Source organism: Zosterops lateralis (assembly GCF_965231275.1).
Source record: "Zosterops lateralis genome assembly, chromosome: 19".
Lineage (NCBI taxonomy): Eukaryota > Metazoa > Chordata > Aves > Passeriformes > Zosteropidae > Zosterops > Zosterops lateralis.
Window position 1 is genome coordinate 8,508,053 of NC_139779.1, and position 288,358 is coordinate 8,796,410.

Below are 288,358 nucleotides of genomic sequence, written 5' to 3' on the forward strand. Positions count from 1 at the left end.
ACTCCAGGAATTCAGATGGAGACTCAGGGGGACCCTGTTTGATTGCACATAAGGCTGACCAGTTTATAGTTTTAGGAATAGTTCTTTCCACCCCTTTTGCTTTCCATTCCTGCTAGCTTTCCAGCTTTTCTCTTTCTACTGTTATATTTGGGCTCCACTTGGGTTTCTGAAGTGGGAAATAGTCCTTTACATCTAACTGCTGAGTTTTTAATAGTCTTCCAACAAATCCCCTGCTGTTTTTAAAATCAATTGTTTTTCTGTTTCACTCAGCATATCTAATAATAGTTGTGTAATAGTTGCACCTCTGTTGAGGTGCCTGGAGCTCCTGGCCCGTGGCCTTGGGGATATGTGCTTTCCCCACATGTCCTGAAGACCATGGTGATGCACTGCTGAACACCCTGTCCCTGTCCCACTGGTGCAGGAGGCATTTCCTGCAGTGTCTGGAGGATGTCATGGGGCACCTGCACTGTGTCCTGCACAGGAGACACCTCGGCCACTCCGTTGTGGGGAGCCACAAGGTCCCTGCTGAGATCAGCCTGCCCAGGGACATCCAAACCCCTGAGCCTCCCAGCCTGCTCCAGCACCTGGCTGAGGATCCAGCTGCTCACACCAGGGCCATGAGTGAGTTCCAGCACCTGCAGTACTGGCTCATGAGGCTGCTACACGCACTGAGAGAGACCTTCACATATGGAGCTGTGTGAAGGTTCTGGCTTCTTTCTTTCCTTGCCAAGGTTGGGATTAATACACTGGAAACGAAGGTTTTGAGTTCAGACTTAGATATTTATTATTTCTTATCTATTTACAGACTCATGAGCCATGAGCTCTTACTGGCAAGTCAGAGAAATGAGGTAAAATGGACACCTCTAACTCTTTCCAAGGTTATTTAAGCTCTAATCACCCAATAATGAGGTGACACGTATATTATTGTATTTCTGACCCAATAATGACCACCCAAAGCTGCAATGCAGACCTTTTTCATCCAATTACAGAAAACCACCAAAACCCATGAAGAAGAAGGACTCAGACAATGCCCAAAGTCCTCCATCTTAACTCACATGTATTACTATACACTAAAATCCCAAAATCCAAGTTTCCAGAATTCCAACAGAGCTGTGCTGGTGCACTGTCCTGGTGGCAGCTGGTACCTGCTGGTCTTCAACCTGCAGCAATCCTGCAGTGAAGGGATCTCCTGAGAGGTCAGGCAGAGTAGAGAACTGTTTGATCTTCTCAGTATTCACTGTAGCTACACCAAAAGCCCATTGATACCCTGTGGGGTCCCTGAAGTTCCCTCTCCTAAGGCAGTCAAAGGGTACAAGGGGCCTCTGGGCCAGTCACACTGGGGAGTTTTTCCATTTGTCCCCTTTTGGACTCACTTCAGCCTTGGATACAGACACCTCCTGGCCTCCCCTGTCACTCCAGACTCCAGGTGAGCTCCACACTCCTGTGCCTTGATGGCATCAGTGTGCACAAAGCTCCAGAGTCTACTAAAGCTTTACACTCGTGTGGGTCTGTGCCAGGCTGTAGGATCCATGCAGCCCAGTGTGCTGGGTCACCCCTTTCCTTCTCCTGGCCAAAGGCAGGGACCCTCTCTTCCCGCCCCTGGGCAGAGCAGTCACTGTCTGACCTTTGCAATGCCAGAGCAGAAGTTCCCTTGCCAGGGTTGAAGGAAAATTATTTCAGTACTTTTATGTCTGGGAGAGCCCTGATGGCCTTCTTGTCTCTCTGTGGCAAATACATTGCGAGTCTTCTTGGCTGGCCCCTCCTCAACAGCTCTCCTCCCTCTCAGGTCACTCACACAGCTCTAGCTCAGAGGTGAGTTCACTGTCCCACCCCCCTCATGTCCTTCTCTGCTGGTGCAGAAAGAACCAGAGCTGGTTCCATGGGCTGTGCCTGGGGCTTCCCTTCTCTCTTCCTGGGGCAGCAGAGGAGCCATCTCCTGGTTCTGTGGGATGAGGGAGTGCCCAGAGCTTCTTCTCCACTTCCGAGCCAGGAGGAGCCATCTCTGTGCCTAGGGTATCCATTTGTGGCTAATACAGTGCTACCAAGCTGCTGGAATATGATGTAGGGGTGCTCTGAGCCACCCTCCTCCACATGCCCATTGTGCCCATTACATCTTCCAATCTTCCAGAGGCCTTTCAATCCACCCCGTCTCCCTGCACTGGTGGGGGGAATAAAGGAGGAGTCGGGGGGAAAAAAGGTGGTTTTAAGGGGTTATTTTACTTCTCATTATCCTGCTCTGATTTTGTTAGTAATAAATTCAATTTGTATCTGTAACTTGAGCCTGCTTTGCCCTTGGAGTGTTTTCTCCTGGTCCTTATCTCAGCTCATGAACCATTCAGTAAATTTTCTCTCCTCTGTCCAGCTGTAGCAGGAGAGGGTGAGTGAATGGATCTGCCCAGCATCAAATCATGTCAAGAGCCTGGGACAGAGACTCCCATTTCCCCTGGACATCTCTGCCCTTCCCTTCTGGGAGACTCTCAGCCCTCTGAGACCTGGACTCTGGGGGTAGTTCTGGGGATAGTTCCGGGGGTGGTTGTGGGGATGGTTTTGTCTATAGTCCTGTGGACAGTTCTGTTGATAGTTTTCTCTATAGTTCTATGGATATATTTGTCTATAGTTTTGTCTATAGTTCTGTGGATAGTTCTGTTGATAGTTTTGTCTATAGTTTTGCTATGATTCCGTGGATCATTTTGTCTGTAGTTTTGTCTGTAGTTTTGTCTGTAGTTTTGTCTGTAGTTTCCACTCAGTGCTGCTGTTGGGTAACTGCTGGCTCTGGGGGTGTCTGGGTTGGGATTGGGAAGAGGCTCCCAGCTGCTCAGCTGCTTCAGAGCTGGGGACATTTTGCAACCAGAGCTAGGGACATTTTGCCCCAGAGTTGGGGACATTTTGCACTGGAGGTGATGCTCTGCTGGGCTCTGGTTCCACTGCTCGTTGATCCAAGGCTCCCCCACTGCTCGGTGCTCCTGCCTTGAGGCCATTATGGTCACTTGTCCCTCTCCAGAGCTGTGCACATGAGGAACAGACGAGCTTGGCTGAGCCCTGCGTGTCCTGAGGAGCCAAACTCCTCCTTGTCCCACAGCTCTGGCAGGGCTGGGCCCTTCCTCAGGCCCTGTCCTGCTTCTGGGGCTCTGCTGGCCCCTGAGAACAGGAGCTGTCAGGATGTCAGCAGGGAGAGCTCCAGCAGGGATGTGGGGCTGGAGCAGGGAGTGCTGAGGAGGAGGAAGGAAGGGCAGAAGATCCCCATGAGGACATAGATTGGGATGTGGTTTCTGAAGGCAGTCTCACAGGAGGGGATCTCCATTAGCACAGCATCCATGGCTCCTGATGCCCTCACAACAACTGATAGAGACATCCTTCACACCCCTGGCAGAGGGAGCTCAGTGCTGTTTCTACTCTTACTCCTTTCACTGGGTGTGACTGGGAAGATTTGTGATGGAATTGTTGGAGAACACCCCTGGCTGAGCTGAGCTTCCAGCAGCAGGTAGAGTTAAACCCAGTGTTAATAAAAATCAGTGAAGCATCCTCACCAGGCAAACAGTTTCCCTTTACAGCTCACAGCCTCCTCACGTTGATAGAAGATGACAATCACCAGATGTGGCAACATCAGCTGAGGGCAGCTCCAAAAAGCTGCCAGATCAACACATCCCTTTCCAGTTCCCACTAATTTATTTATACAGTCACAGACATTTTTAAATGCTTTTGGGACACCTTATCTCACTGGCTACACAAGTCCTCTTCTGTCTGCATCATGTCTAAGTGTGAAATAATGCATTATTAAAGCCACTGTGACCCCGAGGACAGAGGAGCCCTTCCAGCCACTGTGACCTCATTAATGAAAATCCTTTGTATAAAAGGGTCCAGCTTTGCAAAGGTCTGGTTGCATGGCAAAGAAATCCTGGGATAACAGCATCCTCCTGGCATTCCAAACACAGCCTGGTCCAAGACATGATCTCACCACAAGGTTTTAATGCCTCTGGCTGAGACAGTGCTGCTCTCTGTGTCCCAGGGAATCGCTCCTTCCCTGGCATGCTGAGGTAGGCTCAGGAGCAGGGCTGGCTGCTCCCACTCTGTCCTAATCCAAACCAGGAGCACTCTGCTGCCTTCCTCAGCCACTGCTCAGCAGGAGGAATCTGCCTGCCTGCTGCCTCTGGAAAAACAGACGAGGAATTGCTTTTCCATTGGTGTTTGCAGCAGGAATTAGGCTGCAGGAGAAGTGTCCAGCCACGAGCACCTTGCAGGCCACCACAGGCCCTGAGGTGTCTGTCCCCAGTGCCACTGAGGTGGGCTGGGCAAAGAACTGAGTCAGTCCTGGATTTATTCCCACCACAGCACTAAAGGTCTTTTTTTCCAGGTTTTTATCCTAACCATGGTTACCCGGGAGCAGTCACTGCTTTTTGGCAGTGACAGTGAGACATGGGCAGTGCTAATCAGCAGTGTTAATCAGCAGTTTAATGAGCTGTTCATCCAGGCAGTGCCCTACACTCCGCTGAGCCAGGATAACAAGCTCAGGTGAAGGATCCAAACTGCACCATCCACTCCTCCATATCTGAAGGAAAAAATGCTGAGAAAACTTAATGATTCTTCCCAGCCAGTGTGAACCTGTGAGTGTCCCAGGAGCACCAGGAGAAACATCCCTGTTTAATGAACAGCTCAGTCCTCTCCAATCCTCATCCCTCTGGAAGAGCTGACATCCAGCAAAAGATCCCGAGGCCCATTTTGGAGGGGATCCCCATTTATCTTCCATTTATATCCATACACTTTTGCAGAAATAAGAACTTGGCCCAAAATGGTTTGTACCAGGCTGTGCATCAGATTTCTGGGGGAAAATGTCTTTCACTGAATCAGAGGCGGAGCTGACCTAAGCATAAATAAAGAATTCCTGGTCACTCTGAGTCCCACAAATTCCTGGTATCATTTCCTTTTACAAGAGTAAATGAGTGTAAACAGCACAGTCTCCATCTCTTCTGGAGCAGGAGAACATCACATTCCTCTTATTTGGTTTGGTTTTCCTATTACTCTCTGCATATAGAAGAGCTGCCTTAATTAATGTAAGCTTATTATGAAATTAGAGCACCGATATAATTAAAGCATTGATTAAAAAGCCAATAAAACAAGCAGCTCAAGCTCTTTTGAAAGAGAAGCAGTATGAATCCTTCTTGATTAAATATTACAGCTCAGTCAATATTTAACCATTCCATTGTATTGACTTAATTTCTCCATCGAGCTGGGAATAAGCACCCCTTGGGACCTAATTATGGCAGGTTTGCTTCCCTTGTTGTTCTGAGTTTGTGGGCTTGTTTGGTTTATTTTGATATTTCTGAAACTTCTGACAGAGCAGATCTTCCATCCTGGGGAACCACACTTCATAGAGATAATTCATGGGTAATGAACAGTTCTGATAATTGTGTTTATCTTTGGAAATTAACTCCAAGAAATCCATCCCATCCATGAGAGCCAGTCCTGCCTCCATCAGCTGGCTCCCAGAATGAGGCTGTTAATGGACTTGGCAGCCAGGTCAAACCAACAGCCCTGCCCACATCTCCTGAAGGTCTCTCTGAGGTTTAGTGCAGACATTTCCTTCCCTCCTTTCCACATCCATCCACAGATGGATGCAACATTCACAGACTGGAGCAACATTCAGAGTCACCTTCAGCTTCTCAATTCATTCATCTCCATCCATTTCAGAACCGACTCCCTAAAATAACATTTCCTTCTTCATTACCACTCCAAAACCAAAATCCCACAGGTGGGGCCAGGCTGTCCCCAGAGCCCTGCCCCAAAGCAGCCCTGGGAATTGGGGAGAGGGCAGGGACAGCCCAACCCCTGGAGCTGCTGCAGGATGCAGATCCCTCGGACCATGGCTGGTTTCCCTCTGTCCTCTGCCACCCTGAGGCCAGGAACACACTGAGGACATGGATTAGAGGTGGCTTTGGCAGTGCTGGGTTCACAGCTGGACTTGAGGGACTCTGAGGTCTTCTCCAGCCTTACTGATTCCATGATTTTATGTAGCAATGTCAGCATGATCCAGCATTTTCTGTGCCCTCCCCACCTGACGCAACATCTGGGAACACCAGAAATCCTGGAGAGGCCTGAAACTGTGTGGGTTGAAGAGAAGCCTGTTCAGGCTGTCAGACATTCCTAAAGCGTCCCAGTGCTCTGAGCTGCAAGATGGGTATTCTGGAAGAACAAAGGTTGCATTTCAGATCCTTGCAGCCTGTTTGCTCTGAAGAAGCAGCATGACTTCATTTGCCTTTTCCTGCTGTTATATTCCCCAGTTCTTTATCCTTAGGGAAATAGAACAGTTCTGAAGAAAAACCACAGATGAAAGAGGAGGAGGAGGAGGTTTGCTAGCCCTTATTTTTTTAGCTCAGCATTTGTATTGGATCTGTAATTGAGCCTTCAGGAATGTCCTCCCAGGTGTGCAGGGCCAACAACTCGCAAAGCAAAGCTCACCTCTCATACAAATATGTGCTTTTCCATCAGGGATCTGGAGATCTCCCAGAGACAATCCAGGGCTCTGGCACCACCCAGGTGGAGTCTTGTCTATCTGTTAGGCCTGGCAGGGCTGCACAGCTCAGAGCAGGGGTTTTACAGTGCCTGTCCTCAAATTAAACCAGGGTGAAGTGTGGGAATTGATGGTTTGTCCTACTTGAAGTGGGGGAATTGATGGTTTGTCCTACTTGATCAGCACAACTCCTCCAGCTCTGGATAAGCTGAGACACTTAGAGAATCATGGAATGGTTTGGATTGCAGGGACCTCAATGCCCATCCAGTGCCACCCATGCCATGGGCAGGGACACCTTCCCCTGTCCCAGGCTGCTCCAAGCCCCAGTGTCCAGCCTGGTCTTGGGCACTGCCAGGGATCCAGGGGCAGCCACAGCTGCTCTGGGCACCCTGTGCCAGGGCCTGCCCACCCTCCCAGGGAGCAATTCCTGCCCAATATCCCATCCATCCCTGTCCTCTGGCAGTGGGAAGCCATTCCTTGTGTCCTGTCCCTCCATCCCTTGTCCCCAGTCCCTCTCCAGCTCTCCTGGAGCCCCTTTAGGCCCTGGCAGGGGCTCTGAGCTCTCCCTGGAGTTTCTCCTCTCCAGGTGAGCCCCCCCAGCTCTCCCAGCCTGGCTCCAGAGCAGAGGGGCTTGTTTCCCAGTGCCCCTGCCAGGAGTCATCACCTCTGGACAAAATACAGCCTCCTCTGGGAGGGTTGGGCTGAGTTTGGTTTGACCTTCCCAGGCTCAGCACAGAGAGGACAAACAATGAGCTCTGAGCGGGACTTCACTGAGAAAAGCTAAACCTCATCATGTTTTCTGCTCAGCAACAGAACAGGAATGTCACCAGCACTTTCAGGGAAGATGCTGGAGCAGCTGAAAGTTAAAAATGCAAATCAAAGCCCAAAAGAGCTCTGAGCTTGCAGCAGACGTGCCACAGTGTGGCATTTGCAGCATGGCAGCAAGAATGTGCTGGCACGTGTGTGTGAGGTGGGGAGAAAAGCGTGAAGCTAAGCATGACTGAGAGGGAAAAAAATGCCCAAAATCCAAAAGAGAGGAGTTTATTCAAGGATTATCAACGTGACTGCCTTCATCAAGTGATGGAGCAGCTGAAAGCAGGGAAAGGAGGTTCTGAAAATGAGGAACAAAACCAGTTTCTGACATCTAGTGGTGAGAGGAGAGGCCTCCCTGTGTGGAGCTCTGGCTGTGCCAGTCAGGGCTGATTCCAGAGCAGGTTCACTGCACTCCTGACAATAATCTGTGTGCAAAGTGTGAGCCTTTCTGGGCAGGTCTGTCAAAGGCAGGGCTTTACATGCAATGGCTGAGTGATTCCAATTGCAGGCTGGGCAGGGAGAACAGCCCTTTGTGTGGGCTGATATCACACCAACAACAGCGCAGAGCTCCCAGCTTTTATCACAGCCCTTGGAGCTGCTCCCTCACAAATGATCACTGCCTGCATCCTTTGCTGTTTTGGGAAATGGCCAAGGCACGGTGAGAAAAGAGCTCCAGGATGTCTGAAGTGAGCAGAACCACTGAAAAAAGGATTGAGGCACCCCCAGAGGCCCTGGGACCTCTCAGAGCACAGAATTCCTGCTGTAGCAGTGCTCTCCTCTGATTGCAACACAAAGAGATGGCACCTTTGGGCAAAACCATCCCTTTTGTGCCCTTTATTCCCACCTTCTCCTCCAAACAGCCAGTTCCTGGGATTTCTTCTGGGCCCCTGGGACCATAACAGGCTGTTGATGCAAGATGCAGGATAATCTCAATTTTCCTGGGCCATTCAGTGCTGCCCTCAATGGAAGAGCTGCCTCAGCCTTGCAGGAGCTGGACAGGCTTTGTCCAGAGGAAAAGGCTCTGCCCCAGCAGGGCCTCATCCCCTCCCAGATCCCTCAGAAGGGGCTGTCATGGAATTGAGGAATGGTTTGGGCTGGAAGGGACCATAAAGATGATCCCATCCCACTCCTGCCATGGGCAGGGACACCTTCCCCTGTCCCAGGCTGCTCCAAGCCCCAGTGTCCAGCCTGGCCTTGGGCACTGCCAGGGATCCAGGGGCAGCCACAGCTGCTCTGGGCACCCTGTGCCAGGGCCTGCCCACCCTCCCAGGGAACAATTCCTTCCCAACATCTGACCTAACCCACACTCTGTAAATTTGAAGCCATTCCCTGTGTCCTGTCCCTCCATCCCTTGTCTCCAGTCCCTCTCCAGCTCTCCTGGAGCCCCTTTCAGCACTGGGAGTTCTCCCTGGAGCCCCAGGGAGGTGTGTGTTTTCCTTCAGGAATCCAGTCCAGATCTGGGCTCTTCTTTAACAACCACCCCCTAAATGCAGCTCTGTGTCTGTCCCCTCCCTGTCCTCAGGGTGTCACTCCTCCCTGCACCCAAGACCTTTGGTGGCTGAGTGCTGCTTCCCACAACTCCGCTCGGATCCCAGAATCCAGCTGGGATTCAGAGAGATCTGTGGGGTCTGGAAGGGCAAACTCCTCACTCAAAGGGCCTCCTACCCCTCAGGAGCTGAGGACAGAGTTTTCCTGCTAATTATGGCATCCCTTTCCATGGAATCACCGTGCCAGGGGTGGCCAGCACCTTCTCCAGCAAGGAGAGCAGGGCTGAATTCCCAGCTGGAGCACCCAGCTCAGTCTGCTCTTGCTGTGACAGACACTGAGAGGGCAGAGAGGGCAGGAATTCCCATATCCTGGGCACCAGGGACACATGAAGCCAAGGAAAAGCCCAGAGACGGGGAAGAGGGAAGGAAAAGGGGCAGGGAAATGTTGCAGTGCACTCCTGGCCACGGTAAGGTTAAAATTCCACTGCTGCCCCCAGTGCCTCAGCACAAACCACACCAGCTCTGAGGTGTCCAAGTGGATTAATGAGGATCAGGTTAGGACAATATCAGTGTTTACATGGACTAAGCTCTGTCCCTTGAGGCCTTTTAAAGCAATTTTTCAACTGCTGGGGTATTGATTAGAAAGGCCTGGAACAAACTTTCACTGCTATAAACCCTCTCTAAAGAGTTCCCGAACTCAAAGATCAGCACAAATCTCGAGTTCCTGCTTTAGACTCACAAGCCAATATCTCTGGGAGCCAGAGGAATGTGGAGGTGCCAGGGGAAGGACAAGGTGACCCATCCACAGCCCTTGGCACAGAGGGACTTTCTCAAATACCATTTGCATCAGAGCAGGTTGGGGCTGAATGTGAGGAAAAAATTTCTTCAGTGGTCTTCAGTTTCTGGAGGAAATAAAGCAACAACTGCCCCCAGCACAAGAAAGACCTGGGTCTGTTGAATGAATCCAGAGGAGGCCATGGAGATGCTCCAGGAGCTGGAACAGCTCTGGATCCAGGCTGAGAGAGCTGGGGCTGGTCAGGACAGAGATGAGAACGTTTTGGAGATACCTCAGAGCCCCTTCAGGGCCTAAAGGGGCTCCAGGAGAGCTGGAGAGGGACTGGGGACAAGGGGTGGAGGGACAGGACACAGGGAATGGCTTCCCACTGCCAGAGGACAGGGATGGATGGGAGACTGGGCAGGAATTGTTCCCTGGGAGGGTGGGCAGGCCCTGGCACAGGGTGCCCAGAGCAGCTGTGGCTGCCCCTGGATCCCTGGCAGTGCCCAAGGCCAGGCTGGACACTGGGGCTTGGAGCAGCCTGGGACAGGGGAAGGTGTCCCTGCCATGGCAGGGGTGGCACTGGATGGGCTTTGAGGTCCCTTCCAGCCCAAACCATTCCAGGATTCTGTGTTAGCAGAAATGTTTTTATTCAGGAATATGTTTATCCTGCTGAAGGAGTAGTGGGCACAGAATGAGCCCCCCTTGGCTGGGAAAGGGGAAAAAGCTGAAATTTGGACATTTGATCCCAGCCACTGGAGACACCCTGAAGAGGAACAATCTCCCCACAGAGCTGCCTTTGTGCATCCCAGTCCTGAAAAATTTGGTTATCCTCTAGTTTGGCTCTTTCCTTGAGGAATTCCCAGATGGCGCTGGGAGCACCTCACCTTTCCCACACCTGCTGGGAGAGTTTGGATCTCACCCCAAGGATCCAAACCCAACACAGGGATGTGTTGGAAGTCTCTTCTGTGAGAGGATGAGACCTTTCCCCCCAGCTCCAGCCCCAGGCTCTCCCAGCCTTGCTCCTGGATGCGTTTTCCAACTAGATTTTTTTCCTTCGGTTCCTGGGGACCTCTCGTGGTGGGAAGTAAAACTGCGTTTATTTGGGAAGGGGAGGAGAGGTCCTGGCTGGATGATCGGCTCCTCTAAAGAAACCGTGGAATCAGAGACCAGGAGAGAAGATATTCCCAGAGAGCAGCGGCTGCCCCTGCTCTTGGGAATCTACAAACACCCACCTGTGCCAGGTGAGGTCTCTGCAGCTTCCAGGGGATCCAGTGGATGACTCCTGGTTTACAGCACAAATACACAACCCTGGAAGCTGCAGGGGTGCCAGGCCTGCTGTGCCATCCTTGGAGGTCACCATGAACCCCCTGGGAATTGGATTCTGATGGTGTTTCCTTGCAGGAGACTCCCTGGAAGAGCAGAGCCTGTGGTTGTGGACAGCTGCAATTCTTTGTGCTGCTTGCTGGTCTTTCAACCCTCCAGTCCCAGAAATCTGGCTCTGCTGGATGTTTAATTTGAGGTTTTTTCAGCAGGAAAAAAGTTCCAGTGAGGAAGAGCAGAGCTGTCAGTGAGTGGGGGCTGTTCCACCACTCCTCCTGCAGCTCCTGGGGCTGGAGGGCTGTGGATGAGATCAGGCCTGAGACCTCAGATAAGGCAGGGGCTCACCACAGGCACCAGCAGGGCAGGCTGGACATCAGGAGGAATTTCCTCCTGGAAATGGTGACCAGGCTCTGGAAGGGGCTGCCCAGGGAAAGGTTCTTCCCCCAGAGGGTTCAGGCACTGCTCAGGCTCCCCAGGGAATGGGCACAGCCTGAGGCTGCCACAGCTCCAGGAGCTCCCAGGGATGCCCAGGGATTGTTGGGGTGTCTGTGCCAGGCCAGGGGCTGCACTGATGATCCCTGTGGTCCCTCCTCACCCGGGTTATTTTGTGATTCTGTGATCTACAAGGACTTTCTTACTATGAAAAAATTCCAATGTGATTTAAAGTTTTCTTTTCTGAATGGATGCTCCTGCTCAGCACCTCCAGCACAACTCAGGTTGGGGATCCCCCCTTCTGTGCCCTTGGAATTGTCCACCCTGGCCCCAAGGGGATCCCAGCACTGGGAGGGGCTGCTGAAGGCAAAGCCCCTCTGCAGCAGCCCAGTGTCCTGCTTTAGGGCAGATTTGGGAGGAAACCTCTGAATGGGGTTCCTCTGGAGAGCAAACCCAAACCACCCCTCCCTGGTCCAGGAAAAGAATTTCCACGGAGAAAGGTGGAAAAAACTATTTATTTAACAAACAAAGTGCCCACAAGCATAAGGAATGTATAATATGAAACAATAAAACCTCTCATCGCTCTGAAGAGAGATGGCAAAACTGAGAGAAGTGCTTGCCATGAGTTAGCTCAGCTCTCTCAGTCCCTTTGGCACTGGAAAATGCCAAGATCCAGGCTCTGGTGGGTCACAGGTGCAGCTCCTGGTGTTCCTCTGGGTTTTTCAGTCCAGAGCAAATTTAAACAGTCCAAAGAAAAAGGAAAAAAAAAAAAAATCAGTCCAGGAAGTTTCTTTGCCTCAGCTAGCTAGACTAACTAAAAGGAAAATACAACCTCTGTCTGGCTGCTGTCTGATGAACACATTATCCCAAGGAAGAAGAAAATGCAGAGGAGTGAACATTGTTTTTCAAAACAAACTTCCTTCTTTCCCCTCATTCTTCTTTCCCTGCTTCACTCTCAGAACCAGTCTTAGAGGTACAGAACACAACACACAGCACACACAGAACAGCATCACAGTCACTCTGGGACACCCTGCAAGTGCTTTAAGCAGTTCCAAGACCCCTCCCTGCCATCCAAAGCTTTCAAAGTGAAGCTCCAACCCCAGCCCAGCCCCACTCCCATCTCCCCCTGTCTCATTCCTGAGGTTTGGATAATTAACACCCCATGGATTGCCTGCAGTGCCTCTCCCAGGCTTTGGGCCCCCCCTGCTCCCTGGAATCTGGGCTTGCCCAGGACCCCCCATCCTGCAGCCTGCCCCCCACACTGTCAGCAGGGACCTGCCATGAGCTGCAGAGGAAATCCAGCTTTTCCTGGTGTTTGTCCCTGAGCCATAGGACAGGATCATCCCTCTGGGTGCTCCAGAGGTGTCTGGTTTGGGAATTCCAGGCGTTTTGCCCCAGGTGCTCTTTCCAAAGGGCAGATTTCTAATTCTTTCCTTCTTGCTCTTCTTCCTGGGTTCCCTTTCCCTCTCTTTGAAGCCCTCCCTGTAATTTGTGGTGTGCAGAGAGGCCTCTAATAAAGGGTGGCCAAGTAGTTCAGGTGGAGGCCTGGAAGTTCACAGGATTTCTGTGTTGGAAAAGTCCAAGCCTCTCAAGGGCCAGGAGTTCCCAGTGGTGATGCTTTTGGTGCTTGCACAGCACTGGGTCACCTCTGCCTGTCCTGTTTTCCTGTTTTCTCTGCAAATTTCCAGTCCTGTCCCTCATGTCCCACCACTGAGCTCTCAGGAGATCAGGCTTTCCTCCTTCTCTGTTATTCCAGACTGACAGCCAGGACATGGAGCTGGTGGGGCAAGTCCTGAGGAAGCCACAGGGATGCTCCAAGTCTGCTCTGGGGCCAGGGAGAGCTGGGGCTGCTCGCCTGGACAGGGGAAGGCCCCAGAGAGGCCTCAGAGCCTAAAGGGGCTTCATAAAACAGAGGGAAAGGGACTTTTTACATGGGCAGACACTGACAGGACAGAGGGGAACAGATTTAAACTAAAAAAAAGAGAGATTTGGATTAGATACTGGGAAGGAATTGTTCCCTGTGAGGCAGGGAAGGCCCTGGCACAGGGTGCATGCAGCAGCTGCACCGTGAGGGTGCCTGGGCACAGCCTCTGCCCCTCCCAGCTGGTGAATTTAAAGCATTTTTCAGCCTTTAGGCAGGGCTGGGCTCAGCCTGGCCGGGTAAAGCTCCACCTAAAGCCACGCTCCCGGCAGGGGCTGCCCCGGGGGAGGGGAGCCTTTCACAGCCTCATCCCAAAGCCATTTGTGACCCATTTGGGACTGGCCAGCCCCGTAGGGATGTCCTGGGCTTTGCCATCCCCCTGTGACAGCCCTGCAGACCCGCCTGCCTGTTTGGTTTTCAGGCACAAGGTGGCACTGGGGGAGCAGCTTTTCTCCCTTTATTTTTCCCTGTCCCTTTCCCTTTCCCTGTCCCTTTCCCTGTCCCTTTCTCTGTCCCTGTCCCTGTCCCTGTCCCTGTCCCTGTCCCTGTCCCTGTCCTGTGCCTCATCCCTGGCCAGCACAGCCCAGCCTGGGCAGGCCCCGGTGCCCCCCATCCTTAAATCCCAAATCTCATCCCACAGGTTCTCCCTTGGTGCAGGAAATGCTTCACCCCGTGAGCCCCATGGCGTTCAGGTCCTGCTCTGGAGAGTGTCACCCCACAGATGTCTGTGACACGTCCTGCCAGTGCCACCCCAGTCACCAAACCCCCCACACTCACACCTTTCCCCATTTCCCTGCTCTCCTGAGCTCTCCCGGGGCACTGGGCATGGCTCACCCCCACCATGGGTCACCCCTGCTGCCCTCCTGCTTCCTCTGCTCTGCTGATGTCCCCAGCAAGGTCACCCATCCTCTCCCAGGCCACTCCTGCACTTGGGGTTTCTGACTGCTTTGGGAGAGGTTTTATTATTTTAAATTGATTTATTTTCTACCTGCCAGCTCCTCAGTGTTTCCCTGAGAAGGAGATGGGACTGCTCTGAGCACTGGACAAGGGGGAAAGGCCCCTCCTTGGGGCACCAGTCCCTGGCCAAGGGCCACCAGCACCTGCCCAGGGCCACCTGAGAGGGGGAACAGCTCTGGGGCACCCAGGACAATGGGCAAGAGTGGGGACACTCGGGAATCTCCCTGCAAAGGGGACAGGGAGTGGCTTTGTGGTGACAACAGTGCCCTGTGGCACCTCCCAGGTGAGCGTTTGGCAGAGGGGAGGGCTGTACTGGGAACACGAAGCAGAGCAGGCATTTAGAGATCCCTGTGGCTCAAGGGGACCCAGGACAAGGGGAAAACCCCAAATCCAGCAGGGAATAGAGCACCCACCCTCCTCCCTGGCTCTCCAGGGGCTCTGGGATGGGGAGGGGCAGAGGTGAACACATTGCACACATTGCCAGCTCTGCCTTGCTCCAGGACCACTCCCAAAAACCCTTCCCAGCCCCATCCCTCCCCTCAGGTGCTGCAGCTCCATCACTCCCAGGCCAGGAGTGCCTGCCCAGCTCGGGGCAGGCCAGGTCTGTCCTGATAAACAGCCGGAGCTGAGGCAGGCAGGGAAGCTGGGAAATAACAGTCATGAACCATTTTAAACACTGCAGAGAGGAGCAGGAGCCTCCCAGGCAGTTTTCCAGCCCAGTGGTTCCAACAAGCTCTCAGTGTGTTTACACACAAATAACAATAATTAAACCAAACCCAACAGAACCACGGGTGCTCCCACCACATCACAACCACAAAAATAAAACCCTCTGGAAAACAATCACACCTTTCCCGTGCTCTTCGGAGTCTCACATGAGTGCAGGCATTGAGTGAGACATTCTAGGGTGCAGTTATACAGGTTAAGATCCCACTTCTCTCAGGAAAAGGCTCCCCAGGGAATGGGCACAGCCTGAGGCTGCCACAGCTCCAGGAGCTCCCAAGGATGCCCAGGGTGGGATTGTTGGGGTGTCTGTGCAGGGTCAGGATTGGACTGGAGATCCCTGGGGGCCCCTTCCAGGATATTCTGTGATTCCAGGAAAACTTCACCCCTCTTGCACAGGATGGGAGCAGGAGGAGTTTTGGCTCCAGAGCCTGGGCATGGCTGGGTCCTCTCATGGAACAGGAGCAGCGTTTTTCACTGGATGTGTCCCAGGGCAGTTCAACAGCAAAATCCCAGAGAAACGGGGAACTGGATTACTTTCCACAATTTCCCACACAAACTTGTGGGGTAGGAGAACCCCTCCTTAAAACATGAAAAGCAGCTGGTTGATCCCAAGGTTTTAAGGTTTAAAGGCTCGGGTAATAAATGTTTTACCTCCCACCTCTTCCCAGGGAGGTTTGGAGCACTGTGGGCCCCTCATTCCATAGGCCATCCAATATTAAGGAACATTTTAAGCAGCATTTTTCCCTCCTCACCCTGCAACTCCAGCTGTCCCGTAATTCCTGCCAGGCTGAGAGGTGGATCCCCCTTCTCTGCCTGTACTGCTGCACCCCTGGAAACGGGAATTGGTGCTGACGGGGATGGTGAGGGCTGGGAGGAGATTCCAGGCTGCATTCCCAGCTCCCTGGCAGCAGGTGAGCAGCCAGCTCCACATCCAGCCCCCAGCACGCTCCTCACAGTCTGGTTTTGGGATGTGGATGTCGCCATGTCAGACACACAAAAGACACGCAGGCAGCAACAGGTCAAGCAGCAAAGATTCTGATTTAATGTCTGACTCCATCCTTATATACATTTTGTGCAGAAGGCCAAAGATTGGCCGAAAGGGTCACCACCTTATGAACATCATTGGTGGACTTGACCATCAACCACATTCCTCCTCCTAGAGAAGAAATATGTAAACACATAGATAAGCTGTAAGAAAAACAATATTGTTTATGTGAAGCAGCGTGGGAAAGCTGCTGCAAAGGTACAGAATTTCACAGGCAAGAAAATTCAGGGCGACATGTGCATCTCAGGAAAGTCATGTTTTGCTTCGACCGCTGTTGTCAGCGCTCACTCTGCGTGCAGCAGCCGAGAGATAGCGGCTGATTAATCTGTGAGATATCCATCAAAGGCCTGAGGAGAGGGCCTGGCGCTATTGAAACAGTTTAACCACTGATGGCATTATAATTATCTCGCTATCAACTGCAACAAAGCGGCTCAGCGGGAGCTGCTCCACTTAAACACAGGAGGTCACCGAAATTATCCGAGCGGGGAAGTGAATGGAGAGCGCGACCTGGCCCCGCGCATTGCCCATAATTAATGGCCTTCATCATTTATAGCGGGGCCATAATGAGTCCTCGTCAGGCCACCGGGTCACACACTCAGCGCCTGGATGGGCCCTTCCGTCTCTTCCCGGCCAGGATTTGGGATGGGTGAAGCCTCTGCACCAAACCTGGGGCATTCCTGGCTCCAGGGGTCGTGCATTTATTTCACACACATTGGAATGAAATTGCTCCCTGTGAGGGTGGGGAGGGGCTGGAATGGATTTCCCAGAGAAGCTGTGGCTGCCCCTGGATCCCTGTGAGTGTCCAAGGCCAGGCTGGAGCAGCCTGGGACAGTGGAAGGTGTCCCTGCCCATGGATGGGCTCTAAGGTCCCTTCCAGCCCAAACCACTGTGGGATCTTGTGATTCCATGGTGATCAGAGGGTTCTGCTGCTTTGGGACTGGGAAACACAGAACTGTGGCTTGATCTCTTCTGGATCAGATGAAACATAGCACAGGAAATAAGAATAGAAGGAAAGGATCCATCCAGCCTCCCTGTCAGGGCTGGGGAAGGGAAGGAGGCTCAGGTTTGCCATTCCAGATGGAAAATCTAGCCTTGGACACACAGATCCTGCCAGGGAGGACAGGGGTGCCTGAGGAAGCAGTTCAGGACCAGATGGGATGAAAATCCCCCAGGAAGGGGCTGTGTTTGGCCAGCCTGGGGACAGAGCAGCTGCCCAGCACCTCCCAACCCAGCCCTGGGTGCTGGTGGCCATGGCAGGGCTGACCCTTCCCCTTTCCCTGTGCTGGGTCAGGCACCTTCCTCTGGCCAAAGCCAGACCCATCCCAGAGGGAGCAGCCCAAGGATGAGCCCAGTGCTCCTCTCACCAAATCTGATCCCTTAATTTCCCTTTCCTGATTCCCCTTTTCCTGCCCCACATCTCCTGGTTTTTCCCCTGGAAGTCTCAGCACCCCAGGGCACCTGGGCAGGTATTTCTTCTGCTCTCCTTCAGCTCAACAAGGGCAGCATAAAGACCAGTAGATGATTTGGGGTTTCTTTTTCTCCTTATTAGAAAAAGAGACAATCCCTGTAGCAAATCCAAGTTCCTGAGATCCACTTTGTCCCATCCCATCCCTTTCCCCCCTGGATCTCCATGAGTGATCCAGACCCTCACAGGCTCACCCCACTCCCTCAGAGTGACCTGTCCCCAAACACCAGGGATTTCTGCTGCTTGAATCCAGGATCCACCCATTGTCTGCACCTTCCCATGGCAGAGAGGTCTTGGAATCTGGAAAATCCATGGCTTTGGCCACAGCATCCCCACCTTCCAGCCTGTGATAGGGCACTGCAGCAGGATGGGCACCAGCTGCTGTCACGAGCTGTGCTGATGTCTCCTTCTTAGCAACAAAAAGAGAGAAAAAAAGGATTTGGATTTTAGGCACTCTGATTAAAATTTAAGCAAAGAAATACAGGCTGGTTTTCCACCCAAAATGAGAACTCAGGGAGGAAAGCAGGAGGTGAGGAATTCAAACACACACAGAGACCAAAACCATCAGGAGAGAGAACAAGAATAAGGGGTAAACAAAGCAAGAGGAAAAGAAGAAGAGAGATGAAACAGGAAAGAATGAGAGAGAGTGAAAAAAAAATCTGAAGTGGAAATAAGCAATCAAAAGGAATAACAAAGGGAAAGGAGCAAACAAAGGAAAACACACAGAGAATAAAGGAGCAAGAGGGGAGAGGGATGGAGCAAAGTCCTGCAGAGAACAAAGAGGGGATGTGAGGCAGCCCAAGACACAAAACTGAGACAAGACAGCACTGAAGACAAAGGGAGAGTGGAACAAAAATAGCACCAAAGTGGAAACATGAAGTGAAGGTCCCTGGGAGCTGACCCTGGGCGAGGGGCAAGGCTGAGCCCGGGGCACCCAGGGCTCCTGAGCTGCCTCGGCACTGCCAGCACAGCCCCGGGCACAGGAGGGGCAGGGGACAGCACAGCCCTGCCTGGAGCTGCCCCCTCCCCTCCCCTCCCCTCCCGGGCGGCCGGAGAGGAGACAGCCCTGCCCCAGGAGAGCCTCCCAGGGGGAGTCCCCAGTGCTCCGGGCTGCTGCAGAAAAAGGCAGACGGAGCCCTTCCCACAGTGATCCCTCCTTTCCATAGGATTCCTCCTTCCCACAGTGATCCCTCCTCTCCATAGGATCCCTCCTCTCCATGATGATCCCTCCCTTCCCATCCTGAGCTGTCCTGTCCTTTCCCTCCTCCCTGTGGGGTCCCAGTGGGAATTTGGCTCCAGCCGGCTCCAAACCTGCCGTGCCAGGCCCGAGGCCAGCTCTGGAGCTGCTGCCACCTCTGGGGTCACCATCCCAGGAAGGGGAAAATCGCTGTGCAGCTGCTGTGGGAGAGGAGGGAGGGACACGGGTGAGAACCAGCCCAGCAGGGATAAGGGCAGGGCAGGAGCTGCTCCAGGGGCAGAGGTTCCCCCAAGGTTCCCCCAAGGTTCCATGGAGCAGTTGGGCCCCTGCAGCCCCTGGAGATCCAGAGAGGAGCAGAGAGCCCTGGCAGCCCCTGGAGAGGCCCCCTGGAGCTCTTTCAGGAGCTGTGACCCATGGGAGATCCACGGAGCAGCTCCTGAAGGACTTCGTCCCATGAGAAGAACCCAGGGTGGCACAGGGGGAACGCATGAGGAAGGATCTACAGGCAAAATGTGATGGACCAACCCCCATCCCATCCCATCCCATCCCATCCCATCCCATCCCATCCCATCCCATCCCATCCCGTCCCATCCTCCTGCACTGCCTGGAATGACAGAGCTGGGACTGACTAAGTGAAGGCAAGCCAGGCCAACAGGGTTATTTATTGGGGTTTCGCTTTGCCTCTCACCACCCACACCGTTTGTCACTGCAATTAATCAAATTATTGTTCCCCAGATCAGTATCCTGCCCATGATGGTGCCTGCTGAGTGCCCTCTCCCACCCCAGGAGCTTTTCCATGTGGTTTTCTCCCCCTGCCATGCTATGGAGGGTGGCTGGGAGCACCTGGGTGTTCTCCAGAGCCAGCCAAGGCCATGCCCACCACGGCTCTCCCAGCTCAGCATCTCCATACCTCGGGAAGCTCCTGGACTGCCAGAGATCCCTGGGATGCCTCTTGCTACCTAGAGCTGCATTCCTGGGCCAGTTTTTCAAGGATGAGGCTTCAGGCACTTTTTCCATGGTCAGGAACCCTGCAGGAAACAACCCAGCTCCTATGGGAGCTTGGGGGACTGGAAGGGTCCCTGTGGTGGCTCTTCCACTCTCAGAATTCCAGCTGCTGCCACTGGTTTGGTGCTGGGTGTAGTTGTGCAGCTCAGCTCAGTCCCTTGGGCCCCTCTGGATTCCCCCCCCACCCCACCCCAGGCTGGGAGTTCCAAGAGCACAATCGGAAATTAATTCCTGCCTGGGTTCTTGCCCAAACCAATAAAACCTGGGATTACAACAGCCAGGAAAGACATTTGGAGAGTTCTTACCCCTCATGACTCTGAGCCACCAAATGGCTCAGGAATAAGAATTCCTCCTCTGGAAAGCTCCCAGGGTTATCCCATTTCTCTCCCTGTTCTTTGCCTTCTGTCAGAGGAACAACTCTTGACAGAAAAGATCAGGGTGGTTGCTCCAGATAATGAGTCCTGAATGGCTTCAAAAGGAATATTTGGCACTGCAGGAGCCCCTGGATCTCCTGTGATGCCTTGGGAAGGTTGACGTGGAACAGACACTGGACAGAGCTGGAGAATAAAGTGAGGGCTTATTGAAAGGCCTCCAGGATCCACCTTGGGTAGGACAGCACCTGGCCAGGGCTACACCCAAGGTGGACGAGGAATGGTCACAAAATGCTGACTGGGCATGAGATCTTACATTTTTATAAGTTTTGGTCCATTTGCATATTGGTGTGTGTCCAATTCCAGCTCCAGGCTGTGAGGTCTCATCCTTCTTGTTCCTCCCTTCAGCCACCTTTGTTTGTGCTTTTGGGCCTGAAAGTTTTCCTTGGTGTGCAGCAGGAAAAGGATTTGCTTTGTGTCCCTGCTCTGGGCAGAGCTGAGTGACACTGACTGTGAGCTCAGAACTGCACCCCTGGGCAGCACAGGATCTGAAATACATGAAAACTCAAATTTAAGGCATCACCTGAACACTAGATTGTTTCTTTCTGACTGCCCTGAGCACAGCCAAGCTCAGCTCCAAGTGGGATCCAAAGCACCTGGGCCAAACTCCCAGCTGGGGTTTGCAGGAGTCACCCAAACCAGCAGGAAGTGGGAACTGACCCTTTTCCCTGCCCTAAATCCCCACCTGAGCTGTTCCCAGGGTGAGGAGCAGCTGAGATGGGCAGTGTTTGCCACCCTCATCCCCTGGGATGTGACACTGGGCCCACCTGCTCCTGACAGGATTTCCTGCATGGCTGGAGATTGCTGGGCTCTGAAGCTCCTCATTCCTGCTGTTTTTTATTTGGTTGTGTTGCTGTCAGAAGGCACAGCTGAGATTCCCAACCCAGCAGTGCCAACTTCCCGGAGCTCCTGAGGGAGCTGAGGTGCTCCTCTGGCTCCAGGGCATTGTGTGGCTCTTGCCTGTAGGAAGACTTAAAGCAATCATAAATTTGGGGAATTTTTTTATTTAGAAGAACAATGATTCCAGGAACCACCTGCCCCCAACACTCAGGATCAGCCACCCCACAAGGTCTTGGTCTGGCAGTAAAATGAGCTCAGTCCCCCAGTTTCTCAGCTGGAAGGGTTTATTCTGTCCCTAAAGCAGCCCAAAGTCTTTCTGATGTTTAAAGGATCATTTAAGTTTGGCAGTGCCAAGGGGAGAGGCCTCAATCCTTCATCCCAATCTCCCTGGAAATCCACCTGAGACTCCTGAAGGCCACAGAGGCTTTTCCTAGTCCCAAGCCAAGCAAGGATGGCTTTCCATCAGTGCAGAGGAGCTGCAGAGTTCCCAGGGCCTCCTTCCACCCCAGAGCTCCATGGCCATCAGCAGTGGGTCGGTGCCCAAACTCTCTGTGCCCAACCAGAGCCTTTGCCATTGGCAGTCCATGGGTTCAACTTTCAGCTTTGAAATGAGAGTTTTGCCTCATTTGAGGGCCTAGAGAACCTTCTGGAAGGTACAGCACAAACTCCTGCAGAGGAAGAGCCCCTGTTGCCCACAGAGGGTTGTGGTCAGTGGCTCAGAGTCCTGCTGGACATCAGTGACCAGGGGTGTCCTCAGGGCCAGTTTTGGGGCCAGTGGTATTTAAATATCATCATCAATGACACATGAAGGGATCAAGGGCACTCTCAGTGCAGTGACACCCCTGGAGGACAGGGCCATCCAGAGAGACCTGGACAGCTCCAGAAGTGGCCCTTGGGAATCTCAGGAGGTTTGCCAAGGCCAAGTTCAAATTGGGGCAGCCCCTAAAATCAATCCAGGTTGGGATGAGCAGCTGTATCAGCCCTGGGAGGAGGCCCTGGGGTTGCTGTGGGTGTCACTGGACATGGGCCAGCCCTGAAACCCCAGCCCTGGGCTGATCCCAGCATGGGCAGCAGGAAAGGGATTGGGATTGGGATTGTGCCCCTGTGCTCAGGTGAGGCCCCACCTGCAGAGCTGTCCCAGCCCTGGGCCCAGCACAGGGAGCACCTGGAGCTGCTGGAGGAGCCCAGAGGAGGCTCCAGGATGAGCAGAGGGATGGAGCAGCTCTGCTGGGAGGAAAGGCTGGGAGAGCTGGGAATGTTCAGCCTGGAGAGGAGAAGCTTTGGGGTGACCTCACTGTGACCGTGCAGGGCCTGAAGGAGCTGACAGGAAACATGGAGAGATACTATTGTCCTGGAGTGTCAGGACACAGGGAATGGCTTCCCACTGCCAGAGGGCAGGGATAGATGGGATATTGGGCAGGAATTCTTCCCTGGGAGGGTTCTGGGCCCTGGCACAGGGTGTCCAGAGCAGCTGTGGCTGCCCCTGGATCCCTAGCAGTGTCCCAGGCCAGGCTGGAGGGGGCTTGGAGCAGCCTGGGACAGTGGAAAGGCACTGGTTTTAAGGTCCCTCCAACCCAAACCATTTGGGGATTCCATGTTTCCATCTGCTCTGAAGCAGATTGAGCCATTTTCCAACATGGATCTTGCCCTTGGGAAAGCTCTGAGGGTGTAAAATGCTCCCAAGGGCTCAGGTTTCCAACCTGTGCAGCAGGGACTGGATGTGCCCCTGCCCAGGTGACACCCACCTGTGTGCCCTCACCTGCTGTGCCCCAGCCCGGGGGAGGAGCTGCTGCTCCCTTTGCTCACACAGAGACTTTCCCTCCCACCCAGAAAAGCACCAAGGCCGTGTTCAGGTGAACGTGGATGGAAGGAATGGGTCCAAGGAGTGCCCCGAGCTCCAGGTGACATTCAGGAACATTTAGGGACACTCAGCCTGGGTTCAGGAATGCCAATGATGCTTTATTGACTACATGACATCTCTTTCCAGCTCGTGGTAACTGTTATCCTGGTGAGTGACAGCAGCAGGGATGGATGGAATGGGAGTTAATCTGTGCCCACCATCCCTCTTGATCTCGCCTTCATTTCCATTTCTTTTAAAAATGGAAGTTTCATTAAAACGGCAGCACTTTTCTATTAAATGAGTAAGGGAGAGGAATTACTGCCTCTGTATCTCAGCAGCAGAGAATCTTTTGAAAATCACTCAAGAGGCAAGACTCAAATCAGATATTTAATAAGAATCACTTGGAGATCACTTCTTAAAGCAATTAACAGATGATTAGAGATAAGCGAGTTGCAACAACGAGACCCAGATCTCAGACAGATTTCTTCGGGGTGGGGGTGCAGCCCTGCAGTCACAAACGGTGCCAGGACAGAACAGCAGAGGAAATTCCCACTTTTCAGCCAGATTGTGCTCCTGTTTCCAGTGGTTTGGAAGCTGCAGCTGGAATAGGGAGAAGGGGCCAACACCTCCCCGGGGGCTCTGCCCCAGCTGAGGCTCCTGGAGCCCAGGGTTTATCTCCACCTTCCTTTCCTTCTGCTGATCAGGGTTTGCTTTTCCTTCTGGAGTGTGAGGGAAAGGCAGGTGTGAGCCTGAGCATTCCACAGGATCCCAGAGCTCGCCAGCAGCAGGATCCTTGTGCCCCGGGTGTCCTGTGCCACCTGGCACGGGGACAGCAGTGGCACCAGGGACAGGCAGGGACTGGGACAGAGCCAGGAACTGGGACAGAGCCAGGCCCCCCTGCCCAGGGCTCAGCACAGCCAGGGAGCAGCCACGCATCCCATCCAGGCCTGCTGCAGGAGCAGACGGAGCGCTGGGGGCTGGGACACCTCAGCCCACCACTGTGACATGACAAAAGCCATCTGCTGCCACCCTGGGCACTGGCAGGGCTTGAGCTGGGCTGAATTACAGCACAGACAACATCCAGGGGCTGCTGGTTGCTTATCCTGACCCATACAGGCTCTCCCCTCCAATATTTGCTGAATTTAAGGGCATTTGACCAGCTGGACCAGAGCTCTGGGGTCTCAAGGCCCTCAGGGTTTCCTGAAGTCACCAGGAAATTGCTTCTCTTGAAGGCAGCAACAAAGGTGAGGGGAGCTGGCTCATGCATCCACAGACTTGTGGTCATATCGGGTTTGGAAGTGCTCAAATTTATTACACAGGAGATGATGCAACAGCGAAAAAGAGAGCAAAATTCCACATTGACTCTCTACTCTGCAAGTCAGGACAACTAAGAGGTTTTACTCCATTAAGGAGGGCAGGGGAAAAATCAGAGACAGCCCCAATGGTTAAGGGAGCCTTGTAAAGCCTAAATGAACAATCAGTCCTAGGTGATGCTCGTTGCTGTAGAAGGAACAATGAAATAGATCTGCTTCTGTTCAATAAATTACTAAAACATCAGTTATAAACCTGCTGCATGGCATTGGAAATTCAGCTCGTTAAACATCCAGGGAGCTTCATCCTGATGCAAATGGAAGACAGGCATGAGTGCTCTGCAGCAAAGGACTCTGTGCACATCCCAGCTTGGGAAACATATTTACACATACATCTCATATATTAATCTATTTTAGTGCACCCTAGCCAGAGGGCAGCCACGAAGAGGATTATTGTGGGAGAAGGACAGGAGATGGGCTGGTTTCTCCTCCCTGCTGAGCAAAGCCTGTGTCCATCCACATAGAGCAATTCTGCAGGATTGTGGTTCCATTTTCCAGACAGCCACACCAAGCAGAGCTCTCCCAGGTGGGTTTGGTAGCCAAGATTTGGTAGCCAGGATTACTGTGAGCCAAAAATAAATCAGGTGAGATCCCTCCACCAAGAGTAACAAGCCCAAAGTGACTTCAAGGCCAAGAATTTCAGCCAAGCTGCCATTTGTTGGTGCCTTGGGCTCCCTCCCTGTCCCTTCCAGAGCTCAGGAAGGGCTGCAGTGACTCTGGGGGACCTTGGCCAGGCCTGACCAGGCAGGACAGCGGTGCTCAAGCCTCAGAGAATATTCCTGGTGTCAGCCAGGAGGGCAGGCACACATCCCAGGTCATTCCCAAGGGAACCCCTTTGGGGTCTCCATGGAGGGAGGGGCTGGCTTGGCCAGCAGCGTGTGGGTGATGGAGAGGGGGGCAAGGGGAGCTCAGGGGTTTATTTCACTGCATTTTTCAGGGTAACTTTTGTGATTAAGGGTTGGAAAGATCCCTGGGAGCTGCTGGAGCGTGTTTTGCCTCTCCAAAACTCAGGGAAGGGGCTGCTGGATGCAGGGGCAGGAAAGGGAAAAGGGAACAAGGACCCAGCAAAACACCACATTCTTCAAACTTGGCTCCTTTGAGGCTTGGAAACCTTTTCCTCTCCCAAGCTCCTCAGTTTCCACAGTTGCCAGGCAGGTCTGTCCAGGGTCGTGGTGCAAACCTCCCCAGCCCTTTGGGCGGGCCTGGAGTTGTGTGGGAAAGCAGAAACTCCCTGTCAGTAAATGCTCCCAGACTGCTCCAGCAGGGAATGGGGCACCTCTGGAGTGCTGGCCAGAGGGAGCAGCAGTTCTGAGCCAGCTCCACACAGCTGGGATCAGCTGGGGGAGACTCACACATGGTAAAAATAAAGCCACAAATGCCCATCTCCCCCAGGTCCTCTCCTAGGAACACGAATAAAGCTCTGGTTGATATTCCATCCTTCCCAAAGGAGTCCAGGCGGATCAGTCCCCATCAGCCGTGGCTCAAGTCAGACTCCCCTGACTCTTCCAGCCTCTACTTGATGATGTTTTTAATTGTCCACCTCTGCCCCGTGCAGCTGCGCAGGATCAGGTCAATGCCAGCCATGCCCTTGTTCTCCACCTCCAGGCACCGCCCCGTGCCCTTGTTCAGGATGGCTCCGTTCTGCAGTTGGGACAGATGGGGAAAGATGGGAAAATGAAGATATTAATTCCCTGTGAAGCAAACCAGGAGCAGGAGGGCAGCCCTGGAAGGGGCACTCGGTTGGGTGGGAATGCAAATCAAACAATAAAAGAATTCCCCAAATAAATGGAATGAGCACCCATTGTCCCTGATAGCACCCAAGGGACACCTGTAACCTTTAAATCCCACAGCTGCTGGGACGTGGGACACTTCTGTAAAAGCTGTATTATTTACACTCTGCTTTGGGACCAAAGTGTGTGAATGAATTTCACTCTTCATCCACAAGAAACAAAGGAATCTGGAAGTCATTGGCAGACCAGACATAACCAGATCCACCTTTCTGCTCCCAGAAAGGAAAATGTTGATTAGAAATTGTCCTGAAGTGCTGCTCTGACCCCTCTCAACCTCCTCCCTCTGCCCCAGGACCTGGAATTTGCTGTCGCATGACACCATTTCCCCTGTGTCCCACCCAGGGTTTGGGCAGCAGAGGAGCCCCCTGGGGGCAGCCCCAGACACACCTGGATGAAGTTCCAGCGCTTGTGGAGGCTGCTCTTGACCTTGTCACAGTCCAGCAGCTGCGGGAAGCGGCTCTTGCCCGTGTCCACCAGGCAGCGCGTGTCGGGCAGCAGGGTGGTGGTGCCCAGGGCCCCCAGGTGCAGGAAGCCCTCCCGGGTGTACCGAGCCAGCTGGGGACAGGGGACAGCAGGACACGTCAGCACCTCACAGTGACAGTGACAGAGGACAGGACAGCACAGAGCCCCGGGAAACGCTGTGGGGGTGCAGGTAGCCCTCACACAGGGCACCATTTGTGACAGTTCTGGCTTCTTTTTCTCTGCCAGGGTCGGTCGGGACTGACATGTGGGAGTCTCAGTTCATGTTTGGACTTGGATGTTTATTATTTCTTATCTATTTACAGCCTCACAAGCCGTGAGCTCTAACTAGCAAGTCAGAGAAATGAGGTAAAATGGAGAACTTCTCTATCTCTACCAGGTCTTTTCAAGGATAACCCGTCAAATTATGAAATGCCACCTAAATTATTTTTATTTTAAACCCAATAATACTTGAAGTCTGCAATGTGGACTCCATCCACCAATTACAGAAAACCACCCAAACCCATGAAGAAGAAGGAAGAAGGTGAAGAAGGACTCAGGCAATGCCCAAAGTCCTCCTTCTTGACTCACATGTATTACTATATACTAAAATCTCAAATCTAAGTTTTTTACCCTGTAAGATCACACAATTCCGTTCAAACTATGCACCCACAACCCCAGTGCTATCACTTAATTTTGGAAGCCTGTTCCATGGCCTCAAGTCAAATGTGGTGCTTGCTTGAGGGTCAGCACCTTTTAGTACAAAAATACTGAAATTTCCAGCCTCCAGGGTTCTAACAGATGCACACAGGGAAAGCAGAGCTGGAAGGAATAAATCCCAACCTTCTCCAGCCTTTTATCCCTGTTTGGGTCTGGTTTTTTCAGATGCAGGTGAGGAATGGAGACACAGGAAGGGGTAGGAATAATTCCAAGGCTTAAAGCCCTCCTGGAGCAGCTCCTGCAGCCTCCTGGGTTGCTGTGGGATGGGGGAATGGATGGTATTCCCTGGATTCCAGCTGGCCTGGCTGGTGCTGCTGGCACAGCTTGCAGGGCTCCAAGCAGGCAGCAGCACCAGCCAGAGGGGCCAGAACTGGGATGGGAGCTTGGATCTGCCCCACAGTTCAGCCCTGAGGAAAGGCTCAGGAATGCAGCTATCCCCAGAATTCCCACAGGATCCAACTGCCCACAGCTCCCAGGGACCCCCAGGGACACAGGATGGGAGCAGCAGGCAAGGGTGATGCCCTTGGGAACACTGGCACACAAAGGACTCCTCCATTTCAAGGAGTGCCACCAAAATAATTTCCCTAAACACATTTAAATTCTGGAGTGAGGCAGTGTCCTGCCTTTTATAGTTCAAGGGAAAGATCTCCACAGCTGCTTATTTAAATTATGAATCAGGCCATTATCCAGCAGACAAATAAGGAGGATTCAGCACGTTAATTAACTGAGCATATCTGTGACCCAGATGCCAGGGAAGAGGCAGTAAATCCCACTGGGAGTTTGGGTTATCTGGGCTGTAATAATTAAACGCTGGAAATCAAGTTAAAACAATGTAACAGGGTCAGACTGCAGTTCATAACCTCAGGTCCAGCCAGGGTACCCAGCTCCCTTGGGCTGGGCCTGGCTCTGCTCCCAGGTGCTGCTGGAGCTACACCAGGAGTGAAAATGTTGTTTATCAGAGCAGGTCCTGAGCTCCTCACATCTCCCTCATGTTCATTCGCCAGGTGGCCCCACAGGAGGAGTCAGGAGCAGCCCAAACCTTGATCACAGAATCCTGGAATGGTCTGGGGTGGAAGGGACCTCAAAGCCCATCCAGTGCCACCCCTGCCATGGCAGGGACACCTTCCCCTGTCCCAGGCTGCTCCAAGCCCCAGTGTCCAGCCTGGCCTTGGGCACTGCCAGGGATCCAGGGGCAGCCACAGCTGCTCTGGGGGCAAAGCTGCCCCAGCTCATCCTCCCTGGGCAGGATGTGCCCCTCTGTCCCCAAAGCCCTTTGCAAGACAGAATCACAAAATCACAGAATCATGGAATATCCTGAGTGGGAAGTGACCCCCGGGGATCATCAGTCCAGCCCCTGTCCCTGCACAGACACCCAGCAATCCCATCCTGGGCATCCCTGGGAGCTCCTGGAGCTGCAGCAGCCTCAGGCTGTGCCCATTCCCTGGGGAGCCTGGGCAGTGCCCAGCACCCTCAGGGGGAAGAACCTTTCCTGGCTAAATGGGGCTTTAACCACGCAACTCATCTGAGCTGGCACCTGAGCACCAAATTCAGAGCATTCTGGTGCCCCCAGCAGAGGAAGGACATGGAAGCGCTGGAGCAAGGCCACAGGAGGACTTTGAAGCTCAGGAGTTGGAGCAGCTCCTCTGTGGAGGCAGGTGAGAGAGCTGGGATTGTTCACCTGGGGAACAGGAGGTTGTGTGGAGATCTCAGAGCCCCTTCCAGGCTCTGGAGGGGTTCCTGGGAAGCCAGAGAGGGACCCTGCATCAGGAACTGGAGGGACAGGACAAGGGGGATGGGGTCAAACTGAAGGAAGGCAGGGTTAGATGGGATATTGGGCAGGAATTGTTCCCTGGGAGGGTGGGCAGGCCCTGGCACAGGGTGCCCAGAGCAGCTGTGGCTGCCCCTGGATCCCTGGCAGTGCCCAAGGCCAGATTGGACACTGGGGCTTGGGGCAGCCTGGGACAGGGGAAGGTGTCCCTGCCCGTGGCACTGAATGGGCTTTGAGGTCCCTCCAATCCAGACCATTCCATGATTCTCTGGTGACACTTCTTGTCTTGCAGGAAGGAAAAGCTGCAAAAAGGCAAAGACAAAGACAGACAAACCCTGGCTGTGAGAGAGGCAGAAATGCCCCAGATGTCCCAAAGGGGCAGTGCAATCCTCTGCCATCCCGGTTCTGAGGGGGAAGGAGCGTGCCAGACTCTCTCCTTTGGGATGGCTTTTGGCAGCCTGTCCCCAGACAGTTGGCCCAGTGCCCACGAGGCACCAGGATCTCTGCTCTGACATGTTATTGCCTAATGTGCTGGGAAAAGTAAGTAGAGCACAAATGCAGCGAAGGGAGCGGGGCTGCGGGACCAGCTGGAAAAGGAGCAGAGACGTGAGGCAGGAAATCCATCTGGCACAGGGGAGATCTGTGGGGAAAGGCAAACCCCAGCACGGCCTCAGCAACAGCCCCTGTGGCCCCACAGCCAAACCTGAGGGGAATTATCCCCAAAAAATCCCATCTAACTCGTGAGTGCAGGTCCCACCATGCTCCTATGACATTAATGGGATTTTCTTCTTTTGGGATGTCTGTAAAGAATCACAGAATGGTTTGGGAGGAAAAGGGGCCTTAAGGATCATCTCTTTCAACCCTTCCCCTGTCCCAGGTGCTCCAAGCCCCAGTGTCCAGCCTGGCCTTGGGCACTGCCAGGGATCCAGGGGCAGCCACAGCTGCTCTGGGCACCCTGTGCCAGGGCCTGCCCACCCTCCCAGGGAACAATTCCTTCCCCATATCCCATCTATCCCTGTCCTCTGGCAGTGGGAAGCCATTCCCTGTGTCCTGTTCCTCCATCCCTTGTCCCCAGTCCCTCTCCAGCTTTCCTGGAGCCCCTTTAGGCCCTGAAGGGACTCTGAGCTCTCCCTGGAGCCTTCTTAAGGTGAGCCCCCCCGCTTCCCCCCCAGCTCTCCAGCCTCTCCTCACAGGAAAGATTAATTCCAAGCCTTAATTACTCTTTTGTTAGTTTGCTCATCTCCAGAGTGAGCCCCAACCCAGCCTGGAACAGGACAGGAAACAAGGGAAAGACCAAGAGAAAGACTCAAAGGAAAATAGTTTAAAACTATTCCCAAGCCAAGCATTTCAAAGTGGCCCAGACTGATGATGTGTTTAAACCCTTCATCAGTCTGAGTGGCCCAAAGCCACATCCCCAGCCAGAGGCACTGACTGAGAGCCCCAGCCCCTGCAACATCCTTCTATAAAACCTCATCCAGGAAACTGCACCTGGCCATGTTCCCTCCTTCAGCTGTCCCTGGAGAGAATCCCAGAGTCACTGGGGCTGGAAAATCCCTTCAAGCCCATCCAGTCCCAGCTGTGCCTGATCCCACCTTGTCCCCAGCCCAGAGCCCTGAGTGCCACCTCCAGGAATTCCTTGGACACCTCCAGGGATGGGCACTCCAAACCTCCCTGAGCAGTCCCTGCCAATGCCTGACCACCCTTTCCATGGGGAAATTCCTCCTGGTGTCCACCCTGACCCTCCCCTGGCACAGCCTGAGGCCGTTCCCTCTCCTCCTGTCCCTGTTCCCTGGGAGCAGAGCCCGACCCCCCCGGCTGTCCCCTCCTGTCAGGGAGTTGTGCAGAGCCACAAGGTCCCCCCTGAGCCTCCTTTTCTCCAGGCTGAACCCCTTTCCCAGCTCCCTCAGCTGTCCCAGGGCTGGTGCTGATCCACCCTGGCAGAGCTGTACCTCCAATCCATCTCCTGTGATTGTGATTTCTGGCTGGCTGCATCTCAGGGATGGCAGAAAGTTAATTAGACATCCCAGCACCTGGGAAATAAAAGCCTTGATGACCTTCATTGACTCTATTGGAAAATAATTTCGGGTTGTTTAGCTTCCCTTCTGCTCTGAGCAGACCATCAATTAGCAGCCATCAGTAAAATGTTCAGGATTTGCCTTTTACCACAATTTAATCTGATTAAAGGGTGCTGTTTCGTCACCCCTGCTCCTGCCGTTTCCCCCATGAGCTCAGTATTGATGGCTTTGTCCTCAACTTCTGCTGCTTAAATGGGCAAAACATATTTTATCCCATAATTAAATGAAATGCTCTGCTGGGTGAACATTATCTTAAGTTTTATAGCATTACAGTGCTTTCTATCACCTTAATATATCACCATAGCTGTGTCACTGCAATGAGCTATCGCTGCATTATTAGTGTAATACATCATTACAGCAAGGTGCTTCCATGAGGGATTGCCTCCAAGATGAAGCCATCAAGCAGGAAAAAAATCCATCAGCAGCCTCAATATAATTACAGGATAAAAGGATGATGATGGAATCTCATAATGATTTGACCTGGAAGTGGACGGAAACAGGGAGAACTGAAGGGAAAATAAGAGAAAAATCCCTGAAATTTTACTCAGTGAGGGACAAGTGAGTAAAGGCAAGGTCTCATCTGCATTCAGAGCCACCACTCTGAACTACATCCAGGCTGAGCTTAAATCCACGGGCAGTCCCAGGAAAGAGTAGAAATTGGGGACAGGACACAAACTGAGCAGCCCAGAATGGCACAAACCCCTCCTGGCAGATCCAACATTCCCTCTGTCCCAGCTGGATCCACAGGCAGAGGGAAGGGGTGGCACTGGATTTAGGAACAGGGGGGGCATCCAAAATCCCAGCACCTCTGGTGTGGCAGGAAACAAGAGTCACAGCCCCACTGTCCTCGGGATGTGACAACCACACCTTTCCAGTCCCATTCCTGTCAAGGCTGGCAGTGAAATCATTTATTTATTCTTAAAGAAGGAATGTCTGAGATGTCAAAATGTCTGGGATGTGCCCCAGGATCAAGGAGAGAAGGGGGGATTTTAGGACACCATGTGTGCTTTGGGATGTGAGCAACTCCAAAGGAGCTCAACAACTCCTTGTGAGGTTTCATATATATACAAATAAATAAAAATTAAGTATATACATATATATATATATATATATATATACAGACCAGAGTTTCCATTACTTCTAATTCCATTCCCAGCCATAAATTACAACCTGAAGACCATTAATTAAGCAGTTGTAGGGAAAGTCCAATTTCCTTCATGGTGCCACAAAGGCCATTTCAAAGCTTCTGCTCTCACTGATAGCTGCTTAAAACCAGCATTTTCCAGGAGTTTCACTAATTGGATGTATCATGAAACAAAGAAATAGCCAAGAACTGGCTCTCAGCTGAGGACAGAAGAAAAATGTGGAGAGGGAAGACCAGGAAGGATGAAATGGGCAAGCTCCAGGTAGCCAGCAAAATTTGACTTCAGAACTTCAGATAGGGCAAAAAAACATCATTAAGTTTAATCCCAATAACAGTGAGGGAAAAACAAATAAGCTGTTCTCAGCCATTCATCCTAAAGCCCAGGGTCAGCAGCCAGTTGTCAGCCCAATCCAGTTTCTCACACAATAATGCACTTAGAGGCTCACATTTCCAGCCGCAAAGTGCAAAAGGCAGTTGGTGTTATTTCAGAGAAAAATGGGGTTTTTGAGAAAGAGCAGGTTCTGCTTAGCAGGGACTCCATCAGCCCCAGGGACTGATCTTTGTTTAAGGCAAGGGTAACCCAAAGGGGGATTTTCTCCACCCCACAGCTGGTTCCCAGCTCCTCAAGTTCCCAGCTCAGGCTCAGATGAACTCTGGGATCACTCACTCCAGGAGTGACAACAGGATTTTTATGCTTTCCCATTCCTTGAACTGTACATTTTTTTAGCTGAAAATGAACCTTTGTGAGCCTGCTGGGCCCCAAATGCTTCAAAACTTTTGGAGAGGCAAAAGGAGTGCTGGAAAACAAATCCCAGCCAAGCTGAAATGGCTCATTACCACAGCACTAATTGTTTTCTTTACCCCATTAGTCTGGGTTTATTCTGCTGGGTGGAAGAGAAGTAATCCCACAATGGGTTGGGTGGGAAGGGACTTTAAAGATCCTCTTATTCCAACCTTCCACTGTCCCAGGTGCTTCAACTCCCATCAACCTGGCCTTGGGAAGGAAATACTCAGATTGTGTCCATGAATAATTGTTACTTACCTTTGTCTGGAAGCTTTTATTTTAATTTGCATTTTTTTTGCTTCAAATTGCAAAAATTTCAACTCTCCAACATTTTCAACTTACAAAGATCTCCAGTTTCTTTCCAGGCTTTTCCTTGCAGCTCTGGCAGGATTATGGGAACCCAGAGAACACTGGAGGAGCAGCTGGGAAAAGATGCCCGAGGTGTTTTTAACCCAGGAGAGTGTCACCTGTGGTGCCACATGGCTGTGGCAGTGGCAGCCTCACCTGTGGGCCCCAGCCATGGCACGGGTACAGAATTGCTGTGTGGTTCTCCTGAGGACCCTGGTCCAGACACACGTCCTTGGCCTTGTTGTTCCGCAGCTGGCAGGGAAAAAAGGGCACAGTTAAGGGACAGAAAATGGCAGAGTTGTGGCAGAAAAAGGGCAGAGTTAGGGCACAAAAAAAAAAAAGGCAAAGGTATGGCACAAAAAGAGCAGTTATGGCAGAAAAAATGGCAGAGTTATAGCAGAAAAAGGGCAGAATTAAGGGACAGAAAGGGCAGAGTTATGGCAGGAAAAGGGCAGAGTTAGGGTGCAAAGTGGCAGAGTTATGGCAGGAAAAGGGAAGAGTTAGGCACAAAAAAAGGCAGAATTATTGCAGAAAAAGGGCAGAGTTATGGCCCAAAGAGGGCAGAGTTAAGGCACAAAGAGGGCAGCTTTATGGCAAAAAAATTGAGGTGGAATTATGGCAGAAAAAGGGCAGAATTATGGCACAAAAACGGGAGAGTTGTGGCACAAAAAGGGGCAGAGTTATGGTCCTCTCTTATCAGAGATAAGCAGGAAGCTGAAGCTCAGCCCTGTCTGGCCTCTCTACCTCACTGCTGTATCACCAGGAATAATCAGGCAAAGAAAACTTACAGAGCACTAAGCCATTCTTTAAATCCAGGGCTAATGACTGTTTTTATATAACAATCCCCATTCCAAGGAGCAGCAGCCCTGGACATGGCTGGCTCTGTGTTTGGTCATGGGTGGTGGGGACAAACCCAGGTTTAGGCTGCCAGGAGCCTGAAATCAATGCAGAACCCCTCAGGTTTCAGTGAAATCTCAGTGTTCAACAAGGCAGGGAAAAAAGCTCAACTGAAACAAACACCACCTTGGAATCATCACATCCTTGTTCCAGCTGGACTTTTTTCCAACCCAAACCATTCTGAAATTTCGTTTTCTATGAAAATAGATTTTTTGGGGAGGTTTTAGCTTGAAGGCCTTGAGTAACTTTGAGAACAAATCTTTCCTAAGATGAAAAACCCATCTGGGCTGCCCAGGCTTCAAGGAGCCTACTCCAAGTGCCACTACTCCATCAACTCCATTGCAGCAGAGTATTTGTTATTAGTTCCCATAAATGACTCTTTCTATATTCCCAGAATGGTTTCAAAGCCAGCAGAGATTGAATTAACTCCCCTTATTTTATCTTGTCCTTAAGCTGTTGTGACAAGGCACTGAATCCTCCAGAGACCTTTTCAGGAATTAGGCTGAGTTGGAGTCACAGGGTTTTAGAAGATTCCTGTGTATTAGAAGTACAAATACAGCTGCTTAATCCATGGAGTCAATGGGAAATATGGATAATTTCCATCAATTCACTAATATCTTTTATTATAATATATATTTATTAATATATATTTATATAATATATAAATAATATATATTATAATAATATAATAATATAATATAATATAATATATAAATATAATATATATAATATTATATATAATATATATAATATTTTATATATATTATATATATTATATATAATATATATAATATATATAATATATATTATATAATATATATAAATTATATATATTATATAATAATATATTATATATATATAAAATATATAATATTATAATATAAATATAATATATATAATATATATATAATAATAATATAATATAATATATATTTATATAATATATATTTATTAATATCTTTTACTTTATACAGTCTTCAAGATCAGCAACAAATCCCCAAACTGGTTTTTAGAAGAAACTGGGAGCAGATTTATACAAATTTAGATAATTACCCAGAAAAAGTCAGTTTTGATTCAGACTCCTCTCCTTTGAGGCTGTTTCTCATCAGGGACTGTAAATATTAGCAGACTGAGCTAAGGGACTAAATTACCTCTCCATAGGCAATGGTGTTGTTGTATCTCCTCATTTCTGGATAAACGTGGTCCAGGTACCACTGGAAATTTTTACACTTCAGGCTCTTCCTCAAGGCTTTCCTCTCAGAAACATCCCCAATGTCAATCCCTGGATTCTGAAAAACAACAACAGGACATCACTGAATGGTCACACTTCCAAAAAAAAGGTGAAAATGAAAGTATTTCACTGAGCTTTGAAATCCTTTTCAAACTGCCTGGGACCTGCCCGTGGTTGAGTAACTCCAGGAATTCTGGGATGTGTGTCCAGGGCTGAAATCATCAGAAGGGAGATGTGGGTTCCAGAGCCAGGGGAAGAGGGGGCCACCAGCTTCCAGCTGGGTTTTGAGGGCCCCCTTGCAATGGCCTTGGGCTGATGCTGGACAGGCTTTAGTCCTCGGGGATAATTTAAAAAAGAGGAGCCAAAAGGAGAACAAAAGGTTTGGAGGAAAGTTGGGAAGTGCAGTGAAACACTGGGGAGTCTTCCCCCGATTCTCCTGGGTTTGGATCCATCTGACAAAGACTGATCCGTATTTTTAAACAAGGTATTTTTAAAAGATTTCTTCTTCTCTTTGGGTTCTGAGGCACAGGACGTCCAGGAGAGTTTAGCAGCAAGAGGATATCAGGATTTAGAAGATGAAAATGCAAACCCTGGCTGGGCACTGAGCACCAAACTCTTCCCTGACCCCACTGAGACACAACCCAGAGGAAGGGAGGGGTAAAAGCTGTAAAATAAATGGAAAAAAAAAATGAAGGAAAGAAAGAAAGGTTTAAGATTCAAATCTAGCAGAGGCAGACAGCTGAGAATAAAGGATAAAAATTGCATGAGAAGAAAAGTTGAGGCTGAAGCTCAGCAAAAGCTCTTGGCAATTTGGGCAATTCCAGGGTGGAATGGTCTCCCTGGAGACACGGCAGAACCCCAGTGACTCTGCAGACACAGCTACCCCTGAGGAATAACCCTGCAGGAGCTGGGGGCAGGGCTGGAGAGCTGCCCCCCTTACTCCACCACGGCATTTGGGGAGCTAATGCAGCAGGGAAGCCAAAGGCAGGCACACAGCAGCCCCTTTTTCCTGCAGGTGCCTGGGCTTCCCCTCTGGCTGAGCTCCTGCTCTTGTCTTTCCCGGCGATCATTAAACACAACTGGGAAAGTAATTTTCCATTACAACGCTTGTAATGATCTCCTAATGAATTATTCACTCTGCTTTAGAAGAGACACCGTTTCCATGTGCCACTGAGAGGTAAAAATAAAGATGATTCAGTGGAGACAGGCAGGACAGGCTGAGGTCTGAGGGGTGAGGTGGGGCTCAGAGCAGTCTGGCAGCACCTGGGACGGGCAGGGCAGGGCAGGGCTTTGCCTTGGAATCACAAAATAATCCTGTGCATATCCATAAAACCTCCCTCACCTAACAAGGCTTCCCTCAAACTATATCTTGGTTTGATTGGGAAAGGATCTGTATAAAAAACTCAAATGGATTTTGGGGAACCCAGACCTACTGGGAAGACCTACATAAAAATCTCACATTGATTTTGGGTCACTCGGGCCTGTTCCCACCCCCAGTGCTGATCCATGTGATGTTGCCTTTTCCATGCTCGGCAGGATGGATTTTAATCCTTCCTGCAACGCTCCAAAGCTATTCCTGAGCAGGAGGATAGTGCCTCACCTCTAAAAAGGAATCAGCCTAAGGATCAGGATTTCTGATCCCTGTCTATGAGCATTTGGATCTTGAAGCCTCTTTTTAAGATCCCCAAATTCCCTCAGTCCTGGAGGCAGCTCCCCCTCCCCAGCCCCTGGTGTGGTGCCTATCACAGCCAGAGCCCTCCTGTAGCTCCCTGGGAAAGCAGCTTTTCCTTCCATCTCTATTCCTTTATTTCCTGGTATTTTTGTACCACCTGGGCCTGGATCCCCACACCCCCAGGACCACAAACCTGCAGCTCCTGTCCCTTCCCAGGCTGTTCCCTAACACGGCACAAAGCTGTGACTGCTGTGGCTCCAAATGCCAGCAGCTCTCCCCAGACATAACCTTTCCCCAGCAAGCTGCAGCAGCAGTTCAGATTTTTGTGTTTTCCTGGTTTTCCAGAGGCCTGGGGCAGACACCAGCTGGCCATGCTCCCTCAGCAGCTCTTTAAGCCTTGGCCAAGCAGGAATATTTTGTGTTCATTTTTAGCACCAAGGGGTGGCTGGCAATAACTGCACCCAGTGGGGGCTGGACACTTGTGTCACCAGTGTGACCTCAGAGTGAAACTGGGCAGCCCCCAGTGCTTGTTCACCTGCTCATCCCAGCCATGGCCCAGGAGCATCCCTGCCTCCCCATGGCCACCTCCCTGCCCCTCCCCTGGCAGTGCCAGTGGCAGGAATGGGGCACTGATCCTGCCAGGGCTGCTCCAGGCAGCGTTTGGAGCCAGGAACCAGGAGATGCTCTTGGCTTACAACATCAGACACAACCTGCAGGGAGGGCAGAGCCACACCAGCAGCCTTGGACCTGCAGAAATTCCTCCTGGAGCCTGTGGAGCTTTCCCAGAGGTGCAGGAAGTGATCCCTGTGCAGGATGTGTCCTGGACATGCTCACCTGGACCTGCTGGTGGGACACTGTGGTTCCCCAAAGAGTCATTGTGTGAGAAGCTGTGACATGGCAGATTTGCACCAAAATTTTTGTGTCAGATCCAAGAAAACCTGACCATTTATGGGCAGAAATCAAAGGAACCACCAAAGCTCTTTAAGGAGAAGGTTTAAGAGGAAGGGGATCTCCTTCTGCGAGCCACCAACCTCCAATCCTTTATCTTTAAACTTTCCAACATTGGGAAAACAAACAGCCCCAGCTCCTGGGCCACACATCCCTAGGGAGCTCTGGGAGGGCTCAGTGTCCATGAGCTGGGAACCCGAGCTGGGCTGGATGTGACACAGGAATAAACCTGAGGCACCAACGATGGTGACTGACATCCATGATCCCCCAGATAGACTCCACCTGCAGAGCAGTGTCAGGACACCCCCTCACGCTGGGTAAACACTCAGGGAGACAAACACCACAGTCCAGGATTAATTCTTAGATCTACACTAAAAAGGCTGTGGAACAGCAGGAATCCCTCTACAGCCTGCAGCTTTTGGAGCCTCTCCCTGAGAGCTGAGGGAGCTCTTCTGGGGCTGAGACCCGGCGGGGGGGTTAAGGGCCACCAACTGCTCCATAATTGAGGTTTTAAGCAGGGGGTGACCTCGAGACCAGGCTGTACCTCCAGGGGCAGGTTCCAGGCGATGTAGACGTGCCACTTGTAGTCGTCCATCCAGACCTCGGCCACGCGCAGCGCGTTGCGCTTGGTGTAGAAGCCGATGTTGTTGTTGTAGGGCTTCTTCTTGCGCTCGATGTGCGCCACCCTGGAGCAGGGCAGCACCTCCATGCTGCCCCCACACAGCCACACCTGCAACACAGACACAGCTCCCTCAGCACGGGCAGTGAGGGAAAGGAGAGGGGTCTGAGGGTTCCACGTTATCCCGGCATCGCATCTCCAACCACCAGGAGAGCCCCACCCCCGGTGTGGCCTCTGCCCAACACCGACATGTTGGAACCCTGCAGGCTGGAAATCTCAGGCTTTCTGTGCTAAAAGACACTGACCCCCAAGAAAATACTAAATTTAACCTGAAGCCTTGGAACAGGCTTCTGAAATTGAGTGATGGCAATAGGGGTGTGGGTGTGTGGTTTGAATAGTATTGTGTGATCTCACAGGGTGAAAAACAGATTTAAGATTTGAGTATATAGTAATAGATATGGGGCAATATGGAGGATTTAGCGTGTTGTCAAAGTCCTTCACCTTCTTCTTCTTGGTTTTGGTCATTTTTTTTTTTTAATTGGGTGAAAAAGGTCCGCATTGCAGGCCTTGAGTGGGCAATTACTGGGTCAAAAGTATAAATAATATAGGTGTCATCTCGTTATTGGGTGATTAGCACTTAAATAACCTTGGAAAGAGTTAGAGGCATCCATTTTACCTCATTTCTCTAACTTGCTAGTTAGAGCTCACAACTAGTGAGACTATAATATAGATAAGAATTAATAAACACTGAATCCAAACACAAAACTGTGACTCCTGTGTATTAATTCTGGCTCTAACATGAAGAAAAGAAGATGAAAACTTCACCCTGAGACACACAGGGAGCATTTGTGGGGTTGGAACTGCAGGATCTTTATGTCCTTTCCAACCCAAACCACTCTTGGATTAACCTGTGCCCCAAGCTAGTGAGGAATCAGGTCTGATCCTCACCCGGTGAAGGATCCAGTGCTGCGCTTCCTCCCAAATAAAAATTATTAGTGACTGGAATAGTTCAAACAATTCCAAGATCCCCTCCTGCAGAAGGGATGAGTCAGTGAAACATATGGCAGGGACAGATTTCTCCCACTTGAAAACATTTGTTTATTATTGTTGTTTCACATGCTGCTTCAAGTTCCTTTAAATCACAGTTTGCAAGTTAATAAAATCTTGTAAGATCCTCTTTTGATCTGACACACAGGGGATTTGCAGGAGGACTTGCCATACCTGGCTTCTTCCCTGCCTATTCATCATCAGCAAGAAGTTATTTACCTTCCAGACAGGACTCCAGGCCCTGGGCAATCATTCCAAACCCATGTTCCAAGCAGGCCTCAGCCAGGCTGCTCTGCATTATCATCTTTACAGTTATTGTAACACCCAGTGTTTCTGGGATCCTTTCCAGGCCTCACCACCTTCCCTCCAGTCTGTGGGCCCTCATTTTCATGGACCCTGCTCCATTCCCTCTTCCAGCAGCACCAGGAGTCCCCAGGCTGGAGCAGTGCCCGGTGTCACCTCCCAGGGGTGGCTCTGGCCCCTCCATGTGGGGCACTGTCCAGGTGACAGCAGAGAGGGACCTTCCCTTGGACAGCTGTCCTGGGTTGCAGTGTAGGATGTACACAAAGTATTTATTCTATCACCATCTTCATGAACTGTTAAAGCCAGGTGGGGCAGTGTTTTCCCAGGCCCCTCCTTTGGGCTCTTCTGCTCATGGCCCATCAATGCCTTGCCCAGGACTGACAGGTAACTCCCTCCAGGAGCTCTCTCTGTTTAATGGGCCATTAAGGACCCATTTCACACTCCTCATCCCATTGGGAGATGCTCCGCCCAGGGGGAGGAGCCAAGCATTCTCACCTGGAGAGAATCTGGGATTTGGGACAGGACAAGCAGCCCTGACCCACTGGATTCCCAGAGGAGCAGAGCTCCCAGACCTTTCTGTGGGATCACTGCTTCAGGGAGAGCCCCTCACCTGGACTGCTCCCCCCACCCTGCTCAGGTTGTATTCTGACTCTGTCAGTGGTCCTTTGTGTTATCGCATTTATTTTATTTCATTTTTACCTTTTTACTTACTAAATTATATTTCTGACTTGGAGCCTCTCACTCGTTTTGCTTTCAAACCACGACAACAGCCCTGCTCCTCACACTGTTCCCACCTGGACTGCTGCACAACAGGAGCCCCAGCAAAAACCTCAGCCCTGCTGTATCAGCTGCTGCATAAACGTGCAGAATAATCCCACTCTACTCCTGCTCTGTCATTTGACCTTTCAGAACACTTTAAAGACACTTTTGTGCCCCCAGAGTGGATTCAGAGCTGGTCTCTCAGACAGGGTCCTGCCTGTCCCTCCCCTGCTCCTCCCACCCCAGCCAAGTCAACAAGGTCCACTCAAGCTCTGCAACAGGCCACAGGCAAAGCAAATCAGAGCTGAACTAGGCAACCCCAAAGAAAAACAGATGTATTTTTAAAGGGATATTCATAAGGCAGAAACTGCCCATGTTTCTTGCCTGCTCAGTTATTTCATTTCTCAACATCTTGGTGAAATAGAGGAATGAGCTCTGCCCTGAGGTGCTCTCAAGGCTGTTGGGCTCAACCACTACATCCCATAAATCTTCCAGTCCAGAGTGACCCCCAGCATCTCCTGGCTTTGTACTTTTGGGGATTTTAGGCTTTGTCCTGATTTAAAATCAGAATAATTATTTTGAAACTACTAAAATCATCATTAACATGATTTTCCAGCAGCTCACCACAAGTCACACCATTGCACTGTTACCTTTCTGTGCTTCAGTTAAATAATTCGTGTTGGCTTCCTTAAATTTCAGGAGTATCTGTACAAATCACCTGGAAATCCCACATTGGAATAACCAGGGAGAGGCAGAGAGCTGGCACTGAGCAAAGGGGTGCACATCCACAGCCTGCTCCAGAGAGATCAGTACAAACTTAATTCAGGAATTATCCAAGGAAAGTTCATACATCCACCTCCTGAACAGAGCCTGAACTGTCATTATAAATTTTTAGAACTCCTGTTTTTATAAGGTGTTCAAAAATATTTCTGCTGGGAACACCAGGAGCAAAGAGAGCCATAACCCAGGAATGGCCAAGTCACATTGGAATCTGTCCCAGGAAGGAACTGCTTGTTCCCCACAAGGAATTCCTTGTGGCCCCACTCAAAATTCAGGTGAAGAGGTGCATAGGGAGCTGCAAGCCAAGTGAATGCCCCATGGCTGTGGGGCTGTGCCTGCCCCACGAGCTCAGAGTGAGGCCTCAGCCCTGACCAGGGTTCAAGGGCACAGAATTCCTTCTCCTGGTGCCCACAGGACACATCCAGAAGCGCCCAGTGGATCCTCCCAGCACAAAGACAGGCACCTGCCCTGATGTCCCAGCCCTGACCTCACCCCAGCCTGGAGGGCAGGAGGGTCCCTTGGGAACCTTTTGTGTCCCAACTGAGCAGCAACTGATCCAAGCAAAGCCCTCTAACACACAGAGCACCTCCCTGCCATGAAATCCTATTGGATTTTTCATGGAATCACAGAATCCTAGACTGGTTTTGGTTGGAAAGACCTCAAAGCCCAGCCAGTGCCACCCCAGCCATGGGCAGGGACACCTTCCCCTGCCCTAGGCTGCTCCAAGCCCCAGTGTCCAACCTGGCCTTGGGCACTGCCAGGGATCCAGGGGCAGCCACAGCTGCTCTGGGCACCCTGTGCCAGGGCCTGCCCACCCTCCCAGGGGAGAATTCCTGCCCAATATCCCATCTATCCCTGCCCTCTGCCAGTGGGAAGCCATTCCCTGTGTTCTGTCCCTCCAGCCCTTGGAAATTGTCCCTCTCACACAAAGCCATGCTCAGAGGCTCAGGGTACAGTAACTCAGCAGGTTAAATATCATGAGCAAGGCTCCAGTTTTCCCTCTTTTCTGACACTCCCGTTCCCACACAATTAAATTGCCACTCATCTACCCATGAAGTGATACAGAACTAAAAATAGACCCACTCTCCTCAGAAAATGAGGGTGAGTTAATAACATCTCCATCAATCCACACACAGGAGGAATTAAACTCATGGGAAATGCTGGGATTTATAAATAACACCAAACTCTAGTGAAGGAATCCCAGAGAAACAAACAGACAACAAATCCATCACCTGGAGATCTTTGTTGTGTTTTGCAGAAAGCTGCTGGAGAATGCATTTGTTATTCTTTTCCAAGGAAAATGTGACTGTCTTAAGGATTCCACGTGGAAAAGCAGTGACTTGTCTCGGGGAGTGAAATTCCAAGTACAGTTACACTGCTAAATCTGCTTTCCAGGAGCTTTGGCACATGAGAGAAGGAGGCTCAGAGAGACCTTCTTGTTTTCTGCCTGAAAGGAGTTTCAAGACAGGAGGGGGTTGGCCTCTTCTTCCAGCTGACAAGGGGCAGGACAAGGAGGAAGGGCTTCAGCTTGTGCCAGAGGAGGCTTAGGGTGGAAATTGGGAAACTCTCCTCCCTGGAAGGGTTGTCAATTATTGGAACAAGCTGCCCAGGATGGTGGAATCACCATCCCTGAAGTCAGTGTCCTTGAAAATGTTCAAAAACCAGGTGGATGTGGCATTTGGGGACAGGCTTAGTGGTGGCCTTGGCAGTGCTGGGGAATGGTTGGACCCAGAGGCCTCCTCCAAACTCCTGTTTCCCCATGGGAGGCACACTTTGGTTATCATGAGGTGTCCTTGTGACAGGCTGTGCTCATGATGGGATGGGGCAGCTTTGGTCCCCAGTCACCCTTTGGAAGCACAGACAGAGGTGCTGTGGGTGTGTGAGAGTGTTTGTGAGACAGGTGGGACCTCAGAGCCTGCCCAGGCTGGGACAGGGCTCAGCAGTGATGCTGAGAGGCAGCAGAGCCCCAGGGGAGGCCCAGGTGGCTCCCTGGGTGTGGAAGCTCCCACCAGCAGCAGCAGCTCCAGTGCCAGTGCCATCCACTGGGCTGCAGTGCAGGATGGAACCAGCAGTGTGTGTTCTATTGCCAGCTGTTGAAATCAGCTGGGGAGGAGTTTTCTTTATCCCTTCCAGGACCCATCCTCCCTCCAGGACATCTCTGCTGTCCATGGCCCATCCAGGCTCACTGCAGGGCTGATACAATTCCATCATCCCATGGGGAGATGCTCCACCCAGGGGGAGGAGCCCAGCATTCCCACCTGGATCAAACCTGGCATTGAGAACAGCAGCACAGCCTGTTTGCACTGGATTCCCAGCGGGAGACCAGACCCATCTCAGCACCACTGGACCCTTCTACAGGATCATCTCTGCTCCAACAGAACCACATCTGTCATTGCAGGAGGACTTGATTGGACTGCTCCCAGCACCCTGAGCAACAAGGGGTCAGGTTGTGTTCTGGTTCTGTCAGTGTTCTCTTTTTTATTTGCTTTTTTTTGTACTTCTACATTTTTATTTTTAATATTCTGAGTAAAGAACTGCTATTCCTATTCCCATATCTTTGCCCGAGAGCCCCTTCATTTCAAAATTACAATAATTCAGAGGGAGGGGGTACACATTCTCCATTCCATGGGAAACTCCAGATTTCCCTGGCAGATACCTGTCTTTCCACACACCCCAGGCCTCAGCTGCAAAGGCCAAGTTGCTTTTCCAGTGCTCTGGCAGAGCTGGGGGTGCTGACCTGGAGATAAAAAGGCTCTGGAGAGATCTTAAAGCCCCTCCCAGTGCCTGAAAAGGCTCCAGGAGAGCTGGAGAGGGACTGGGAACAAGGGATGGAGGGACAGGACACAGGGAATGGCTTCCCACTGCCAGAGGGCAGGGCTGGATGGGATATTGGGAAGGAATTCCTGCCTGTGAAGGTGGGGAGGCCCTGACACAGGGTGCTCAGAGATCAGTGGGGACAGTGACCACCCTGGTCCTGGCCATGGTGTCCTGGCTGGAGCATGGTGTGACACCCATGAGGAGCACTGACAGCTCCCATCAAACCCTGCCTTTATCTGCTCAGAGCTGAATTTTAACTATTCACACTGAAATCTACCCTGGACAGCTTGAGCTCTGCAGTTAATGCAAAGAGACAACATCTAATCGTGTCAGGACGTGTCTGCAAGGGAAACTTTGAATCTCTCAATGCATTGTGACAGAAGGAAATAGGGGAAAACCCTTCCCTAACTTTGATTCCAGGCTTTTCAGCTGATAACTTCATTTCTAAGGTGATTAGCAACCCCCTGCCTTAATTAGCCATAGATTTCCCATTTAGCAGCTTTGCTTTATTTATGCTCCCCTCTCTCCTTTGAAAAGTAACTTCAAAAGTTAAGGGGAAAACACAATTACCGGGGCAGCTGAAATAATTCAGAATGTTCCATAACAAAGGGCCAAATAATCAAACCCAGAGACAGAAAAACAAACAGCAGAAAAGACAAAGAAATAATAATTTCTCCTGTAAAGTTCTGGGAGACTTTATCTCTCCAAACGGTTGCTTTTGTGAGAACAAACAACATGTACAGCCACATTCTCAGCACTCCCTTCCTTCTTGTTCCCACCTGGGCTGTGTCCCATCCCATGTCCCCACAGGACACCAGGGGAGGAGGTCCCCAAGCCAAGCTTGTGCTGCCAGGAATGGGATGGAGAATTTGCTCCCCCAAAGCTCTGTGCTCCCTTTGTTTCCCTGGCACAAGGCTTGTGGAATGCAGCAGTGGGACACCCCTATCCCAGCCAGCCTGTTCAACCCCAGTTTTGGGAGGTAAACACCTCCCCATCATCAACTGGTGGCACTTTATGGGTGACAATCCTATCCCAGAAGCCTCACACCCAGCAGGCTGGCTGGTATTTGACATTTTTCATGGATAGGTTTATATAGAGATGAGTGTTGGATCCTAAACCATCACTGGAGTCCTCCAGGCTCTGGGAGTGCCACTGTGACCATCCCTGCAGAACTTCAGCAGTGGAATCACATGAAGGGGAGCTGGGAAAGCACACACAGAGGGGAACAAAGGGAGGGAAATCAACCTTTGGGAGCTCTGCAACTCTTCATCTCTGCAGGTGGACGAGCACTCCAGGAAGAGGAAAATCTGGATTTTCACAGATTTTTCAGGCCTGGGGCTGTGGGATTGATCCAGAGCAGTGACTGGGCCACCTCTGAGGCTCAGCAAGGTCACACCCAGAGCTAGAAGATGCAGAAGCATTTCCAAGTGCAAGGACCAAACTCTCTGGCACATCCCTGGCAGAGGCAGCAGCCCTGGGTGGACCCACCTGAGCATCCTGCTGGAAATCCCTGCACAGCTCCAGCCTGAACAACTGAGGAACTATCCTGGAGACCTGCAGTTGGAACAGGAAAAGGAATTTCACTGCTGCACCTGTAGGTTTCTTGCCTCTGTCCTGAGGCCACAGAAAACCTTTCTGGGAGGATCAGAAACAGCCAGATCAGGCCCAATATCCTTGGGCCGTCTCCCTAAAATGGGATTTTGGAATGTACCTGCCCATCCCAGCCCACATCCACTCCAGCAAGAATGGAAGTTGGAGGAGAGGGTTAGAACACATTTTGAAAACTTAATTCTTTTTCTTCTTTTGCTCTCCTTTGCTCCTGTTTTAGCCTCATGGATGATACACACTTTGGACAGGTTCCTGTCTATCTTGTGCCAGACCAATAACAGAAATGTCCAAATTTTCCAGTGTCCCAATGTCCAGCCTTTCCTAAATTAATTCCTTTTGTAATGGCAACTTAAATGCCAAAGAAGAATGGAATCAGAGGTACTCCACCCCCTAACTTCATCAAAAATAGGTAATAACCATTTTCATCCTCAAGCAACACAAGCGGTTTAACATCTGACATATTAAGAGGTCAGAATAAAGCAGGATTCCCATCCATGCAGAGCAGGGATTCTCCAGGAGAAGCATTCCCACACACTGCAATGGACTTTTCTCAGACTGGAGGCTTTTCCAAGGAAAAATTTGTGCTGTGCCTCTCCAACAAATGCAACCCAGCCTGCTCTAAATAGTGCATCAGTGCTGGCTGCAAAAGGGATTGATCTGACCTTATCACCCAGTAAGATCCATCAGAAGCTTGGTGGGAAGCTGTATTTCAAAGATTCTGATTCCAAAGCACAGGATGGGGAGGATCCTCTGGAATGATGAATGTCCACATCCTCGAGCCTTGGGAAAACTGCTGGAAAACTGCATTTCACTTCCCAGTGCATCAGGAGTGACACCTGACTTTCTGCAACATGAAACTACAGCACTCACAGCCACTGCAGCTTTGCCACATTAGTGCTCTCAGAAGTTAACTTTTTTAAAAAAGAGGAGCAGAGTATTTTTAAATCCCATCTTGGAGAGACCTTGTCCCAGTGGAACTCTCAGGCTCAGCTGGAGCTGGAGCCCCAATCTGCCTCCTGAGCCCCATCTGGCTGACAGCACATCCCTGCAGAGCACAGAGAGGTTTGGAAATATCGTGGAACAAATCTGGGTCGTCCTAATGAGTTTAGAGCTGAAATTCCTCAGTGCTCTGATGTTATCTGCTCAGCCTTGGCAGTGTGACAAGGACCTGATTATGTTGTAATAGCATAATGCAAAGATTATTACAGACTCATAAAAGACAAGTGCCTCAAAAACAGCATCCACAATACCTGGAGGCCCTGCAGAAGGAGCTGAACACGCTGGGCTTTGTGCACTCCTAGCACAGAAATTACCTGCAGGATCTGACCCTGATCTGCTTGGAGGTTGCTCTTTTTTTTATTATTATTTTATTGCCAGTAATGTACCAAAAGCATCTTGATCTCATTTTCCTATTACCATTTCTGTCAGAGCTGTAAAAATAAACCAGCATAAATAGCTCCCCAGGATTTTGATCTATTTTTCATGCACAAAAAGCCTTTGGAGGAAACGATCCACAGCCAGTTCTTCAGCCTAACAGGATTCCATGTGGGGAGTGGCAGGAGGAGGGAGGAAGGTGCCAGGGAGCATTGGAACCATGAGGAAGTTCTGAAACAGAATTAGTGATGCAGAGAGAGGCAGCTGAGGGACAGAGCAGCTCCTGAGCTGACAGCACCCAGCTCCATGGAGCTGCTCCCAGCCTTTGTGACTCCAGCACATGCCCATGCTCTGTGATCTGTAATTACAGATATTCCCACCATTCCTGATGGGGAGGTGAGGAGAGAGCCAAGCTCCTCCATGGATGTTCCTGCATGGCTCTGATTGGCTGTGCCCATCCCGCTGGAAAACTGCTCAAGGAATGTGTCAAAAGAGCAGCTCCTGAGTTCAAAGAAGGAAAATCCAGAGGGAGGGACAGAGGCAGGGTCTGGGTGTGGGGATTGGGTGATGTGACTGTGAGCAGAGACACAGGGACATATGGGAACACACAGGAACATGCAGGGATACATGGGGACACGCACAGGGACACACAGGAACACACCAGGTATTTTACTCCTTGTCCGTGCTCAAAGCCACACTTAGGATGTTTCCTAAGCTTATCCCACTCACCTGCCATGGCAGGGACACCTTCCACTGTCCCAGGCTGCTCCAAGCCCCAATGTCCAACCTGGCCTTGGGCACTGCCAGGGATCCAGGGGCAGCCACAGCTGCTCTGGGCACCCTGTTTCCTGTTCCCCACCCTCCCAGGGGACAATTCCTTTCCAATCTCCCATCCATCCCTGCCCTCTGGCAGTAGGAAGCCATTCCCTGTGTCCTGTCCCTCCACCCCTTGTCCAGAGTCCTTTACCACCCCTCCCAGAGCTCCTTCAGGCACTGGAAGGCTGCAACAAGGTCACCCCAAAGCTTCTCCTCCCCAGGCTGAACATTCCCAGCTCTCCCAGCCTTTCCTCCCAGCAGAGCTGCTCCATCCCTCTGCTCATCCTGGAGCCTCCTCTGGACTCCTCCAGCAGCTCCAGGTCCTTGCTGTGACAGGAACCCTGGAGTTGGACACTGTGAATCCCATGATTGTGGGTCAGACAGGAGGGAATGGCCACATGTCCAGCAGAGTGAGAGGGAGCCACTGCCAAACCTGCTTTTGTGTCTTGTCAAGCCCCAGGGACACTGCACTGCCACCAACTGCAGTGTTGTCCCTGCAGTGATGGTCAGGCAGGGCCAGCAGGATTTGGGATCCCTCATCAGAGAGGAGCAGCAGGATGTGCCCATTCCTGCAGGACAGATCTGTATCTGTGGGCTGTTCCTGCCACTACCCAACGGCAGGATGGAAATGTCCAGCCAAGCTCCAAACCAGATGGTTGGAGAGCAGGAGCTCTGCCACAATTTTGCCACTCTCTCCACCATCTGCTTGTTTTCCCTGGCACAGTTAAAATCCTCTCTCCATTGTAGCCATCGTCTCCTTGGAAATAATGAACACTCTGCAAGCAGGAAAGTTTAGACTTTAAAGCCTGAGTAATCTCTGTAGCTCTTAAAGTCCCATCAGCAAACTCCCTGATAAGTGACTGTCACAGAGCTACCAAAAAGCTTCAAATGTTAAAATTCCTATAAATCCCTGGAAAAGCCCTGAGCAGAAGCTCTCTTGGGTTAATGACCTCCTAACTGCTGCTCCTCCCATCCTGGTGGCACCATCAGCTCCTTCAAGTGTGGCCAGCTCCTGAAACATCTCCCAGCAGGACACAGCAGCCTCTGAGATACAGTTCTGATGGGAAATTTGGGGGCAGCATTCAGGATGGCAACAGCTGATCTGTCCACGGAACGCTCCAAGACCTTGGTGGCCACCTGGACTCTCTCTTTCATCTCCAGATGTTTCCAGAGTGAGTGACCAGGGCCTGTGCTCACTGGGAGATGTTGGTGTGACAAAACCCACAGCATTTTCTTGCTGGATACAAACTTCGGGTGAGCTGCCACTGATTCCTGAGCTCCTGAACTTCTCACAGCAGCCAGAAACACAACCTTTCCACCAGCACAGCCAGGGATCAGCTGAGATTTAGAAAGGCTGGAAGCAAAAATGTATCTGATTCAAAATTATTTTTTTCCTCCTGTTCTGCACAGAACTGATTAAAAGCAGAGCTGAGTCCCCTTTTTATTATTAATGGTATTAACACTCAATCCAATCTGGCTCTAAGCCTTGTTTGGATGTTAATTCCTGCCCTCCCCGAGCCCAGCAGCACAACTCCCAGTGTCCTTCCCAGGGTTTCAGCAGAGCAGCAAGAGCTTTGTGCTGACCCCAGGAAGGATCTGGGGAGGGCTGTGGTGGAGACCTTGGCACATGCAGGTGTTACATCCCCCACTGTAATGGACCTTGTGTTGGTGGCATGAAAATGCAAATGGCTCTTGGTCAATTCATCCCCTTCTTGACCTAGGGTGAATTTATACATTTCATTATTTATCACAATTGAAGAATCACAGACTTTAGGAAAACACCACAGGTTTTCTGGCAGAGCAGCCTCCGGGGCCCTCTTCCAGCCAAGGTAGGCAGAACACATCTGAAATTGCGGGTTGGGACGATCCAATCCCTGGGGACAAGAGCACCTTCAGTCCCAGCTCCATGAGGAGATGTGAGGTGACAGTAGAGCCACCCCCCTGCACAGCCACAGCCACCTCTGCCACCTTCAGATGGGGCCCAGTCCCACCCATGTGTCCCCACATATGGCAGGAAGGGTTGACTGAGCTGATCCTGGAACAGCTGATCCAACATTGGGGCTTGGCCAGCTTTGAGCTGGAAGGGGATCCCAGACCTCCCTTCAGCCTGGATTATCCTACTGGAGGAGAAGGGAATACAGGTGACCTCACCCCTGATAAGTAACAGCTACATCCAATAAGGATGAGTGAGATAAAAGAGAGGTGAGCTGGCAAGGGGAAGATTATTATTATGGAGGAATCTTGAAGAGCATGAAGGAGAGAATCATAAATCAGGATCCAGGTGAGAGAGAGGATACCTGCTGTGAGGTCAGTCTGGGTCTGCAGTCAGAGCCTGTTGTTGGAACCTGCAGTCACAGTCTAGCTGGGTAAAAGCTGCTGTCACAGTCTGCACACTGATCCCTGCAGTCACAGTCTAGCTGGGTAAAAGCTGCAGTCACAGTCTGCACACTGATCTCTGCAGTCAGAGTTTAGCAGGGAATAACTGGCAGTCACAGGCTACAAGGGAAACCTCCAGCAGGAGCTTGCTGCAGAGTCAGTGAATGGTTGGAGTGAAGATAACAAAGCCACGAAGAGGAATAAACCAGGACCCTTTTTATGCTGTGATAAATAAGAAGTCTGTGTCTTGGCTCATTTTACCCTCTAATAAGAGGGCTGCTGCAACATCCTACAATTCCCATAAAGAGATGCCTGACATGGATCCATGGAGATCCCATGAGGACACTGTTGGGTGTGAGGAGGGAAGGTGTGAAATCCTGTCTTGGTTCTTCCCCTGAGCAGCCTGACAAGTTCTTTCTGTGCTGTTTAACTTTGTCCCTTCCTTTTACAGCCCCTGACTGAGGCACAGTCAGGAGCACAGAGCTGTCACAGCTTGAGGATGGATCCTGCTGCACAGGCAGTCCCATCCCAGCTGGGGCCTGCACAAGGTACTGGAATAGCAGGAATTTCTCTTTTAGGGACATTTTAAACTTCAATGTCAATTGCAGAGTTTTCCAGATGTTCTAATCTCCATCTCCATGTCCTGTGAATTATCCCAGTTGAGAAGACCCCTTCAGAAACTTCTTCAGGTTGGATTACTGCGCACCATTTAAGAACTCTTTTTAATTACCCTCTTCCCAAACACTGTAAAGTATCTCCTGGACCATCAGTGCCCACAGATACCAGAGTGAAAACCTGGTTTGGGGTGTTTTCCATGTTTCTTAGAGCATGAAGGAGATGGGATCATCCATAGTGAGATGCTGAGATTAATCAGAAACAAATTCCTTTTGGTCATGTAGCAAACAGCACACAAGGACTGAGCTGTGCTTGGGCTCTCAAAGAACAAAGGTTGGTGACAAGCTGGAGGCTTTTAAAGCTCAACCTCTGCTTTTACTGATCAAAGACCTCCAATAAAGTTCTACCAGAGGAGCTGAATGGGGAGAGCTGAGCAGCACAGGCACACTGCCAAGTGAGAGGGATAAACCTTAAGGAATCCTGACAGGCAATAAAAGCCCTGTTTTCCTGAGCAGTCAAATCCCTGGAGTGAATTAAACTGTGCTGGATATTGGTGCAAACAGTCATTTCTGCACGAGCTGCTTCCCGAGGCTTTGGATCAAAGCAAACCAAACCACCTCTGCGGGGGTCACGGCCTCACATCATTGATTTATTTACAAAGTTGAGGACCTGATATTACTTATTTTGTGTGAAACATACAGAACAGAGATTGAGGGAAAACCAGACAGGGAAATTTTCCTGCATTTATCTGACAGGATTCTGTTTACTCCTTGGATACTGCTGGGCTTTCCTTCATTCTTTTCTGTATGAAAGTGTCCCTAAATATCAAATTTTAAGAATTTCAGTTCAAAGTCCACAACTTAGTAGTCATTATTTAAGGTCAACCAACATCAAATTATTTCTATTTCCATAACACAACCCTTCTTAAAAAGCACTAATTAATGTGTCCCTCAACAAATAATAATAAACAAATATAAATAATAAATAAACATCCCTCTGCAGAGTAACAACGCCTTGACTCCCTGGAAAGGCCCTGCCAGCCCAGTTAGCAGCACTAAATCTCAACCAGCACTGGCTAATTTCAAGATTACATTTTAATAACAGCAGCCCAGTCCTTATCTTTCCCCAGCCTCCTCTTCTCCTTGATCTCCCAATTAAGGATAAGAGCAGTGGAAGTGATCCAGCCCCACCACGCAATCAGATTTGACCCAAATTTCTATTACAGGGTCATAAAAGAGTTCCTATGGAATTTTTTTTCCCAAGGGAGCATGTTGATAAAAACAATGACTGTTTCCATTTATTTCTCTGGGTACATTCACAGGAGCTCACACACTCGGAGATTTGATTCTAACAGAAAGAATCCATTGCCATTCCCTGGAAAACAGCCTCAACCCCTCCCACCAGGAGGAGGAAAATGATTATTCTCTAATCAGACATTTCCAGGAAAGCCATTCTTACAGCCTATTACAGATCCTGTTGTGGACTCAGTATCCTGGGGAAAGCCATTTCCTGCAGCCCTTCTCCTTCCAACAGCTCCAGGACTGGGGAGGGCTGAGGAGCAGGCAGAGAAGGAAGCCTGGCTGCTGAGGAGGAGAATTGCTCTCCTTTCCTTCAATTAGAGCCAGAGAGCAGAGAGTCCAGGGAAAAACATGGATTTTTCATTAATTCCTCACCCAGGGAATTCAAGGCAGGCTGGACAGGGGTTTGGAGCACCCTGGGATAGTAGAAGGTGTCCCTGCCCATGACAGGAGGTGGAAGAAAGTTGTTTACAGGTCCCTCTCAACACAAACCCAGTCTGAAATTCTGGGATTCTCCCACATCAGAAGCTCTTTGTGCCCTGCAGCTCCTGGAGGGCAGCTGAGGGAGGGGGTGGGCAGTGAGATACCAGGGAACAGGGGGGAGATATTCCAGAGGAAGAACAAATGGGGGAAAATGGATAAGCAGGAGCTCATGGGGTGTGGGTGGAGCTGTACAGCACCCCTGGCACAGCACCCCTGGCACCCCAGCCCTGGCACAGCCCCCTAGCAGCTCCTGGGCTGTCTGGGCAGGCTCTGCCTCCCCACTGAGGGCTTCACTCAAGGAGTCTCCAGCCCATCTGCAGTTCCTTGGTGACACCAACACCCAGAGTCAACAAGTGCTGAGTTCTGGGCCAGGACACAAACCCAGCAGGGCACTGCTGCTCCTCCAGTGCTCCTGGCATCTCCAGCAAGGGGACAAGGGACAGCCTTCCCAGGGACAACAGCCTGGACTGATTGTCCCACCTCATGGGGACACAGTGGCTTTGCCAGCAGATATGATGTCCTCAGAAAGCTCTAAAACTCTTCATGATGTCACCCACCCACCTGGCCAAGTTCCTGGCGCAAAGCTGTTGAGAGATTTCTCCATGTGAGGCCCATGGAGGGGACATTCCTGTCTGGACTGATACTTTGAAAGTCACCTGGTACCTCTTGGGGATGGGCAAGGCTGGGTGGGGCTCTTGATAGGCTTTTGTGAAGCACCAATGAAGGACAAGCACCAATTCAAGGCCCAGAAGAGGCTCCTGCCCCAGGGGGATGGTGGGTGCTCTGCACACCCCCAGCCTACCCCACCTCTGCACAAGGAGAAAGGCTGTGGGAAAAGGACAAGGGAAGGAGGCTGAAGGACATCCTCACACCAGCCAACAGGGCCAGGCTGTGCCCTGGTATTTTGGTCTAAGAAGCTGGAAAAGGTGGGAGCTCCTGATGTCCCTGTCACCAGTTTAATTCATTCTGCCATGTTTGTCATCTTGTATATGGAAATCCCTTCTAATATAATATAATATATGGGGCTTGGAATCCCCCAAAGAATAATGAAATTAAAAATGAAGCATCAGGTCCTTCTGAACAGGAGGATGGTGGTCACCCATCCCCTTCCAAATTCTGCCTCAATTCAGGGAGAATTTCATCTTGCTCTGAGCCCCCTTCAAGCTTTGCTCCTGTCTCTCCTGAGCACTCCCAGTCACTCACACGTCTTGAGCCGACTTTCATTAAATTGAGATTAAAAGGACTTTCTCCACAGACAGAATCATAAAATGGAAAATGTCTCATTTCAGCTTTTTTCCTCCAAATCCGAGCCTTGCCATTCAAGGGCACCCAGCACTAATAACTTCCCTGCTGAAGCAGCTCCTTCTATTTGATTCCTTTCAAACAGCCATAGAGGCTCCAAAGCCCAGAGCTGCAGCACAGGAAACGTCCTCAGGCACAGATTTACAGCCACGTGTGCTCAGACCCAGAGGAAGGGCTGGGCCAGGGCAGGTTTAGGTTGGATTTTGGGAAAGGTTCTTTCCCCAGAGGGTGCCAGGCATTGCCCAGGTGTTGTTTTAAGTTTTTTTTTCCTTTTGAGTGTTTGAATCTCTGCAGTGGAGATTCTCACACAGTTTTACGTAAACTATGTCTATATTTAAAATTAACTGTTTTGTTTACATATTTCTCCTCTGGGAGGAGAAATATGATTGATGGTGATGTTCACCAACGAAGTCAAAGAAGTGGCAACCTGTGTAGCCAATCTTTTGTCTTCTGTAACAAGTATATATATATAATCAAAACCATTAAAATATAACTTTCCTGCCTAACCTTCTGCTATCTGCCTCATCCTTTGTGTGTCCAGTAGTGCAACACCCAGGCTCCCCAGGGAATGGGCACAGCCTGAGGATGCCAGAGCTCCCAGGGATGCCCAGGGTGGGATTGTTGATGCGTCTGTGCAGGGCCAGGGGCTGGATCAATGATCTCTGTAGATCCCTTCCCACTTAGGAGATTCCATCATCCCATGACTCCACAATTCCATGACTTGACCTGTGAGACCTCACTGCACCCTGAAAACAAAGGACAGGAACATCCCTGCTGTAGTCTTGCACTTTTCCCTGTCAGGGATTTGCTGTGGATTCAGTCTTCCCATGTCTGAAAAACAGACATGAGTCAAAAGCATCTAAAAACTTTTATCTTTAAAAATCTAGAATTTTCTTTAAATCTGGAACTCACTGGTGATTTCAGTGAAACTCTGCCAAAAGGGAAATGGAGCATTTCAATACAATGGATGGAGCCTCATTTAGAGCTCATCAAAATGGAGGCTGTCTGCATTTCTGGGTTTGCAGGAAGTTCAAAACTCTCAATAATTGATAATAAAAGTGAAATGGAGCAAAATTTCAGATTTAGTGCAACCAAACATCCTCATTAACTCTACATTTCTGAACTTCAGTTTTGGAAACTTTTCAGGGTTTTTTTCTGAAATACATTTGCAAACCCAAATAGAAATGATGAGATTTGGAAAGCAGAATGTAGGAAGCGAACAAGGCAGAAGAAAAGGGACAATGAGCAGTGCTGTGTCCTCAGGTCACACCAAAATTATGACTCATTCCTTGCTCATTTGTTTAGATTTCAACACTAATTGTTATTAATCCTTAATTCATCAGCATTGCTGGGCTTGGCACAAGCATAAAACAACAAATACAGAAATTTCCTGTGAACACACAAAACCAAAAGAGATGGAAACAAAGCAGAAAATCAGAAGATCCCACTTGGATTGCACCCAGATTTATCCCTAAATTTTTCTGCTCGAGAAAGTGCTCATTGCTGCAGCCTCAGGGATGATTTTGGTGCATCCCTTTGCGCCTGCAAAGTCACACAGGAAAAGAGCTTCTCCAACACCGCTCACATTTTGCAAGTCATGCCAGCATATTAAGGTTATTTTATTTTATTTATTTGATTTTATTTTCCCTGTGAGTCACCAGGCAGCCTTAAAGTCACTGCAGGACTTAAAGCAATGAAAAGCCCATAACCAAATTCCCTTTAAAATGAGACCTGGGCCACATTCTGGCTACACTTCAAATTACACTTGGAAAGTGTGAGCCAAGTCCCTAAAGAAAAATGGAAACACTTCCATGCGCTCCAAAAGCCCTGGGCATGATCCCAGCCCCTGAACCCAGCAGTGCCAATGCCATCGGCAGCCCCACCTGGGCTGGCACTCCTGGCACAAAATGCTGGCAAAACTTTGTGTTTAATTAAAAAGCTGCATTCAGGTGCAAAAGAGGCTGCTCCTTCCAGGCTCCAGAGCTGGAAACCCCTCTCAGCTCTTCTGGTGTAACTGGAAGCTGCTCATTGACCTCCCCTGGAAAGGAGCTCTGCCAAGCACAGTTATCCACATCCTGCTGGAGCAGGATAAATCCTGCCTGGAACTCACATCTTCCTCACTGCCAGGGGCAGGCTGGGGTTCTCCTGCTCCTCCTGGAATTTCAGGGTGTTCCAAGCCTTCTGTCTGAGGCTCCTTCCACCACACAATGGTTCTCCTGCATGTTTAATGAAGAGTTTCTTGCTGAAAGCACCAGGACAGAGCAGCTGAACTTCTGTTCCCAGCCCAGCTCAGAGCCCACAGAGCTGCTGGAAAGGAAAGGCTCAGGCGTGGTGTCCCCAAAGCTGCCCCAGCCCGGGGGAGCAGAGCACAGGTACAATACACACAGCTCCTGTATCAGTGTTCAGGGATAATGGGGCTTTGTGTGTGCTCAGCAGGCATTTAATAACTCACCTTGTTCTCATTTGCTCTGTGCTGTCTGTCATGGTTTGGGTGCTTTTAAACGTCTTCAGAGCTATTTAGAATTACTCATCTTTCTGCAGCATGAAATGAGAATCTGAGCTCCAACTGCTGGGACAGAGCTTGTCACTGATGGGTTTCATCTCCTCTAATTACTGCTGAGACAGATGTCTCCAGCACAGAGCTGTGACTCAGCCTCCCAGGGACCCACAATCCCCGTGCTCCAGAAAAAAATGGCAGGAAAAACTTCTCCTTGTGCTTTGAACTGCCAGAGGGCAGGGCTGGATGGGATATTGGGCAGGAATTGTTCCCTGGGAGGGTAGGCAGGCCCTGGCACAGGGTGCCCAGAGCAGCTGTGGCTGCCCCTGGATCCCTGGCAGTGCCCAAGGCCAGATTGGACACTGGGGCTTGGAGCAGCCTGGGACAGTGGAAGGTGTCCCTGCCCAGGGAGGGGTGGCATGGGTGAGCTTTAAGGTGCCTTCAAACCCAAAGGACTCCAGGATTCCATAAAGTTTTTGTTTGGGGGTGATCTTCTGCCTAAACCCCAGCCTTGTGCTGTGTATAAAGCCTCCAGGGGCTTTAGCCAGCTCAGTTATTAGGAGGCTTTGGAGGGAATTATACCAAGGATGAGACAAAAGATACCAGAAGAGGCCCTTCCCCCAGGACCTTTGTCCCAGGCGTTTATTCTTTGAAATTCCAGGGGGGAAAGACAGAACAAGGAAGGGCAAGGCTTATATAGCCCCCTCCTCAGGAAAAAGATAGCTGGACCACAGCCAGTGGGGTCAGGGAAGGAAGGAAGGGTCACTCTATATGGTGAGGGAGTCCAGGGGGTCAGGAGGGAGAAACCATTCCTCCAGAGAATTACAACAGTTCTGGGCCTTGTGCTGGCCAGGAGTCCAAGCCCAGCCTGGAGAGAGAGAATGGGGCTGGCACAGAGGTCCCAGCAGCAATCACATGGACAAGGCTCAGCCCAGCCAACCCACCAGGCTCCAGGAACACCATTTCCATGAAAATACAATCTGGAAATTCCTTTTCATCCTCCCCAGTCCCAGATAAGGCACCAGAGCAGAACAGAGGCACAAGCACTGCACTCCTGGAGCTTGTCCAGTCTGCCCACTGCAGTGATTACTGGGAGCACTGGGAGGACACACAGAGCTTTAACTGTGGAGGCTGCTCACCACAATCACACCAGCAATGAACCCTCCATGGTGGCAATCAGCCTCACACCAGCTGATTAAACTTCTCCCCAGCTCCACACATGCACGATAGAGCCAGGATTCCACTCCACCTGCCTTAAAACCAGACTTTGCTGGGTCCCGCACCTGCTGCACAAAGCACAGCAATCCCTGGTGCTGCCAGTGGCATCGTGTGATGGGCACAGGGACTTGGGCTTAGTCCCAGACCTGTAAAATCCCTTAAAATGAACTAATAGTAGCTGTTAAACAAACGTGGGATTCGAAGGCAGGCATTAATTTCTGCATTGTCAGGGGTCACAGCCCACATCATCTGCAATCCACAATTAAGGGGTGTTCAACTCCTTCCAAAAGACAGCAACAATTACCCAGGACAATGAAACTGTAGTTGCTGTTTTTCTCAGAAGTGCTTTGCTTTGCCCAAACCCCATTGTTGTATTTAATTTTCATACTGGTAATGCTTTTCTTTTCTCTGTTTTCTAATTGAAACCCAAACCTCAGAGTTTTCACACCTAAAAAAAGGAAAAGAAAGCTGAAAACCATTCTTTTTCTCATTTTCCCTTCCTACTTTGGAGAGAAATTTTAACAGGCAGAGGGCAGGGTTGGATGTGATATGGGGAAGGAATTGTTCCCTGGGAGGGTGGGGAGGGGCTGGGATGAAATTCCCAGAGCAGCTGTGGCTGCCCCTGGATCCCTGGCAGTGTCCAAGGCCACTGGGGCTTGGAGCAGCCTGGGACAGTGGAAGGTGTCCCTGTCATGGCAGGGGTGGCACTGGATGGACCTTAAGCTCCCTCCAACCCAAACCTGTCCCTCCACTTGTGTCCCTCCCACCCCCAGAGACAGCCCAGCTGTGGGGCCAGACAGGGAGATTTCCAGAGAGGTGAGATGGATATCACAGAGCTCATCCACACATGGGATTGTTTAGGAAGAGCTCAGGTTTGGCACCCCCCACCCCTGGATGCTGCAGGCACTCCTGGGAGGGCCTGGTGGGAGCAGCATTTTTTAGGCCTAAGGCAATGCCTATCACAATCAATACAAAATTCCTACAAACCTCAGCAGACACTGAATAAGGACTAAAATATTCAGTCACCAGCGAGAAGCTCAAGCTGTAGTTAAGTCCTTATTAAGCAGAATAAACAGATTAATCTAAAAAAAAAAAAAAAAAAAAAAAAAAGAAATTAAAAGCTTTTGTCCTTGCTGGCTGGACACATCCACAGAGAGGAAGGATGTGAGTCCTGCCCTGTGCAGGACCTTCTTGGGAGGCAGGTGGGAGCAGGAGAGTCAAACCCCTCCAAAAGCAGGGATTTGTTGGGACAGGGTTTAAGCCAGGCTCATCTGGTCTGCCTTGGCTGTGCACAGGAAAGGCCCCTGGTCCCTGATGGTCTCCCTGCTGTGGAGGGAGAGGGATGGGCACAGCTGGAGCTGCACCCAGGGGAGCATCCAGCTCCCTCCTGCACTAATTAGGTTAATTAAGACTAAACAGCTAATTTCTACACAACTCTGTTTCAACAGATGCCACGGCAGAGACTCTGCCTGTGGTAAAGCCAGGGAACTGAGCTGGGAATGCAGGCCCAGGGCTGTCCTACCCCTGTTGGTACCTGCAGGAACAACCCCAAACTGCACAGACACTGTCACTGTGACAGTCACACTGTCACAGCCACTGCTGGCTGAACAATTACAGGTTTCTGAGCTCATCCACACCATAACATCAAATCAAATCTATAAAAACAGCAGGAAACCTGCAGGGAAACACGGGAAGAAAACATCTTTGAAAACTCAAACGGTGACTCACTCGAGGAGTGCAAGAACTGGTGAGAACTGGTGAGAGCTGAGAGGATTTGAAAAACAGAATAATGAGCCCCAAATCTCAGAGGTTGAGCTGTGAATCCATTATTGACATGGCTGGGGGGTTCCCTCAGGCAGCACCCACTGACACCCCTGAGAAGGGCAGGTCCAGGGACCACTGGGCACTTCCTGAGACTCTCCATGACAAGAGGCACCAAAGTGAAGGAGGAATCAAAAATCCAGAGCTGGGCAGATCAAATCTGGCAGGCTCTGATCAGCCTCATGTGATTTCCCTCCGACTCTTAAAGCTGTTGGCTTCAACCCACGGTAAAAAGACACATTCCAGGGAAAGGCACATTCTTACAGGGCTCTGCTCTGCCATCTGCAAATCATTATTCCTCCTCCATAAAAATAACTAAGTGCAAAGAGCTACAAAAGGAGGAAGAAATTCCTTAGCTCCTTCCAACAAGAATTTTTACCAGCAGCCAAAAAAGAGGAGGAAAGACCTGGGTGCAGTGTGTCCACTTCCAAAGCTGAAGAGAAAGGGGAACAAAAAAGGAGCAGAAAAACTCTGCATGAGTACACCACATCCCAAACCTCTCCAGAGCACCGACTGAACTGACAGAGGAGTGGATCAGATATTGGGGAGAAATCCTTCCCTGGGAAGGTGGGGAGGCCCTGGAGGGCACCCAGAGCAGCTGTGGCTGCCCCTGGATCCCTGGAGGTGTCCTGGACAGGGCAGCCTGGACAGTGGAAGGTGTCCCTGCCCAAAGAAGGTGGTTTTTAAGGTCCCTTCCAACCCAAACCATTCAGGGATTCTGGGATGCTGCTGACACAGCTCCATCCACACAAGAGGGAAAGAGTCAGCAAGGAGCCACCTCGAGGGGGGTCTGTCCCCACCCCGTGCTCGGGCTGGCAGGACAATCTGTGTCTTTGGCTTCATCCTGTCCTGGGAATGAGGGAGAGAAGCCTGGCCCAGAGAAAGCAGCTGTTTAGCTGCTATCTCACCATCTTTTAGACGAGTATTTTTTCCTTTCCAATGTGAGTCATGAGACTGGAACGAGTGAGATTGTAAAATTAAGAAAGTTATCAGCTCTCCATCACTGGAAACATAAAACCCCTTTTCTCTCCAGTGACAATTAACAAGGAGCAACAGCAGATAAACTGGAGCTGGCTGCTTCCATCCCCACCTAATCTTCAAATAACTTAAACCCCCCCAGAACTGCTGCTCCTTATCTGCAGCACAGTCCCTGCAGATGAGGCTGTCTCCACAAAAAGGATAAGGATGTACAGGTAAAAAGTAGATAAAGAGATGGGGGAAATGGTCTCTGCAGGCTAAAAAAAGAGGCCAAAATCTCCAGAGCTATTGGTGAGAGGCAAGCACAGGAAGAGAGATGAGAGGGAATGGAGGAACTCCTGGAGCTGGGATGACAAAGGTGCCATGCACAGCCTGAGCTCCTGGGGCCTCTTCCTGGGAGTCCTGTGGGAATATGGAATTAGCAGCTACAGCAGAGGGGGGGTTGGAGGTTAAATCTCAGCTCCATGACAAAGCTCCTTTGGCCATATCCAGCCGTGCTGGGAAACTGGGGCTGTCCAGGAGCAGCCTGCCCGGGTGAAGGTGGGGACCTGACCCTTCTCCAGCTGCCCAGCCCCACCCAGCAGCAGCCCCATGCTTTCCCTGCTCCTCCTCCACCTTCCACCAGCTTCAAGTCCAGGTGGGCTTTGGCTTTCCCAATCCCACCCTCACATACCTGGATTCTCCCTCAGGGATCTGACTCTGCTTTCCCCTTTGGAATGTCACTTTTTTATACGTCAGGAGCTCCTTCTCCACCCACACAGAGTCCTGCCACCTCTCCTTGACTTCCTGCATGTCCCAGTGAGCCACGGGCAGATGATCCAGGAAAATCGACCCATCCACGTGGACCTCGCTTCAGTTTGTGTTCTTTACTTCAAATAAAGGTCAATATAAAGTAACTCACAGCATGTTCCAGTCCTTTTGGATCTCCCTCCTGAGCTGAGAAGTCCCAGCAAGCTCTACCAAAGCTGCACTTAGATATCACACTGCTAAACTACTACAGACGAGACATCACAGAGAGGTGATTTGGGCTTTGTTTTTCTTGAGGAAGAAAGTGCTGGAAGCAATTTTACCTCTCTTTTATCCAAACCTGAAACATATTATTGAGCTCTCTAGATTCCATTAAGGCATCAAAGCTGTGTTCCACACCGTGGTTCTTTAAAAAAAAAATAAAAATCCAAACTCCAAAGTCTGCTTTCAGCTTGAACTGTCAAAATATTTTCCAGATGCAACGCAGGTACACACTGAGGACTGCCAGTCATCCCCATGTCTTCCCTGGAAAGGACAAATTTACCTTCCTGCTTGCTAAGTTTTTAATTCCTTTTGTGGGCACACTTCATGCTAAGTTGCTGTGAAAGGTAAGTAAACAAGCTGTGATTTGCACACGACGCCCACGACGCATGTGAGAGACAACACAGCAGACACAGCACTGCTGCTCCCACAGAGACAGCCAGGAGAGCAGCAGACACTCCAGCAGGGCTATGGCTTCTCACCAGGGCTCAGGACAGCATTAAAATCTCTGCTGGTACCCCTTGGAGCCAAAAGAAGTCCGGTTTAATTAGATTTAATGGTCACCAAGAGCCTCTCCTGTTTGCACTGACTGCTGCGTTTCCCTGTCCTAGTGTCAGTCTCTGCTCTGATCCCACCTTTCTGTTTCAGCTTTCCTCCTCCTGGCTACTCCCATATGGGGCTCTCTTCCCCTGCCACTGCACCCCAAACAGCCCCAGATGAACAGACCAAGCAATCAGATAAACCAGCCCAACTCTTGTCAACTGTTGGCAATTCCACACCCTCCAAGAGCTTCTTCTGCCTTTCAGATGAGTCAGACTGAGACCACTTCTGACCAATTCCACCTCTCTGACAGGTTTTTTAATGGAAAAAACACGGAACTGTGACATCTTGGCCCCCTCAAGATCTGCCTGAAGCCAGGCAACCTGAGCCCATATTAGTGACAAAATTTCAGGATTATTAAAGCTGTTTAAGAGAGGAGCTGTTCCCACCAGGAACAGCCACATTCACCAGGAATCAGAGAATCTTTGAGTGGTTTGGGATGGAAGGGACCTTTAAGCTTACCCAGTTCCAGCCCCTGCTGTGGGCAGGGACACCTCCCAGTAGGGATGGAAGGGTGGATGATGGACATCAGGAATTTGGGTGCAGATCTAGGCCAGAAGGCACCGTGTCACCTTGAAGAGAAGCACTTCCTCTCCCTCTCCAAGGTGCTTCACTAAAAATTGGCATTTTCTCAGAAAGGTGGTGCCAGGTACCCTGTGCCCACCCCGCTGGCTCCAGACACATTCCTGGATCTGCTTCGCTCCGAGGGCACAGCGGGATCACAACAGGGTCACAATGGGACCACAATGGGCTCGTGATGGGATCACAACGGTTGGCTGCCCCAACCCAAACACTGCATTGTGCTCTCCAAACAAAGGCCCTGCAGCCAATTCCCTGATGCCTCTTATACAAACTGAGCTGCTTAATTAGCCTGGGATGAGTTATTGCATAATTAATGGGCAGCCCATGGAGCAGCACAGGCTCCCAGCCACACCAGCACCCTGCAAAGTCATGTCAGGCAAAATCTCCAGGGTCTGATCTTCAGGGGTTGAGTTTTTACCTTGTTTCTTGCCCTGCCAAGGCTTCCCAGCTACCTGAACAGCAGCTCAAGCCTATTTTGTCATGTTTAAAACTGTTCTTGTTCAAAAGTGTAGGACTTTGTGATATGATTCAGGTTGGATTTAAACACTGGAGGTCTTTTCCAACCTTCATGATTCCGTGATTTCCTGCAGTATCAGTCTGATAACAGCATGAATATTTAACAGTAAATGGCAAACAGGTGAGAATACCCCCAGAAGCTGCTCCCACCACTGCACAGCCAGGGCTGTGATGGGCTCTGATGGCTTTTGGTGCAGCACTGGCTACTGAGTCCTTCAAAAAACCCTCATTTTCAACAAAGCCCAAAGTTCAGGCCCATGAAAATACACCCAAGGTCTTCATGAATTATGAACTGTTCCTGTGTCTTTTAAACTCACCAAATCAAGATATTCTGAGATTCCATGACCATCCGTTCAGGGTAACGTGATTTTTATTCTTGGAATTAGTGGCAATTCACTGCGAGCTGGGTTTGCAGAGCATTGTGGCCAAATATATTCTCTGCTGCATAAAAAGGCACAGAAAAAGACTCCTCATTCCAATTTTAGAGATGGGGAATCAAAGTATAAAATAGTTGTTCAGAATTCCAGAAGGAACCTGGAACAGCCAGGCCACTGGCTGGTGGCCAGTGCTGGTTTGTGCAAAGGACTGACCTTTCCAGTGCCAGGAAATAGGTGGAATATTACATGTGCTGCAGAGAATAAGGATGGGAGGAATTCAGGGGGGAAAAAAGGAGAAAAAAAATCTTGCTCTTTGCTTATTTATAGCCCCAGTCCGTGCTGCTGAAGACTGTGCCTGCTCACACCCAGGAGACTGCACAGAACCACGGCCATATGGGCAAATTCCCTACAAAAGGCTCAGAAGGGACGTGGAAATGGATCTTTTTTCCCAATCAGGAAGCTCAAACTGACAATTCACTTTGCAGAAAAGTAATTTTGCACCTTGGAGCCGTGCTTTGCAGCAAAGATGGTGAAATTCATGAAATCCCTGGAATGAATGCAAGCCTGGACCTGGCCGAGATGTTAAACCTGAATCTCATCAGGCAGGAGAAAAGGCTGGGGTTCAATTCATCCTCTGAATTTATCACAGCTGTGAACAGGAGGGAACCAGGGAAACAATACATTATGCTGCTTCAGCATTTCTGGCTTCAGGCTCCCAAATTTCAGCATTTTCAGCTGGTGTAAGGCTTGGTCCATGGAATCTTCATCCTCAAAGAAATTCATGGCATTTAAATCAGTCGTTAAGGCTGCCACAATTTCTCTCCCCCAAAAACAATGCAGCCCTGACTTTTACAGGGAAGTAACTATATTTAATAATATCTGTAGTAATAGTTATACCTGATATATCAGCACTGCTGTATAATGCTGCTGGTGCAGGGCTGCTCAACCCCCCCTGTGTGATACCATCAGGCTCCGCATCCCCAGCATCCCAACGGTCCCCTGCACACAGGAATTCAATTAAGGCACTGAAAGGAGCTCCTCGTAGCACTGTGCCCAGACAGGCACAGCAATTCCTGCCCACAATTAACCAGGCTGAGAAAACAAAATGAAATCTGAGAGCAGCCCTCATTCTCCATTGACTAAAATTCATACTCTGCTTTCAGATAAAGGCCACTGTCAATCTCCCCGTGTCAGAGCCACTGGGAGGGAACCAAGGGTAGGAAATGCTGGAGCTGCTTTCAAAGCAGGGGAAGCTTCAAAGTGACAGGAGAGAGGAGCAGAAAGGCTGTGGGAAGCAGAGTGATGGGAGGTTACAGAGGCCCTGAGGAAAAATGGGATTATCTCAACAACCTTGAGGACAAACCCCTTCATTGTGACAGGGGACGTCTGGAATTTATTCCCTTGCTTTTTAAACCCTTGCTCTTCAGCCATTTAAATCCTCTTTACTGTCCTGCTTGTCATGTTGTCCTCTTCTCCAGTCATTCTGACTTCAATACAGACTTGGGAAACACATTCCTGATTTCAGTAAGAGGACTGTGGTCCCCTCCTGCACTGCTGGGACAAACTCTGTCCTGTCCTCTCCTATTTGAGCTGCCTGCACTTAAAACTCATCAGCTGTGATAGTAAGAGAAAAAGTAAAGCAGACAGACAGGGTTTATTTATTGATCTTATGCTTCACTTACGAGACATCGCCAGAGCCAAGGCTGTTCATCAAAGTGTCCTTTTAGTCAGTGGCTTTTTTATAATGTGAAATGTTGATTATAATCACATTTATAATGTGAAATTTTTATTATAATCACATTTATAATGTGAGATGTTGAATTAAATGTTTCACCCAGATCACAAAACTGATTTTATTTGGTGCTTCCAAGCAGTGTTAAGAGTCTGGTGAGCCCCTCCTTCCTTTTCTCAGTCTTGCTGATACTGAGTGCCCTGGAGAGCTGGAAGTGAACTCCTTCCCTGGGCTGGGCTCCAAGAATCCACAGCTTCTGCCACCACTGACAAGTTCCCACTTTAAATTGTTGGAATTCACGGAATCTCAGAGGGGTTTGGTCTGGAAGGGACATTAAAGCCCGTCCAGTGCCACTCCTATCAAGGGCAGGGGACAGGGACACTTCACTGTCCCAGGCTGCTCCAAGCCCCAGTGTCCAGCCTGGCCTTGCACACACCCACACCCTTCTCCAGGTGAACATTCCCAGCTCTCCCAGCCTTTCCTCCCAGCAGAGCTGCTCCATCCCTCTGCTCTGCTGGCTCCTCCAGCAGCTCCAGGTGCTGCCTGTGCTGGGCCCAGGGCTGGGGCAGCTGTGCAGGTGGGGCCTCCCCTGAGCACAGGGGCACAATCCCAACCCCTCCTCTGCTGCAGGCAACAAACACAATTTAGTTTGGAACTAAACTCTGAAGCATCCACAGTGTTCCAAGCTCATACTTTAAACATGTAAAATCTCATAGAATTTCATTCAAATTTTTGGAACTGCCTGGAAATAGAGATCTTGAAACTGTTGCTCCCAGAAAACCCCAGCTTGGGCAGCAGCACTGAGGCAGGGTCACTGCCAAGGCCCTGGCAGGCCCCACATCTCAGATATCCAATATTTATGACATGGATTTGCACAGCCTCCTCTCTCCTGCCACGCTCCACAGGGATCCCTCCAGGCTCCTTCCATGCCCTCAGCACACCAAGGACTAATTCAGCTTTGTCTCTTGGCCACTTTGCAGGGCATGTTTTCCTTGAAAGAGCTGCACCAGGGCTAGAAGTTCAGTCACTCTGTGTGTGTGTGTGTGATGAAACAGCTGTGGAATCACCCAGCCAACAGCTTTCCTTTTTGAACAGCCATCTCAGTATTTTTCTTGGGCAAAGACCACAAGATGTTGAGGGCATCCTTGGAAGGCAACACTGAGTGCTGAAGGTGACAAAAGCCTGGGCAAGTCCTCAGAGCTTGTAGAAGAGCCACATTTAGCAAAATTGATAAAATAAAACATGCTGCAACACATCCCCTCCCTGTCATCCTGAAAACAGAGCTGATAAAGGATATTGGACTCAGATGTTATTTCATCCAGCACAACAAATCCTTAGGGCATGTTGGCTAAAGGGAGACAAGGGCAGTGTGAGGCCAAAGCTCTGTCCCAGTTTTCCTTTACTCTTTCTAAGGAACAGAACATGAACCCTGTGGGCCCAGCCCTGCTCTGATCTGCTGTGCAGGAGGGAGGGAAGAAGAGGGTGAACGAAGCACTTTTTGTTCCTCTGAACAAAAGCCAGGCCAGGAAAGCAGAGGAGCAGCAGCACAGCCAGAGCTGGAGCAGCACTGCTGCTCTGATGGGTCAGGGAAGAGCACACTCAGGCACATCACCAATCCCACCAGAAATGTGACTGGAATCCCTGGAGTGTCCAAGGCCAGGCTAGACAGGCTGTGGAGCAGCCTGGGACAGTGGAAGGTGTCCCTGCCCATGGCAGGGCATGGAATGAGATGGGCTTTAAGGTCCCTTCCCACCCAAAAGATTTTGGGAGTCTGTGATCACAAACTACAGAAAACCCAACCCCAGCCCTGCAGCCCCACCTGCAAGGAGAGCTCACAGCCATTTGTGGCTTTAGGGACACTGCACAATTGGGACTTGAATCACCAAAACCTGAGTGGGGTCATCTAAACTCCTTCCTTGGTCACACCTCCAGCACTCCAGCACCTCCTGCCACTTCAGAGATAATCCCAGAATCTCAGGATCACTGGGGTTAGAAAAGCCCTTCCAGCACATCCAGTCCCAGCTGTGCCCCATCCCACCTTGTCCCCAGCCCAGAGCCCTGAGTGCCACTTCCAGCCCTTCTTTGGGCACCTCCAGGGATGGGCACTCCAAACTTTTGGAAGCCCCTTCCAGTGCCTGACCACCCTTTCCATGGAGAAATTCCTCCTGGTGTCCACCTTGACCCTCCCCTGGCCCAGCCTGAGGCCGTTTCCTCTCCTCCTGTCTCTGTTCCCTGGGAGGAGAGCCCGACCCCCCGGCTGTCCCCTCCTGTCAGGGAGTTGTGCAGAGCCACAGGGTCCCCCCTGAGCCTCCTTTTCTCCAGGCTGAGCCCCTTTCCCAGCTCCCTCAGCTGCTCCCTGGAGTCAGCACTGAGTGATGGGAGCTCAGTGGGGTACAGAAGGTCACATCTTTCCTTTGTTCCTCACCCCTCTCCACAAGCTCAGGGATCCAATAGGATGTGCCTGTTTTCCTGGCAAAAACAAGCCTGGGAGTCAACAGGAGTTCAGATCCGTAACAACAAAATGATGGAAAAAATTGGAATAGAAAGAGCCAGAAGATTTCTCCTTGGCTGCTGCTTGGGAAAGAATAAATTCTTGTAGCCAGCTCAGAGTTACAAGTCAATAATTTTCTGTACTAGTTTAAAGTCCATAAAGATCATGAGTGGCAATTGCACAGCACAAACATTTCAGCTCTTCCTGTGGATTCTTTTACATAAGGAAAAATAGAAAATAATTGCTTCAATAAATGTCTTTAAGGAAAACTAACTTGGAAAAACTGGGCAGTAGCAGGCAGTTAATGACACCTTTTTTGTGTGCTGGGCAGGCTGCCCAAAATTCCCTTTCTTTTCCCTGATCAAGCAGGCAGCCATTCAAGTGTCCCCAAAGCCCAGCCACAGGGGTTGGGAAGTGATTAATTCTGCACCAGCTGCCCCCCTGCCATCCTTCATGTGTTTTTCCATATAAAATTAGAAAACACTTCATTCCCCCTTTAACCTACAGGATATTCACCTGCATTCCCAACAATTCCCAACACTTACTACCATGCTCATGTCGGAATAACTCGGCTCCAGAGCTGAGGTGAAACTGGGTTTCATTTCCCAGGCCATGCATTATATTTTAATTAATTCTGCTTATAACTATTAGCACAGTGCCAGGCTGAGACTTGGCTGTAAACAGGAAACTCCAGGAAAGCCATTTCTGCAGGGGTAATTTGGGGTAATTTTACAGGGAAGCATTTTCCCTGGTGCTGGGTTTGTGTGGAATTTGGGGACAGTGGGAGGTGTCCAGGGTGGCTGATTGAGAAGCCAAAGCCACCAAAGCCACCAAAGCTGAAGGAAAACTGTGGGAAAGGCTCTCCTAGCTTTGCACTTGTGGCTTTTGCAGAGGAAATGAGCACAGAAGTGGGTGACACCTTCAATCCATTATGGTAACTCCTCATCCAGCTGGATCCAGATATTCCATATCCATGAGGGGTTTGGGGGCTGTTACATGGAAAAAGGAAACTTCATTAGACCTGGAGCTGCTGGAAACTCTTTGGGAGGGAAGGGCAGGTGGATCCAGCCCCTTATGCACTGGTGGTGGGAAGCAGGGAAGGAGTACCAAGAATTCCCTGTATCCTGAGCTGTGGAATCATTGGCATCATCCCAAGGCATTCAAACAAGAGTTCAAGGTGCCCTAAAATCCTCTCCCACATTTTCTTTTGAGGAAAGTAATTTATCGGCAACACAGGTTTTCCATCAGCTGTGTGAAACCAGTGAAAACATTCCCACAGAGAGAAAGTTCCAGGTTTTTTTCCAAAGAATTTTGCAGCCAATTCAGGGCCACACACAGAACCTGCACCACAACAGCTCTGCCTCCCTGTGCCTTCCTTCTTCTTAAACAGGAAAACCCCTTCATTTTCTAAACATGATTTCCATTTCATAGTCAGGAAAATAATATTCCAAATGTCCTCTCTTCTCAGTAAAACTGTTCCACACAATTCCTGCAGCATCTGGTTTTATTTCAGGAATTTTCTCTCTGGCAAGTGTCACAGTTGAGATGCAGGATGGGAACTAAAATGGGGATAAGAATTTGCAGTATGTTTATTCTGACTTCTGGAAAGCTTCAGTAAGGTCCAAATGATCCTTTTGGGCAGGGAATGTGACTTCTGTTGCCAGTGGTTTCCCCCTGAATTCAGCCTCAAGACACAAATACCTGGAAAACCTAAGAGCTTTAGAGTCTCTTTATTTTTATTGAGTCTTAAATAATTCTGCATTTCTATGCATGGCACAATCTATATTTGAACAAGGCAAGTGGAAAAGCACATGAAATCCAGTGATTTGTAACTGAGGACTGAGAAAAACCACTTATTTTATGTGAGGTTTTAGTGTTTTCGTGTGAAGGCAGCGGGGGGAGGAAATGCAAGTGAATTTATAACATGATTTTCTTTTAAATCCTTCCCAAAGAAATGAGATATAATCAAGGCTGGGCAAAGTTTGGATAAGCAGCTTCCCAGCATGGAAATAATATTTTTTGTGATAATGTTGGCCACAAGAAAGTGGCTGTTTACTAAGACCTGGAATTCCTTCTAGGAGGATCTGCTCAGAAAAATTCATCCAAAGCTACAACAGCCTGAAGTTCCCCATCCCTTTCACCCCAAATTGTTGGGATAACACATTCAGGGAAAGCCACAGAGGATTTGGTCACCAGTGATGAGGCTTTCCCTGATTTTCCAGCCTTTGCAGCACCAGACTTACAGAGCTTTGCATGGGGAAGTGGATGATGAATCCCAGCTTCTTTGAAGTTGGAAAAGTTCTTGGAGATCATCGAGTCCAACCATTCCCAGCACTGCCAAGGCCACCACTGCCCCATGTCCCCAAGTGACACACCCACAGGGCTGTTAAACCCCTCCAGGGATGGGGACTCCACTCCCTCATGTGCCAGGGCTGAACAACCCTTTCAATGAAGAAATTTCCCCAAAATCCACCCTGAGCCTCCCCTGGCCCAGCCTGATGCCATTCCCTCTCCTCCTGTCCCTGTTCCCTGGGAGCAGAGCCCGACCCCCCCGGCTGTCCCCTCCTGTCAGGGAGTTGTGCAGAGCCACAGGGTCCCCTCTGAGCCTCCTTTTCTCCAGGCTGAGCCCCTTTCCCAGCTCCCTCAGCTGCTCCTGGGGCTGCAGCCCCTTCCCAGCTCTGTTCCCTTCCCTGGACACGCTCCAGCCCCTCGGGGTCTGCATTGTCCTGAGGGCCCTGGACTGGACACAGGTGACCACAGCAGTGCCCAGCACAGGGGACAATCCCTGCCCTGGTCCTGCTGCCACCCTACAAAAGACAATCTCCTGTCAGGAGGTTTCTCCAGCTTCTTAATCTCCCCATCTGTTAATTCCCAGGATTAATAATCCCTGAGCAGCATTTGCCACTTCACTCCAGGTGTGCCAGACCCCTCTGACCCTGGCAAAGCCCAGGATTGGGAATAACACAGAGTGCTCTCCATGGAGCAGAGCCAGGCTGCAGCAGCTCGGGGGGCTGAGGCTGCTTTAGTGTAAATACAGAGCTTTAAACACAGCCACTTTTGATCTCCAATCAGAGGCAGAATAATAAAATAATCCACTAAAGATGGGAGCTCGGGAAGACGCAGGCACTAAAAGCATCCTTTGTTGGGAGGCTCAGCTGGCTCTGGACCAGAGAGCTCTGCCTGGAGATGGAGAAAGCAGTTAATTTGTTCTGCTGCTAAAACACAGATTAAAGTACAAGGCTAAAGCACAGTAAATAACATCGTGTTCCTTATCAAAGCCAATTGAATGCTTGTATAAAACAAACAGAAACATTTTATAATTCAAGTGGAAAAGGGAAGGAGGCTGGATTTGCACAGACAGACCCAGGCACAGGCTTTTTCAAAGGAATTTTCTCTCCAGGAGAGGAACAGTCCCGACGTGCCTTCATTCAGGACACACTCAGCTGTGGACATAATCCATCACCTGGAGCTCTTTTTCTCCTTCAAGTAATTATTTGGAGTTCACAGTGTATTAATTGAATGGGAGATCTCATCTCCACAGCATGCTGAAAGCTCACATTCCATCAGAAATCAGCACCAGCTCTCCCTGGGCTCTGGGATTTGCCCGACCTGGCAGTGCTGGGGAAGGACAAGGGGTTGGTGTTTGTGGGCAGACAGGGCAAGGTCCCCACACCCCAGTAACTCATCCTTGGTGACTCCCAGGCTGGGCCAGCAGCTCATGTGGAGCAGTTTATCCAGCTCAAGCAATGGATCTGATAAAGAAAGAGCTGGAAGAGCACAGAGTTAAATTGGCTATCAGGTAAAAATCCTTTCCTGTGAGGATGCGCAGACCATGGCACAGGGTGCCCAGAGAAGCTGTGGCTGCCCCTGGATCCCTGGAAATGTCCAAGGCCAGGAAATTGGAGCAGCCTGGACCAGTGGAAGGTGTCTCTGAGACGAGCTTGAAGGTCTCTCCAAGCCCAACCGTTCCAGAATTCTCTGGTAATGATGTAAGGATGTCGCAGAAGACAGGAGTGATCAGGGAATAAACCCAAGTGTAAATGACAGGGTCCCTCAGCATCTGTGAATCCTCCACATCCCTTTCCCAGGCACTGCTCCCTAAGGAATGCCCCCTTTCCTCCCAGACTGATGCAGACCCAAAGCCAATGCTTTGCTTTTCATTCCAATCACCAGAGACACTTCAGGAGGGAACAAACTGAAAGGATTCCTGCCCTATGTATTTCCACAACAATAATTTGCTTAGCTCTATGCAAAACCTGTCATGAATATGTATTCCAGCAGCAGCAGACATAAATCAGAGCTGGGGGTGAAGGCACAGCATGCAGCTCCTCAATTAGAAATCTTCCTTCCCTGGAGATAAGGCAGACTTTACAGGAAAACATCAGGAGCCACCTTGTCCAGAGCAGCCAGGGTTTCAGGAAAGCCCCGTCCTGCCCATTTCCCAGTGTCAGGATTGCTGTACTTCCCGCCTGGAATTATTTTATAACTGCAGTGTTTGGCACCATGCAGTCCAGCCATTCCCAGGTCACACAGGCCACCTGAGGTTCCTCCTTAGTAAAAAGCCCTCGTTTGAGGGAGTTTGGTGATGCTCTCCTGGCTCTTGGGTTAACAAGGATGGACAAAGGCACCAAGGCTCTGCTCTCCTTCAGACTTTTCCAGGTTGGAGCAGGGCCAGGGAGGGAGGTGATTTTTTCATGCCACTTTTAAATGAAGAGGCAATATTGATTATTGCAGCATATTTTATCTGGTGATAGGAATGATGAGCTGGTGCAAGCCACATTCAGCCAGGGAGGATTTGGCACTGTGGCATTGATTTTGCCCACCCCAAACACCTGCTACAGACTGGGCAAACCCTGCCTGAAGGTGCAGCCTTGCTGGTTCAGGCTCACACACAGCTGTGGGAATGAAATCTCCTGGCACTGACACACGTGGCTCTCCCTTGACACAACCCTCTCACCTGCAGCTCTCTCACCATGCATTTTTTCTTTCTAGGACAGCAATTTCAAAGGTTTTATCCTGGAATCACTCAGAGAATTTTGAAATACTTAGCTTTTATTCAGCAGGGCTGAGAGGGCTGAGTTGTCCATTTTCTATTTCTTTTTGTTTTCTAACCAAGGGATATGTAATGCATGGCACTCTATAATGCAAATATTTCATTCAGAGATTGAGGCTGAAGTCAGCTACAAATTAGCTGCATTTAAACCATTATAAACTATTAAACCTTTTCTCTTTCATTTCAGAACACTTGCCCAAGCTGTGCTTCTGAGCAGGAGGGAGCCCCAGCATGGGGATGGGGTGCCTGTGCTGTAGGGAGCTGTGGGGACAGGCAGCCCCATGGGGGACAGCAGGCCATGCATTAAATCCCTTCACAAACCCAGCCCAGCAGCCTCAAGAGCCCCAGTGGCTTCTGGCCACCCCCAGAGCACCCGGAGCAGGTGCTGCAGAGACACAGGGAGAATGGAGAGCAGGCCCAGATCCTGGGAAACACAAGTCTGGGGGGACAGACCCCAGGAAAACCTCGTAAAGCACCAGCAGAGCTCAGCAGGTGCCAAGCCTGAGCTCAATCCCTGCTTGCATTCAGATGACAGGTTTGGAAGGGACTCTGCTGTGAGTGACAGCAGTGCCAAGAGTGATTGCTGTCACCAGCATCAATCCCACAGCCATGAGGAAGGGCCAGCTCCACTGGGACTGCTGCTTTCCCTCCCACACCAGCAGATTACCCAAACACAAACTGAGGGCACACTCAGGGAAAACACATCTCCAAATCCTGCACTAAACCCCCTCAGGCAAGGGCAGCATTTGCTGTATTGTGAGGGGGTAGAATCCTACATCTCCCAAAGTCCTTGGGAGCAGAGCAAGGATCACTCACACAATTCCATTTACTGGAACACTGATACCATAATGAGCAGGATGCCAGGAGAACTCCCACAAGGATGAGCCCACTGGATCATACAGGACAGCCACACGCCTGCCCCTCATTCTGCTGCCTGTTCAATCACCCAGAGAGGGGAACAGCAGAGCAAAACCAAGAGGCTGGTGCTGGATGCCCTGGAAGTGATGCCTATTAACATGTTTGGATGCTCCCAGGATTTCTGGCACATCCCAAGGCTTTGCATTCCCATGCTCAGGGATACACTGTGCTCATTATCACTTCACCACCACTTATTTCATCATCAAACAGCAATAAACTTGGGTTTTGTGGTTCCTTAAATTCAGGAATATTCTACTCTGAGGATGTGCCAATAGTAACAAAAATAACAATAATAATATATGTTTAAAAATTCCAATAAAGATCCCAGCACTCCATTTACCACAGGCACTGCCACATCCCATTCCAAGGGAAAATTTCTGCCTCCTCTGATGGTAACCAAGAGAAACAGGAAAATGCCAGACTAAAGACTGCTTTTTTATGCTTGCAAGACTCATAAATCCAGGTGAGTTGACTCTATTTCATGTTTTAAGATTTCTCCTTAGCAAACACCAAGGAGTTGCCACTTTCTGCCTCCAAGGGAATTTGTTACGGATTGATTCAAAAAGCAGGAGAGCAGAAAAATGGGCATTTTCTGGTACCTTTAGTTGTTACTTGCTGCCCTGCACATGTTCATGGGAAAATAAAAACATCTGCTTTAAGATATGATCATGTAACTGCCAGGACAGCTCCAGGACTGAACCAGCAGCTCCCATGCAACGAACAGGAAGCACAAGGGGAAACACGGGGAGATGTGTTTGATATTTGTACATGTTCTGGAGAACATTTGCTGCCCTTAAACAGCAGTGCCTTCCAAAGGAACTGAGATAGAGCAGGGAAAGCAGATAGTGAATGACAGCCTGGGAGTGAGACCTTTGCAGGCCCTGAACAGGACAATCGTCAAGGGCTCTGTGCCTCCTCAGAGCCAGAGCCTGGTCCCTGAACAGAATATCCTGAGGGGGAAGGAACCCCAAGGATCAAGTCCAGCTCCTGGTTCTGCACAGGCCAGCTCAGGAATCAGTTACAGCAGAGGCTGGTGGGGCTTTGGAAAGCCAGACTCTGAAATGATAAACAAGGGCTTTGCTGGGTGTGAGGTGTGGCTCTCCCCGTGTTTGGGAGTGCTGCAGAGCAGAGCAGCCATGGCCAAGTCTGTCCCCCACTGATGGCTCCAGCCCTGGTGACATCTCTGCTGCTCCAGATGTTTCGTGTCCCTGCTGGGGCCGTGCAGTTGTGTCTGTGCTGGCCCCGACCCTGGGACAGGGACACACCAGCTGCTCCACTGTGCCTCAAGCATCCTCAATGCTTTTTCTTTCTCCTTTTCAAAAGCAGCATTTCAATCACTCTTAGAAGAGAAACATCTTTTCTGAGGTGGAGACTCAAAGCTGCTTTTCTTGGCAGTGTAAATGTGTCCTGCAGTCACTTTTTTTATCTGAGCTCTGCTGCTGCATCGATTCTGCTCACCCTCTTTCTAACCTGCTGTTCATGTGAAAGAACAAATCCTGGCAATAACAGCAGTGCCAGAAAAGCATTTTACAGAATCAAAGAGTTACCCTGAGCTGGAAGAGCCCCTCAAGGACCATCCAGTCCAACTGCTGGCCCTGCTCAGGACGGAGATTTGAACCCTGCTCTGTCAGCTGGCTCATCCAGGCAGAGAGCACATCCCTGCTGCCTCGGGGTCCCTGCAGCCTCTGTGCCTCAGCTCTCAGCCCAGCCCAGGCTTTTATGGCCCAGCTAAACCTCCCTGAAGTGAGTCAATGGAAGTGCTGCTGCATCAGCCTCGCTGCAGGGCCCCGGTGCCAAACACAGCACCCGCAAAAGGAAACAGATTCCATCTCCCAGCATCTCTGCGAGACAGCCACAAAGGAAGGGTCAAATGAGGAGCAACGGCAGGGAAAAAAATCAAATAGAAAAATCTGTAGCATCTGTCAATCCTGCCTTTTAACTGGCTCAGCTGGGCTGGCAGGGAAGGCAGTGAGGAGGAGGAAGTCAGGCCCACTAATCTGATTAACAGGTGATTAAAGGGCAGGGACTGCCAAAGGAAGGGGCTAAAGGGTTAACAAATACCACACTCCTCACTGCAGAAGAGAGAACACTGTCTGCCTTGATGATGAAATGAGTGCAGTTTTGACAGATCTGGGGCTGCTGTGCTTAACCTCTCCTGCAAGGAGATTTGGAGCTGATTTGCTCTGTCAGAAGAAATCCTTCCCACTGCCAAGCACTTCCCTCCATCCCAGGATTTAGCTGGCGGCAGGGAGCACAAACAACTTGGAAATCACTTGCTGTAAACTTGTGTGCATCTCCTGTGCTCCCTGGCCTTGCAGGAGCTGTCCTGTAACACTGGAAGCCGTGAACTGAGGCCACCCAGGCAGAGGGGAAACAAGGACTGAGATCCATCTCTCCTCAGCCATCCCCAGCCCTGGATCATCCTCAAGCCTTCATCCAAACTCCCAGGGCAGGACAGAGACTTCTGCAGGATGAATCACTCCGTGCCCAACTTTCTTCTCCTTATAAAGCACAAGAATTGTCCAGGATTTCTCTGTGAGATCTGTGAGAGAGCCTTCAATGACAAGCCCAGAGCATTGCACACCTAAAACCAGCACAACCATTTTGCTCAGCAAAATGAGGGTGAAAACAGGGGTGGAAGAGACAGAGCAGAGGCCAAATCCAGGAGTTGTCTCTTTGCCTTCAGCCAAATCCAAGCCTAGGTTTTTGAGAGGGAAGTGGAGCTGGATGTAGCCAACAGCTGGTGCCTGGTGAAGAGGAGGAACATCCAGTTCTGCCACCCCAGAGCTCACTCCAGCCTTGGGCAGAGAGGGGGTGACATTCAGAGGCAGAGGCAACCTTCTCTATATTTGACAGCCTTCAGTGGGCTTTTCATCCTGTAATTAACCCAGGAACTTGTTGAACAAATGAACTTTTAGCAGCAGCCAAGTATCCACACACAGAGCAAAGCAGCATCTTCGGTGTTTTCAAACCCCTCTGTGCTTCCAGTGCAGGGCCCAGGGAAAAGCCTCTCTTTGCTGATTTAGAGCCTTCCCACACCCTCCTCCAGCCCCTGTGCTGAGCACTTCCTCCTCGATGAGGAGCCCTTTGGTGCCCCTCCATCACCTCCTCTGAAGCATTTCCAACTTGGAATCGCTTCTGGTTCTGCTGTCCCTGACTCTGATGCTGTTTGCATGGTGACACCTGCACACAGAGGAGGGGACAGAGTTTCACAAGGCACAGGAGGGACACAGGCAGGGAAACCTGTGGGGCTTGCAGGATCCTGCATCAAACGTGGCTCAACCATCACAAAAGCTCCACCTCTGGAGCAATTCTAACAGAAACCTGCTCAGCTCTGAGAGCCTCAGCCCTTCCAGGTGACTACCCAGAGCATTTGTACAATGGCTTTTCATGCCTTTCAGCTGCCAGGATCAGATACTCTTCAGTCTGCTCTATTTACATGATTTGCCAGGAGCTAAATGCTTTCCCTGACAACAATGGAGCTGCTTCTTTAGAACGCTTTCCTTTCTCCCTTCCTGTGATGCTTTCCAGTAATGAAAGCAGCTGGCCCCAAGGCCCAGGACCTGCTTTTAACTGGAATAGAAATATGGGAACCCAGGAAAAGAAATCTTATTTGCACTTCCTGAAGATGTGCTGGGAAAAGCTCAGCAGGAGCAACATCATCCCCTGAGATCTCCAGCCTTGGGTCACATTTCCTTGTTACTATAAAGAATATTGCTCTTCTCCTTCCATAAACCCCTGGATTTACACCAGCAGGGTGGGAACTACCTGAGCATAACCTCCAGCAGATATAACTCCTCATTTATCTGCAGCTCGGATAATGGACCTGAGGGCGTAGATCAGCTTGGGGAGCAGGCACTGTGCACTGCCTTAAATGTTGCTATAAAATAAGGAGGTTTATGAATTCCTGTTGTTTAGTTAATCATCGATTTATTTCAGAACCCTGCACACTGCAAGGCAGCTCAACTTGAGGGGAAAAAGGAAAAGAGATACAATTTTATGGGAAGATAAAAAAAGAGGTTTATTATATATAACCATTAGAGTTCCTCCTTCAGATGTTTCAATGTCTAATGAAATTTAAAGCTCTGTGTTATCCTCCCTCCTCTACAGCGATGATTGCCTTTAGATATACACCCCAGTTATAGTAACATAACCAGAAATGATGGCATGCCATAGGTATTTTATTATGCATTCAGTTTTTCAGGGCTCAGATTCTATCTGCACCACAGAAACCTGGTCAGTAAAACTGCCAGAACTTCTGCAAAGACAGCAGAACTGACAATTCCCCATTTCATATCACATTTTCAAACATATCTCCCTCTTAAATGTTACAGGTCTTCTAAATTTGATGCCAATAAACACATTTTCCCCTTTAAATGTGTCCCAGAAAGCCAAGCAAATCCATTAAACACAGCGAGTGCTATCCCTGGTGCAAATGAAGCCAGGCAGCCCAGGCTCACACTCCCTGGGCTGCTCATTTTTGGGAAGATACTTCTCAATTTTATTGGACATAAAGGTGTGGGAACGGGGGAGGAGGATTCAGTGTCTACGTGTCCCTCTCGAAAAATGAAGATACAGCTGCTGTAAATGATTTTAAATTTAAATGTAACAGAGATTTTAGAAGGAAGAGGTGCTTTGAAGCAGGACATAGGGCCAAGCTCCTTGGCTTGGGCTGTGAAATTCCACCAGAGGGTTTTGGAGGAAGGGACAACACAGATCCCACACCTCCCACCCCTTCTGTCAGAAGCTTTTCCCTCCCGAGGGAAGTGGCTCCTGCCCAGGTGGCTCCCAGCAGGATCCTCACCTCCCCCAGGGCAGGGGCTCCTGTGCCCCAGCTGGGGACACATCCCTGGCACCAGCTCCTCAAACCAGGCACCCAGCACAGCAGCAGAACCTGCTCCAGACACTCCAAAACAACTGAATCCAAACCTGGCCCTGTTCCCTCACCTCACCTGGGGACAGCACACACCCCCTCCATGGGCTGCTCCTTCCACTGGGGACCCACCCACACAGGCTGCAGCTTCAACTGCTACACCTGAGCTTATACAGCAGGGGAAAAAAAAGTCTATTTGCTGAGGTAACCAGCCTGTTCCTGCTCCTGAATGCTCTCCTCGGATCATCCCAGTGCTAATCCCTGAACAACTGTTTGCTCCTGTAATTTAATCTAAATAGACAACAGAACTCTTGTAAAAATGAGACAAAAGACAAGGCAAGACACACTTCTGTGTGCCTGACAAAAGCAGCAAATGATGGAAGTGAACAGTTCTGAAGGGCTTTTAAAATGGTTCACTTGGCTGATTTTGGGCTGTCAGCAAAAATTACCAGTGAGGTGCCCTGCTGGAAAGAGTCTGCTGCTCCTGCTGCTCCTGCCACCCACACACCCCCAGCCACAGGGACCCGGGTCTGCTTTCTGAACCATTTGTAAGCTGAATTAGGAAGCTTTTGCTCCATGTCCTTAGAAGCAGGTGGAGATGCAGCTCCAGCCAGCACAGCAGACAGACCTTGGGCCAGGAGGTGCAGCCCAGGTGCAGCAGATTGGCCCAGGGAGGAGCTGGGAGAGCCCTGAGCAAAGCCAAGCCACGGAAAAGTCATCCCTGCTCTGATGGGATTTGGCTGTGGCTGAAGGAGCCTGGCTGGCACAGGGGCTTTGCCAGAGCAGCCTGGGGCAGAAGCTGCTGGGAACATTAGAAAACTGCATTTTTTTTCCAGCTCTGCTCTTTTCAAGTGTGGAATGAAGACATCTGTACTGGCCATTAAAGCAGGAACCCCAGGGCCACAGCCTGTGGCATCTCCTGGGACTCCTCACCTCTGAGCAGCCCCTGCAACAAGCACAGGTAAGGACAAAACAATTCCTGCCAAAATCTGAGTTCACCAGGCTGGTGAGAGGTTACAGGATCTGGAACTGGTTGAGCACAAACCAAAGCCACAGGAGTGCTGGGTTTTAATGTTCACAGCCAAAGGCCAGGTTCCTGATCCTGGAATAATCCATCAAGGAACATGAGCTTCTTGCAGACCCACAGAGCTTCAGAATAGCCAAAGCCAAAATGCTAAACAGAAACCAGATGTAATTCTGTACACTGAGATGGATTTAAACCCAAAATCTCAGGAAGGTGAGGAAAGGCATCAAACTTCCAGATGCAAACTCTGATTGCAGCTCTACAGCTGCAGAGTCAACCAAATCCAACCTAATGGGGGGTGACAGCTGAGCCCCAGGTGAGGGTTTGGGTTCACTCTGGGAGAGCTCACACTGATTGCAGGGGACTGGAAAGAGGAAAATGTGTCCTGACAGCACAGAAGATCACAGAGGGATGGTTTAGTCCCAGGATTTGGATCAATTTCCTCTGTCCAGACCTTCAGGAACAAAATGGGGAGGCACAGAGGGACCTAGAGCAGCTGGGTTCACACTGGGAACCTTCCTGTGCCACCTGAAACGTTAAAATCAACAGTTGTCTCCCTTTGGTGGGGGATCAACATCTTGGGATGGAAAAGACCAGAGAGCAAGAAGTTTCTTCATCATTCACAATGTCTTTGCCAGCTTTTCCTAAACATTAAAGGCTCCAGAACGTTCCTCCAGCCCTGGCTCATCAGTTAATACCCAATATTTCCTTTGGGAGGAAACAAAAAGCATCCTACCAAGCAATTCTAAAGCCACTGCTCTGCTCTTAGCACAATCAATGCTTGAATGATGCCAAAGGTACAATCAGATAAAGGAGATGCTGGATGCAGGTCAGCCCTGAGCCTGCTCACTGCCAAAGCTCCTCCTGAAGACAGAACCCCCCTGCCCTGGCCTTGGAGATGTGCAGGACAGGGATGTGCACAGACCTGAGGAATTTCCAAGCTGAGGTGCCAGGAGCATCCCCTCTGGCAGTGGCACCCAGGGAGCAGGGAGGGGACACAAGGATCCCCTTCTGAGCACTTGTCACACCTCCAGGGCAGAGCCTGTGGGTCCTGCTGGCACCCTGTGCCTTGGAAAAGCAGAGCTGCACACCCACAACTCCCATTTCCCATCTGAAGTTCCATGTATTAAGTCCAAATGTGAATTCATGCCTAATTGTCTCCCTCAGTTTAACTCTGCTGCTTTGACAGAATGAAACCCCTCCTAGAAAAATAAACTGGGGTTCTCTGTGCCTGAGGCAGATCCAGACAGTTCTGTCCCCCCTGGGATTACACAGGAAATCTTCATTATCAGCTGCATCATTTCCAGTGGGTTCTGCAGTGCTGGGAGATCCTGAGGCTCTTTGCTTCAAGGCACAGATCTGATATTAAGGAACTGCAGTCAGCACAAAGCTGTATTTCTTAATAAAGGAAAAACTCAAAAAACCCCCAACACCTAAAAAAAAAAAAAAAAAAAAAAAAAAAAAAAAAAAAAAAAAAAAAAGAGGTGATCCTGGCCTGATTGATGCCACTTCATTTGCATATGCCCACTAGCAGCACTTTGGTTAATTAACACATATTTTGTGTCCGTAGATGAATATGAAATAAAGAGTTTGGTACTGAGGCTTTGTGTATAAATTCAAGCACTGAACAGGTTCACTTCTCTCCTTCTGTATTTTCTGTGTAAATAAGACATAATAACTCCCAAGAAGGTGGTGACACATGACAAAAGCCAAGAAGGATGTACTTGTATTTTAAAGCCAGATGAGTTAATTAGCTCATCAAATGGAAGCACTGTTTGGAGGGGCAGGGATGAGGAACAACACTTTCTTTCCTTTGAAAGGAAATATTTAATTCTGGAAATATTAACCCTTATGGCTCAAGTTCAGCTCCAGATGTCCTGATCCAGAACTGCACTTAAGCAGGTGAAATAGTACCACCAAAATTAAAAGGGCTGCCCAGGTGGTTGGAAGTTAATTGCTCTGCTGGATCCCAGCCTGGGCAGTGAGAGGTGCAATTTAATTCCATTTCATTTTCTGATCTGCTTCCTGCACCAGCAGCTTCCAAGCAGCTCAGGGAGAGACAGGAAATGCTGCTCCAATCCTAGAGCAGAAAAACCCCAATAGATCCTTCAGTTCCATGACATCCAGTGCCTTAGTGGCAGAAGGAAGGCTGAGTCACTCATTGAATCCTTCTGGAATTTGAGGCAGGATAGGAGGTGAGCTCCAGCAGGACGAGGCTGCTGAGGAGGTCGAGCAGCAGCATCTTCCCTGCTGAGGGACTGCTGAGGAAACCCTGGAGTCAGGAGAGGGATAAAGGGGGTTGAACACCTCTCAGGCCTTAGGCAGAGGTGCATCAGAGCCATCAGATCATCTCTGAGCCAGCAGTCTGGCTGTGAATAATGAATCACCTCAGAGAAGGCAGAACATTCACTGCTGGGAGGGAATTCCCTTCCCAGGGAGCTCTGACTGGGAATGCTGCTCAGAAAGAGCCCCCCAGAGCTCCATGGGGATCACAAGGACACTCCAGACAGGGATAAATGCACAGGGAAATGTAAATCCTGTCCAGTTGTTCCCCCTGTTATCTCAGGGCTGCTCAGGGCAAGGCTCAGTGGTGTCACATCAAGGGACACATGCTCAGTGCCACCTCTGCCTGCTCATGGAAGGGAAGGGGAGATTTTCCAGGATGGCTGGAGGAGAGAAATGATGAGCTCCCACTGAATTTGGCTGGGAATTTTCTCCTCCTTGTTGCAGTCCCTCAGAACTGCCAGTACTGGGAAAGCTGTGGGAAAAGGGAGCCAGTGAATCTGAGAGGACCAAAGGAGCTGCTGCTCCTGAGCATTGCCAGGGATGCCAACACCTTTCCTACACCCAGGAGGTGCAGCAATTCCTATCCCAAATGAGCTTCAGGCACACAAAACACACCAGGCACATGGAGCTCAAGGATTTGTGTGGATCAGAGGGAGCCACAGGCTGGACATGGCACAATCCCACAGGGATCTTCCAGAGCCTTTCCCAAAGCCCTGGAGGCAGGCAGGACCTGCAGCCAGAGCTGTGCACATCCCTGTGACATCCCTGCTGTGCCCTCCACACGTGCAGCTGGTGACAGCAGGGAGCAGGCCCAGGCACAGCACAGGCAAAGGGCAGGAGCAGGGACTGGACACAAACACTGGGATTTGGGGAATCCTGGGGGCTGGGAATGGCACCATCCACCCAGCCTGGCCCTGGGCTGACACCAAACACAGGGCTCTCAAGTGATCCCCAAAACAAGGATTGGGGTATCCAAGGGATTTGGGTGTCCAAGGGGGATGCAGGAGGAGATGCTGGGTCCTGCAGCCACATGGGATGGGGGAGGAGGCAGGAGGAAGTGCAGAAAGGTCTCCCTGAACCCGGGAGTGCAGCTGCCTCCTCCAGGGCTGGGCAATGTTGGGTCACAAACTCTGTTATTGTCACTGCAGCTTCCTGCTGACTCTGCAGGGCTGGGATGGATGTGGGCAGGGAAATGCTGTCAGTCTGTTCCCTGCCATCCCATCAGGCTGTCAGCTGCCTTCCAGCTGCATTCCCTGTCCAGGAGGAGTTCAGATGAGAAGGAAATGCAGCTTAACCAGCTCTGAGAGCCTCGACTGCAGCCAGGGCTCGTGGAAAATGGGGTTGATTGTAAAAATGAACAAGTTTTGACCTCAAAGTTCTTGAGAGAGGACAACAGCAAAGCCTCACAGAGACCCCAAACACACCAAAAGCTGCTTGGGAATTTTAAACTCTGAGGTTTTGGGTTGAAAGTCACAAGAGTGTAACAGCATTGATTACATCTTACCAGTAATAATCCTCGAGTTTAGGGGGCATCTGCAGTCAATGAGGAGAGTCTGGAAAAAGCCAACACTCAGTGGGACAGGGCTGCTCCTGCCCTGCCTGAGTCACCAGACACCAAAAGAGGGATAAAATCAACTTTATGTCTCTGGCTGAGGTGGGAAGGGACCTGTGTGTCCCACAGGCCCAGCAGGTGCATCACAAGTGAGGCTTCTTGTAAGAAAAGACAGATAAAACCACAAAAAATCCCTTTGCTTTGCAGTCCTGACAGGCAGGGAGCTTTCCAAAGGCTTTAGGAATATAATGGGATGAAAAAACTCCTCATTCCTCACCTCGGTTCATTATGAGCCTCATTTCTTGGTGTCACATTTTCCTTGGCATTTCCCAAGAGTGGTTTTTTTTTTTGTCAGAAGACGAAGTTCAGTTTTTCTGGGAGCTGGATTTTAGGGAGAGACAAGCCTGGTTTTTCTGGTTTATGGGTTAATTTATAGCCCAGACACTGCAGCACATGCACAGAGCAAATGTGCTGATGCTCACCTTGCACAGGAAAGAGGGAGAGCAGATTCCAGAGCCTGATCCAGGCACCCAGGAATACTTTGGAGGACAGTTGTCCTCCAGGGAGAGCTGCTATAAAACAGCTTCCAGAAGGCCTAACATTGCTGCAGCTCCACAATTCCTGACCAAATTGCAGCCTGCAGGCACTGGGGGGGCCAGGGCTGCTCCAGCCCATGTATCACCCCCACAGTAATGAGATCTCAGGGCTGGAAATGTGCCCATGGCCCAGGCAATGGGGACAGGAAGGGCTGGCCCAGAACCCAGGGGGCCAATAAAGAAGGGGAGCAGTGTGCCTTGCAGGATGGAATTTCAATGATTTATTTCCCTGCTGGCACCCTGCACGCCAGATCCTGCTGCAGGGAACTCCCTGAATCCTCCCCACATCAGAAAGGAGTGCCTGGGGACAAGTCCTGGACAGGGCAGCACTGAGGGATCCCTGGGGATGCAAGGATTCCTGAGCATCCCAGTGAGCCCTGCCACAGAGCCTCTGCTCTCAGGGAACAAGGGACAGAGCCTCAAGCTGCACCAGGGGAGGCCCAGCTTGGACATCATGAGGAATTTATTCCTGGAAAGGGCTGTCAGGCACTGGAACTGCCCAGGGAGGTTTGGAGTCCCCATCCCTGGAGGTGTCCAAGGAACATGTAGCACTCAATGCAGACTCAGTGCCTCCTTTGCCACCTCTTTCCCCACAGAGGGTGGAGAGCTGGAAGCCCAGGAGAAGTTAAAGTGATGGAACTCAGGCCCAAGAAAAACAGTGTGGGATGGAAAATCAAAACCCAGCTGTCCTGGGGACACTGGAGGTGTGTCTGGTGTCCCCAGGCTGGGTGTGGGCAGGGGTGGGAGCACCTGCCTGAGGAGTTCCTGGAGCAGCCTCAGTGGACAGTCAGTGAGAGCCAAATCCTACAGCAGGGGGAATCCAAACCTCACCAAAATGGAGTGTAAAGAGCAACATGGATGAGTCCTTTGAGGAGGAGCAGAGTCAGACCAAAGCTGAGCACGGCAGGAGCACCCCAGGGTTTCTGAAACCCCCTGGTGAAGGGCACAAAGAAAGCAAACTTGGCCAAATCCATGAACCTGCCCAGCCCTGTGTCCTCACTCCCCACAGCCCAACAGCCCCAGTGATGCTGCTCCTGTTCTCCACATCTGCATTCCACCATCCAGGCCCCTGGATGGGCTCTGACCATGGCCCAGTGTTAAACCAAGCCCTGAGAAATCCCAGCCATTGCCTGCCAGAGGCACTGATCCCATGAAAATCAGTAAAAAGTTGACACCTGCCAGAGTTTCAAGTGACAACAAGGCATGGCTGAGTCCCGAAATGGATTTCTTCACCCACCAGTGACTCTCACATGGTTATTGCACGGGCAGAGCCATCACATTTCCCAGCAAAGATGATCAGAGTCTTCCCAGCATAATAATCAACTTGTCAAGGACAAGAGGAGAACCAGCTGGGGTGAAGATTTCAGTCCTTTCTCCCTGCTCTACCTGCCCCATCTGCCAGCAGACAACAGGGATGACAAATCCTCTGGCATCAGGAGGGAAGTGAGCTGGGAGCCTCCTGCCACCCCCTTCCCAAGGAGGGACAGCCACAACCCCAGCACCTCCTGCTCAGGAACAATCCAAACACAGCTCCATCCCTGTGGAGAAGGTTGGGATGAAAAGCATTTTACCAGTTTAGAAAACAAGAGCAGAGCTTCAGCTGAAGCACCCTCGAGCACCCACTGTAAATCCTGAGCTGACAGCTCAAATGCCAAACCTCAGAGCTGAACTCACACTTGTGCTGATTCCTGCTCTTAAAATAAATGCAGGCAGTGATTGGATATTGTTCAGGGGTGGAAATATTTCTTCCAACCACGCCACAATCACCCTGAAGAGCAAAATCTCCTCTAACAGGGGTACAGGTACAAGTAAACAGATGGAGGTTGTGTATTCCTGATGTATTGGTATTTCTAAGAGCTTTCCCAAGGTCAGTCCTACCCTAGTCCTATTTCCCTCCAAATTAACTTGATTTTTATTTGGAAACATCCTTAAGCCCTAATTTCTATCTGGATTTTGGTGTCTGTCAGATAAAATACTTATAAAATACTGGTTCTGAGTTTATATCACTGGCAAGTTTGGGTTGTGGGGTTTTTTTTGTTTCATTGTTTCAACCTCTTTTGATGTTTTTTTTTAGGTATTTGCTGAACTGCTGGAGTCTCCAAGGTCCTGCAAGACATCAGCAGGTCTGGGGTAGCTCCTCCGAGCTCCTTGTGCCTGGAGATGGATCCACCCCCACACAGCCCCATCCCACAGATCAGATGCAACTCCCATGGCTGAGAAATAAAATTTCTCTGGGTTTTAGTGGTTTCCCTGTTGCTCTTTCCACATCTTGCTTTAACTCCAACATTTCTTTCCCTGAGAGATGAGCACAGAGTTTCACATCCTGCTGAAGTGGGTGCAGCTCTGGAGTCCCAGCACAGGAAGGACATGGAGGAAGTCCTGAGGAAGCCCTGGAGCTGCTCCAGGGCTGGAGCCAGGCTGGGAGAGCTGGGGCTGCTCACCTGGAGAGGAGAAACTCCAGGGAGAGCTCAGAGCCCCTTCAGGGCCTAAAGGAGCTCCAGGGGAGCTGGAGAGGGACTGGGGACAAGGGATGGAGGGACAGGACACAGGGAATGGCTTCCCACTGCCAGAGGACAGGGATGGATGGGATATTGGGAAGGAATTCCTGGCTGGGAGGGTGGGGAGGGTTTGTGATGGAATTCCCAGAGCAGCTGTGGCTACCCCTGGATCCCTGGCAATGCCCAAGGCCAGGCTGGACATTGGGGCTTGGAGCAGCCTGGGACAGTGGGAGGTGTCCCTGCCATGGCAGGGGTGGGATCAGATGATTCTAAAGGTCCCTTCCAATCCAAACCATTCCAGGATTCTGTGATTCCCCCCTGCCAACAGCCCCATTGAGCACCCCCTCCACTGGCTCTGCTTCATCTCCATCTGACTGATTGTGGGAAGATCTCAGCCCCTCAGGGATGTCAAAGGGCAGCTCTTTGAACAGCACACAGTCCCCAGAGAATGAAACCACTGGGAATTCTACCCCAAAGCCCTCAGCTGCCCCAGGGCACATTTCCTCCCTGCCTGCAGCCAGGTGTGCCCACACCTCCTGCAGCAACCACAAACAGACCCTGCAGACAGCTGCAGTAAACTCTGCTTGTGCTCCCCCAAGGCAATCCCCCAGAGATCTGAGTTGGTTTGTTCCCACAATTCCCAGAAAATCCATTCCCTGCAGCACGAGTCATTCCATGGCTAATTCAGTCTCCTCCAAGCCAGGTGGGGAAAAGGCCCACAAGGACCTGGACTCATCCCTGACTCCTGTGAACCCTGAAAGCCTGATAAATTAATCAGGAAAAAATTACAGCTTTTCAGCCTCCAGGTTTCCAAACAATGCACCATCCCCAACTCCTGGATCCCACAATCTCCACATCCTGCAGCCCTGGGTGTGCCAGGAGAGGTGACAGTCCCTGGGAACACTGGGATTCCCACCAGGCACTGATGGACAGGGTGCTTAAGCAGGGATTTGGGGTGCAGGCTGCTGTCAGCTCCCTGACTGTAATTCATTCATCAGAAGCACTGAGAAGGAGACAGAGACATTGGAGGATGATCAAAATCCCAGCGTTTCCACGGACATGTGGCAGAGCCAAAATGTGACATTATAAAAACCAAATTCCACCCTAACCAAGGATGCTTTTTCCATCTTGGTGACAGGCACTGACTATTTTTCAGATGTAAGTCCCACGCAAGCACAAACCCAGCCAAAGCTCCATCCAACAATGGAATCTGTGTGCCCCCCATTACACTCCCACCCACCACTCTCCATGACAATTCCATACAAAGCCACATGGAGTCTGTTCCCAGTGAGGCTGGGAAGGCTAGTCAGTGCTTGCAGTGTATTTATTTTTACAAAATCAGAGGCCCCCCCAAAAAATAAAAATAAAATCGAAGCATCTTTCTCCCAGCTGGCAGCTCTGCCATCCTTCCTCTGATCCCACGAGGTCCAGGCTGCCCAGCCCTCACCTCAGGCCTCACAGATGCTGAAAGATGTTTGCTCTGAACATCTTCAGTGTTTGTTTCTGAACAGGAAGACACAACATAACTTTATGGAAGAGAAGGATTTGATTCTCTGGATGTGGAGAATTAGGTTCCTGTGTGGAATTTAAACACCTTTTGGACAGTTCTCCTTTTATTCTTTTGCCTGATCCTCTCAATATTTCAGCATGTGAATAATCACACTCATGGCAACAAACCATGCTCCATGGCTGGAGATGTGTCCCATCACTAAATCTCTTTTGAGGGTTTCTGAAATTGAGGGGACAGAGCCGGGGTACCCCTGGGAGGATTGATGTCACTTCTGTCCTCAACAGCTGCAGGAGGAGGCTCTGATTGCTAAAATCCCCCTCTAACAACAATATGGCCTTGTTGTACCCTTTTATTTTTAAAGCTCCACATGGAGCACTCAGGAAAGGCTGGGAAAATTGGGATTGCTCAGGCTGGAGAGGAGAAGCTTTAGGGTGACCTCTCTGTGGCTTTACAGGACCTGAGGGAGGCACAGGAAAGATGGAGAGAGACCTTGGAGAAGGGATGGAGTGTCAGGACACAGGGAATGGCTTCCCACTGCCAGAGGGAGGGCTGGATGGGATATTGGGCAGGAATTGTTCCCTGGGAGGGTGGGCAGGCCCTGGCACAGGGTGCCCAGAGCAGCTGTGGCTGCCCCTGGATCCCTGGCAGTGCCCAAGGCCAGGCTGGACACTGGGGCTTGGAGCAGCCTGGGACAGGGGAAGGTGTCCCTTCCTGTGGGATGAGATGGTTTGAAACCTCCCTCCCAACCCAACCATTCCATGATTCCATGACTCCCATGCCATGGGAATGCCACTCCATGCACATAAATCCCCTGGCCTGGCAGCACCAGTAATCTACCTTGTTGGATTCAGAGGACAAGTCTGGGGGATGAAGGTCTGGGATATTAAAGGGAGATGTCAGGCTTTTCTTCTGGAAATACAAGCTGACCCTCAGCCAATTTAACAGCAGCAGTAAAAGCAGCTCAAGTCAGTGGTTAAACCTCAAAGGGATCCCTGAATTGTGCTTGACTTAATGAATCCAATAATCGATTCCTACTGCACAAATAAGGTGTGGAATGGATCAGCTAATAAGCATTCTCAGTTAATTGCTTTCTTCAAGTGACAATTTGTACAAATGATACCATCAAAGTAGTAATAATATCCCTATTGATTAAATTAATCTCGAAAAGACAACTCAAATAACTTTAATTAGCAATGCATGACACAAGCACAAAATACTCTGGAAACAACCTTGCAGCCCATCCCAGACTTTGAAACTGCAGCAGCAGCCATGGCACAGACTTTGGCATCTTTATTCCAACAGATACACACAATTTTATGGAGCATCTATAGGGAATGTCTGTGACTAACCATGAAAAGCCATTTAGCCTCCCTGCAGAGCACAAGGCAGGCACAGAGCACAGCCAGCCTCCTCACTTAGTCACACTCACTGAAACCCAGCGCCACAAACAGCTCCAAAATAAATGAAAACTTTCCAGCAGGAGGAGCAGGGATGGGGAACGAAGTCTCTGTGCCAAAATTCCCACTTGGAGCTGCTGGGGACCCGCAGCAGCAGCACTTTTAAGCCATGAGAATTGGGCACCAGGCTCATGAAATCAGAGCAGAAACTCCTCTAGAACAGGAAAGGGTTAAAGACTTGGCCCAAAGCTTGTTCAGAGAGGGCTGAGCTGGGCCAGGACAAGGGGACACAGCACCCAGTCCCAGAGGGCACAGGCAGGAGCCCAGAGCCACCCAGTGAACAGGACTAACAGGGATGGGGTTTTAGGGGTTTTTAGGGGGGGGGTTAAGACACTCCTGCAGGACTTTTCTCATTTTACTTCCTGAACTCAGCAGCTGAAAGAAACATAAGGGCCAGGTATTTCCCCACAACAGGCACAGTACAGCTCATTTTACAGCACTTACAGAATCATGAAATTCTTTAGGTTGGAAAACTTCTCTGAGATCTTTTATTTCAACCATGCCCCAGCACTGCCAAGGCCACTAGTGCCACCAGCACCATGTCCCCAAGTGCCACATCCCCACAGTTAAACCCCTCAGGGATGGGGACTCCCCACCCTGAAGCACATTAATGAAACAGGACTCTTTTACATGGCTTTGGTCCTTCCAGGTTAGTCCAGCCCAACCTTCTCAATTCTTTATTTCAATTTGTTATTCAGATTCCTCGATTTGATTTCCCATAACAGGGTTAGCTTGTGCTTTTGCCTGAAACACTGCAAATTTCCCATGTCCTTCTTGTAGCCTCAATGAGCCTATGACTTTGTTTTTGTTCCTTGGGCAGTTCTGGCTTTAGATTTTTCAGATATTCTGGTGCCAAGACTGCTGCCAGGATTTGAGGTGAGGCTGCACCAGTGCAGAGCAGAGAGGGCCAATTACATCCATAAAACATCCAAAAAGTGTCCCAGGATTCTCAGAAGAATGATGGAATTTGCACCATCATCAAAAAGAAACACTTCCTGCACTTATTTTCATCCAGGAATCACTGAAACAACCAAGGAATCCCCAAGTTACTTTTGGGACTCCAGACAGCCACTTATCAGGCAAAACAGCAAAACACCCACAAAAAGATTTTTGGAGCTCAAGAATCTTTAAAATTCTACTTTCTGTGCTGTCTCACAAGGCAGATTCCTAAGTATTTTGGCTCTCAAAACCACCAGTAGTTCAAAAACCTTGACCAGAACACACAGCATGAGTGTGAAAATGTATGGCTAAGGAACTCAAGATTGGGAAAGTCACCTGGAGAAGAGAAGGTGGTTTTTTTTCCAAAAGGATGCTTGTTGGCCTTTCTAAAAAATTCAGCACATGAAAAACAACAACAACAACAACAACAACAACAAAAACCAGGACAAATGCTCACCACTTTCTCTGTGACATCCATCCGATTTTTCTAGTTAAGAAGCCAATCTTCAGTGAAATCCCCTCAAACTAAGCAAATGACCTGAACTATTGTGCAAAGAGCACCTCCACAATGAGACCAAAAATCCCAAATCCCAACAAAGCAGGAGGGCCAGGAGAGGAGCTGGGTTTGGGGAGGGATCTCTCCAGCCCCACTGCAGGATGAGCAGTAATTACTTCACAAGGAGAGGAGCTCTGTGGCACATTGAAAGCCTTTAATTTCCACTCCCTTGTTTAAGTGAGATTATTGCTCCCCATACCCAACAACAATAGATTCCCTAAGTTTCCTGCGCCTTGCCAGCAAAGCAAATATCCTCTGGTAAATCTCTGAGCTGAACAATGATTTTTCATTTTTACAACATCACAATCAATGCAATTTTCCAGTTAGAAGTCTCCAGCCTCCCTCTATCAGCTCGTTAATGCTCAAGTGTCGTACTCCAAACCATGCCTGGGAGAATCTCCACAGACTCTGCCATCCCAGGTTACTCTGAACATGGAATTCATCACTTATGAATCACTTCAGTGTGTGTAAACACTTGAATCACTAAGCCAGATCTAATATTGTACACAGTAATCAAGGGATGTTGTCAGGGGGGACGCACTGAGGCAGCTCTGAAATCCTGGCTTGCAGAGTTTCACTGTTCAAAGCAGGTTTTGTGCTCGTGAGCATGTTTTATTTGCAGATGCTAAATGCCTGGAAAATATCTGCAGGCTTTGTGTCTTCTTGAGACACTCACAGGAGTCCCAGCACCCCCATACACTGTTCACCCGACTGTGTTTTCCCTGGTATTTAAGATCCCTGTAACTTCCAGCAGCACTGTGACAACACAGCCAGGTTCAAGCTGGAAATGCCATTTCATTTCAGCAGCTTTTTGCATCAGATCACACAGATTGGAATCCAAGGAAAAAAATTAAACTCATCCCTAAAACCAAGTAATTTTTCTCCCTTGAAGTGAAATTAAAATGCTGTGAGTGCCACCACCTCCCAGCTCCCCTGAAGGATTCCAGGAGCTGTCCGGGGCACACTCAGTGAAAGCTTTGGGTCCCTGACAACACCGTGAGGTGACACAAACCTTGATGCCCAGCTCGATGTTCTCCCCTCCGTACACGTCCATGCCGGGGTCCAGCAGCCCGATCTCCCCGAAGAATTTCCTGTTGACCACAAAGGAGCAGCCGATCATGGCCGGGGTCCTGCACGGAGAGAGCCACAGGAGAGCATGGTTAGGTTATCCCTGCTGCCTCCCACCACTGCTCAGCACAAACATTTCTGTTGTGGTGTGCATTTTGGGGTTTTCCAAAGTTCTGTATGTTTTGTTATTAGTTTTGTAATGGTTTATCCCTACATCCCCCATCCCCAATTCCCTGTGGCCTTTCCCTGGTGATGGATCTTGTCAATCACTGCCACCATGCCCTAAGCCTGAAAAGTTCTAGTGAGGCTTCAGGGTGACTCAGCCAGGTATCAAGTCCCCCACTCCCCTTTCTGTCCATAGATGGCCCTGCCAACTGTCCCCTGTTCTCGGTCACTCCCCTCTTCCCTGGAATTGGTTCTGGGTATCTCCTTGCCCAGGAGATGCCTCTGGTACTTAATGGGCAACCTGAGCCCCTGAGCCTCACTCTTCAGGTGGGTTTTGGGGTTGAATAAACCTCTCTGCTTCCCACATCAGAGTCCTCCTTCTTCCACACTATAACCATGTTTCTGTCTGAGGTTCAGACCCACCAGACATCAAAGGTAAAGGCTGTACCCTCCATATTGTGACTGGTGAGAGAGCCAGCTGATAAAACTTGCACCGGACACCAGCACAGATTTCATGGCAATGTGCCTTGGAAGACACTGTTTGACTGCTGCAATAAACTGTGCTGAAACTCCCGGGGCTTCGAGCCCAGATGACTGGACCCCTTTGAGTTTCCCCAGGAGAGCCCTTTGAGGCTCCTCAGGACTCTGCTGTGGGAAATGGACTTATAGAGAATTCCCAAAGCCCTGACAGAAGGCTCACATAATGTGCATCTGTAGGCAAACCTTGAGATAAGAAATGCTGACTTAGAAATGCCATGGAATAGGACAGACATTGTTGAGAAAGAAATGGAACTAGAAACAAGTTTTAAAGGATGGCCTTGCAAATAGACTGGATACTTTGGAGAAATACAACTATGAAAGGTGCACTGTAGTAGGACCCATGAGAAGTAGTTTTAGATGATTTGCTTTAAGACATCAACAGCATTGTGTGGCAAAAGCTGCTAGGCCAAGAAATGCTTATAATGTATTGTAAATAGGAAATAGTTTGGCTTCTGATTATGATGACATGAATTATAACATCTATATTGTCCCACCCTTCACATGGGACTGAAAATGGAATAAAAGTTTTTAAAACACCTCTCAGTTGCCCCATCTCTGTGTCAGAAAAGGGTATAACCCAACACTCTGCCCCAATTGTGACTTGATTGAGAGAGGCAGCCTTGATCCAGCTGTCCACTAACAGAATTTAATAATGCCAAAAAACCAAGAAGGTGTCCACTATATAGGGAGCAAACTGTAAAAAAGCAGTAACACAGGACCAAACACCAAAAGCCAAAGGCAAAAGGCAAAAAGCAGGATCCTTGATCAGATGGGTATTTCTGCCTCCTGGTGTGGGGAGGAGTTAAGGTGGGGTCTGAGGGAAGGGAACAATAAGTGAGAACGATTAGGAACATTAAAATTCCTGCACCAAAAATCAACCTATGGGAACACAAAGAATGAGGAATCTTCTAGCAAGGACTTGCATGCTTGAACTGAGGGAGCATGTGAGTAAACCCCTTGCTTTCTGGACTTAGAAAGGTGTTTCCAAGGGACTCAACCAGGGGTTTTCCTCTTCCCCTGTGGGAAACCACTCTCTACACTGTCCAAAATCCAAGCTCATTTCAGTCTGTACAGACTGGAGAAGGGGTTTCTGGAGTGAAATTGTGGAGGAGCTCTCAGGCCGTGCTTTGCTGGAAATACCTCGGGGTGTCTGTGGGCAAGGGCACAACCTCTGCCCATAAATGAAGGAAATACAATGGCCTCTCCCTTCTCTTACTTCGAGCAGAATGGAGTAGACTTTAGGATGGGTATTTTTAGGGTATTCCAGGAATAAGTGTTTTGGAAAAGGAGCCATCACCACCAGCAACAAGCTCACTGCAAATTTGTAGAAGCAAATCCTTTAAAAACCATTTGCAGAAGCATCTGTGGGGTCATCTGCCAGTTCCCCCAGTATCAGCAGGGCTCTGGGTTAGGGATCAAGTTGTCACATCCATCCTGCACCTCGTGCCCTCCAGCTCAGAGCTCTCAGCTGCAGGAGCAGCCAGGAACAGGGGCTGGGCAGGGAAATAACACAGAAAACTGGGAGCATCAATGGAATAGCACAAGGAGGGAGGACAAACACAGTGCCAGGGGTTAATTTGTAATAACTGTGCAATTTTAAGGACATTATAGATGGTTGTGTTTACTAATGACTCTCATTACTCGCAAACCCCTGGACCAGCTCTCCAGCTGCTACAGCTGCCCTGAGATGAGGATGCAGTTCTGATTCACTCACTCTGAGATCACATTTCAGAGGATTTTTTTGAGTGCTTAGCCCTTCTGACCCTCTCCATGAAATTGCACTTTGCCCAGAGCCCAGCACTGAACAATCCCGAGTGGTTCTGCTTGTGCTGCTCAGGGACACTCAGCTGCTACTGTCATGGTGTGTGCAGAGTTTGCCCCTGGGACAATCTCTGTGCTGAAACAAAAATAGAAAAAGCGTTCTCCCATTTGACTGCTGCTCTTTGAAGCCATGCTGTAAAGAAGAAACCCAGGGATCCACTCAGTCCAGCAGGGAAGTGCCAGTGAATTTTACAGCAAGGTCCAGCCAGAGTCCAATTCTTTTGGGAGCTCCAGGACTGCCCTGCCCAGCCTTTCTGAGCTCTGAACAGGGGATGGGATGCCCATCATCTCTGTGAGCCCATAGAAATCCCACACCCTCTGGAATGCCTGTTCTCCAGAGGGAAGCTGCTCTTGAGGGGGGCAATGGGGCAGTGGGATCCTGTGTTGTAACAGCAGCCCCCAAACCCTGGCTCAAAGCCCATTCCAGCCCTGTCCATGCTGTGGAGCACATCCAAGGCTGGACTGAGCAGGTGTGGCCTGCAGAGGTGGAGAACAGCCCTGAATTCCCCAGACCTGGCTCACACACAGCAAGGCACTCCAGTTCTCCAACCCAACCTCACACAGTGCCCAAATGTGCCAGAGGAGCTCCTGGGCTCCTCAGGGCATCTCAGTTATTCCAAGGATTTCACACCTCAGCTCCACCAACAGCCACCAAACTCATCCTGATGAAAACCATGAGCTCCTTGGATGAAAGCTTCTGCCTGCTTTAATATTATTATTTATAGACATTTTAATATTTCTAATAGAAAGTAGAAGAGCTGGATGCTGCTGCCACGTTAAATTAGTTCCAATTGGAATCCATCAGAGGGTTTTTCCAATAGATTTCTTCCCTGACAGCTGGCTCAGCCTTCCTTCCACGGAGCAGGATAATGTTTCATGGTTTGCTGCCACTCTGGTACTTAAGATTTCAATTCTCTTGCTTTATTTGTAGCAAGTTAACTGCCATTAACAGAAACAATTCCTTCTGAAATGATAACCACCTTACAGATGCCAAATCTAATAGTTTCATTATCCTTGATTACCTCCTGGAATTTAACAGAAGGGAAAATTGCTCTGGTTTTATCCGGAGTATGAACAACCCAGTTCATCTCCTCCATTGGGAATAGGTGTGGAAACCTCTGACTTCTCCTGTCACGACCTGTTAGAGACACTCAGAGAAGAGGTAAAAGCCAGAAAAAGAATCCAGGAGAAAGTTTCAGACAAAGGAAACTGCATTTTGGACCCAGTAATGTGGGTCAGTGGGAACCCTCAATCAGGTAAATGAGGTTTTCTGGATTGGGAACAGCTCAGGATCCATGAGCAGGAGCTGTACCCTGAGAGCCCTTTCACTCTTACTTATAAATCATGGAATGGGTTGAGTTGAAAGGCCAAAAGCCCATCCAGTGCCACCCCTGCCATGTAGGAGGTGTCCCACTGTCCCAGGCTGCTCCAAGCCCCAGTGTCCAGCCTGGCCTTGGGCACTGCCAGGGATCCAGGGGCAGCCACAGCTGTGCCAGGGCCTGCCCACCCTCCCAGGGAACAATTCCTTCCTGAGACTCCATAACATGACTTCATAAAGCACAGAGCCATCAATCCTTCCCAAAATTCTCTTGGAAACAGCCTAATTGGGATTTAGCAATTTAACCTTCAGGTTTTCCCCTTCCCCATTGTTCTGCACGTGCCGTTCCAGCCCAGGACACTGGGAAGCTCCAGAGGAAAAGCTCCTGGTCCCTCAGGCAATCCAGTGAAGTGCTCCATTCTCCTCTGTAACAATGCATCCACATTAAATAAATGAGGAATCAAGCAGCGCTCAACAATTTAAATAAAAACACCATTTGATTTGGGAGTAAATCCCTCAAAAAGGTGGCCGCTGACAATAATGGATTGCTCATCCCCAACGAAATAATGGCCTGCAGACAAAGAGCTGATAAAACCTCTTGTTCCTCTGCCCCTTAATTAAAAGCATTAACAGAGCTTGTTTTTAAAAATCACCCAGCTCAGCCAAATGCATTTTTATTTGTCCCGATAGCTTTTCTCCCTTTAATGAGAAAGGAAAAGCAGAATTTGGCAGGAAGAGCAGAGATGTTGAGCAGAATTGTTGGGTTTGTACCCAGAACTCCACAGTGTTACTTCCTTGCCATTCTTTTGGTTGGTTCTTCTGTAAGAACAAGTGAAGAAAGGTCAAGAAGAGCAGATTTTATGAAATATCCTCCTCATGGATCTCTAAATAAAGATGAAGGAGATACAGGGAAAAACGTTTATCCTGCTCTATTAAGTTATTTTAATGGTCTTCCTTTCTTTAGTTCACAGTTATCATCAAATGATTAAAAAGTCTCAAGGAGATTACTCCTTCAATTCAAGGAAATTAATTTTCCTCCACAATTGGATTTGGCTTCCAATTTTACACTAAAGAGCAGGTTATAAAATATGTAGAAAAAAGATATTAAAAAAATAATTAGTGGGTTTACCATTGACTGCAAGAGGCTGAGAACAGACTGGAAGAACTTCCAAGGTGTCCAATTCCTGTTAAACTGCTGCTGGTTCTAATAAACTTGGATCATGGAGTTGCTCACCTTCCACACCACAAGGCACTGCCCCACACTTGGAGCATTTGGGGGCAGTCCTGTCCCTGCCCAGAAGGAAGTTCTTTGTCCCTCTCCCAGCCTTGCCATTCCTCATTCAACACACTGAATTCACTCATCCTGCAGTAATGGAGCCATGGAATGGCTTAGGCTGGAAAGACCTTAAAACTCATCCACAGGGACAGGGAGCCCTTCCATTGTCCCAGGCTGCTCCAAGCCCCATCCAGCCTGGCCTTGGGCACTGCCAGGGATGGAGAATCCATGGAATAACCTGTGCCAGGGATGGGGAATCCATGGAATAACCTGTGCCAGGGCCTCCCCACCCTCAGAGGGAAGGATTCCTTCCCAATATCCCACCTCTCCCTGCCCTCTGGCAGTTTGACCCTATTCCCCTTGTCCTGTCCCTCCAGTTCTGTGCAGGGTCCCTCTCTGGCTTCCCCATGGCCCCTCTGGACACTGGGAAGTGCTGGGAGCTCTCCACACAACCTCCTCTTCTCCAGGCTGGACAATCCAAAATTTCCCAGCCCAACTCCATAGGGGAGGAGCTCCAGTCCCTTTATCAACTTCACAGCCTCCTGTGGCCTTGCCCCAACAGCTCCATGTGCTCCCCATGCTGGGGACACCAGACCTGTGCAGGGCTCCAGGTGGGCTCATGGCAACAATCCCATTTTCCACTTGGAGATTTCCCACTCCTGCTGCCTCTCTGCACCTCCACGGCCCAGCTGGGGCTCACTGGTGGGGTCCAGCATCTCAGCAGGAAACTCTGGGAGCCTCTGAGCTCCAGGGCTGAAATTCAACCAACTCACAATATGCAGAAAATGTCAGGTAAATTATCAAATTAAGGCCTGTGGCTTTAATTAGTGGCCTAGCAATGATTTCTCTGACGACAGCAGGGAAGGGAAGAACACCACCTTTATTTTCGTGTGACACTCTGTGATAAAACACTGGATTTTCTCTTGGCCAGAGGCAAGATTAAGGACCTGCCTGCAAAAGAAACAACTCAGTGCTGTATCCTCTGTGCTCAGAGAATAAATAAATAAATAAATATTAAAGTCTGGGATTAGCAACACAGGTTTAGACAAGGGAATGTTTGGGTGGAAATCTAATACAACGATGGGACATTAAAGATTGACCCCTTTGATCATCAAACAGGGATAACCAGAGCCTGCCCCTCAGAGAAATGGGGGAGAAGGGGAACTGGAGGAATTAAAAAGTCACTGGAAAGCAGCAGGTCTGGTTTCCAGTGACCATCCACTCCCTTGGGAACTGCCCTGCAGAGCCTGACCTGGAGTGAGCCCATTCCCTGAAATGAGATTGCAGTGAGATGAGAGAAATCCCTGCACAGGGAAATGGGGGTCAGGCAGAGCAGACAGATCCTGAGACAGACCCTGCCCCACCTGCCCATTGCCTCCTCAGCTTCATCCCACTCACTGTCCTCAGAGAGGGCTGGGCCATGCCCAGCAGGCAACAGAGAGGGTGAGGATGAGGCAGAACCTCCTTGACTGGCTCTGTCCCTCTCAGCCTTCTCCCCATGGGCTCCTCAGCCACAACCCCAAACATGTGGTGCTCCCATCTCACCCCATCCCAAACGTGGTGCTCCCATCTCACCCCTTCCTCACCCCATCCCAAACATGGTGCTCCCATCTCACCCCTTCCTTACCCCTTCCCAGCTCTTCCCAACCCCAAACATTTGGTGGCCCCATCTCAGCCCCATCCCAGCTCCTCCCAGCCCCAAGCACATGGTGCCTCCATCCCAACCCTTCCTTAGCCCACCCCAGCTGCTCCCAACCCCAACCCCAATCCCACCAGGCAGGCAGGGTGGATTCCATGGGGTCGGGTTTGCTTTGGAAGTGACCTCAGCCCCTGGATTTCTGCAGGAAAGGCCAAGTGTCCGAGGCCAGGGCAGGAGGCTGCTGGCACTGCCCAGGCAGGAGCCTGATGGCAAAAGCTCCAGATCTACTGTCACACACAAAGCACATCTCCAAAGGGGAATCACACATTCCTGTGGGACACCTCTGTGCAAAGCAGGAGCTGAGAAGAGCCACACTCCCAGCTCCCCTTCACTGCCAGGGGAATAGACAAAGCTGGATGTCTTTCCCAGAAATGTAAGCAAACGCCCATGAAGGAATGGCATTTTAGTCCCCAGCAGCATCCGTTCCTTAATCTCATCCCCAGGGCAGCATCTCCAAGAGTTGTTTCTTGAACAATTCCGGTTTCCCTGCCCCAGTGCCCTTGGTTAATTGTCTGTTTCCAATGGGTTTATTTCCCTGCTGTTGCTAAGTACCACAGAACCTGTGAAACAAATTAAAAATAAGAGATACCACATAAAAGAGATGCTGGATTGAATGGCTTTGGTGAATTTACTGGAAATTAATACCACTTAAACTCTAATGGCAAAGAGGCTGGGAAAACTGGATTTTTAAAAATACCTCTTCCATCTACCCATGCCTGTGACCTTGCTGAACACACATTTGACTTTGTCACTGTTCTCTCTGCCTGCTCTGGGACTTCAGAAAAAGCATTTAACTCCTTTGTAGCTCTGTTTCCTCCTCTGTCAGGTGAGTTTAACACATGGATGCTCTTGAGAAAAACCATTTCTAAAACAGTTTAGTGCTTTCCCCATTGGAGCTCTGAATTCACTGCTGATATTGCTATGGGTGCCAGACCCCTCAGTCTCTGGTGAGAAAAGCACTGTGGTTTAACAATTTTCTGATTGGGTTTGCTGTTTCCCAGCCTTGCTGCCAACCCCCTGCTAGAGCAGCATCAGAAGCTGGTGCCCCCCCTGTGACACAGCCTGGGAACCACTGCTGATTTCCATTTCCTTGTCCAAGCTCAACCACAAAACTTCCCCTCCAGGATGAAACTGCTGCCTCAGCCACTGCCTAAAAGCCTTTTCCTTCCTGGTGTGTTCTCAAACCCCAAGGATGCCCCAGCACTGAAGGTCCCTGGGTGCCTGGACACCTCCTTCATGCCCCAGGCACTTTGTACAGGAGTCCCCAGATGGATGTGCTGCTCGAGGCTGCCATAATGCTCATGTGCAGGGAGCAGTTGTCCCCACCTCTCTGTGTTTTGTCACCTGAGGTCAAACTCCAGCCCAAGGATGAGGCTGATACCATTCCCACAGCAGGAGCCCATCCAGCTCCCACACCCACCCTGCTGGGACCTCACAAAACCTGGAAAACCCTTCCAGGCCGAGAGTCCTGAGCTGGGATGAGCCCTGCTCAGGGCCACGAGAACGTGCAGAAGGTGCTTGGGGCTGTTCTCCATCACTGGAAATAACTCTAGGTGACATCTCCAATGGTGCTCCTATGCTCTCTGTCACACAGGGGCAGCACTCCAAGTCCCAGAGTACAAACCCCAGAGAAGCCACCTTGGCCAAAGTTATTTTGGTAATTACCTTCAAATGGGACTTGGTGCTGTTGAGAAATAGAGGAAATAGCTGCAATGGCAGGATTCTCCCCTGGGATGTGCTTGGGAGAGGGCTCCTCCTTTGAGCTGATTTCCTGGTGCCTCCAGAGCTGCTGCTGGGGACACTCATGGATGCCCCCTGCTTCACACCTGGGGGCCCCTCTGGCACACAGGGATGTGTCCAGGTGCCTCCCCAGAGCTCAGGGGGCTGAGACTCCTTCCCACAGTCCCTACACACATCTGTAAACATCTGCATGCCGGGGATTTCACCCTTAACAGGACCCATTTATCCACAAAGGCAGAATTGGGAAATAATTGTGATCACTCACTGTGATTTATTAGGGACACTCCCATAGGAGAGGCCAAGCTTGAGGCTGAGATAAAGCAGAGGAAGGTTTTCATTTGTGCACTGGCTCATACTGGAAGCCACTGAAAAATGCATAAAAGATACAAGAAAAACACTTCTCTTGCCTGGAAAGCCACTGCAAATCAAGGCAGAACACAAAGGGAGCCCAGATCAGCAGAGATGAGGAGTCAGGAAGGCTCAGGATCTGGGTAGCCTGGCTTTATTTTCCCTCTATGGCTGGTCCCCTAAAGGTGTGATCCTCAGAGCAGAACTGGAAATCGCTGTTTTCCCTGCACAAAAATGCTCCAGCACATCCTGTGAGCAGCCCAGGAGCTGAGCTGAGCCTGGGCTCCAGCAGGGACAGGGATGTTTGCTGCTCTCCCATCAGTTAAAGTGTGGTCACCAACAGGAGAGAAAGTTCTGATGAAAGCAAACAATTTGCAATTTTAACCTGAGGCGAGGGGTGAGGAAATCCAGGAGTGCCCACCTGTGGGTCCCTGCTCAGGAAAGCTGCTCTGGAATGGGGCAGGGAAGGAGAGCACAGCCCTTTATGAACCCCCAGCAGGGACCATCGGTACCTCAGCCCAGGCTCCAGCACCTCCTCAGAGCTCCTGGGGGCTTCAATCCCACGGGAATCTCGGTTAAACCAGCAGTGTTTGCCTGTGCAGAGCTCATCTGTTTATTCCACGGCACGGATGCACAACTCCCCAGGGCAAAGTCAGCCAGTGCCTTCCAAGTTCCCCCAGAAGTAGTTTAAAATCTCATTTGTGCTAATTGGCAGCCTCTGAAATCCAGCTCACTGGCAGCTGGGAGCAGAGCAGGAGAGGCCTCAGCAGATCCTGGGATTTCACACTCACAGCACCCTCCACAGCTCCTCACACAATCAAGTCTGATCAGAAATCCCAGATTTAAGGATTTGGGTTTTCACCACTTCAAAACCCCCAATGACAGCACATGGATGCTGAGATTTCACCTCTGTGAAGGGGAAAGATTTCATGGCCTTTAAATTCAGAGGATGGTTTGGGTTGGAGCCTTGCAGACCATCTCATTTCAACCTCTCCACCCCAAACCCTAAAGATCAGGTGGAATAAAAGGGAAATAGATATTTGTATTGAATATAAAAATATTCAAAGAGGAATAACACTGATTTCTTTAGCACTTGGCACTTACAGCCTGACTGACAACAAAATTAAGTGCAGGAAAAGGCAAAGAGAAAAGGGGCCTTAGAAATCCCCAGATGAGAGAGTGGCCAGAGTTTGTGTGGCCAAGACTGCAGGTGCTCATCTAATCCCAAATCTAACCCTAAATCCACTCCCACTGCCTTTTAGGGGGGAGCCTCATTCCTTGTGGCCAAAGCAAAGGGAACTCTGCAGGTCTGGGATGTCTGCCGCCCTGGGGGTTTTGACTCCTGCTGCTGCTCACACTCCCTGAAGGGCCCTTCCAGGAATGCAGGAATTCCTCATCAGGAACACGACCCTTCAGCAAGAACTGCACTGTAACTCCATCTCCTTCCACTGTTGCCAGAGTGCTAATTAAATGATAATTACTCTGGGATGTAATATGTATAACTATCAGGCACTTAACAGGGACGTGTTATTTACTTTGCTGTTTTTAACATGAATATATTTTTTCTCAAGGGCAGCCAAGCAGCTGAGTTTGAGTCATGTTCTTCCTTTCCACTGAGCATAAAAATCACAATGAGCAAATTTCACAGGTGAACAAAGTTCTCTTTGTCTCAGGCACAAAAACAACCATGCCCTGGTTAAAGCACTGAAGGATCAGGATTAACACCCTGAGCCTGAGCTTGGTACCCAAACTGGGACTTAGGCAGTGATTTCTGACCTATCTTCCACCAAAACACTCCTGCAGCTCCTACACTTGCTCCAAGTGACAGCAGATGAAAGAAACTACAATAAATTGACTTTTAAAGGTGAAGATGGGCTCAGGTGAGCATCTCTGCAGAACAAACCTGCTCTGTTTACAGCTGAAACACCATTTTTAATCTCTGAACCTTCAAGCCAAACTGCAGAAATCAGGAGAGAAATCTCCCTGGGCAAATCATTGCCTGGAACAAAGACGCTACAAACCTGAGCTGTGCATCTGGGGACAAACACACCCAGGGAACTGTGGCCTGCCACAAAGCTGAGTTGAGAAGTAATTCCCTTGACAGGTAGAACAGAGCACAAGTCCCTGTCAGCTCCAAGGAAACAGCAGGAACAGCAGAGCAGGGAAAGGCTGAGGTTGAGCTGGGGGAGCAGCCCCAGAGCCCCTCTGCCACCACAGGGTGACTTTGGGGTGATTTTGGGGTCACATTCAAACCTCCAGTACAACCACAACTCCCCCACTGGTCCCAGCTCCCTTCGAACCCTCAGCAGCAGCTTCTAAACAGCAATCCCCCCTCAGCTATACATTCCAGGCACTGCTGGAAGCTCGTGGTGGGTGATGCCACCAGCAGTGGGGTTTGCACAGCCCCCGGTGCTCTCTGACACATCCCTGCAATGGCTGGGAAGGATTCAGGAGCCTCAGGTCCTTGGGAATTCCAGGGATACTCCTGCAGACAGAGTTTAGGTGAGTGATTTCCATCCCCATCACGGAGTGTGAGGAATGGTTATTGACAGCTGGAGCAGCTCCACTCCCTGGGAAATGAGGGAGCAGCGAAACAGCCCCGTAAGCACCTGGAGGAGCTGAGTAAATGCATTAATTGTGACACCTCCTTGATTGCAGCTATTGCAGCTTTATGTGCCCCTCCACGCATCCCTGGCACAGCAGCAGAATTCCTGGGAAACACAGCAGATCCATCCTGTGCCTGCAGCCTTTAACAGCAAATGTCACTCTCATTGCTCAGCGCTGGGGTTTGTTTTGTTTAAAACACCGAGTGAAGCTGATGGAAAAGCAAAATGAAAATGGGGAAAAGTGCAGTGAAATGGAAATGCAAGCTTGGTAAAGATGATTGCCAGGTAAGGGAGCTCAGGGGTGGAGAGGATGGTTTGGATTCACCTCCACCTGGATCAGTGCAGATCCACCCAACCACAAACGGAGGCTGATGTTTGCAGAGAGATTTATCCCAACTGCTTGTTTAAGGGTCAGGCAACTCAGAACCAACAGCTGCCAAAGCTGAAATCCCATCCCAGGGACACTGATAACACCAACAGACCCATGGAAATCTGTGTTTCCTCTCACAGCTGCACACGCTGGGAAGCACAAAGTGATGCAAGAGCTCTCTGAAAAGGCAGAGTGGAGCAATGCTGAGCACAGGAAAGTGCTGGAGATCAGCTCCTGACTTCAAACCCTGAGCACTAGCACAGCCTTGACTGACTTCTCCTGGGATGAGGCACACTCACCATGAGACCCCTCTGAGACAGTTGCTTGTGCATTCTTTTTTTGAGTGGGGAGGTGCTGGTGTTCCTTTTATATTTTGCTTTGGCTTGTTGTTTGTGGAGATTTTACATCACCAAATGCAAAACGCAATGATTTTTGTTAAATCACAGAATCCCAGAATGGCTTGGTATTAAAGGGACTTTAGAGATGACCTCCTTCAAGCCCCTGCCACGGGCAGGGACACCTTCCACTGTCCCAGGTGCTCCAAGCCCCAGTGTCCAGCCTGGCCTTGGGCACTGCCAGGGATCCAGGGGCAGCCACAGCTGCTCTGGGCACCCTGTGCCAGGGCCTGCCCACCCTCCCAGGGAACAATTCCTGCCCAATATCCCATCCATCCCTGCCCTCTGGCAGTGGGAAGCCATTCCCTGTGTCCTGTCCCTCCATCCCTTGTCCTCAGTCCAGCTCTCCAGGAGCCCCTTTAGGCCCTGGAAGGGGCTCTGAGGTCTCCAAAACCTTCTCATCCTATCCTGAGCACCCCCATCTCTCCCAGCCTGGCTCCAGAGCAGAGGGGTTCCACCCTCTGGAGCCTCCTCTCCCAGTGAAGACTTGGATTCAAGACCTACTCAAAGTCATTAGCAAAACCCTCAGCAAGCTCCTGGGTGCCAGGAGTTCACCTTCCTCTATGAAATGTGTAAGGAAAAACTTAAAAAAAATGTGTTTGGCTCACAGGCTGAGCAGCCAGGGGCCATCCCCAGGCAGCTCCTGCCCTCTGGCACCTGAAAGTTGGGATGAAGGGGCTCAGCCCTGAGCCCAGGTGGCATCAGCCCAGGAAGAACTGCACCTGAGAGCCAGGATTTAATTCTACACTGCACATGGCAGGAGCTTGTTTGATGTCAGCAGTCAGGGAGCAGAAGAAATGCAGGAAACAGGGCCCTCTCCCCATCCAGTGCCATCCCAAGGAGCAGAACCTCATTCCCTGCTGCACAAAGCAAGCAGCAGGAATTCCTGCGAATTCACAGGTCATTCCTGTGTCTGCAGGGCTTTCCTGCAAGCCACAACCAGTTGGCAACAAAACTCCAGGACTGGGAGGGTGGGACAAGGGAATTCTGGTTCCCCAATGCACAGGCACAGGAGGGAGCTGCCTGTCACTCAGCCAGGCCTCCCAACTCTGCAGGGAGAGTCTGTATCCTGATGGATAAAGTGCAGCTGGGAGCAGAGGGAGCTGCTCCCAACTCCTAGGGCAGGGTGACACCCTGGCACAGGGAATCCCAAGGGCTCCACCATTCCCATCTGGCTCAGGAGGGATCTGTCTCACACTCCACGAGTGCTGTGGCCAAGGGGCTGAGTCTTCCTTGTGTTTTGCCTCAAAGTGGAGCAGTGTCAGATTCCAGAGGGAAAGGACCTGCAGTTTGCCCTGGCACAGCTCCAACAGGCTGCAGCCTCTAACAAATCCAGACTGATGGAATCCACAGGCTGGGAAGGACTGCAGGGAGGGGATGTCAGTGTCTGAAGCCCTAAAAGAACTTGGCTTAGCAGGGAACCTTTGCCAGGGGAGCATCTGCCGAGCCCTGCACATCCAAAGGCTGGGGAACCAAACCAGTGAGTTCATTCCCTCAGGACATGCTCCAAGAATTCCAATCCAACTGCCCTCTGATTCTTGGACAAACCTAAACTGCATTTATGCTGTGTCTTTGCAGAGACTTCCTGCTTGTGGAAAAGCAGCAATGGGAAGGAAAGACAAAAACTCCAGTCCTGTGCCAGGACCTGCTGCTGGCTTTACTCCAGGGAGGAACAACTCTGCCCTCTGTGCCCTTTTCCTACAAAGCACCACCTGCCAAAAGAGCCAGGAGCACTTTCACTCCACTTCAGCTTTAATCAGGAATTTTAATCAGAAAAAAAGGTGCTGATTTAACAGCCTGAGGCAGAGCAGGGAAGAGCCCAGGAGAAGCTGCAACACCTGGGTGCCAGATGCTGGGGCAGGAGGTGGAAATGTTAAGGAGGGATTGAAGACAGCCCCAAACCCTCCTTGAGCTGTGGGATAAACGTGTACATAACCTCCCTGGGACAAGGGCTGCCATGGAAAGGTTCCTAATCCCCACCTGAAACACATCTGAGCACTTCAGTGCTGCTGCTGAGCTGCACAACCTCCTCATCCCAGTCCCACTGCTCTGAGAGGTGACTCTGACATTTTCACAGGTGACACCAAATTGTGGCTGGCAGGCTCTCACTGAGGAATTCACTGGGAATTAAGAGAATCATTAAACCCCAAATTGAGGGCTTGTGATGCATCTTAGAGAATCTTGCCTGGCAGTTTTAAAAAATACAAGAGAACAAAACCCTGCCCAGGTTCACATTCCCTGAAATTGTTGCTCCCTGCCTGCAGCTGGGCAGCACTGAAGGGCAGCAAAGGCACTGAAATAACCTGTCCTGGGGCAAAATCTCCCAGACTGGGGAAAAACCAAACCAAAACTTTGCTCTTATCAATAAGCCTGAACCATCACAGAGTCCCAGACTGGTTTGGGGTGGAAGGACCTCAAAACTCATCCAGTGCTGGTATCCCAGAGCTCTCTGTCCCTCAGCGTTTAGAAACAGTCTGACCAGCTTTGGTCCTAATCCTGCAAACAGCACCTAAAGCAATGTTTGCAATTAGAAGATGTGAAAGACTCCCAAAATACATATTTTCCATAGGATCAGTGCTTACTCCTGATCTTCTCTCAGCAAAACCCTAAACACATCCTTGGCATTGAACTCCCACAGCTTCACGTCCCTCATTTTATACATTCCACTCTTCTCCTGCTCCAGAGCTGGTTCCACTGAGGCTAAACCACCTCATTCTAATTATCACTGATAAACAAATCTGCTGCCTTCTGCCTGGAGGTTTGGGAACTCCTCCCACCCTCCAGCAGCTTTTAGGAGACAAAGAAAATCCATGCCCAGGGCACCACTGATGGTCACAATGAGATTCCAGCCCTTGATCTGGAGCATTCCTGGAAACGGGAAGGGAAGGGGAAAGGAAAGAGGAAAGGAAAGGCCATTGGAGAGGTGACAGGAGCAGGTCTGAGCTGTTCATAAAAAGCCAAATCAAAGCCATTTACAGAAGGACAATCTGGGTTCTTAGACCTAGTTAAAGCCACAAATTCATTTCATCTCCCTCAAATCATGGTCCTTGGCAGGGCAGTGAGCAGAAGGTAAAAGCAGTTGGCTGCTGCACTCCCTGCCTTCCTTAGTCCCTGCACAAAACTGGGATCTGCGTCCACAGGTTCTGCCCTTGGGTGGCTGCACAAGCTCACCCCAGTGCATTTGTGACTGAGGCCACTGGATCTGGAGCTGCTCTTCAGGTCCTGTGCTGGCTGCAAAGGAGGAGATGACATTGAGTGATGTTAGAAACATCAAACTGTCCCAAAAGAGTCAAATCTCCAAAGCACACACAGGGCTCTGGGCCACCTGCTGGGTTTCCATCCCTGCCCCTACCAGGTGCTTTGCTGGGAGCTGCAGGTGGGGGAGGCACCTCCCTCACATTCCCAGAAGCTTCCCAGTTTTTTTTTTTTTTTATATACAATTATTTTAGCAGAAAAGCTCACCTGGCCAGTGCAGGCATTGGAAAACCCCTGTGCACTGCCACAGGACATCAGCCCATCACACATGCACACACCTCCACATCCCAGACTCCACAGCTCACCTTTCAGGGCTGGCTGAAAAATTCAGCTCTCCTTTTAAACACAAAAATTACTGCTCTTTTGCCTTTTCTGAGTGCCCCAAGTGCCTCCAGAGTTGCTATTGAACCACATCTGAGAGTCAGATGCAAGAGCCAAAACTCTGCAGTTCCAGCCTGGGATTTGGAGCATCTGTGTGGTTGTTTTTTCTCCCCATTAATTTAATTTGACAGAAACGAGCAGGAAAGCTTCTGGCTCCCGTGTGGGCAAAGTGGATAAACAGCAGGAATTTTAAGGGAAGCTGAAACTAAACTGAAGAGAAAGAGGCTGGTGGCCTGGCTAACAGCCTTGTGTGCTTCCTCTTCCCATCCCAGGCTCCGTGCCCTGCATGTTAGAATGAGACTCTTTTCCTGCTCACACTTGTTCCAACTCATCCTTTGCATTTGATTTGGACCATTTTGACTGGAAAAACAACACATCCTCTCCCAGGATGGATCCCAGCATGCAGGAGGAGAGGTAGCGACCCATCACTGCCCCCAGATCCACCAATTTGGACTCCAGAGCAGCAAATTTTCATCCTACTGCTCTGGAAAAAACCTGCGAGAGTGAGTAATTCCTTAATGGGAAAACGTTGTGTAGCTCTGTAGTGAGAACTGCGTGAATTTAACATCCTAATTATTCTTGTAGAGTTAATCTTAAACCCTTGTTTGGTTTGATAATTTCCCTGTTTTCCAGCGTGGGCAGCACTTGGATGCAGAAGGACACCTTCCACCCTGCCCTGGATGCAGCAGGACACCTCTGAGGGATGGCTGCTGGCTCCAGCTGATTCCCAGCCTGTGGAGCAGCCACAGCATCGATCCAAAGGGGAACATCTCTGACCTCTCTGAGCACAAGCTTTGCCAAGCTGCAGCACTCCTGGGTTTCTTCACAGGCTGAAATGCATCCAGGCCTGAAGGAGGCTCAGGGCCTCATCCCACTGCTGGATTGGAAGCTCTGCTCCCAAGGGAGAGGGGACAAGGTGACTTTCTGTGCTGGCTGGAAGGTGTGCAGGAGCTGGAACTCAGAGATGTGTGAAAACAAGCAGGCCAGGGAGCTCTGCCCTCAGCAGAGCTCTCACAACAATCAGCCACCCAGCCCTAAACCTCACCCATCCCTCTCCAATCAATGGAAAATCTGGGCTCAAGAGGAGAAAGGGTTTTGCAATCAGCTGGGAAAAGGGTTCTGGTCCAACCAGGCCTTACAGAGATCCAGGGGCAGCCACAGCTTCTCTGTGCCAGGGCCTCCCCTCCCTCACAGGGAACAATTTCTTCCCATATCTGATCTCAATTCCCTCTGGCAGTTTGACCCCATTCCCTGTGTCCTGTCCCTCCAGTTCCTGATGCAGGTTCCCTCTGTGCCTTCCCTGTGTCCCCTCCAGAGCCTGGGAGGTGCTGGGAGGTCTCTGCACATCCTGCTCTTCCCCAGGCTGAACTGCCTCAATATTCAGCACCAGCTGCTTTGGGATTTCCCACGGGGTTATCAGCCACTCACTTGGACAATGTAAACAGTTAAAAAGACTCTGCTCTGAGAGGGCAAATGGTTTAGAGCTGAAAGAGGGTCAGGCTGTGGGAGAAAAAGCCACTGCAGCCGTCTCTGTCCTGAGGGACAAACTCCACTGAGAGCCCAAGCACAGAGACAGGGACACACAGGGCTGTGCTTCTGCCATGAGCTCTGCTGGCTCTGTGAGAATCATGATCCAGGACATCACAACCCCCTTCTCAGCTCTTTATCCACCAGTTTGGGTTTATTTTATTTTATTTTATTTTATTTTATTTTATTTTATTTTATTTTATTTTATTTTATGTTACAGGGACACACAGGGCTGTGCTTGTGCCATGAGCTCGGCTGGCTCTGTGAGAATCATGATCCAGGAACATCACAAACCCCTTCTCAGCTCTTTATCCACCAGTTTGGGTTTATTTTACCCACTGCAAGACCACCACAACCCTTTGGCTGTTTCTCCTGCAGCCTTCTTAAATATTTTCTCTTAATGATTTTTTTCTTAACTTCTTAACTGTTTTGAAAACTTTGATTAGATTAACCCCCCACAAAAATCCCTAAAGTGACACTTTTGTTTCATTGTTGACATCAATGCCTGATCTCCATTCAGCTTCACAAAGACATGGGCATATCCTTCCCACCAAAGAAGGATGGAAACTAAAATCCCTGACAAAAGCCACTGAGAACTGAACAGCTGGCTTGGTGATACCGGCAGGCTTCAAAGCTGCCATTTCAGGAGCAGCAATCCAGGGACGCTAAAATGCACTTGCCCAAAGCAGGGAGTCCTGTCCCCAAGGTCACCCACAGCACAGGTACCTGCTTGGGGCTCTCCCACAATAATGGCTTGGCACAAATTAAGAAGTGGGGTTGGAGGGCACTGCCTTTGGGCTGGGTTATTTTTAACCCCAGTGTAGAGAACAATTCATTATGGGCATGAGCAGCATAGAGGGATCAGCTTCACAAAGCAACCAGACAGCTTCAATTTAATTTTTAAAAGAAGATTATTTTCATTTGTACAAACATAGAAAGCACTTTAGTGCAGTACTTCAGAAATATTAAACTGGTGGTGTAAAAGTTGTTTGCATCAACCAAAGAGGATAAGAAAGGCAATACAATTTCTAATACCTCTATTAATAAAATTTATACAGGTTTGAGACAGTGAGAATGGCTCTCGTGAACAATAACTCCCTGCAGGAGCTGAGTGCACTCCCTCAGTTCGCTGTTCCACATCTGCACTGCATCTCCCAGGCTCAGGAAAGGGATTTAAAATCTTTGGAATTATTATGGAACGTGAAAACTGCCAGGAAATTCCAATGTCTCAGTTGTGTATTCCCAAGCAACAAAGAAAATACAGAAAAATAGCAGGAAATATAAGGAGTGGTGGGGAAGCACTGCCACAGAACACAGGTTATTCTTATAATTTAGGTAACTAATTTCCTGGTTTATTTTCATATTAAATGTTTCATGCAGTGCCATGGATACCCTGACAATCAAAACATTCAACATCTCAACTGAGAGACAGATCCAGTGTGTTTGCCAGTACTGTTTTCTTGGAAAGGACCTTGCCTTGATACAACATTTCAGGCAAAACCCAGCAGCCAAATTGTGCCTTCTGACATTCCCAGCCCCACGAGAGCCCCGTGCTGCTCCACTGGGACTGAACTGAACAGAACCCAGGAGCTGGGGATCAGCATGAGGAGATTTGGATATTGGGGAGGAATTGTTCCCTGGGAGGGTGGGCAGGCCCTGGCACAGGGTGCCCAGAGCAGCTGTGGCTGCCCCTGGATCCCTGGCAGTGCCCAAGGCCAGGTTGGACACTGGGGCTTGGGGCAGCCTGGGACAGTGGGAGGTGTCCCTGCCCATGGAACAAGATGGGCTTTAAGGTCCCTTCCACCCAAACCATTCCAGCACTCTGTGAAATTCAGCTCCAGAGATGACATTAATGCCACGGGTGATGCCATCCCCATCACACCTCAGCTCTGCTTTCCTCTGACACCATTCCCTGTGCAGCAGCACAGCAGCAACAGCTCCCCTGTGCTGGTTTAAAGTGATACAAATTCAAGACCTCAAGAGTAAAGAAGCAAATTTTAAAAAATAATTCATCTGTACTGCAATCCACATCCCAAGCAGGCTGGATCCACAGCACAATAAATTCACTACATCTTCAGAGAACAGTCTCCTGTTCCCTTGTCACCACAGGGCCACACTGAGGCACAGCAGATTCCTGCCCCAGCATTAACACAAAAGATTATTCAACAGGACCAAGTAAAGCTGCTCAGTGCAGACATTTAACCTGCAAATCCCAGCAGCCTTCCCAAGGAAAGCAGGGAGCCCTGTGCTGTGTGTGCCCCACATCCCCTGCCTGGGGGCTGCCACAGCTGCTGGGCACAGCTCTGGGGCACACACAGGGCACTCAGCTCTGCTGGCTGCCCTGCCTGCAGTGAGCAGCCTCAGCAGGGATGACAGTGATGGGAGTGAGCAGATCTCAGATCTCATGTCTTGGGAGCCTTCTGGTTCAGGGCAGCATTCACTGGACATGGAGATGAACCCTGAAGAACTTCCCTTTGCCCTCACTGACAGAGCATGGCAGGGATCCTCCAATGGGCTGGCAGAGCAGGGCAGGGCCCAGGGGCCCCTGCAGGACAGAGCTGGGCTCATGCCCAAGACAGAGCTGGGCTCATCCCCGGGACAGAGCTGGGCTCATCCCCGGGACAGAGCTGGGCTCATCCTCGGGACAGAGCTGGGCTCATTCTCAGGACAGAGCTGGGCTCATTCTCAGGACAGAGCTGGGCTCATCCTCGGGACAGAGCTGGGCTCATTCCCGGGACAGAGCTGGGCTCATTCTCAGGACAGAGCTGGGCTCATTCTCAGGACAGAGCTGGGCTCATCCTCGGGACAGAGCTGGGCTCATTCCCGGGACAGAGCTGGGCTCATTCTCAGGACAGAGCTGGGCTCATTCTCAGGACAGAGCTGGGCTCATCCCCGGGACAGAGCTGGGCTCATCCCCGGGACAGAGCTGGGCTCATTCTCAGGACAGAGCTGGGCTCATCCTCGGGACAGAGCTGGGCTCATTCTCAGGACAGAGCTGGGCTCATTCTCAGGACAGAGCTGGGCTCATCCCCGGGACAGAGCTGGGCTCATCCTCGGGACAGAGCTGGGCTCATTCCCGGGACAGAGCTGGGCTCATTCTCAGGACAGAGCTGGGCTCATTCTCAGGACAGAGCTGGGCTCATCCCCGGGACAGAGCTGGGCTCATCCTCGGGACAGAGCTGGGCTCATTCTCAGGACAGAGCTGGGCTCATTCCCGGAACTGAGCTGGTCTCACCCCCAGGCCAGCACTGCCCACACTCCCTGCAGGGACACTGTGTGGATGTCCTCACCCCTGCACTGCTCTCAGTCCCTGAGGACCCCAGAGCAGCCTGTGGCTGGTAACACCCAGGTGGTTTCTCCATGGCCACTCCAGGAGCAGCAGGTGCCCTCCAGAGGGACTGGGATGGGAGGGCAGGCCCAGCCCAGGGCACTGGGGTCAGCAGAGGCCCCTGAGTTGCAGGAGGGAAGGCTGTGGGAACAGGGCCTGGGGAGGGCATGGCCTCAGGGACACACAGCTGCCAACAGCCCCACACCTGCAAGGACACAGCCAAGCTCTGCCCTCCTTCTCCCAAAGCCAGAGTTCCAAAGTTACCCTGATTAAATGCTCAGCTCCCCAAAGAGCTCCATCCAGCCCTTACTCACAGACACAGCAGGACATGCTACAGACACATCCCTTTATTATTTCCTGGGTGGAATGCCCCTCCCTTCCAGTGGCCCCCATATTTTCCTGATTTTAATATCACTGCTATGTTTTTTGGAGCATCAAATATTCCCTGACCTTCCCTGAGCATCAAATAACCCTGAGTTAGGGTTTTAATATAGGGAAAATTCTGTGTGCCATATGTGATGGGGAGCAGAACATGCTGAGTGCACAGTGGGTAGAAAAGTCCTGGGGGAGTTGCAGCAGAAGGAAAGGAAGACACTGCATTAAATATTGGTGTTTCAAAGCTGCTGAGCAAAGGAGGAAGGCTGTGGCAGCCAGGCCTGAGATCCTCCCCTGCTCCATCACTCCAGTCCCCAGCAGCCAGGCAGAGAGTGCAGAGCCTGATGCCCAAAGGGGAACATATGGTGAGTAATTCCAAACTCATCCATTTTCCTGCTGAAAATTCAGCGGATAAATATGCCAGTATTTGTCTGTTCCTTTTTCCTGCACAAAGGGGCAGATCCTGCAAGGTGCTTAGCACCAGCAAGGTTTTAGAAACAGATCCCAGAGCTGAATCTTGTGGGTGATGAGGATGCTCAGCACCTCATGTCCAGCAGAGTTCAAGCTCAGCTGTAGGAGAGTTTAACTCTCCTTCTCCTTGTAACCTGCATTTGCAACACCACTGTCTCCCCATCTCTCCTCAAGGCTCAATCTTGAGCAGGGTGATGTTGGACGAGAACAGATTGATCCCAGTAAGAAACCCAAGGGATTCTGCTGGAACTTTGGGGGCAGAAGCAGTTGACCATTGGGAAGTTCATTTCCTGTAAATGTTTCCATTGACACTGAGTGACAGTTACAGAGAGTTTGTGAAGTTTTGGCTCATGAGGAAGAGTAATTGAATCCCAAAACCTCAACTCTTCACTGCAGCAAATCACTCAGCAATGCTTAGAGGTCCTCAGAACCAAAATCCAATCTCCAAAGGTGACCTGGACACCCACAATTCTCAACCTCATCGATTTGGGGCAGATCTCTCCTTTCTCTGACTGTTCTGAAGAAAATGGCTCTGAAATCCATCCCATTTACTTCCCAAATACAGCAGGGGAAGCTCCAAATTAATAAGGTGTTACCACTACAAATTGCCTCAGCTGCTCACCCAGTTATTGTCAGCAATGCCCCAGGAACCTTTCCCACCAAAACACCTGGAGAGAGCTGGGCAGTAACCTGGATTTTCAGGTGTCCTCCCTGCTCTCAGTGCCCCTGGGGCTGGTCCCTGGCACACCACACTCACCAAGCCCCTGCCCAGCCCTGCAGCTCAGGTGCTCTTCCTGTTCAAGAGCTCCCAATGGTGGCAGTGAGGCCACCCAGGCCTCCCTGTCCTTAGGGCCATGGAGGAGTCCCAGATATGTCCCCTGCCACATTCACTCCATCCTCCCAAGCCCTTCCTAGCTGCTCAAAGCTGTGTCCACCCAGCAGACATTTGTGTTTGTGCCAGAGTTTTGGAGCTGTTATGGGCATACAGCAGCACAGCCCTGCTGTTGGTAAGTACAGCTATTCCAGAGCCTTCCCAAAGACTGACTTTCTGGGGAGACAGTATTGCTGTTCTCCCTCTTTCCAAAGCCAGGCTGCCCTTGTGCCTTGTCCCATCAGCCCCTGATTTGGTTGAAATCAGTAGAAACTCTTTATACATTTCCACAACTTGAAATCTCTCCACACCTGGACTCTCTTGGTGTCTCAGGGGCAAAAGGTGGGAAACATCAACATCCAGCATCCCTGGAGGCCCTGCAGGAGCAGGCCCAGGTCCCTTCAGAGAACTGTCCCACCTGGGACACTGCAGCTTCTCTTCAGCAGCAGCCAGGGCTGAGCTCTGCTGCAGCCCCTGAGGGCTCCCTGCAGCTGCCTGGTGACACTGGGCCCCAGAGACCTGGCTCTGTAGTGACAGGGCTGTCACAAAGCCAGCCTCGTGCATTAAACATCAGAGTCCTCCTGCTGCTGTCAGTGCCCTGCCAGAGCCAGCAGGGTCCTGCTGTGCCACCGAGTCCCCTGCACGGCTGGGGGTCACCAGGGCACCCCTCCCTGCAGGTCTGGGGGTTCCTGGGCCCTCCTCATCACTCCCTGGGCTTGTTCAGGTTTTAGGACACTGAAGGTGCTGCTCTGGGTGTGCCAGGAAGGTTTGTGGGTCACACCTCCACCCCTGGCAGCTTTCCCAGGGGATGTCTTGTAACACAACAGGCTTTTCCCAGTGGGATCATTTGTCTTCTGTTCCTCACTGACTGAGGGCTCAGCCCAGCCCTCACACCAGCTGAGCCTAAAGGAGGCAGGTACAGACAGGAATGTGCTGAGAGAGGCTGGGAATTGGAGTTTGGCTCCCAGGGCACAGCCTGGCTGCAGCCCTGCCCTCTGTGGCCTTGGGTGCCCTCTGACACCTCATTTCACCCGGGAGAATCTGGGAGCACCTTTCTCCAGCTGTTCCCACCCCAAGGTCTTTGCACCATGGATTGCTCCTGTGTGGATTCCACACGTGGCTGCTCTATCTTTTGGGACCTTGATGAGAAATCCTGTAATACAAAGGGAGACAAAACATCCACCATAGTATCAACGGGTCAAGGAAGGAATGTGTTAATGCTGAACACTCTCCTCCCTCCCAGGGCAAAAAAGCAAGAAAAGGAGGATGAGGAGTTGGATCGTGTGGACCAAAAGGAGCCTCCCTTGGCCAAGCTGATAACCAAGGCCTGCCATTGCCACCAGTAAATTAAACTGGTAACTTGTAGAGCTGCCAGGATGCTTTATTAACCATCTGCTCCTGGCTTCCCTTTGCTGCTGGCTGTAACTGATGTTTGCAGCTGGCAAACTTTGTCATTTTCAGACAGTTCCTCACTGCTATGAATTTATCTGAGCCTGGTGGCTCCCAGTGCTGGTAGAGGATATCCTGGTAGCAGGACACTTCTCCAAGACAGAGCAGGCACCCAGCCACCCCCTGGCATCCTTCTGCCTCACCCCAGTCCCACCTTGTTCCCTGTCACATCTACAGGCAGCAAAAGGCTTTTCTCACCTGCTGGTTAAAGCCCAGATCCTGTGGTGGGAAACCCCAAACCTTGCACAAAACCCCTTCCAGGAGTTCACTCTTTCCATGCCTTTTGAAAGAGCATTTGCAAACAATTAATACTCCTTTGTCTTTTTTTCTCTCCCAGACAGAACCAGGCAAAGAAAAAAAAAAATCTCCTTCTGAAAGACACAAACCAAGCAGTGCATTTAATGGCCCTGTGTGCTGATACACAGGGAAGATTCCTCTTCTCAGGGAGCATCCTAAATGGGATGCTAATGAGAGACAACCTTTCAGAGCAGGAGAGCTCCTCAGAGGTTTTAAATATCCATTCCTCAGGATTTCAGAACTTGAGTCAATATTTCACATCTAGAAGGGATGAAAGGAAAGCTCGTGGGGCCTCTGCAAGCTGACTTCCAGCTTCCTGCTCCTGTGCCCTGCCTTCTAAGAAACATTTCTGTGAGGCAAACCCCACTGGCAACACAAAGGGGGTTCATAATTCAGGATATAAATTCTTTCCCATCCATTACCATTGTCCAGAGTCTCAGAGCACTCCCAAAGCTTCTCCTTTGCTGCCCTTTCTGTGTAACATCCTTCATCACCTGGGTGAGGAAGAACCCAATGGCCACTCCATTTTTAGGCTGTGGGATGAGGATGATCAACATCCCACCTCTCACACATTAAAGACAACAGAAAAGAGCTGAGAAGTTCATTCTGCAGAAGCCCTAAAGAAGTCAGTCAGTAATGTCTACATCTCTCAATGAGACCTCTGGAATGAGTTTTTTAAGTTTACTCAGAAGTACAAGACCATGGATTATTTCTTATACTTTCCCCCCCTGTTTGCAGGGAGCAGAGGCAGAGCTGTTACAGATCTCAGCAGGGATGGGATGGGATGGGATGGGATGCGATGGGATGGGATGGGATGGGATGGGATGGGATGGGATGGGATGGGATGGGATGGGATGGGATGGGATGGGGTGGGGTGGGGTGGGATGGGGTGGGATGGGATGGGATGGGGTGGGGTGGGGTGGGGTGGGGTGGGGTGGGGTGGGGTGGGATGGGATGGGATGGGATGGGATGGGATGGGATGGGATGGGGTGGGGTGGGGTGGGATGGGGTGGGGTGGGGTGGGATGGGGTGGGGTGGGGTGGGATGGGGTGGGGTGGGATGGGGTGGGATGGGGTGGGATGGGGACCCTTCCCCAGCTCTGCTGCTCTTTTTACACCCAGCAGTTCTCCCATTCCAGTTCAATTCCTGATGTTCCCAGGTCAGCTTTGCCCTGCTCCAGCCCCTGCCCAAAACTCTGACACTCAGCCACCCCCTCTGAGCTCTCCTCAGAGTCTCCGTCCCTCAGGGCAGCCCAGGCTGAGGATGTGCTGCAGCTCCAGGTGCCACTGAGCATGTGGGAGGTTCACACTCAACGTGCTTGGTCTTTAATCTCTATTTTCACCTCACCCCCAGAGAAGCAGAAGGCTGAAGAAAGAGTTCCTGCCACACAAGGTGGAAAGGTTCTGCTCTGCCCCTGCTCACTCCAGCCCTGAGCTCAGCTCCCTGCAGGGCTTTAGGCTGGCTCTGAGCAGGACAAGAGCAGGACACAGCTCTGCCCTCCATCCCAGCCAAACTGTGGGACAGCCCTTCCCTAAAAATCCACACTGCACCCTCAGCCAAGGGGGCCTGGCACACCAAAGGGCTCCAGTAAACTGATGGAGAAGAACCCTTCCCTTCTGAGGCTGCTCATGGAATCAGAGTATCCTGGGCTGGAAAAGCCCCACAAGGATCACCCAGGCCAGCTCCTGGTCCTGCACACCCCAACAATCCTCCCCTGTCCCTGAGAGTGTTGTAAAAACACTCCTGGAAACATGGCAGAGCTGCTCCTCACCAACCCCTGAACTCTGCTTTATTCCAACCCCCAACTCACAGAGTTTGCTCTGGGGAAAATAAAGAAACAAATAAATAAAATTCCTTTTGCTTGTACACAGCAAGAAAGATAATGCCGGTTTGCTGTGGAATAAAAATGCCACGAGTTATTTATCCAGGTGAAGAATTAGGTAGTGCATGAGCTAGGAAAGCTCAATGAGAAAGTAAATCCTAAGGATGGAGCACACAGGGAAAAAAAAGATTAATTGATTTGTGACTACAAGGAGGTTTATTCACAACCATATTTATCACTACAGTGTGTTTGAATTCGGCAGGAGCTCCACTCAATTTTCCTCTGCAGCCTTTCTCTGCTGCTCAAGGAAATATATCAGCAAGAAGAGAGAAATGACACTTAATTTTAAGGAGCATCACCTTGCTTTAGAGAATAAAGTCTCCTTGGAGCTGCGGCTCTGGGACACCTGCCCTGCTCACCCTGTTCACACCAAGGGGGGGTCTGGCAGCTCCTCAGAGCTTTGCTGCCACAGTGAAGGGACCTGAGATTTACACCCCAATTTGAGCCACTCTTCACCTCTGGGTGCTGAAGGTGAAAAGTTGCTTGGAGTGGAAGACAGGGGAGGGAAGGGGAAACTGGAGGAAGAGGGAGGATGTGCATTCTCCCCTCTGTGCCCCCCTCTGCCTCCCTGCCCTTGTGCAGCAGGAGCACCCATGGGCTGTGCCAGGGACCCTGGGGCTCTGCAGAGCTCAGCCCCAGGACAGCTGCTCTGTGAAATGCTCACTGGAGGCCTCGTGCAGCTGAGAACTGAGTCCCATTCCAACCAAACAGCCCAATTTCTCCCTCAGCACCCCTCTGTGCACAGCGGCACCAGGGAGGAACTGTCCAGCTCCTCCATTCCTCTCCATACAGAAATGGCTGTGCTCTCTAAAGAACAGTTCACACCTCCAAACTCACCTCACCCTGGGCTGTTACACCAATGCCACAGGGAAACTGATACCAGAAACAGAGAGAACTGGACCTGGCAGGAGCTGGGCAGGTCTTGAGCTGGGAATTCCTGTGGATTCTGGTTCCCTGATACTCCTGTCATTCCTCTATTGCCTGTTCAAACACTCATTTGCTCCTATTTACCCACTACAGCCTTAAAATACATACAGATTTCAATACTCTAAAGACAGGTTAATCATTTATTTATTGTTTGCTTCTTATTTCAGAGGCCTGAATTACACCATCATTACTTTTAGAGAGGCTCTAACAACCCAAGCTGTTTGTCTAGCAGCCTCATTTATTTTTGCACAGCAAAACCATTATTCCCCCCAAAATCAGAACAAAATAAGAAAAATACCCTTGAGCACTTCATCCAATTTTAAAGCAGGAGCTGTGTTAGTCCCCACAAGATCCAGCAACTGAATTGCCAGTTACAGGACAGATCAAGCAATAACTCTGGATCATCTGGCACAGTTCAGCCAACTCAGAATGAACAGGCAAGTGCAGGAATTGGGCTGCCAAAGGCCTGGAAGGAGCAAAGTGAGGGAAAGCTGTTGCCCTGTGCAGTCCCCGGAGGGGAGGCAGGGGAAGCCCAGCCAGCCCAGGGGTGTTGCAGCTGTGCTGCCCCAGCAGGAGGAAGGAGAAGGGATCAAGCAGCCCAGGGGTGCTTTGGGCTCCTTCATCTCACAAACACTCAGCACTCCCAACACTTGTCCCTGCACAGTCCCAGCCCTGCCTTGCTGCAGACACTTAAAGATGTTTTCCCTAAATTCCCAGTTTTCCCCGCTTCTCCTGGAAAATGAGCCATGACACATGAGCCATTTGCAAGGCTGCAAGTGTGACATTGGCTGTATTTCCATGGCAACTCTCCCCCCTCCATCCTCAGCCCCTGGATGTGCATTCCCGGCAGACTTGGGCTGCAGACACAGATCATTATATTTAATCTGAACAAGTGTGTACCTGAGTTGACTTTATTTCATGAAACTGCATAAGAAATTAAATTTCTCTCACTATTTCCTGCTCTCCCATCCCGGTGTCATTACTTGCAGGGCTCTGCCATTACTTGTTGGCATTTTGCATCAGTACATAATGATACAATATCAGATAATATTAAGATGCAGAAACCACTCCAAACACCAGACAGCAATTTTCTGCTCAGTTTCCCAATTTAACCTGAATTGATACTACACTAAGTCTGCATGAGGTTCAGGGACTGCTCTAATTAGAGCAGCATCTTGGGAAGCAGCACTCACTTGCATCCTGCCTGTTTGGCCCTGGCCTTGACAGGGCAATCAAGAGGCAGAAGAGAGAACTCCTCTCCCAGATCTGTCCTCATGAACAGCACCAGGTCCTCGTTTCAGCTCTTCTGATCCTCCAGCCCAGCACAGATCTCAGCCCTCATGAAACTCATTGTTTTCTAAATCCCACATCAAATGGACAAGTTTAGCTTCCTCTGCCCAGGAAAATGCTGTGGGATGTTGAGCCTTCCTCATGGGGCACAGCTCCTGCAGTGAGGCCCCAGCAGCTCAGGAGTTCAACAGTGCCCAGCAGAGCAGGGCAGGGACTGAGCCCAGCAATTCCCCCTGCACAGGAGGCACAACTTCTGCCCTGGGCAGTGCCCAGCCCTCAACAGGCTGCCCAGGGAGGGGCTGGAGTCTCCTCAGCGGGGATATTCCAGAGCCCTCTGGACACAATCCTGTGCCCTGTGCTCTGGGATGGCCCTGCCTGAGCAGGGACCTGGCACCAGTGACCTGTTGTGCTCCCTTCAGGCCTGGCCTAGTCCCTGCTTCTCTCTAACCTCTCCTAACCCCTGGCACAGCAAATCTCCTGTGGACTCAGCTCTTGTCTTTTCCACCCCAGAGGCCACCAAAAAGGGATCACACCTGATGGCAACAGCATATGCATGGACATAACCAAAAGATGGGTTTTTCCTGCTGTCAGTCCAAAGAACCTGTGGGAGCTGTGTTGAACCCCCAGGACCCCCTCCTTGGCAGAGGGACCCTGCCCACACCTGTGGGGTGGCAGCAGATACTGAACCCCCAGGGACTGAGGGAGGAGCTGCTCCGGGATAAATCCCTCTCCCACAGGGATCCCTAAGAGCTCCACCTGATGGGGAGCAGAGAGGCAGTGAAGTACCCTTGTGAATTCCCATTAACCCCCTTTCCCCACAGAACAGTGCACAGGCTCAGAAAACAGCACAGGTTGGACAACACTCAGTCACGGGCTGGGATTCTTGGGGCTGCCCAGTGCAGCTGGACTTTGATGATCCTCCTGAGTCCCTTCCAGCTCAGGATATTCTGTCCTGGCTGGATCCCAGCCCAGGGCATTCAGTGAACAACTCCATGGGGTGTGATAAAAACCACTGGGTAGAAAGTGCCTGAAGGAGGCTTGGCAGAATTCTTCCCTCTTGGAAAGCCACTGGCAGGAGCTGCCTTCTGTGCAGCTCCAAGGCCAAATGCAGGAGGAAAGAATTCCACTGGCACGTGGAAAGGCAGCAGAATGTTCACATCAGGGACTGAGCCTTTTGTGCTGCCTTCATCTGAACTCAGCTGGGGGGACTCCTGCAGCCCCAGAAACTCCTTTTAGCTGATGCCTGTGGACAGAACTTTCTGTGTTTTCAGTGAAGCCTATGAGGATAGAGAAAATGAACCCATCACTCTCCCTTCTGACTGCCCCATCTTGCAGAAACAGAAGGTAAATGAGGCAAAGCCAGGATGAGATGAAAACTAAATAAAGCCAGGATTTGCTGGTTTAAGCTCTCAGAGATGCATCTTGCATCTCTCCTTGGGAACACTTCTCCATGTTCACAAAGATGCTCGTGGCAGATGAAAAAGTCCATGTGGAAAACATGGAAGTTTAGTGGATATGCTCAAACTAAAGCCATGGCAGTATTTTGTCACGTATTTTGTGTGCTCAGGTCTCATGCCATGGTTTGAGTGTCACCTGCAGAGACACGAGCTTGTGTTATGTCATTTATCAGATATGGGGCAATCTTAGACTGGATCAGAACTGGCCCCATCACAGGTGTAAGAAAGTGTCAAATCCCAACAGGAACCAGAGGCTACATTTAGAATTTAAGCCACCACCTCCCACCACACAGAAATGTCACCACACCCTCCGTGACACCAGTGGCTGAGGATGGTGAAGAAACAAAACTTTCCAAGGAGAAAAAAGAGGGATTTCAGCATTTGTTTCACTCTGACTGGATGTGAGATTTATTGGCTTTTCTGCCAGGGAAGGGGGAAATATGAGAAAATCACAGAGTCACTGAAGTTGGAAAAGCCCTCCCAGACCATGGAGCCCACCCTGTGCCCAATCCCCACCTTGACCCCAGCCCAGAATGCTGAGTGCCATGTCAAGTCCTTCCTTGGGCACCTCCAGGGATGGGCACTCCAAACCTCCCCAGGCAGCTCCTGCCAAGGCCTGACCACCCTTTCCATGGGGAAATTCCTCCTGATTCCTGTCCATGCTGAGCCCCCCCTGGCCCAGCCTGAGGCTGTTCCCTCAAAGGCCCTTTCCAAAGGCAGCACCATCCCAGAGCAAACAGGTGCAGTGTCTTGTTCAGGGTGCTCATCCAGGACATCAGGAATGGGAAGCAGCAACTGAATCCGGAGGATCCCTGTGCAGCCTCACCACAGAGACTGGGAGTGGATTTTGCTTCCAACCCCTTCCCACCTCTGATGAATCCCACAGACCAGAAGAGCTCCAAGCAAAGGTCTGGAAGCAAATCCCAAAATGCAGAACATGGAGCTGGGACTCCCCAAGCTTTGGTTTCCCATTCTTCAGGCCCCTGCTCTGACCTGAACCAACCTGCAGGTTGAGAGGTTTCACACCTCTCCCAAAACCCAAATCCAGAGGCCCTGGCCAAGCTTGGCTGCAACTGCTGAGGCAACACTGACATGTTATTTTGGAAAGAAATGGCAAAAAGAAGGAATTTAACCCCAGACTTTCCCACCTGCCCTCCACAGGGGCCTCTCAGACTTGGGCTTCCAACTTTAACCCTCTGTCATTCCACCTCTCCAATCATGAATCATTTCCCTCTAAAAGGAGCTGCTCCAGTGCAATGTTCACTCATGCACAGGGAATTAAGACACGTTACAAAACTAATTTATGTGTCCTGCTGGCCAAAGAGCCTCTCTGGACACAAACTGGGGAAGCATTTCCACATGTTTGATCTGAGTTTTTCTAAACAGTGTTAGAAACAGCTGGAAAGTTCTAAACTTCATTCTTCCAAATTATAAACTTCATCAAAATGGGCATTTACACACGGCTGGGGCAGGGCAAAGGAGGTACCATCCAATTCTCCATTCCTGAAAAATCTCCTGACTTTTTTATAATATTGATGGTGCAAATCAGCCCAATTTCCTTTCATTAGAACATGTTATGTTGTTCTTGCTTTCTCTGAAAAATTTCACAAGAGAAAAAGAAATCCCAACAAGCTTTAATTTTAATTGATTCCTATTCAACCCAATGAGGTCATGCATGTTTAATTATCATCATCCCTATTACAGACGGAAAATCAACTTCCTCTGAAGTTGCTATGCTAATTATCATCTCATTTGTTTAGCAATGGCATCACACAACTGATGGAGATTATGGAAAACAAAGAGCAAAAAAGACCTGTACAGAACATTGCAAACAGTGGCCAGGACTCAGCCAAGTCCTGGCTGGATCGTGTGGATCACATCCAGCACCATTCAGAGATTCCTTTCAGCTCTCCAAGTCAGGAACGTGCTCAAGGATTTTGCCGTGCTGAACTTTCAGTAAAATACAGAGGAAAAACAGGATGAAAATATCATCCCATTCCTTGAAATGCTGGGAATGGAGGGGAAGAGGAATTAAAAACGAGGCTTTGAAAGGGACAAAGGGTTTGTGAAATTCAAGGCTGCTCCAAACACCAGCTCAGGTGTCTCGGACTGGGAATGAAACACAGAACCTCAGAATGGTTTGGATTGGGAGGGACATTAAAGCTGATCAATTCCACCCCTGCCATGGGCAGGGACACCTTCCCCTGTCCCAGGCTGCTCCAAGCCCATCCAGCCTGGCCTTGGGCACTGTCAGGGATCCAGGGGCAGCCACAGCTGCTCTCTGCCAGCCCCTCCCCTGCCCTGGGCACATTTCTGTCAATCCCTGGCAGCCTCAGCCCCTCCATCCCTTTGCCAGCCTGTTCCTGGGAAGTTCCCAGCTGCCTGTCAGTGATGGTCACTTTTCCTCCTGATGATGCTGTTGCTCCAAGACTCTTCAAAAGTGAGCTGGGGTCAGGTCTGAGAGTAAACAAAGCCAACCCAAACCTGCAGTGGACTGGAAATGCTCCTTTTTCCTCACAGGGAGGGTAGGTAAACTTGATGCTAATCTCTGCTCCGAGCAAGTGTAATCCTGCTGCATCCCAATAAATTGTGGCATCTACAAGTACAGCTCCAGCACATCAGTGCAGTGATGTGTGTGACCCAAAATAAGAAAATGAGGACCAGGAGACTGCTCTCCAAAGCAGCTGGGTGTACAGAGCTCTGCAATGCTTATTAGGTTCTTTTAAGTACCAAATTAAGCAAAGAGTGGGAGGAAAGACTGATGAAACCATAATCTGATCTCCTGCTCCAAGTTTAACCTTAGCTTGGCAGCTCTGTCTGCTTCTATGCTTATTTTTAATTTAGTAATGGTCTGATGGTTTATTTCTATATTAAAGCCTATTTCACAGAAGCTGAAAAAGAAACTACTGCAAGAGAAGCAAATTCTCCCTCCCAGCTGAAACGAAGCCACTTCTGCAGGCACACAGGGAATTTGGGCTGATTTATGGCCAGCTTGGCCGAGGGAAGCACTGCTCCCTGGAAAAGAGCTCTCAAACTACATTGTCTCCCATACTAAAATGGAAAATGTGGCTCTGCTGTGAGCCCTGAGCACTGCTAGGGCTGCACAGCCCTTGGTTTGTGTCAAAGCCTCCCTGGGAATCTTGGGCAGTGTTGAGAGCCCCTTTCGATAGGAGATGTGAAGGGGAACCAGCCTGGTGCCACAGCTCCAAAAACTGCTAATCCTGTTAGTAGGATACAATAAAACTGCAGTATCCCTGTTCCCACAAACTCTCAAGTGGTTTTTTTCCTGGAAATAACTGCAACTCCCCATCCCCAAGTGCGATGGAACAATCCAGCAAAGCAGCCATCTGCTTCCCCCATCTCCTCATTCCTGTTCCAAAAGGAACTGGAATCTCTCCTCTCCTTCCTTCCCACTTTATTTTTAGAGCATCTTCAGCCAGAGCTCAGCTCCCCACCCTTAACACTGCACCTCATGTGCTTCTCTCTTCTTCCAAACACGTTTTCTTCCAGCAAGAATATTGTAGTGGACACCAGACATTTGTTGACCAGTGGACAGACAGCTTTGCAACAAAATATCTTGTGAATTAGACAGACTTAGATCCTGAAATTCACTCAGGAAGGGAAAGAGCCTCAGCAGACTTTGTCATCTAAAAAAAACCACAGATTTTTCATTTTGTTCCCTCTCAGAAAAGTGACAAAGCCATGACTGCCCACATACAAATGCAGCTGCCTACGGACAGAGAGAAAATACAGAGCTGAGAGCTCCTGGAGTTTGTTTATTTTCTGCTTTGGAGATGATACCCACACAGCTGTCAACTGAAGCAGAGAGATAAGCCTAAACACGGGGCTGATACAGCTCTCAGGAAGTGTTCCCATCCCTTTCCCTTACCAAGAAGGAGCAGGAAAAGCACTGAGACATCCCAGTTCCCTGGGGAGGACAGGGAGACTTGGGAGGGGCTGTATGAGGTTAACGGGGGGACTGGAGCACCTGTCCATGGACACAGGCTGGGAAAAATGGGATTGTTCACCCTGGGGAAGAGCAGGATGTGTGGAGAGCTCCCAGCACCTCCCAGGGTCTTGAGGGGCCACAGGAAAGCCAGAGAGGAACCCTGCATCAGGGACTGCAGGGATGGACAAGGGGAATGGGTACAAACTGCCAGAGGAGAAATTTAGGTTAAAGACAGGGAATAAATCCTTCCCTGTGAGCGTGGGGAGGCCCTGGCACAGGGTGTGCAGAGAAGCCGTGAATGCCCCTGGATCCCTGGACACATCTAAGGCCAGGCTGGACAGGGCCTGGAGCACTCTGGGATAGTGGAAGAACCAACAATTTGATCCTTCTGGGAAATGCCAACACATGCAGGAAAGAGTAGTTTTTAACACTCTAATTTTCCTGCATCAACTACTCCATCCCAATCTACCTTATTGTCCCTTCTAGTGCACACAGCCCAACATGGAGCTTCCCAATTCCTCCAAACTTGGAAAAAAATACATCGAGCTGCATCCCCAAACCCCTTCTCAGTGCCAGCTTTTGCTTCTGCCTCTGTTTTGGCAGCAAATGTTCTTGACACATTTAATGGTTCAACTGCAGTCCCACTCAGGACTGCCACAGTTTCAAAATCTGATGTGGCACCTTCCCTGGAGCCTGCAGATCTCCAGGTTTTTAGTTCTGCCTGCATGGAGTTTGTACCATGAGGAATTCACAATTCCCTGGCAGCCTGCTTTAGCTGACCTCCCACACCTAAAGTTCTGTCATTGCAATAGGAAAAAGCAGAACTTTCCCCTAAAAAAGAAGCAGCCAGAACCATGGGATCTTCCCAGCACTAAACCCTCCTCCTCAGCCCAGCTCTCCCATTCAGACCAGCTTGCTGCAGCTCCAGAGCTCTGAGGTCTTATGGCAGCACACAAAATGCTGACAGATAGTCACCTAAAAATTTCATGTCTTTTTCTTTTCCCCTCCCAAAGTGCTTTTTCCTACAGGGAAAGCACAGAGAGTGCAGAAAGGAAGGGGAAGGACACAGCAGGCTGGTGTCCAGCCAGGGCTGAGAGCTGTGCTGGGTTAAGGCCATGCCACACCAGGGCTAATGCCCCAACACCTGCAAATTTAAACCAGGCCTAAAGAAGGGAGGGGATGGGCTGCAGAGCTCTAAAGGGCTGCTCTCCCTGGGGCAGATGAGCCTGGAGCAGACCCAGCCCCCCTCACAGATCCCCAATTTCTGTGCTCCCTGTGCCAGACTCAAGCAGCTCTGTGTCCTCCAGCAGAGCTGAGTGTGCCCAGGCATTAATAACAGCAAATCCAGCATGAGTCAGACCCAGCTCAGAACAACCCCAACCCGAGTGCTCATTAGCAAGGACCTGCTCGTTTTGTGAGCAGCAGAGCAGCTACAAGGCACCAGGGATGTGAGCACGGTGTTCATTAAACACCACAGGACCCACAGGGGCACAGAGCTGCCTCAGCTGTCAGGGCACAGCCTTGACCAGAGCTGCTCCAGCCTCCAGCTCCCCTGGAACAGACTTTGCCGAGATCCTCTCAGCACTGGAAGCACTCAGGGTTTCTGGTTTGGAGAGCCCAGAAATTGTCATCAGCTATGAGGATTCTCCCTCCACCTCACGGCCTCTCCAGGCAGGGCTCACAGCCCTGAGGCAAAGCTGAGGGGTTCCTGGTGGGGAAGGTGGGAGCAGGGATGGTCCAGCACCTCGCCAAGCCCTTCAGGGTGAGCAGGGTTGATGCTCACCTGTAAAGCTCCTACAAATGTGCTCCTGTGGCTGGGCAGCCCAGAGCCAGCCCCAAGTACATCACTTCCAGGCACTGACAGGATCATGAGCCCCAAAAACCAGCAACTAAAACACATTCCTGAGTGATTTCACTTCCATATGAATGCCAAAAATCCCCTAGCAGCAGTGCAGTCCCCAGTGTTCACATTGTGCTTTGCAGGAGCCCAGCACTGACTCCATCAAGGGCCAGGGTGGGTGCAGAGAGCAGCAAATTCCAACTTTGGAGTTGTTCATCCCCAAAGGGGAGGAGGGGAAAGAGCAGATGCACCCACAGTGTCATGGAATCACAGAATGGTTTGAGTTTGGAGGAACCTGAAAGATTATCTTGTTCCACTCCTTCCACTGTCCCAGGGGCTCCAAGCCCCAATGTCCAGCCTGGCCTTGGGCACTACCAGGGATCCAGGGGCAGCCACAGCTGCTCTGGGCACCCTGTGCCAGGGCCTGCCCACCCTCACATCCTATCTAAAGTCACTCTCAGTTTGATGGCACCTGCCTCCTGTCCCTCCATCCCTTGTCCCCAGTCCCTCTCCAGGTCTCCCAAAGCTCCTTCAGGCCCTGCAAGGTCACACTGAGGTCACCCCAAAGCTTCTCCTCTCCAGGCTGAACATTCCCAGCTCTCCCAGCCTTTCCCCCCAGCAGAGCTGCTCCATCCCTCTGCTCATCCTGGAGCCTCCTCTGACTCCTCCAGCAGCTCCAGGTTCCTCCTGTGCTGGGCCCAGGGCTGGGACAGTTCTGCAGGGGTGTCTCAGGGACCATCAGGACTTTGCCAACTGCTCTCCCTCAGATTCCCCATGTGCACATTCCCAGAGCTGTGCTGGATCCCCGGGATGAAGGGAGGGGGCTGTGGCTGGCTGGGTTTGCCAAGCCCCTGCTCCCAGCCCTGGTGACTGCTCCAGACTCTCCAGGAGCACCAGGAGAGCATTCCAGGGTGGAACCTCAGGAGGATTCAGCTCAGACTCTCCAGGACAGAGCAGCAGGTCTGGGCCAGCTGGGAGCTCCCAGGCCATCCAGCACTGATTGCTGAGGATGAGAGCGAGGATCCATTTTTCCTTTAATTCAATCTAGGCCTGTTTATGCACCACTGGCTGCAAAGGACAGTGAATTAAAGCGCACATGAAAGGAAATCATCGCCCCCAGCACTGGCTCTCAAACACTCTGTTTGATGAAGGGCTGCTGTGCTGTGTCACCCGGCCCATCGGCTCCATTATCACTTCTTTGTTTTCAGTCTCCACCCCAAAAGTCATTAAAAACTTGCTTTCTAATGAAAATGGATTGGTTTTGGCCAATAAATCACTTAAAAGCCATCTGCCAATGAAAGAATAAATTCAAAGAGCCAAATTCCCCCAACTCGTCCTCACATATTTTTCCCCTCTGCCTTGGATTTAGAGGGAAAATATGTTTGGATAATCCATCAACAGCAGCTTTCTCCTGGGAAGTGTGAACAGACCACAGAAAAGGCTCAGCTTGGCTTTGACTTCCAAAATCACTTCATGGACCACTCGGAAACAATTCAGGCAGCAGGGTATGAGCTCCCAATATTGGTGCTGCCCCAGATTGTTTTGTTTTCATTAATAAGATTATTGCAGTGAAAACAGGCTCTCTGAAGCTTAATTTTCCTAGCAATTGTTAAATAATTCAATACCCATCTTTTCTGTCTCTTTAATGCCTCTGAAAAATCAAAACCCTTCACAAATTAAAGGCCAAATCCTGTTTACTCTTTCCATTTCTAAAGCAACTTTGACATCAATAAAGGCTGTTTTTATGACTTGGGCTCAGATTAAAGTTCTGTCAGTGTGAGTATTTTTTATTTTTTCAACCAGGAGCATAATTTTTCTTTTCATTTTAATCAAAATAATTCTCTTATGCAAAGCTCTAAAGATACAAAAGCAAGCGCTTCCAGTATGGCCAGTGTGGTTTTCTTCATAAAAATGGATTACATGAACATTTTCTACCAATAAACTCCGGCTCCCTTCAGGAAGGAGAATTTGCTCCCTTGCCTGTAATTCTGTTCTCCTGAAGGGACAAGCCAGAGGCTCAATGTCCCTGCCCAGTTTTCAAGGCCCTTCAGGGAGAAGCTGGGCTTAACTGGTGCTTGAAGGAGGACTTTAAGTTTTAATTTTAGGGAGTAACACTTTTGATTTGGCCAAGAATGATGGTTTTGTAGAACCACCAAATATGCTGACCTGGAAGGGACCTGCAGGATCATCGATCCAACTCCTGGCCCTGCACAGACACCCCAACAAGCCCATCCCTCCAGGCCCTTCACCATCTCCCTGTCCCTCCTTTGGATGGTCTCAGGTAACTTTGGATCTGTCCTACACTGCCCCAAACTGCCCCAGAGCAGAGCATGACAATCCCACCCATAAAACCGTTCTAAAGTGTCCCATGATTCCCAGAACAGTGATGGCATTTGCCCCATCAATCATCAAAAAGCAGAGAAAGACTGCCTGTGTTTGTCTTCATCCGGGAATCACTGAAACAGCCAAGGAACCCTGAGATTACCTTCCTGACTCCAGACAGCCCCTTCTCAGCCAAAGCAGGGAAAGGTTTTGGTGACAAGTGCCACCCAAGGCTGGGCAGGGCTCCAGGGGGTCCCATCTCCACCCAAGGATGGATCTCCCCCACTCCAGGAAAGGCACAGCCTTCTCTGGGGCAGGTATTTAATACTGAACCCAAATCCCACTCCATGCCCCAGTGTCCCACCCAAAGAGGACTCAAACACTGCTTTTTCCAGGTCACTTGGCCAAAGCAGCCAAGCACGAGCCCATGCAGGTCCCTCTGCTGTGTCCCTGTGACAGCACCATGGTGGCGCTGAGGACACCTCTGCCCTGACACTGGGAAGCTCCACAAACACAGATCCAAAAGCTTTTCCCTAATTCACAGAAGAATCACACAGCTTTGGGCCCTCTCCCAAACCCTGGGCCTTGCAGGGGACCTTGCCAGGTTCCAGCAAGGTTTGGATCTTCTGCTCTGGATGCAGCCAATCCTGAGGAGAATCTTCCAGAAATACAGAGAGCAGAAATGAGATCCAGCACTGACATCCAGGGAGAGCTGGCTCATCCATGGGCTGCTGCCAGCCAGCTCCAGGTGCACAACCTCAGGTGCACCCTCAGCTGAGGCTCTCCAGGCAGTGACATCAATCTGCTCATCTTGTAAAACCTGACACCATCACAAATTATTGCAGAGCCTCTTTTACACTTGGCACTAAATTAGGTGGCATTAAAAACCAGCAGATGAAGAATTCCTCATAAAGAGACCCAACAGCAGCGACCTGAGCTCCAACATGTCCATGGCAGCTTTCTCACACCACAGGGAATCTCTGGGAAGTTTAAGAGCTTCAAATTAGCACACCAGGGAGTGAAAGTCACTTTGTGCAGCCAGTTGAGGATCACTCCTCCCAGTACTGTTAACATAAAAATCGAAAAAGTCAATTAAAATTTTTACTATATGGCCTCAAATCATGCCCAAAAAACCCTCAGCACTAAAAGGAAAACTCAAACTGAGAACACTGAAGAGGTTCTTGCTGGGGTACTTTAGAAGCTGATAAAGCACTTGATGGTTTTAATTTAATCTGAAGATGGATGACAAAGTTATTGAGGTCATGATTCTGACCTAAATCTTCCCTCTTCTACATCCTGAGCCCAAACAAGACTGACACTAATTAAACAACAAAAAAATCCCTCAGTTTCTTCTCTACAAGGCCAGGTTGGACAGGGCTTGGAGCATCCTGGGATAGTGGAAGGTGTCCATGGCAGGGGGGGTGAATGAGATGAGCTTTAAGGTCCCTTCCAACCCAAAATATTCTGTGATTTTGTGATTCCTCTGTTATTTTTTTTTCTAGTTTTCAGAAACCTTCATTATCCAGGAGTGACCAAAACTCATGTTTCAGCTTCACATCCCTGGAAGTCTCCAGGAGCCAGGGACGGATGGGTCTGATTTGTCGAGGTGTTTGCACAACGAGATTTTTGCAGCAGCTCTTCCCAGAAGCACCAACCAAACCTTGTCTGGGGAAGAGCCACAGAATCCCAGAAGGATTTGGGTGGGAAGGGACTTGAAATCCATCCAGTGCCATGGGCAGGGACACCTTGCACTACCCCAGGCTGCTCTGGGCCCTGTCCAGCCTGGCTTTGGACAAATCCATGTTGTTCCCATGCTGGACCAAGGTCTGGCCCAAAGTCCTTTTAGGGCTCCAGGGATTTTGCTGGAAATGATTGAGCCTTGACATGGAACTGCAGGCAGTGCAGGGATGGAGGAGAACCAGACTTGAAGGAAGATAAAGCATTTGAGTGGCTATCACAGAGCTTTGGGCTCCTTGACCTGCTCAAGGAGAGCAGCACCAGAGCCTGGGGAGGATCACCACTGCCAACAATTTATCTTTCTGCTGGATTTAAATTTTATCTGTTTGATTTAAGTTTTATCTGAAGCCATTGAAGAGCTCCATGGACCTTCTAAAGCTGTTGGGACATTCCCACACATCCCATCCCATCCCATCCCTCTAAGCAAACACCTGACTCCAGCATCTTCTCACACATTCCATGTGAGGTTTCCAAAACCAAATTCTCAGTTCACCACCCCACATTTGACTCCTATGGAAATCTTCCTCTCAACTTCCAAATGCCAGAAGAGTGAGAACATTTCAAACCATCTTCACCCAGAATCAGGAATCTTCCTGCAGTCTGGAGATGTTAAAGCAAAAAAAAAACAATTTAAAACAAACATGTAGCATTTTGTACAAATGCCTCAAAGTTTTTTTCAAAACAAACCAACGGAAACCCAGGAAATATCCTTAAAATTCTGCCTTTTCCTCACACCTGTGTTCAACAATTTGCAACATCCCTGAGCTGCCTCCTGCTACCTTGAGCACCCCAGTGGTGGTGAAATTATTTATAAGAGTCTGTCTAAATCTGTTATTGAGGGTCTGATGTGCACCTTGGTAACCCTGCAAGGGTGGGGATGTGCTACAGGAACACCTTGTGCCAGGCATGGAGATCCTCTTCCAGCATTTTATGGCAGTAGAGGTTATTTCCGAGAGCTCTATTCCTCTGGCTACTTCAGAGTTTGTGCAAATCCTGTGTGCACAGAAGTTTCAGGCTGTTACAGTGGCCTGAAAGAAGCCTCAGAGGTTTGACTAAAAGAGGAAAGAAAAAGCATTTATTTAATTAAAATAAAGCAAGCACTGAGGCTTTGGGCTTTGGAACACCATCGTGAGGTGATGGCTGCAGGAAGCCCCATGGAAAAATCAATAGTTTGTGGATTCTGGAACTAATAAATAAATATAATAACGATCCCACCACAAATCCCTGAAGTCCTACTCCAAATGAAAGCACAGCCACCAGAGAGGGTCAGCTCAGCACCACCTGAGCTCTGACTGAGGAACACTTTAATTAGACACAAATATCTTGTTAGCAGCAGAACCTTCACTCCTGGGCCATATTCAATAACCTAACCCCCCTCTGTTTTTCCCATCTGCACTCCTGCACCATCCCCACACCTGGGATGAAGTTTGCTCTTTCCTGGGTACGCTAAAGGAGCAAATTCATTAACATTTGTGTGGCTGAGACAGCAGGTAATTGGGTGGGTTAATGAACATTATTTTCATCTTTATAAAAACCCCTAAACCCATCAGCCCTTCTATTCTTTCACAATCCATAACTCTCAAACTCCATTTCCTCCTCACAATGATCTTAATTCTAATTAAATGAGCTTTTGTCTTGCAGCACCAATAAAGATAAAGTGCCACATAAAACATCTGCAGCGTAGCCCTGCCCGAAGTCCAGTTTAACCTAAAAGCTGCCCCCCAGCTGCATCCATGCCTGGCAGGCTCAGAAAGAGGCTTCCTGTCATCTCTGGAGCCACCTGAGGCCCCCTCCAGTGGGGGTTGCTCTCTGAGGGGGCCATTCAGCCCCTGCCTCCACTGCTCTGCACAGCCACGTGTGGAAAATGCAAAGAGAAAGTCGGGAAATTCATTATATTGTAAATAATCCAATCTCTGCAGGGTGGTGCTGGAGTCACCACCCCTGAAGGGTCCAGAAAAGGAGCAGATGTGGCATCTCACACTGGGGGTTGCTGGGGACCTGGTGGACACACTTCTGTACTGGCAGGAGTTGTGAAGGCTGGAACTTGGGTGCCTGGGTGCTGCTGTCACTGAAATCACACAGTCTTTGAGGCTGGAAAAGCTCTCCAGGACCCTCAAGTCCAGCCCCATTTCCATGCTCAGTGTCCCTCAGGGCTGTTCAGTATTTGCTCCCGTGGCTCCTGGGGGAGACCCAGGGGCAGGAGGGCATTTCCTTGTTTTCCGGGACCAGAGCCCTGGAGCCACCAGTACCTCACACCTGTAACTACAAATCCTGGGGCTGCCACTGAAGCACCATCAGCACATGGAGCCACAATCTCCCAGATTTCAGCAGCTTTTTGACCGATGCTGATGTGACACAACCAAAGCAGGTCAGGCAGGAGGAGGTGCTGGCTCTGGGGTTCACACCAGGGAAACAACAGGCTCCAGATCTCAATGAACCTCAAAAAAAAGCTCATGTTCTGTCAGTGGGAAATAAATCATTCCTGAAGATGCTAAAAAGCTGGAGCCCACTGTGGGATACCCCAAGAACAGGCCATCAATCTGGTGTTTCACAGCACTCCACAGGATTGGATTTCCCATAGGGCTCTGAAAGTATCAGATTTCTTCCATTTTTCACGGCCTCACAGGTTTCCTGGACCCTCAGCAAACTGTGATCAATGCCTGTCATTAATACCTGGGTAAATCCTGGCTACATCTCCACAGCAAAGCCCACCCAGGCATGGAATGCAGGCACAGATCCCCTCCTAACACACCTCAGCACCAGGAAATCCCACCAGCTCTGCAGGAGCCCACTCTGGTGGAGATCAGGATCTCTGTGATGGCCATTTAAAATGTCATTTTCTTCCTTTCTGGCAGAGCTAATTCAGACATGATCCATGACCCTGTAATCACAATTTTATCTCCTGACAGAGGCAGGCAGAGTCTGGCAGGGAAGCCTGGCTGTGAAACCAGGCCCAGCCAGTGCTGACACTGGGGGGATCTTTGGTGTATCAGCATTTTAAATGTTAATGTGACAAATATACAACAGCAGATGTATTGCAGACCCCAGGTATTACAGCAGCATTGCTCCAGGGATTAAGGGAGGCCATTTCTTGCAGGATATTACTGGATAAAGCAGGAGCCTGGAGCCAGTTTGAGACTGGGCCATATTTTAGATGAATTTCATTTCAAAGAGGTCATCAGCGCTCTGTCTGGATAATCATATCTGGGAATTAGCCAGGAGAGAAAATTGCCCCAAACCATTCCCATATTCTGTCTCCAGTCCCCATTGAATGTATTTGCTCACCTCTGGGCTCACGGGGCTGGAGCAGCTCTAGTGGGCAGAAAATTCCTCCTGGGGCTGCCACAGGCATCATGCACCAAAAGTAAACCCAAAAATAGGGAATAAACTGCTTTACTTCACTCCCACCCTTTTATCCTAAAATATCTCCTAAAACCTAATGTACCTCTGTATGCTATAATTTCCAAATTTCCTCTAATCCCATGCATAATTACATGGAGCACTGCACTGGCATCCCTTCCATGCAAACATTGCTACAAAGTGCAGGATTTTCAGAGCATTATGTGACAAAGAAATAACTGCAGTCATTATTTCTGGCCCGTGTGTGGGTACACAATGGGACAGCACGTGTCATTAGCTTCCTGCTGGGGACACTGCCCATTTATCTTCCTCCTAATTCCTCCCCCAGTGCTTGCTAGCAATGTTATTTCAGTGGTTTCATATTTAACATAGCTGGGAGGTTCCTGGGTGTCTCAGGGCTGTGTCCTTCCCCCTGGCTCCCTCAAACCTTGGGGCCTCAGCAGCAGAATCCACATTTCAGATGCCTTTACCAAAGTCCAGGTGTCTCCAGAACCCTGCTCTGATCTCTTTTTCATGTTCCTTCCACTCAGCAGTGCTCACAGCTGAACAGGCAGATCCCTGGAATTCCCTGCCTGTGGATGCCTTGGGATAATGGGGCATCCCCCGCTCCAGGGCTGTCTCCAAAAAGGATGTAAGGGTTGCACAAAGATTGTAGGAACCCCAGATAAAAACCTCTCCCAGCTCCCAGCTCCTCTGCTAGTGTTTGCAATCACCTGAAATGCAGAGATGTGATGGTCAATGTCCTGCCCAGATTTTAGCACCATCCCTACATTTTTTTATTTTTTAAGATAAAACAAGCACCAGAACAATCCAACAGGACCTGCTGGCCAGCAGGAGCCAACTCCCCGAGCAAACCCTTCAATTCTTCAGCTGCAGAGCAGCAGAAGATCCCTTCTCCAGGCAGCACATCTGGTTCTCAGCACCAAAGCAAAGAGGAGAAATGTGCTGTGGGATGTGGAGTTGTGTGGAAGTGCCCAACATCCCTGGGACACCATTTACTCCTGGCTCATGGGTGACCCCTTGTCTTGGGTTGCAATATGTAACCAGCAGTGTGTGTTCTATTGCCAGCTGTTGAAACCCGCTGGGGAGGGGTTTTCTTTATCCCTTCCAGGACCCCTCCTCCCTCCAGGGGATCTCTGCTCCATCCAGGCTCACTGCAGGGCTGATACAATTCCATCAGCCCATGGGGAGATGCTCCACCCAGGGGGAGGAGCCCAGCATTCCCACCTGGATCAAACCTGGCATTCAGAACAGCAGCACAGGCTGTTTGCACTGGATTCCCAGAGGGAGACCTGACCCATCTCAGCACCACTGGACCTTCAGAGGAAACTCCACCCTTCTACAGGATCATCTCTGCTCCAACAGAACCACATCTATCACTACAGGAGGGTTTATTTGGACTGCTCCTAACACCCTGACCAACAGGGTGTCAGGTCATGTTCTGACTCTCTCAGTGTTTCCAGGATTTGTTTGTTTGTATGTTTTTTTGTACTACTACATTTGTATTTTTTAATATTCCTAGTAAAGAACTGTTATTTCTATTCCCGTATCTTTGCCTGAGAGCCCCCTAATTTCAAAATTATAATGATTGCAGGGAGGGGGTTTACATTCTCCATTCCAAGGGAGGCTCCAGCTTTCCCTGGCAGACACCTGTCTTTCCAAACCAAGACACCCCTAAAGTGGTTCATACTGGGGAGCCTGAGGAAAGACATCCTAAAGAACCAAAATCCTCCTGGTGTAGGTCCTGACCTCCCCACTGCATCTCTTCATAATCACTCAACCCTCCAGCTCCCCACAGGAGTTTTCCCAGCTCAGAACCTGCTCAGCTCACCACTCTCAGCCTCCCCACCTCTCCTGCCATCAAACACCTTCCCCAAACCAAGGCTGCCCCTCCGCACGTGGCTCTGCCCCAGCCTGTCCTGAGCCACCCCCTAAGGGCACTGATTCAAACCCCATTCTGTGAGCACAACACAGCAGAAGGTGTTGCCAGATCTTTAAATGTCATATTGGGGGCTCCAGTTGCCTCAGTCACCTCAAGTGACAGGTTTTGGAGCCCAGCAAGCTCCCAGGGTGGTGCCACAATCACAGGGGACACTCCCTGTGCCAAAGCTTTCCCGCATCTCCCAATGGCACCACTTTAGTTTAATAAAAGAGTTTGTTCTTTCTTCACTTTTATATTTACTGGCTGAGAGAGGTTTATCCCAGCAGTGTTGATCCACTTTTATCACCCTCCAGAGGCTCCAGCAGGAGCTGCCAGCACCACACTGCTCACACCTCACCTGCAAAGGCTTTTGGATTCCTCAGCTTTGCCTTCTGCATGGCCCAGCTCTCCTTTAACAAGTCCAGCAGCCGGAATTTGGTTAAAATAACTGTTTATTTGTCAAAGCCCTGACTCCTGTCCAGAATAAACTGACTCCAAACTAAACTAATCCCTCCACTGAGGGCAGGATGTGCTGCCCAGGACAAGAAAGCCAAAGGAATAACAAGTCTCTGTGTGAATGGGAACAGACATAATTTCAGCTTCCAGGGATTATGTCAGTGACCAAAGCAGAGCTGTTTGGGCTCAGGATTCCCAGCAGGCAGGGATCTGCACACTTGCAGCTGCTCTGTGCCTGAGGACAAGGCAAACCAGACAAACCATGTCAGGATCCAGGGGGATCCAACCCACCTGGCCAGACACCACCCCTGATCAGAGCCTCACTGTGATCTCTGGAGGCTGTGAGGGAAAACCACTGAGCTGTGCACACAGCCCCAGCTCCCATCCACAGCCAGCTCTTCCCTCCCCTCCTGCTCTTGTTTTGGGCTCATCCCATCCCTGAAGCCTGGCAGAGCAGAAGCACATTTCAGAGCTGCCAACCCTTCAGCTGGAGTGTTCCAACAGCCTGAGACACATTTTTCCAAAGCTTGCCCTGGGAGGAGAGGGACTTTCCATTCAAGAGAACACAGTGCTGTGTTTCATGGATCCACACTCCATCCATCCCATGGGAACAACCTCCTCATTCCTCATGGTTTGCACAAACTGAACACTGCAACTGAGGCAAAGCCACTTTGTCACCTGCACCTTAGCACAAGTCTGCAGAAATCTCCACAGGTCCTGCACCTCCCCAGTGGGATTGTTACCAACAGCCTTTTCCAAATCCCTGCACCCCTCCAAACCCTCCCTGGCTCATGTCCCAGAGCTGGTGGGGGTTATGACATTGCCCCTGCCTCTCCAAGGTGGCTTCCTCACTTCCTCTCCTGCATTTTCATAGAACCTTGGAATGGTTTGGATTGGAAGGGACCTTAAAGCCCATCCAGTGCCGCCCCTGCCACGGGCAGGGACACCTTCCACTGTCCCAGGCTGCTCCAAGCCCCAGTGTCCAACCTGGCCTTGGGCACTGCCAGGGATCCAGGGCCTTCCCACCCTCACAGGGAACAGTTCCTTCTAGTGTCCCACCTAACCGTGCTCTGTCTGAAGCCATTCCCTATTCCCCTGTCACTCCAGGGTGCTGTTTGTCCCTCTCCAGCTCTCCCACAGGCTCCCTCAGCAGCTGGATGACCCCCTGCCCCCAGTGCTGGTCAGTGGGTGCCCAGCCCTGGTCAGTGGGTGCCCTGGTCAGTGAATGTCCCCAGCCCCGGTCAGTGGGTCTCCTGGTCAGTGAATGTCCCCAGCCCTGGTCAGTGGGTGCCCTGGTCAGTGAATGTCCCCAGCCCTGGTCAGTGGGTGCCCTGGTCAGTGAATGTCCCCAGCCCTGGTCAGTGGGTCTCCTGGTCAGTGGATGCCCTGGTCAGTGAGTGCCCTGGCCAGTGGGTGCCCCCAGCCCTGGTCAGTGGGTGTCCTGGTCAGTGAGTGCCCTGGTCAGTGAATCTCCCCAGCCCTGGTCAGTGGGTGCCCCAGCTCTGGTCAGTGGATGCCCTGGTCAGTGGGTGCCCAGCCCTGGTCAGTGGGTGCCCTGGTCACTGTTTGCCCTGGTCACTGTGTCCCCCAGCCCTGGTCACTGTGTGCCCTGGTCAGTGAATGTCCCCAGCCCTGGTGACTGTGTCCCTCAGCCCTGGTCACTGTGTGCCCTGGTCACTGTGCCCCCAGCCCTGGTCACTGTGTCCCCCAGCCCTGGTCACTGTGTGCCCTGGTCACTGTAGCCCCCAGCCCTGGTCACTGTGTCCCCCAGCCCTGGTCAGTGTGCCCCCAGCCCTGGTCACTGTGTCCCCCAGCCCTGGTCACTGTGTCCCCCAGCCCTGGTCACTGTGTCCCCCAGCCTTGGTCACTGTGCCCCCAGCCCTGGTCACTGTGCCCCCAGCCCTGGTCACTGTGTGCCCTGGTCACTGTGCCCCCAGCCTTGGTCACTGTGTCCCCAGCCCTGGTCACTGTGCCCCCAGCCCGGCCGTACCTGATGGGGAGGGAGGGGTCCCCGGCGTCCCACCAGTCCTTGGGGGGGCTGATGTACATACACCACAGCTCCCAGCTGTAGCCGTGGGCTGAGTTCTCGTAGCGCTGCACCTCGAAGTTGTCCTGTTTGATGTTGTCGATGGAGGGCAGGATCACCCTCTTCCTGTTCTCCTGGATCCGGGACAGCACCGGCTCTGCCCTGGGGAAGGGCAAAAGCACAGCAGAGAGGTCAGTGCACTGCAGCTTCCACTCAATTCCTCCCCGGTATCCCATCCAGCCCTGCCCTCTGGCACTGGGAATCCATTCCTGTGTCTTGCCCCTCCAGGCCCTTGTCCCCATCCCCTCTCCAGATTTCTTGGGGCCTCCTTTTGGTACTGGAATCCACTCCAGAGCCTTCTCCTCTCCAGCTGAACAACTCCAACTCAGCCTGTGCTCACAGCAGAACTGCTCCAGCCCTTCATGTTCCTCCTCTGGACCCAGTCCAACAGGTCCATGTCCTTCTTGTGTTGGATAAAAACCTGGTCCACAGGCTGGAAACCTCCCCTTCCATAAGGCAAGGCCAGGGAGGGTGTGCTTGGTCAAACCACACTCAAACTAGTCCAGACTTCCCCCAGATCCCAAAACCCTGGGCAGAAGAGGGTGCATCCTGAAAGCAGAACTCTTTGAAAGGTCTTTTTTTTCCTTGGCAGTTTGATGACCCTATAGCTAAAAAAATTCATCTCTGGGGTGTGTTCAGAGCAGGGGATGTGCTCAGCATCACCTCTGCAGCTCCAGAGCCACTGAGGGTCAGTCTGCCCACAGCAGGGGGAATGTGGGGGAACTGGTACTCCCAGTGCCCCCAGTACCAGCAGGGAGAGTCAAGCCCACACTGCAGAAAGGTCTCCTCTCTATCCCCAAAAAAGAGCTTCAAGAGCTCAGTCAGTGGGAGCTCCTCAGTGAATCAGGTGTGAGGATTTGGTGACCAGAGAGAGGAATGTTCAGCTGGGAATACAGATCCCAGCATAACAAACAGCTCCTAAAATACCCCCTTCAGCTGCACTGTCATTAGAAAGGATTCAATAGTTGTGCAGAACTCTGCCTTTAACAGCTGCAAATAGGTTTTTTTGTGGCTGTTACTGTGTTCAAATTCAACACAAGTTTAGCTTCTTCCATCTCCACTTTTCTAAACATGGACCATTTTTTTACTCTTGGTTAAAGGAAAAAAAATCCCTTTCAGGCTCCTGTCATGACATAGATTCAAACTTCAGCGACTTGAGCTCAAATGTTTTGAATCCCTCTGAAAAAAAATCCTTATGAAACACTTTTTCCTGCTTCTGCACCTCTGCTCCTATTCCCAGCAGCAGAGGAAACAAATGAATTTAAAGCATCTGAGCCTTCCCCTCTGGGATCCAGCAAAGGCCACAGAAGTGGGAAACGCTTTCTCCTTCATTCCCTTACTGCCTGGGCTTTCTTAAACTTGCAGGAATTACTTAAGGCTAAGGGAATGGGAAATCATCCTGAAAAATACAAACAGGGAGCAGGGAGAATGCACGCACAAAGGGAAGGAATAGAGAAGGAATACACGGATCAAGGGCAAGGAGAGGTTTTCCTTGTACGTTCCCATTGTGCCATTCAATCCAGAAGGAATCCAGAGGGAATCCTGGAGAAGGGTCACCAAGCCAGAGGAATCCAGAGGGAATCCTGGAAAAGGATCACCAAGCCAAGAGATCACCAAGCCAGAGGACTTGTGTGTCATTCTGTAGGGACACATCCCTACAAAACCATGTGTTGCTCTAGGACATGAAAGTCTCCAAATATTTCAGAAGGCAAAGAGCACAGAAAAAGTCTTTTATTGTTTAATTCTTGCTACCTTTTATAAGGTTTTCCTATACAGACTTAATGTGATTGGTGAATAGGAATGACACCTCTCTAATGCCATTTGTTAAACTGGAGAAACAGCAAACACCACCTGGAGAAAGATTGTTTTGAGAGAGTTGTTTGCCAAGACTGCTTTGGGAAAAAACTTTCTAGAGACATTTTTCCTTGGGATAAAGTTAGCAGCTGCCAGCAGGCTGAAATCTCTCAGACCCACGTCGTGGATGTTCCCCTGGTCAATCCCCCACCCCCAAGCCCCTGAGCACCTACCAGCCAGCAGTGAACTCCACGTGGGCATCAAAGAAGCCGGTGACCTGGCCCGTGGCAGCTTTCCAGCCCTCGATGCGGGCCCGGATCAGCCCTTCCCTCCTCTGGTTCCTCACCACCTTCACCAGCCCCGGGTAGCGCTTGTTGACGTACTCCTCCAGCGGTGCCTTCAGCTCCTCTGGGGACAAGGACACACAGCCGTGGGACAGGGACACAGCCCTCCCCTGGAACACACCCAGCCTGGGCAGGGACTGGAGCAGGAGCAGTGGGGCTGACACCTCTGCACACACTGGGAGGGACACGATCCCCTGGGGTGGAGCAGGGCTGATCTGCACAGGATGGACCGAGCACAGCCCACACAAGAGAGGTTCAGGTGGCCCAGAACGCTGCTGGGGGCCAGTGAGGAGCCCAGGGGACACCTCGAGGCCAAGGGCAGTGAGGGGACACTTACACTCCTCTGCACTAAAGGAAATGGAACTGCAACACCAAGTTAGAAAGACCCATGGACAGCAAACAGCAGCACTCTGAACTCCTGATGGAGGTTTGAGCTGAATGCACTGCTGGAAATGCTGAAAAACCCACCCAAAATGACTCAAACTACATCAAAACCACGTGTGAGCTTCACTGCCCTCTTCACTCAGTCTCACCACTACAGCCTTGGCACTTGCTGTTTGTTTTGCCACCAGAAAAGTTGAAATTCCCCTTGCTTTTATGAGGAGATGAAAGGGATTCTGGCTTTGTTCAGAAGATCCTCCCACCACGTATCTTGTCTTCACTGCTCATTTCCCTCTGTTGTCCAGGCCTGTGTGTGCAGTGCCTGAGACCCTCAGGGACCTCAGCCACCACCAGCACAGAAATCCTCCAGAGTACAAGATTTGAGCATAAAAGACACAGAGGGCTTTGAAGGTGGGAGCAGATGGAAGTTTACAACAAAGGATAAACACGAGTGTGTTTTTTCCAGCCCTTTGGAAAAGTGCCAGTTCTCTGCCAGAGAAGCCTCAGTCCTTTCAGTGCCTGTTGCACCAGCTCAATGCACAAAGGTCTGCTGGAGAGAGGAGCTCTGAAAGCTCAGCAAAGCCACTGGGCACCAACACAAACTCTCAACACTTTGAAAGCAGTTCCTGAGAATATCTTTCATCCCTTCGAGGCTTCAGGACAGCAGAAAATTAAGATATGATCCATGACCTCAAATTATAGTCGACTACCCTTCACTGCACTCACTCTCTCTCCAGGACAAAAAATAAAGAGGGGAAAAAAAGTCACCATTAATCATCCACATGGTGAAATCCTCGAGACACACGAGGACACGTGGGATCCCTCATGAAGGAAACACACAATGGAGAGCAAAGGAGTAAACAGCAACTCTCATCTGCTCTGAAATCTTCAAAGGAAAAGGATTATCTGTTCCCTTCCCTGCCACGCCTCCTTCCAGGCACAGCAAATGTGCTTTCTCCACACTGCCTTTCTGGGATGCTTCCCCTCACATCTCCATTTCCCCAAAGTCTCCTTTCTCTTTTATGCTGAAGTGGGAATAAAAAGAATAAAGCAAATGAGCCCCTTCCTCAATTCAAAGCATCTGCATCACACACATCCATAACTCAGCAACTTCCATTTCATGCTGAGCCACTCAGAGCAAAACCAGGATTTTATGGAGACAACAACTCTCCCAAATGGTTTTAAGGAGACAAAGACACCAATTTTTTTGACAGATGAAGCCCCACAAGCACAGCACTGGCATCTCACGTGGCTTTGGCAGCAGGTAAAGTCATCAATGCAGCAGACCACGGCACCACAGAGTCATCAAAACAACTTTCACATTGGAGGTGGAATTTCAGCAGAAGGAGAATGTGAGAACTCCCCCGGGGAATTGTCTGAGCAGCTCAAAGCAGAGTGAGGAGTTGTAATGTCCCAGATCACAGGCAGCCCAGGGTCAGCCCTGAGACACCCCTGTGCCCATCCTGCTGTGTGACAGAAGCTCCTCAGAGTGTCCCCAGCAGCCACAGCCACTCCTCTGTGTGCCCTGGCTGCCAGCAGGGGCCAGAGAGCACCTGTGGAATGGCACTGGGGCTGTGCAAGGTGCCCAAGGTTGGCACCATTCAGCTCCTGTTCCCTGGCAGAGGGCAGGGCCTGTTCTGACCTAGAGATGGGGCAACTGAGAGGTGTTTTAAAAACTTCTATTTCATTTTCAGTCTCATGTAAAGGGTGGGACAGTACAGATGTTGTAATTCACACCATCACAATCAGAAGCCAAACTATTTCCTAATTCCAATCCATTATAGGAGTTTCTTGGCCTAGCAGCTTTTGCCACACAATGCCTTAAAGCCAATTATCTAAAATCACCCCTCATGGGTTCTACTACAATGCATCTTTCATAGTTGTATTTCTCCAAAGTATCCAGTCTATTTGCAAGGCCATCCTTTGAAACTTGTTTCTACTTCCATTTCTCTCTCAACAATGTCTGTCCTATTCCATGGCATTTCTAAGTCAGCATTTCTTATCTCAAGGTTTGCCTACAGATGCACATTATGTGAGCCTTCTGTCAGGCTTGAAGAATTCCCTGCAAATCCATTTCCCACATGGGCCCTGCCCTGCCCAGCAGGGGACACAGATGTCCCCATGGGACTCCAGAGACAGGAGCACTGCCCAGCATTGGGAAATGCACTTCTAGGCCCTGTCTCTGTAGCAGGGCATTTCCACACCCAAACAAATGTTTCCAAAGGTGGAAAAGGGGGGTCAGTTACACCCCTGAATTTTAAGGAAGAAGCACCAGAGCTTTCTGTTCTTCCCTCACTGTAATTGGCCCAGGACAAAGGCACCTGTTGGTCTCTGTGGCTCTTTTTCCCAAATGTAGCTCATTCCTATTGGACAGCAAACCAAAAGTCCTTCTAGAACATGAAGTACTCAAGGAGCACAGAGGTGCTCAGGGCTTTTTGGGGTGTTTTAGGCAGGTGTCAAGGGCTTGCCTTCGTTTAGTTTCTGTAGTGTTTGTTACTTTCTGTTTTATTAAAACCTTTGCTTTACAAAACACACCTGAAGAGCCCTCTGGCAATTTTTACTAAGCCATTCTGAGAAGTTTCAGGCCAACCCTCAGGACCTGGTACATGTTCATGGTGCTCATTACATGCTGGCCTGGTGTAAGCTTCTATCATCTCTCCACTAAGGGTTTCCTGCACAGCCTCCCATAGATTTCCAGCTTTGCTCCCTGCCTCTGCTCCATTCTGGCACAGCACACGGCTTTTGGGGAGAGCTGACACTTCTTCCATGCCTGAGCAGCCCTAAAGGAGAGGATGGCTGCAGCTCTGCCCTGAGCTGGGCCAGCCTCACCCTTCCAAGCTGTCCTGCAGCTCTGGGAGGACAGGACACAGAGCACAGCACTGTTCTGACACTGAGACACATCCCTGGCACTCAGAAGGGCTGGGCTCTGTATTTCATTTCCCAGAGCACCCAGAAGTGCAGGAGTGGAACATCCAGTGCTGGGTAACAAAGCTGAAATGCCAGTCTCTGGGAATCCCACAATAGTTTGGGATAAAGTTCATCTCCTTTCACTCCCTGCCATGAGCAGGGACACCCTCCACAGCCCAGGGTGCTCCAAGCCCTGTCCAACCTGGCCTTGGACAATTGAATTCTCTGAGAAACTCCTGCTCAAGAACCCTGTGAGCCCTGGCCCAGGTCCCCCCTTGTCAATGAGCAGGGCTGATGTGGCTGTGTGGAGAAGCATCAGTGGGAACCCGTGTCTGCACAGCTGCACTGGCACAGCTCCTCTGCTCCTGGGGATGCTGATCCTGTGGGCCCAGATGTGCCCAAACCTCTGGAAACCATCACTGACTCACAAATCTCATCCCAATCCAAGTCAAGTGAAGTTATCCCTGACTTTACCCCATGTTTCCCTCAGTCAGCAGTCACTGAGTGCCCTGTGCTGTTGGAACACCCAGCTCCAGCCTCAGGAGCTGCAGAGCTGCTGCTGACCTTGAAGCTGTTCCCCTGTCCCATCAGCTCAGGAAACGTTTCCTCCCCAGCTGATGCACCTTCCCAGCAGGTCCCAGCTACCCCAGGAAGGTTGGAGACCTGGAATAGAAGGCCAGGAGTTTGTGACTGGCACTAGGGGACAGCAGCAGAGAGCAGCTGTCACACACAGGGGCAGCCTGACCCCTGGATCTGCTCCTCCCAGGACTCCACACAAGCTACAGCAGGGACAGAGCATCTCCAGCTCAGGGAACTCGCTGCCATTCCCACCCTGCCCTGCACAGGCCATGGTGGTGCTTTACAGGACTGACAGTGAGAACACCCACGAGATCCTGAGCCAGGATAACCAGCCTGGTGTTCCAAAACTGAGACTGTGGGTGTAAAGGAGATCAAGAGCCAGGATGGGAGCGGAGCAGTGGCCCCCAGCTCTCCTCATCCTCCCTAACCAGAGGAGCATTCCTTCAGGCCTGCAGAGGATTCCAGTGGAGGATCCACAGGGGCTGCACAAGCAGGAATTCACTCCAATCCAACACTGCCCTGCAGCCTGGAGTCTCCTTTCCCTCCTGTACCCCATGGCTCTCCTCACAAACACTCAGGCATCCTCTGAGGAAGACAACTGCAGCCTCCCCCAGAGCACACCCCCAGCATCCCTGGTTATTCAGGATGCAGTCTGGGAGGGTTTGATCTCTGCTGTTGCACGAGCTGCTTCCTGGCAGGATTTGCAGAGAGAAACATTCCTGAAAATGCCAAAAGGTTCAATTTCAATCCTGCCTTTTGTTCTCCAGCTGTCCCTATTGATCTTCCCTGATGGGCAAGTCCAAGGAACTCAAATCCAGTGGACCTGTTGCTCCATTAAAAACCCCAGCTGCCAGCTCCAATGACTTATGTTATCTATTACAAACTATTTTGTCACCTACAGGAGCTGGGAAATGAGACTGCCAGGGGAATGGAACCACCTGATGCCAAGGAAAGTAACCCTACCATGGACATCAGCCCAGCTGCAGGCACAGAAACATCCACTGCTCCATTCTCACCCCAAATCCTGCCCAAACCTCTCCACACCCTGTGGGAGCCCCCAGAACTAAAGGTGGGAACTGCCTGTAGCCACACAGAGAAAGGAGCAAAGGACCAGCAGCACCAGAGAAACTCAAGGAGTTACCAAGAGCAGGGAATTCCCTGTGCAGCACTGGCCAGGTGGTCCTTGGGAGAGGACCACACCTCCTCCACACCCCTAAAGAAAACATCCGTGTGTTTGCCAGGCTCAGCTGGGTGGGAAAAGCCTACAGACGCCAAGGTGTTATCAGAAACACCAGAGGGGTCAGGGCTGGCAGTGCTCCAGTGCCATGGGAGACCCCAGCCATCCTTGTCCCATATTCTTACCTGCCTGAAACTCCAAAGCCATCAGGGCTGGGATTTCTGCAGGAAAATATTAAAGCAGCTCCTTCAAAAGGCAATAAATGAATGTGAACATTTTTCAGGGATACTCAGAGCCAGGGGAGTCTCTGCAGATGGACAAAAGGAAACTGTGCCATGGGGAGCAGGGGGATGAATGAGTTCTCACAGAGCAAGCTGGTCCCAGTCAGGGCATGCAGCCCAAGCCTTTGGTCATTTGGTTCAGCAAAACCCAAAGAGAATCACAGAATACCCCGGGCTGGAAGGGTTGGGATCATGGATCTCAACTCCTGTCCTGCACAGACACCCCAACAATCCCACCCTGTGCTGCTCTGCTGCTCTCCTCCACAGAGCTCCAGTTAAACACCCCATCCTCAGGCTGCAATATTCAGCACTGGGACAGGCTGGGATGAGATTCAGCTCTTTCCAATTCCCCTCTGAGCACAAACACCCAGACAGCTCCTGGGAGAATGAGGCACGGGTGCTGCCGGAATGAGCAAAACACGAAAGGGATCCCTGGAGCCCCGGGAATGTGCAACGCCGAGGCAAATTACAACCCTGAGCATGTCTCCCTGGGTGTAGCCAGCTCCTTTAAGCAGCCTTTTATCCAAAGGGTTTCCTTTATTCCGAGAGGTTTGCTTTTCAAAGAGATGTTATCCCAGATTAAAAACGCTAAACGACACAACAACAACTAAGAAAAAACCCAAAAAAAGCAGGTGATGATTAAGCAACAGACTCAGACAAAGTGTGCAGCTGGGAGATAACACAGCATCTCAGGGGCACATGGCTGCATCCTCCACCAGCCCTGGAACCTCGTTATCACTCCCAAACACAACCTGCACACTGCCTTTGGAATTACAGCCCTGCAACAAGCACAAACAAAAGCAGCCTCCAAAAGAGTCTTTATGAAGTGTAATGTGCAGCTCAAGGGAGAAGGGGGTTCAAACTACAACTCCCCAAGCTTTCTCCTTCAAGGAGGGATTTTTTTTTTTTCCCGTTACAATACATTGGCATCTTTTATCTATTTACAGCTCAAACATAAAGCATCAGAATGCCGGTGTTCATTAACTTTAATCTCTCACTGCACACTTTTGTGTTGTGCCGTGCTGTTGTACAACAAAGCTGAGAGCGGGGAGTGTCTAATGAGGCTTCAGAAGCTCTTTGTTCCAGCCTGAAAACCTCACAGCAGCACCAGGCTTTGCTCCTGGCTGTGTCACAGCTCTACCTGCAGGGCCCAGAGCCAGGTGGGCACGGCAGGTGGCTCTTGCCTCTACCCCTGGGGCCGATCTTAAATCTTGATTTGGAAATCTCTGTTAATATTCGGCCCTTTGTTCTTCAGTTACCCAGATTTGCTGTGGTTCCTCTTCCCCCCTGACAAAACCCACACAAACCCCAGCCAGGGACTGTCCTGAGCCTTCAGCAAGTTCCCCAAAGCTGCTGCTGGTAACCCAGGGGACAGCACAGCTCTGAGCCTGGGCACTGCTCCCTGGAGTCAACCTTCCCTCAGCTCACACAGCTGAGCCCCCAAAAGCTTTTCCTGGGTGTCCTAGGTTGCAGTGTAGGATGTACACAAAGTATTTATTCTATCACCATCTTCATGAACTTTTGAAACCAGGTGGGGCAGTGTTTTCCCAAGCCCCTGCCTTTTCTGCTAATGGCCCATTAACCCCTTGCCCAGGACTCACAGGTAACTCCCTCCAGGAGCTCTCTCTGTGTAATGGGCCACCAAGGACCCACTTCACACTCCTCATCCCATTGGGAGATGCTCCGCCCAGGGGGAGGAGCCAAGCATTCCCACCTGGATATAATCTGGGATTTGGGACAGGACAAGCAGCCCTGAGCCACTGGATTCCCAGAGGAGCAGAGCTCCCAGACCTTTCTGTGGGATCACTGCTTCAGGAAGAGCCCCTCACCTGGACTGCTCCCACCATCCTGCTCAGGGTGTATTCTGACTCTGTCAGTGGTCCTTTGTGTTGTCGCATTTATTTGATTTTTACCTTTTTTACCTTTTTTCTTATTAAATTATATTTCTGACTTGGAGCCTCTCACTTGTTTTGCTTTCAAACCACGACACTGGGATACAGCCACATCCCCACAGAAAGTGCCCCTCATTCCCACACAGCTGCTCCCACAGAGGCTGAAGAAATTCCTTGTCTTGTTCAATCACAGCCCCCAAAGTCACACCCACATACCCCATCCTCTGCTGGATCCTCCAGGACTCATCTCTAAATCTGAGAGCTCATGAGGAACTATTTTCCTGTAATTATTTTCCTGTAGAAGCCAGATCTATTTATTATGATGACTTTGTTTGCAATATCCAAAGCATCAGCCCTGCGCTGGTGCTATTGCTGATCAAAATTATTGCCTACCATTAGTGGGAACTCTGTGACAATGTTATTGCCATTAATAATTCCTGGCTGTCACTGCAGCTCCTCGAGGATGCTGAGAGGGAGCACATGGTCCCAGAGATAGGTTCTGGTTTGTATCATTTCTTTTACACGAGAAAAGTAGATTATTACACGCTTGGGAGGAGCTCTTCATAAACATCTGCCAAGTTACCTCATTATCTTCCTTCAAATCCCTCCTTAAAAATCTCATTTGTCGTGAGGTCTGCAAAGCCTCAGCAGCAGAACACTGGCATTATTAACTCACCCTCCCAGCTGATGGCACCACCTTGGTCCCCACCTCACTCTCCATCTCAATGTTTCTGAGGACAGAACTCTACAAGGATGTCGAACCCTCAGCACAGCCCTGGGCCACCATGAGGGACAGTGGACACTCCTGATTCCAACTAAAGCATCCTCGAGGTGGGCTGCAGCCTAGGTGTGCCAGGAGACTGGGATTTGTGCCCAGGATGTTTGAACTTGTCCATCAGCTGGGGTCATTTCCCTGCCTCTCCCTCCCTGGTGCTGTACAACACTCCAGCACAACCCTGGCAGTGTCCAAGGCCAGGCTGGATGGGGCTTGGAGCAGCCTGGGACAGGGGAAGGTGTCCCTGCCATGGCAGGGGTGGCACTGGATGGGCTTTGAGGTCCCTCCCACCCCAAACCATTCTGGGATTCTGTGAAACCCCAGAGCTGGAAGTGCTTGAACACAGTCCAAGCTTTGGGCACCCTCAGCCTGCCCTGCCATCCCCCAGCCCCAGCACTGACAGAACCCAGGGGTGCCCTGCAACCCCACAGTGGGTACAGGGATTCCACCTCGATCCTCACTGCCCGGCCTATGCAAGAGGCTTTTGGAAGGATTTGTTTCACTATTCTGTGTCTTTCCAGTGTCTCCAGAGCAGCTGGCTCACCCTCAGCCTCCCACTGAATGAGGAAGAGGCTGTTCAGAAATACATCCTTTGTGCACAGCAATGTTGGGAGAAGCTCAGTGATTATCACCAATGGCTTCTCTTTGAAAGAGTTCTTCTCTTTGCCCATTAATAGGATAAAATTTGGAGAAGGAGCCTCTCATTCTGGTATTTGAAGCCCTCCAAGTCCTGGGCACTGTGAGATACCCCAGCAGACCTCACCTGCACTTCCCCTTCACCAGCCAAATGGTGCCAGCTCTGAAACCCCACAGACACCATGGACACCATCCAAGCTTCTGCCCTGGAGCTGCTGTGGCTCCCACTAGCTGAGGAGCTGCTCTCCTGATTCTTTTACTGGTAATTAGAACTCATCAGCTTTCTGTGGTGCTCATTACTGTGGTGTTTGAGTGCCTATTTTTACAGCCTGAACAGCTCGCTGTGCACCAGCTCCTCTCCTCACAGACAGAGCAACCTCTCAGCTCCCTCTGGAAATGAGCTCTCCACATCCTGCACCCTGCCCTGCTCTCCCCTCCAATCACAGCATCCACGGCACTCCTTGATTAATTCTTTTCAAATAACATTAAAAGGATGAAAACACAGCACAACTGAAGAAGGCAGTAAACAAAAGTCACTTAACTATTTGCTGTCCTTCATGAGGATTTTAACTGCCCTGGTTACATTGTCCAGGTGGATATTGGGAGAAAAAAAAGACCTTGGAAGAATTTGAGGCTGAAAGTGCTTCCTGCAGTTCTGTGTTATCAAAAGGCAGAAGGGAAGGAATGACAATGACTGAGAGCAGGTTGGCCCAAAGGATGCTCATGTGTAATGTAGGAAACCAAACATCCCCTCCAGGCTGTGGCAGGGTCTGACCTAGACAAATGGGCTGGGATTATTTCCTCCTCTTCCCTGTTCCAAAACCAGAACTCAGGGAACGAGGGTGCCTGCAGAGCACTCACCATCTATAAACCTGGGATGGTATTTCACAACAGGGAAACTGAGGCACACACAGAGAGGATATCTCAGTGAACACTCCTGGGAGGTGCCAGAGCAGAAAACCCTCTGGGCTCCAGGCTCTTGTTGTGGCAAATATTTAGAGGTGCATCTCTGCAACAACCAAAGTTGTTATCAGAAACAAGGATACCCTGAAACCAGAGCTCCTGGATGGTACTGAAGGGAAAGGTCAGATGGATCTCTGGTTTCCCTTACCCTCCAGCTCTCAGCTACATTTTCAAACAACAACTCTCTCAGATTTAACTGTGCTTTGATCCTGCTCTTCACCAGAGAAGCTGCAGAGAACTTTGTGCCAGCAGCACACCCAGCCCCTCACCCCATGTACCCGTGCCCCAGGAGCCCTCCAGGAGATTCCCAGCAATCCATCCCCTCCTGGAGGAGCCGGGAGCTGCCAGGGCTGCTCACCCTCGTCGCTGTTGTCGTCTACCAGGATGATCTCCTTAAGCAGGGGTGCCGGGGTGTGGTTGACGGCGCTGTGCACCGAGCGCAGGATCACCGACAGCGCCTCGTTCACAAAGATGAAGATGATGGAGATCTGGGGCAGGTCCTTCCCGTATTTCAGCTCTTTGCACCTGCAGCACCAAGGGCAGAGAGAGACAAGGGGTCAGCAGAGGTCACAGGGCAGCGCTTCCAGCCAGGCACAGGGAAAATCCACAGGGCAAACCCAGGGCTGCCACCGCCCAGCTGTGCACGGCCAGGGATTCCCACTGCCTGAAAATCCATCCTTCAGTCACTGCTGCTGGGAAGAGAAAACAGCAGAGCAGAGCATCCCCAGGCTCAGAGAGCACATCCTAACCTGTGTGTGTGGGCAAATAAGCAAAAGTGGCCTCCAGAACACAGCAAATGCCTCTAACAGTTCAAGGGAAACTCCCCAGCCCCACTCTGTGCCAAGATTTACAGGTGCTCAGAAATGAGCCCTGTTCTTAAACAGCACTTGGGAGTTTTCTTCCCATTTGCTTTGGAAAGAAATGAACTTAAAATGAGCCTCGGTTAAATAGTCTCAATAAATGTTTTTGCTCTCTCAGCAGATACTTGTGAGCACATTCCTGTCTCTGAAGCAGTGCTGTGACCTGGTGTCTTTGCACTCCACAGCCAGGATGGTTAAACCCAGACCCTTGTGATCATCTCCCTGGTTTCAGGAATCATTCCTTAACTCAGGCAGGGTTTGAGGCTGGGTCTCTGCTCACACAGACTCCAGAGCAGGACAAAAGCAGGAGCTCCCAGGTTTGCTGTACCATCCCTGGCCAGCAGCAGGTTCACGGTCCATGGACACACCAGAGCTGGAGAGAGGGACACCCATGGAGCAGGGCTGGGGCAGCTCTGAGGGAAGGGGTGTTCCAGGTGACTCCCAGCTCTCCAAGGAGCACAGGGACACAGATGTTGTTTCCCTGCCATGTTTCATCTCGACAAGACACCTCCTCTTAACACAGCAACTGTGGAAAGCAAGCAGAAGTCCTTAAACCACTTCCAACAACTTAATTCAAGTCTGCAGCTTCCCCTACAATAAATCCATGTGGGGCAAGGACAGAAGGAGCCTCCCCACCCCCTCCCCACATCCACAACAGATTAGACACAGAGCAGGAGCAGAGTTCCCAGAATTACAATGAGTTGCATGGAGCAAACCCTTCTCAGATAAGCAGAGGAAGACCAAAGGCAGAGTGACATCCCAGCTCCTCAGCAATGCCTCTGCATTTAATTGTCCTGGGTGTTTCTTAGGCAACAGCAGGCGTTCTTCAGACTCCAGAATGAGACTTGGGAGACAAAGATTTCCACAGAAACACAGTTTTCTTTATGAATCTTCTTTAGTTAAACAAGTTTGCTGGGTGAAAACACAGTTGTGTTTCTTGATTTAATTATTGCCTACCCTACAGCAAGCCAAGAGCTTGACAGAAGGGAACCAAACACTGAAAAGGATCTTCCAAAGGGAAAATCTTTCTTTAAAATGAATGAAAGAATGGTCATGATGGGGCAAAGTGACAAGTGACCCTGAAATCCTGCCAAAAAAGTCAAACTAAACTGACTGAGACATTAAAAACAGCTTTTGGTAGATGTTGATACCTGCTCTGATGAAGCCGAGGTTGTCACAGGAGCAGGAACGTTTCCTTTTAATCATTGCTCACCTCTGGGCAGCCTTCCCCCAAGGAATGCTGCAGGGGATAAAGAGCTCAGCCTGTGATCAAAGAGCTCTGGAGGCAAATCCAAACCCAGCTCTTTGAGGTTCATCTCCTGCTCATTGGCATTCTCCCTGCACCACTCCTACCAGGGCAGACAAAGATCCAGGGAGAGGAGATCAGCCTGGGAAGGAGGACTGGGAAAGGCCAACCCACACTGCTGGGGCACAAAGCTCCAGTTCTCCAGAGGCAGGAGAGGCTTTACACAAACACCCTGCTCTGCTGGCTTTGGCTTCCACCACAAGCCTGAGAGGGCAGCAATTTTAAACCAAGTTAACATCAAGTTTGTTGTGCTCCTCCCAAGGGGTCCCTTCAGTGCTGGTGCCAAAAGCTGTGGGGTGAGTGATGCTCTGCCACAGCCTGCAGCTCCATGAGGCTTTTTCCAGTGGGCAAACCAGCAAATATCCCTGCAAGTGTGCAGGAAAAAACCCTAGGGCAGGGCAGGGAAAAGAGGAGAGCAACACTTGAGCTCAAACATCACTGGAAAAATCAGGGAGAAGCTGCAGGAAACAGCAGGAATGGTGAGGACACAGGGAGGGAACTGGTGAGGGTCGGGTTGTTGGGTGGTTTGGGTTTTTTCCTTTAACATTTTTCATGGAAAAAGGGCTGATCTGGATGCTTTATTCTACAGCCCATGTGCAGGCAGAGGCACAGGTGTGACTGCTTTACTCTGGGAACACTCAGACTCTTCAGGGAGGACTCACTGTGGGTCACCAGTCCTGGGACAGGTGAGGCTGCCCATCCCTGCAGCCCCCACACCTTTCTCCTCACCTGCAGCCTCAGGAACACCACCTTGCCCCCCTGAGAGGCTGCCTTTTCTGCAAGGGTGGGTGGGCACAAGATGGGAAATCCCTGCTGCCTTCAGAATTCCAATGCCAGCCCTGAGGAACAGCACAGAGAATCCAGCCCTGACCCCAGGTCCCAGCAGGAACTCCAGAGGCTCAGGAGAGTCCCAAGCAATGCACCAAACTTCACCTGAGACTCTTGACACCCTCTGCCCACAGTTATCCCCCTCAGACTTTGGTTGTGTGCCAGGCAAGGCCTTTGGAATTCAGATCCCAGGCCAAAATACTAAAAAATTCAATGAGACATTAGAGCCCCTTCCAGAACCAAAAGGGGGCCTATGGGAAGGCTGGAGAAGGAATTTTTGCAACGACAAGCAGTGACAGGATAAGGGGGAATGCTTTTAAGCTCAAAGAGAGTCATATTGGGCAGGAATTGTTCCCTGGGAGGGTGGGCAGGCCCTGGCACAGGGTGCCCAGAGCAGCTGTGGCTGCCCCTGGATCCCTGGCAGTGCCCAAGGCCAGGCTGGACATTGGGGCTTGGAGCAGCCTGGGACAGGGGAAGGTGTCCCTGTCTGGGCCAAGGTGGGCTTTAAGGTCCCTCCAACCCAGAGCACTTGGGATTCTCTGTGAATCTCAGGTTTTATTGCTAACACCCAGCTCATGCTGTATCTGCCCAGCCCAAAGCAAGTCTCATGCCAGGAAGCTGAATGTTCAAGGGAACACTCCCTGCACCTGAAAACTTCTACATTTAAATTAAATACAAGGGTCAGACCACCACAATATATCCCAGTGTCAGTGATTACTCAGCTAAAGCCCAACCCCCATTTGATGTTTCATTTAGCCCATATTCATTCCATCAGTACCAAAAGGCTGGCTCAGGAGGTTCTCCCTGCCCATGGAGCAGGTGCTCTCCAGCCACATGGACATCTGCAGGTGGCCCAAGGCAGAGGTGCTGCCACAACTGCAGGACACAGGCACTGGGCCAGTTTGGAGCAAACTGGGGGAGGCTGCAGGAGATCCCTCCCCATCCTGGCTTTGCTGGGTGAGAAATGCCCCCCTGGCCCAGCACAGAGCACTTGCCAACATCTGGACAGATTAGTGCAGGTTACACAATTACATCTTGCCCTACTAAATCTTGCTCTCTCCAATTAAACCTAGGCTGGCACCTGCTTGTAGGATTTATATCAAAATACCATGAATCAGTAGCAGGAAGAAAGAGCCACCTTACAGTTTTGTCTCTCCTTTAGATCAATGGGATATCAAAGAGGCATTTTATGTCCCATTAAATCATACCTGAATATGTTCCATTAAATCATGCTCACAAAACTCTCCAAGTCTGAGGAGGCCAGGGAAAAACTCCCCATGTTCAGCACTGGGTTTAAATTAAGGACCTTGCTGAGATCTCACTGAGAAATGTTCTTGGCCTTCAACAGGGGAGAAAAAAGGGGATTCCTCTGTCCTTGGTCCAAGGCTCAGGCATGAAGGGAGAGGTTTAGGTGGAGATCAAGGAAAGGTTCTTCCCCCAGAGGGTGCTGGGCACTGCCCAGGGTCCCCAGGGAATGGTCCCAGCCCTGAGGCTGCCACAGCTCCAGGAGCTCCCAGGGATGCCCAGGTTGGGATTGTTGGGATGTCTGTGCAGGAGTGGGTGACCCCTGGGGATCCCTTCCAGCTCAGGAAATTCCAGGACATCTTTTCTCACTTCAAAACAGGCTGAGGAGCTGATGACTGACACCAGTCCCTGCACAAAACAAGTCCCAACATCCTCCCCAGCTCCTCCTCCAGGGACACAGGATCTGGATGGGTGTAGAGGTGACACAACCCCTGCACTGTGGCCACCAACACCTTTATTGGGTCCCAGACCCTTATTCTACATCAGGCCCAAGTCTGCAAATGTGAGAACCTGCAAGGAAACCCACTAAAGAAATGTATTTACAGAGAACATCTTTTCACCTGAATCTTCGCAGTTCCTGGTTTATGTAAGAAACCATCCCAAAACAAAGGAAGGCTGAGAAGGGGAGCTGGGGAAAGAGGAAACAGGGCTGAGTTTCTGCTGATCAGCTTGGCACACATCAGGCTGGATTAATCAAGTCAGCCAAATTCAAAAGACAAAAAGCATAAACCCCCAGCTCTGCTCCAAGCGTGTTTGCCTGCTGCAGAACCGGCTTTGAATCCTCTGATCGTTTGTTTTCTGCTCAGCACACAGCTGTAAATCCACTCTTCAGAGCAGCCAGTGAGATTAGGATGTTTATTGTCTGTCTCAGTAACAGAAAAGGGATATCCCAGCATTTACTGCCTCATGATCCCTCAGCAGAAAAATCACCTGGAACCACAGCAAACACTCCTGGAGCACAGAGAGGCCACAAAGTAACAGCTAACATTTACAAACCACTTCTTCCTGCCCAGTGATTTAACAAGATCACTCTATCACTCAATTAACACCTCTCACCTGTTCTCCAGGGCATAAAGCCATTTCCATCAACCACCTGGAACTGCCCTGTCTGCCATCAGCCAGACCCTGATGCTTTCTACACCTCCCCTTCCCAATATAACCCAGTGATCAACACCAATAAATGCAGTTTATGGACAGCCTGAAGCGTGGACTGGTCCAAGACAACAGAGGGACCCCTTGGCTTCAAGGACTCTGCACTCCTTGGCCTTCAGACCAGGCCAGGTTTGCTCAGAGCTGCCAGGGGATGTCTGTGCTGTGGGTGGACCTTCCCCAGGCAGCACCTTTCAGAAAGAAAACAAGTTAATGAAAGGGTCAGTACTATATTCAATTTTTTTCAGGAGAGTTTTAGGCTGGAGATCAGGAAAGGTTCTTCCCCCAGAGGGTGCTGGGCACTGCCCAGGCTCCCCAGGGAATGGGCACAGCCTGAGGCTGCCACAGCTCCAGGAGCTCCCGGGGATGCCCAGGGTGGGATTGTTGGGTGTCTGTGCAGGGCCAGGGGCTGGACTGATGATCCCTGGGGGTCCCTTCAAACCCAGGATATTTTACCAATCTGTGATACCCTGAACAGCTCAGAGAGGAGCAGTCAGGCTGCAGCTTGCTTTGCACCCCAGATCCCTGAGCAGAAATCCTGTTAATCCTGAGAGATCAGGAATCCCTAATCCCATCATCAAAGTTTATATCCACCCTTGGTCACAGGAATTATCTTCCACCTTCCACACTGTGCCACGGCGTGTCCTCCATCCCTGACAGCTGCACACCTACTCTGCACAGATCTCCTGGGCTGCCACATTTCCCTAATTTGTGCCTTTTGCATGGCCCCTTCCCCCAGTGCTAACATAAATTTTTTTCCAAAGTTTCAAGTGGAGATGAAATCCTATGAAGTGTAGCTGTTCCCATTCCCAGAGAGGAGGGAGCACTCCACTCCTCTGGAAGCCTCCTCAGAGTTCCCTGGATTTCAAATGTGTTCAATGCTTTAAAGGGAATACTTGGATTCTGACAAGAACCAGGCTGCAACAGGCCATCTGAAATTATCCAGCAGTAATTTGATTTTGCTAATGATGCTCTTCCAATCAATCCAGCCTGGAGCCCTCTGGAGCCATCTCTCCAACAGGGGGCACAGGCAGAGCTTGTCAAGATCCAGAGGGACAAACTGGGAGGACTAAAGGGCTGAGGAAGTAAAGAGGTATTTATTAGAAGAACCTCACTGGAGGAAAAGTGGCTGCTGCTCAGTCTCAGAACACTGACAGAGGTTTAAGATCACAGTTCTAATAAGCGAGGTTGACAAAAATCCAACCTCACCCTCCCTGTGCCTTAAAACACTGGGTACAGCAGTCCCACCCTCTGCCTGGGGATGGGTTTTTGCATTTTATGGAACCACCACAATGTTTTGCCCTGAGCTGTTTTCCTCCAGGCTGGTGCCTCAGCTGGAGCTCGAGCAGAGGTTCTGTGTGGAGATTTGGCCATGCCCAAAGAAGCATCCAGCCCAGAGCAGGGCCCAGCCCAGCCCTGCTGCAGAGGGCACTGCCAGCTCCACTGCCTCGGCCTGGGATGCCAAGGCAAAGGCAAGGGAGGCCAAATGGAAAGTGGAGAGATGCCAGTGGAACACAGAACCCTCTCCTAGTGGGAGGGGCTCAAACGTCCCCTACAACCTGAGGGAAGAGGTCACACACAGGGGTCCTGGGCTTCCTGTCCTTCCTTGGGGAAAAATCATGGAATCACTGATGCTGGAAAAGCCCTCTCAGGCCATCGAACCTAAGCACCACCCCAGCTCCACCCTGTTCACCACTGAGCCATGGCCCCAAGTGCCACATCCACAGAGATGGGGACTCCCCCACTGCCCTGGGCAGCCCCTCCCAATGCCTGAACACTCTTTCAGTGAGAAATTTCTTTCCACATCTAAACCTCCCCTAGCATAGCTTGAGGCTGTTCCCTCTCCTCCTGTCCCCGTTCCCTGGGAGCAGAGCCTGACCCTTCCTGGCTGTCCCCTCCTGTCGGGTTCAGGCTGTGACAATTGTCCATCCCTCAAAGCCAGGACACAAAGGACACCCTGTGCAGTGCCCACATTCCACACAGGCTGGAACAGGAGGCACTCAGGATGGGCAGGCCCTGCTGTGCTTTGGATGGATGTCAGGTCTGGAAAATACACCCAGGAGAAAAGGTCAATAAAATAACAGCAGGAAAACAGCACCTGCTGTGTGCAGCCACTGGAACACACAATCCCCCAGCCTGACTGATGCCTGGCCCAGGTGAGGATGGCACAGCCTGTGAGGTCACCCTGGAGCACCCAGGGCTGTGTTGGGCTCTTAGGGAACACAGGAGTGGGACCTGCTCCTGCTGCACTCTGTGCTCAGACTGGACACCTGAGTGTCCATTTCAGAACTACAGCACCATCAGCTCTGATGCTGCACCATCCCTCATCCTCCCAGGGATGCCCCTCAGGGCTGTTCAGGACACAAATGTCCCTCAGAGCATGAAGGGGACATCTCTACCTGTCCTTCTGAAATGCCACCAGCAGCAACACCCTGGAGAGGGCTGAACACCCCAGGTCTGCAGAACACACCTGACTTTAGGGCTCTGTGCGCTCCCTCACCCTCTGGAGTTATTCCTACAGCTCTAATGAGGTCTTACTGCACCCCTCTCCAACTCTGTGGGATCAGCCATCACAGACACTCAGCACACAGGAGGAGTCAGACACAAATACCTGTGTCAGCTGGCACAAAATGGACCCAGATCACAGAATCCTTGAGTGGAGTTTGGTTGGAAGGGACCTTAAAGGTCATCTCAGCCCATCCAGATCCTGTGTACCTGTGCAGGAACACAGGGCAGACAAGGAATCTGGTGGCTCTGATTGTGGACAGCACACCTCCTTATAAAAGTAGATCCTGATGATGGGTTCTCCAAGATTTCCTCCTCTCCTCCATATCAGAGTGCCAGATCTCCCTCCCTCCTCCCTGCCTCTCCTGCTTTATTTTTAATTCTGAGCACCCAGGAGCTCCCCAGTCTGGATCCTGACTTATTAATGATTTCTCTTTTGGCCATCACACTAAATAAATCCAGCTAAAATGCTTATCAGGAGCTTATCCCTTCCTGACATTTCAGTCTTGTAGCAGGCTCAAGGGTTTGAATATTTAAACAGGCAAATATTCTTTTGATCAGCAGAATAAATGACTTGTTACTTCCTGTCCTCAAAACCACCGTGAGCATCACAGAAGTGCTCAGCTATGTTGGCTCCACAGGGCTGTGGAGCTGTTCCTGTAAAACATGGCTCAGGAGCAGAGAGAGGGTTCCACTCACACATATTTAAATGCCTTTTCTACAATGAGCTGTGGAACTGTCACAGTAAAGCCAAGGGGGTGTGAGAGATAGCTCAGGCAGAATTAGTGCACAAGAAGTGGAATTCTGCCCCAAATTCCTGTCCCAGAGATTGCTGCTTCAGGAAAACATCAGCTTGCAACTGCAAGAGTCACCACTGCATCTCTCAGTGCTGAAGTTCCCAAAACTGAGAGCACTCCTCAAACAGGAAGTACCAGCAATTTTACCCCATTACAGAGATCAGGGCTGCTCCCATGGTGTGGTGCAGCAGCCCACAGCCAGTGTGTCCCTGTCACCTTACAGGACAAGGAATGACCTCCACTGCACCCAGTTCTTGCACAGTTCTGGCTCATCAGTCCCAGCAGGACAAGGCAGGGTGGCCACAGCCTCTGCCCTGCATGACCAAGCTCCAAGGTCTCCTCATGGCCACATCTGGCCACATCTGGCCATCCACAGCACAGCTGGGGGCTCCCAGTTTGACAAGTCGTCAGGAGAAGGGGGCTGCTGTCCCCTTAACCAAGGCATCAGGGATTTAAACACAAGATGTTGAAGTTATGATGCTCAGGGATGAAGTGGTCAGCCTCGAGGGGACAGGAGGGCAGCAGGGCTCAGGAGCAAAGCCTGCAGGTCCTGCTGCCTTTCTCTCCTCCCCAGCAAGGTAGATTGGGCAGGGAGGAAATTCAGGAGCATTTTTATCTCTGTTTGTTCTAAAACAGTGCCCTGCAAACACAGCTGAACTCTGAATGGTGTCCAAACAGGTATGGACTGAAGGAGCAGGCTTTGAAAAGCAGCATTTGACATGATCACAGCAGAGGCAGCAGCAGCCTGCCCTCCCCTGCCATGAGGATCCCAAGGTCAGCTCTGAGTCCATCAGCACATCCTGAGCAGCTCCTGTGTGTCCTGCAGGGAAGGGCAGGCAGGGAGCCCTGACTGCTCCACAGAGGAACATCCTGGCCACTGGCAAAGGGGAGCGCTCACAGATGAAAGGCAGCAATGCACACTGTAAATTAACAGTCAAGTGTACATTAACAGTAAGTTGTAAATGAAGAGTGCGTGTTCTGACATCCCCTGTTAGAGGCAGCTGCTCATGTACCTGGACAAGGCAATTCACAGACATCTCATCTAAGGCAGAGCTCCCTTCAAGGTCAATGAAGTGACACTGCCAAAGGACAATTTATTCCAGCCCTCCATCCCAGGGATATTCCTGTCAGGGAAAACACACTGGAGCTGGTTTTTGGGAAGGTGAAAATACCTTTTTCCTCCCTTGATCAGAGGCAGCCCCAGGCTGAAGGTTCAGACAAACATCAGTGAGGGAAGGGAGCCCTTCATGTCCCCAGGGCTCCCAAGGTGACAGTCCCACCAGCAAACACCACAGCTCTGCCTAGGCAGGTTGGGATAAAACTGGCACTGCTGGAAACCTTCCCTTTCAAATTGAAAACAAAATCCTTGGTCCAGAGCCTGAGGTAGGAGTGTTTTACATTAATAAATCTCACGGGAACCCAGGATTTTGACACCCCCAGGGCAGACCTGGGGCAATGAAGAAGAAAAGTGGCCACCACTTGTGCTGCCTGGAACAAGGTGGAATGATGCCACTGCTGGAAGAGCTGGCATAAAAATGATGAACTTAAAAGGCACAATGGACTTTTAGAGATAGCTCTTCTTCTTTGTGATCACAGAGCCACGCTGCTGACGGCTTTATGAACTGGAAGATGAAGAGGTTCTTAAACCTTTCCTGTTACAGACAGAAATCACTGGGTAAGTTTGTTTAACCTCTGCCAGAATTGGATCAGCCTCAGCACAGGGGTGTCACTGAGCCCTGGCTGCCAAATTCCTGCATGGGGAATGTCACACAGGGAGGGCTCTGCCATCCCAGCAAATGTTACACAGGAAGGGCTCTGCCGTCCCAGAGCTGGCACCAGGGAAAGCTCTGCCATCCCAAAATCCAGGAACTGGCTCCAAGGAGAGCTCTGCCATCCCCAAATCCTGGAGCTGGCACCAGGGAAAGCTCTGCCATCCCAAAACCCAGGAACTGGCTCCAAGGAGAGCTCTGCCATTCCCAAATCCTGGAGCTGGCACCAGGGAGAGCTCTGCCATCCCCAAATCCCAGAGCTGGCAGCACCACAGCCCACCCCAGCACAGGCTGCTCACCAGGGCACACTGACACACTGGTGAGACACTTGTACTGCTGTGGGTGGAAAGGAATAAAACCCAGTCCCAACTCCTATCAAAAGGGTCAAAGCCAGCAGATGGGGCAGATTTAGATCTGCTTTTCTCCTCGATGTCAGGTACGAGTTCACTGAATGCCACTAACTGCCCATAAATACTGGTGCCCCTTCATGTAGGGAACATTGAGGATGGATAGTTACAAACCAAAGACCACACACAGATCTTCACTCCAAAGTGCCAGAAGCTTCCCTTTATTCCACAGAGGAAGCTCCACACCACCCCTGCTATTCTGTGGAGAGATTTGCTCCTGTGTGGCTTTTCTGCTGTCACAGGTGACATCTTCCACCTCAAAACAAAATACACACAGCCAGAACTGGGAGACAAAGTTCACCAGCCCAGGCACCCAGTTTAACCCAGTGCAAAACTGCAACACCATGAAACACCTCACAGCAGGCAGGGAGGGATCCAACCCAACACAGCCAGTCAAACAAAAACTGAATTCCCACAAGGTTAAGAAAAAAAACCCCACAAATAAAAATACTCCAACTTCTCCCTGTCCCCTCATAAAACCCCAAACCAAAACACAACCAATTTTTAGTGACAGACTGGAGATGCCCCACAAGTGGGGTTTCCCATCCTTTTTGTTGTGCCTGCCTTCACCTGCAGAGATCCAAAGGACAGGGGCCACAGCTCCCTCCCACAGACACTTCAGGAAGCCTTTCAGTGCCACTCCACCCCAGAGACCAGGATTTGAGGCTGTAGATTTGTTTGGTGCCACAGCAGAGATGCTGACAGGAGCACCTGAAGCCTGACACAGTGACACAGCTCCTGTGTCACCCTGCCACCAGCCCAGCCCCCAGAGGAGCCAGATGTGGCAGTGAGGACACACTGGCCATGGATGTGGCCCTTGGGGACATGCTGGTGGCCTTGGCTGTGCTGGGCTGGATTCAATGGTCCTGAAGGGCTTCTCCAACCTGAATAATTCCACAACACACTTGACAAGAGGCATAGCAAATTCATAGCAAAATATCTGCAGAGATACACATCCTCACCTTACCAAGGCCATTGGACTTTTACCTGCTTTTCATCAGCCCTAATGAGTCGCAACCCCTCTGCCATCCCAAAATCCAGGAATTGGCTCCAAGGAGAGCTCTGCCATCCCCAAATCCTGGAGCTGGCACCAGGGAGAGCCCTGCCATCCCAAAATCTCCCCCCACCTGCACAGTCATACATCCAGACACACCTGAGGCTTAGCTTTGCTGCCTGCAGCTTCTCAGGTTCCCTCTGGCCCACAGAAAACCCACAGGAACTCAGCAGCTGAAGGCCTGGGAGGTAAATCCTGATCTAACCATGGGGCACTGATGGGATTGAATGATTTCCCCATGGCTCAAAGCACCGTGGCTGAAGGACAAAATGTAAATCCCACTGCAAGGTTCTGCTGGGGCAGCACAGGCAGGTTCCAGCTCCCTGGATCCCTTAATCCATAGGCACTGCTTTTCCAGCTCCTCCCTACACATCTGTGCTGCTTCCTGCCTGAAAAACCTTCTGGGTTTGTCCTTCTGGTGACAAACAACTCCACAAATGAAACCCACTGGTACCAAACAAGCCTCATTTGTGCTGTCCTCTGCAATAAAGCTTCACTAGGAAATGAATTGATCTCCATTTGGCCTTTGTAAAGATTATGAACAGGCTTAAAAGAAAGCAAATGCTCAGGCTGCTATTCATCCTGCCACTTCCTCATCATGCTCCATTCATTAATTGCTTATTCTAGTTTGGATTTTGCTGATTCAGTGCACATGTCTGCTTGCAAAAGGGACTGCCAACATTAAATCTATTGTGTCTATCCTATGATGTGTATTTTGTATGACCCAAGCATCTCAATACACCTAATGCTGTCTGGTACAGATCACTGTTTATAGATCCAGGTTCTCAAACTATTTCTGACCACAAAGCTCTGAAACTTCCTCACATTTCCCCAGGAAACTCGATTTTAAAGAACCTACTTTATTCCCAGTAATTCTTCTTCAGAAATGTTCATCTCTATTTTAGAATTAGGGTCTCACAAATAGGCATTACCATTTAGGGACATACAGACATTTCTAAAGGCACATTACTTGGCAAGTCCTAAGAAGAAATTATCTGCCAAGTTGTAAAAACAGAATGTAGAGAATGGGATTTACTCTGGTGAGAGGCTCTTGTAATAAAGTTATTAGGTTCAGACAGATCTAAGGGAGATAAAAGCCAGAGCAATTCCAAGTGTCACATCCACTTACCCAGCTCTGCCCATGCCCAGCTCTTTCACACACACACACAACAAGTCATTGAGACCTCCTTGGTCTTGGATTTTCCTGCTGGAAAACTGCACAAATGGCTGCAGCACCAAGGCTGTCAAAGCAGCAGAGCTTGACTCCCCCTCTGCCTGGTCTGGCTCAGCTTGTGCTGGTTTGGAACAGAAAAGCTCTGGGCAGTCCAGGGGAGCAGGTTGGTGGCACAAACAAACACACAAGCCCTGATTTCCTTGGAAGCCAACTGGAGAGAAGTGTATCCAAAGCTTAAATTGGTTCATTTATTCTCATAAGCACAGTTTAGGCAGAAGTATTTATGATAACACAGGTATTTTTCAGCAGAGGAGTTCAGAGGAGCACAAAAGCAAGTTGTTAAATTACACTAATCCCATCCCCTGCCAAAGTGATCATTTAATACTCCTGTTTACATTAGGAACTGTTTTATGGCACACTCCTGCCACAGAAGTCTTCCCTGAAGCACCATGTTCCCAACTTACAAGAACAGGTAATAACTTTGCAGTCAGGAAGGGAAAATTGACAATTAGCGGAATGTATGACATGAAGAACCCCGAGGTGCTGTGCTATAAATCCATGGTCACAGTGTTTGCAGGTGACACTGAGCAGCACAGTGGAAATAAGAGACTCTCTAACAACCACTAAACAAATTCCACTTGCTCTCCCCAAAGCACTTTCCTCCTGACTGGCTTTACAGAAGATTTTGGGGACTGCAAGCACCAAAGGCTTCTGACACAGGCCTGACCCCACTCAAGCTGCCAGAGTGTGCCCCAGTGACCTCTGCTTCAAAAGAGAAAGAAAGAAAAAGCTGTCCTGTGTCCCCATCTAAACCCATGACAGAAACACAGCACAAACCCCTAAACTTTTCCACGGGGACTTTGACAGCTCCAGTTCTAGGGGGATTTCTCCTCTCCCTGGAGCCAGCTCCAGCTGCCTGTGTGCCCAAGGAACCAGGCTGCTCCTGCAGGTCACAGGAGCAGGCTTAAATAATAACCAACAAATGTAAAGCACAGCTGGAGAAGCGTGCCTTTAGAGCCTTTACTTGCCCAGCCTTCAAGAAAAAGTATTGCTGCAAGTGAGGAGCAGCATGTCCAAACACACTGAGGAATAAAGATCAATACTGGTATTTATTCAACAGCCTGCTGGTTTGTATTAGCGCTGGGAAAGCAATGGAGCAGCAAAGAGGCTTTTTCCTCTCTGCAAATCATCCTGAAGGCAGGAGAGGTTGCAGCCCCACCCCTGGAGGGCAGGAGGGGCACAGGGCACCAGCAGCCCTTGCACACACAGAACAGCAGCAGCAGCTCCTCAGAGCTCAGGGCCCTAAGGATGCAGGAGAAATAAAACCCTGAGTTTGTCTGGAGCTGGGTTTGGAATGAGCTTCTACCCTCCTGACCTTCAGAGAAGGGAGGGGACAGCCTGGGCACAGCCTCAAGTGACACCACCGGGACCTCACGGGGCTGCAGCTCCTCCTGAGGGACAACTCTCATTTCTGCTCTGTGTGACAGGGACAGGCCCAGGGAAGGACTGGAGCTGGGCCAGGGCAGGGTCAGTCTGGAGATCAGGGAAAGGTTCTTCCCCCTGAGGGTTCAGGCACTGCCCAGGCTCCCCAGGGAATGGGCACAGCCTAAAGCTGCCACAGCTCCAGGAGCTCCCAGGGATGCCCAGGGTGGGATTGTTGGGGTGTCTGTGCAGGGCCAGGACCTGGATTGGGTGATTTTGCTCCTCAGTTCAAGAAAGACCCAGAGGGGCTGGAGCATGTCCAGGGAAGGGAACAGAACTGGGAAGGGGCTGCAGCCCCAGGAGCGGCTGAAGGAGCTGCGAAAGGGGCTCAGCCTGGAGAAAAGGAGGCTCAGGGGGGACCCTGTGGCTCTGCACAACTCCCTGACAGGAGGGGACAGCCGGGGGGGTCGGGCTCTGCTCCCAGGGAACAGGGACAGGAGGAGAGGGAACGGCCTCAGGCTGGGCCAGGGGAGGCTCAGGTTGGACATTGGGAGATGTTTCCCCATGGAAAGGGTGGTCAGGCACTGGAAGGGGCTGCTCAGGGAGGTTTGGAGTGCCCATCCCTGGAGGTGCCCAAGGAAGGGCTGGTGGTGGCACTCAGGGTTCTGGGCTGGGGACAAGGTGGGGATGGGGCACAGCTGGGACTGGATGGGCCTGGAGGGATTTTCTAATCCCAGTGATTCTCAGACTCTCCTGAGCTGGGTCCCTTCCAGCTCAGGAGGTTTCCGTGACTTTTTGCAGCCTGGCAGAACAAAACTGCCTGGAGCCACACAGAGATGGGCCAGACTGGGCAGGACAGAACACACGGACAGAAAATATCCAACAATCCACCCCTGAGCTGCAAATCTGCTCTGGCTTTGTGAGCCCTTTTCTGAGGCACAGCTCCTGCATGCCAGAGCTGTGACACTGATACTCACTGCTTGATTTCTCTACTTGCTCTCCCAGAAAATTTTCAGGTGGCACCTTTCCAAGTACTAGAAAATATTACTTCTCCTATTTTTATGGCTGCAGCTATAAAAAACCAAGGGCAGGAGTATTTTTCATACAATTCTGGATCAAACCCACAACCATCTATTAGGAGAGAAGGTGCACAACCAGTCCTGGCTTTTTCCTAGGGCTGTAAGGATCTTTTATACACTCCCACATGCAATTCAAAGGGAATTTCACATCTAAAAAAGAAGGGTTTTTTGTTCTTCCACTGTTTTGGTTCCTCTCTACTTTTCCCTTCAGTTACTTGATGCAGAAAAAGCCCTCTTTTCTTGCCTCTCTTTTCCTGGCTGTTGTTTGGATGTAGGACTGAAATCCATCAAAGCACTCTTTGCAGAAGGTAAAATAATGGTTTGTAATAGCACATTGTGCATGCAAGGGAGAAGAAGCTCTTCTGACCTCCTTTGTTTGCAATAAGCAGCAATCACAACAAATAAACAGGCATGAAACTCTATTTCCCAGCAAATTCCACTCTCATAATTCAAGTAGTTTGTTTTGCCTTCTTAAACGTTGTCCTTCTCCTCAGACTCACTTCATCAAGCCTGGCTGAACAGCCCAGGGCAGGACATGAGTGACTGGCACATCACTACAAATGTGTGCTCAGGAATGGCCCAGATCCTTGAGGAAACCATCACTGAGCTCTCCCACTGGCTGCAGTAAAATCTGCACAGCTCAGACACTTCTGCCACAGCCAGCACGGTCCTGTGGGCAGGGGGAAAGGCAAAAAAGCATTTTGTTTCCTTAAAGAGGTTGTGCAGCCCCAGTTTTGGGGAGGAAATGAGATGAGGTTTATGGAGCCGTGACAGAGGCCTCTCCTGCCCAAGCTGAAGCAGGTGTTGAGAAAATCCCTCATTTCAGTGCCTTGGTACCAGAGAAAGCTGAGACAAAGGCACTGCAAAGCCAGGGAGTTCAATTCCTCCCAAAGTGGAAGAGATTTCTGTATTTTCACAGGAAAATAAGTGTGATGGCACATGTAACTCTGCCACCAGAACCAAGCAGAGGGCAGAGGCTGAGCCCCCTGGCACAAACCACGGCCAGTGTGGGCTCTGCAGGAACATTTGGGGTCCAGCACAAGAGATGGGAAGGCAGGAGTGGTCTCATGGGCAGAAGACTCAATTACAGCCTCCAGGTGCATCCTCCTGACATGTCTCAGTCCCATCCACATTCATCACCTTCCAAATTTGGATTCTGTTGTGATTAAAAACCCAAAATGGAATTCTTGGGTCCTGCAACATCCCATAAGTCTGAGGGAGGCTGAGGCCCCAAGGCAGAGGGCAAGAGGCTGTCCAGGGACTGGGAGAGACCCCAGGGGGAACAGGGCCTCCCTCCAGTCCACAGTGTGCTCTACACCCAGCAGGTTCACACTGAGACCCCACAGAGGCCACACACAAACCACTTGAAATAAAAATGAATCTGAACTTCGTTTAGTTTCATTAAGTTAAGTTGTCGAACAACAACCCAAAGTCTACCCAGAAGCCAAAACTCTCCATCTTCTGCACTGTATCCCAAAGAAAGGCTCAGCTTGCTGCTGCATGAGGTCTCTGGTAATAAAGCAGCTAAAGCCAGATGGTGCTGAAAAGCCCAATTGCTGCCAGGCTCCCATGGCAGTAGCTCCAGAAATATCCGTGTGATTCAGGCCCTGTGATGGCTCTGACTCACCCAAACACCCCAGGGAGTCACAGCACACACAGGAACTGCTCCTCTTGAGCTGCAGGGATGGGGAGGCTCTGCCCAAGGCACCTCTCCAGGGGCCCCATGGCAAACACAGAGCAGGTGCTGTGGGAACACAGCAGCAAATCCAAACCTTTTCCATCACAGGATCCCAGAATGCCTTGGGTTGGAAGGGCCTTGAAGCTCATCCAGCCCCACCCCTGCCATGGCAGGGACACCTTCCACTGTCCCAGGCTGCTCCAATCCCCAATGTCCAGCCTGGCCTTGGGCACTGCCAGGGATCCAGGGGCAGCCACAGCTGCTCTGGGCACCCTGTGCCAGGGCCTGCCCACCCTCCCAGGGAACAATTCCTTCTCCATATCCCATCCATCCCTGCCCTCTGGCAGTGGGAAGCCATTCCCTGTGTCCTGTCCCTCCATTCCTTGTCCTCAGTCACTCTCCAGCTCTCCTGGAGCCCCTTTAGGCCCTGGCAGGGGCTCTGAGCTCTCCCTGGAGCCTTTTCTTCTCCAGGTGAGCACCCCCAGCTCTCCATGATCCCTGGGTTCTCCAAGCCTTGTCCAGCCTGGCCTTGGACACTCTCAGGGATGGGGCAACCTCCCTGGGTGACCTGTGCCTGTATCTCCCCACACTCACAGGCAGGAATTCCTTCCCAATACCCCATCTAACCCTGCTGCCCTCTGGCATTTTTAAGCCATTTCCCCTCATCCTGTCACTACATCCCCTTGTCCAAAGTCCCTCTCCATGCATTTCCTGAGCCACGTGCAGGACCCCAAGGCAGGCAGGAGAAGGGGTTGTGTCTCCAGGCTGGGCAGCCCTCAAAACACGTGAAAAATCAAACAGTGGGAGTTGCTTATCTCTTACCCCATCCTTGCTCTTCACTTTAATACCTCAAGGCTCCCCTCCTGAGAACAGCTGTCGAGAGATTTGCAGCAGCAGGAATGTGTCATCTGCACCCAATGATCCAATAGTCCTAACAATTGTGGGTATTATTTCTCTTAAATCTACCCCTTAATCCTATAATGCCATAAAATACCACTGAACCAGAGCTTAGCAGGATTCCAGAAAGGAACAGACTTTTAAAGAGATAATGAGAACTCCACATTTATATTGGATAGGATTGAAAGGAGAGAATGGGGGAGGCAGAACATACCAGATGGGCAGATTATTTCATAGTTTCCCTTAATATGATTTCTTCAACCTGAAGCATCTGGTAATTCCACTATCAGAGATTAGATACTGGATAAGATGGACAAGCAGGCTGATCTAACAAAGCAATTTTATTTTCTGGCTACACACAGGAGAGGTTCCCATTAAATCCTGTATCACAGGATAAAACAGAAGTGCACAAAACGTTGTATCCAAGCAGGGAATGTTTGCAGGCCCTGGGATCCCATGTAAATATGCTTCACTTTCAATATAGAAAACAACACATCTCCCAAACCCCCTGTCCTCCTCAGACAGGCGGCGAGTGCTGAGAATGGATAAACAATAAAACTCACACAGCAGCCTTGTCCTTCAGAGGCTTTTGCAGAAAATTGAAGAAAATCTCTCCAGCTCATTTTTGTGGAGATTTGAGTAGAAGTTCTGAAGGCTGCAGGCAGCACCTTGGGTACTTCCAATCTGGAAGCAGAGATTGTTTTCCAGAATGTGCAGGAATCTCATCTTAAAGCCAAAAAACCCAATCAAGCATGATGGAAATGTGTTCCCAGTGCCCTTCTCATCATGGCACCATTTGGCAGCAAGTTCTGGAAGAACTCACCCCAAAACACCAGTCCTGCCTTATTTAGCCCTAGGAGGAGCTTTCCCAGCCATTCCCACTGGTATCTGTAATTTGATTCACTGGAAAACCTCATGCACACCCAGCACAACCTTTCCTGCTCACACAGGGTGGGGATCAGGAGCATCAGTGAGGACCAGGGGTGACAGGCACAGCTCCACACAGGGATCAGCTCCACACAGACCATCCCAGACCTCTGGGAACCAGCCAGGGCAACCCCAAATACCCTCCCTGGGCAACAGCAGGGAAGGGTTTCCACCTCCCAGCCCAGGTGAGCAGCCCCAGCAGGAGTGGGGAAAAGGGGGAAAGGAGAAAAGGGGGAAAGGGAATGGGAAAAGAGGAGAGGGGAAAAGAGGAGAGGGGAAAAGAGGAGAGGGGAAAGGAGAAACAGGAAGAGGGAAGGGGAGGAACAAAAAAGGAAAGGGGAAAGAAGGAAGGGGAGAAAGGAAAGAGAAAAGGTGAATGGAATGGGAAGAAGGAGACAGGGGAAGAGATAAGGGAAGCAAAATAGGAAAGGGGAGAGGGGAGAAAGGGAAAAGGGAAGGGGGAGAGGGGAGAGGAGGGAGAGGAGACAGAGGAAGGGGAAAATGAAAGAGATAAGGGAAGAGGAAAGGGGAAGAAAATGGCTCAACTAAAGCAAAGATGATAATCCAAACTAACAGAAAGTGACACCTCAATTCCCCTAATCAGGCCAAACAAGGTATTCTGCCACAGCTCCTGGTGGAAAGACCTCATCTTCTCCTGAACATCACCCTCACATCTCTGGGACCATTTTCCCAGGGAAACTCCCTCCTTTCCCTGCCTCAGCAGGACTGAGAGGGCCCTGAGCTGAGAGCTGGGCTGGCTGCTCCTCACCAACAGCACCTGAAATCCCCCAGAGCAGGGATATCTGAGTCCCTGAACCCTCAGTGATGCTGACCATGAGGTGCAGGGAGCCTGGAGACACAAAAATATACACAAAATGTGCCAAACTTCCCCTAAACTCTCCTTGCTCCACTTCCCTTTGGCCACAGGCACAAGCAAGGAGCAGGAAAAGGCCTCAGAACTCTGATGAGCGTTGCTCAGCACTCAGGGCAGTGACTCTTGACCACATGAATCTTTCCTTAAAAACAGAGAAAACTGAGAGGAAAGGCTGGGGAGTGCCAGCCTGTGCCAGGACCAGCCCCAGTCCATTGGCATTCCAGGCACTCTGCAGCCTTCAGCTGAACCACACAGGCTTCACTATTATATTTAAAACTACTACATGCTTTGTAATGCTTATCAGCTGGAGGGTTTTCAACAGTTTTTCCCCACTAATGCTGCAATTTCAAAGCCATTTAGGCTAATTTCCCTTGACTTGAATCTATTTTAATCAGAGACCAGGATACTTGACTTAAATGGTTTGTGTTCAACCCTTCATAAAATCAGCCATAAAACTTTATGCACTAAATAGCAAGGGAACCTTGAAGCCAAAGGTAGGAAGAGGTGAAACTTTCCAAATTCTCCAGCAAACTCCAGCCTATTACACACCAGACCAACTGTTCTCTTACAATATCAAGAAAATTGATCCCCAAAACAAAAAGAAACCCAATAAACAAAACACACTCCTGAAGTTCTTGCATAGATAAAAGGCACTAAGCTCTGCAGCTGCACTCAGTGCTCACAATTTCTCTCCCAGGTCTCAGCCCAGCTCCAAACTGAAGCATTTTTAATGTATTGCTGTGCCCTGTCCTCTCCTCCACTCTCCCATGGAATGATGGATAGTGGAACTGAGGAAAAATACAACGCAAGTCTGAAAATGTCAGAATTAATCCTTTTCTTCCCCCAAAATCTGAAAAGAAACATTACTTCTCAAATTAATTCTCACCAAGTAGTGCTGGCTCTGCTGGAAGTCAGAGCTATGGATGAGAAATGGAAATCAGCAGCTCAGCCCCAGGTAAGTGCTGGAGAAGGTCTCGCTCTAAGGATTCAGCTTTGTGCTGGGATTTGCATATCACAGAGGCAAAGGTGCCATTTTTACCTGCAATTCAGCCTGGCTGGAGCAGCTGCAGCAGCAAAGTGCAGGCTGGGCCTTCATTCCTTTGGAAACTCATCCAAATTTCTGCTGGATTTCTGCTGTCAGTGGTCGGTAGCCCTGGATGGTCCGAGGGGCTGCTCGGAATTCAGGCAGTGCCTGGAAAGGTGAAGGAACAAGAGCTGCCCCTTCTCCCATAGCCTGGACAGTGTGGAGGACCCGGGGACAGGAGGAACAAGAGCTGTCCCTTCTCCCACAGCCTGGACAATCTGGAGCACCCAGGGACAGAAGGAACAAGAGCTGCCCCATTGCCCACAGTCTGGGCAATCTGGAGCACTCAGGGACAGGAGGAACAAGAGCTGATCCAGTTCCCACAGCCTGGACAATCTGGAGCTCCCAGGGACAGAAGGAACAAGAGCTGATCCAGTTCCCACAGCCTGGACAATCTGGAGCTCCCAGAGACACAAGAGCTGCACCCCTGGCTGCAGAGTTTTCAATGCTCTGCAGATGCCAGGCAACAGCTTTGTCACTGCCCCAATGACACAGGCATGGGGCACAGATCTTTCATAGTCTAAACCTCTCTCAGCTCATTTTTTCATCAGGGATTTCACTCCAGGCCTAGACAAACTGACACTTTCCTATTTTGAGGAACACTCTGGCAGCCATATCTAAAATTAACCTTCACCAAGATAAACTTTCAGCGTGTCTTTCCTCATCCTCTTAACAAAATGATGTGTCACCTCTTTTAAAGCCTGTTCTCCTGTGCTGCTTGGCAGGTAAACATCACCAGCACCTTAAAAGCTCAATCTAAAAAGGAGACGAAGGATATTGCCACACTAGAAACTCCCTTTAAAGGCTCAGATCTCCAACAGGAGATCCCAGAGTGTCCCTGGAGGATCCCTGTGCTGGGAGGAGCCTGAGGGCAGCCCAAGGGCCCTGGAGGTCCTGCAGGGACATGAAGGAGCTGACAAGGAGGGAGGGAGAGAGAATCTCTGCACACTTTTACAGGATATTAAACACCAAAAGCTCAGTGAAAGCAGAGCTGAGCTTCTGATGCCATCACTTCCACCAAAAATCATGGACTGCTTTAGGAAAACAGAGACCGACTGGGAAGAAATTCAGGTTTTTTTTCCCTGATAAATCATCTTGATGAACTCTCTCACTCTAGCCAACTACCTGGAACAAGGCAGGGGTGCAGATGGGGATCAGTTTCTTCTCCCAGGTACTGACAAGACAAGCAAAAACAGCCTCAAGTTGTGTCAGGAGAGGTTCATGTTGGATATGAGAAGGTATTCCCTCATGGAAGGGTGGTCAGGCCCTGGCACAGCTGCCCAGGGCAGTGCATCCCCATCCCTGCAGAGGTTTCACAGCTCTGTGGATGTGGCACTTGGGGACACAGCTCAGAGGAGTGGCTGGACTCAATAACCTTTGAAGGCTTTTCCAACGTGAGTGATCCTGTGATTCCATGAGCTCATTCCAGCCCAACCATACCAGTTTCTCATCACTGAGCAGGGCCCTGTGAACAGTGAGGGAAGATCCAACAGCACCAAACCTGACTGGGAAAGCCACCAGCACTCCTGGCCCTGGGGTGACACCTGAACACAAACACTCCTGGCCCTGGGGTGACACCTGAACACAAACATTCCCTCCTGGAGCACCTGGCACTCACTTGGTTGGGCGATAATCCGGGATGGAACGATCCAGGGAGATCTTCTCACTGAGGTAGGAGTTGTAGCCATACTTCTCGTGGGGTCCCTTGGCTTTCTCCTCCTCCTCAGGGGACAGGGTGGCTGGGAGGCCACCCTTGCCACGGCCACCATAGCCCTCGATGAGACCAAGGGACTTGGACAGACCTGGGGGAAAACAGAAACAACGTCACAGGTAAAACCCAGCACTGGTAAAATCCATCACAGATAAAACTCATCCCTGGTAAAACCCATCCCTGCCCATCACAGCTAAAACCCATCACTGGTAAAACCCATCACAGGTAAAACTCACCAGTGGTAAAATCCATCACAGGTAAAATCTATCACAGGTAAAACCCATCACAGGTAAAACTCACCACTGGTAAAAGTCATCACTATTATTTCCAGCTCCCAAAGGAAAAAAAAAAAAAAAAAAAACCTCCAAAAATCCTGGGTGTTTTGGGTTCCTGGCTGTTTTGGGTTGGTTTTCTGCAAATATTCCATGTTCTCCTTCTTTGGCCCAATGCTGGAATAAAAATGACTCAAGTCTTGCAGTGTCTGATGGCTCAGGCACAGTGCTCCTGCCAGCCCTGCCCCTGGTGTGCAGCTGATAACCTGTCCCAGGATCTGTGTATTTATTTAGTTGGTGGGGAGGTTATTCAGGCCTCCTTCCCACTCTCAGAGAGGTAATTACATGGAAGGTTAGATGTCCCCAGGAGAAGGATAGGTTGAACACAGAGCAGGAATAAAACAGGGTTGGTTAAGTGCCAGCTGAATGAATTTTTGCTCAGTGTGAACAGTGAACAGCATACAAATGGTAGGGATTTAAAAACAATTTCCCCTCAAAGCTTTCTTATCTTTTAAAGTACAGCGCTCCCAGACCCTTATCAAGGGGAATTATTTATTTATATCTGCATAGCTGAAGGAAATAGGCAAAGTTCAAAACGAGCTGCACATAAAGAGCTCCATGGATGATTTGGTGGTGGCTGAGGGAAGCCAAGTCCATGCTCATGTTATTATTTCTCCAGACAGGACATCTGGAATTTTAATATTTTTCATTAGCAGAGATTCACTCTCTTTTTGTCAGAAATACAAAAATAGTAATGATGGATTTGGGTTGCTTTTTTGTCTGTTTGGGTTTTTTTTATAATGAAAGACACCAGGGTATATTGCCATTATTCCAATGACAGAGCCCTGACTGAGAACAGGACAGATTTTTGTCACCCCTAAAGCTTCTCAAGGGACAACAACCTTGAGGTTGGTCCAGCTCCTAAACCTACCACTGACTTCCATTGTCCTGGACAAAACATTACTGCCTTCCCACAGATTTAAATACTTTTTGCCTCAAAAGGTAGCATTGAGAGACAGGAAAAAATCAGCTGGGGATGTAAATCACAGCTGGAAGCACAGTTTGAAGAATTATTATTATTATTATTACTGTTATTGGTTGTGGTTGTTGCTGTTATTATTATTAGTTGTTGTTGTTCCTTCTGACAAGGAACCTCTCAACATCCTCCCTGGCTCCATCAGAGCCCCTGTGACCACACTGGGCTCGATCAGATTTTATCTGAGGACAATACCAACCAAGCAGCTGCCAGGAGCCCCAGGCTGTGCCCACACGTCCAGGCTGCATTTTCCCAGCCCCAGCTGAGCAGGAGCCAGGGGATCACTCAGGAAGGCTGGGAAGGTGGCACTTTGTGGCCTGCAGAAACTCAGCAGGTCACCCTGTGAACTTCCCAACCACAAATGCTTCCACTGTGGGAACCCTCAGCATCTCACAGTTTGCTTTTAAAGCTTAATTTTGCTTTTCTTGATGCATTTGAACACATTTCTTCCTGGTCCAGTGCTTTTGGTTTTTGTGCTTAGAAGCCACACATCTGTAAGGAGGGAAGTGTGGACTGTCTGAGGGGGCAGAGGCTCCATGGATGGAGGACAGTCAGTGGGATGTGGGAACCATGGACACCCCAGCACCTCCCTCTGTTAGCAGCAGGTTTTAAAAAATTACAAGCTCAGGTTGTTACCACTAGCTAATAACAGATAATTAACTCAGACACCAAGGCAAGGCTTGTCCCAGAGCTCCACACTTGAAGGCAGCAGGGAAGGATGATCCTTCCAAGGCTAATCCATCCCTCACAAGATCCCAGCCAGTCTCCAGAGGTTCTTATCTCTGGCTCAGCTAAACGAATTGTGCTCCCAAGCACCTCAGCGAAGGGCCTGGAATCTGAGGTGAGGAATCTCCCTCAGTGCTCAAAACATCAGCAACCACTGAGGCCACTCCAGCCTGGGGACAGATCCCAGCACGTATTTATCTCTGCTCACTCTGTTTATTTCTGAATACTTTGTTTTTCTACTACTTTAAATGCTTATAAACCATCATAATTTTAAAAAGGAATCAATCAAGTGGATCCATTTGTGCTGGGCAGGGCACCACCATGAGCTCACTTATCCTCCCTTGCAGGAGAGCACCAGGAGCAGATAGAGTGATGGAGAGGAGCATTCCCAGGTGGGATGTGCCAGGCAGGATCCCCTGTTTGCCTCTGTGCTGGTCCAACATTTCCTCTCCAGCCCAGGCTGTCGGGAGGGCTCAGCAATGTCACTTGGCTGTGTGGCACTCAAAGCAAGAGTCAAGAACATTGGCAAGGAAGATGATTCATGTCCAAACAGAAGAGGAAGGAATTTGTTTCCATCTGGCTGAAAAGGTGCCTCAGGAGGGGCAGAACTGAAAACAAATGATGACAGCACATCCTCATCCAGTCTATCCATTCATTGGCCTTTATTCACATCTTTGGGCACCTTTCTGTGACCTTGGGGTGCCTTTGCCATGGCTTCAGGAATTACCCTGAGCCCAGCCCACGTGGCTGTTCAGGATGTTCTGGGATTCCATGCTGCTAAGGGAATGGAGAAAAATGTATTGGCAATGTCCATAGTGTCAATTGGAACTCGTTGCTCTTCCCCCTTCAGAAGTCCTACAGCAGATGGGTTCTCTGACAGTCCAGGTAAGGTGTTCAATTGCTTTACACCCTCTGTCTCTACAGCAGCTGCCCCCAACGCCCATCTGAGTCCCTTTGGGTCTTTGAAATGCCCATTTCAGAGGAAGTCTAACCCAAAATGCATGGGGCCTCTGGGCTAGGCACAATAGGGTGCCTCTTCCACTCACTCCCAGTCATCTTTGGGCACCTTTCTGTGACCTTGGGGTACCTTTGCTGGGACTTCAGGAATTACCCTGAACCCAGCCCATGTGGCTGCTCAGGATGTTCTGGGATTCCATGGAACCTGCTTAGAACTGGCCCAGAAGGGCCAGAAGTGACTCACAGAGACAGCAAGGGCAAGAGCATGGTGCCATTGTTTCCTCGAAGAACACGGCTGAAAGCAAAGAGTCAGGACTGCTCCCAAGCCACAGAGTAAATCCTTTCTCATTCTGGGCAGGCACAAAGCAGAAATGCTGAACTTCTGCCAGAAAGTCTCTCCTGATGCCTGCTCCAGCCTACCTGTAGTGATAAACAGCACTAATCCCCACAAAAAATCTTCATCTTTGGAGTGAATTCTGTCCCTAGGGAATTCTGCAAGCTCAGGAGATGGGAAGGGGCTGCATGGAGATGAGGTATTGGTGCAGATCAGAGCTCTGAGAAGCCACAAGCTTCACTCATCCCAAAGCCACACTCACCCAGAGCTAAAACAGGAAATTTTTTTAGAATGTCCTAAAAATCCTGAACTTTGGAACAAATGGAATACATTGCTATTGTACTACAGGAATAGAAGGGAAAAGAAAAAGCAAGACTCCATTTGGAGCTGCCAAGATCTGAGCCCCTCCTGCTGGAACAGCCAGACAGGGGATCCCTGGGGACTGGCAGGAGTTGGTTTTCTTCAAGATGATATAAAAATTTAATCTCTACAGCAAAATTATTCCTAGACTGAGCACAGTTAGAGTAAATATATTAGTCTCTTCTTAAGCTGAGTGTATTTCAGGAGGAGGCAGGAGTTTTCTAGGACAGAAAAAACCTTCAGAGAAATATAATCTAATGTGATTCGCAGCCTTCATTTCCAAAGGCTCCCCTGGAGCTGGAGGGGGGAAAAGCTTTTTGCTCCATGTCAGCCTGAATGAAGGAAAACATTAACCCTCCCATACAACCCACAGCTGAGGAAATTTGTGATGGGGGGGCTGGGGAAGAAGGAAAAGCTCTGAAATGAAAAGACATTTCTGAGAAATGTGTGCTGAGCTCAACACTGGGGGTGAGGAGGGAAAACAACATCAACCTTGAAGGGCCTGAAGGGGTCACAGGGGGCTGGAGAGGGACTGGGGACAAAGGATGGAGGGACAGGACACAGGGAATGGCACAGGTTTGGATGGATTATTGGGAAGGAATTGTTCCCTGGGAGGGTGGGCAGACCCTGGCACAGGGTGCCCAGAGCAGCTGTGGCTGCCCCTGGATCCCTGGCAGTGCCCAAGGCCAGGCTGGACACTGGGGCTTGGAGCAGCCTGGGACAGTGGAAGGTGTCCCTGCCCATGGCAGGGGTGGAATAAGATGACATTCAAAGTCTCTTCCAACCTAAACCATTCTGGGATTCTAATACAGGAAAGATTTCTGGAAAAGCAAACATTTTAGCTGCATCTTTCCATATCTGTATCTCCTGCAGCAGAAGGTACAGAACACACAGTTCAGGGTTGAACCCACATTCCAGCAGGGAAGGGGAACTTGAAGTCCCCCTTCTCCAGAAGGAATAAGTAATACTGAAATGGTACTGGAAAACAAAGGAACCACAAAGCAAGATTACAGTAGATGTCTCTGCAAAGCACAGCTCTTTCCCAGTGAAGCACAGTGGATTTTTCAGCCCCAAGAGCTCTCACAGGGATGTTTGTTCCTGCCCTAAGTCAGCCAGAGAGCTGAAGGCCAACAAGGAATCTCTGACCAGGGGAAAAAGCCAAACCAAGGAAGTAAATGGCCCAGTGTTGGGAGTGTGTGACTGCAGGGGAGTCAGAGAGAGGGGACACAGCAGAGAGGCTCTCAGGGCATTGTGTGAGAAACCACAACTGCCACAAAGGGCAGGATGTCCCAGGGAAGGCTGGAAATTATGGGAACTGCTGAAGTTTTTAGTGCTGTCCTGCTGATCACTGCAAACACAGACTGTTAAAGGGAGGGCTCATTAACAAGAAGGGGGACTGGCAGAAGAACAAGCACCAATTTTCCTCTGCAGCTTTGGCAGAACCTGGGGCATGGGATTTTCTCTCCTTGCAGCAGCTTTTACCCAATTTTAGCCAAATTTGCTGAGACCTGTTGTTATTAGGGTAAATAACTCCCATTCCCCTGGCTGTAGGTTACACCTGTGTAACATGGAACCCTGTGCTGCCAGGGCTATGGGAACTGTGCAGGGAATGCAAACACAAGTGGCCCTATCACCCTCCTTTGCTGTTGCGGTCTCCCCAAAGCATCATCATACTCCCGCAAGGGAAAGTAAAAGCAGCTGTAAAGGGATCAAAAGATGAGAATTTGCTTTCTCCTGGAGAAAAATATATATATAAAGTTTTAAAATGAGCTTAAATACTAGAGCCCAGTGAAAAACCAGTATTCCCCTAAACTCTACACAGTTCTATTCACTGTATACGCTAAATTTATTTTTCCTGGGGCTGACCACTTATCAAAAGTTTATCCCCCAAATCAGGTGCTGCAGTAAAAGGTCAGTGCTTCCCCTGCCACTGGACAGTCCTTTTCCAGGAGCTGGATTTTAGCATATCAGGACATCTCATCCAGTGCAGGGATGCACAGAGCTGCCTGGTGTCCTTCACCATGCAAATGAAGTGTTGGTTTACTGCAGAGATTACCATGAGCATGGTGACTTTCAGAAGTGGGGGGGGTCACAAAAACTCCCACTCTCTGCCTTCACACTAAATGACAAATGGGAACTCAGAAAAAGCAGCAGATGAATGGGCCCAGGCTTGGCAAGCAGGGATTTTAGCAGATACAAACTGAAAATAGAGCATATTTCACCTGTACTCCAACATATTGCATTTCTAAAAAAGCTCCTGCCGATGAAAAATTACGTGAATAATTCTGGCTGAAATGAATTTGTCCAACAGAGCATTAAGATTTCACTTAAACAATTGTGACAGGTAGGGGTGAGGGAATTGAACACATTTTCTTGCAGCCCAGCCAGGCAAGACCAAAACCAGGATGGGCACAGATCATTTTAAAATATATTTAATAATATACCCTTTTTAATGCTGGGCTGGATGGGGCTTGGAGCACCCTGGTCTGGTGGAAGGTGTCACTGGCCATGGCAGGAGGGAGTGGGATGAGCTTTAAGGTCCCTTCCAACAAAACCACTCTGGGATTCTCTGATTTAAGCTTAGATTAGATGATGACCTGTAGAAGAATGTTTTAAGCCCAGCTGTGCTTACATCATCATGGGAATAGTCAGACAATGCCCAGGTCTCTTCCCACCTTGCACTCTTTGGGAAGGATGGAGAGGGGAGCACAGTCACTGCACAGGTCTGAAGTCCCATTTGAAACGTTTAAACACAAATCTACATTTACATGTCCATACACACAGGGATTCAAAAATGAAGTTTTCTTATCAATACAGAAATGGAAACAGAGGGAAATTACTTTCAGAGCCAGAGGGAGGATCAGCACCCAGAGCAAGGACAGCGCAGTCATCAGGACAATGTCAAAGCCAATTTAGCCTATTACACTACCAAGTTCTGCTTCCAATTGAGAATTCCCCAATCAAGATTTGCCCCCGGCACAAAACAACAGAACTCCTTCCCCAAGCCAAGGCTGTTTAGTTCTGAGGAATGATTTGTTTGGTTCCAACACCTGGGACTGGTGAAAGAGCTTGGACATGGCTCTGTCCCCCCTGAATGTCTAAAAATATTGGCATTTACCACTCTGCTCACATTGATAAAATAACTTGTTGAGAAAGGCAGAACTTGGCAGCAAGAGCTGATGCAGAGCAGAAATCCACAGGCTAAAGAAAGCTCTTTGCAGCTCAGCAGGGAGAACAGGCACTGCTGTCATGGGAGTCTCAGGCACAGAGACCTTGTTCAGACACAGAAAACAAGACTGAAGGTGATTCATATCCCAGGGAAAACCTGGACACAGTGAAGCATTCCTGGCAATCTAACAATGAGAGCAGTGCCCTGCCCTGTGGGTACAGCCACCCCACCCCAGGAGCTGTTCTGCTGCTGGACTGCCCCTCTCAAAAGGGAATTCCACTCAAGAAGCCAATCCCTCACAGCTGTTACAGGTTTGTCCCAAAATGACCAGTTACACCCCACTGCCCTCCGTGTTGGTTCACATTCACAGCACCAGCAGCTGGCAATTCTGGATAACAGCCTGGGATCCAGGAGCAGGGAGGGATGAAGGGGATTTGCAGGAAATGTAAAGAAAAGAGTTTCTTGCAGCAATATCACCAGCATGTTATGGCACAAATACAGATTTATACCTCTGACTAACACAGGGGACTGTCACATTCTAGAAACGCTGGAGAAAAGGGAGGAAAAAGAGGCAAAAAGGAGTAGATCACAGTGTGTAACACAAAGGAAAATCAGGGTCAAAACCATCACTAAGATCATTTAGTGAGAGAGCTGACTCCAGTTACACCACACCTGTGTTCGAGATGTCAGAGAACTCCAGAGAGCTGCCTTTAGTGAGCCCTGCCTAAGGGCTGCTTTCAAGGATTCAATAGTCCTGGGATTCAGGGACAAGCATTCCCCACCAACACACAGCAGGGTATTTGCATGAGCTGGTCAGAACAGTCCAGAGAAACCTTCCCACCAGCTGCTCCCTGGTCTGTTCCAGGGGCACACATCTCCACAAAGCACCAGCACACCCAGGCAGCAGTGAGAGAGCACAGGAGACCTTCAGACAGGGGAGGGGACCCTGTGAAGAGCACTCAGCATAGAATTCCAGACTGGTTTAGATTGGAAGGGACTTTAGAGTTCATCTCATCCCCATCCTCTGGCACGAGCAGGGACAACTTCCATTGTCCCAGACTGCTCCAAGCCCCATCCAGCCTGGCCTTGGACATAGCCAGGGATCCAGGGGCAGCCACAGCTGCTCTGGGCACCCTGTGCCAGGACCTGCCCAGCACAGGCAGGTACCAGTGAGGAGACTCAAGCAGGGAGAGAACAGCGGCCCAGCAGAGCAGAGAGGTCCCCCCAGCACAGCACAGGACTGCAGGTCCCCCAGCACAGCAGGACTGCAGCTTCATCCAAGGCACCAGGAGATGTGCATGGCTGAAACACCCCTTGGGGAGACACTGCCATCAGCAGCCTGGGCTCAGTGTAGTTCCAGGACCTTCATCCCCATCACTCTGCAGACAAAATGCTCCCAGGCTCCTCCCTGCAGGCCTGTTGGGCCATGTCCCCCTCCTCAGACAGCAGGGCCCTGCCAGGAGCCTGCAGGACCAGGGGGGCTCTGGGCACAGGGCTGCTCTGTGAGAGGAGGATGGATGAGCCTCTCCTCACCCCGACAGCAGCCTGGGGAATAGCCACACTGAAACCCTGCCCAGCCATCCATCTGCTGTGAGGGAACACGCAGTGAGCTAAAACCTGATGAGGTGTCATAAGAGGAGTCTGTATGAGCAGCTACCGAGGCTATACAGCATAACCCAGAGCAGGACCTGACGTTACAGGGCTGACACTGTTCCAGTAACTTCAAAGATCAATTTCGGGCTTGTCACCATTCCAAAGACAGACAAGGTGCCTGGTCCATGCCCCTAATGGGGTATTGATTCTCCACACCTGAGTGCGAGCTCTGCCCTTGGGGCACTTTGCTGAAGCCCCAAACTGCTCCCAGGCCGTGCCTGGCTCGGTGCCTGTGGGACTGCCCGAGGGAGCAAGGCCAAGGGCAAAAGCAACCTTGCATATTTACACTGCTCAGCCAAGGGCCCATTTGGGTGATGAATTAAGCAATTACCTCCAGCTTTATTTTTAGGAGGCAGGCTGCAATTCAAGCAAGAGAGAGCTTATCTTGCTCTCCTCTCTGAGCTGCCAGGACATCACTCTGGCAGGACACACTCCTGTGTCCAGGCTGCTCAGGGACCCTGGCAGGAGCAGCTCTTTGCCCAGGAAAATCACAGATATCCCATTACTGGGAGTTGTCAAGGGCAGGCTGGATGGGCCTTTGAGTGACCATTGGAACAAGATGATCTTCACACGTCCCTTTCAACCCAAACCATTTTGCTGCTGAGGATGGAAAAGTCTGGAAACGTCTTTAGTACAGGCATTTTAAGAAATTTCCAAACTCTTCCATCCTCAGCAGCAAAACATCAGCCCTCACATTTGTGCTCAGGCAGTGATTTCTGAGGCCAAATTGCAAACTGCTCATCCCCAGGTGGTCACTCCCACCACCACTCCAGGCTCAGGCAAACCTTTTGTTGAGCTTTCATTGCTGCTTTCATCCTCCAGTGCAAATTTTCGGTTCTTTGGTAACACAGTCCATTCCCACTTCCATCACAACCCATTTGCTTCCAGGCAGACCTGTTGCTTGGGCACAGACATGTCAAACTTCAGTGCCACCCCAAAGCCACTCAGCTAAAGGGGGGAAAATAAGGATGTCTTAAATCCATCTTGTCCCAGAGAAGCTGTGGCTGGAGTAGCGCCTGCAGTGTGATGGGGCTACCCCAGGGAGAGGAGCAGAACCACGGGAACAAGTAGGGAAGCAGGAAAAGAACAGAACCCACAAAAACAGAAGTGAACAGTTTTTGAACCCCATTCAAAGGTTATAAATAATATTTATAATTTTCATTTTCACAAGGAATCTGTTATTTCCAGATCGTGTCTCTATAGCAGCTGTTAGTGTTTGTGGTTTCCTCTAATGCATGCTCCTGTTTTCCTTCTGGAAACATTTCCTCTCTGTATAGATTGGCCTGTTGGAAAGGGGAAAATCACTGCCATTTGGCAAGATAAGAAATGAAGAAATACCACAGTGTAATACCACATCACCAATACAAAAGTGGCTGCTCAGGTTTTGGGCTGTGTTTTGTGGGTATGTGGGAGGTTACACAACTGTGTGAGCCCTGTGCACAGGGCACCTCCTCACAGAGCCCTGGGGGAGGCAGAAACTGCAGATGGTCACCAAACACCTACCAGGCTGTAAAACCTTACAGGGGCCTCCTTGTTTCCCATTCCTGAAGTATGGGGAAGGGAGGAAAACATGAGTGGAGTTTGTGACCCAAAACCAAAGCAGAATTCCAGGTCTCTGAGCCAGGCTGGGCACCTGTGGACACAAAGGGTCTGTGGGACAGTACCCTGAGAAGCACCACACTGCACAGAGCCCTCAGAACACTTCCAGATTACTCCAAAGGGGCCCTTTGATCCAAATAATCCCTCCCTGGGCTCCCTCAAATGTGCTCATTCTTTAAAGACTGACAGATTAGAGAAGAGGTGACATTGCCCAGAACTGGCTTTCCCAAAAAAAGGATGCCATTATGACGTGAACAGGATGCAGGGAGAGAAACTCTGGATTTACAAATGCATCCTTAGCAAGTGTGTACAAGCCTCACCCAACTAACTGCATTTTACTGAGCTGTGAACTCACTAATTACTTTTTAAGGTCAAGAAAGTCCATTTGGCAGGGGTTTGCTTGGTGCATTTAACTTCTGTGCTCAGGCAGTGTCCTCAGTCAGTGCCCAAGCCCATTTACTGCTGGTTTTGGGGTGTGTTCTGGGTACTTTCACACACACAGGGCACCCCAGAGAGTGCTTGTGCTCTTCAAACTCCTTCCATCTGTTTGTGCTCTGCCAATGGGCCGTAGGGGTGACACAGCCAAAGACAGGAATAAAGGAGCTAATTTGGTCATGGGAGAGAAATATTCTGCACTGCAATGCCTTTATTCCTGCACACATCTGCATTCTCCTGACAAACACAGCAGCCACGGATCCGGGGTGCTTTATGGAATGGATGCATTGTTGGAATGAGCACAGGAGCACAACAGACACCTCCTGGACAAAGACCTGGGATTGTCCCAGCGTGACACAGTCTCTGTGTGGGGGAGGAAGAGCTTTGTGTGCATTCAAGTACTCTGCCACCAACCCCAGCTCGCTGAAACCACTCAAATGTTCAAGGAAAGCATGAGCTGAACGACTTTGCCTCAAGGAGTGAGCCTGGAGCTCACTCTGCACCATCCCTCCACAGCTGTGAATGGTTCCACTGCTCAGCATTGGGAACAGTTCCTAAGAGGCCCCAGATCTGTGACTGTTTAACTCTGTGTTTCTATAGAGAGCTTCTGATGATAGGCACTAAGTGCGTTAAAAACATAATTAACGCTCAAAGCACTCCTGAGAGGCAGCTAAATATAGGACTGGGAGTTTCAGCTACCTGGAGTAGGACTGTCCTTGATCCTTTTGTAGAACACTTGGTACAACAGGGTATGCAGTACAATAGGGTCTGGGTCCCATTGTGCTTGGGGCTCCCAGAGAACTCAGGAGAAAACACACCTCCCTCCTTATCTAGATGTCAAACACAGAAAATAACTTATCCAAGGTGACTTAGCTGAGGATTAGCATTTAGAGACAGAACCTGAATTCTTAGGAAATCAGAGAAAAGAAATTAGAGAAGCTGCCCTGGCAGGGGGGTTTCCTCCAGGGTCCCCCTGGTGTGGAGTGACCACCCCAAATGCCAGGTGACAGCTGAGCACTAACCACTGTGCTTCACCCATCTTGCTCTGAGAGCCAAGCCCCGGCTTTGGGGCTGATCTGGAACGACCAGGTAAATCCAGAGGGCCTCAGCCACTACAGCACTTCCCAGGATCCCATTTTTAGCCAAAGAGGAGTATCTGGAGCCATTTTTTGAGCGCAAGATGTTCAATGAAAAGAAGCCCCAGAGATGGATCATGCACACTGCTCTGGTTTAGGGGAAATTTGGGAGGAAACCTGCGAATGGGGTCTTCTGGAAAAGCAAACCCAAACAGCCCCTCCTTCAGTTGGTCTGAGAAAAAATCTCCTTAGAGAAAAGTGGAAAAAGCTATTTATTTAACAAACAAAGTGCCCAGCAGCATAAAAATGAATAATATAAAACAATAAAACCTCTCATTGTTCTGAAGTGAGATGGCAAATTAAGAAAATCCTTGCTGTGGGCTGAGCTCTCCCAGTCTCTGATCAGTCCCTCCAGTGCTGGAAAATGCTGTCCTGGGCCCCAGTGAGCCACAGGTGTGAGCTCTGGGTGTTCTCTGGGTTTCTCAGTCCAGGACAGATTTAAACCGTCCCAAGTAAAAGAGAAAAAAAACCCCAAAAAACAGTCCAGGGAACTTCTCTGCCTCAGCTGGCTAAGCTAACTAAAAGCACAGGAGATCTCTGTCTCTCTGTCTGTCCGTGCTGCAGACACTACAGTCCAGGAGTGGAATGTGGAGGAGTGAGAGCAGGTTCTGAAAACAAACTTTTTCCCTCCCTTTCATTCTCAGAACCAGTCTGAAAGGTGTAGAACTTAACATACAGCATAAACAGAACAGACAGTTGGGGATATAAGCATCATAAAGTCACCCCAGTCACACATCCAGGTGTGTGGTGTCCCCATGGGCCTCCCTCAGCCTCATCCCCATATGTCTGGAGAGTGCCACCAGTGTCAGCATAGTCACATTTGCCATTTCCTTTTTCTCTTGGGGATCAGAAAGCAAAGAGAATTCACAAAACGTGGCCTTTGCAAACCTCCAGTCTGCAGGAGCTGCCCTGGGTTTGCCACCCAGCACCACGACTGCCCAGGCCAGCACAATCCTCATCTCCATTCTCCTTCCTGCCCTCCCAGCCCTCCAACACACACTTCCCTCTTCTGTCATTCCATCCTGCCTCCATCTGATTCCCACCCCTTTGAGTTCCAGTCTCCTTCCACACCACCTCCCCTGAACACTTCAGTCCTTGCTGTCCTCAGTCCCCCTCTGTCCCCAGCACTGCCCATCCTCTGACCTGCCTTGGGGCAGCCAAGATCAGGCCCAAGACTCCCCCCAAGATTCCCATGAATACTAATTAATTCCCCCTAAAAACTGTGCTAATGAGTAACCCTGCAGCTCCCCAGCTCGCAGGCAGTGACTGCTCTTTTTGTGTTGAAACTTCCAGTTAAAAAAAAACTGAATGCCTTCCCATTGCTTGTCCTAGACAGGCAGAGAGAAACCCAAATTGTTAAGGCCATATTTTAATTAATTCCCAAATTGATAATCTTAATAATTTGGGAAGTATCTTGCAACAGCTCTAAGTGAGTTATATCCTCCCCTCCCTCTTCCAGCTCCCTGAGGAACACAATTAGCACCCACCTGCCAAAGCTGGCCCTCCTGCCCTTCAGCAAAATGAAGGAGTTAAGAGGGGAACAAAAAGTGTTGTTGTACAATACCCAGAGTCAGTGACCTCATTTAGCAGCTCCCTGCCTTCGCAGGTCAGGTTTAGCAGGGAATCTGCTGCTCTCTGGAAAATGCAGCCTCAGTGGACATCGAGCTGCCAAACCCTGAGCTCCATCCCCTCCCTGCTCAAGGCCCTGGAGCTGCTGTGGAAAAGATGCCCTAGGAAGAGGAGGGTTATACTTAAAGTCCCCAGGATGAGAACAAATCCAAGCAGAGAATGAAAACCTGAACCCACTGGGAGCCTGGGACAGACAACAGGAGCTGAGGACCTAAACTGGGGACACTTCCTCTATGGGGACAGAGTCACACACTCCCCTGACTCACTCAAGGCCTGAAGGGGATGATTTCTTTTCCCCCACTCTTTCCCAAGGACATCTTCCCAGGATCTGCCATTTTTTTCTTCCCTCTTGCCATGGCCAAGCCTTCCACATCCCCAGTCTACTGAGATTGTGTTGTCCTTGGGAGATTGTTCACTTCTGAGCAAAACAGCTCCTGCTTCAGATGGTGGTCAAGAGAAAAAACCACAAGCATTACATCCACTTCTCCACGTTTAGGGATTAAAGATATCCCATCTTTGGACAAGACCCGAGAGCAACCTGGATATGTAATTCAAAGAGAATTACAAATGTTGAGCAGGAAGTGAGGAAAGGCAACTTTTGCGCTTAAATCTTGAGTTTCCAGTACAGACTTGCACAGTGGAATATAACTGCAGAGTTGCACTTGCTCCTCCGTGCTGCTTTTCCAGTGTAAAGCTTCTCATCACACCAGGAATTCACATCCTGCTTCCCCTTTCCCACAGTCACTGCTGTGATAACCCTGAGCTCACAGCCCTCCTGCATCTCCACAGGCAAGTGGCTTCCAGCCTATCCTTATCCCCAAATCCTGCCCTGTGCACCAGCCAGCCCTTCCTTTTCCTTCCCTTTCTTTCCTTTTCCTCCCCTCCCTTTCTCCTGCACTTTCTGTACCACGGTCCACCCCTCCTGCCTCAACCATCTCCCCTACAGTGCTCGAGGTTCTCAGGAACATCCTCCAGTGCTACCGACCTGCTCGAGTGCCTTTTTCCTGTCCGAGAGGGAATATTGGTGTTTCTGGCTATTACAGCATCTAATGGCAGCATTCCTCCCCCTTCTCCTCAAAACTGACCCTTCTCACTTCAGCCCACCAGCAGACAACCCTGGGTACCAAAACCCTTTAATTCTACATATCCATGTTTGAGTGGAATGCCAGAATGCTCTGGATTTATTCCTCTGGACACACTTGTTCTCAGTTTTCAAATTATTGATGGGAACGTTACCGTAAGAAACCCAAAATCCAAACTACCAAGCTGAACATGCTCAGGGGCTGGTGCTGATTTGGCACCAACCACAATTCAGGTTTGAAACAAAGACTGCAGGACTTTGAAATCTGCAATTTGGACTTTCACTTTCTAAGTCTGTGAGAGGCTTCCCTGGAGGAAAGGCAGGAAGAACCATGACCCTGATGCACTGCTGTGCTCTGCAGGAACTTCAAAGTGAGCTATTAGTTTAGTTCAATTTAGTAAATTTGCATGAGTAAAAAAGTAAGTTCTGAGTCTCAGAATCCACAGCTCGGGGCCCTGGGTGCCCGGGGACAGCACCTGAAGGTTCTGCAGCCTTGGCAACTACTCTCCACACCTTCTTTCAGGGATTAAAACAAGCACTGAACTCCTGAACCCGAGGTGCTAAAATGGTTTTGGAGCAGTCTGACCTCCTGGGAGTCCTTCCCCTCACTTCAGTGAGCCCTAAGACATATCCCTTTTATCTAAAACTGCCCAGTTTGCTGCAGATCATGGCTTCTGCAGGGGAGCATTTACTGAACCTCATTTCTGACCCAGGAAAACTTTTCTCTGGGGTGCATCACCACCATTACCCATTTGTGTCCATCATCACTTCCCTAATTTCTGTACCAGGCAGATAAGGAGCAGCTGGAACCAGTTTTTTTTCCTCTGTCTTGCAGGGGGAAGGACAGGTTTTGTAGGCACCTTAATGCCTACAACAGCGCAAAAGTAATAAATGTATTTGTGCTGCTCAAGGTTTCAGCTCCAAAGTGGTGCTGGCAGGAGTTTGTGGTACTAGAAATTATCTTGCTATAAAAACAACAACACAACATCCTTTCTAAAGGTCAGATTCTCAGGAGGATACATTTAGAAGGACAGTATCACATCCTCTAGGCCAAATAATTTGTCATATTTTCAATACATACTTGGAAGGGATGTGCTGCTCATTTCAACTAGACCAGCCTCAAAGATCAATTGTTTTCAGACCAAGGCTTGTGAAACAGCCCAAATGTGCAACACCCCAAACCCCCAAACCCCCACCCCATTTTCCAGCACAGGCAGAGACCCTGCCAGCCCAAGGAAAGGCCTGGGAGGGGAGTGGACACTGGAAAATACTCTGCATAAATTAAGGCTAAATGGACATTTTTGGCTGTGCTTTGATGTTCCAGCACGGCTGTTCTTCTGTAACCCAGAGCAGAGATAAAAACCTCATGATGAGAATATCTGACAGAAAAAAGGACAATATATGTTTACTAATTTTTCAAAAGGTCCCAGGGCAAATTCCCCAATTTCGCACAGATTAATTAGAGTAATTAGTTAAGTCATTAACTGTAAGGTCTGTGAAGCACCGTGTTATTTTATCGTTCATTTGTACTCAATGAGATCTTGACACATGACTGGGTTTCCTAAACACCACCTAGGTGCAAATAACTTATGACAACAGCAGTAAATGAATATATTTAAGATGACTGCAAGACTCTGGGACAAGACTCTGTTAATCAGCACAACTTTATCACCCTCAAGGAAGGAGGTGACCCTGGCCTGAGGGCTCTGTGTGCTCCTGCCAAAGCAAAGCAAAGGAGCCCCACAAACCCCCCTGTGCCTGAGCCTGGGATTGTTGCATGGCAGGGACTGCAAAGACTGAACAGAACTTTACCAAATCTGCTTTTATCTTTTGCAATGTCAAAACTCTGGTCTGCAGCCAATGCTGGCTGCTGCTCCACTGACTTATTTTTAAACACTTGCCAGTGTTATATGTGTGTATTATAAAATTGGCTTTTCGCAAGATGTATGCTATATGATTAATAACATAGTAAGGATATAAAGGTATAAGTTTATTTCTGCTATTGGTAAGACTAGATATAAAGGGAGTAGTTGATGTAGCAGCTGCTTAAACTGTCTGTTTGGTTGGGATAACATCCAGTGAACATGTAAAGAAGACTCTGCTACTGATAACACCAAGTATCAGCATCTACCACCCGCAGAAAGCACGGACCAAGGCCCAAGCTGGACACGATAGAAAGGACACAGCCACGAAACACGCATGCTCTAAAAAGGCGGACCCAGGGAGGGGCCAGGCAGGGCAGTCCCTGGAATATGGAAACTAGTTTATGGAATTTCATATATCGATATAACGAGAAGGGTATTTAACAAGTGTCTCTGAGAAAGCAAGGTGTGGACTTGGCTGAGTGCCAAGTCACCCGGCCGGCCGTTTTTGGTTTTTTCTTATCTCCTAATTGTCTTAATTATTTTATTAAACATATTTATTAAAATTTACTAAAAAGTGAACCTCGTTTTTCACAATTTGGGGGCTCTTGCCGGGATATACCTCGACCCTGAAACCCCAGGAAAAGTAGAGTGAGGGAGGCGCCCCGCCTGGGTTTTTGGCGGCCCAAAACTTTGTTTTTCCTGGTGAGAATTGGGGATTGCAGGTAAACATCCAAAGAGACAAGCAAGGAGAAAGAAAAAAGCAAGTAAGGAAAAGGGAAAAGGCTCCCTAAAACTGCAGTATTTTTGCTCCATAAAAACCTCGTGCACGAAGAACCTGAGGAAGAAAATGGTTGTGAGTAATTCTCAGGGGAGCGGGTTAAAAGGGGGGTCTGTGTGCTGTGTGAATGGGACACTGGCTGGGTACCTCAGACTGGTGAAGTGAGTGTGGTGTGGCTTCTCATGCTGTTTGTTATCTCGCAAGGGAAACGACTAGCACAGAGGTGAAGCAAAAGATAAAAAGTGTGAATGTGACCCCGGGTGATTGGGACGGGATCCCAGAGGAAAGAGGGGTTGTAAAAAACCCCGGGTGGCTGGGATGGTCCCAGGGAGGGGTTGGACCCTCAGGAAGGGAGCCGATAGTTTTCCTATACAACCCACTGGGAAAACGGGATACTGGGGGGGGGGAAACATTTGAACCCCCTGGTCTGGGACGGGGTCCCAGGAAAAGGGGCTGGAGCCCTTAAAGGAAGAGAGCAAAGGACACCTAGACTTGCTGCTGAATTAAAAGGGTTACGTAAGACCCAAGAGCATTTAGGGTTTGGCCAAATATAGGTATTTTGGGGTTTTTGCCAGATTGAGGATAGAAACACAAAAAAGCCTTGCAGGTGTAAGGTCCAAGACACCTGGGCTTTGGAAAAGGCTGCCAGGTTGAGGAATACTAAAGGCTTGAAAAGTGTGATAATCTAAGAACATCTGGGGGTTACTCAAATACCTATGAGTAAAAACTAACAATTTTTTTTAAAAAAAGGGTACCAATCTTTTTGTGTTGTCTTTGTGTAAGTGGAAGTAAGTGTAGCTGAAGAGGTGTGCTTGTTGTGGAGTTTATTTGTGTTAAAGAAGTGAATTGTTGAAACGGTTAAAATGTCTGAATGGAAAGAGGGGAACTGCAGGCCAGAGTGGAATTCTGAGGAGTTGTGCTCACAAAAAGGGGGAACTGCGAGGGAATTAATGAAGAATTCAGGTTCAAGAAGGTTGTTTGCAAGGACAGAAACGCGGGAAGCGGAATGGGAGGGGGAGGAGAAGGATTGGGGTCTCTTTGAAGCGTTGGCCCCTGTGCTGCTGCCTGCCCGCCCCTGCCCCTGCCTCTGCCCCTGCCCGCAACTGGCACTGCCGCATGTGCTCCCGTTCCCCTTGGCCCCCGCGCCAGCCCTAAACCCACCGGGAGCTCAGTCTCACCCAGCCTTGGCTGCCCTGACCGCGGCCGCTCCGCCTGCCACGCCGGGGGTCCCACTGCTCCGACCACTCCACCGCCGTCCACTTTCCCCGCAGCCCTGTCCTCACCTGCTTCTGTTACAACAGAGGTGGTTCACACCCCCTCGTTCTCGGAGGACTCGGCGTGGAGTCCTGTTTTTCTCCCCTCTGCCTTAGAAGAATTAATCCATGAAACAGATTCTGTTCTTACATCTGTAATGAATGACTTTCTCTTTGAGACAAAAAGCCTAGTTAGAATCCAAAATTGTCTCGATTTGAGTTTTGAAGACAGAAAGAAGGGAGAAAACCAAACTCCGACAGAGATACATCTAAAAGAAAAACAAAGAGTTCGGTTTTCAAGGGATGAATATTTTATAAAGCCTTTAGTGACTTTAAAAATAGGTCCTAAAGAGGAAGTATTCCAATTTTTGGTTGATCTTAAAACAGAGAAAACATGTATCATTAAAAGCCCCATAGGATGTAAAGTAAGTAAAGAAATCTCAGAAATGGTGACTGCAGAAGGGAAAAAGTTTGAAGCATCCATTATAAAAAACATAGTAATTAAAAGGAGTACCAACATATGGATGGGAAATATATTATTAATGCCTGAATTGGGTCTTAATGTGTTGGGAAAAGATCTAAGAATATTATTGGGAATGAAGGCTATAGCAGAAGAATAAAGAAAGTTTGGCAAAAAAAAAAAAAAAAAATAATAATAATAATAATAATTAAAAAAAATCCTCTTAGAAAAAGAGAGAAAATGTATTGATAGTTTGTAAGAAAATCTTAAAGAAAAGAATGGGACTTAAAAAAAAAAAAAAAAAAAAAAAAGGTGTAAAATGTTTACTGACTGGGGAATAATGCATACCTGGGAAAGATTGGGAGAAGAAGAGGGCTGTCTAAAAAGAGGATTGGTGCAGTTTTGCAGATTAATGGGGAAATTCATTTTGAAGAGTTTTTATTGTTGTTGTTATTGTTGTTCTTGAGTGAATGTATGTGTAATATAGACTGCTGAAGTAAAATAGGAGTTTTTGTTTTGAAAGATGGTCTATGCAGCACATGGTGCTGTGCTGCTGAGCTGATGAGTTTTCTGTGCCTCAGGGGAAAAAAGGAGGGGGTGATGTTCGGGCTGTTGGATGGCAGAGAGGAGACCAGGCAGTGACTGGATGGAATCCTGAAGGTGGGACAGAAGCTTGGAGAGTCTTATGTTAGAGGTCTTGAAAGGTTTTTTGAGAATTTTGGAAATTCCTAGAGGTCTTAGAAGTTGTTTTTGTTTGGTTTGGTTTTTTGTTTTTTTGGGAGTGCATTGAAATTGCCTAAAGAGATAGCTATAAGACATCAAATGCTGGGGGGTGACCTCAGAAATAGGAAGGAATAGTTTTAATGGAACAGGAGATTGGAGTCAAAAGAGTTGTGAGAGTTCTGGTGTTTGATAAGAAGGAATTAGAAGAAGAAGGAATTATGGATGAAATTAGATCTTTTGTTATTGGGGATTTTTTTTAAACAAAATTTATGCTCAAATGCCATGAGTAAAATGTATGTTGGGAGTCCAGATGCAACCCAGATTGGAACCTGAAAGTAACACCCTTTGAGATAATGTTTAAATTATGAAATAAAGAGAAATTAATGTTAAGAGGGTATAGCTTTACAATTGCAAAAATGGGAGAGGAAGTTCTTTAACCCCATAGTGGGAAGATGCTTTTTCAGGTATTGCAGGCAACTGAAGCTGCGGTATGGCTGAAAAGCTAAAGCTGCAAGTTTTGAATCAACGTCAGCAAAATCAAGAGACCGGTGTGAGAACCCAAGAATGAACTGTAGCATCTAAACCAGGTGATACAAAGTTGAATTTTAAACAGAGCTGAGTGGTCATGAACTGGAAAAGACTCAAGTAAATTTGGAAGTTATGGACAAAGGACTTTCTCTGTTTTACTTCTCTGCATAACACCTAAAAATCAGTCCGGTCTGTCAAATGCTACCTCTGTTTCTTCACAGCTACAAAGGAAATGGACTTTCAAGTAATTCTAGTGTGGGGAGTTGAAATTGAAATATGTAATATTGGTTTTTTTTTTGAAAGTGTTTATGTCACTCCACTGTATAATATTGCAGGTACATGAAAATCACAAGAAGAAGACGGGCTCCATATCCCTAACATTTTGGCTAATTTATTTTAGGTTTTATATCTTACAGAACAAACAATATGTTTTTGCTTCTTTTATTTTTTCTATTTTTGTGTGTGTTTAAGGTACTTCTTTCATACTAACTTAAAGGCATTTTATTACTTATTAATCTGTTTTGTTTAAAGAAGGAGGGCAGAGAAGAGCGCCTATGTGAAATACCAAGAGGATATGTTAGTGCTCACAAAATATAGGGTGAACTACTACCCGACAGAGTGGGAACTAAGGAAAGAGTTTTCAACTAAACTGGTACTGTGTCAAAGTTAATACAGGAGCTGTGATTCCTCTGTGTACACACACAACATTTGTAACCAATACAGGACATTCTTCAGTTACGCTGGCAGCGTTGTCCCCACAAAAAGGTACAGATAATTACTGATAGAAATCTAGTTCTGTCAAGTTTATTCTCAAGAGCAAATTTTTCTTCTACTATTTAGAAGTCATGAGAAGGGATATAAAGATTTGTTCTTCAAATGGGTGGATCAAAAATAATTTAAGGTACTAATTATATAACTTTATAAGGTGGAAAAACTTTGTCATTCGCCTCTTAGACAGAGGTTGAGATGTAGATATTGGTTGAGAAGTTTTTTGTTGTTGTTGTTTGTTTGTTTTTTTTTTCTTTTTCTATGGGCAGTTCTTTGCGTGTCTTTGTTAAGAAACTTTTGAAGGTGTTTTGGTTTTCTTTTTTTATATAAGAAGATGTCAGATTTTCTTGTGGAATATAAGGAGAGATAGTATGAATGACAAGATACTTGCTGCTTGGAAATATTATTGTGGTATATGCAAAATTTTTCTAGTAGTTTCATTTATTTCCCTGCTTGATAAGTTACTATGAATTTTGCAGAAACTGTTTTGGAAGGTTTTTTTCTTAGTTTTCCAGCTGGCTGCAGATAAGACCTAGCTCACAAAACTGGTGGTGTTGATTGTCAAAGGGGGTTCTTATCGAAGTTTCTAAGGAGTATCTAATCTTTCAAATCAATGCATGTCAAATTGAGTGAGTGTGTTTGCCTTAGATAGAAATAAATCTTATAGTGTATGTATCTTTCTGAGTTCTCCTAAATAGTGAAGGAAAATCTTCTAGAATAGCAAGAATTCATTGTCTTCCTGCCCTAAGAATAGGCTGAGCAGAGGATTGGCCCAACAGAAACCTTCAATATGATAAAACTCGAACATCAGAAGGGGTAAAAGAAGTTTCTGTTGTTTTTTGTTGGTTTTTTTCTCTTCTTTCTTCTTTTCACTCTGTAGTTTAAGTTATTTTTTGTTGAGTAAATTTTTTTCTCTCTTTCAATTTCTTTTTAACCTGTCCCTCAATCCTAGTTACAGTTAAAAAGGTGGAAGCTTTCAAAAATTAAATGGTATCAGAAGTGACATGGAATAGTTGAACTAAAGATGCAGTTTTACTCGGAGTGCAGCTATGGCCAGCATAATTAATTGTCAGTTCTAAAAAGGCTTTGCAGCTGGCCTTTGGATTAAAAGACTTTACTGCCTTTTAGTGATGCATGTGTACATATATCCCAGTAAATGGGGATTACCAGTGCCTGTTGAGTGGGAAATACCTGAGGAACAGTGGAGAGAATTACGGTTAAAAAAAAAAAAAAGGTCAAAGGCAATTTGTCTGAAAACTAACAAACAAACAAACAAAAATAATTAACAAGGAAATAGAGGGCAAGACTGGGTTGGCCGCTGTACTTGCCACCAAGAAGATCATATACTCCTGCTGTGGGTAGCAACCCCATAGGCATGGAGGGTGGAGGTATAAGCCATACCAGACCTCTGTTATTCCTTTTTCTGTCACTTCACTCATTCTTTGTCTTTTGCCTTATAGGATATTGGCAAAATCATGCTACAGATACTATTGAAAGTTCTATATGAAAAGACACTGAGGTTCCTTTCTTATTGCACATACCCGTATCGACAGTCACTGTTATAACCCATCCAAATTAGATAATTGGGAAAATATTAAATTGTGGAAAACTTAAGGACCAGTGGTGACTGGTTGGAAAGTAAGTGTCTATAAGAGGAAATAATGGAAGCTAGAAAACAAGGAATATGGCTCAAAGCCAAATGAATTATAAAAAAAGAAGAGGTGGGGTTTGTTATATGTGTGTATTATAAAATTGGCTTTTCGCAAGATGTATGCTATATGATTAATAACATAGTAAGGATATAAAGGTATAAGTTTATTTCTGCTATTGGTAAGACTAGATATAAAGGGAGTAGTTGATGTAGCAGCTGCTTAAACTGTCTGTTTGGTTGGGATAACATCCAGTGAACATGTAAAGAAGACTCTGCTACTGATAACACCAAGTATCAGCATCTACCACCCGCAGAAAGCACGGACCAAGGCCCAAGCTGGACACGATAGAAAGGACACAGCCACGAAACACGCATGCTCTAAAAAGGCGGACCCAGGGAGGGGCCAGGCAGGGCAGTCCCTGGAATATGGAAACTAGTTTATGGAATTTCATATATCGATATAACGAGAAGGGTATTTAACAAGTGTCTCTGAGAAAGCAAGGTGTGGACTTGGCTGAGTGCCAAGTCACCCGGCCGGCCGTTTTTGGTTTTTTCTTATCTCCTAATTGTCTTAATTATTTTATTAAACATATTTATTAAAATTTACTAAAAAGTGAACCTCGTTTTTCACACCAGCGTGTTATAAAATGAACATCCCTCCCCTCCCCAGGCTGGGGGAGAGGAGCTGCTCCTCCTGCAGGAGCAAATCCCATCTGCTGCCTGGTCCTGGGACACAGCAGTGGGGACAAGGCAGGAGCCAACTGCACCAGGCACGCAGGGCTCGGGGCTGCAGGGCATCACATCATCATGGCCTTGATCTTGGAGCTTTTCCCAGCCTGGATCATTGTGTGAATCACCAGCAGACACTTTCAGGAGCACCTGAGGGGCAGCATGTGCCCATTTCTTGTTATCACTGAGAGCTCATGGAACTCTTCGAGTGAGCTGACTGCACTGTGTGCTGTGAATAAAACTTCCTCTTCTTCTCCACCTTCATGCCTACAGCCCCCAGCATTTCCATCAACCTCTTACCCTACAGAGGCAATGAAATCCCAAACACTGGGTGTGAAGGCTGTGCCAGCCCCTCAGCACCACGGTGTTCGTGCTGCACAGGAATGTCTGTCCACAGAGCAGCAGGAGAAATGCTTCCCATATGGACCCTGAAATAAACACAGGGCCATTGTGGCCCTCATCCCATAATTCCCCATATGTTACATGTCTGTAATTGTCTGCAGAAAGTAACTTGCTCTTTATGTTTAAAAAAACCCAAAAACACCAGAGCCCTGCTGTGCATATTTCTGGCATTTCTTCAGCTTGGCTTTGAATTCTGGGTTAGGCCATGCATTAGTCAAATGAAATAATAAACAGCTGAAAATCATTACACGAGGTCTAATCCTATCTTAAGGGTAAGTCTATATCCTAGACTTAGTAATCAAGTACTAAGTCCTATTTCCTGCTATTAGTAATGGGAAAAAAAATGTGATTCTGGTAAAAGTTTTCAGGGAATCACAATTAATGGCCAGGAAGACAAAAATCAGTAACTTTTCTTTTCAGGTTTGATCCTCTACTCAGACTAATGTGGCCACTGCTGCTCTGCCTAAAATAAGCACATCATGTTTTCATTCACATGATTCCCTATTCTGTGAAATTTAAACAAAACCCATGTGTTGGCAGCAGCTACCAAATACCGCATGGCCCAAACCAGCAGCAGCAGCTCCATAAAGGCAGTTTTAACCTCCTTCCACTCTTGCAGGCCAAGTGCTCTGCAAAGCCCCACGGAGTCACCACAAGTGGCTGCAATGTCCTGTCACCAGAGGAAGGAGGGAAATCAATCCCTAAGGATGCTGTGCCCAGGGTGAGGTGCAAAAGCTGACATTTGGGTGCAGCCAGGTGAGCTGGAAGAGCCCAAAGCTCTTTGGAATCTTATGGATTAAAACTCTCAAAGTTCTGAGCTCAGTATTAGGCAGCACACGGGGCTGGCTGAGGAGTCTGGTGGGCCCTTCCTTTCCATCAGGGCTAGATAATACTCTGTATGGATAACTCTGAATCCAATCCAGCAGCCTGGGATCCTTCCTTTCCTCGGGCTGAGGTTATTTTTAATCACCAATTGTTGAAGCTGAAGGTAGAGCAGGAATTCCCCCCTGCACCACCACCAAAACTAGAGGTGAGTGATCCATGACCCTTTATGAGTCCTTTGTGAGTGCCACACATGCTACAGGAATATGAAGAAATTGCCTAAATCACTTATGGATTGGAGACTCACTAAGACTGCTTAGGCCTGAAAAAAGAGAGTTTGGAGAATTCCCCCCCAAAGAGCCAAAGCTTTGGGGAAGCTGTGCATGTGGGAGTGCAGCCCCCCATGGAAACACTCCAGTCACACAAGTCACTCCCCGGTGTCTCCAAGGAGAGCAGTAGGACAGAAACCCAAATTATTCCCACCAAACATGACATCAGTCACGCCCCAGAAGTCCACCCTAAGGGACACATATTCAGTCCCCTCACTGCTGGGAAGGAGCATTCCAGGAACCAGGAGCACACCCAGGAACAGGCCCAGAGGAATGGTCAGGTTGGACTGGATGGTCCTTGTGGGTCCCTTCCAGCTCAGGATATTCCAGGATTCTGTGAGCACTGAGGGCAGCCAGATGGAGCAGCAACAAAGACAAGTGGAGGAACCACAAAATTCTTGCTTCTTTCTGAGCACCTGACTTGGCCTTGGGGATAAAACATTTTCAGATGTGAAGACCCTGGCCAGCAAAGGCAAGAACAGTGCTGTTAACTCCTCTCTCCTCGCATTAAGTTTGGATTCTGCACCTTTTGCTGGAAAAGCAGCAGGCAGGCACACAGAACAGCCAGGGTGGAGGCTGAGGAGACTCTGCAAGCAGAGGGAGAACATATGCCTTGCACAGCTCACTGGCAATTTTCCCACTTAAAAGTTATCCAGCAATAAATTTGTGGCAGATCTCTGGGTTTTGCCTTTTGAGGCACGAACACTTCAGGCCTTACAATGCAAGTATAAATAAAATATGTATTTACATGGCAAAGGAAGAACAGTCCTGCTATAAAACGCACACAGCTAAACGATACTTCGAGGGAATCTGAAGGAAAATTAGTGATTTCATAGGATGAGTTTCCCCCTGGAAGTTCTGCTTGTTTTCTAATATCTCAATACCTCTGTGCAATCTTTTAAAAATCCAGCCATCCAACAGATCCAGCCAGGGCAATGCTATCAGAAGCACTAAATAAAAGCCCAATAATACTGGAGCAGTGCCTTTCACAGGCAGCAAGACGTGATTAAGATAAGAAAGGTGAAGAATGCCCAGAGATTGAGGGAAGGAGCAGCCACAGGGATGTTTGCTGGAGCGGATCCAGCAGCATCACACAGCCCAGCTATCTCCCATGTCATCGCCCCATCAGATTGCTGGAGCACATCACAGCCTGTCAAACACTCCCAGCACAGCCTCCACGTCTCTCCAGCAGCACATTTGTCATCCTGGGAGCTCTTCACTCATCTCTGCTCCATCTGATGCCTGTGCATGATGCTCACACGTGCCACAGCAGCCTGCAGACGCTCAAGTCCTCGAAGCAACAGATTTTCCTTCCCACTGAGGCAGCACAAATGAGTTTGTTACGTTGACTGGAGCTCAGTGCAAGCAGCAAAGAGCCTGGCTGCATTTAAAACACAGAGACAGAGGCAGCTGGGGCTGAGGGGCTCTCTCTTACTGACCATATCTGCATGTTTCCAGCTCTGTTAAAGAAAGACATTAAAAAGGTTTCTCATCCTCAGACCAAATGAGAGCTTTGGTTTAGGCCATATTATACACTATTTACATATGGACTGAGAATTTCCAGGCAAGCACCTGCAGCCAAGTGTTTAAGGGTATTTAGACTCCAATTTCCACCAATTTCACTTAAATAAATCATATTTAACTTCAATCACAAGTGCTCTAGGGTTCAGTAAGTGTTTGGACAACACTTTCAGACACAGGGTGGGATTCTGGGGGTGTCTGTGCAGGGCCAGGAGTTGGGACTTCGATGATCCTTGTGGGTCCCTTCCTGCTCAGGAGATTCTCTGATTCTATAATTGAAAAGAGAAGTGATCTATGAGGATCTCTTGCCTGAGGTCACAGGAGATGAGTGGAAAGAGGCAGAACACCAATTTGTCCCACAGCAAACTTAACTGGTGATAGTTTTTCCTCCTGGTCCATCTGGTACCCAAAAGGAGATGCTTCAGACACCAACTGTGTCCCATTACCAGGGGATCCCACAGCTGACCCTGACAGCTCTGGATGCCTTTCCCATCCTGGTTTGGGTTGGAAGGGACTTCAAAGCCCATCCCATTCCACCCCCTGCCATGGCAGGGACACTTTCCACTACCCCAGGGTGCTCCAAGCCTTCTCCAACCTGGCATTAAACACTAAAATATATTTAATATAAGCTGTGCCCATCCTGCCCAGCCTGTTTTAGTCCTTGCCTGGCTGGGCCATTTTCCTGTACCAAGTTACAGAATCCCAGGCTGGGCCAGGTCTGAAGGAACCACAGAGGGTCACTGATGCCAGGTCCCTCAGCCTTTCCTCATTAGAGAGATGCCCTAATTACTGAACTTAATGCTGAAGATGTGCTTAAACAGGTCTGAGTCTTAAACCACTTCTATGGACCAACGAAACAAACAGTAGGACACCTGTACAGGCAAGAAAGGAAACCCAGTGCCTGGTTAAAAGACAGGCCCATGGATCTGTACCTGCTGCCAGCTGTACCTGGAAAATACACCCTCTCCTCTCCTTTCAGTAAGGGCTGACAGATTTTTCATGGGAAAACACAACCCATTCCAGCCCTGCTTCCTGCTCACACCAAATGTACCTGCACACAGAACATTGCCTGGCGTTGGGGGAAACTTCCTGTGCTCAGCATCCTCACAAATCAAGGGCAGGATCTGAGCGCTGGCAGGGAATTACCTGCAGCTCTGTGATCCACGGTGTCAGCTCATCCTCTCCATTCATGTACTGAAGAGATGGATGCTGGAGGGGTTTAACTGCACCCTTGATATTCCAGCCTGTAATGGGTTTTTGAAGTGACTAAGTCTGAGGGAAGGCACAACAATGACACTCTCAGAAACCTGAATCCTCAGAAGCACAGTCCCAGGAGCCCCTGTCAAGGTTGAAACCTGCCCTTTGAAGAAGCCAGCTGGATAATTCAGGAATGGGGGAGCAGAGCGATGGACAGGAGGGCTGGGATGTGCTTACCCTAAGTGACAAAATGCTCCCTTGTGTGGGAAGGGCTTCACTGCATCTGCACTTTCTCCTGCTCTGGTCAGAGGGTGGGAAAGAGAAAAGCAGGGGAAAATAGAAAATGAGAGGAAAAACTGGGGAGGAAAAAGGGAGATGGTGAAAAAGGGACAGGTGAGGAGATAAAACCCAGGAGCAGTGGTAAATTCTTTGAGGTTTGCAGTCTAAAAGGAGGCCAAGAGCTTCAGGGCCAAGACCACACTGGGCTCCATTGTGACCCAAGGTGTCACCACTGATTCCTTCTCCCTGCTTTTCCTCTCTAACTTAACTAAAACTACGTTTGCCCACACCCTGGACTCCAGCCCTGCCAGTTGTGGTGGATGGATCCCACAGGTTCCCCAGACTTCTGTGCTGACACCAAAGTCAGTGTCCAGAGACCCTCTGCAGGACCAGAACCAGAAGCATTGGTCTGGAAGCTGCTTTTCACTATTATTTTTGGTCCATTTCAAAAACATGAGTGTTCCCATGGCATTCAACACAGTGTCTGTCCCTAGCCTTCAACTGCAAACAAAGAATCAAAGTCCCTAAAAGGCCACCTGTCTGTTCAAGGGCACACAGATACTTTGTACAAAAGGCATAAAGCATTTGTTTAACCTCAAACTCACCCCTAGGAGCAGGATTAACACCAAACAAAGAAACAAGAAAAAACCTCAAAACGTAATGGGTCAAATGGAACAGCAAGTGCTGCTTTAATGAGAAGGGCAGCAAATGAAAAAACCTGGCCTTTAACAAGGTACCATGGGTAAGACAGAAGGACAAAATAAAGGCACCAGCATCACTGACTGCTGGAAAATTGCCTTTTTGCTTCATTGCTCTGTACAAACCACAGTATCTGTCCCAGGGCCGCAGATGTAATTTGGTACAAAAGCAGACATAAATATGCTTAAATAATTCAGGGCGAGAATCTAAAGAATATGGGCTGCCTCGGGTCCTTCCTGACATTCATCTTGGAGACACGAAAGAGGCCAAACAACTCGTGAGTGCTGTGGTTGGCCTTATCAAATCTCTGTCTCCCCTCGCACAGATTAACGTCACTGCACATCCAGCCCGCCGTGCGTTATCCTGCTGCTGCCGGAGCCGTGCCAGGGAGGCTGTCACATCCCTGCTAAAATCCACATCTGCCAGCTCAGTGTATGGACCTGCTCTGGGGGAAAGCCTGACACACCAGCCTCTGCCTTGGAGCAACTCTATTAAAGATCCTTCTGAGGTAGGGAAGAGTAATAGGAAAGAAACCTCTGATACTATTTTTATTACTAATTGTAATTGCTCTAACCTTTAGATGGGATGGAGAGAAGGGCAGAGAAGAACTGTCTGAAGTTCAGCAAAGGCAAATGCAGGTCATGCACCTGGGGAGGAACAACCCCAGGCACTGGCACAGGCTGGGGGGAGCTGCTGGAGCAGCACTGAGAAGGAACTGGGAGTTCATGGTGGACTGTGAGCTGTCCCTGAGGCAGCAGTGTCCTGGGGACAAGAGGACAGTGTGTTCCTGGGGTGTGTCAGGAAGAGCATTCACAGCTGGTCAAGGAGTGATCCTGCCCAGCCCTGGGGGCCCCTCTGGGGTGCTGTGTCCAGCTCTGGATCCTCAGCACAGCAGGGACAGGAGCTCCTGGAGCAGGGCCAGCACAGCCTGTGAGGATGAGGAGGGACTGGAGCATCTCCATGGCCAGGAAAGGCTAAAGGAGCTGGGGCTGTTCAGCCTGGAGAGGAGCCCCAGCTGAGAGGGGCCCTCAGCCCTGGGTGTCCCTGTGTGCAGGGAGGGCAGAGCAGGGCCCAGGCTCTGCTCCAGGGCCCAGCAGTGGCACCAGAGCCACGGGCAGGGACTGAGCCCAGCAATTCCCCCCGCACAGGAGGCACAACTTCTGCCCTGGGCAGTGCCCAGCCCTCAACAGGCTGCCCAGGGAGGGGCTGGAGTCTCCTCAGCGGGGATATTCCAGAGCCCTCTGGACACAATCCTGTGCCCTGTGCTCTGGGATGGCCCTGCCTGAGCAGGGACCTGGCACCAGTGACCTGCTGTTATCCCTTCCAGCCCGGCCCAGCCTGGGGCTCTGTAACTTGGTACAGTGAAGTGACCCTGATTTCTGCAGAAAAGGAAGCCTCAGGCACAGAGGCTGGAAATTTTAGTACTGGATCCCTAAAACTGGGCTCCTTGAGCTATGGTGTGAGAGATAGCAGAGATTTCCAAAGATACCTGTGAATGTTAAATGCTTTGATTTTTCCAAGTCAATCAGGATTGTAATCCTACAGGAACTTGGGGATTTTTTTATCTCAATACACTGCCAAGCAGCTCCACTGATGAACTTCATTTAAGCAAATTCAACTGCTGTAGAACAGTAAGTCTCACTGATTTCTGATAAAATCTGGCCTTCAGTCCACAGATTCTTCAGAAAACATAGCCTTTGATTCTTCCTGATGTCATCTAATGTTCCGCCCTTGAAAATCTCTTCCTTACATTGTCCAAACCAAGCACTTCCAAATCCTGCTTTCTGTGTATCCAAAAGACTGACACTGTTTTTCCTCCAGCATGAGTTACATTATTCCTTATCAGCTGGACTTGCAAGATCTCTGTGTTTTTTTAAATAAGAGTATTAGTGAAGATTAAAAGGTGTGTTATGAAAAACAACCGATGTGGAGATGCAAGACAGGATAAGGAAAAGTGATTTTTCCCTTGCAGTGACTTTAATATAAATATTTTGTTCTTGTTAATGTAATTACTTAATGTAAACAGCGGAATGTCAGCATCAACAAGAGCACAACAAATCAGGAGGGGTGCCAGCCCCTCTGGGGCAGCAGGAGCTTTATGTGGGCCAAGTTCTCGAGCACAAATCAACTCCCCAGGCACAGGGGGTCCCAAATGACCCCTGGGTGTGCAGCACAGCCCATGTGTGCCCGTAAACAATCCCTTGTCCAGCGGTCCTGAACATCAGGCAGCCCAGGCAGAATTTGAACTATGAGCCAAACAATTCAATCCAGCTCCAGCCCCATCTGGAAGAGCACAGGCCACGCTCTGTGCATGACCTCTGCTCCCCAAACTCTAGAAAGTGTTAATGCAATGTCCTGGCAGTGTCCAAGGCCAGGCTGGACGGGGCTTGGAGCAGCCTGGGATAGTGGAAGGTGTCCCTGCCCATGGCAGGAGCCTGGAATAAGCTGAGCTTTAGGGTCCCTTCTAACACCAAGCAGTCAGAGGTTGGATGTTTCTGTGAAATTCAGCTCCAGAGAGGAGCTCACACCCCCACCACAGCACTGTCCTTACACAAGGTCACCTCTCCAGCACTTACCCCTGGCTGAAGGCTCTGCAGGCACAGAGGGTCACCAGAGGAAAGCTGAGAGGGCTCTCAGGGTACAGAGGAGCCAGAGCAGAGATACCCATGGCTGGAGCACTGAAAAGAGCACTGATGTGCCAGCAGGAACCAAAGTGTTGGGATATAACATGAAAAAAAATGTGCTTCTGTGGTGGAAAAATCCTCCCCTCCTTCCCAGGATAAAGGTGTGAGGCCATCTCTCAGGGAAGGCCACAGGGAGCTGGCAGAGCTCTGGGGAGGTCAGCAGGCAGGTTCATGTGGGCAGATGGAGCTTTGGGCCAGCACACACCAGCACCAAGAGCTGCCTGGCCCTGCCTGCCCTCCCCTCCCTCCCAGCCAGGGAGAAGGCAGTTCAGCTGCTGTGCTCCAGGAACAGGGGTGATCAGCACATTTCCCTCCTGAAAACACAGACAAAAACAATTCCTAACAGCCCCAAATGTCCTGAGCATAAAATATAGAGTCAGACAAGGTTCAGCTAGTGGCAGAGGGTGATATAAATCAGGATTGAGCCTCTCCCATGGGATTGCTGGCTCATCTCACCACCACACCTGCCTGGAACACCCTGCTGAACCACCCTCATTAACCATCCCCTTTGTGCAGCACTGCATTCATTCAGGAGCTGTTCAAGGGAAAGGAAATGCATTGATCTCCAGGATTTACAATTACAGCCCAACACACAGCTGGGTTTATTAGGTGAATCAAGCCTGCACACGCACAAAAAACGACCCTCAGTGAGCTACACTTAAGAGAGACATCAATTTCTTTGGGAGGCCTGGGCAGTTACAGACCACACAACATTCCTGTGCATTAGTTAAAGAGCCTGCAAGCCTCCAGCACCATCAGTCTGCCCTGATGGAGATGTTCCTACCCAGTGTCACAAAATGAGGTTTATTGAATCATTCTGCAGAACTCAGCAAAGCCACGTCCCCTCCTTGGTTCACACCCACACAGAGAGGCTCCCACTCCCAGCCATCCCTGCAAGCTCCCAGACGTGGTGGTTTCAACCACAACATTATTGCATTTCTCTGTGAATGCTGCTGGATTACCACAGTTAAGTTCTGTGGTTGGATTTTTAAAGCAGATCATTAATTTTTCTATAAAACATGCATCTAAAGCTTTTGGACTGTGACGAAAAGTCTCATCCAAAGACCCAGCTTAACCATGTTCATAAACACAAGCATGTGAGTGCTGGGTCCTGCACTGGGGCCACAACAGCCCCACAGAACACTCCAGGTCGGGGCAGAGGGGCTGGAAAATGCCCAACAGGAAAGGACCTGGGGGTGCTGGTGACAGAGGCTGGATATGAGCTCAGGTGTGCCCAGGTGGCCAAAAAGGCCAATGGCACCTGGGCTGTGCAGGGAATAGAGTGGCAGCAGGACCAGGGCACTGACCATCCCCCTCTGCTGACACTGCTGAAGCACCTTGAGAGCTGTGCTCAATTTTGGGCCCCTCATGACAAAAAAAAAGCCCCAAACATTGAGGGGCTGGAGCATGTCCAGGGAAGAGAACAGAGCTGGGAAGGGGCTGCAGCCCCAGAAGCAGCTGAGGGAGCTGGGAAAGGGGCTCAGCCTGGAGAAAAGGAGGCTCAGGGGGGACCTTGTGGCTCTGCACAACTCCCTGACAGGAGGGGACAGCCGGGGGGGTCGGGCTCTGCTCCCAGGGAACAGGGACAGGAGGAGAGGGAACGGCCTCAGGCTGGGCCAGGGGAGGCTCAGGGTGGACACCAGGAGGAATTTCCCCATGGAAAGGGTGGTCAGGCACTGGAAGGGGCTGCCCAGGTAGGTTTGGAGTGCCCATCCCTGGAGGTTCCCAGGGAAGGGCTGGAGGTGGCACTCAGTGCTCTGGGGACAGCTGGGGATTGGGCACAGGTTTGACTTGATTTTGGGCTTTTCCAACCTTAATGATTCCATGAACAACCCTGCTGCAGAGTGCCCTGGGGACAACCACAGCACTCCTGAAGATGCTCCTCCTAGAGGCAGTTGCTGCTGTGCTGGTGAAAGTGCTGCAGAGGAAACCGATGAAGGTTTAAAGTGGGTTTTACTCAAGAGGAGCAAAACAGGCATTCAAGCACAGAAAAAGCAGCTGGAGGAGAACCAAGTTTTCAACATGCAAAGGCAGAGAAATCATCACAGAACCACAAAATGGGTTAGAAAGGACCTGAAAGATCATCTTGTTCCATACCCTGCCATGGGCAGGGACACCTCCCACTAAAATGCCAAGGCTGAAATGGCAGCACAAAAATGTGAATAGCAGCACTTGCCCCACAGAGAGCAAACCTCTCCAGATGAACTTGCATGGACAGACACACTCCCAGTGTTTTTAAGACATAAGAGCCACTCTTTAAGCTCTGAAGCAGTCCCTGGTCCAAGGTCAGATGCCAGGAAGATCCAAGTTAAACAGTGTTCAGAGTCTGCAGGAAGCCCCCAAACAAATGCTTGGTACAGCAATTTTCTCATCAGAAAGACCCTAAAGAACTGGGATTCAAAAAGAGAAAGAACTCCCCACAAGGGCTCCAGGTACCCCTGCTGCCCTTGTCACTGACACAGCTCTTCCAGCTGACCAAACGTGCTGAACTTACAGCAAAGCCAAAGGGCCACATCAGTGCTGCAAAAAAATCACCTTTTCTCCATCTGTCCCCACTCCCTGCCTTAGATTTATTTGTCCCTGACAGAGATGTAGTGAGGGTGACACTGGAGGAGCTGATGGCACAGAACATCTTACCTCCCCACAGCTGACAAATGCACCAAGAAACCAGGGCCAAAACCAGGGGTCAGGGTGTCTGCAGGAGGTCAGCCATGCTCATCTTATCCATATCTAGAGTTCTGAAGCAGAAAAGTGCTGTTTAGAGGGTTTCTGATGCAGACTGAGGAGGCACTCTAAGGGTTAATGTCACTGGTCTGTGACACAGGAGAAGGGGAAAGGGCTCATCTCAAGTACCATGGGGGGGAAGGAGGGCCCATGAGAGCAGCACAGTTAGTGCTGAACTGATAACTCACCCAGCCTGGGCTAAATAGATGATGTATTTTGTGAGTTCCAGGCACTCTCCCAGGAACACTGATGCAGCTCCTTGGTATGAATCCAAGGCAGTTATCTCTCAGTCATTCTGCCTGCTTGTTAAAGGTAGGAAGAAAAATGTCCTTTATTATCAATTCCAAATTGTTCTCCAACTGAATTACCTGTGAGGTGGTGAGGTTATTTGAGAAAACACGTGGAGTCCGGTATTTTTAGCTCCATGAACCTGCCTTGTAAGAATCTGAAGACTGTTGCTGATGTTTTCCAGTGTAAGGAGTTTGTGCCTTTTGGCTGGTCCTCCCACCCAAGGCTCTCCTGTGGGGATAAGGGAGGAGGGCGGGGGCCCCCAGGAAGGACAGAACGTCAGTGAGCAGACTGAACCTCAGCCTTGGGCTTTATCCACATGTGGCAATAAAAACCAGGAAGCTGCACAACTTCTCGAGTCTCACTTGAGCACTAACTGCATGTAACACCTGCCAGCTTCAGTGTGTCCAGCTCTGCTGGCTGGGGAAGGAACAGGGTGGGATGTCTACGGAAGGAGGTTTTATATAAGGGACTCTGAAAGAACAAAAACTTCCTCCCAAGCTGAGGAGCATCCCTTCTTGGCTACAAACTTTCAGGGAAACAGCCTCCTCGTATGCACACAGAGTGCTCTCCACATGGACATCTCTCCCTGTAATGATCACTCAAGACCTGTGAGTGCACCAGGAAAAACATTAAACCAAACCTGGTGGAAGGTGTTTTACCAGAAGAGTCATGTTGGACACTTCAGGGATTTTTTTGGCTGCCTCTCAGCTGAAGGTTTTAGAGCCCTGGCTGTGCCTGCACACACAGAGCAGAGATTTCTCATTTCATACATCATTTACTCCTGCAGTGATTCCACAGAGTCACAACATGTCCCTAATATACAGAAGGGGAGAAATCCATTCTTCCCATGATAATGGCTCAGGCTGGAGATCCTGAGCAGAGATTTCTCAGCAAAGCAATGCCCCTCACTACAGGATAATCACATGTCCTTCATAGAGAAGTACAAGGCAAATGAAGGAAAACACCAGCTCATCACAGTCAGAGCATCCTGGTTACAACTGGAGCTTTCTCTCAGCTCTGAAAAAGTTATTTAGTGCACAGCCCCAGCCTTAAGTGGAGCCCAATTCTCACTGGAATCTACCAGTGTTTCCAGAGAAGGAAAGATGCCTGGGGAGGGTCAGCAGATGGTAATATGAAGCATCCAGACCCCTTTCCATAACCTGGGCTACCAGCAGCAGTTAAACCAATCAAAAGAATTCTGACACATTTGCAGGCTCAGGTTTGGTCTGAATGTCCTCCAGTGAGGACTGAGCTGGTTTTGACTGAGCTCTGCCATCCCACTGCTCCCCTCCCTGCCAGCCCTGCAGACACAGTGAAGCTCTGCAGGACAGGAACCTCTGGCCCTGTGCTGAATTCAGCCATACTGAGCTAAAGCACAACTCCAACAGGCACTGTAACAATGACAAATATAAATATATGTAAATAAATTTTAAAAAGTAGAAAGTGAGAGCAAGAAAACTAGGAAGGAAAAGGAGGATGACAAGAAGAGTGAGGATATAAAGGGGAATACTGCAGCTCAAGGCTGCAGGGTATGACCAGGACAGCCTGGGTGAGCCCTGTGATGGGAATCCACTGGAGCTGAAGCTCCTGAGGAACAGCAGAGACAAAGGACAAGGTCAGCGCTATGTTTCCCCCACCCCAACAATGACTGCAGTGAGCCCCAGGGCTTTAGCAAGGTGTAAAACCTCACCAGGTAAAACCCCAGAGAAAATTCAACACAAGAATGAGTCCAGGATGGCCATCATGAATAAAACCAGAGGATACAGGGAAATTCACACCTCAGAAGGCTGCACAGGCAAAGGAATAAGCTGGTTCCTCTGCTGTAAGTCTCACTAGAGATGTCCTGGCAAGAGCTGGCAGGAAGGTAGCAAAGCAAAATACTTCAGTGCAGTGGTAAATGAAGTTCACTGACTTGTAAGAGAAATTTGTGTCCATCTTCTGAAAAAAGCCAGAATTTTCTTTGGAAGATGTGAGGGGAAAGAAGACAAACTTTAATCAGATGCCTAATGTTCCATCCCAAATCCATTTGGAAAAGTCTGGCAAAGGAAGCACACTTTAAAATGTTACCAAAGGAAAGGGACTGGCAGTAGGATGGAGCACGTTAAAGTGAAAAATTAAATTAAAGGCTCAAGGGAGAACTTATTAAAACCCTAACACTGTGAGATTTTTCATGCCTCTGTTTGGTCTCCAAAACACTGATTTATTAGAGATCAGCAAAGACAGGAAAGGACATATGAAGAAATACACTGACTATTACACATATCTTCTATAATTTATACATAATCTCTCTGTTGGGTGTCCTGAGAGCCTGGGATCCTTCTGTGCTTCTTCAGCAAACCAACAAGACCCCAATTAACTCCACCAGGCACAGAGCACAACTCCTGCACCTTGGCTGGCACACACCCTGGATAAACACAGACATGGAACAGCAATCTGCCTCTGCAGGCTTCTCTGACCCTCAAAAACGAGCAGAAAATGTTTGATTCCCAGCAACAGGTCAATTATCCCAAGTCTATGAGGAGCCCTCGGGAATCTCTGACTTCCTGCTCTGGACTTCTTTCCATGAGCCAAGTAACTGGTCTGGAATCTTCCTGGTGGTTGTGTGGGACAGCATCAGCCCTGCCTGGGTGTTCCATCTGTGTGACCTCAACATTCCCCATCCAATGCTCCAGGCTGGGGCAGAGGGGCTGGAAATGGATGGGGTGGGAGGTGCTGGTCAACAGCAGCACTGAACATCAGCCCAGGTGTGCCCAGGTGGCCAAAATGGCCAATGGCACCTGGGCTGTGCAAGGAATAGAGTGGCAGCAGGACCAGGGCAGGGCCTGTCCCCTGTGCTGGGCACTGGTGGCTTATCCTGAATCCTGGGGTCACTCCTGGGCCCTCAGGACAATGCAGACCCTGAGGGGCTGGAGTGTGTCCAGGGAAGGGAACAGAGCTGGGAAGGGGCTGCAGCCCCAGGGGCAGCTGAGGGAGCTGGGAAAGGGGCTCAGCCTGGAGAAAAGGAGGCTCAGGGGGGACCTTGTGGCTCTGCACAACTCCCTGACAGGAGGGGACAGCCGGGGGGGTCGGGCTGTGCTCCCAGGGAACAGGGACAGGAGGAGAGGGAACGGCCTCAGGATGGGCCAGGGGAGGTTTGGGTGGATACTGGAAAAAAATTCTGCACTGAAGGAGCTGTAAAGCATTGAAAGGGGCTGCCCAAGGAGATGGCAGAGTCTCCTTCCCTGGCAGTGTTCTAAAAACCATGGGGAGATGGCACTTGAGGACACTGTTCAGTGGGGAACATGGTAGTGATCTGGGCTGACAGCTGGACTTGATCATCTTCAGGCTTTTTTCCAACCTGAACAATTCTATGATTCCAAAACATGTGAGGGCAAAATCTCCCACGTGTGCTACAAAAGAGCATCTCTTAGTAAAATTCCAGAAACAGCTCCTTGTACTTTGTAATCCACAACACCTGTCCACACGTATTTGCTGTCTCCAGCTGGGTCTGTCTGCAGCTGGATCCAAACTGAGCCTCTGATCCAGTTTTATTTAGGTGCTGTAGTGCTCCTGGGATTCCATGGAAGGGCAAACATGGGGGGCTCAGGCAGCACCAGCTGATCCAACACAAGGAGCTCCCACTGTGTGAACCCCTCACCCTGCAGAGCCTTGGAACAAGCACCTCCAGGCTCTGCCCTTCCAAAGGGCTCCCAACAAACTCATTACAAATTCACAGCTGCAGCTGACCCCCATTAGGAAGTGGTTTATTAAATTAAAACATCAATCCCAGAAAGAGATGTTTGCTTAACAGACGTAAACGATTTGGAGACCTCGTGCTGCAGGGCATGAAATAAAATCAAAGTGTGGCAAAGCCCAGGGAATTAAGCCATAAAGGGAAAGCTGTGGGAGGGATGCAGGGACCTCTTGCCAAAGGGAAGCTGCTTATCACAGGCTTGGTACAGAAAGATCCCAGAAATGCCACATGTAGACAACAAAACCCTCAGCAATTACCGAGGCATACTTGGACAACAGGTACTAATGACATTTGAAAATCTAAAAAGGCTGATTTTACAGTCCCTAAGTGGAAATTTGCTGTCTGACAGCTTTCCCCCTTTGCTTCTGTACAGAACTGGGTACATTGTTTATCATTATAAAGTACCAGGTTTTTTAAGCAAGGAGATTGCATTTTACTGAACAATGAGGTCCCAAGATGTTCAAGTGGAAATTAAATCCTATCCCTGCTGAGCACCACTGCTGACTCCCTCCACCAGTGCTGCACACCAGGCTACATGGCAACAAAACCAGCCAAAAACCCAAAACCTAACAGAAAAATCAAACTCCACCCTAAATAATCAACATGCTCTTGATCACCTCACCTCCAAACCCTGAGAAGATTTTGGACACTTTGGACATCCCAGATCTTTCACTTCAGTTCGTCTTGGAGGTCTGCATGTTCCAGATCTCAGTTTTTACACTTCAGGAAGGCTCAGCTGCCTTTGCCCCTTTCCCTGCACAGGAGGCACTGAGGTGGTGTCAGTCCCTCCTGCTGGCTCTGGGATCTCTTGGAAACACCATTCCCAGTGTCTCTCTGGAAGGTCACATCAGCAAGGTCCCATCCAGCTGCACCAAGTCCAGTTCAGATCATTTAAAGGGCAGAAACACCACACAAGGATCTCTTCTCAAAATCCAAACCTGCTCCTCCTCTCGCCCCTAAGAGAGATGTTCTCTCTGACTGCAGTCTCCTCCAGAGTGAAGCTTTTAAAACTGCCTTCCCTTCTTCCAGAAGTCCAGGTGAAACACCTTGCCCAGGCAGCCCCAGCATGCACAGCTCAGGGACATCCCAGTGGCTCTGAGCCTTTGGAAGTGGCTGCATCCAACCTTTCTCCTCACCAAGATGAGGTGTCTGAGTAATTTTGTGTCTGTTTGTCCATTCCATAGCTTCAGAAGGTTGTGAAGTCCTGTTGATATGTACCCAAAGAAAGGCTGAGGGCTCAGCAGGGGCTGCAGGCAGCAGTGGGCCCAGCCCAGGGGAATTGCAGGAGCTTTACAGGAGCTTCATGGGAGCAAGAGGTTGGGAATGAAAAGGTTCAGTGATGCAGAAGCTCCATATGCAACAGCACAAATTGTCAGTCCACATGTATTAGGAAAAACATCCAGTTAATTAATTTCCTCAAGAAAAGATGATTTCCAGGGCTTTTCAGGGCCTGGCACTCTCAGAGCTGCACTCCCACAACAGACGGGCACAGAACACGCTCCGTTTGCACACAAGGGCCCATCTGTTCCATCTCCCACAACTGCATCCAACAGCTCCCCGGGCTGGATTTGCACTGCCACCCCCATGGGAATGTCTTTATCCTACAGCACAGACAAGCTTGTCTCAAAAAGGACACTGTCATCATCACTGCTCAACTGTTTGTGCATTTTCCCTCCCCAGGGCTGAGCCCTGCCAGCTCCCCAGCCCTGAGGACAGGAACTCTGGGCATTCAGCAGCAGCTGCATTTGTCCAGTGCCATCCACACTGAGCAACTGATAACAGGAATGCTGTAGGCTTCAAAGCCCAGGCTTAATTCTTGTATTTTATAATCTCACCACAAAGCAGAACAACTGAACTGAGTGATGGTGAGAAGCAAAACCCACAGGCAGGGTTCAGATGTGGGGGTTCTTCATCCAGATGTGTGTCATACCCTGGGAGAGACCTCAGCAGTGCCTCAGAGTCCAGCTGTGACACGGAAGCAGCTCCAATGTCCCACAGTACCCCGGGTCCCTTTGATGCCAGATTGCTATGCTGGCACTGCTGGCTGAGGGCCACAGACACTTGGAAAAGGGCTCCCAGCCACCCAAAGCCATCATCCACAGCAAACTGCCCTCAGTCCCAAAATCTCAGCTCTCATTCACCACCTATTAGAAGGCAACTTTATAACAACAAAGGATAAAGCGGCTTTCAGTTCTGATTCTCTCTGTAGGTATTCCCCAGTCCGTACCAATCCCCAAGTCCTGTTTTCAGGACAGCCTTTCCCAGAGTTAATCCTGACATGGGCCAGAGTCACCTCTTCCCCCTCTCTTCTCAAAGAGCTTTCTGGTAAGTGGAAAACATCTTGTTTTGGGAGCTGGCAAACTTCAGATATTTGGACAATATCCTGCCTTTCCCAACCTCTCCCTCACTGCCAGTGAAGCTGAGCAGCTTTCTGGACCCTTCTCTGGGCAGGGCAGCCACTGCCAGTGTAACAGTGTTTTATCTGCAGATGTTTTCACCCGGTGCAAGCTCATTGCATCCCACCAGGACACTCCTGAACACACAGAGCTACAGAGCTTCCCTGCAGGAACTGCTGCTTCCCGCTCCATCTTCCTGCGGGCTCTGACAGCCCTGGCAGGTTAACACCAGACTGATGAGCAGACAAAAGCTCCACCGTGGGAGCAGCAGGGGTTATCTCTGCATCCTGGAGCATCAATCCTCTGCAGCTCAGGCTGGGGCTGGTTTGTGCCAGGCTCTGCTGCCCCAGGGGCTCAGGGTGACAACCTGTCCCTGGCCACCACAGCACAGGGACTGGGGCCAGCACTGAGGGCAGAGAGTCCCCAGGGCTGAATCTCCACCCTGAAACTTCAGTCATGGACATCAAACACTGCCATGTACTTTACACTCCTCTGACAGACCACCCAGGGCTATGCCTGAACGACTTCATTGGTATTTCTTAATTATATAATTCTCTAAGTGCTCTGCAAAAATTAGATTTTTTAAGAGAACTTACTGGTTTTACTGTTCAATCAAATGACAAAATGTCTAGGGAAAGCATTGTCTTGTTTGGTCTCCAACAGTTGAGCGGATTAAAGTGAGCTTTTTAAAATATTATATCAAAATAAATCTTTCTGAAAGGAATCATTAAATTCCTCCCATAGACAGCACTTGTTTTAATGCCACAGAAGGAGGCTGTAAAAGGTTTTCCATTTCTGTTTGGGTTGTTTACACTCTCCAGCGTCAGGACACGCAGATCTGAAGTGCATCCTATCGACACACACATTAAATATAACTGCTCCCAAAAATAAATCACAGCTTTCCTGCTGTCTGGCATCAGCAACGGAGTCCAGCATGTGGGATTGGAAAAGCTGCAAGGATCACTGAGCAAGGGGAAGAGCTGAGGATGGAGACTGGCAGGAGGGCAGACCTGCAAAATCCTGCCCAGAGAGAGCTTCCACACTTCCACAAGGTGCACACCCAGAGGAAAGGGGGGAATCCCTCTGCAACCCCACTGCCCACAAGGTAAGACACATCCTTGGGGGTGCAGGGTCCCACCAACTCCTAAGAATTCCAGAAATCCTGATGGTGATGACATTAATGGCCTGGAGATCCACAAGTGGCTCAAGTCTGTCATTTTGGGCTTAGGTTTCAGAGTTTGCTCTGATTTTCTGAGACACTGAGGAAAGACTGTGGGACAAAGAGGGCTTGGAAGCACTGGAGCCATTCAGGTTCATTTCTGTGAGACAATCTCCTGTGCACCTGAGCCCTGCACCACTTTAAGAGCAGGAATTAACAGTGATTCTGCATCACTAGGAGGAGTCACAGACACAGGAACCTCTTTGAATGTCCAGCAATTACTGGTGCTATTTTGCCAATGTCTGACCCAAACATCCCCCCACTTATTTCAGGTTCCTTTCCCACCCAGACCACCGGGAGCAGCTCTGGGCAGCTCCAGTTACAACGAGAGAGAGAGAAAAAAAAAAAATGTAGCAACACAAAGCAAGAGTATAACAAAGATTTTAAAAATGTGTTTTTATTGATGAGAAAATAAACTGGGACTCTCCACCCTGGGAAAAAGGCAGATGAGCTTGAGGACAGGTGAACTCTGGAATGCTGAATAGAAAAAAACCCAGCAAGATACAGTTCCTCACTGCAGCTCCCCAGAAGTTCACACATTTTCACAGAATCCCAGAATAGCTGGGGTTGGGAGGAGCCTCTGCAGACCACCCAGAGCAGGTGACACAGGAACACATCCAGGTGGGTTTGGAATGTCTCCAAAGACTCCACAACCTCCCTGGGCAGCTGTCCCAGGGCTCTGCTACCCTCCACAGAAAGAAGTTCCTCATCCTGTTGAGGTTTCCTCTTTGCATTGAGTCAATAAACTTATTTTTTATAGATGCTACTTAAAGCAGGCCACAGATTTCCTCCAGACTTCACAGATTTGTTGTTCCTAGTGAAGGATGGAAGTTTAGAGGAGCTGAGTTTTGACTCAGAGAAAACAGAAATGTTATTAAAAAGCAACAGGGGACAGTAATTGCACAGAACAAAGTTGTTACAGGAGCACTAATGCCCCGAGGTGGCTGTGAACAGGCTTTTTTCACCTACTCGTCAGTGCTTAATTTTTAACTTAGTTCCCAGCTCCTGCCGAATTCCTGACGGGCTTTGTTAACTCAGCATATGGCTCCAGTGAAAGCCAGCTACCCACAGGGCAGGCAGGCAAAGACAACCAGACACACGGTGTTCTTACTAAATATTTGTCCCTCTGCAGGGTAGGCAAAGAAAACTTTTTCTTGCCTTCTCTGCCTAAATGAACAAATATCTTCATCTCTGCATAAACAGGATCAGCTCAGAGCAGAGTGCCCCAGCCAGCAGCTCCAACCAACAGCCTGGGAACTCAGGACATCACCCTGGAAATGCAGGAGTTCCAGCAGCTCTGGGCTTGTGAGAGCTCAGATTGTGCCAGTTTCTTGCAGTGCCTGAGCTGCACCAACTCTGGATTTAGAAATTATTTTGCAGGTGATGCAAGTGGAGCTAAGACACAAGCCCAGGAAGGAGCACTGGCAGGGCACAGCAGCTCTCAGCAGCTGAGTGAGGGGTGCTCACAAACCCACTGGGACAGGAACACGAGCTCTTAGGGTACAAAGGATGCATTTCCACCATGGTCACTCTGATCCAGACGCACACCAGCCAATCTGGAAGGTGTCTCTGCCCTCGGCAGGGCTGAGGGGCTTTAAGTCCCTTTGGCCCCAAACTCCCCACAACAATTCTGTGACATAACTTTATTCCAAGGGCAATGGCTAGAGAGAGCAATGCCCAGGGACAGTACAGAACAGACACTGTTCTGCAAGTTAAGTCCCCCTCTAGGGTGGTACCTGGCCCTAGTCAGACACAGGTTATCACTGAGAGCCCATTTTAGAGAGAAGAGCCCACAAAGCCCACACCCGCCTAGACAGTGTCCATTCGATGGCACACATGTCACTCTGTGTGTCACCTGGCTGCCAAACCAAGAGTGTGCAAAACCAGGAGCAAATACACCTCACCACCCACCTGCTGCTCCAAGCCACCCCCTGGAGCACCCCCAGATCTCCAGAGCCCTTTGGCAATTCCCCACAGGGATGTTCCTGTGCCCTGAACATGACACTCAAGACCCCAAAGCGAAGCGCCTGCTCTACCTCACTGAAGGGAGGCAACCTGGCAGATTTCCCTCGATGTGAAGCCAGGATGAACATTCCCAAAAGGCCCAAAGTGTCACCTCCCCAGAGGCTCCAGGCTGGTCAGACACAGGACATCCCTCTAGGACAAAGATGCTCGCTCAGCTCCACGTTCTCTGTCGCTGTCAGGTGAGTGTGAGGAGAGGGCTCAGCCAGGGGAGCTGACACAGGCACTTGGAGATCATATAAATAAATAAAGAGCCCCTTCCCAGCTCTGCTCACTCCCCCTCTCCCTTTAAGTAGGTCACTCTGCCTGCTATGGAAATCAGCTCATCTTCAAAGCAGGTTTGTTCATCTCCTTATCTCCTTAATGTAAGGAAAGTGCAGAGCATTGTCAGAGCAAAGGGTGATTACAGACTAATTTGATTTATTTCTGTCACGGGTATAAATATGGAAGTGTCTGTACTTGTCAGAAAAACCAACTTGAGCCACAGAAAGGAAGGACAGCTGGAGGGTGTCTGCCCTCCAGGTAGTTCTGAATGTGGCCCTCAGCTACCAGCCCACGTCCCTGACAGGTAACACAATGCAAATGGAATACAAAGGCTCTTCGTGACCTAGCAAGGGGAAGAAAGAAGAAGAAGAAAAAAAATCTCTTGAATTAGACTGAAAAAGCTCAAGGGACTCTCATGAGAGAAGCCCAGCTTATATCAATTTCAGCCTGAAAATTAGGCCCTGCCTTTTATCACGTTAGCCTAGCACAGAGCATTCCAATTGGTACTGGTAATTAATAAAGCTCAGGAGCAAAGCCTGATCCTAACCCTGCTGAAATCCCTGCAAAGAGCAGAGCTTACACCTGCAATGATGGAACCAGTTCCTTGGGCTTTCCCAGCCTCCTCATACAAGGGATGCAGGCAGGGTCCACTGCTCAGAAAAATGTACAGCTTGGGTTGTAGGGTTTTAAACCCCACCAGTGGTTTCACAGAATATCCCAGACTGGTTTGGGTGGGAAGGGACCTCAAAGCCCATCCAGTGCCACCCGTGCCATGGGCAGGGACACCTTCCCCTGCCCCAGGCTGCTCCAAGCCCCAGTGTCCAGCCTGGCCTTGGGCACTGCCAGGGATCCAGGGGAACAATTCCCTCCCAATATCCCATCCATCCCTGTCCTCTGGCAGTGGGAAGACATTCCCTGTGTCCTGTCCCTCCATCCCTTGTCCCCAGTCCCTCTCCAGCTCTCCTGGAGCACCTTTAGGTCCTAAAGGGGCTCTGAGGTCTCCTTGGAGTTTCTCCTCTCCAGGTGAGCACCCCCAGCTCTCCCAGTCTGGCTCCACTGAACAGGCAATATTCAAGGAATAAGGAAATTCCCGAGCTGTGTCCATGCACTCACAGAACATGTTCCTGCTGCTCCCAGTTCCAGCCCTGGTGACGGAACAGGTGACAAAGGACACCTGGGGAGCTGAGCTCTGCTCCAGGGCTGGGCACCCCAGGCTGTTCCTGCCCAGCTCCTTTTGGGAAGCTCTGGGGGCCTGGCAGGATTGAGTGTGTGGCGTGCAGGTAATGCAACTGAAGGCAGGAAAAGGAATCCCAGTGCTCACAGGAGGCAAATACTGGAAAGGTTTTACGTAGTAATGTCAAAAAACCCAAGTCAAAGAAAATGAACCACAAAAATTTCATTATTACTTGAATGCCCCTATCAGCAATTTTGTTTTAAAAAATAAACTAAAAATCAGCATTTCAGAACTCAAGTAGAAAGGAAGTTCCTTAGACTGGAAAAGCTTTTGCCTCATGCACCTCTGAAGATAATCGCCTGTACAAGCTCCTGACACAGCACATGAGCAAACTTCTCCTGACTCCCAATTGTGCAACTTCAGCCTGTTCTTTTGCTCCATTGATCCAGGCAGAAGACTCCTGGATCAGCTTTTTTTTTTTTCCTCCCTCCTCAACTTCTTGAGTTTCAACTCTTAAGGCCAAGGCTCAGTGTGGAGGTGTGAGAAATTCCAAGGAAGGAGCAGGCAAGAAAGGGAAAATCTCTCTTCGTGTTTTAAGACTTTTGGAAGAGGGAGAGTGAGGTGGGGCTTCAGGTCAGATTCTGCCTCCAAGAGCAGCAGCATTTTGCCCTCTGGACTGCAGAGAGGGAGCCTGGAGCTAAAAGCAGCAGGAAATGAGCTCAGTTAAGGTACCCACAGCAGGTGTGTGCAGATCAACGCTCAGCACCAGGTCCTGAAGGATATTCCCCCCAAGGCACCACAGCCCCTTCTGCCAAGTCAAGGAATTATTTCACAGGATGTCAAGTGGAGAGAGTGTATTCCAAGTTTTCACTCACACTCAAGCTTCCTTCAGAGTTAAAGGTTTTAGTTCAAGAGTCCACCCAAGCCCAAAGCTCTGCCCTGGGCCAAGCTCATCAGGCCTGTTACTGCCTGGGCACACCTGCCAAAAGCTAAATTAAAAAAACACACCATAATTGCAATAGGCCTGGAGGCTTCTGAATTTGAAAAGAGCATGATTAATATTAATATGTATGATTTCATAGTAGGCAGAAATACAGAAAATACACAGCACTGTGCCTTAAGCCCCAGAATCAACTGGGATTTTGGCAGCACATGCTGGAGAAGATAGTAGCAGCTGTCAAGTCACAGCTGGAGTTGCCTCTGGTGAAGGTGATTGAGAAATGGGATTAAGAAAAAAACACAAGTAAAATACAAGGTAAAATAACATGCAAAGGGAACTGACATCTGAGGTAACAGGCTTGCCTTGCTTGCAGAGCATCTCAATAGTTCTGAGTTGCTCATTTCCTTTTTCCTTCAACTACAGCCCCAGCCTAACCCACACTTTACGAGTGGGATTTTTTTACCACTTTTCTGGCATTCTCAGCTCTGCTATGCAGGGAGGTCACTCACACAATAAGGCTGTGGTCGGGTGACCCTGGCTGGATACCCTGTGCCCACCAAGCCCTTCTGTCACTGCCCTGCTCAGCTGCCCAGGGGACACAGGACACAGGGAAAGGCTCTGCCTGGGACAGGGGCAGGGAGGGATCCCCCACCAGCTGCTGCCACGGGCAAACAGCCTCAGCTGGGGGAAATTAGGTTAATTTATCACCCATCACATAAGAGTAGGAAACTCAGAAATAACCCCAAATCTTAAAACACCTTCTCCAATCCTTTTCAGGCTCTAATTCACTCCTGATTTGTTCTCCCTCGTCCTCCTCAGCACCTCAGGGGGATGGGAATGGGGCTGTGCTCAGTCCATCACACACAGTTGGCCCTGCTGCTCCTTCCTCCAGAGGGCCTGGACTCCTCACACTGTCCCTGTTCCAGCCTGGGGTCCTTCCCAGGGGAGAGTTCTCCAGAAACTGCCCCAGGGATCCCTTTATCCATGGCCTCAGTCCTTCAGGAGCTGTCCCAGTGTGGATCCCTTTATCCATGGGCTCAGTCCTTCAGGAGCTGTCCCAGTGTGGATCCCTTTATCCATGGCCTCAGTCCTTCAGGAGCTGTCCCAGTGTGGATCCCTTTATCCATGGGCTCAGTCCTTCAGGAGCTGTCCCAGTGTGGATCCCTTTATCCATGGCCTCAGTCCTTCAGGAGCTGCCCCAGTGAGGATCCCTTTATCCATGGCCTCAGTCCTTCAGGAGCTGCCCCAGTGAGGATCCCTTTATCCATGGCCTCAGTCCTTCAGGAGCTGCCCCAGTGAGGTCCCTCCCATGGGGTGACGAGTCCTCTCAGCAAACCTGTTCCAGGTGGGCTCCTCTCTCCATGGATCCACAGGCCCTGCCAGGACCCTGCTCCAGCAGGGGCTTCCTATGGGGTCGGAGCCTCTTCAGACCCCCCTGCTCTGCCCTGGGCTCCTCCTGGGGCTGCAGGGGGATCTCTGCTCCCCCATGGATCTCCCTGGGAGCCGCCGTGCAGTGGCTGCTCTTGGCTCCCTGGGACATGGGGGAATCTTCCAGCAGCTCCCCCCAGAACCCACCCCTGCAGCCCCCAGCTACCCAAACCTTGCCTTGCAAACCCCACACAAAGGTCAGTGTCCTCTGTGGGGCCCTAAATGAGGTCACCTGTCCCATCCCACCGTCCCCTGGAGCAGCAAAATGGCCATGAACAAACCACTCTGATCTTTTCATTGCCATCGCCTCCTTGTGAAGCTGCTGCCCAGGCTGTGACCTCTCAAACACAGAGGCTGTGACCAGGCTGTGACCTCTCAAACATTTCCCCTATTATAAAACTGCCTGAAAATCAACAGGATTTAAAAAACCCAAACAGAGCAATACATCCCAAACCACAGAGGGCCCCACAGCAGCCACCTCGGGCACACCCTCGATGATTCACGGGAGTTTACACCACAAAACAGTGTTTCCAGAAAGCTTCTGTGTTCTTCAGCACTGATCCTCTGCCTCATCTATTTCTGCTTCCACTGGAGGCCTGGACATCGGAAACCTCCTAATAAAGAACAGTCTGAGGTGAGCTCTTCCTGCCAGCCTCCAAAAATTACCAATAATACACAATACTTCTTTAAAAAAAAAAAAGTCACCAGCAGTTAGCCTGAAACTGAAACAGCTGCAGCATTTAAAACATCTACTGCAAATGCAAACTACTTCGGAACATCATAATTAGTAAACGGCAAATATTAGGAGTTATGGGGAAAGGGATCGTTAAACCAGACTTTAATAGCCCAGCATCTCTTCCATTCCACGTGAAAACCCAGTCAGCACACACTCACGGCATTAAACCCACATTAAGAAACAAACTGCTTCATTTCTGGAGTTGTAAAAACAAAGGTTAAATATCTGCTTCAGCACAAACCCTGTAATTTTTCTACGGCAACTGTATTGTTTTGCTTTGCACAGCTAATAATACCTGCCCTGCTTTGCACCCACTCATCTCCTGAGCGAGGCTCACACTGCAATCACCAAACCAGAACAAACTTCCAAGGACTACATTTGCCATTAAGGCTTCTGCAAGTACCTCTCCTTTTAGTTATACTTCATTTATATAAAGTAGTGAGTTGAAAAGACACTTTTTTTTTTTTTTTTTTTTTTTGCAGAGGGCCCTTTTTCCACTACTTGTAACAAAATAAGCAGCTGCACAACATTCAAATATTCCTGAAGCAAACCAGAGATGCCCCCAGGACTGCTGCTTCTTGCCTGGACACCCCGTCCCATCCCATGTCCCATCCCTCCCTCTCAATTCCAAAGGTCCCCACCCATCTCAGCCTCCTCATCTCCCCCCTTCTCTCCTCCCATGATTTCTCAGCCCCATTTTTTTGAGCTGCTGGTTCAGCCACTCCAGTCCTTTTCCCTTTAGAGCCACTTTTGTCCCTCCACAGGGACAATGGGACCTGTTCTTGATACACGGAACAGGGAATGGTCCCAGCCCTGAGGCTGCCACAGCTCCAGGAGCTCCCAGGGATGCCCAGGGTGGGATTGATGGGTGTCTGTGCAGGGCCAGGGGCTGGACTGGATGACCCCTGTGGTCCCTTCCAGCTCAGGACATTCTGTGATTCTTCTCACGCATCTTTCCCAGGACCATGTGGACCAGTTTGATGGCATTAAAGACAAACAAGATCTGGACATATCCAACCATCTCAGTCCAACTGGAAAAAATTTAAACAGATTAAAGCAGTTTCTCATGCTGGAAAAGCCTGGGCAGCCTCAGACTAAAATGATACCAGAGATGTCTCCACCCAAGTCTATAGCTTTGGAGTGAACATGGATATTCAAATCAAATTTCTTTGGAATTTCTGGAACTGGAGCTGGGTGTTTCTGGATATGCAGAGCTGGACATTCAAGGGAATTCGAGGATTTTCCAAACAGCTGCACAAAGAGCATAAATTATGTTGAAGGCCTCCAATGGGGATGAGATGTCTAAGTTTTGTTCCTTCCTGTTCTCTGTCCCCACTGCAGCCCAATTAGAGCAGGCAGCTCTAATCTGCAAGGTGTGCTGCTGCTCCCAGATCAAACAGACAGCAACAGTAGGAAGGACAATTCATGGATGGAACACAGCATTAATTAGTACTTGGAAGCCGAGCAACTTACTAGGAAAAGACTGATAAAAGTGTAAAATCCCATTTTACTGCCTAGCCCCTTTCATGTCTGTCAGAAAAAAGTCCCCCAGAAAGTCAGAATTGATTCAGTGCTTGATCCATCAGCAACTCAAGTCAATATGACCTGACCCCACAACACCTCCCGTGTCAGATACTGCAAAAGGCAGGAACTACCTCCAGACCTCCTGACAGGAGGTTTGAGGGGTCTCTGCACCCCATAAATCACCTGCATGATGCACCTCACTCACTGTCCCCTCCTAACCCAGCACTGAGCAAACAGCTTTACATGTGAACCATTCCCCTTCATGCCAGAGAGAGCAGCTCCCCCATCCCACGGGGTATATCAGTCATTTATTTCTCCAGAGACTGAAAGTTTGTTCCTTACCTCCACCTGAGGGGCTGAAAACCAGACTGGCAGAGTCCACTCTATCACGTCATCCAAAGAGCCCCTGTCCCACCAGCAGCACCTGCTGCTCCAAACTGACACTTCTGGTTACCCCTGGTTACCTTCCCACAACCAGGGTCCCTCTGTGTGTCCCTTTAATAATTGATTTATTAATTGCTGGAGTGTCCTGTGCAGGGCCATGGGTTGGACTGATGATCCTTGTGGGCCTTTTCCAGCTGAGGATATTCTATTATTTCATTTTCTAACATATCCTCCCTTCACCATAATCATTATGCAATTAATACAGATTTAAACCAAGAGGAGTTTGAAATCCAAAAGTGACAGGGAATTAATACAACTTTAGGTCTAATTTTCCCTCCTCCCAATCTTTTGCCTCATTCTGCATGATTTATATTAAGTGGTTTGGGAACAGCCTGTTTCTCACTGGTTTATAGCACCAAATACCAGGGACAGGAACCAGTCAGGGCCACTGGGCAAGATCCCAGCCTAAGGGAGAGGGAATCACTCCATCCAGACTCCATCCCAGCCCTTGGAATGGATGCCCAGCAATTCCCCCTGCACAGGAGGCACAACTTCTGCCCTGGGTAGTGCCCAGCCCTCAACAGGCTGCCCAGGGAGGGGCTGGAGTCTCCTCAGTGGGGATATTCCAGAGCCCTCTGGACACAATCCTGTGCCCTGTGCTCTGGGATGGCCCTGCCTGAGCAGGGACCTGACACCAGTGACCCTATGTGGTCTCTTCAGGCTTGGCCCACTCTGTGGGATTTCCTAGAGAGGAAGAAGCACACCCAGCACCTCTCCTGCCTCACTTTTCCTGTTCCCACCTCTTTGATACCAGTGCCAAGCATCTTCAAAAACCAAAATTTGTCTGCAAGGTTTCCTTTGTTCTCACATCATTCCCCACATAAAAACCTCATCTCTTCCTGTCCTTGAGACATCCCTTCAGTACTACATAAGAGAACATGAATCCCTAACTTACATATTTTTTCTAATACTATTCTGTGTGACTGGTGGAGCACCACACAAAACATCAGAGTTAGAACTGAGCCCCAAGCCTTTCCTGCTGGATCCTGCTGCCCTCAGTGGTGACACCAGTCCCTCCTGGTGACAAGAGCAACAACTTCCAGCAAACTGAAATCCCACATTACAGTGTTTGGGCTACACTTAGCAAAGGGCAAGACACGGCGTGGTTTACACCAGGATAATGGTTATTACTGTTATTGTCCTGTCAGTGCAAAGAGGAAATACTGAAATAAAATCCAGCAGAACAGGGGGTTTATGTTCCCAGCTATTTAAAGCATTCAATGTTCCAGCCCATCTCTCTGAAGGCAGCAAATACTAAGAACACACAAAGGTCAACAAAAATTTAAAATCCAGTAATGAAATATAAGCGAGCTTTAAAATTCATTAAATGGCTTTTCACTTTTTTATTCTCCTCCTCTGCTTTGTGTTTGTAAAGTGTGATCAAGCAACTGCTTTGGAAGAATTAGCAGTAATTTGGTGCAAACGTGAGTGCCCTCATGATTTCATTTAAAGTGTAATGTAGGCAAAGACCCAGAAAGAGATTCTAATTGTTATTTTAAAATTAACCTTCTCACTTTACCTTTATGCTCCGAGAACAGGCACAATCACAGTGGGCCATTACTCTGCCCAAAATACTGCATGAGCCAAAATACTGCATCAGCTAATGAAAATTAAAACTGAGGTTGAATAAATTCTGACAACTAGCAGGTAAGAAACCTTGCTTGGCTCTCTGAGGCTCTGCAGCTCGAGGAATCACCCAGAATAACTTGGCTGGGGCTCTGCTGGTGTCTGCTAATCCACTGCTGACTTCTCTCTTGTAATGGCTTTATGCTTTCTGTGTCAGCACTTAGACACCAAGAAACAGCAATCTGGATTTCCAGTGCCCACCAACACAGAAAGGTCCTGGTGTTCCATACAGGAGATGGGAGCAAAGGAAATCCTGTATCCCTTTTGGGTGCTGGGGAGTGCAGCCAGAGGGATCAAGGATGCTCAGAGTCAGCACATGGTAGAGTCCAGCTCTTCCCAGCCTGAGCCTTCCCCTTCCAGAGCCAGGGAGGTGCTGGGGGCACTCACACCTCAAACCACAGGAAGGGATACAAGACCAAAGGGGTTTAAACTGACAAAGGGAAGAGTTACATGGGATATTGGGAAAGAATTCTTTGCTCTCACCCTGGCAGAGGGTGCCGGGAGCAGCTGTGGCTGCCCCTGGATCCCTGGAAGTGCCCAAGGCCAGGTTGGACATTGGGGCTTGGAACACCTTGGGATAGTAGAAAGTGACCCTGTCCATGGCAGGGGTGGGACTGGATGGGATTTGAGGTCCTTTCCAACCCAACCCAGTCTGTGATTCTAAGTCATTTCCACTTGCATTTAAGGGCTCTAAAGGGGAGAGGGACTAAGGATTCCCTTTCCCTCCTTCCTTCCTGAGCATCCCATGCTGACACATCACACCAGTGGTTTTAATGCCCAGGAATTAAATTCCCATGTGCACCATGGCACAGCAGCTGTGAGGGAAGATGTGCTGATTGACTGTGTATGACACAGCCCCAGAGCTCCAAAGATCTCTCATTTTCCCTGTCAGCAGGAAGAGTAGTGCTCCTCCTGCACACCAGCCTGGGTTGCAGAGCCCAGGGAGATCCCTATTTTTAACAAATCCATTAAAGCAGAGTTCTCGGATTACTCCCCCAGTAGAGACCCGGTGATGCTGTCGGTGTTTCCTGTTCCAAGGCAGAACAAGTGCTGGGACATGGCAGACAGCCCTTGGCATCACTCTCTGGGGTATCAGGGATCAGAGTGACTTCCAGGGAGGAATCCCTGGGAGGGCAGGATCACAGAACTGGGATTCATTACACAGCGAGCGCCCTGCGAGCGCCGAGGATCAGATTTTTAAAAGGAAAACGCAAACTGTGATTTTTATCCAACTCACCAGGAATTTTCTTCCTTTTTCAGGCAAATTTCCATCTCCCCAAGGACCTGAGCAGCAGAGCCCAGAGCTGCACCTAGAGCAGGCTGTGATGGCTCAGCACAGCCCTCTCCTCACAGTTTTACGTCTCGTTGCATCATTCCTGCATTATTTTTAGATAACCGTCAGGGGATGTCAGAATGTGGGTCGATAGCTATTAGATTTATAGGCAGAAATAGCAAGGCATGTAGCTATAAGGTGTAAAGCATTCAACAATTTCTAGAACAAATCTGACCGTGGGGATTGGGGGCTGGAAAATACAGTTGCTTGTACTCCCAGAACTGTTTAGGAAAAATAATCTCTGTGCTGCTCGGGTACATTTCTGGAGTTGAATCACTGCTGTTGACTCACAGGAGGGTCAATACTCCAAGTATTCAGCTTGAACAGCCCTTTGCAGACGTTGATAAGGACATCTTACCAAAAATAAGCCTCCCTTTTAAATGTAATCTATCAGCATGCAGAATGCCCTCAGCTACACCCCGCAGCTCAGGCGTATCTGAGGAGCTGGGAACTGGAAGCCTGCCAGCAACATCTGGAGCAGATGTTCCATTTTAGGCAAAGATTAGCGGCGTGAATCACAAAATTAGTAAAACCTCCTTGGTTACCTGAGCAGGCTCATTTCCCTTTGCTGTGTGGCCCTGTTCACAGGTGGGTTTCCCACAGGCTGCATTTTCTGATCAGCAACACTCGTGCTCTCTGCCAGGAAAGGATAAGGAGGGAGGACAGCCTGGAATGCACCAGAAGATTCCCCAAAATCCAAGCACATGGACAGCACATGCCTAAAGCCAACTTCATACATCAGTCCTGCCTGGTCAAGAGGGGAGATCTCCAAGACAGGAAGCACAGGACTGCTCCTCAGCAAATCCTGCCCCCATCCCAAAGGGCTTGAGGTATCCAGGATGCTTTGGGAGCCCAGCAGGGGAGAACACCATGGGCAGACTTGTGGAGTGGCAGCTGGAAGCCTCCAGGCACTGAAACTCTAAATGCCAATGCTTCTCCAAATATATCCAACTCCAGGCGTCTCTCCCTGGAGACACCTGGGGACACTCCTGATCCAGGCTGAGACTCACACGCAGGACTGTTACTCACAGAACTACAGCACCTTTCTGGGTGTTTTGTGTCCCTGGGGAGACATTTCTCATAGCTGCACAACTAAACAGGCAGTGTAAATCTAATGTAGCTTTGTGAATTCTACCAGCCAGGGAAGGTTGTTTCTCCATAAAGGGAGGCCTGAATTAATATGCAAAGCTAAAACACCACAGTTGTCACTGTATTCTGGTCACTGCCATTGCATCCCATGAATCCTGCGTTGTCTCTGCACGACAAATGTGTTACTGGCTTATTACTCATTCATTGTCAATGTCAGGGAATATTTGGATCATGATGCCAAACAACCATCAAACCCCACAATTATCTATCAGTTCCTTGTCAGATGGGTTGCAAACTAAATGTCACATTAATGTCTGAGCTTCCAGATGCTTCTAAATGTCTGTCTTAAGCTTCACCTTTTAACTCTATTATTTCTCTAAGAAGTATTTCCTTTATTCATTCCTTGATAAGTATCAAACCCAAATCTCAGGAACCTGCTAAGAATAATTTACAGGCAGCAGCTCTCAGGTGCCTTGAGCCTTTGCAGACCTCTCTCCTGCTGTGAGGAAGTTTAGGCTGAGGATTTCTAAAAGCAGGCACTGAATGCATAATTTTCATTATTCCTAATAAAGAATATGGCAATCAAATCTGTTGGGTATATCCTAAATGTTAAAGTGGCAATTTTCATCAAGTTGCTATATAATATGTAAAGGCCATCCTACATAATACAGTTATTTTCCACTTCAGAAACATCCTGGCAGTGGGACAGACAGGGAAGCAGCATCCCAGCTGCTGGGTGACAACCATCAGTTAACACAGCAGCCACATCCCCATCATGTATCTCTTATCTCCACATCATCCTTTCTTATATCAAAGGATTTCACCCACCAAGGCTCTGCTCATATAAAGAACTATTTTAGCTCAATAACATCATTAAAGTTTGGGCCCTTCTGCCTACAAACAGCTTTTCCCTCCTCTCAGTTATTTACACTTAGTTATTTATCCTAATCAGGGAATTTCTTAGCATTTAAGTTAATATATTACCTACCCATTAAAACCTTAATATTACCAGTCTGTGGGTGTAGTGCTATTACATTCTCCTAAACACTGATAAAACCACTTTTAATCTGCCTTATTTACATATATAATTTCTATACTCAGTGGTTAGCTAAGTTTGTAATGTGTTTGGAGGATGATAAGTGTTAGAGAAGATAAGCATTATCTTATCCTTATGGGAAGCAAATCCACGTATCTCCAAAGTGTTTTAAGTTAATTAAGTGCCACTTTACAAGGATAGCAACACCATGCTGAGGGCTGTGGTTCAGTGTCAGCCTCCATGTCCATATGCAACCCTCCCAAAGTTAATTTCCTAATTGGATAAGCAGATGAGAGCACAGCCAGAACACAGGAGGCTGCTGGCATGCACTTGGCCATACCTCAGCATGTTCACATTATTCCATGTGCAAAAGCACAGACGCAGGCTGCTTTAAAAAATGAACACAGGCTTATTTCACCCCCAAGGAATGTAAAGTTCCTTTTCAGCATTAACATTTGGTAAAAGCAGCAGTTTAATCTGTGCATTTCTTTACCACAGGGGAAGAAAGGGTGAACAGAGGGTGAACCTCTTTCCTCACTCCTTTTCTGGCACACTTCGCTTCGGCATTCCTTCATCACTGCTCTGTTTTTTACAAAAATCTGCAAATAGTTTTAATTCACCCTGATCTTATACATCAGGTTGGATGAGGCTTGGAGCACCCTGGGATAGTAGAACGTGTCCCTGCCCATGGCAGAAGGCTGGAACTGGGTGGTCTTTAGGGTCCCTTCCAACCCAAATCATTCTGTGGTTCCATGGCCTGTTGAGAGACTAGAGAATAAAATTTAACAGAAGAGCTCTGGATGAGTCAGCAATGCCCTTCCATTCTCTGTCTTACCAGTATTTAGCTTGAAGTTCAGAATTTCTGTGCTATTTTTCCACACTGCTCAGGTAGATGCCACATCATCCCTGTGCGGTTGACTTCCAGGCGGCCGAGCACTCACTGGAGTCGGCTGCTGCTGTGAACCCATCCCTACCCACCAGGATCCAAAGCACCAGAGAGGGAGTTTCCAGCCTTCACACTGCTTGGAGGCTCTAATCCAAGAGCCAGACCCCAGCTGGACACAGCCTGGAAGGTGGAGGCTGGGAGGCTCCTCAGGTCCCCAGTGAGCAGCACAGGTGACCTGCTCACATCTTTTCCAGATGCTCAGACATGGCAGGTACAGGGGATGGCTCCCCACACCCAAACCCAGGGTTTATTGAGAGTTCTCTCCCTCCTCAAATGCCTGTTTTCCAATGGCAACACCATTTACTGACCCATCCCACTGAGAGGCTCCCACAGCACCTCTAGACACTGGACACAAATTTCAGCTTTCCTCAAGCCTTGTCACCCACCCTCCAGCCACTGGGATGGTAAAAGGCTCGACCCACCTTTGCTGTCTCTGGGTCCTGTAAATGCCCAAGCTGTCAAATTCCTTATAGTCATCAGTGGGTTCCTGCATTAGCCCCAGAGGAATGGGATGAGCTAATGGGAAGACTTTGGCCAGTACTTCCCAGGAAGCAGCACACGGCTCCTGAAAATGCTGAATGCTCCCTTCTGAGTCTCTGCTCCCTTCAGCTTCTCACCTGGTCACACAGCACAAAAACCCTCTCTTTGTAAACACAGAGACAAACTGAAAAGTTCATTTGTGCAAATTTCCATAAAGTTGGAAATAATCTGGATCACAATTTGTACTTATGTCAGCCCAGAAAAAACAAGCTTGGATCAAAAAGACAAGTTGCAGTTAACACCCAGAGTAAAATACACACGTTCCTTTCTGACCTTCATTAGCTTTCTCTACTCATCTGCTGGACAAGAGAATTCTATCCATAAAAGATACCGCAGAAATTAAAAATCCCCTGAACTCCCAGATCAGTGCACATCCAAAGCCCTCTATTCCAAAGGGCACCCTCGGACCTCTGTGTGTGGGAGCCATCAATTAGAGATCAGCAAAGAGCAAACCCCACACAACCTGTGCAATGAGTTAAAGAGCAATAATTAACTTATAGAAAGAACAAAGCAAATTTACATATTGGGCCACCTTTGGGACAGCTCTTCTTCCCAGAGAGGAGTAAGAGAGAGTCTGGTATTATTTCCAGAATGGCATGGCAGAGAAACATCATTCAGACAGAAGGATTGTGTCAAATCCCTCCTTTCCCAGAGCCAAAGCAGTGATGTTTAGCTTGTTTTTATGGCCAACCTTTACAGAGATAAATAAATACACACACATAAAACATGAGGGCTGCTGTACCACCGAGAGCTGTTATTTCCAATATGCTTTACACTACATGACTCACAAAGCAAACTCACAGCAATGGTATGATCAGATTGCTCATTTCATCTATACAGAATGGAGCTTTTGAAGACATTCAGGTTTTTAAAGATGGCTTCAACTCTCACTGAAATAAAGCCAAGTCCTATGATGCAGGAGAAACCCATGTCTGGCTGCACCCAGACTGGGTTGTAGCTTCTCTCTTTGGCCAAACACTTCCCAATGCTCTGTGAGGTGCAGGCTTTCCACTTGTCACCCTATGGATACTTTATTCCATGATTTTGTAACTGTTAAACCACAGGTCAGAATTCAAATGAATCATGACCTTTTAGAACCAAAAGAGAAATCTCATCTCTCAGTAGGTCATTGTGCAGGGAGCTCTGCCCAGAGCTAAGGTGGGGTTTGTGAGGCACCAGCACAAAACTACCTGCACAAAAAGCAAAGAGAAGTGGAGAGCTCCTTTTTGCACACTTCCAGCAGGCAGGAGATTTCAGGTGTTCCTCAAGTGCCCAGGATGAACGCTGATCCAGGCACAGAAAATTCCTGGTGGGAAAGCAAATCCAGCTGCTCCTCATCCTCAGTCCCAGGGGCTGTCCCAGTGCCCCTCAATGTTTCCTTTCAGTGCTGGTGGGTGGGGATGGGGCTCACCTGGCCCCCCACACCTTGCTGTAAATCCCAGCCCAGCTGAGGCACAGCCCACAGCCACCCCTCAGAGCACTGAGCACGCTGAGCTTCTCTCCAAACCACATGTACCAAATATACATGGAGCCAAAGTTACATAAGCGCCGTGCCAGAGCTATTTTTTTAGCCAGACTGATCAGCGCTGCTATAAATCACCCCAGGATGCAGAGGCCAGACAAGATGTCACATTTATGTGCTCAGCTTTCTGCCTGCCCTGAGAAAACGTTTGTGATATGCCAACATATCTATTCCCTCTCTGCCTCCCCTGGTGTGTAGGTGCATGACTGCTGCTCAGCACTGAGCAGGCTCCAGACAGCGCTCAGTGCCCACAGCAGCCTGGGGACAGCACTGAGCTGTCCCTGCCCCTGCACCTCTTCTCACCAGCCACGGCCAGGAGCAGCCCCCCGGGCAGGGCACAACCGGGAGCCCCACCTTAATCTCCACAGAAGGGCTGTAAGTGATAACCCAGCACACCCTGTGCCTGCAGGGATGGCAGTCTGCTGCATGATAACTTCTCCTGTCCTAGTCCATCGTCCTGGAATAAGGGCTCTTATCTTGAGCTGCAGTTATTGCCCGAAAAACTGCCTAAATCCTCCTGGAAACTTCTGCCCTAGCAGGATCCAGGAGCAGGTAATTTCACAGTTTGATTGCAAATAGCATTCAACTTTCTACCTTATTCCTCGTTATTCTTACTCTTCTCTGTTTATCGCTCACCAGTGCCACTTCAGCATCTCATGGTGCCAGGCACAGGCAGGACAGGTTTCTCATGCAAGTGTAAAAAGCAGGAATATCAGTAACACTTTCCTCTTCAGCTGAGTGCTCCGGTGCTGTTCCCAAAGCCACTGCCCGAGCCAAGTGCTCTGGGAAAGCCACGCTGCATCCCTGCACCTGCCTCTCCTCCAGTGACACCAGCTACAGCTCAGGCTCAGCACAGAGACACTGCACACACCAGATCTTGGTTCAGCACAGCACAGAGTGGGGCAGGAGCTCCATATTCCAAACTCGGAGAGGGAATCACATTGACACTGCTGGGAACACCAGCTCTGCTCATTCCGACACACAGAAACTTGCAGGGATTGAAACTACAGAGATTGGAAGCAATAAGCAAGACCCTTGATTGAAATTACACCCCCAGTTGTGAATCCGTGGGGAACAACTTTAAAAAAATCAGCTTCCACGCAGTGAGTGTTTTAATTAGATACCTCACCTAGATTTCTTACATCTTTACAATGTGTTTGTTTCTCTATCCTGCACAGCATCTTTAAAACTCCCTTTCTACGTCTCCGAACTACCGAACCTGGTGAGATTTTAATAGAAATCCCTTTTCTGTGCCATAAAGAGAAACATTACTTGAGATTTTAATTAGCAGTTGTCAGCGCTGAGCCATAGGAAATACTGAATAGTTTGCTTAACTTCTTAGAGAAAGTGCCTTTTGCTTTCTGACCTTCTGCACTCAAATGATGCAACACACTTGAGCCATTTGAAAACTCCTTTCCAAAGGCAGCTCTGTAGGAGTAAAAGCCATTCCCTCAATCAATACACCCTGTGCTGCTCCAACCCGCGTTCACCCACTGCACCCCCGGCTCGTCTGATGCAGAAATCGTGCCACTGTTCGCTTCTGCCCGCCGCTAGAAACCTGAAAGGCAGCGTTCTGTTATCACCACCTCCTTCCATCCTGTGCGAGGTACCCCGAGCTTTAGACACACACGGAACTTGGAAATCAGATGCTAAATCGGTTCAGTCCGTTTGCACAACAGCAGAGAGGGGAGCAGGGGTCCGGCATGCAAACTTCGGGCCGGGCGGGCGGGCACCTGCTCCGAGCCCCGCTCCCCCATCGCCAGCCCTGCCCCGAGGGCATTAAGGAGCAGGAGAACCGTTCCTACCATTCAGCTGCCTGTAGACGATGTCTTCTAGCAGCGAGAGCCTCTTCAGCACCGCATCCTGGATGGAGCCGATGCCGTGGGCTGTCAGGTTGGCCACTTCTGCCCTGGGATGGATGTCACGGAAGGAGTCGCCGCTCTTGGTGGTGATGGGTCTGCACTTGGCCAGGAAGAGGACGAAGCCAGCCACGGCGATCAGGTTTAACACCAGCAGGACTTTGACTCTCCTCAAAGAAGCCATCAAAGTTCCCGAGGGGCCCCGCCAGCCGCCGCGCTGCGGGCAGGGCTATGGGAGCGGGCCGGGGGCCGCCCGCCGCTGCGCGCACATCGCGGGGAGCGCCCCGGCCGGCCGCGCACCGCGGGGAGCGGGGCGGGAGGGGAGGGGAGGGCCAGCCAGCGGAGCGGGAGGGGAGGGCAAGGCCGGCCGGCAGAGGCGAGCGGAGCGGGAGGGCCGGCCAGCGGCGGCAGCGCTCGCCCGGGCGCGCCGAGCCCGCCCCGGACTATGGCCCCGCAGAGGAGGCGCGGCCGGGGCCGCCCGCCCCGCTCCGCCCGCCGCGCCGCCGCCGCCGCCGCAACTTCATACCCCGCGCGGGGGCTGCGGGGCGGCCGCGGGGCCGGGGAGCCCTGCGGGAGGAGCGGCGGCATCAACGCCCGGCCCCCGCCCGCCTCTCCCTCCGCCTCCGCCGCCCGCGGGGGGAGCGGGGCCGGGGCGGGCTCGCCCCTCACGGCGCCCGGGGAGGGGGCGGCTCGGCGGCCGCGGAGGAGCCCCCGCCCCGCTCCGGGCCCGCGGCTGCGGCAGAGCCCCCGCGCCTGCGGAGAGCGGCCCGGCCGCCGCCACGGCCCCGCACGGAGGCCCGGGGGCCGCGGCGGGGCCGAGCGGGGATGTGCGCGGCCGGGCATCGCCCCCGGGCATCGCCCCCGCCGGCCTGAGGGATGGGCAGCGCCGGGGCCGCGCCGGGATGGGGAGCGCGGGGTGCGGAGCGCCCGGGCCGTGAGGGGGATGTGCGGTGCGAGCTGCCAGGGCTGTGCGGGGATGGCGAGCTCTGAGTGCCGGGGCCGGGCGGGGATAGAGAGCGCTGGGTGCCGGAGCTGTGCGGGGATGGGGAGCTCTGTGTGCTCTGTGTGCGGGGATGGGGAGCTCTGTGTGCTCTGTGTGCTCTGTGTGCTCTGTGTGCGGGGATGGGGAGCTCTGTGTGCTCTGTGTGCTCTGTGTGCGGGGATGGGGAGCTCTGTGTGCTCTGTGTGCGGGGATGGGGAGCTCTGTGTGCGGGGATGGGGGGCTCTGTGTGCTCTGTGTGCCGGGGCTGTGCGGGGATGGGGCCGGTCGCGGTAACGCACTTCGGTTTCTCATTGTCACAGAAAGTTTGAGCCCCCGGGCCGGTGCGTGGCCCTCTCCTGGACTCTGCTCCCCGCTTTCCCCCCTGGAAGCTTTGTCCTCTCCCTGGGAAGCCTGGCTTGCCCTGCCCCGGCACGGAATGACAAAGGACGCGTCCTGCCTCCCCAGGCTCCCCGCAGCCCCCGCGCCCGAGCCAGGGAATGACTTCAGAGCTGTCACGGCTGTCCTTAGCAAGGATCGCCTGTACCTCAAACCCTGGCGTGAGGTAAAGTGATAAACATCATAAACTACAATTCACATCCAGCGTTTTAATGCCAGAATGCTGAATGTTCTCATGAGGGCACAGGCACTACTGAACAAGCCCAGTAACCCCGTTCTCCGAGCTGTATCCATGTTAACCCTGCTTTTCAGAAAGATGCCACCAACAGGCGTTAGAAATCCAAACAACCTTGAGCCATTGTATCCTACAAGGCAACTTTTCAAAAGGTAAGAATAACCCCTCTCACCTTCAAGCCATAATTAAAAATGAAAAAAAAAATCAATGCCATGGAAACAAACCTAAAATTGCCTTGGATGATTTGGAGTTTTAATTCAGTACTAGCTGCACATGAAGTCTTTTTTGGCTTGTATGTTCAGACCCAGGATCCTGCTACAAACCTGGGGGAGAGACAGGCACATAACTCATAGTCAGACACTAAAGTACTGTGGTCAGTCCATCACCCACACTCAGGTTCATTATAAGAGGGTGAAAATGTGAATGATTTGCGTGACATCAAGCTAGAAATACCTCACAAATTGCTGAGAACCAGCTTTTGGCAGGCACTGAGGGGAAGCTGGTTTGGGGGTTCTATAGGGGTGTTTTGGCACACGATAAACAGAAGGTTTGTTTCCAAAGCTGACAACTGAGATTTTTCTTCTCTATAAATAAAAGCACTTTTTATTAAACAAATAAACAAACACCACCCCAACTTGGCAGAGTAGTTTACCAAAAAGGGAAACCACATGGCCTTAACTGTCAGGAGCAGAAATATTTGTGCAAAAAGAAGAGTACCTGCTGCTTATTCTGAAGCAGTCTGGGATAAAGACCCATTCCCGTTGTCTTTCATTACCACTGCTCCTGCTGAAGTCAGGCTGATGCATTACACAGAAGCAGCAAGATCTATTTTAATTATAAACCAGTTTGGAAAAAGCTGGATTTAAAGGCTTTTGGCACATGGCTGTTACAGATGATCCCAATGGGAAAAAAAAATCTTAGGATCTTAAAAAAGAGAATGCAAGAATTTGAAGCAGCTCCTTGCTGAATGACAAGGCAAGTATTTTTTTGCCACCACTTCCCCCAAGAAATGAGAAGAATTAAGTCCCCACAAAACAGGAAGGAGGGAGAAAGCCACAAGTCCCCTTAGGGTGACAGATGGTTACAGGGCATCTGGCACCCGTTAGTGTGTGGTCCTGGGGAGGATGGCACAGCAGGAGAAAATAAAGGTGTCCAAAAAATGCAAGGAAAATATCTCTGTGTGGGAAATAATATGAGAGCTAAAAAGTCAGAATACACATGTGGCAGGAGACCCCTGCCCTGTCTGGGAGGATTAATTCCTAAAGGCTCCCCAGGTTTCTGTTGCTGGTGCTGCTGTTCTGTTATTCTGGGGAGAGACAAGCAGCAGACTTTGAAGCTGTGCTGGGACAACTATTCTGTTGCCTGGGACTGTCCCCAGCCCAGCTGCATCCAGGAGAGCTGGCCCTGCTGCTGGCCTCAGGGACGGCTGGGCAGTGCTTCCCTTTGCAGAACTGCTAAGGGAACCAGCCTGAGAAAAGCTGATCCCCCTTCCTAAAGTGGTTTGGAGCATTCCATGTTCCACAGGCCCCTTCTGCCGTGCTGCTCTCAGCAGCAGCAGCAGCAGCAGCAGCTTTCCCTTCATTTCTTTCACTTGGAAGAAGTTACTTCAGTTTTGTTCAGTTGTACTCCTGTCACATCTGGCCTGAGGATACCAAACACATCCCAGAGTATTCACACCAAGCAACACATTCCCTTCAGTGAGTCCTGAGAACCACCCTCAGCACGTTCTGAACGAGGTTCCCCTCTCTGGGACTACCAAGGGGCCAAGTGCCACCTGTGTCACCAGAGCTGCAGAATTATCCACAAACAGGTCCCTCTGTACCTCCCCTACAGCGACAAGGGAGAGCAGAATGCTTCAGATAACAGCAACAAACATCAGAGTCCCTGAATCAGAGAATCACAGAATCCCCGAGCTTGGGGAAGACCTCTGAGGTCATCCAGTCCATCAACCCAGCCCCACCACCCTGTTCAGCACTAACCCCCTCCCCACGTGTCTCACCTACATGTTTTTTGAACACTCCCAGGGTGTTTGAACACATCCTGGAGTGGCTGCCCCTGCTGTGGGCAGCCTGTGCCAGGCCCTGACCACTCTCTCAGTGATGAAATCTTCCTAATATCTAATTTAAGTTCCCTGGCACAACTTTGGGCTCTTTTCCTGTCACCCTGCCTTGAAGATGGGCACCAACAGGATGTGGCTGTAGGTTACCAAGAAAAGTTACACTTCGTGGTATTTCAAGGCCTGACAGCACCTTCCCCACCCATATTTCCTTTGAGCTTTGTACCCCCAAAACACTGAACTAAATTTCAGCAGCAAATACAAAATGGTTACTTGAAAAGGTCTGTCCAGACTCCACTCTCTAAATCAGGGTTAAAACAAGGCATAACTCAGCCTCCACTGCAGAGTTTGGAGGTTTTTTCTTTCTACTTTTTATCTTTTTTTTTTTTTTTTTTTTTTCCATTTTCATTACATTCCTACCAAGAAAAAAAATAGCTTGAAATATTGTTACTAAATAAAGAAGAACTGAAGGATATGTGTCAGTATTGGGCAGAGGAGATCAGTTTGCATGTCTAATAGAAAAATTCTATTTTTGCCCATTGCAGTGGAGTTCTGTGAACAGCACACACACACTTTTCAAGTGCTAGCCAAAATAATTACTTCTCTGCTTCTGTGGGGGGAAAAAAAATCCACTAAATCATGAATATTCAATGGATTGGTTAATGACATAGTAATGCTTTAGCTGAAGTCTTTGCTCCTTAAAATACAGCCAACACGAGCTGCCAGTTAGAAGAAGAATTAAAAATACAAAAATAACTTGATTTGCAGAAGCTATCACCCCCCAATCGCTTCAGGAGTGTGTGATGGTAGTATGATACCATGACAGATCTGGGGCAGACTGTCTTCACAAGCTGGGAGATGTAAAACAGGCAGGAAAAAATAGTTTCTGTTACTCACTGGAGCTTCTGCCAGTGTTCTCCAGGGCAAAGGTGCCTTCCCTCAGCACCAGCTTGGTCCTCACCCAGATGATCCCAGGGTGCTCCCAGTTACATTTCCAGCCTTGTAGCACCAGCTCAAAGGGAAAAAAAAAAAAAAAAAAAAAAAAAAAAAAAAAAAAAAAAAAGCTTGGGTCTTTTGGCTAATTTTCTTTGAATTGCATAAATGAGCCTTTCCATAAGCAAATCCCTGTATGAAAACAGTGATCTGCAAAAGAAACAAACCAAACAGCCAAACAAAAACCTGCAGAAAAGGTTCAATTTAAAGCTAGTTTTGTTTCCTCAAAGTCTGAGAGTTCTGGCTGGAGTTCTGTGGGTGCAATTGAGTTATTTCTTTGCTTTCAGGCTTCAGGTGGTGCTCCGGAGTTGCATCTTCCCTTTTTTTCTCTCAGGCTTTCAAGAATTCCTGATTATTCAGCCTCAATTTTGTTGCTTTGCCACCAAACCCATGTCTGAGAAAGCCCCACATCCATCAGGTAGATAAATTTAACCCTCCATTTTGCCTATGAACTCTGGTATTCCCACTGCAGTTTTCTCCATGTGGAATCTGCTCCCTGCAAGGGTCACCAAAATCACTGTGAGGCCTGGGCTGGTGAAAGGAGTAAAACTTGCACAGAAAGATTTTATTATTTTCAGAAGCCAATATTCCCAAGTTGATGGCTCACTCTGCTCTCTCTGAGCCATTTCTGACATACTCCAGGCACGTATTTAACATCAGGGAATGAAGCCTTTATCCCCAACCTTAATGTTTTTCTTCACTATGGGAACAGCAAATGCACAAAAGTAACTTTCCTCAGTGTTATCTTCAAAGTTGGGAACATATTTAGTTGCACATTACAATAACTCCATTCATGTTTCATGAATTTTTAAGTTCAGCCTGTGAGCATGGACAGCTCATCACTGATACATCAGGAAAATGCTGTGAAAAAACAAGCAACTTATTGTGCTTTTAGCATATGAAATTGCTGCATGGTTCCCTCAAGGATATTAAAAAGATCTGTGCTATGGTTATCAATAAGTATCTTTCAGGATCAGCATTTATAAAGCTTCTGGAATGGCTGCAGCTCTTGACTGACTTCAGAAATTAAGGAACTTACAAAAAGCAAAATCATAGCTTAAAGTCAACTACTCTTCAGTTTTGCTGCTTTGAACTTCAATATTCATTCTTGACCAGAACCTAATTATTAAGTAATTTTATTATTAGAGCTGGTTTGAAAAGCCTCAGCTTATTTCTTGAAAAAACAGGGGGGAAGGGAGAAGAGCAGGAGAAGCAAATTCATTGAAATTTTGATAAATCTCAAAAAAATCAGAAAATCCATTTTAAATATTGACTCCTTGTGTGACTAGAAAATAAATTCTCACTTATTTCTTTTTTATTACAGAAGATACTTACATGGCCCAAGTTATTTCAGCACTTAATCATCACCTGATAGTCCCTGAGCTAGGGAATACCATTGTTACACCAGCAAACAAAAAAATACCTGAAGAGCTTTGAAAAAAAACCCACAGAATCCTGGAATGGTTTGAGTTGCAAAGGACCTTAAAGCCCATCTCATCCCACCCCCTGCCATGAGCAAGGACATCTTAGGATGCCCCAAGCCCCAATGTCCAACCTGGCCTTGGGCACTGCCAGGGATCCAGGGGCAGCCACAGCTGCTCTGGGCACCCTGTGCCAGGGCCTGCCCACCCTCCCAGGGAACAATTCTTTCCCAATATCCCATCCATCTCTGCCCTCTGGCAGTGGTGAGCCATTCCCTGGGGTTTAAATTCCAAGGAAAACAAGAGATGACACAAAGGACCCAGCCAGGACTGAAGCCTAGGGAAGCCTTCAGGACAAGAGGTCAGTTTGTCACCAGACCCTTTGAGTCCCAGGCTGACACACTCAGCTGCTGGGCCCTGCACCAGGGCTGTGCCTGTGGGGAGCAGGGAAATGCTGAAACATCCCAAAGCCAAATTGCACCATCCCTGTTCCCATTGACATTGGGACTGCCTTGCCCATGGCTGTCAGAAGTGCAGGTCTGACACTGCAGCCAAGACAAAGCCCAGAACTCAATATCCAGACAAAGCCCAGAGGTCAGTTTGCTTGGATGGAGGAGCCTTCAGGACTCATCTGCCTCCCCAAAAGCCTCCTCTTGCTTCCTGCAGCAATCTGGCCTCTCCCACCTCAGAGGAGAGCCCAGAAATGGTGTATCCCCTCTTGGCTGGTGCCTGAGCCTGGCTCTGAGGACTTTCTGGATGCTACAGCTCATGCTCCAGAGGGACAATTTACCCCCTGATTGACACCAAGCACTCAGCTTAGGGTCAAGGCTCAGAGCCTTTTCTGAGCCCTCCATGGCCCTGGCCATGCTCCTGCTCCCCCCAGCAGGGCCGTGCTGGGCGGGATGAGAGTCCAAAGTCATGGAGAGTGCACTGAAGGTACAAACCCAACACTTGACCATGGTGCAGCCATAGGTGCCAATGGAAAACTGACACTCTTCTTATACTCTTTATCCATGAGAACTCTGTGTGTGTCAATCTCAAAATACAGACAGTGTTATATTAAAGAAAGCAAATTTAAAAAAAAAAATCCTGTGACTTTTACAAGCCACTGTGCACAAGTACTTGCCTTGTGTTGTTCCATGTAATTCTTCTTTTGGAGTACTCAGATGTCTCTTGCACTGTGCTTAAACTGGATCCCAGGGCAGTGTTCATCCTGCTGTGGTTCTGAATGGTGGGCTGGCCAGATAATACCCTGCTTTACCCCCAAAAAATTGAAACCTCCCAATAAAGAGGAACCACATATGGCAACAACTGCTTGACAAATGCCAGTGTGAATTGCATCACACTGATTAAACATCACTGATTGGCATCAATAAATTCTTGCTACAGAATTTAGAAGATGTTTCTCATAAAAGTTTCAAGAGGTCTGCATCACAGCAAAAACAATAATTCAAAGCAGTTCTTAATGTTTAGAAAATCAAGTAGGTCAAGAAACAGACATATATATGTGTTTACACTCTGAGTTAAACAACTGAACTTCCCTCTCAGGCAGCCTTTTGTTTTATTTTGGGAATCTGTACATGAACTGTCTTCCCAGTTCCCAAAACACACCAGTGCCTGTCTCAGCAAAATCTCACAGGTTCTGTGTATCCTTGTGGAGTTCAATGAAAGGTACAGTGGGAAAAAACAAAAACAAAAAAACTGGATTTTATCTCAGATTTGCTGTTGATTCATTGGATGTCTCCTGGCAAAATGCCCAGAGCTGAGTTTTCAGGGATGTCATAGAGTCATAGCATGGCTTGGATTGGAGAGGACCTTAAAGCCCACCCAGTGCCACCCCTGCCATGGCAGGGACACCTTCCCCTGTCCCAGGCTGCTCCAAGCCCCAGTGTCCAGCCTGGCCTTGGGCACTGCCAGGGATCCAGGGGCAGCCGGAGCTTCTCTGGGCAGCCTGTGCCAGGGCCATGTAAATCCTCTCTCCCCACCTTTCCTGTCAGCTCTCTCAGCCTTTCCTCAGAGAGAAGCTTCAACCCTCTATCCCTCTGATCATCTTGTCCATCTCATGGGTCACATATGCAGACACTCAACTGAAGGCTGCAATTTCAGAGTGGCTGAACAGCCTGAGCACCTCAGCTCAGCACTGGCGCAGAAACAGTGCCAGCCACAGGTGAGTTTGGGAGGTGGGGACCACAGAACTGCCAATCCCATTGGAGAAACCCCCAAAAGAAATTCTTTACAGGTAGGAGTCTCCTTTTCACTGCAAATATTCTTAGCTGGGGAGTAATTCACAGAGAACCCTGTTTTCTCCTCTCATTTAATGTTTAGGTGGAACTGCAGTAGGAGATTTGGGACAAAGCAAAGCAGAGTTTTGGCTGAGAGGACAGACCAGGGCAGGCTGAGCCTGCTCTGCTCCCACCAGGCACTGGATGGTGGAGCTGCAAAGGAAAGCAGATCCCAAAGCTCTATCAAACCTGTGACTTCCTTCATCAAATGAAAACTGGTGCCCAAAATAGGCTGTGATTTCTCCCCCAATGCAAAACCAGGCTTCAAGCACCATTCAGTGACCAGGCCCATCCCACCGTGTCCCAGTGACAGATGACTCCAGCCACTGCCAGGTACAAACATCTCCAGCCCGACTGAACAGCTGTCTTGATACCTCACAAGTACAAATTGGCTGTTTTTGTATAGCCTGAGCAGTTACTCAGCTACCCTGAAGGGATTGTTCTTAGCTTTGAAGATTGCTGCTTTCATTTCAGAAGAATGGCCAGAAAGATTTTCCATTTTCTTTCCAACAATAGCATTTGTTGTGGGGGAAGGATATAATATCTCTAAGGAGGCAGGGACAGAAAATGATGTGCTAGACCCTGCCTCTGAAATACTTCTCGTGGAAGAATATACATTTGCATCTAGGGCTGAGGGTCTCACAGAGTAGCTTTTAAAGGAAAAAAGCTGTGCTGAGCCTATCCAATTCTCCCTCTTCTGGTCTCTCTCATCACAGCACCTGGGTGTTTCCCTTTTTCCCCCGTGCAAAAGAGGAATAAAGTACTACGGAGAGATTCAGCCCAGTTGTACCCACAGTTTGCAACGGTGCACGAAGCAGGGGTGTCCTGAGCCTGCTCTATCCCAGCAGTGCTCTGCCTTTGCCTTGCCCTGCAGGAACCACCTGGGAGCAATGGATGCACTCCCAAAGTCCTGCTTTTGCACTGCCTCAAATCCCAGAATAATAGAAGAGAATCCCAGGATGGGTTGGGTTGGGTTGGAAGGGACCTTAAAGCCCATCCAGCCCCACCCCTGCCATGGGCAGGGACATCCTCCACTGTCCCAGGCTGCTCCAAGCCCGATCCAATCGGGATTCCAGGGATCCAAGCGGAGCCACATCTTCTCTGGACACCCTGTGCCAGGGCCTGTCCACCCTCCCAGGGTCAATAATATCTCTCCTGTCAGCTCCTTCAGGCCCTGCAAGGTCACAGTGAGGTCACCCCAAAGCTTCTCCTCCCCAGGCTGAACATTCCCAGCTCTCCCAGCCTTTCCTCCCAGCAGAGCTGCTCCATCCCTCTGACTCCTCCAGCAGCTCCAAGTGCTGCCTGTGCTTGGCCCAGGGCTGGGGCAGCTCTGCAGGAGGGGTCTCACCTGAGCACAGGGGCACAGGGGCAGAATCCCCCTCCTCGACCTGCTGCCCACACTGGTTTTGATCTCATCATGTGAAAAAGTCAGGATTGACTGACATCAATCCAGTGGATGTCACTCTCTCAGTTCTGCTGCTCCCAAGGACGTGCTCAAGGTCTGGCAGTGACTTGGGCTCCCCCACTCTGGCTGTTCATTGTCTTAAGGCAAATACTCCTCCAGTAAAGCAGTTCTGCAGCACTTAAAAGCTCTGGCTGGCTGGCTCCTCAGTCTGTCTGGGCAAAGTGATTCCTCCTGCAGTCATTCCTGCAGTCATTCCTGCAGTCATCCCTCCTCACACCCCAGCACTTCAAAGGCCAATGGAACATCAGAGGGACACACTGCAGTGCTTTGTTTTCCTCTCTCCATAACTGCTTTTTTAGCAGTTTAAAACACAATGCACTCATGAAAGGTTGTAAAATTCCTCATAAAGTTGACTGTGCCACAGGATTATAGAATACCTCTTGGAACAATGGATAAACAGCCAATCTTGGATCTGTCACCAGAAAACACTAATATATTTCAAAAAGCTATTAGCCCTTAAACCAAAAGTAACACAGAATTTGATTTTGGGCAACAGGCTATAAACCACTGAAATTGTTTGGCAGCTCTGCATTGAAAGCAGGTGGAAAAAGCTGTAACAGCCCTGGCATTTATTTTATTCAGCTATTTAAGGCATATTTTACATAGATTCCAAAACATGTGCATGAAAAGTAACACTAAGTAAGGATACTTGAAAACAACAGTGGATCAGTTGATTTACCACACATTTTCAGGAAGCAGAACATTTGCTATGTTATGCAAGAAGGAAGTGAAAGGCAGTAAATATTACAGATAAAAAATAATAAACCATCAATAGCCTTTACAATTTTTACAGCATCATATCTTTAAGGAGCTTTAGAGCCATCAGCTCTGACCATAACCTTCAGATGAGCAATATCCATTTTGTGGATGTAAACACTAAAGCTCAGCCATTAATCCTAAACTCCTGGTCAGTTCTGAAGGGCTTTGGGACAGGGATGGCCAGGATGACCAGGAATGGTGGAGCTGGGAGGAAATATTTGAGGAATGCAGTTGGGAAATTTGGCGCATTCATTTTTTATTAATATTTATTTATTATGGGAAATGAAAGTTGGGGAAAAGAGTTTGAGATTGCCACATGAAAAGCCAAAACCTAAATGTGTTTCATACCTTGTTTCTTTCTTATCTTTTTCAGTCTTTATTATACCTGGTCTTGTCTTTCTTCTTGTCAGTGGATCCCAGAACCCCAGGCTGGGCTGGGCTGGAAGGGATAACAGCAGGTCACTGGTGCCAGGTCCCTGCTTAGGCAGGGCCGTCCCAGAGCACAGGGCACAGGATTGTGTCCAGAGGGCTCTGGAATATCCCCGCTGAGGAGACTCCAGCCCCTCCCTGGGCAGCCTGTTGAGGGCTGGGCACTGCCCAGGGCAGAAGTTGTGCCTCCTGTGCAGGGGGAATTGCTGGGCTCAGTCCCTGCCCGTGGCTCTGGTGCCACTGCTGCGCCCTGGAGCAGAGCCTGGGCCCTGCTCTGCCCTCCCTGCACACAGGGACACCCAGGGCTGAGGGCCCCTCTCAGCTGGGGCTCCTCTCCAGGCTGAACAGCCCCAGCTCCTTTAGCCTTCCCTGGCCATGGAGATGCTCCAGTCCCTCCTCATCCTCACAGGCTGTGCTGACCCCGCTCCAGGAGCTCCTGTCCCTGCTGTGCTGAGGATCCAGAGCTGGACACAGCACCCCAGAGGGGCCCCCAGGCTGAGTCAGCCACAAATGAGTGGGATGGAGGTCAGGAAACAAAAAAGAGGATGAAGGTGAATTTTCTGGGAAAAAAAAAAAAAAAAAAGACATGAAAAGATCAGGCAGATAGAAAAATGCTTCAGATGAAGAGTGCAGGAGTTGCCTTCTCACAGAGCAGAGATACTTTTGTCAAGTACTTTGAAAGAGGTGATCTTTAAGCTCTTCAAAGCCTCAAAGAAAGGGAAAACATGAGCAGGACTAAGGTGAGGAGTTTCTCGGGCTTGTGGCTGAGTGCTGGAGCTGGAAATGGTTGAAGAATCCCAGCACTGTGCACCAGCAGTGATGCCATTCCAGTGTGGGTTTATTTGGGGCCTGGACAGTGGATTTGCACTTTACACAGAGAAATTACTGCAGAAAGGCTAATTCTCATTGGAAAGATACTTTTGGTATTTCTCTAGGAAATAACCTACTGGATGCAAGACTTAATTGTTTGCCTTAAAAGATACACTCATCTCAGAGCCTCTTAAGGAAGGGAGGTATCAGAATAATTAACCAGAGCATTGCTGTTCTAGTGTTCCTGCTTTGGCAAAAACTGAGGCACACAACAACTTACCAGCACAGTGGTGCCCCTGATCTGCACACATTCAGGCCTGAGAGAAGGAAATGGAGCTGGGAAGGGGCTGAAGCCCCAGGAGCAGCTGAGGGAGCTGGGAAAGGGGCTCAGCCTGGAGAAAAGGAGGCTCAGGGGGGACCTTGTGGCTCTGCACAACTCCCTGACAGGAGGGGACAGCCGGGGGGGTCGGGCTCTGCTCCCAGGGAACAGGGACAGGAGGAGAGGGAATGGCCTCAGGCTGGGCCAGGGGAGGCTCAGGGTGGACACCAGGAGGAATTTCTCCACGGAAAGGGTGGTCAGGCACTGGAAGGAGCTGCCCAGGGAGGTTTGGAATCCCCATCCCTGGAGGTGCTCGAGAAATTCCTGGATGTGGCATTCAGAGCTCTGGGCTGGGTCAGTCACAGGTTGGACTTGATAATCCTGGAGTTTTTTCCCCATCCTTAATGATTCTGGAATTCTGATTCACATGAGGTTTTGGTGTTTTCTCTCTGTCAATTAGAAACACATATCTATGAGAAAACAGTGAATTGTACAATTGTGTCAAACCCAGGCTTCAGTAATAAGGAAATTATGCCTCCAGAATCCTCTCATTCATCAGACTTGAAAGCAGCACGGAGCTGACTCATTCCATGGGGCTGCCACCAGCAGTCTAAAAATTTCCTACAGGAAGTTCTTGAGGTACAGAGGACACAGTTCTGGGAAAGGAAAAAAAAAAAGGTTATTATGACCTGCAGAGGTGGTAGGAAATAAAGAGGCACAAAATCCCCAGGTTAGGAGAGGCCGGATACATCCCACCAAGCAGCTTTCCAAACTGCTTTGCTCTCCCTGGGAAACATTCTCCCATTTCCAAAAATCACCCTGAAAAGTCACAGGGTTTCGAGATGCTGTTCACAACTCCTCCAGGGCCAATAACAGCAGCTCCAACAGCACAGCTCATAGAGAGTGTTTTAGCTGTTCAGTGTTCAGTGCTCTGATGTTCAGACACAGGACAGCACCAAGGATTCTTTGGCATAATTTTGGCCATCTCCACCTCTGACACTGGGCATCCTCTGCTGCAGCACCTGGAGAGGAAAAAGATGGATGAAGGCAGGAAAAGGCAAAGTGAACATGGAACAGCTCTAAGCACTCACACCTGACTGGGGGAAGAAGCCTCCTTTTCAAGTGAGCATTTGTCATCTTGCACAGGAAATTTCAACAGATGGATTATTTTCTTCCTGTGCCCAAAATGCATGAAGTAAAAATTGAGTAGGTCACTTTTAAATGCTCTATATGCATTTACATAAAACAACCAAAACAAAACAAAACAAAGAGAAAAGCCTTGAGCTCAGTTTAGCCACTAAGCTGCCTGTGGTGGTTCAGTGTGGATGGAGGAGGAATCAGGGCTGGGATCACAAGCAGCCCCTCCAAAGGCTCAGGACTGCACCCAGCACAGAGCTCTCATTGCTCAGGATTAGCAGCCACTCAGGGGCCACATAGAAAATAGTTTGCAATCTGAATGGAGCACCTCTTGAGATAATTGAAATTAAGGTCTTCAGGCCTGAAGCTTCCTAATTACAGCTCCCAGTTGAAATCACAATATGCTGACAGAAAAGGGACCCCCTGGGATCATCCAGTCCAACCCCTGGCCCTGCACAGACACCCCAACAATCCCACCCTGGGTATTCCTGGGAGCTCCTGGAGCTGTGGCCAGGACCATTCCCTGGGGAGCCTGGGCAGTGCCATGGACAGCCCTGGAGAAGTCAGTGGTGCTGCTCATTTAGACAAAATGTGCTCCACCAGGAAATGCTGAGAGAACTGGGATCTCAAGATCTGGGTTTTAGAATAAAGCTTTGGACCAGGGTTGGGGCAAGTTACTCAGATGGAGCAATTCAGTGAATAAAACATCATTTACTGGCTTTAATTCTCACATTCATGCCTTACATTTTATTTCTTTAGTGTGGAGAATCTCAGTAGTGCAGTGTGAACCTGAAGGCACATTAAACCCTGTTACCCATCCTTGTGCAAATGGCCAGGGCAATACCTACCTCTGGCTCAAACCTTTTTAAGCCCCATGTTTTTAATTTCACTACAGTAGCTCCCTGAGCTGGATCACATCAGTGACCAGTACAAACCTTTGAGCTGCCTTGCTGTTTATTCAGTTCCATCTTGCCTTAGGAGATAATTTGTGATCAACAACTACAAGGTCTCAACATTAATTTGGACTACAAGTCTACCAGGGAACAAAATAAATTTTGACAGATACATGCAATGACCCCAAAAGGGTTAATTTTAATTATGTTAATGTTTAATAAATGGTTATTCAAATCCTACAATAATAACTTGATGGTCCTCCTTATAAAAATGACAATTCTCTACCTTATAATAACTAATTATATTTAAGCTATTCAAGGCCATAATTTATCAATTATCCGGCTACTAGATTTCATATTAAACCACACTCCTAATGCAAAACAGCTTTCTGGAAAAATTCTGAGTGAGCAATCAAATGGCCACTCATGGGAAGCACAGAGTCTCTGTACATGGAATAGGGGTCTCAGGGGCATCTGCAAATCACTGCAGAAAGGGTAAAATATTTCTCTGTATTTGATTCTGCTGCTGCTGCCTGAATCTCTCCTTTTTAATGCAGGGATGCTGGAAAGGATCTGTTTTTCAGCTCTGCCTTGGGTGGGATAATGAAGGGTCTTTCAGCAGCATCAGCAGGAGGAAGGTTTACTGGCAGAGTTTCCAGCTTTTCTTGTAGGTGTAGCTTTAATCACTGGGGACTGTGCCGAGGCTGTTGATGTGGTATTTCTGAAGAAAAAGAGGTTTTGCTGCTGCTTTAAAGAGCTGCCAGTGCTTGCAAGATGATTATTTCATATATATATTTATGTGTGTATATGTGAGTATTCTGCTTAGAAAGAACATCTAGGTCATGTTTTCCATACTGATCTACCTTCAGTCTGCATCATCAAGGGCACTTTCAGAAAGCAAGAGCCTTCTAAGGGATCTCTGCTGCTGAAGTTTAACCCTCAGCTGTGTTTTGGGTTTGACTGGGGGATGAAGGGGGCTAAAGGCATGGGTTCTATGAGAGGCTGCTGCAAGTGTCTGATGGAGCCAATTCCAGCTGGCTCCAGGACAGACCCAGTGCTGGCCAAGGCTGAGCCCAGCAGGGACCGTGGGAGCACCTCTGGAGTAACTGAGGTAAGAATAGGGGAAAAAAAAAACAACCCCAAAACTACCCCACCGCAGCTGGGAGAAGGGAGGAGTGAGAATGTGAGAGAATGAACTCAGAGACGAAGAGCAGGGCTGAAGAAGGGGCTGGAGCTGCTCCAGGTGCTGGAGCTGAGGTTCTCCAAAGATGTCAGGCTACAGCCCCTGGAGAGGCATCTGGGGGCACAGGGAGCAGAGTTTCCCCTGCAACCCCAGGAAGAGCCCAGGGCAGAGCAGGAGATGTCTGGGAGAGCTGGAATCCCATAGGAAGCCCCTGCTGGAGCAGGGTCCTGGCAGGGCCTGTGGATCCATGGAGAGAGGAGCCCACCTGGAACAGGTTTGCTGGAAGGACTCAAGACCCCATGGGAGGGACCTCACTGGGGCAGCTCCTGAAGGACTGAGGCCATGGATAAAGGGATCATCACTGGGGCAGCTCCTGAAGGACTGAGGCCATGGATAAAGGGATCCTCACTGGGGCAGTTCCTGAAGGACTGAGCCCATGGATAAAGGGATCCCTGGGGCAGTGTCTGGAGAACTCTCCCCTGGGAAGGACCCCAGGCTGGAGCAGGGGCAGTGTGAGGAGTCCAGGCCCTCTGGAGGAAGGAGCAGCAGGGCCAAATGTGTGTGATGGACTGAGCACAGCCCCATTCCCATCCCCCTGAGGTGCTGAGGAGGAGGAGGGGGAACAAATCAGGAGTGAAGTAGAGCCTGGGAAGAAGGGAGGGGTTTGGAGAAGGTGTTTTAAGATTTGGGTTTATTTCTGAGTTTCCTACTCTTATGTGATGGGTGATAAATTAACGTGATTTCCCCCAGCTGAGGCTGTTTGCCCGTGGCAGCAGCTGGTGGGGGATCCCTCCCTGCCCCTGTCCCAGGCAGAGCCTTTCCCTGTGTCCTGTGTCCCCTGGGCAGCTGAGCAGGGCAGTGACAGAGGGGCTTGGTGGGCACAGGGTGTCCAGCCAGGGTCACCTCACCACAGCAGAGGGATATTTTTTCATTTCCCCAGAACAAAACAACAGTATCAGCTTGCCCAGGGGAGGAGAATTGAATTTCAAGGAAAGGCAAGAACAACCCTGAAAGACAAACAAACAAAATATTTCATAAGGTGCCATTAATAAATGACAGATCAAAGAGATATTTTTCCACATGCTTCCCATATGGACCTTAAATGAAAACCTTACTTGGCTCTGCAGTTGCTGGGAACAGGGAATGTTCAGAGGGAATGCTGGGGATGTAACATCCCTCACTTAGTACAACCATGGCTATAAAATCCAGCACTTTTATGGTGTATTAGATATAAGATACCTATGAACACAGCAAAAGCCATCACCCTCCACCCAATATCTGCAGTTTGGTTATGGACTATCGTTTGACATCTTTATTTACGACTCCAAGGTAGTGCTTTACCTGCTAAAGCCTATTTATATCCCTGGAACAAATCTCCAAGTAGCTGTTAACATGTATCTGACCAGAATAGCAAAGCCTGGTCCTCTCTGTGTATTAGAACCATCATTCCCTGGTGAATCAGTTATAACTGCAGTGCTGTACAAGCAGCAGGTTCAGCCCTCTCCCAACCCTGGACCCACAAGGCTCAAGGATCACATTCCAACCCTCCTCAGGCAGGCACAGCTCGTGGTTTGGGGCGGCAGCTTTATGTCCCAGTGCCCTGAGGATGCAGCAGTCTCACCTGCCCCCCTGGGACATCCCAGTGCTCACACACATCTAAATTGGAGACCAGCAACAACAGGAGAAAAATGGCTTGTGCCCAAAGGCAATGGTGTTGGCAACAATGTGAAGGGAGGTGATGGAGAACCATGGAAGGGTTTGGGTTGGGAGAGACCTCAGAGCTCATCCAGTGCCACCCCTGCCATGGCAGGGACACCTTCCCCTGTCCCAGGCTGCTCCAAGCCCCGGTGTCCAACCTGGCCTTGGGCACTGCCAGGGATCCAGGGGCAGCCACAGCTGCTCTGGGCACCCTGTGCCAGGGCCTGCCCACCCTCTCAGGGGAGAATTCCTTCCCAATATCCCCACTAAGCCTGTAATCTCCCAGTCTGAAGCCATTCCCCCTTGTCCTTTCACTCCAGACCCTTGTAAATTGTCTCCATTTTTCTTGTCAGCTTCTTCAGGCATTGGAAGCAATCAAACCTGAGGGATTTTATTTGTCTCAGTTGAAGATACTCCACAGAGACAAGGTAGTTATTTAAATAACCAAACTCCAAAGCATTTTCTGAGTGATTTTCTCCTGTTTGTTTAATTGCCAAGTTCCTTATTATATATACATTTTTTAAAGAGATACTGACAGGCTTCAGGAATCACTGGGTAAAGAAAAACAAATCTGTAAGGAAAAAAGGATACTTTACAGAGATGACAAATTAGGGTGAAAAAATGCTCAGATTGCACAAAGTGCTTTCTGGGGAAGTTTAAGTTTATTGTGCTATTTACAGCTTCTGAAAATGAGACAGGCAAAGCTGCTTTCTCCTCTCCCCAAGCTGCATTTACTGATGAGCATCCTGTGAGAGAATATGAAATTGTGGCTGTGAGAGCAGTCTGGGCTTGTGCTCCTGGGTGGGGAGGAGCAGGATGGAGCAGCAGGGCCCCTGCAGGGCACAGACCTGGTGTGTTTGGGCTTTCTGTGCCAGTGAGGGCCGGCTGAGCAGGAGGGCTGGCCCTGGGGACAAGCAGCAGCCCTGGGGACACGGCGCAGTGGCACCAGCAGGGTTTGTGTCACTGGGGAGCACTGGGTGCAGGCAATGGCCTGGAGCAGCCTGGCAGCCACCAGGACAGGGATCCCTGCAGGGCTGCCTCTGCACAGGGAGAAGAGAGAGGCAATGAAGCTGAAAGCAGGGTGACAGCAGGGACCTGGGTACCCTGGCTGGGGCAGGGACAGCCCCAAACATAGGGCTGTGCCTGTGAAATCCATCACTGCTCTGCAGTCGACAGCAGGTTCACACCACTGCTGCTCTCAGCTTCATTATTTCACCTCTCAGCACTGAGGTTTTGCAACAATTCCTGCTAATTAACGCAAAATATCTTTTTCCCCCTAAGTTCAGAAAAAATGAGGTGAAGGGAACCTGATACAGCAGTACCAGAAACAATGTAGCAGTGGCCCAGTTCTGTGTGAGGGGCAAGGAGGGGCAGGGGAAAAGGTCCCCCAGACCATGGGGCCAGGTGACAGCTCCTGCATCCACAGCCCAACTTCCACCGAGTTTAGGGAGAGCTGCAGAGTGCAATGTGAAACAAAAAAAATCAGGCATGAAAGAACCAGAGCCTGTTCATGGCACTCACAGTGCTGCATGTTTTTCCTTCCTGAAGTTTAAATGAAAAACTGGAATCGATTCCTCTGAGCCAAACATCTCAGGTGACAAATATAAAAGTTACAGTAAAATATCTGGCAACTTCACTTTCCTCTGACTCAACGTAAGAACTCAAATCTCCTGAGACACTTGAGCTGAGAGCTAAAGCACAAGCAGATGATGTGCACTAAGAGAGGGCAGGTTGAAGCTACAGAGGGTTGGGATTTCCTAGTTCCCTTCTTGTGAAGATGGTTATACTGTGACTTGCCAGCTCCTGAAAATACAGCACAAAGTTGACTTTAGGAAGATGTTTGGTTTTCCCTGCAAATACCCTAAAAGAGCAGCACCATTAGAATTTTATCACTCACTTTTGCTGTAGCCTTGTAAAAAATTAAATCATACCCATTCCCTTTAGTGACATCTAAGTCTTCAATATCAAAGGAGGAGTCTTTTAGAATATAAAACAATGTTTCAGTCATCACAGCTTGATATAACATTTGGATTTTTTTCTTGTGATGGCATCTGGCAAACTGGCAATGCACCACAGTTCCCAAGGGAGCAACACTTATTTCCTCAACTAATCTCTCTACTGAGAGAGCAGTGGAGATCTCAGCAAATATGCTGAGCTACAAAAGCTTTTGTCCCTGGAACAAAGCACATCAAACCCTGATACACAAAATTCATTAGACAGAGGTGAGGGAAGATCAGCCCTACTGGCTCCCACAGCAAGAATCACAGAATCCCAGACTGGTTTGAGTGGGAAGGGACCTCAAAGCCCTTCCAGTGCCACCCCTGCCATGGGTAGAGACACCTTCCACTGACCCAGGCTGCTCCAAGTCCCAATGTCCAACCTGGCCTTGGGCACTGCCAGGGATCCAGGGGCAGCCACAGCTGCTCTGGGCACCCTGTGCCAGGGCCTGCCTACCCTCACAGGGGAGAATTCCTTCCCAAATATCCCGTCTAAGCCTATTATCTCCCAGTTTGAAGCCATTCCCTGTGTCCTGGCACCACACACCCTGGTAAAAGTCCCTCTCCATCTTTCTTGGAAGCGTCCTTCAGCTACTGAAAGGCCACAGTAAATTCACTCCAGAATGTTCCAGGTTCAGGCCTTCACTCAAAATCCCATCCATTAAACCCATCCCAGACTCCATGGGATACAAAAGCATCTGGGCAGAGCCTTCTGCTCCTCACCAGAAGCTCAGAGAGCCACAGCTGGAAGTAACAGATGCTTTTATCAGAGCCCAGACATCAAACAAGCTCTGCTCAACTTCAGTTCTAGAGTCTTCGCTGGAAAAAACTGACAATGTGAAATTCCTTCATTCCAGCAGAGGAGCTCTGAGCAAAGCATGTAAACAGAAAATGAAGAAAAATTGATCCTCTGTACAGGCTAATTAACTCATGCAAGGTAATGTATATCAATGTGAATTCCAGAAACCTGAGGCTGAACGTCTGCATCCTCTGCTCAGCTCCATCTCTTATTAACGTCAAGGGAAATTCTGATAAATAAGAGATCCAGCACCTGGCTTTTCATCTGAAGTTCAAAAATCCACAGTTACTTCTCCAAAGGAGCTTCTCCAGATCTGACTGTGAGGTTGTTCCAAGCAGAAAGCCTGGATTCCTGGGGTGTAAGCCCCAAGAGGGAATTTATGGGAACATCAAGGCATGGCTGAGTGCAGAGCACTGCATTGCTGGCTGTGGCTGGCAGCAGCAGAGCAGACTGCAAACACCACTCCCATTCCACATCTGCTGCTGCTCTGTCCTAAGAGATGATCCCTGGGGAGTTCACAGGCTGAGCAGAGAACAGCCCTGAATTTAGATGTGTGCTTGGAATGAGAGTCCCTGGAGAGGAAAAAAATACCTAAGGCTGGAAACTGCTGCTGGCCCCATTCTTTCACTGGATCTAAGCCAAAGCCACTCCAAAAGGTCAACACAGTGCTGGGAGCTCTGTTTTAGGGGAGACATCCAGGGTAAGGATCACCTGGCAGCTGCAGGCAGCTTCCAGGAGGACTCCAAACATTATGAGCAGCCAGGTGCTTTCTACTGAGTAAAGAACCAAAAATATAAAGAACCAAATATGAAATCAAATAAATAAAGAACAAAAAATTAGGGAAAAATGAGAACAGCATAGAAAAACTAAAAAAAGAGGTTGAGAATTGCAGTTCTGGACTCTTCCCAGTCCTTTTAACCTGCCCTGTATGTGGCATTTTCTCCAGGAACGTCCTATTAACTATCACAGACTCTGAGTATTCACAGTTCCCCCAGGTCTGAGGTGCAGCTAGGTTTTATTGAAATCTTTTCCAAGAGAAGCATCTCCTGAGGGTTCTTGGGAAGCAGCCAGCACCTCAGGACAGGGTATCTGTGACCTGAGGCTGTCCTCGTGCAGAGGTATCCCTGAGATGAGTGTCTGTCCCTGGGGGGTGTTGGGTGCAGAGCCTTCAGCTGCACCCCTGGCTCCTCCAGGAGCTTTTCCCTCAGCCCTGGGGCAGCCTGGCCCTCCACAGCTCTGGGGCCTCTCTCACATCTGGCCCAGGCTCTGCTCTCCTTTCCAGTTCAAACATCTTTCCCAGTTCAGCAATCCCAGTCAGCCCCAACATGGGGACAGGTATGGACAGTCCAAGTCCTGACATCCTCAGAGCAGCTCTGTCCTCTCTGATTAACCACAGCAGGCAAGATATGACCCTATAAAACCACAGAGATATTTTATCATATAAGATAAGAAAGGCAGATTTCTTACACCACGTTTGCCACATCTCTCATTTGTCCCACAATTGTTAAATATTAGTTGCTCTTTCAACTCAGTCTGTTTTTATCCTCCATCTTCTCCCAGGTTCCCTTTGTACTCTACATTTCTGTACCACATCATTACACACAGTCACCACTTGCTGTTAAACAGATGCTGCTTTTTATGCCTGCAACAGAACTGACCTCTAGATGTGGGTGTGCTTTGTTTTTAAAGCATTTCTTTCTCCTGAATGAAAATCACCAAATTAAAGCAAGGTATTTCTCTACTCCTTTTCAGAGTGTAACAGAATGCAAAAACATAAATCAAAGTATGTTTAAACACCTTTTCCAAATCATGTAAAAACCCATCTATCTTGCTAGCAACCGAGAGCTCTTCCTACACACTGAACACAGCAGATGTTAAAAAGCTGTTTAATCTTCTTTAGAGCTCTTTAGGTAAAAAGCTGTGGCTTTCAAATATGTACAAAGAAGGTCAGAAAAGTAAAATGCCTTGAAACGGTTTTGCTCAGGGGCCATGGGATCTGAAGTGACCTCTGTAATTTCTTGAGTTCCCAAACTTCATTATTATCAAGGCCTCTCTCCCTTTTGATGTTTTAACTGTGCTGAAGGTGGGTGTTGCTGGGTGGGAGTTGTAGCTAAAATTTTTAAGGTTTTTGATTTATTCTCCTTGCAAGGTTAGTGTACCTGAGGCTGAAGTTAATGACTGGAGAGCACTGAAGTGTAGTTTTACCATAATCACTTTCTCATCCCTTTCACAAGGATGGTTTTACAGTTTCTCCTGGATGTTTAAATTAAAAAAAAAAAAAAAAAAAAATTAAAAAATAAAAAAAAGGGTGCAGCCCCTCAACATCTCAAACCACACAACTATTTCATAAAGTTACTGCTGTTAGAAAGGTTCCTCTTGCTTTACAAAAGGCTGCACTGGTTTATTCCCATGGACACTGCCAACATCTGCACCAAATCCTTGAGAACCTGATCCCCTTAGAGAGCCACACTGCTCTACCTTTCCTAACCTCAGTGTTCCCACCAAGCACCAAAGCAGGTTTATAGCAGGGCCTACAAATTACCCCCCTTCTTTTTACAGATTGTTGTCTCTCCTGGTAGGATGTATGGCTTTCAGTGCTCATTACTCTCATCTTGATTAATACAGACCATTTTCCATAAGCACACACACAAACTCTTTACTTCCAAGTTATGACATTCCTTGATGCAATTTAGTACATCTCTGCCAAACAAACAAACAAACAAACAAAAAAAAAAAATCAATGATTCATCCAATTTCAATTCAGTCATTGATCCAAAGAAATGCTAACTTCCTGTGTTTATTCCTGCATTACAGTCTGAAACCACCAAGACTATTTTTTTTCTTTTTTTTTTTTTTAAGGAAAGGTTTCCCCGTTTAATTCTCTCTAATACTGTACTGTAGCTTCGCTTAAAAGAAACAAATCAGAAAAATGTTCTGCATAAGAGGTGAAGCAAAATGTAGAATAAAACACCATGAACAGCTGGAAAATGGATAAAGCCAGAACTAAGGGAGTGCTCCTGCACACCTGCGCTGCGTGGACAGAGCAAAGGCCCAATGCACCGAGGGCACAAAAAATGTGTATTTCTCAGAGACCCTGCATGAGACCTCCCTGCACAGCCCTGGAGGAGGCTCTGCTTGTTCTCAGTGCTTTCTGCAGCACAGGGTGTCCCCGGGCTCCCTGGCCAGCACTGGGGGGACGGGAGGGACAGAAGGGTCGCAGCCTCCTGTGTCCGCAGCACTGCCTTGTCCTGCTCTCCTGCAGGATAACCCTCACTGACTGCCCCGGGACAGGGGCTGAGCCCATGGGGTGGGACTGGCCTCAGCAGCTGCTCAGAGTCTTCTCTGGCTCCAGATGTGCTCATCAAAGAGCTCCTGGAAGCTGGAGATGCCTCGGGAGCTGTCCAGGAGAGGCAGGGCTGGATTTCTCCATGGAGTGCCCAGGACAGGGCACAGCACCTTCAGTCCCAGGTTTGTCACCCCACGGCTGCAGCAGGAGCCTTTGGCACCATCAGCTCCCAGCCCTTCACTGGCTGCCTCGCCCTGGCCAACAAAGCGTCAGTGCTGTGCTCCACAAAAGTTACAATGAATTATTTTTAGAACTGAAAGGGGAATCGTGTGAATGCTGGTGTACTTGACAGTTACTAATTTACATCAATTTAAATAATTTATTAGAACCAGGCCCAAAAGCTAAGTTTTCTAAAAAAAAAAAAAGGATTTGTTTCCCTACATCTGCTCAATAAAGCAATAACAGAGGCATTGTTGTTGCTGGCAGCTCCTTGAAGGAATAATTAAGGAAACATGGAAGAAGCTGCCTTTCAAGACTCATCCTCTCTTCACCTGGCTCCTCCTTGTGATTTGTCAGCACGCAGCTGAAATTAATTCTAAAGGGGTACACAGAGATCTATTGCACTAATTGCCAATTAAACAGGAAAATAAGGGGAGTCTGACAGACTCTGAAATCCAGATCCATTCCAAAGACAAGGCGGGTTCATAGTGCCTCTGATTTTCAGCTTTTCCCTATGCTCTCTAGTTTGCAACTTGAACGTGAAGAACATTTCTACCCACATCATTGCAAAGAAGAAAATAATCTACTCCACTTTTTATCCCAGCACTTGGCCCAGCTTCCAAAATCCGCCAAGCAGCTCTGGGTCAGCAGGTCTGTGCTCACTGACTGATGTCATGTATCCAAAATAGCTCACCTCGATTAAGGGAGCACAGAAGGTTTTGGGCTGCAAAAGGCAGCCCCACATCCACAGCTGTGAGGGCTCTCTAGTGAAACCATGACAAACTGTACTTTTATTTACATTAAAGGCTACCCCAGTGTTGCTCAGGTGATGACTTTATTGGCACTGTTGGAGCTTTTTGAGCAGCAGAGCCCTCTCCAAGCCCGAGGAGGTAACGAGGTTATTCCTGCAGCTCTGCACCATCTGCTTTGATGTAGGTTTGCAATGTACTGAGAGCAGATTGAAAAGTGTTGGAGATTTCATAAATGTAACGAATGACGGGCTTTAGTGGCCTGGAGTTGGAGTATCCATGACAACTCTGCTGTGCCAAGGGACTTCCAGTCATAAACTGAGAAAGTCACTTAAAGTCTGGCTTTGTAAGATGCAGCAAGGGCCTGGTGGGATTTTTCTTTTAATCCCTAAAGACTTCCCTACCTCCAGCTGTAATGGGAGACAACATCCCCAGCTGTAGGGTTCCTTACTCTCAGCTGGCCCCAAGAGTAGTTACAGCTTAAAGAAGATCTACCTAGAAAATTGTTCCCAGAAGGAAGCCCCAGTAATCCACTTCATTTCAAAACCCAAAAATTAAAAAAACCCTAAACCACACACAAAACCCCCCACTCAAATCTGTTACCATTGCAGCATCTGAAGAGTTCACCCAGAACAGAACCACAGGGGACTGAAAAACTGATTATCCCAGGCATGGCACATCCCATCAACACACATCCCCCAGTGCTTTTTAGAAACCCTTCTTTTTCTGGCCAAGTACTGTGAGTGGAGGGCTGGGGCATAGCTGCTGTTTTCCATTCAGTCAATTCTTTCCCTAAAGAATTACTCTTTATTCTGTCTCATTTAGATGATGAGCATTTGAAAGCACTTCCTTCCAAATGCTCAGTGACACAAGCATAGGTCAGATGACAACTTTACAACTTTGATCCATCACTAATTCTGTTTTCCAGAGTGATCTCAGAGCACGAGCCTCTGCCCCAGCCAACTCCAGCTGCTGCTGCTGCTTGTTTCTCTCAAAGAATGAACAGAAGTGGCCTCTTCCCCTCCTGTTTCCCAACAGTGAACATTAAAGGTTAGCACACAGCCCATTCCCTTTCTGTGATTAACTGATTTCACCATACATTATTCATGAGCACTTGAGGTTTTAATTGTAAAACATGACCCTTATGTGGTGCAGGACTGTCAGCTGTCTTGGAGGTTCAATGCTGGACTGTTCAGGATTCCCAGTTTCCAAGCCCCTAACTCATTATTGAAGTATTTACTAAATCCAACACTTCCAGTGAAGCCTGTGGAACCAAGTGTTCACATCCTAAATTTAGACATTGCACAGATACTTGAGATTCAGGCAGAGAACCCAATGCATCAGAGATCCACGTTTTCCAGGATTTTACTAAAAGGCTCCTGACAGTTCCAAGTCCCACTGGCCTGACCCTGACTCCATGCCTTGCACACACAAAAGGGCACAGAGCCCTGAGGAGTGGACAACTGAGGGAATGTCTAACTCCACTACCCCAACAGCAACACTGCTTCCACAGGGACCACAAGACTCCAACTGGGGAGACACAAAATGATTCTAGGCAGGAATCTGAAGGAAATGCACAGACTAGGCCAGGCCTGAAGGGACCACAGCAGGTCACTGGTGCCAGGTCCCTGCTGAGGCAGGGCCATCCCAGAGCACAGGGCACAGGATTGTGTCCAGAGGGCTCTGGAATATCCCCGCTGAGGAGACTCCAGCCCCTCCCTGGGCAGCCTGTTGAGGGCTGGGCACTGCCCAGGGCAGAAGTTGTGCCTCCTGTGCAGGGGGAATTGCTGGGCTCAGTCCCTGCCCATGGCTCTGGTGCCACTGCTGGGCCCTGGAGCAGAGCTTGGCTCCAAAGCTGACCAAGGTCCCATCAGGAGTGGCACAGCAATGCTCCTACAAAGTGAGCACCATCACATGGGAAAATAGGGGACTCTTGGACTGTAGGTACTCAGGGGCAGCAGAGATAAAAGCCCCAGGAGACCAGACTCGCCAAGCTCTGCTCATTAGTTCCTGGTCATGGGTAAGAGGTTAATTAACCACCCAGCAATACAGCCCAGCCTCCTCAAGTTACATCCAAACCCAAACAGGAGCAGCACAGCAGCAGCATCTCATACACAACTCGCAGGGCTGACCTCCAGATAATTTATTGACTCACACTTCTTTTGTCACTAAAGTTACAAAATTTTTAGAGTGTCCATGGCCAGCACAAAACCCAACCTGACCAACTGAAGACCACCCAAGAAGTTTCCCAAAACTTTGGTGGTTACTGCTCTTTGCAATCCTGAGGTTCTGTGATTCAGCAGCAGCTTTTGAAATCAAAAAATGCATTATGGAAATCTGGTTCACAAGTAGAGAGCACTGAAAAAACTGCATCCCTACCAAATCTAATTTGATTAGCATTTATAGAGAGCTCTCAGTATTTTTGACAAAATACTGCAAAAAATAAGTTGATAGGATTTTCCCTTCTAAAAAAACACACCATGGGCTTGGACATGTTTAAAAAGTTCTCTCTACTGAGAAAGAGACTTTTCACACTTCTCCAGTTACAAATTAATAATAATAATGAAAAAAAAATAAAGAAAACTTTGTAAAAGCTGATGCAAGAATATTTTCAAAAAATTTAAACCCTTCTGTGAAGTTGAAGATTACCTTGGAACATATTTTTTAGCTAAGAAGCTCTTAGAACCCAAATGATATTTTTAAATAAACCTTCTAATTTCAAATTGTTATGACTTCAGGGAATATTTGAACTGGGATCCAGGTAGTTTTAAATGGAAGTAAAGAGGCAAGGAAAACGATAACAGAAATTAATTAAGGGAATTAAATAGAGTCAATTGATTCCTTTCATGTTCAAAGTAATGCAAGGTCTATATTCAACAAATGGGAAGGTAAATCAGAAAATTTCCTTTGTGTCCACTCCTTAAATCTGTACCTAATTGATTTCATGCACTTTACATCTTTATGAGCTTACATTTAACAACATGTTAATATAAATAAAAGACATGACTCCAGTAATGGCTTCACTAAAACTAAAATACAATGGGAGTGCTGTAAGTGATCTTTCTTGCTGACAATATCGAATTTATACTAAATATAGAAGACAGCTATATAGATCTACTGGGATGTGCTCCTGCAGAGGAATTTGGACAAGTGAGAAACATTATAATATAGAGACCCATCACAGAGACCCGAGTTTCTCCAGTTCATTGTGGGTTGTCTGATAACATGGGATTAACTAAAGGAGACAATTAAGGAGAGAAGAGCAGAGCTGTGGCTCTCCAAGGCCTTCATTTCCCAGCCAGGAGCAGAGAACCCTCGGGAGCAGTGTCACAGTGCCAGAGAACTCTGTTTCAATCCCTGGAAATCCTGCTACTTTGCATGCTGAAGTTGTATGAGTTGCTTTAAGAAGATGATTTTTACAAGGTGTGCTAACAGACACGAGTGTTGTTATCCTGTTGCAGACCTGGAAACAGGGTTCCTCCTCCAGCATGGTTTGGGACACCTTCCACAGCTGCAAAACTGGGACAGCCTAACACACAATCATACAGTTCTAATTCACAATTAAAAATCCATTTTACATTACAAGAGTACATTTCTTTAATTCAAGGTGAAATCAGAAGCAATATTTGTTGTAGAAATCTCAGGATTTATAGTTTCCAGCTATTACCTTCCATAAGATCTATGCACTAAACTGCTCAGCTTTCTTGTGCCCATTTATGATGCCTCAACTTTGAAAGAGCACCAGCCGTGTTATCAGCACTGAATGCTGACAGGAATATCTAAGCCACTCCATCTCCCCCTGCCTCACCACAACGGATTGCCTGCTCGAGGTGTCATTCCTTGTCTCTTTGGTTTGGTTTTTAGACAAGCCATTGGTCAGGAGTTCCTCTGAGGCATTGACTACCCAGCCTGAAACATCTCACTGTCAGACAACTGCCTCCCCTTTGCATTTATTTCATACCTCTCTAGTTTCACACCCCTTCTGTCTTGAATTTTGTTCTTCAAATATTTATAGTGGATTACATTCCATTCCTCTCTCAATCACCCTCCACACCTTGTAGTGATTTTCCTTATTAATCAAAGCCCCTGTTCTTTTCCCAGCTGCTCTTTGTCTCCCCTATTCCAGTAATTTCACAGTGACCAGAATGTCGTTATTTTGGGTGTGCCATGTCAATACTTCCTAGAGAAGCACAGCCCAGTGGAGCCAGCTGGGTCCAGGTCCCAGACAGGCTCCTTCCCCAGGCCCTGGAGGTGTGGCACAGGCTCTGCCAGGCAGCCATGGCAGCTGTCTGGGGACAGGGACAGGGTGGGTGTCTGACAGCTCAGCACACACCCAGCTGCCCCCTTGGTTTTCTGCTCCCAGCCCCAGTGCTCCCCTCTGGGAAAGGGGCATTTACACCATGCAGGAATTTCCTTTGGCTGTCAGAGAACATCAACTTTAACCACAGCAACTCCTGGAGACATCAAGAAAAGAGCAAAGACTTCAACAGGAAAGAAGGATAAAGAGGAAATCACCCTGCCTGTCTTGTCCCCTGCAGCTTGGCTGCACAGGAAAGGGATTTGCAATTACAACCTCTGCAATCCTGTTCCTTTCTCTTTGGGGGTGGATTTATGTCCCTGGGAGCAGACACTCCTCACACATTCCATCTACAATTCAGCTTTCAGCACCTGGTTTACATTTCCAATGGCTCCATCCAGGATGTGTTTCAAAGGCAATAACCAGGAATTCTGCATGCACAATGAAATCCAAATGTGCTCACAGATCATGAGGGTAGAGCAAGAATGAATGAATGAGACTGTCAGTAAGGAAAACAAAAATCCAGGCAATAATGGAAGGGGAAATAACAAACTAAGCTAACTTTAATGTACGAATGTTCTTATGTTCAAAAATCAAAGCCTACATTTAACAAGTTCATAGGCAAATTTAGTTTCACACAATTCATAACCATTTCTTTATTTTACTGTTACCTACACATTTAAGTATATTGCTACAAGAAATAAATTGCTTTTAAAAAGCAATATTTCTCTGTAAAAAGCATTTTCCTCGAGTTTGTAGAAGGGAGAGGGAGAAGGAGGAGGAGGAGAAGGAGGAGGAGAAGGAGGAGAAGGAGGAGAAGGAGGAGAGGAGATGCTGTGCCCAAGCTCTCCGCCAGGGGCTGAAGTGCCCTCCTTGTGAGGATTGTTAGACACGGACTCTGCTATGCCAGCAAAGCCAAGCCCTTGTTGCATCTTCCTTCAGCAAAGTGTTAGAGGGTCAGAGTGACCAGACATGACGTCTTCACTTCTGTTCTTGTCTTGAGTTTCTCTCTCCCTCGGCTTTCACTGTGCCAGGGCCAAAAGCTCTGTGGTGCTGCCCAGTTCAGCTTCTGCAGCTTTCTGATCTTTGACACTCCTGGCCCAGCCCAGGCAGTGCTGCTGTCCCCTCACAGACACTGCCAAGGCTCTGGCATTTCACTGCCCACATGAGCTGACTCCTCCACCTGTGTTCTCCTCAGAGAACACACCTCACTCTGTGTTCCCCTTAGAGAACACACCTCACTCTGTGTTCCCCTTAGAGTCCCTGAACATGTTGGGTTCTCTTGCTCTCTGTGAAAAGCACCATGTAGCACTAGGGAAATATTTGTTCTATGCAGAAGTTCACCAAGTTTTCCTCTTGACCCAGATCCTGGAGCCATTTCAGTTTCCAGTTCTCATGAGCTGAAATTCTACATTCTTCTTCATGTACTTTGTTTTGGCTATTTAAAAAAACAATGAACCCAACATATCACATGCAGCAAACTACTCTCCCTTTCACATACCCATCCCACGACCTCAGGAATGCAGCTTTCTCCAGAACAGTCAGGAAGAGCTTCCCAGATTTATTTACCATATGAATTCTCTCAAAATGTTCTTGCTAAGCAACAAATAAACAGTTTTACATTTGGAAAGTAAAGGTAAGTGTGACATGGTGGCAAAAAGCAGGAGTGTGAAAAAATCACTGCTCCCAACAATATTCAGCAGTGTCCTTAGGGGTTTTGGAAAGCAAATTTGGCAACAAGAGCAACACTGAAAGGACTATCACTCAATAGCTGACTGAAATAAATGTTGGTTTCTGCTACTATGAGCCAGCTGGGTTTATCCTTGTCAAGAATATCACACATGGTTGGCTCACAGTCTATTACAGAGGGGCAGTGATTCAAACCAGGGCTCTCAGGGGCCAGCCTGTGCCATCTGTAACACCAAGTGCCATATCCAAAAGTTGCTCTGCAGATGTGTAATTAACATGAAAAATTAGTTTTCAAGCAAAATACCACTGTTAAAATATCTCGGCTCCCTTTCCTTATGTGAATATAGAGTTCTGCTTCATTGTAAACCAGAACAACAGGAAGTTGTCCCCAAAAATCCATCTTCTTCCCTCTATTCAGAAACAAATAGCTGAGCCCTCAGTAGAAGTGAGTGTCTCAATTCATCATGATCTCAATTCCTTTGTACCAGTTTAAGTATGGCAGAAAAGGAGAGAGGTTCAGAGAGGTAAAAATAAAGCTCTCCCTTTTCCTGCTGGTTCATTCCCAAGCCCAGGAGAAGAAGCAAGCACTGGTGGAAGGGCTGAGGGGAGGTTATACTGCTGAGAGTTCTGTGGCACTGCAGTTTGGGCCAGGGTGTCTTGGGCCTGAAGCTCTTTCCCCCCTCCCTCACTGCTCTGGGAGCTTTGGCTCAACCTGCCCAGGGCAAACAGCCCAGCTGGGGGTCCTGCACACCCTCTGTGGGGCTGATCTCTGGCTGTGTCTCGTGTCTGTGTGTGACTGTCAGCCCATCTGCACAAGAGACTTTTCTTCTTTGCAGACATCAGGAAGTGGCAATTCCTTCCACTGAGCTGTACCAGGATTTGCTTTCCACTCCTGGCCAGGGCCCTTCTGCAGCAGGAGCTGGGCCTTGACCTCCCTGTAGCTGCCTGACAGCAGTGCCAAGCACAGACCCAAGGTGGCAGAGCCATTTCCACTGGAAGCAACCCCAGTCCCCCAGCCCACCTCCCCAGGCTCATGGCTTGGCTATCAGCTGCAGTTTGACCTTCCAGAAAACAACCCAGAGCAAATGCCTGCTGAGCCACATCTCAGGATATCACCATGGAGACAGACCAGTGAGGCTGAAACCCTGGTCAGGCCAGCAACCAACATTTCCCTATTGCAATTCCCATTTCCCAGCCCTGGCAAAGGTCCCTGCACCCTTTCACAAAGCTGCTGCAAAGTCACAGCTGAGGCAGCTGTGTGGTTGACACCTGTTTGAGGAGTGGACTCACTTAAATCTCTCTTAAATGTTAGACAGCACAAAGAGAATCAATTCCAGGAGCAGAGATGGGGTTATCCCTGCCTTCTACCCCCCAGCAACCTGGAAACTGAGCCTCTTCCAGTAAACGTAGAAGGAAATTTCAGTGTAACATTTAAAATGACAATATTTTCCTCTCAAAAGTATTGAAGTATTGTGATCTTAAGTGTTATTTCTGATGAAAAAATGTTATCATCATTATTGTCATTATGCAATATTTTCATTCTGGGAAAATGGTTTCTCTTCCAATCTCTATTTAAAGCATTAAAGTGCCACCTTTCTGTTTACTGCATGAAAATTCTTTGTGTGTTTTTTTAAATGTGGAAGAAGCAAAAGTGAGCTAGCAGTAACCAAGGCACTTCTAAAATAAACACAGACCTTCACAAAGTGCCCTACAGTCACAGACAGGATGTTTCCTGCAACGTTATTTCCACCTTCATGCCACCTACCAGACTCCATTTATTATTGTACCTCCTGGAAGAACCAAGTTTATACACAGTTACATGCCCAAAGTCAGAGAAACAGAAATAGGACAAAAAAACCACACAGAGAAGTATGGCCAGGAGAAATCAGATCAGCAGCTTTGAGTATTAAAAGGGCAGGAAAAATGAAAGCAGAGAAAACACTGATCCTGCTGACACTCTTCCAGATTAAGCATATCTGGCACATCTGACTCTTGTTGTCAACTGGAATAAGAAGATATAAAAGGAAAGCAGATATGACACACATTTGTATTATTGCACGAACCGAGGGAAAGTTTTATCTGCTGCTTGGGTGAAGACAGAACACCTCCTTCTTCATCATCACTGTGAGGACTTCCCATTCCCTAAATCCTCTGATAACATCAGAACCTGTTTGGGGGGGGGCTCAGAAATGGTTTACTTGCAGGTAAGTAATTTGAGAGCAGGCAGCTTATCAGCCTGGAGTCAGTGGAACATTAGCTCCTGTACTGAAATCACTTGTTTTTAACTGGCTTCTGACTGTCATATCCCATTGCTTCAAAAACAGCCAGCCTACGCCTCAGACACACATGAGAAGCTACAAGAGTTCCCTTACAGACTTCTTGAATACATTTAGGACCTCTAACGGGAATTTATCTTATAACAATGGATTCAGGAGATTAAAAATAATAATAACAACAATAATAATAATAATGCACCCCCAAACCCTAGATTTTTCCACTCAACACCACTGGAAGACAATAACAGTGCTGAGACAATCACCTCCCAGGCTGCCCTGCTTTCCCAAGGCACAAAACCTGCCTTCTTCACTCTTTAGCCCAGACCAAAAACAATGAGCAAACTGGCTGGAAAGCTCCAGACCTGCTGTCCTCCTTGTGTTCCCTGGCAATGTGGTGAACCATGAGAGCATCAGGATCAGTGCTGTAAACAGCAGTCTGGAATGGCCTGAGATGCCAGGAACGGGCAGAGGTGACAGCAACACCACCCCCACAGCTCTGTCAGTCAGAGCCTGGCACAGACCCTGACCCCACTGTTTCACCAGACTGACAAGCCAGCCCTCCAGTTCAATTTCTGGTTCAGCTGTTAGGTGATGACAGGCTAATGGGAAAAATTTATACCAATTCCTGTGTAAGTGCTTTTAGATTCACAGAGAGATAAAAGCTAAGAAATTATTAGCACTAGAAGAGATGGATGATCTTTGAATTGCACTGCTTTTTGCCTCAGTCTGTGTCCTTATAAAACTTCCCATATGCTAAAAGAAAGTCTTGGCACTCCTAAGAGCAGCATCAGCTCAGACAAGGCTCAGTTTGCCTGCTCAGATTTCTGTGTCTTACCCTCCTCTTTAGTTCTCCTTCCAAACTCATCACTTAAACACTCCAGCCTTATCTCATCAAATTTACTTAAGCAATTTTGTCCTACATATTAAATTTTTGGAAAATTTATATTTTCCCTCTATAAAACAGAACAGTAGCCTATAAAGATGCCAGACAGGCTTTGATAGCCCCAGTTGCTTCAGTACAGTAACCAAACTCATGGTTCTTACCTGTAGTCACCTTTGAGGAAGTGACTGAAAGTTAAACAGGTCATGCTGAGCAATAGCAGAATGGTAATTAGATTTTCTCATCCTCAGGTCTTCCGAGCTTATCTCCTCCTCAGCAGAAAACCCTTCCTTGCTTGTATTACACCCAAACAAACCAGCAAACAGGACATGTGTGTGATTCTCTGGGAGTGTTGACTGAAAATCAGAAAGGAAATGAAATCAGGAAGCTCCTCATGCCCATCCAAGGCAGCGACAGGGTGACACACCCGGGAACAGGTGCCAGGTTTGAGCAGTGAGCACCAGCACCTTCTGCAGCAGGAGGGAGAACACCTGGAGAGTCAGGGAGGCCAAAAGGCTCAGTTGCCATCTCCATCACATGCGTGGCACAGTGGGATCCAGGAGTGAGGAATTCTGAGTTTTGATCAGGATTTCAAAGCTGATACATACAAAATGTGCTCTACAGTGCTTCATCCTCCCCAGTCTTAGCTGGAAAGATTTCTCTCCTTGAAGACATTTGATATTGTGTATGAACTTGCTTTTGACACACATGGACCTGGACAAAGAACAAATTTCAGGTGTAGTGACTTATAAATTGTTTGTGCCCAGATACTGTCCCAAGAGCTGGGCAGTCCCAGCTGTAGCTGTCAGCACAAACTCACTCTTGCACATATGGCAGCAGTAGCATCTTCAAGCTCTCAAAAAGGGAAATACAAACCAGATTTATGTTACCAACTGCCTCAGAGAGACCACAGAAACACAGAACCAAAACCTGCAGCTGTAAAGAATTAATCCAGTGTCCCCAAGTGCATCAAGTAAATGTCATATTTGCTGGCATAATGCCAAGACTGATTTTTCCATATCACTAATGACTATTCCACGAAGTACTTAATTTGGGAACCACAGGAAAAACAACTCTTGCCATGGTCCTGGCCAGCACTGAGGTCTCAGTTCTTCCTGCAGATCCCTTGGTGTTTAAGGTCCACCCTGGATTAACAGAAAAGGGAGAGACTCGTGCTGTAATCAAGAACAATTCAAAGTGCACTCAGAAAAAACCCTCAGGAGTGCAAAGAGGATCCTTGCAGATGGCACAAAGGTTATGTAAAGACGCCACACTGAGGCTTCAGGAGGTGAAGCCGTACCTCAAATAAAGAGCACCTGTACCAGTCCAGCAGGATGACTGTACAGCCACTACAAACCAGGTCAAAACACTTTGGAGGAGCAGCTTGTAAAAGCTGTAACATCTAATAATAAACCCTTTATGACAAATGGCTGAGGTAGTAGCCTGCTAGAGAATCTGCAGGGCCCAGGGATGATCAAGGGAGAAAAGCATCTTTCACACAAGAGAAGCCAACAATAAAAAAGATTGTATTTTTTCCTTTTCAGTTGGAAGGTGTCAGTGCTAGAAGTATTTTTCCCCCCTCAAGACAATGGGAGCTGGTGGCTCTGGAAGACCCACACGATTTTGAAGTGCCAGAAGAGTTTCAGTAAAGGTGGAAAGCACTGAGTACCAAATCATGGGCAGAGAACAGAATTCAATCAAGAGCTTTCAATTCATTCAAAGAAAAGAGATGAACTTCTAAATGTTGTACTTCTTCAATATCCAATTTTGACCCCATGTTTAATCCTGAATGGGAGTTTTTACCTTGACCTTTCTGGAAGGGTATAAATGTAACCTCCAAATAAATGTTCACAAGGAAACACCTTTTTACAGTGTCTTGCTCTGTGTGTTAAGAAAAGCAATGCACGAAATGACAAAGGCACAAGAATCTGTCCAGGTAACTTGCACAGGCCTTCACTGTAGAACAGTTACAGCTCCCAGCATTGTAGGGTAAAGAAGCCAGGGAAACAATTCTCTTCAAGAAGGCTAAGAAGGTATCTGGGAACTCCTTCCTGGGCACATCTCAAAATCTAAGATTCCTTACAAGTGGACCACTTTACCAATTCAAAATAGACCATTTTTTGTAACAAAACTCCAGAAGTTCACAGAGGTGCCCAGCTGGACATGAACAGACTGGATTTCTCTCTCTGACTCTCACTCACCCCAGTCTGGGCACTTTCTAAAATGGTTTGGGTGAACCATCCAGTGTAATATTTCTCCTCCTATGAGGTACAGACTGGATAAGTGACTTGGATTAGGATGGAGATTTAACTAGGCCTCTGAATGAGTTTGGTTAGGAGTTCTCTCATCCATGTCCCTGCTTCAACACCTTTGATTTCAGCAGAATAATGTGGTCTTAGAAGATTGTGTGTCAGCTCCTTTGCTCATATTTTATTCCTGCATTCTGTAACTGCAGCCAAATCCTGTTCCTGATTCTTTGCCTAGTGGTTGTAAAAGCATAAGTAACCATTAAACCAGCAAAAAGTTATAGCTACCCCTGCCAGTGAAACATAAATTCACTCCATTATCCCAGACTGTATTATAAACAGGTACTGCAGCACTCAGGCTGTTTAATAAAATTATATTTAATTATCTCACTGAGAGTTGTGAAGATAAATTCACATCTGTAATTAACACTGACTGAAGACAGAGCCTGTCCCTGCAATCACAACCCCACAGGGAGGCCTGAGGGAACAGCAAAGGGGAAAAATTCACCACAAGGACCATGACTGCAGTCCATGGAATCATGGAATGGTGTGGGTAGGAAGGGACCTCAGAGATCATCCCCTTCCCCTGTCCCTGCCATTCCCATTCCCATGGTCCCTGCTAAGGGACACTTTCCACCCTCCACTGTCCCAGGCTGCTCCAAGCCCCAGTGTCCAACCTGGCCTTGGGCACTTCCAGGGATCCAGGGGCAGCCACAGCTGCTCTGGGCACCCTGTGCCAGGGCCTGCCCACCCTCCCAGGGAACCGTTCCTGACCAATATCCCATCTAATCCCATCCCATCCTGCCCAATGCCCATCCAAACCTGCTCTCCTTCAGTTTGATGCCACTCTCCTTGCCCTTTCCCTCCATGGTAATGCACCCCACACCCAAGCAGGTGTTTCCATGTAAGGGAAAGGGGTTTTCAGTTTTACCCCTGACTATTATGGAAAAGCACCAGAACTTTCCATTCTTCTTTCATCAGTATTGGCCCTGTGCCAGCACAGGAGCACTGACTGGGCTTTGGAAATGTACCTCAAAGCCTATTTCCAGGCCAATTTCATTGGGCAAGATGCCAAATAGCCCACCTGAACCATCAAGTACTTAAAAGACTGCAAAAAAACTGCTCAATCACTTTTTTGGACTGCCTTAGCAGTGTAAGAGTATTCTCTGCACTGTGTTCAACTTATATTTCCTTTGTTTGATAACATTTGTTATTTTTGTCATTATTAAAACCTTTGCTTTTACAAATCATGTCTAGAGAAGTTGCCTTGCTATTATTAAGCTGTGGGAAACACTAAAAGTAAAAAGGATTTTTAGGAGCTGAAAAAGCAGGCCTCAAACAGAAAAAGGCTGAGGACTCAGAATCTGCTGTAACTGAAAAGTTTGAAACTAGAAAAGATACAGTAGTATAGCAAACAAGGACATGGGAAACAAAGGCTGAGTTTATAGGTCTGGCTTGAATAAATCTTAATATTGCAGAAAATATATGCCTGACAAGATAGCAGAAGGTCTTAAGCTTAATAAAGGTATTTTGTATCATTAATAGAAAAACATACAAATGAACATTGTTCAAAGCAGGGGTACCTGTGCTATAATTGATTTGTTAGAGCAATTGTCTGTAGGCTTTAACAATATGCTATTGGCTGAAAAAGTTTTAAGAGGCTTTGTAATGAAGAAATTTGCAGCTGTTGTGGGCAGACCGTGACCTGTTGCCATCCTTCAGCTGTGGAAAATCCTGTAATGAGACTGAGGCTTTGTTAAAGATCGAGAAGAGTTACCCCAGCAGCCCCATCCCGTTCCTGCCTGTGCTGACACATTAATCCACTCTGGGAAGATGCAGGTCAACCCTCAGACTTGATACATCTCCAGGTAGCTTATTATACCCAGGCCACATGCAGGGCTGTATCATCCAGAGTTTCTCCTCTCCATGATCCCAGTTCCCTCAGCCTGTCCCCACAGCAGAGGGGGTCCAGCCCTCTGATCACCTTCGTGGCCTCCTCTGGACTCACTCTAAATTGTACACATTCCTGATTTGAACTAAACCAGTTCTCACTTCACATGTGCTGGATAAAAGCGAATTGACCTTCTCTTATATTTTGATACCAGTGTGCCTTGCAACCCTGGACATTTGAAGTAGCAAATCTGAATTTTGGGAACTAGGCTTGTATCATAAAACTTCCTGAGCTACTGCAACTTGTACCTAAGTTTTCAAATGATTTTCAAATGATACAGCTGAGAGCAAAATACATTCATCTTCACCTTGTCAGCTTGGAGGCTGTCAAACAGAGCAGAATGGACACACTTCTCTTACATTCACAAGGACTTGGCTCACAATTAGAATTCATTTCCCAGTAAAATACATAAAAGCAAAGTTCCTTCAATAAAATACTTTCAGATCTCTGAAAGGTTGGAAGGCAGTTTAAATTCTCATGATGCAAGTGCACTTGAACTCAGTCCTTTCCATTCGACTCTGATCTATTTGCTTTTTTGCATTTCCCACAGGACTTAGCACTCCAATTTTCCCTTGATGTCTGCCATTTCTGAAAGCCCAGAGGAAATTATAAGAATAGCCTAATACAGATGAAAAATGAAGCAATCAATAGGCACTAAAATGGAAAATTGCATACATGTATATTATATTAACTACACAGAAATACATCTTCTAGGAGACTGTACAGTAATTGTTGCAAAAATAAATCACACCCTAAAAGGGCTTATTAATGTTTTGGGAAATAATGTTGCTTTTAATGTAATTTTTACTGATGGCTGGCTAATTTACTTTTGACTATGATGTAATTAGTAGCCTTTGCAGCAATTTAGGTTAAAAAAAGAAAAATCAGAGGCTATGTAGGTCAACACCGACATTGTTTATGATTTTTAAATGGAAAAGAAATCCTGAGGGATTCCAAAGGCTGCTTTCCCAACAACTGTGGATTCCCAGCTATGCAAACCCTTAAATTATGAGAGGAAGGCAGAATTGGAGATGTTAATTATTATTTCAGTTCAGTATTGGGAAAGAGGGCAGAATACCCAAGACAGCCTGAACATTTACCAAACACATTTTCAGCAATTCTTAATTTGGTGGGTTTTGTCAGTGTTGTTTGACAATATCACCAGAATGACAAACAATGGAGCACAAGACAAAGGTTATGACTGTCCCTGTTATTTTTTCACAGACAGAGGTATAAATCTGGCCATTTATCCAAAGGTTCACATCCTCAGTTTACTTAAGAGAAAGCCTCTGTTGATTCATGGAGCCAAGGAGCCCCTCTGAGCAAACAGAGACACATCCTGCATTTTCCATCCACATCTCAGATGTGTGCCTGAGGCCTCAAAACAGGAGCTGTACCCCTGGATGATTCTCAGAGAGACAAATTAATACAGCAGATTTTATGAGCAATATTCAGCTGCCTTCAGTCAAACCCAGAACTGCCTAATTTGTCCTTTTAAGCAAAGCCCAAAGTGACAGTTTGAAGCATTACAGCAAACATGCACATGCCCTTCACTAATGAAGCAATAGGTTTTTAAGTCTCTATACAGGTATAATATGCTAATGTCAGATAGAAATGTATTATTATGAATAACATTATGTTCTATTCACTTGATATGTTCTCAAACAGGATGTAATAACCTCTCAAGCTTCCCCTTGTCTATATGCCCTCTTAAGAAGAAGATTAATTTTCATGCTCGTTCACAAGCAAGTGACAGTCTATGCAATGAACATTATCCAAATACATCCAAAGAATGTCTCTTTTTTAACCAAGGAAGCATCCTCTCCAGAGGCCAAAGAAACCCTTGTGGAGAAGAAAAAACATGTGTAACTTCCTTAGTCTCCTAAAATATTTCTCCATACAGACTCCAGAAGATGAATCTGATGTGTTATAGTAAATTAACATTGTGGATAACAGAGCATTGATGAGTCTCCCTGGGGATAAAAGAGGAAGCAAAAGAAAATCATGTAAAGATCTTACTCTTCAAGAGCACATAAACAGCAGCAGAATAATGGAATAGCCTGAATGGGAAGGGACCCACAAGGATCACCCAGGATCCAGCCCCTGGCCCTGCACAGACACCCCAACAATCCCACCCTGGGCATCCCCGGGAGCTCCTGGAGCTGTGGCAGCCTCAGGCTGTGCCCATTCCCTGAGGAGCCTGGGCAGTGCCCAGCACCCTCTGGGGGAAGAACCTTTCCTGATCTCCAGCCTGACCCTGCCCTGGACTAGCTCCCTGGGCCTGTCACTGTCACAGATGCAGAGATGGAAGCTGCCTCTCAGGAGAAAGCTGCAGCTGTAAATTGGCTCTGCTCTGGCTCTGAACACCACTGACATTTCAGGAGGTTACTGAAAACATTGAGGGTCATCACCCTTGCTCTCCCCCTTAGAGCTTGACATAACTGCAGCCCTCTCAACACAGAATGTGGTGCTTTTCAGCCCACATTTGCACCCTTCTCTGTGTTCCTGAGCACAAGGATCTGTGTCTATGAGCGGCTCTAACAGGAAGCTCATGGGAATCTCTGACATTACTGAGAGGATCCTTTTTGGAGGAGCTGCTCAGGTGAGAGCCAGAGGCTGGTGCAGACCAGCAGCCCCAGCCCTGTGTCCTTTCTGAGCCCCCCAGCTGCAGGTGTTTGTCGTGCTCCTCTCCCTGCAGGGCTTGAACAAGGCTATCAGGAGCAAACACAGCCCTGGCCGTGTGGCAGGGAGGCTGTACCCAGCTCAGGGAACTCCCTGCAATCTGAGGGCAGATAAGGGAATACAGATGTTATCCCCATTAATGAATTTACTGCTGGGGACTGTTCAAATGTTACTGTGGTGACTGTGGTACCAGAAAGTCCCATTCAGCAATTCAAGAATCCTATCGCCCTCTTTGTTCGTGGAGATTACGCTTTATTCTGGTCATTCTTTAGCAGATGTTGGAGCTGGAGGCACACAGCAGCTCCTTAGTTTTAACCAATATATTTTACTTGCTCCAGCAAGGACTTCTAAAAACAGAAACTTCTTTAATCCAATGTGGAAAACTCTCTTTGAGTTTTAACAGAAAAATGAAGACTTGGTCTTCCAATGAACAAGACTTCTCATTTAAAAAGAAAAGCAGAGTTAGCAATATGCTCTCTAGCATTTTTCCAATAATTTTTAATAAACATATAAATAACATTTTTAGGCTTGAGTTTTCTTGTTTCCCACATTTAGAAAGTTTTTGACAGAAAATAATTGTATCATTAATATTAAAACACAGTGTCAGGCATCCATTAAAGACTTGTCTGGAACCTAAAAATATTTAATTGCCTGGTAACGCCTCCCTTTCACTATCATGGTGAATTCAGTTTGTCAGGAGAGATTAAACTCATGAATCTTATTAAACTTATCACCCTATTAAACTTATCACCAGCTTGTTTTAATTTCAGAACACACCTTCTTGCTGGAATGGAGATTGCATCAAATCCCAGGCTAAATGAAAAGGCAAAGGTTGTGCTGCCATGCAAATCCTCAGCAGTTCCACTGGGGGTTATGGGTTTGGGTGTTCAAAACTTGAGCAAAAATGAGCCACAGAGCCCCTTGGGGCAGCCCCTGTGTTGTTCCCAGGCAGCAGAACCACTTCCAGTAACACAGCAGGACTCTGAGGGTGGCTCCACACAGGTCTGCCCCAGAACTGCTTCCTTTCCCTGGTGCCTTTGAAAGGCTCTGGGAGAGATCCTGTACTGAGCACCAAAGTGGAAACATGGAAAATATAATCATTCCTGGAAAATGGAGTCATTGAGATTGGAAAAGATCTCCAAGGTCATCGAGTCCACCCTGTGCCTGATCCCCACCTTGTTCCCAGCCCAGAGCACTGAGTGCCACATCGAGCCCTTCCTTGGGCACTTCCAGGGATGGGGACTCCAAACCTCCCTGGGCAGCCCCTGCCAAAGCCTGACCACCCTTTCCATGTGGAAATTCCTGCTGCTGTCCAACCTGACCCTCCCCTCCCCAAGAGCCCAGGTCCGCTCTTGTCCTCTCAGTTGGGTTGGAAGAGCAAAATTAAAGAAATCCCAAAAGCAAGGATTATGGATGTGAAGATGTCTTAGGTTACAATGTAGGCAGTAACCAAAAGTCTGTATTCTATTACCATCTTCATAAGCTGTTAAAACAGGTGGGGCAATTCCTTATCTCTGCTCCATGACTTATCCCTGACACTCTGATCTCTGCTAATGGGCCAACAAGTCTCACTGCATGACTGACAAAATTTCATCATCCTATTGTGAGATGCTCTGCCCACGGGAAGGAACCAAACATTCCTACCTGGATATAATCTGAGGTTTGGAACACCATGGGCAGCCTTACCTACCGGATTCCCAGAGGACAAGAGCTACATAACCACCACTGGACCTTCAAAGGAAGACCAGACCCTTCTACAGGATCACCACTTCAACAGAACCCCATCTATCACTCCAACAGGACTGCAGCCACCATTTAATTAGACTGCTACCACCACTCTGACCAACAGGGTTATCCTGACTCTGTCAGTTTAAGATAGAGTGGTTTTCTGCCTTTATTTTAATTTTTCTATTAAATTGTTATTCTGACTTGGAATCTCCTGCTGGTTTGTTTTCAAATTAGTACAGAAGAAAAAATTACAAAATTTGACATCCCTTACAAAATAATATTTGATTAAGTTGTTCCGCCAGAATAATGCCCTAAACATCACCTTTTTGCTGTACCACTCACCACAGCCAGGACTCCATTTTTTCTGAACAGATACAGCCAGAGGCTCTTTATATCCAGGCATGACCATGGCTCTAGACCAGAACTTCAACTCATTTGAGATGTCCCTCAACAAAGTTAGGAGAACAGTGAACACAAGTTTTACACTGGTAACAGTAACTAGAATAACTGGGCTTTGATGTTATGACAAAGAACTTGTACCTTATAACCAAGGCCAAGTCAAATGTAAAGGCTGGCATTGGCTAACTCTAAAAATCCAAAAGCTGAACCATTCAGTACAATCACTATTTATTAGCATTTCTACATATCCCAGGGCTTCATGGTCCTTTAATTTCCCACACTGTGTCTGGGTTTCAGAAGACAGCAACATTTTTGCAAAATTGTGGTTAGAAAAACCTCAAGAAATTTGTCAGGTTCCCACTCAAGGATTCAAATACAATGTACAAACAGAAATTTCTTCCCATGAATTTCCTGCAGGTGTGCTTCTGAACAGATGTGTGAGGTACCCTTTTACAGAGGGTGGGAAACTAAAGGTCCAGGGCAGTGAAACCGTGTGATCAGAAACAACAGCAGAGCAGGGGATGAGCCCAGGTCTGCACATTCCTTGGTTTGGGGATCTGATCAGGAACGTGTGACACTTTCTAAACCACAAGTTTTCATATAAATCCATGCAAAGGGAGGCTAAGGAGACAAGGAAGATGAGAAAGAAGGAATGACATTTCTCCACCATTTATCTTCTCATAGTTTCCTTGTAGAAAAACATTAACAATACCTATTTATCAACTTCCAATTTCCTCCTCCACTTGTCACACCAAGTGACAACTTGCTGGTTTATTCAAAATACATGTTAGTTGTTGTGCATTTTCACTTGTTTTGATTCTATTCTCTCTGTCCTCCCCTTAAAAAAACAGGAAGGAATGATGCAAGGAGGCAGTACTGGGTGTTTTGGGTGAAGGAAAGGGACAGAGGAATTGTTAGCCTGTAAATAACAATGCCAATTAAATGGGCAAGTCAGAAACCTCTCAGAAAACAGAGGATGAGAGCAGCTCTGTGGAAAACCATCTCTACTGGTGAAGTTCTGTGAGGCACCAAGTTTTAATGTTTCCACAGAACTGGAAGCACCTACAGTTATCATGATTCATTCTGCAGAACAATCCCTGGTCAGAGTAATTGCGTGAGCAGACCCTCTACTCCAGACAGATCCATCCTTGAACTCAAATGACAGGAACGACAGAGGGCTCTCTAACAGCCTTCTCACTGCTTGCACCCAGGGCCTGACAGGGCTGAACAAGAGGCAGCCTTTGCACACCAGGTTTTCCTGGGCTCTGCAAGTGCCTCTCTCCTGGCTGAGCCCTGCAGAGCACTCTGCCTTCTCCAGGGAGCATCTGCAACTCTGCCCAGGTCAGACATGAATCTGTAGAACTCCCCATGTTTTCCAGCAGGGAAGGGAAGCCACGAGATGAGTGATACATTTCTTGGTTGCTGTGTACAACTTCTCACCCTCCAGAGGCCTTTAAACATCACATGCTCCCTTTCCAAGAAAGCTCTCAGCTTTGAGAGCAGAGCCTCAGCTCACAGGGCCGTTTCTCTCCATACTCCTGGAGACAGGCTCACTCATCTAGGTGGTAAATTATTCACACTGCACGTTCTCAGTCTAGGCCCTGGCATCACATATCGTGCTTAATATGGCAAAATCAATATATTCTGAAAGCTGTGGTAGTCCTTGGCAAGCTGTGGAATTTTGAATACTTTCTCTAGCTATGTAACTTTGCCAGTTTTGTTCTATTTCAATGAAAACTAATTTCTGAACAACACACAGTAAATGTTCAGTGATTTCTAAATACAACCACAATAAAACCTATTTTAGAGGACAGTGGCCTGAAGGAAGAATTGAGATATACTGTAGTTACTCTACTTAACACTGTAAAGCCAAATAGAAAATCATGTTTTATTTACTGGTAATGTCCAAGTTCATAGGGGGTCTCCAAACCATAACATCAACTCTGTTTCCAGAATTTGAAAACAATTGGAAATTCTTGCTGAAATGTTTAGCAACTGACTGGCATTAAACACCTAAAAGCAATGAAAGTTCCTCTCCTCCAGAAATTAAATTTTAGAAGAGTAAGTTTGCTTGGATGAGCCCCAGTGTGTCCAGCAGTACCAGGGCAGGGCCTGTCCCCTGTGCTGGCACTGTTGGGGCATCTCTAGTCCTGGGGTCACTCCTGGGCCCTCAGGACAATGCAGACCCTGAGGGGCTGGAGTGTGTCCAGGGAAGGGAATGGAACTGGGAAGGGGCTGGAGCACCAGGAGCAGCTGAGGGAGCTGGGAAAGGGGCTGAGCCTGGAGAAAAGGAGGCTCAGGGGGGACCCTGTGGCTCTGCACAACTCCCTGACAGGAGAGGACAGCCGGGGGGTTGGGCTCTGCTTCCAGGGAACAGGGACAGGAGGAGAGGGAATGACCTCAGGCTGGGCCAGGGGAGGTTTATATTTGGATATTGGGGAAAACATTAGGACCTAAAGGTTGGTCAAGCATTGGCAGAGACTTCCAGGGCAGTGGTGGAGTCCCCATCCCTGGAGGGGTTTTACAGCCCTGTGGATGTGGCATTTGGGGACATGAGTTAGTGGTGGCCCTGGCAGTGTTAAGGGAATGGCTGGACTTGATGATCTTAAAGGTGCCTTCCACCCCAGATGATTTAATTCTATGATTTCCTCCAATTCCACAGTGACTACACACGTACCAAAGTTAAGTATTTGCAGAATCTGGACTTCCCACAAACAACTGAATCACTTCAATGCCTCTGTGATGTGCTGTGTGTACCCTTGATATTTTTTCTGAACAAGGAGTAAGAGACCCATTTGTACATTCTGATGCAATACTGCATTTTTTGTTGTTTGTAACCAGGTATCTTATTTGGCAATACAATGCATTTATATCCATAATGAACCAGTTGCCACTCCATCACCAGGAGAGCCCTGGGCTGCTCCAGTGAATCTGAATCCTGTTCCCTTGCAAAGGTCACTCAGAGCCTTGGCTCTCCATGGCCACCCAGGAGTGGCTTCTCCCCTTCGAGCTGGGATTGCAGCTCTGTTATTTAAGGGATGGGAAGGAATGAAATTACAGGCTCATCACTTCTGTGCTCTACTCCTGCCTGAGATTGATTAACACAGAATTCAATTTCATGCTAATCATCCCAAGTCTTTGCTACATGTAGTAGGAACAGGTCCTACAGTGCACAGAGAGTTGCCAAAGCCACTTTCTTTCAGAGATTCTTGCAGCATTATTCACTGTAAGGCTCTGCTGCTCCTCCCTGGCAGACTCATTTTCACCCCCACTGCTGTCTCAGACACAGCTACTCCAACCTGGCTGCAGCCAGAGCAGAAGGAAAATTCCCCTCCATAGGAGATATTGTACAGAGGATGGATAACTCACCATCACAAACAGTCTTTCCTTCATATACAAAGTGGCTGAATGCCTAACTTCTGGAAAAGCAAAATCCAGGGCTTATTTTAATTGGGACTGGGTTTATTCCAGAACAAACACTGCATCAGCTGGGTGCCTGTAACACTGCAAGAAACCAAGTGTCTCCTGTAGAGAGCAGAGATGGGGGCAATGGATGGGGGAAAAGAAATCTGAAGTTCAACAGGGCTGCAGCAGGTTGGCAAAAATAGTTCAAGAAGTAAAGCACAGCATTCTCCAAGACTGGGTACACTTGGGCCCAGGGACAGTTGGGAAGTTACTGGGGAGTTTAGAAATGTTCTTATTCCCAGGCCTGGCTGGGGGAAGAAAGCAGGAGACAGAAGGACCCAGGATGTGGCAGATTTTGGCTGCGGAGCACTGGCCAAGCCAATCCTGCCTGCCTGCAGCCCCTGGCTGCTCTGTTCTCCCTTCTTCTCAGAGCCTGCAGGTGGTTCATGCTTCCCCTCACCTTGACTTCTATTCTCTTCTTTCAGCCAAGGGTTTTTGGAAGAGGAACAGCACCATAATAGCTTGGTCTGCCCAGGACCTTCCTCCTCCTCATTGCTTTGAGCTGAAGAAGGACCACACACCGTTCCTAAGGGATATCAGCCTGTGCATGGGTATTCTGGAGCAAAAAGTCCATATCAGTTCTCTGCTAGGACCAAAGTTCAGAACTCCTACATGGCTGGCATTCAACACTCCCTCAGCAAGCCTTGGCTTTTTGACATGTCAGCCTTAGCCAAGGAAAAACACAGAATATCTATACCTTTCTGCCAGTTGTCTTTAACTAGAGGTACTTTTAAATTAGAGCCTTACAGATTATTCCAGTTGTTCCCCTGAAAAGAAAAAAGTAAACAGTTGACATGTTTTCCATGAGGCAAAAACATTCAAAAAATTATGAGCACAGTTAATTTGAACGTAATAATAAACCAAGAAATTTGTTTCAAAGACAGCTGGGTAAAAGTAAACCACTCTCAGCAGGTCCCAGGGGCTGCTTTGCACTGTACCACCAGGATTCTTAGGAGAAGGCCTGAGCAACATGGGAGGGTTTAAATCCTCTTTGTCACACTGCACCTACAGCCATTTCATGCTCTGCTTCTGCCCTGCCTGCTCCTGCTCATCTGAGGGAACAGTGAGAAGTGTTTCTTCAATGATTTATTCAATAAGGATCACTACATTAATCAGATAAATCATTCAAGATATTATTTGTCAACTTTTCCTGCTCACATTGCAAGGAAAAAATTGAGCTCCCGAGAATGTTACAGACAAAAAGGTTGTGCCTACAAAAGAGCTTTGCCAAATCTTAAGCAGACTATTATTCAGCAAGCCCCATGCCCAAAGAGCTTCTCCTCTGGCCAGAGAAAGGCCAACACAGAGACAAAATAGAGGTTTGCTTTCCAGCATCAAAATGGGGGGAAAATACATATATTTATCTTAAAGGTCGGTTTAGTCACTGAGGGGTTGCCTAGCAACACTTCCTAGCAACACCACTGCAGGAAAACCAGGGAGAGCACTCTCCTACAAGTCAATTAGAAATGGTAATTTGTATGGGAAGATCCCACAGTCCGTTCCAATTACAAACAACAATGCTTTCCTCATTGCTATTTTTTAAATTAGAAGCTTTGTAAATTCATCTCTCACTCCATTTTGCTCTGCTTTTCTTTACTTCTCCTTTCCAGGTACCAAAACTTTACAGCAGCACGGCAATGCCGACAGCATTAGGAGCAACACCTAAAAGGATAAAACAAACCATTCATCTCCATCTCCAAATCAATGATGGGCTTCTTCTCTTTGCAAAAGCAACTCAAGAGACACAGCTGGCTCTTCAGTCCCTTCACATGTGGGGCAATGTCAGATTCCTACAGCGAGCTGTAATTTGGGTGCTGGGCTTCCCAAAGTTCACACAGCCATAGCTCCTCATCTCCTGGAGCACAATACAATTAGGGGACGTGGTATTGCATCAGCAAATCACTTTTCTGTGCTGCAGCCTGTAAGCAATAGCAGCAGATAAGAATGGCTTGGGTTTTTTAAAAAAAGTAATTAAAGTGCTTGGTAATTTCATGTAATTTAATGCAATGTGTTCCAAAATGAGATTTGAAAACTAAAAAGCCAGGCAAAGCCTTGAGATGAGAATGATCACCTATTTAAAGCCTTTCATACTTGAAACTGTCAATCTCAGCAATGAAATTAAATGAAAAGAAAGAGAAAAGAAGAAAGTGATCCTGTGTGGGTTGGTGGCTGATCGGGGTTTAAACAGTCTCATTCACTGATGTCTCCAATATACAGTAATGACAAAAAATAGATTTCCTGCTGTCAAATGACCATAATTTTCTACTTGTTTACTCTTTCCAGAGCCAAAAAGCTATCTCCTACTTAATTGCTTGCAAAAAACTATTATATGCTTTCATTAGGGTTTCTCCTACACACCCCCCTCCTTTATATAACTTGCCACTAATTTGAGGGATGGAGACTACAGAATCCTGGATTGGTTTGGGTTGGAAGGGACCTTAAAACTCATCTCGTTCCAACCCCCCTGTCATGGGCAGGTACAGCTTCCACTAAACTAGATTGCTCAGGGATGTTTTCTTCAAACTTTGAAACTTTGTTCACACAGAGACCTCACCCATAAACCACAAACTCTCAGAATTAAGGGGAGTCCCTTCAGAATCTTAGATCCTGTCCTATTTTCCCAGCACTGCTCTCCAAAAGTGAACAGCACTGCTGACCTTCACGTGGCCTGGGATGCTCTCACAAAGTGGCACCAGTCACCACAAGCATGGACTGCCACTGCTCAAAATCCAGACTTGGGAATGGGAAACAGCTCAGGGCCAGCAGGTACCTCAATAAAGGTGCATTAGGCCATGGTTAATTTGCAGAGTTTTACTCCCAGAGCACTAAGCAAGGGAGCTTAGCCTGTCCCCTTGCCTCAGACAGCATCAGCTGGAATCCTTACCATTCCCAAAGGTGTTTACCCAATGTGACCTTAGCAGCCAACAGTGATGAAGATGTTGCTGCCTCCAAAGACAAATCACTTCAAGGCCTAATTAACTTGGCCATTAACAGAAAAGCTTTGTCATATTTTAAGTCCTTTGATGTTGCTCAAGACTCTCTAAAAAATCCTGAAATCTAATTCTTTCAAGACATTTTGCATGGCACACAAGACATCTGCCAAACAGTTTATTTTCACAAAGGAATGCCTGCTTTTCCCAGTCTCCAAGCCCTGATGTGTGTATGCAACTGGGAGCTGTCTCTTCCCCTTGGGACACAGGGTGGGCTGGTGTCCATCCTCCTACAAAGGACACCCTCAGTTACCAAGAGTTCCCACAAGGGAACTTCTGCTGCTTGGCAGGAGCTAACTCAGCTGGGAAACATGACAGGCACGTCTGGAAGTATCTGACTTCAAGCTGAGAAGTGACATTACACCTCCAGCAGCATCAACTTTATGACACCATTAAGAGAAAGCTCATTAGCCTGTGAAGGCCTTGTGGTGAATCTGCAGCCCTCTGGCTGACTACAGCTACCTCCTTATTTCATAAAGCCCACAGCAAAATTATCCAACAGTAGCAGAAGGGGGAATAACCACAACTGTGTGGTTTAATGTGTAGTTTGTCAAAGTTATCTGAACGGTCTGTACAGCCTTTAGCAAGGAAAAGGTTCCCCACACTTGCCTGAGAGCAATGGATTTGATATTAAGGTGGAGAATCAAAAAACAGCCCTGCCTCCACAGCCAACACGTTTTGATGCTTGGATTTATGTGACAGATCCTGCGTCAGTGAGAGCTGGGAGATGGAGCTGCCTACACCTTCCCTTTCAAGTGAACACAGCAAAAATACCAGGAGCACACTGAACCTCCAGAGCTGGCTCAGGAGAAAACAAACCAAAGCAGATTAAATGCTGCAACAGCAAAAACATAAATGCAGCAGGTGTGCCAGATCCAAAGCAAGGGGTCTGAGACAAGTATTGCCATTCCCAGGTGAACATGGAGGGAGGTGGAAATAAACCTCATCTCTCTTCTTCCCCCTCTAAGCCTCTCTTGGGATCAGTGCTCCCCACTCTGGGGCTGGGCTGTGGGGCTGCTCCCCATTCCCCTCGCTGTTGCTGTTCAGGGTGCTGCCCTGCACCTCAGTCTCTCCCAGCTGAGCACTCTCCAGGCAGGAATCAGCCCCATGGCACAGATCATTCCAGGGATGAACAGACACAAGAGGGTACCTTGCTCTCTTTTGCCCAAGCAGTTTCCAGAAATAAAACAAAACCACGAAGAGAGAACAAGGAAACCACATCCCCCAGCCTGAGCCACCGACACTCCCTGGACACGGAACGAACTCTACAGCTCCGAGTAGTTAAGAGGTCAAAAGTTACCTCCAATGCCACGATCTGGGATTATGTAAATTCTGTGTCAAGAGGGCAGGGAGTGATTTCTGGCCTTTTACCAACCCTGCACTACTGAAACTGTGTTTGCTCATCCCTTAAAAGGCCAGAGAAGAATTTCACAAAAGAAATGAAAAGGTAAGATTCGAAAGGTAATTTCAGAATTTAAATGAGAAAGTAGTGATTATGCCTTCAGCCCTTCAGGACAGAGAGAAATGCTTTGGTATAAAGTTAGGTTGGAACCAGCTCAAATCAAGGATCAGAAAAAATAGAAAGGAAAGGGGAGAAACCAAACCACTTTTCTGCATAAAAAGCACTGTCATGCTAAGACTCCAGAGATCCAAAATTTCCTCCCTCACTGGAACGAGAGGGCAAATGAGGAGAGAGGAGAACTTGCTTTAATCCTGAAAATTTTCAAAGCACCCAGAAAGGACACGGCAGGGTCATCCCCTGGCGAGATGAAAGCCACCACAGGCTGTGCATCCCAAACCATTTATACTCGTCAGCCGCACTCAGCCATGGCAAGAGCCAACTGCTCCTCTCCTCGGTGGAGTTCGCTGTTCCATCCTGACCCTGCTGCGGTCCCAGGGACTCGGCACTGCAGCTTTGTCCGTGCTGATGGGACATGGCTGAACGCAGCCAAAGACGGGAGGGAGGGAAAACCTCGGGAGGACAAAGCCCGAGGCTCCCCGAGGGCAGCGGGTTCACTCCCAGTATCCCCCCTCGAGTCCCGGACCTGCTCACTCCAGAGTCCCCACAGCACTGCCCCTGCTCCTTCGGGACACTGATCTCCATTGTGTTCTGCCTTTTGGGAGTGCAGCAGAGGAATCCTCCCTGCGCCCAGCAGAGAAAAGAGGCACAGAATAAAACACCAGTTCAAAGCCTGCCTTGGGTACAAAGGGAAAGAACCCGTGGGGAGAATATTTGTGGGAGGCGATTCTGAAGTAAGCCCAGGTCAGTGACAAAATCTGAGCCTCTGGGCAAAGCCTCGAGCTCTCCTGGAGACATCTAACCCGAGCCTCACGTCCGTTCTTGTTTCTTCTTGTTTTAAGTTCCCCTTCAGCTGAGAAACCCAAGTGCCTAACCGGGTACTTGTGGAATACTAATAGCCCCCGTTTGCAATGGAAATGAAGGTAGGCTGCAGCAGCAAGCACGCAGACAATCCTTTCTGGAAGTCAGGGGCAGGGAGGGGATACAAGCTGCTAAATGTCAGACAGCAGAGCTGTGGCAAACCCCCAGCATCTTATTTGAGCACACTGCCGCTATGAAAGGAGCTTTGTCTGTAGACAACCTACAAACTCCCACCTGAGCTTCCAAAGCTCCTGCATTCAACACGATTTCATTGGTGCTGGTAAAGCCCGTGACCACGTCTTTACTGGCTGCAGAAATTTAGTACCATCACCTCGACAGGGAGTCAAAGGCAAAAGGGGAAGGAGAAAGGAAAAGAAACATGTTTGCAATCCCTTTTAATATAGACTGCTTGAAGTCCATGATTCATTCCTTAACCTAAAATTGCCATGGGGATGAAGGGTGGGGGGAGGGAGTGCAATATTTCCCTTTATGCATGGAAAGTCTTCAGCTTCTAAAAAGTTGTTTTGTTGAAGATGACTGCACATTTGTCGGGTCCTCTCTTGCCAAAAGAACCACAAGTTCTCTGCAGAAAACAGTCTGACACAACAGTACATGAAGATGGAAAATAGAATTGTAAAAGAAACTTGTTTGCTTTAGCAGATGGCTCAGTTCACCAGCAGGTATTTTGAGAAGCTACTGTCTCCAGGTCTTCATGGAGAGAGAAGAAACACTGGAGAGAGGGAAATCTGAATGCACTTGCAACTGAGTCTGATTCTTCAGTAGCCCAGCAGTAAATGAAATTGTCTGGATTTCCAAACTACAGCAGGATTTTATTTATGAGTGGACTGTGTCCCTCTCTCTCACTTTTCCTGCCCATACCTTGAAAGCATGGAAGAAATAAAAGCAGTGAGTGGGGACCTCAACACTTCCATTTGCTCCCAGTCCTTTCTGCAGGCAGTCTGCCTTCCCACAAACTTCATCCACATGAACATCATGTCAGATGATGGGATGGGCAGGATTTGGGTGGATTCCCCTGCCTGTGACACCAGGCTGCTGCACACCACTCCCCAGCAAACCAGGGCAGTTTGGCCTGACGCTCTCATTCTCTCAAGGAGAGGAGACGAAGCAAAACTTTCTGCTTTTCAGATTTATCAACTTACACATTTTTCATCAGAAAAACAAGCACAAAGGGAAGGAATTTTGCAGAGAACATTTTTTGCCTCCTCTGATTTCAGCCTCATTACCTGTCAGGGTTCAGCATCATTCAGTCAGTAGCTTCTCAGAAATTGCTCATGAGCACAAGGTAAGGCCAAGACAAGTCAAAGTCCCCTCCAAAATTTCACAACATTAAACTGCATCACCATCATCCATAGGAATACAAATCAGCTGTAACAGTGGCAAAGATGTTGAGTAAGCCTGAAGCAGAGGGCACAGCTACCCAAAGATGGAAAGCACCTGGAAGGTGACACAGCAGCATAGAAATGACTGCAGGAAAGCTCTGCTGCCCTAATAGGGAGAGAGAAACCACATATGCCAATGGCAAACCTCGAGGTGTTCAAACACAACTACACCACAACCACTCAAACCTCACATGCAAAGGCTGGGGGGAAACCAAGTCTGTTCATACAGCCTTACAGTGCAAAGGACTAGTTGTGTGACTCAAGTGATTAGATATGTGCTAATTACACATCTCTACACCAGTTTGCACTGGGAGATAGGAGAGAAGACCCATGCTCCATCAGAGCACCCTGCACCACCAGCTCCCATTCCTGAGGGGGAAGCTTAGGAACTGCTTTTGCTGAGAACGTCTTTCCCTACCCCACCCCAAACCACCCCACAAACCCCAGGATTCAGCCACTGCCTGCAGTATCCCTTCCTACTAAAGACAGTAGGATTGCTCAGCCAGAGACTTCAGCAGGAGTGTAGGTGGTTATGGGGAGGGATTTTGCCAGCAGTTATGCAAAATCTTTGCAGGCACCCAAATATTTGTCTAAAAAAAAAAAAAAAAAAAAAAAAGAAGAATGTTGAGAATGTTGGACTGTGATGCCCTGGCAAATGCCCTTTTACCAATAACACACATCAGAGGCAGGTGCATGGCTCTCTGCCAGAGGAATACTCTCCTCACAGAAAACCATTTCCATCTGCCCTACTTTGGATGTGGTAAATATGCTGAAGGTAACCACAGCCCCTGAAGCACCATTGCAACTTGTGTGCCCCAGCACTGGAACATGAGAGCTCTTACTCACAATGACAGGGCACCTGATCTGCAGTTCCTGCTGTTGTGCAATTGCTGTGGTATCCAGATGCAGAGAAGAAGGGATCTAGTGACTGTAGTGAACATATTTCTTCCCTAAAGTATCTCCTTGGAGCACCTCAAGAGGGGCTTAAAGCACAGGTCAAGAAGTCCAAGTAGTTATTATGTTGAAGGGATGAGACCTGAAAGGCTCCAGGGATGAGAAATGCCAATTACTGTGATTACAACAAACTGATCTCAAAACAGATACTGTGATAGAGAGAAAAGGATGGGCACAGTCTCCAAAGGACAGTCATTTTTCACTGCCTATGAGCAACAGTTCAATTACAGCACACTGTCTCCCCTGTGCTACAATTATGCTTTCAGCTGGGCTCACAGGCAGGGATTTCTCAACGTAGTTTCCATTCCAGTGGAAGTGACTGATTCCCACACTGCAAGTCTGAAGGAAGGCACTGGGAGGGGACAGCTGGGTCATGCTGTGGGGACATGGGACTGGATGATCCCGAAGGTCCCTTCCAACCCAAACCACTCTGTGATCTTTTATAGCAAATGGATTTAAACCATAAAATTACACACTTGTGTGCACACCTTGAATAGTTCTTCTGGTGCCAGCCTTGATGCAAGGGCTGCATCCAGGGGCAATGAATTTGCAAATTAGAGCATTCAGGTAGCCCAGTCACAAAACAATCCTTCAACTCCAGGAACTAATAATGTATTTCTGAAAAAGCAGCAGGGCACAAGTCCAGCCAGCACACACAGAGCACA

At 49.1% G+C, this 288,358-nt stretch overlaps 1 protein-coding gene across 1 annotated transcript; it reads right to left on the reverse strand.

Annotated features, from left to right (window-relative positions):
• Positions 1–22,901: 22,901 nt before the first annotated feature.
• On the reverse strand, positions 22,902–234,488 carry GALNT17 (polypeptide N-acetylgalactosaminyltransferase 17). The gene is made up of 11 exons (XM_083875493.1): positions 234,195–234,488; positions 174,235–174,418; positions 151,860–152,026; positions 141,800–141,974; positions 139,677–139,874; positions 92,258–92,375; positions 38,511–38,696; positions 35,267–35,404; positions 33,375–33,470; positions 26,308–26,475; positions 22,902–25,771 (listed from the first exon to the last, which is right to left on the reverse strand). Exons 1-11 carry the CDS (start codon positions 234,430–234,432, stop codon positions 25,643–25,645), a joined length of 1,797 nt encoding a protein of 598 aa, XP_083731619.1. The 5' UTR covers positions 234,433–234,488; the 3' UTR covers positions 22,902–25,642.
• Positions 234,489–288,358: the final 53,870 nt, after the last annotated feature.

Excerpts from the sequence above, each read along its gene's own strand:
- GALNT17 (XM_083875493.1), bottom strand. The coding sequence starts at position 234,432 with ATGGCTTCTTTGAGGAGAGTCAAAGTCCTGCTGGTGTTAAACCTGATC. Across the intron at positions 174,419-234,194 it reads CGTCTACAGGCAGCTGAATG|GTCTGTCCAAGTCCCTTGGT; the intron begins GTAGGAACGGTT and ends GTTTTCCCCCAG. Across the intron at positions 92,376-139,676 it reads GACCCCTCCCTCCCCATCAG|GACCCCGGCCATGATCGGCT; the intron begins GTACGGCCGGGC and ends CTCTCCGTGCAG.